Below are 220,553 nucleotides of genomic sequence, written 5' to 3' on the forward strand. Positions count from 1 at the left end.
AGGTGTACACCAACATACCAGTTTAAGGGCACAGGCTTTAAGAAGCAGCCTCCTCTACACTTGCAGAGAAAGGATTTGGTCTTCCATTCCTCCTGGGAATTCCACCCAGAAGCCAAGGTTCTAAATCAAGTAAGCTGGGGCTTCTAGTAATGAAGCAGAAGTTCCTTTGGATGGGCCTTGACTCATATAGTCTCTACCTGAGGCCAAAAAGGAAGCCAATGAAAGGTGAGCAGAATCAAGCAGCCAGAGACCAGAGCTACCAATCCCTGAGGACATCAGGAGGCTGGATTCTACTAGGTAAACCGGGCAAACTAGCACTACTCTTGGGATCAGGCAACCGAGCACATCTTCTCCTTGCCGTTGGCAGTAAGGTTAAGTGTTGGGTGATTCTGGTTGTTTGCAACCAAAGATTCCTTTTGGATATACAATTCAATTTATTACTTTTTGTTTGTTTATTTCTGTACTAGGGATAGAACTCAGGGCCTCCCACATACTAGGCAAGTGCTCTACCACTAGGTTACATTCCCAGCACTGTATTACAGTTTTAATAAGATGATGAAGATTAATACAGTACAGAGAATTGCATATAAATTCCTATCAAAACAGCTTGCAGGACAGGCATTCAACAAGATATTTAGGGCTGGGGATGTGGCTCAAGCGGTAGCGCGCTCGCCTGGTATGCGTGCGGCCCGGGTTCGATCCTCAGCACCACGTACAAACAAAGATGTTGTGTCCGCCGAAAAACTAAAAATAAATAAATAAATTCTCTCTCTCTCTCTCTCTCTCTCTCTCTCTCCCTCTCCTCTCTCTTTAAAAAAAAAAAAAAACACAAGATATTTAACCTCTGAGTCTGTATTTCTTCATCTGTACAATGGGTATAATAATACCTACTTCAAAAGATTCTTGTCAAGACTAAATCAGATAACTCAAGTAACAAATAATGCTCAGTGGGGGAATGGGGATATAACTCAGAGATAGACACTTTACTAGCATGTATAAGCCCCTGGGTTCAATAAATACTTCTTAATAAATATTTGTTTTAAAAATGAACTTTGACCCTTTACTTCATAACATTCATCAAAATGAACTCAAAATGGATCATAGGTCAAATGTAAAAGCTAAAAGTATAAAATGTGTGTGTGTGTGTGTGTGTGTATACATTTGTTTTTGTTTGCACTGGGGATTGAATCCCGGGGTGAACTATATCCCCAGTCCTTTTTATTTTGAAACAATGTCTTGCTAAATTGCCTCGGGCCTTGCTAAATTGCTGAGGCTGGCTTTGAACTTGCCATCCTCCTGCCTCAGCCTCTGGAGCTGCTGGGATTACAGGTATGCACCACTGCACCCGGCACAAACTCTGCTTTTTGGTACACTGTGCATTGCTGCTCACACTCAGAAGGAAGATCTCTCTTCCTAGGACCTGCACTCCCGCTGCCCCCCAAAGCTCCATCTCTCTGCCACTCTGCAGCATCCTCTCCCTCATGCAGCTTTCTTTAGAATCAAAATCAGATGCATGTGATTGATTGAGCCTGGACCACCTGCCTGTGCCCCAGCCAAATAGGAGTCTAGGTAGAGTGTGTCTTCTTACATGGGGAGACAGAGCTCATACTGCGGGATATTGTCTTGACATGAAATGGGTTTTCAAAAAATGCTGAGTGATCATAACCTACAAAAGGCATGGCACACACTTATAATCCCAGCTACTAGGGAGGCTGAAGCAGGAGGATTGCAAGTTTGAGGTCAGCGTGGGCAACTTAATGAGACCCTGCCCATAAATAAATAAATAAATAAACAAACCAATAAATAAGGCTCAGGTTATAGCTCAGTGGTAGAGCCACCCTCAGTTCAATCCTCAGTACCACACACACACACACACACACACACATACACACACACACACACAAATCCACTGTAAACCCCTTTTGGGAAGAGATGATTATTTATTGCCACTTGACAATGAAACTGATACTCAAAAAAAAGTCAAGCTACTATCCCTGGTAACCCAGCAGGCCCCTGCCCTAGGGTTTAGACAAAGTTTCCTGCCTGCATAACTAGAGCAGGAAGGTACAGGGACTGAGAAAGCACAGGCCCCACTCCACTGGTTCCTGTCACATGAAGATGTGCTTCTCCCTTTGACTCATTGCCTGTAACTTTCAGGAACAATCTAATTGTTGTTGCAAGTTTGAGGCTGGCGTTGAGGATCGAACCCAGTGCCTCGCACGTGCTAAGCGAGCACTCTACCACTGAGCTGCCCATAGCCCCCAAACAAACTGTTAATGAAATAATGATGGTGGTGAGATTGTTGGGTATATTTAAACACTGAACATTTGATGATATTAAGAAATTATTGGGGACTGGGGTTGTGGCTCAGTGATAGAGCACTTGCCTAGCGTATGTGAGGCACTGGGTTCGTTTCTCAGCACCACATATAAATAAATGAATAAAATAAAGGTCCATCAACATCTTAAAAAAATATTTTTTAAAACAGAAATTATTAGGCATGTATGAGGCCCTGAGTTAAGTCTCCAGCCACTACAAAAAAAATATTTTTTTAAGATATGATGATATTTATATCTTTATTCTTATAAAAAGAGTCCATCTGTTTTAGAGATGTTAAATATTTGCAGCTGAGATAATATTGTATCTAGGTTTTGTTTTAAAATAATTTGGGATAGGGGATAGGGTCGTAGCTCAGTGGTAGAGTATTTACCTAGCACCCTAGCACGTGTGAGGCACTGGGTTGAATTCTCAGCACCACATATAAAATAAATAAAATAAAGGTCCATTGACAAAAAAAAATTAAAAATAATAATAATTTTGGGTAGTGTAGGGAGAGGTGGGAATAGGGATGTAGCTCAATGGTAGAGCACTTGCCTAGCACGAGAAAGGCCCTGGGTTCAATTCCCAGTACCATTCCCTCAAAAAAAAGTGGGGAGAGAGAGGTGGGGGTTATAAAGAAAAGAATATTGATTGATTGCAAAGTCATATTCAAGCCCAGTGATGGGTACACGAGGGTTTTTTTTTTTTTTCTTTTCTTTTTACTTCTGTGTATGTTTGAGATTTTCCTTCTTTAAGTTACAAACAAGGGCTGGGGATGTGGCTCAAGCGGTAGTGCGCTCGCCTGGCATGCGTGTGGCCCTGGTTCGATCCTCAGCACCGCATACAAACAAAGATGTTGTGTTTGCCGAAAATTAAAAAATAAATACTGAAAAATTCTCTCTCTCTCTCTCTTAAAAAAAAAAGTTATAAACAAATAAGTAGTGAACATCCAGATGTAGAGAACAGCACAACTACTCAACCAGGTTGTACTCTCTCCTCACCCCCAACCTTAAGTGTCTCTGACTCTACCTAAAGAGTTAAATTAAATGGAAGAAGTAGCTGAGTGCGGTGGTGCATGTCTGTAACCCCAGCAGCTCAGGAGGCTGAGGCAGGAGGATCACAGGTTCAAAGCCAGCCTCAGCAACAGTGAGGTTCTAAGTAACTCAGTGAGACCCTGTCTCTAAATAAGATACAAAATAGGGCTGGGGATGTGGCTCAGTGGTCGAGTGCCCCTGAGTTCAATCCCCAGTACCAAAAAAAAAAAAAAAAGTGGAAGAAGTAATCCAGCATTCACCAAGTTTGCCCTAGAGGCCCCTTCCCCCTGGGAGGTCATGATGAGTACGTGTTTGTAGCAAGGCTGAGTTATTTTATGTGGTGAGATAGAGGCTGTTTCTGAAAGAGTATCAGTTGGATGCCCATGGGCCTTTGCTGCTGCTTGGCAACACATTCTTATCTTAGTGTGGATTCTCCCAGATCCAGGCCCTGAGACAAGATGGGCACAAGAGATTTATTTGGAAGGTGATCCCAGGAACATTTTATAGAGAAGTAGAAAACTTTCCCATCGGAGGGCAAAGAAATGGGGTAAATAACTAATTCCTGTCAGTCACCAAGTAACTGCTAGGGAGCAGAAAGACATTTCATAGAAGTCCAGTGGTGCGATTGGTTAGTGCACAATACTTATAAGAAGGATATATTCAAGCCAGGCGCAGTGGTTCACACCTATAATCCCAGTGGCTTGGGAGACTGAGGCAGGAGGATTGAGAGAGTTTAGTCAGGCTCAGTGAGACCCTATCTCTAAATAAAATACAAAAAAAAAAAAAAAAAAGGGCTTGGGATGTGGCTCAGTGGTCAAGTGCCCCTGGGTTTAATCCCCAGTGCCAAAAAAAAAAAAGATATGTTCAGCCACCATGCTGGCAGAGCCAATTTCAGCCAAAGAAAGCTCCTTCCAGAAATGCAGGGGGTGACACTGGGATTGTACTACCTTGGTAAGCTCAGAGGGCCTGTGGCATCTACTACAGTTCCTTCGGAAGAATTACTGTTCTTGTTTTGATCCTAGGATTATATCATCATACACATTTCCAAAGTAGAACTAAATAGGTAACCAGGTGCAGTTATGCATTTTTTTTTGCGGGGGGTGGGGGTGGGAGTGGGTGCTGGGGGTACTGGTGCATTGAATATTTATGAGGATTTGTCAAAGACAAAAGGTCATGGGCTTGTTCTTCATGTGCAGTGCCACTCATACTGTCCAGAGTCCTGGGCTGTGCTGGAGGATGCTACCCTTTGAGATGAATCCTGCTGAAGAACTGAAGTACAAATTATATCTCATTCAGAATCTCTAAGGCATTGGAATAAATGTTTTTGATTTTTCTTAAGTAGAGTGATAGCCTCTTAAGGGCAAGATTTATGAGTGTGTATAGGGTAGGAATTAGGTCCTGAATGTTCCAAGATTGCCTTTCACTGCCAACCTTTCCTCATTTACACACACCTGCTGAATGAATACAGGAAAAATATAAGAGCAAATGAATAAGCAAATGATTGTCTGCAGGAGTGAATTTGTAACACCGCCAGGAATATGACAGAGCCATCATATCTGAGCTTCATTTGATCTTCTTGAAGTAAACAATCTTAAGAAGAGAAGATCTGTTGTCCAGAAATGTCAAGTTCAACAGCCACCACTCTCAGGACTATGAAGGAATCAACCCTCATCATTATGTTTCCTGAGTATGAGAACATGTACACGCATGTGCATGGGGGGCCACAGTAAAAAAATGGCTGTGGGATTCCAGAGAAGAGTTGATTTTTGTATCCAGGTAGGGGTGATGTATTAGAAAAAGCTAATGTGTAAGTAATACTTGAGTTAGATCTTGAAGGACAAAGCAAGAAGGTAATTTTCTTTCTTTCTGACTATTGTGGATTCAACCCAAGGATGTTTTACCATTGAGCCACATCTCCAGTCCTTTTTATTTTTTTATTTATTTATCTTTTTTTTTTTTTTTTGGTTATTGGGGATTGAACTCAGGCATTGGACCACTGAGTCACATCCCCAGCCCTATTTTGTATTTGATTAAGAGACAGGGTCTCGGGCTGGGGATGTGGCTCAAGCAGTAGCGCGCTCGCCTGGCATGCGTGCATCCTGGGTTCGATCCTCAACACCACATACAAACAAAGATGTTGTGTCTGCCGAAAACTAAAAAATAAATATTAAAAAAAAAAAAGAGAGAGAGAGAGACAGGGTCTCGCTGAGTTGCTTAGCACCTCGCTGTAGCTGAGGCTGGCTTTGAACTCTTGATCCTCCTGCCTCAGCCTCCCAAGCCACTGAGATTACAGGCTCCTGCCACTGTGCTTGGTACTTTTGATTTTTTGAGACAGGGTCTTGCTAAATTGCTGAGGCTGGCTTTGAATTAGAGATCCTCCTGCCTCAGCCACCTGAGCTGTTAGGGTTAAGGGTGTGCTCCTGGCTCCCCATTTAATTTTCAAGGTCATCTGTGAGTGTACTCTTCTTTTATTTGATGAGTTGGGCAACAGGGAGGAGGGTGTCAACCTCCTCTGCCAGGAGGACAACAAAGCCTTAGTTATCATCATACCACCACTTGGTAGACTTCTGTGGTCTGTGCTGACCTGGAGTCTGTGGGCTGTTTTGCTCATGGCATGTCCATGGATCTGGTAGAGAGATGTCAAATGCCAATGCCCTGAGCCAGGGACCCTGGCAAGTTCCATTCCAGGAGGTGCTTTTCCTGCTGTATGATCACTATAGTCATCTTCTTGCCTTCCAAGGTTGGAATCCAAGCCCTTTATGAGTCACTGGCTTCAGTCATCTGCTCACAGAGGCTGTTTTTTTTTTTTGCGGAGAAGTTGTGTTTCTCTACCCATGTCATACCCGGAACTATTTCCAACAAGGCCACTCTGAAAAGTCACATCTGCCCTGGGGTTGGTTCTGATAATGAAAAAAAAAAAAAAAACACACACACACACACACACACACACAAAGGGATAGGATAGAGTAACTACCAAGCAATTTGTCAGAGGAAGTTTTGATCAAGAATTCATAGGCCAGGCCAGGTGTGGTGGCTTATGACTATTATTACCAGCAATTCAGGAAGTTGGAGCAGGAGAACTGGAAGTTCAAGGCCAGCCTGGGCAACTTAGTGAGATCCTATCTCAAAATAAAATGAACGGGGTTCATTGCCAGTACTGCCAAAATTAAAAAAAAAAAAAAACAACAACTGAATTCATATTGGAAGCCCACACAGTGGTATGTACCTGCAATCCCAGTCACTCAGGAGGCTGAGGCTGGAGAATCTCTTGAGCCCAGGAGTTCAGGACCAGCCTAAGTTTCCTTATATTCAGAGCAATGTAGCAAGGCACCATTTCTTTTCTTTTTATTTATTTATTATTATTATTATTTTTTAATATTTATTTTTTAGTTTTCAGCAGACACAACATCTTTGTTTGTATGTGGTGCTGAGGATCGAACCTGGGATGCACGCATGCCAGGCAAGCGCGCTACCGCTTGAGCCACATCCCCAGCCCTATTTCTTTTCAATTTTTTTTTCTTAGTTGTAGATGGACACAATATCTTTATTTATTTATTTTTAGGTGGTGCTGAGGATCCAGTGTCTTGCACGTGCCAGGCAAGCACTCTACCATTGATCCACAACCCCAGCCTAAGACTCCATTTCTTGAGAGAAAAAAGAAAAGAATTCAGCCTGTGTAGTGATGCATGCCTATAATCCCAGCATCTGGGGAGGCTGAGGTTGAAGAATCCCAAGTTCAAGGCCAACCTCAGCAACTTAGTGAGAGCCTAAGCAACTTAGTGAGACCCTTTCTCTAAATAAAGAAATTTAGAAAAGGAGCTGGGGATATGGTTCAGTGGCAAAGTGTCCCTAGGTTTAATCTCCTGTACAAATTAAAAATAAAAATAAAAATTCCTACAAGGGGTAGAATATTTTTCTCATTCATTTTTCAACCAGTATTTAAATAGTAAGAATGGAGGCATTCCAGGCCTTGGGGATACATGGTAAACAAAAAAGGTTTTTTTTCTGCACCCTTGGAATTTATATTCTTGTTTGTGGTTAACATCACAGAATGAACTTTAGCTACAAACAACAGTACTTCTTATGCATTAAAGTAGAAGAGCTATTTATTTATTTAATGTTTGCAGAGTTCAGATTGAACCCAGGGCCTTTGCATTTCAACAGTGAGGGAACCTAGATAGAGAGCATCATGTTAAGTGAAATAAGCAGGCACAACCACATGTCCTCATTCATATGTAGAAGCTCAAAACATTGATTCCATAGGAGTAGACTAGGTCACTAGAGGCTACATAGGGTGAGGTAAAGAGGGAATAGAGAGAGTCAAGGTAACAGGAACAAAACTACAACTAGATAGTGATGAACCTAGCCTACTTCCATGTTAAGATTGGGAGCCATGAAAAATTAACTTCTGTTTTACTATAAATTACTGCAATTTCTAAACTTGTTTGGAATTCCTTCCTATTCCTTGAACTCACCCATGCCTGGCTTTTCTTGACCAGATAACAACCCTCTCTAAAATCTTAGTGGTGCCTCATAAATTCTGGCTCCCCTAATCAGATAACAACCCTCTCTGAAAACTCAGCTGCACCTCATAAAGTCTGATGTTGGGATCTAAATTTATTCCATACCTTGAAATGTTAAGCCATGTAGATCATTAAACTACTATCTGCCTTGGTATTATGCTTGTCAAAATCCTGTTATCTGTAAGTTCTCAAGACACCCCCTTTGCAACTTTTTGTGCTATAAAACCTTGTTCCTGGAAAGCTGGGGTGCTGATCTCTAGCCAGGGTTGGGAGAGACAGCTGTTGATCAGCTCTTTTTTGGGCGGGGTACACAATACAAGCTTGCTTTAATTTGATTTAAAATTGGAGTCAGTGATCTTTTCTTTGTGTCAGGGTTCAATAATAAGAGGAATTAGTTGTAGTGTTCTATAGCATAGTAGGGTGACTATAGTCTACAACAACAGCAACAATTTTGGGGGGTTCTGAAATCAAACCCAGAGCCTTTGGTATTTTAAACATATGTTTTACCACTTAGCTACATCCCCAGACACACACTGTTTATTTATTTATTTTTGGTACCAGGAAATTGAACTCAAGGGCACTTGACCTCTGAGCTACATCCCCAGCCCTATTTTGTATTTTATTTAGAGACAGGCTCTCGCTGAGTTGCTTAGCGCCTCACCATTGCTGAGACTGGCTTTGAACTCTTGATCCTCCTGCTTCAGCCTCCTAAACTGCTGGGATTACAAGCGTGCACAACCACACCCAGCACAGTTTATTATGCATTTTAAAATAACTAGAAAAGAAAAACCCAATGTTTTCCAATACATGGAAATGCTAAATGATTGAGGCAATGGAATGTTGATTACCCTGATTTGATCTTTATACATTTGTATACATGTATTGCTTTATCATACTGTATCCCATAATATATACAGTGATGCATCAATTAAAAATTTTTTTTCTTGAGGTTTCCCATCAACCTGAAAGAACAGGGCCAATAAAACAGATTTTTTTTGACTTATAGCATAATTGTTTTTTTTTTTTTTTTTTAAATATTTATTTATTTATTTATTTATTTTAGTTTTTTTAGGCGGACACAACATCTTTGTTTGTATGTGGTGCTGAGGATCGAACCCGGGCCGCACGCATGCCAGGCGAGCGCGCTACCACTTGAGCCACATCCCCAGCCCCAGCATAATTGTTTTTTCAATAACAGAAAGTATCTGGTCCATCCCAACCATTCAGTTCTCCTGGCCAGTTGTCTTTCTTTCAAACCAGCCTTAAATCATTCCAACTGCCCATCTTCTCTGTATCTGCCTTTAAGCAAGTGAGCACAGCTGATGGGAAAAAACACCTCTGAGCAGATTGGTGCCATTCTAAATTTATTTCAACATGACCTAGGCTCTCAGGGGTGCCTGACGATCTTCTTGTTTCTCTAGTCAGTTCTCCATTTCTTTTAATTCTTTTTTTTTTTTTTTTTTTGAGAGAGAGAGAGAGAGATAATTTTAATATTTATTTTTAGTATTTGGCGGACACAACATCTTTGTTTGTATGTGGTGCTGAGGATCGAACCCGGGCCGCACGCATGCCAGACGAGCGCGCTACCGCTTGAGCCACATCCCCAGCCCTCCATTTCTTTTTCTTCTTCTTCTTTTTTTTTTTTGTGTGTGTGTGTGTGTTGGGGGTGGGTACTGAGGATTGATCCCAGGGTGCACTACCACTGAGCTACAAACCCAGCCATCTTTAATTTTATTATTTATTTATTTATTTTTGTGGTGCTGGGGATTGAACCCAGGCCTTGAGCATGTGAGGCAAGCACTCTACCAACTGAGCTATTTTGACACGGGATCTTACTAAGTTAAGGAGATTGGCCTTGAACCTGGATCCTCCTGCCTCTGAGAAACTCATGTGACTCCATTTTTGAAAATAAATAAATAACAGCAGCTTCTACCTCAAGGCCAGTCCTAAGGAAGGGGGCGTGACCCTTGTCCTTGGAAAAACCCACAGAGCACTCCTAGGCACATACCCACCCTGCTGAGTTGTTTGTAAATACCAGGAGAGATCCCCGATTCAGTTAGGCTAGGTGAGGACTCATAGCAATCCCCTAGTAACCACCAATCAGCATGAAACAGGGAAAATACCCGGGATGCCAGATGACCCCCCAGTAGTTTATGGTGTTTGATAACATGTTGGGAAACCATGTAGTTTAGCACATACACCCCTCGTGGCTTAAACCAATCAGTTCAAAGAAATCCCCCTCTTGTACTAACCAATCACCCCTACCCAACTTGTTCCCGCCAGTGAATGTGTTAATCAATGTTAAGAGTTGTTCTTGGACTTTCCCGCGGTATGGAATGATTTGCTGTGTGATGTTGTGATAGAGTATCCCCCCAAAATCTATAAAATCTCACTGGACAAAGGACCAGGACTCACTCCCTGGTCCACTCCCTGGTCTCACTGCATCAGAAACGGTTGTGAGTCCAGGCTCGAGCTTTCAATAAAGACTCTTGTGTGATTGCATCGGATTTGGCTCCTGGAAGTCTACTGGGGTCCCACGAATCTGGCATTACACCCCAGCCTCCCAAAACAACTGGGACTACAGGTGTGTATCACCATGCTTGGCAAATGGCTACTTCTTTTTTTTTTTTTTTTTATTAGAAGTTTATTAAAGGACAGCAGAAAAGACTTCTCCCGGAGGAAGAAGGGGACCCAAGAGGTGGAATCCGCTACTTCTTTTTTTAATCTTTTTTTTTTGGGGGGGGGAACCGAGGATTGAATTCAGGGGCACTCAACCACTGAACCACATCCCCAGCCCTTTTTTATATTTTATTTAGAGACAGGGTCTCACTGATTTGCCTAGCACTTCATTCTTTTTTTTTTTTTGTTCCTGTACATCTATTCATTCATTCTTTTTTTTTTTTTTTTTTTTTAATTTTTTATTGTTGGCTGTTCAAAACATTACATAGTTCTTGATATATCATATTTCACAATTTGATTCAAGTGGGTTATGAGCTCCCATTTTTACCCCATATACAGATTGCAGAATCACGTCAGTTACACATCCATTGATTTACATATTGCCATACTAGTGTCTGTTGTATTCTGCTGTCTTTCCTATCCTCTACTATCCCCCCTCCCCTCCCCTCCCCTCCCCTCCCCTCTTCTCTCTCTGCCCCCTTTACTGACATTCGTTTGTCCCCCTTGTATTATTTTTCCCCTTCCCCTCACTTCCTCTTGTATGTACTTTTGTATACCTCTGAGGGTCTCCTTCCATTTCCATGCATTTTCCCTTCTCTCTCCCTTTCCCTCCCACCTCTCATCCCTGTTTAATGTTAATCTTCTTCTCATGCTCTTCGACCCTACTCTGTTCTTAGCTACTCTCCTTATATCAAAGAAGACATTAGACATTTGTTTTTTAGGGATTGGCTAGCTTCACTTAGCATAATCTGCTCTAATGCCATCCATTTCCCTGTAAATTCTATGATTTTGTCATTTTTTAATGCAGAGTAATACTCCATTGTGTATAAATGCCACATTTTTTTTATCCATTCATCCATTGAAGGGCATCTAGGTTGGTTCCACAGTCTAGCTATTGTGAATTGTGCTGCTATGAACATCGATGTAGCAGTGTCCCTGTAGCATGCTCTTTTTAGGTCTTTAGGGAATAGACCGAGAAGGGGAATAGCTGGGTCAAATGGTGGCTCCATTCCCAGCTTTCCAAGAAATCTCCATACTGCTTTCCAAATTGGCTGCACCAATTTGCAGTCCCACCAGCAATGTACAAGTGTACCCTTTTCCCCACATCCTCGCCAGCACTTGTTGTTGTTTGACTTCATAATGGCTGCCAATCTAACTGGAGTGAGATGGTATCTTAGGGTGGTTTTGATTTGCATTTCTCTGACTGCTAGAGATGGTGAGCATTTTTTCATGTACTTGTTGATTGACTGTATGTCCTCCTCTGAGAAGTGTCTGTTCAGGTCCTTGGCCCATTTGTTGATTGGGTTGTTTGTTCTCTTATTGTCTAATTTTTTGAGCTCTTTGTATACTCTGGATATTAGGGCTCTATCTGAGGTGTGAGGAGTAAAGATTTGTTCCCAGGATGTAGGCTCTCTATTTACCTCTCTTATTGTATCTTTTGCTGAGAAAAAACTTTTTAGTTTGAGTAAGTCCCATTTGTTGATTCTAGTTATTAACTTTTGTGCTATGGGTGTCCTATTGAGGAATTTGGAGCCCGACCCCACCGACTGTAGATCGTAGCCAACTTTCTCTTCTATCTGACGGCGCGTCTCTGATTTGATATCAAGCTCCTTGATCCATTTTGAATTAACTTTTGTGCATGGCGAGAGAAAGGGATTCAGTTTCATTTTGTTGCATATGGATTTCCAGTTTTCCCAGCACCATTTGTTGAAGATGCTATCCTTCCTCCATTGCATGCTTTTAGACCCTTTATCAAATATAAGATAGTTGTAGTTTTGTGGATTGGTTTCTGTGTCCTCTATTCTGTACCACCTAGCACTTCATTCTTGCTGAGGCTGGTTTTGAACCTGGGATCCTCCTGTCTCAGTCTCCTGATCTGCTGATGAAACCAGAATTAGACAGGCAGTCAGCATAGATAGGTAAATCCAGTCAGATCAGATCGAGGAGGCCAATTTAGAGTGAGTCTGGGAAGTTGGAGACCCTCCCCAGAGGGATTGAAATGTTAATTCCTTCAGAGCCCTTCCTCCACCCTTATCAAGAACCTGCCATGGCTCCAACCTGTGGCTAAGGTAACCTCTCCCAGAAATTGCCCCACCCTACACGGAGCTCTAAAGTTGTTAATGTGTCCTGGACTGCTCCATCTTGCCTCTCCCCCTTCAGCCCACCTGTTTTCCACCTTTTGGCCATCCCACCCAGCATTCCTGGGCCTAGTCACCAGGAAGGAGAAAGATAAGGGGAAGAGAGCAGGAGAACAAAGGAAGTCTAGGATTTATAAAAAGAGCAGACACCTCGCTTCTGGGAATACCAGGATACCAGCTATGGCCCCCTTCTCCCTCCTGGGAAAAATCTATATTACCCATTTTAGAATAAACCCTGCTTTATAAGCTTGCCTCAAGTGCTTCTTGAATATTCAAACTTCTACATTTGAGGGAGCAGAACTCCTCACCAGTAATCGGTATCACAGGGATTACAGGTGTGGGCCACCACACCCGAGGCCCGCCCAGCTCAAGACTATTTCTTAAACTACTCTCCTGTCCCCTTTTCTCTATGTTCCATAAATGGCCTGTTCCCTATTTTACAGATCACAGAAGATAGAACTCTCCCAGCCTCCTGATCCCACACCTACCAATTCAGCTGCATCCACATTAGGTCCTTCCTCCTCTCCAGTTAAAGGGAAGTATTCCTCTTCCTGTGGGTGGGTGGTCTACTTCTCCACCTGTGCTCTTGCAACTTCCTCCTCTTCTTGCTTAATTTATTGTTCCCTTTTTTCCTAAATCTTCATCCTCTTTATTTTTTTTTTTCATGCTGGGGAATCAAATCCAGGGCACAGTAGGCAAGTGTCCTACACTGTCACCCTTTCTTTACCCATTGAGCTACCCCCAACTCTTTAATCTTCTTTTCATTGACTTCTTATCATCAGCATTCCAGCTCAGCCTCACCTCCCTCAAACCAAAACACAACCGCAAAAATGTCTCTTTTGGCCCAGTTTTCCAGCCACTACCTTGTATCTTTCAATTCCTTGATAGGCGAATTTCTTGAAATTCCCCTATGGTCAGTCACCCCACCCTCTAGTATGGTTTCTAACCCTATAACTCCATTCTTAGTGTACTTACAAAATCAACAACAACTTCCTGGTTGCTAAGATTGGCTAATACCTGTGACAGGTGAGGGGACCAGAACTCAGGAATGAGTAGCACCTGGGATAGGTAAAAACTTCCTGGATTCCTAGGATAGGTGAGAAGAGGGCACATTCTCAGGGAAATAGATCTTAACAGGTTCTGAGACTCAAATTCACTGTTCTGGCCACACTGTGCTTTGTGAGAACACAGGACATGAGAGAAGAGGCCTGGGTTTGACCTCTGAATTGATCACTTGTTGCCTTCTTGAGGACTTCCCTTCTTTGAGCATCAGGGTTATTCTGAGAAGCCCAGCAAGAAGTGACAATCAGTATGCTACTCCAGAGCCCACAGGTAGCTTGGAGTCCTAGCAAGTATTTTCTGTTTTTTTTTTTTTCTTTTTTTTTGGGGGGAGGGTACCAGGGATTGAACTCAGGGGCACTTGGCCACTGAGCCACATCCCCAGCCCTATTTTGTATTTGATTTAGAGACAGGGCCTCCCTGAGTTGCCTAGCACCTCGCCATTGCTGAGGGTGGCTTTGAACCCTTAGCTTCTCCTGTCTCAGCCTCCTGAACCACTAGGATTACAGGCATGTGACACCTTGCCTGGCTCATAATCTCATTTTTTTGATCTCTAGTTTTGCTTCTTTTTATCTTAATTTTATTTGTGCTTTCTGTTTTCTTGATAAAGTTTAACAGAAGTCTTTTTAATTTTATTAGATTTTTTTTAATATTTATTTTTTAGTTGAATACAATATCTTTATTTATTTATTTTTATGTGGTGCTGAGGATCGAACCCAGGGCCTCGCATGTGCTAGGTGAGTGCTCTACTGCTGAGACACAACCCCAGCCCCTTTTATTAGATTTTTTTTAAAACACCATGTTTTATCTTTGTTATTGTTCTTCACTGATTTCCCTGTTTGTTGTTTGTAGTCTGCTTTGTGCTTGTAGTCTTGTTTTTCTTGTTTCTTTGGGTATATTTATTATTTTTTTAAAATTTACCTTCTTACTCTAATTTGTTATACTTTATTATTTATTTAAAAGTTTTATTAAGATAAATTATATCCCATAAATTCACCCATGCAAAGCATACAGAAACCAGTGGTTTATAGGTATATATCATATATATATATATATATATATATATATATATATATATATATATATATATATATAATATGCATATTTATAGAGTTGTACAATTATCACAATTCATTTTAGAATATTTTCATCACCTCCAAAAAAAAAAAAAAAATCTGTGCTTGGGACTGGGATTGTGGCTCAGTGGTAGAGTGCTTGCCTAGCACGGGCAGGACCCGGGTTCAATCCTCAGCACCACATAAAAATAAAGGCATTGTGTTGTGCCTATCTACACTTAAAAAAATAAATATTAAAAAAAATCTGTGCTCATTTCATTTCTCATTCCCTTTCCTCCCTCCCCATCCCTAGGCAACATCTAATTGACTTCCTATAGATTTGACCATTCTGGGCATTTAATATAAATGGAAACATATAGTATGTGATTTTTTTCCCCCTGGGGACTAACCCAGGGCCTCATGCATTCTAAGCATAGTTCTGTGAAGGAGCTATACCATCAGCCCCAATATGTGGCCTTTTTTTTTTGTCTGACTTCCTTTACCCAAATAATGGTTTCAAAGTTCGTCCTTTTAAGGTTGAATAGTATTCCATTATATGGACATACCACTTATTTTTCTTTGTGTCTCTGTGTGTGTCGCTAGAGATGGAACCCAGGGCCTCACATGTGAGGCAACTCTCTACCACTGAGTTACATCCCCACTGGACATACCACTTCTTATCTATTCATCAGTTGATAGACATTTGGATTGTTCCTTTATTTATTTATTTATATTCAGGTTCATGTTTTTCTGTGAATGCATATTTTTAATTCTGTTGCATATATACCTATAAGTGGAATATCTGGGTCATATAGTAATTCTTTCTCACCCCTTTCCTCCCTATTACCAATGCTGGAGGTTGAACCCACTCCCACGGTAGGCAAGTGCTCTACCACTGAGCTCCACCCCCATCCCCTGTGTTAAAACTTTTTGAGGACCTTCCAGGGTGTTTTGCAAAGTGAATATACCATTTTACACTCTCACCAGCAATGTGTGAAGCTTCTCATTTACCTACTATTTGTTTGTTTTTTTGTGGTGCTGGGGATTGAACCCAGGGCCTTAGTGCATGCAAGGCAAGCACTCTACCAACTGAATTATATCCCCAGCCCATAATACTTGTTGTTATCTGTTGTTTTGATTCTATCCATCCTAGTAGGATGAAATGGTATTTCATTATGGTTTAGATTTGCATTTCCCTAATGGCTAATGATGATGAGCATCTTTTCATGTGCTTATTGGCCATTAGTGTATCTTCTTTGGAGAAGTGTTTTTTCAGATCTGTGCCCATTTTTAAAAATTGGGTTATTTGTATTATTATGATTTTTATCATCATCATCATTGTCATCATCATTACTGGGGATCAAACAGAGTTCCTCCTCCTGCTCCTTGGTACTGGGAATTGAACCAGGAGTACTATCACTGAGTCACATCAGTAGCTCTTTTTATTTTATTTTATTTTGAGGCAGTCTTGCTGAGTTGCTTAGGACCTCGCTAAATTGCTGAGGCTGGCTTTGGTTCCCCTGATTCAGCCTCCCAAGTTGCTGATATTATAGGCCTGCACCACTGTGCACATCTGAAGAGTCCTACCTCTGAGCTACATCCCCAGCCCTTTCACTTTGAGAAAGGGTTGAACTTGAGATATTCCTGCCTCAGCCTCTCAAGTAGTTGACATTATAGGTGTGAACCACTATACTTGGCATTTTAAAATTTGAGCATTGTTTATGTATTCTAGATACAATTTTTTTCTTTTTTTTAATATTTATTTTTTAGTTTTCAGTGGACACAACATCTTTGTTTGTATGTGGTGCTGAGGATTGAACCCGGGTTGCACGCATGCCAAGCTACCAGCCCTAATTTTTTTTTCTTTTGGTACTGGGGATTGAACTCAGGGGCACTTGACCACTGAGCCACATCTCCAGCCCTATTTTGTATCTTATTTAGAGACAGGGTCTCACTGAGTTGCTTAGTGCCTCATTTTTTTGCTGAGGCTGGCTTTGAACTCTTGATCCTCCTGCCTCACCCTCCTGAGCCACTGGGATTACAGGCATGCAACACCATGCCTGGCTAAGAATGTTTTGCTTTTTAATCTGGGCTTATTTTGTGGCTTCAAGAACACTTTGGCAAACTGTTCTCTGCCACCCTCAGCCAGGTACACAAACCCACATTTAATAAACATAGCTCTATACTAATCTTGAGAGATTGTTATTAATTTTATAAAACCAATTTGCTCATTCAAAAGATATCTGTTGAGTGCTTACCACGTAGCATCATTGTATTAAATGCTGAGAACAGAGAAGTGAAAAAGTCCTGCCATTGCAAGCTTATACACAATTGAAAAGCAAAAAAGAAATTGCAATACTGCATTATAATGCTAGGATAAGAAATATAATACATGCTGGAAATAGGAAGCGGGGGATAAGATTAATTTTGTGAATAGAAAAGGCATTCTGGGAGAAGTTGCTTCCTTCCAGGCTCTGAAAGATGAATTAGTAGGAATTTGCCACATATATCTAGCAGAAGACTATTTCAGGTCATTGGAACAGCAAATGGAAAGACTGACCTTTTCGGGGAAGGAAAAGATATGTAGCTTGTCAGAAACACAGAGTGTCAGGAAGAGCCATGGGATGGGAAAGTTGAGGCTGGGAGTTCTGCAACACTACCTGGTGACAGGCAATTGAACCACAATAGGGAGCTCAGACCTCATCCTAAAACAGGGGGAAGCCACTGAAGACTTTTTAGTAGTGGTGGGACAAAAGCAGATTTGTATTTTGAATGTTTTGCTCTGGCTGGAGAGGGTAGGGTCAAGATCTGTGGCCAGGAGATCCTTTAGGAGGTTGTGGCAGTGACTCAGGCTTTGATTAAGGAGTGTCCCTGAGAAAACTTCGGTCTTGGTGGTCCATTGGGTATAGGGGTGAGAGCAGGAACACTGACAGTGACCCTTATGTTTATGTTCCAATTGACTAGGTACGCTTGGTTACAGAGTGTGGTTCTGGGGAGAAGAAAGAGTATAGGTCAGGGCAGTTTGAGGTGTCCATGGGCTCCTCTTCACTTCCTGGCTTTACCTGAACCTGGTTCTTTTCTTAGGAGTCAGCTTCCTTGGCCCTCTCAAAGGAGGACTGACATTCCATGGATCTCAGGGCCTGCAGGCTTTGAATATTCACCTTGTTCCCAATTGCTGATTCTCCATCTTTTTTCCTTTAACTGGTAACTCTTTGGAGGTCAATGCCATACATCTGTACTACTTGTTTAGCCCCTTTATTGCTGTTATCTGCAAATATAGTAATCAATGAAGTTGACTTTTCTTCATCCTACTCCAGCCCTGTCCTTATAGGACTGTGTGGGTGACAATTCAGTATGCCTGCCTGACACCTGCTGGACTTCCTCTCCCATCCCACCAGTCAGCCTTTCTCACATCCCCAAGAGACAATCTATAACTATCTCACACTTGAATTCTCGGTTTCAGGTCAGCTTCCTGACAGCCATTTCCTGTCCATCTAGCTGACTTGTTTTAGTGTCCACATCACATAATTCTCTAACCTCATCAAGTCTCCATAATTTTTCTTTATCTACCAGATCTTTTCTGTTTTTGTTTTGTTGTCTCCCTAGCTTAGAGCAGTCCACTACTATAATCATTTGCTCATGGACTCTCAACAAACTTGTCTGTGTCTGTGTATTTTACTTGCCTAGCTAACCCTTAATCCTAAATGAACCAGACTGTCAGTCACCACTGCACCTGAGCAGCTGAACATGACTGAGAAACAAAAAGTACAACAACAAAAAAACCCAAAAAAGTCAACTGCATCTACTGTTTGCACTTTCAGTTCATGACTACAAACCTTAAATAAGTACTTCAACATTGAGATCTCTACTTCCTCACCTTACAATTGGCCTTTAGGCCACTTTGTTCTGCCACCAAGAAGCACTGATCTATCAAAATCCTATCAAGGCCAATGAAACTTCCCAGTTTCAAAACTCAGAACATACTTCTCAATTCTTGTTTTTCCCTATTTTTGCAACATGGGGCAGTTGACCCTTGCTCCTGGGAACATTTTCTATCTCAGTTTTTGTGAGATCACAAGCTGGGTTTTCTTCTCTTTTTCCATTTTTTTTTTCAGCCTCCAATGCTAGCTCCTTTAAATGGGTGCGTAGCCAGTCATAGTGGCACATGCCTGTAATTGGTAGTAATCAGTAATCAGCCTATAATCAGTGCCCTGAGTTTAATCTTCATTGCCAAAAACAACAACAACAACAACAACAAAAAAAAACGTTTAGGTGCTTCATTGCTGATTTAAAAAAAAAAAAAAAAATATATATATATGTAAGCACCCTATAACTGATTAAAAAAAAATATATATATATATATGTAAGCACCCTATAACTAAGCTACACTCTTGTCCCTTTCACAGCTCTTTTTTCATATATATATATGAATGGATCTCAGGGCCTGCAGGTTTCGAATATATATATAGTAGATGGACACAATATCTTTATTTTATTTATTTATTTTTATGTGGTGCTGGGGATGGAACCCAGCGCCTCACATGTGTGAGAGGAGTGCTCTGCTATTGAGCCACAACCCCAGCCCCACAGCTTTTTTTTTTTTTTTTTTATCTCATTACATATTCTTCCTAGGAAACCTGATGCTTACTTCTCCAAATTTATATCCAGAGCTATAGCTTCTTTCCTGCATTCAAGTCTGATGTATGTATATGCTAATTTGACATCTCTGCTTGGATAGTTAATAAACAGCTAAAAACCTAACTCCTTCAAAAATAGATCTCTTGGGCTGGGGATATAGCTCAGTTGGCAGAGTGCTTGCCTCACATGCACAAGGCCCTGGGTACAAACTCTGGCACCGAAAAAAAAAATTAGATTTCTTGATATTCTTCCTCCAAACAAACCCCAAACACTTTCTCCAATTTGAAATCAATTCAGTTATTCCAAGAATCATAAACCTTTCTTTCTTTTCCCCTTTATCCATATTCAATATGTTGGCAAATTGTTTTACTTCCAAAATTTAGCTCAAATTCATTAACATTTGTCACTGTCTCATCCTGATTCAGGCCATTACTAACTTTAGCCTCATCTTCTGCAATACCTTTCTGATTACCCTTCAGTAATGTCTTCTGTTTTTCACATACTCCAAAATGAGATTTAAAAAAATGTAAATCAGAGCTACACTCTATGGTGCACACTGTAATCCCAGCTATTTGGGAAGCTGAGGCAGGTGGTCTGGAAGTTTCAGGACAGCCTAGTTAGTTCAGCAGAACCTTATCTCAACATAAAATAAAAAGGGCTGGTGATATAGTTTAATGGTAGAGTGCTTGCCTAGCTGTGTCAAGGCTAAATAAATATATAATGAAGTAAGTCAGCTCACTCCCCTCCCAAGGCTTCCATTGTAGCCACACTAAATTCCAAACTCTTTGTTGTGATCCACAAGGCCCTTTTTGGGATGATCCACACACATATCTCTCTAATCTCTACTCAGAGCCCCTTGTTCATTAGGCTGCAGTGTAGCTGTCCCACTCTCTGGCCTCCCTTCTCTTCTTTGAGCTGAGCTCTTTGATATTGAGAGTCTTCATAGTGTTTGCTTCCTTTGCCTGAAAATGTTCTTCCCTAGAATCTTCAAATGAGACATCCTGTTTGTAATCTCAACCCAAATATAATGTTCTGGGAGATGCTTTCCCTGAAAATGTTATCTAGAAGAAACTTCTTTTTTCTCAGCTACTCACTCACCCTATTAATTCCAATCATATCACTTATTATAATCCAAAGCCTTATTTATTTACTTAGGAATTGGGATTTAAATTCAGGAGTGCTTTACCACTGAGCGACATCCTCAGTTGTTGTTGTTCTCCTTCTCTTCCTTCTTATTTGTACTGGGGATTAGACTGACCCAGGGTTGCTTAACCACTGAGCCACATCCCCAGCTCTTTTTTTATGTTGTTATTTTTTTGAGACAGTGTCTCACTAAGTCCTCAGGGCCTCACTAATTTGCTGAGGCTGGTCTTTTCTGAATTTTCAATCCTCCTGCCTCAGCCTCCTGAGTCTCTGGAATTACAGGTGTGAGCTACTATGCCTAGGATTTTATTATTATTATTTTAAATTTTGAGAGAGTTCTTGCTAAGTTGCAGAGGGTCTAAGTTGCTGAGGCTGGCCTTGAATTTATGATCCTCTTGCCTCAGTCTCTTGAGTCACTGCAGTTACTATGCCTGGATAAAGTGCTTTGTTTAAATTTTCATTTGCTTCTGTCTTCTGAGTGTCCTCTCACCCTGGGTATCAGTGTTATGAGGTTAAGGATCTGGTCTGTCTAGTTCACACTTGGACCTCAGATCCTAGAGTCACCTCTAACTCATAGTAGATGCTCAGTAAATGCTAATTAAAGGAAAGTTGAGAAAGTTGGATATGCAGTTCTGAACTTCTGTTGAAAAATCTGGGAAGGAGGTAAGGATTTGGGAATTATTATTCGTAGAACTGGGAATCTAACCCAGGGCTTCACACATGCTAGGCAACTCTGCTACTACATCCTCAACCCTAAGATTTGGGAATAATTAGACAAGTTTTTTTTTTTTTTTTTTTTTTGGTGTTTTTTGTTTTTGGTGGTGGTGGGGATTGAACCTGGGACCTTGCACATGCTAATTCAGTATTTTTTATAAGAAAAAAAACTGTTGGAATTAGCTTCTCCTGTTTACTTCACCTGGAGCTTACAGAAACCTATGCCTTTTGAGGGTAGGAACAGAGTTCTCTTCCCACACTGAGCTTCTTTGTGTCTTCTATAGTCCAAATACATAGATAGTAGAGGTTTAATAAACATTTGTTGAAGGAACATAGAAATTTAACTGTCACTACTGTTGGTTTTCTTCTGTTCCATTTCTTTGAGACTGTTTTCAAAAGGCACAACACTGCTAGAATGGGGAAGAGGACATAGGGCCGAGTAAGGTTTTTTCCTAAACCTTGGCTTTCACACCTTGATTTTACATAGTAGGTTCCTTTCTGGATGCCAGTTTGAATTACATGTCAGATTTTGCTAGTTTTAACTCACCCTACTCAATGGAACGTTATTATCGATTTATTTAATGGTTTTATACTATGAAATGCAGAACATTTTCCTTATTTCAAGAATCTTTTTGTGCAGTCTTCATGAAAAGTGAATTATCAGTATATATTCCCTGTTTTGATAGTTGCTTAAAATGGGGAACATCAGCATTAAGTTCGGCTTTCTAACAATGATTAATTCGCACACCATCTGTGTAGAGTTTGATTGCTGCTGGATACTCGCCAACAACTAGACAACTACTGCTTCTTTTGGCCTCTTTACTCCCAAACCACTTGCTTCAAACTAGAGGTGGCGTCCTGACCCTCCGCGACCTCTTTGTCATGGCGTCCGCGGGGCGTCTACTAGCTGAGGGTTTGGCTGCCAGCCGGGCGTGGACCTTCCCAAGATGGCGGCAGCCGGGGCAACAGCGCTCAGGGGGCGGAGCTCCACTGCCGGAGGCGGGGCAGGGAGCCAGAGGGTCGGGCTAGCGGGCGGGCAGCTTCTGAAGTAGGCAGGCCCAGCGCGCTTGCGCGGAGCGGCCCTGCGCGCAGTGAGGCAGTGGCGGGGGAAGGCACCGGTGGGGCCGACTGGCGGGTTGAAGGAGGGAAGCGGGCGAGCGAAGTCCCAGTGCGCGCCGCGGCGGCCCGGGTACCCTCCCCTTCCGGGCTTGAGGCGCTGTGAGAAGAGTCGAACCGAGTGGAACCGCACCGGCGAGGTGCCGCTCTCGCTGCCCGAGCCCGGCCTCCCTTGGCTTCCGCGATCCGGTCGCGGGGCCCGTGTTCCTCAGCACACCCAGCTCCAGCCGCCCCCAGAGCCTGTCCCTAACCCTTCGGAAGCCCCGGCGCCAGCCCGGGCCCTTGGCGGGGAGGATGACGGAGCTGCAGTCGGCGCTGCTACTGCGAAGACAGCTGGCAGGTGAGCAGGCGGGCGGCGGGGTGCCTGGCCGGGCCGCGATCGCGGACAGCGGTGCCCACTGCCTCCTCCCTCCTTTCGGCCGGCGGCCGGGCGGCGAGGGGTCCAGGCCTGCGAGGGCGGGGAGCACGGGCTCGGTCCCAGCCGGGCCCAGCACTTCTTGCCTGGCTTTCAGAGGGTTTTGGGGGCGGGGACGCGTCCCTGCCTTGGCCCTCGGACGGGGCCTGGCGCCCCGGGAGTGGGAGGGTGGTCGCCCCCTCCCCCACTGTTCGGTGGGGCGTTGCGGGGGAGGGGCTGTGGATCCCGGGCCTGACTGACCCTCTCTGAGGGGCGGGTCCCGGGGTTCAGGTGCGGCGGAGGCCGCCGGACCTTGGGGCAGCTGTAGCGTCTGGGCCCCGCGCGGCGGTGAGTCCTTGACGCTGGAGTCCAAGCGGTGCAGGGCAACTGGGGCCAGGAGTGGGCGATAGGAGCTGAATCCGGGCCGGATAGGGGAGACGCGCAAAACTTCTCCCCGGGCAGCGTCGGGTCCACGGAGTTACGGCCCACAACAAAAGCGGCGGCCGGGGCGGCCTGGGCGCTGGCGCGCGGTGTCCGGGAACCCGGCGGCTTGCGGGACGCCGCCTCGCCTGCCTCCGCCTGGCACCGGCTCCGGCTACGCCGCCCGGCTGGGGGAGGGTAAGAGCGGGCACTGGGGACAGCGGCTCGCTGGCCGGCTCGGGCTTTGTGCTCGCGGCGGCTCAGGCTCCCGCGCAGGCTCGCAGACCCCCGGGGCTGCGCTCGCAGTCTCCGATTAGGGGCGGCGGCCGGGTCATCCTGCCTGGAAGAGTGCGTCCCCCTCCCCCATTGTCCCGGCCTTCGGCCGTTTGCGGCTTCCAGGTTGACTTTTTAGGGGGTTGGCTCCTACTCTGCTAGGACTGTGTGAGCCGAGCATGCGCGCTGGAGGCCTACGTGTGCGGAGTGAAAGGGGGGTGGCGGGTTGGTGGCTTCACAATGCCGCCCCACGTGCTGCCAGATTTAAAGAGAGATGAACCAGCAGTTACCCCTGCTGTCCAACGCCCGGTAAATGTCAATCCGGGTTCAGGCGATCTTCCCCCTCATCCTGCAGCCAGACTCCCTTAACCCTGGATGTAGAAACTTAAGGCAGCAATGAAGAAATCTGTCTTTGAAATGGATTGTGAGTTTGAGGTGTTAGTTAAATCACCTTTGTGGCTTCTTAAGGAAAAAGTTGTCGGGGGCTGTTACAGATTGTATAATTAAGTTTATTATTAGACCATGAGCAAGCAGGTTTGGACTAGTATTAAAGTTCTAGATGGTCAGGGAGAGTGGCTTGAAGTGAGTGGAAAAGTTCTAATGATACCCACCAGGAATAGTGTGTTAGAAAAGCAGCAGCAGAAGTATAGCAACTTTATTGCACCTTGTATTTGCAAAGAGCCCTTTTTATGTCTTTTTTTTTTTTAAGAAAAGAATGAAGGTTTTCTTTTGTTTTCCTAAGAATTCTTTAATCAGGATAAGTTTTTTAAATATGGTGAACTACTGAATATAAATAAATACTAAATATTAAAGCAGTACTTCCCCCCCCCCCCCCATTGAACCCAGGAACTCTTTACCACTGAGCTACGATCCCAGACTTTTTTTTGAGCCCGAGGTGTGGTGGTTGGGAGGTCTCCTAAGTTGGGAGGATGGTCTTGAACTTGTAATCTCCTGCTTCAACTTCCTGAGTAAGCTCAACTCTTACATAATGGAAAAGATATACATTTTAAAAGGTGCAAAAGAAGTTTCGCAGTTACTAAGAAAGTAAAATATGACTAATAGCAGTGTTAGCAGTAGCAGTATGTCAGAACTTTGCTATTTGTGAACCAGTTGCAGATTTTAGTGAAAACTTGCTTTAGTTTTGCATTCTTTTTTTTAAAACAATATTTCAAATATTGATAAAACACTTCTCAAAGTGCTCTTTATGAATGGTTGATTTTCTGATAGGGCACACTAAAAAATACTTTAATGTAGAGGAAAGAATGATTTACTTTGTAATTTTTCAAGCCTCATTGTAAAGTTACGTAACTCCAATTAACTTTTCTTGCTTTCTTAATCAGAACTTTATATATATATATATATATATATATATATATATATATATTTTTTTTTTTTTTTTTTTTTTTTTTTTTTTTTTGTGGTGCTGGGTGTTGAACCCAGGGCCTTGTGCATGCATGGCAAAGCACTTTGCCAACTGAGCTGTATCCCCAGCCCTTAATATTTTCTTAAATTTTTGAAGGATGTTAATATATGGAACCAGAAGGTCAAAGCAGTGTAACTGGAATTAGAAACATCAAGTTTATTTTGAAAGACTTGATAACTATTTAAAATAAAGCCCTTGTTTTACTTTAGTAGCATGTAGACTGGAATATGTCTATTTGTATTTCTTCAAATATCACTTGAAAACAGGAAAGAATTAAAAAACTATAATCTCTTTTTTATTTTTATTTATTTTTTTTTTAAGAGAGAGAGAATTTTAATATTTATTTTTTAGTTTTCGGCAGACACAACATCTTTGTTTTGTATGTGGTGTTGAGGATCGAACCCGGGCCGCATGCATGACAGGCAAGCGCGCTACCGCTTGAGCCACATCCCCAGCCCCAAAAAACTATAATCTCTTGAAATCACTTATAGTGAACTTTTGAAAGGTTTGATGATAAGTGCTTTAAAAATCTTGAAGTGTATTTAATTAAGTGGAAAACATAAACCTGTAAGCCCTTCCAGAAGTAGAGTTTCAGAAACTTTCAACATGAGCGGTCAACAGTGACTTCTTTATTTTGCCTTTAGTCTGCCAGTGGTAAGGATTTTAATTCATTACCTGAGAGAAATTATCAGACGTGTTGTCATTGTAATGAAGATTTGGTTACTTTCAGAATCAAGCAAAATGGTTTACTTGGGTTTGCAGAGTTTTTTCAAGTTTAGTACCAATGATATTTTGGGCTGATTATTGTTGTGGGGGCCTACGCTGTGAATTATAGGTTGTTTAGCAGTGTTCCTGGTGTCTACCCACTAGATGCCAGTAGTATATTCCCAGTTGTGAAAACAGAAATGTCTCTATTGCCAAGTATCTCCTGGACAAAAATCATCCCATATTGAGAACCAGTGGGTTAAGGTATTATTTTAGTGAAGGCCATTATGGCAATTGTAAAGCAAGTAAGAAAACAGATTCATGAAATAAGATAGGTTGTATATTTCTTTGTGGTATTATTAGATTATGACTTACTCCTTTGCAAATTCAGTAATGGCAGTTCAACTTTTACAATGCAATAAGTTAAACACTAAGAAATTCCTCAGCACAGGAGCTCAATTTTAAAAAAGTACTTTTTAAAAATTAATTTATAAGCACTAGTTAAAATACAGAATTAAAAAATATATAGTCTTTTCTCCCCATGTTTTTTTTTTTTTTTCATGGAAGGTACCATCATTGACACTTGTGTGTCTCCCAGAGAGGTTCCTATATACATATATATGGACTAATGTTTACTGAGGACTGACATAAACCAAGTACTGAGTCCTTAACATGTATTATCTCATTTAATCCCCCCAAAAGGAAATAGAGGTTTAGAGAGGTTAAATAATTTGCCTAAGGTCACAGGTACTGTTAGTGGTGTTGCTAGAACAAAGACCTTATTTTAGAGACTGTTTTTAGAGTTGTTTTTTAATTGTGTATATTGCTTGTAAGGAAGTAATAACTGAGACAATCATGAAATAAGATTTTAAAAGGTTATTTGAAACTAATTTATCCAGTAACTAGGCAAATTGGTTTTCTCATCTTAATAAAATTTATTGTACAGAATAATACACATTAAATTCATGAGTGTTTTTGTGTTTGTGGTGTTTGGATTGGACCCAGGGCCTTGCACAAGCTAGACACGAATTCTGCTGAGGGTACACTCCTAGTCTGAGAGTTTTAAGGTAAAAGATATATATATTAGTCATTGTCAACTTAAAGTCAACATTCTGCAGAATCAAGGAAGATGCCTTTGAATTTGTGTCATAGACTGAAGGAAGGTAGCACCAAGCTTTTTTTGATGTTGACATTTAGTGGAGAAGAAATTTGGGGTTAGTTCAACTCATTTCCTACATTGACCATACTAAATTTTATTATGAAGAGCAGTTTTAAGAAATAAGAAGACCCTTTTTTAAGCTTTTTTTTTTTTTTTAAGATTTTCATTAGTTATGTTTTCGTAGGCATACATAGGCATTCCATATTTTCATAGACATTCTAGAACTAGAAAGAATTCCTTTATGCATTAACAGTAAAATAATTTGGCTTCTTTTACAGTAGAAATCTTGGTTGTACATTTGAAAGTAATCTGGAAAATTTCAAGATCTGCAGTTTCCTGGCCACCCATGTAAGCAGGTTGTGATGAAGTGTTTTTCAGACTTGGTATACAATAGAATTACTTGAGAAGTCTGTAAAAAATAGATTCCTGGCCTCATCTCCAAATATTATCACTATGTATGTCTTAATGGGGCCTTAGAATCCAGGTTTTTTCTCCACTTAGTACTGGGGATTGAATCAGGGTGCTTCATCACTAAACTGCATCCCCAGCCTTTTTTATTTTGAGACAGTGTTTAGTTTGTAGACATTTACCATAGTACTTGACTGGAATAAATTTTGGGGGTGGGGGTGGTACCGGGGATTGAACTACTGAGCCACAACCCCAGCCCTATTTTGTATTTTATTTAGAGACAGGGTTTTACTGAGTTCCTTAGCGCCTCATCATTCCTTAGGCTGGCTTTGAACTCTTGATCCTCCTGCCTTAGCCTCCTGAGCTACTGGTATTACAGATGTGTGCAACTGTACCCGGCTGGAATCCAGTTTTTAAAGTAGCACTTGGAGGTGAATGTTAAGCTGGTGGTCTGAGTCGCACTGTAAGGTACCCTGTTTTCTCCCTTGGAGGATCACCTACAAGGGACCCCAGTTTCAAGTTTTGTGTTATGTGGTTTCATCAGCAGCTCTGCAATTCATAGGCCATTCAAAGAATGGAGGGGTTAGAAAGATTTAATATTTCTTATTGGCCTTTCTAGACTATATAACAATAACAATCTTAGCTAAGCAGAATAGAGTAATTGATTATTACTCTATGAAGTAGAAGAATATTATGTGTGATAGGGTTATAATATTAAAAGTTGGCCTGGGGATATATATAGCTCAGTTGGTGGATTGCTTGCCTTGCATGCACAAGGCCCTGGGTTCAATCCCCAGCACAACCCGCCCCCCCCCAAAAAAAAAATTAAAAGAAGTTGATAATCCACATATTTAGAAATGGAAGGAATTCCTACAAGTAAATTTACATTGCATCAAATTACTAGTTACTTAACAGAAGTTGGTACTTTTTATATCCAGAAATCATTAACAGTAATACAGAAATAATGCAGATACTGCATATTGTACTGAATACAGTGTCACAGAAAAAGCATAAATCAAGCAAACATTTTCATTGGGAGTGGTATTGTATAGTTTACATTTCCTGAAGTTGAAGGAACATCAAGGAATTATTCAATTATTGTGTTGTTACAGAATCTAAAAAAGCCTTAACTTTTTAGTGAATATTTTTATTTGAATCCAGGGGTGTTTTGCCATCGAACTGCATTCCTAACCCTTTTTTATTTTTTGTCTTGGGACAGGATCCCACTAAGTTGCTGAGGGCCTCACTAAGATGCTGAGACTGGCCTCCAACGTGGTGACCCTCCTGTCTCAGCCACCCAAGTTGCTGGGATTATAGGTGTTTGTCACTGCACCTGGCAACTTTTTAGTGAATAAAAAAAAATTTCTTTAACATTAAGAAGTAAATGACTAAGTAAATAATTTGTCATTTAGTGAATAGCTTTGCTAATATAATGAAATTTAGTTTTTAATAATTGGTGGTTCGGAGCTGGGGTTATGGCAAGTGGTGCAGCACTTGCCTTGCATGTGTGAGGCACTGGGTTTGATTCTCAGCATCTCATATAATTAAATAAAAAATAAAGTCCATCAACAACTTAAAAAAAGAAAAAAATAATAATAATGTGGTGGTTTAATTTTCCCTAAATAAAATACTTCAAATGAAGCATACTTTTTATATTAATCTTTGTTTTGGACAACCACACTTTCTAAATCTAAAACACTGTTGAATATATATATTTATTTATTTTTTAAAATGTTGAATATATACATTTATTTATTTTAAATATCTTTTTTAGTTGTTGATAGACCTTTATTTTATTTATTTATATGTGGTGCTGAGAATCAAACCCAGTGCCTCACACATGCCAGGCAAGTGCACTATGGCTCAGCCCTAGCCCTAGCTCTGTTGAATTATTTAAATGTTGAACTGAACTCTACAATTTGTCAGTTTTTATCAGTGTATTAGTACACTCCTATGTTTACTATAAAGTGGTACCAAAGCATATAGTTTTATTGTACAGTTTAGTACAGATATTTTGTGATACTTCTACATACAAATGTGAAATTAAATGCCTTGTTTATTATTAGAGATGTCTAGTGTGGAAAGTCTGATAACCCAGCAATCATTCCTGTATTGTTGACTGTTGTTGCCTTTTTTTTGTGTGTGTGGTCCTAGTTGAACTCAGGGGTGTTCTACCATTGCTCTATACCCCAGCCCATTTTATTATTTATTTTAATTTATTTGGTACTGGGGATTGAACCCAGGAACACTCAACCACTGAGCCACATCCACAGCCCTGATTTGTATTTTATTTAGAGACAGGGTCTCACTGAGTTACTTAGCATCTAAGTAACTTAGCACCTCGTTTTTGCTGAGGCTGGCTTTGAACTCACGATCCTCCTGCTTCAGCCTCCTGAGCTACTGAGATTACAGGCATGTGCCACTGCGCCCAGCGTAATTTTTTATTTTGAGACAGTATCTGCCTAGGATGGCCTCAAACTTGGGATACTACTGCCTCCACCTCTTGAGTAGCTGGGATTACAAATGTGTACCACAACATCATTTTGACCCCGCCCCCCCTTTTTTTGAAGTATTGAGTATTGAACCCATCAGGCTGAGCAGACACTACCCCGAATCCTTTGACTTCCATTTTGCAGGTGAAGAGCCAACTGCACTTTCAAGATGAATTTCAATTCTTTGTATTATTTTGTTCTTAGTAAAACTGTGCTGTGGCAGGGAGGGTATGCCATCTTCTGGTAGGTAAACTCTTGTGGGTGAGTCCTTGTTTCAAACAAGTAAAATATCAAGTGCTCTTTTTATTTTAATGTAATCAGATCAATTTAGGATGAATATTTTGGCATTTCTAACTTATTATAATACTTCTGTTAGAATTTAGATTTTTGTTAGAATTTAGATATCAGAACTTCTAAGGGTTCTTCTGATATCATTTTTCATTGGTTTTTAGAAAATAACTTTTCAGAGAAAGTATGTGCTTTTGGAAGTAATCTTGACAAGGTAAACATAGTGTAGTCATATAAAAATTTAATTGCATTTCAGATATAGAAAACTACAAATGAGAAAGAGGAAACATTTTCAATTTTGTAATGAACATGAATTATTTGTATTAACACATAAATGACTGAATAAAGAATAAAATGAGGCTGGACATGGAAGAACTCTTCTGTAATCCTAGCAGCTCGGGAGGTTAAGCATCCCTTGGGGTTCAATCCCTGGTACAAAAAAAAGAGAAGAATAAAACAAGGCGGATTGTGGATTCATACCTTTAATCCCCGCTACTTAGAAGGCTGATGCAGAAGGATCACAAGTTTGAGGCCAGACTGGACAATTTAGCAGAACCCAGCCTCAAAATAAAAATATAAAAAGGGCTGGGGTGTGGCTCTGGGTAGAGGACTTGCCTAGTATGCGGGAGGCCCTAGGTTAAATCCTCAACACTGCCAGGAAAAACAAAAAAAGAATAAAATGCATTTTTAGAAAATAAAATATTTAATTGTTAAAATACAGCAATTTGAACTTTTCCCTGTTGTAGGTTAGACTCATTTGAACAAACCAGGAGTTTTTATAAGTGCTTGTTTCATTGATAGATTCTGGCCTTAAGAAAAACTTCTGGAAAAAAATTGTAATTTGCCGTTGTTGTAGAGATGTAGACCTTTCTTTATGAAGTTATGTCCTCTAAAATTTGTGAAAAGATAGTTTTTGTAATGGAATTTTTTTTTTTTTTTTTTTACATTTTATATCCATTTCTAAATCTTAGAAAAACTTAATACTGCTCTTTCTCTGCTTTTCTTACCTACCCTTCTATTGGTTAAAGATATGTTTCAAAGTGTGAGTGAAAAATAATTCATTTAAACTTTTACCTGGCAATTGTTTTTGCTTTACTCTTCTGTGGGATAGGGGAGGTGGGGTTACTGGGAAGTGAATCCATGGGCACTTTACCAAAGAGCCACACCTCATCCCTTTTTATTTTTGTTTTGAGATAGGGTCTCACTAAGGCAAGGGTCTCACTGGGGCTGGCCTGGAACTTCTGATTCTCCTGCCTCAGCTTTGGGAGTTGCTGGGATTAACAGGCATGTACCACTATGCCCTGCTTACTTTACTCTTATAAAGCAAGCTTGCTTTTAAATAACAATTTAAAAAGTTTAAACATTTTAAAAATGCCATTTATTTGAGGAGACACTGTTTTGATTTGCTTTTGAATGTGCATACACTTTAATTGCATTATCATTTTCTTTTTCTTATGTAAGACATACTTACCAGGGTTTCTATTTAAAGACAAAGCGTTCTCTAGGTGAAGAGTTTTTAGACATGACTGACTCTCAAAGTGTGATCCATAAAAGGAAATATTGATAAGCTGGACATTATCAAAATTAAAAACATTTATTCTGTGGAAGACCCTATAAAAGGATGAAAAGACAAGTTACAGGTTGGAAGAACATATCTGGCAAAGAGTTGTTTCTACAATACATAAAATCTCTGAACCCAACAATAAAAAAACCCCATCCATTTAGAAAATGGGCAAAAGACATGAACAGTCATTTTGCTGATGAGGACAACACAGATGGCAAATAAGCAAATGGAAAGATGTAACATCATTAGACATTAGGGAAATGCAAATTGAAACAATAAGATATTACAGCCTGGTGGTTCCTGCTGGCCTGAACCCCAAACTGCTCTGGAGGCTGTGGCAGGAGGATCTCAAGTTCAAAGCCAGCTTCAGCAACTTTATGTCAACTTCTGCTCTGTAGGTGGCAGACGCAGCAGCTAAGTGCTTGGGTTTTGAGTTTTTCTTGAGAGGCAGGTGGGTGTTTGGCAGGGGGTGCTCTATAGACCATCAGAAAAGGAGCCCCATCAAGCTGTTAAACCTCTGGATTTTTCAGAAAAGATTAAGATGACAATAAAAAGTTATGTGGTTATGGGTATTCTTCCTCCCTTACATACAGTTTCTTTTTAAAATTTTTTAAAAAAATTCTAATTAGTTGTATATGACAGCAGAATGCATTTCACACTTTCTTTATTGATAACTTCAGGGTTTTTCTTACCTAGTTTCCCTGTATAGGTGGAAGACTACTTTTGTTTTAAAAGTAGTCTTGTTAAAACTGATGGGAAGAGGAACTGGGGAAAGAGCTCAGTTGGTAGAGTGCTTGCCATGCATGCATAAGGCCATGGGTTCAATCCCCAGTCCCTCAAATACAGAAGAAACAACAATAAAAAAACTGATGGGAAGAGCCAGATGCAGTGGTGCACACCTGTAATCCCAGTGACTTGGGAGGCTGAGGCAGGAGGATCACGAGTTTGAGACCAGCCTCAGCAATTTATTGAGGCACTAAGCCATTTTTCTTTTTTCCCCTGTGGTTTAAAAGTGACATAAAATTTACCATCTCAGCCATTATGAATCGTGCAGGGTTTTCTTTTGTTTTGTTTTGCTACTGGGGATTGTATCTAACCACTGAGATACATCTCCAACCCTTTTTGTATTTTATTTTGAGACAGGGTCTCATAAATTGCTTTTAGGGCCTCCCTAAGTTGTAGAGGTTGGCTTTGAACTTGGGATCCTCCTGCCTCAGCCTCTCATCCACTGGGATTTACAGGTGTGCACCACTGTGCCTGGCTAATCAGGCAGTTTTATTTTAAGTCAATTCATTGGTGTGAAACTGACCTCCAGAATTTTTTCATTGTACAAATCTGAAGCTGTGCTCATTAAATCGCTCCTCCATTCCTCTCATTCTTTGTTTCTACTTTAGGTACCTTGTGTGGTAGAATCATGCAGTGTTTGTGACTGGCTCCTTTCACTTGGCATAATGTCCTCAGGGTTCATCCATGTTTTGTTTTGGGCTATGGGGATTGAACTCAGGGGCACTTGACCACTGAACCACATCCCTAGTCCTATTATTTGTATTTTATTTAGAGACAGGGTCTACACTGAGTTGTTGAGCGCCTTGCTTTTTGCTGAGGCTGGCTTTGAACTCGCCATCCTCCTGTCTCAGCCTCCCGAGCCACTGGGATTACAGGCAAATGCCCCCATGCTCTGTGGTTTCCTTTCTTTTTAAGATTGAATAATAATCTATTATGAGGGGTTGGGATTGTGGCTCAGTGGTAGAGCGCTTGCCTAGCACATGTAATGTCCTGGGTTCGATCTTCAGTACCATATTAAACAAACAAATAAACAAATAAATAGAACCTGAGTGAGGAATGTTTAAAAAATAATAATAATTTATTATGAGTATATGATATTTGGTTTATCCATTCACCTGTGATGGATATTTGGGTTGCTTCCACCTCTTGGCTCTTGTGAATGCTTCTATGAACATGTGTGTGCAAATATCTCTTGGAGACCCTGCTTTTGATTTCTTTGGGATATATGCCCAGAAGTGGGATTGCTGGATTATACAGTAGTTCTATTTTCATTTTAATAAATTTTAGAGCAGTTGTAGGTTCTTAGTAAAATTTATCGGGAGCTAGAAAGATTTCCCTTATACCTCCTGCCTCACACATACATAGCCTTCCCTGTTATCAACATGCTCCACTAGAATGTTGTATTTGTTACAATTAATTAACCTACTTTGGATAGTTCTATTTGTAATTTCTCCTTCCTTCCTTCCTTCCTTTCCTCTTTTTCTTTTTCTTTTTTTTTTTTTGTACTAGTGATTGAACCCAGAGGTGTTTTACCACTGAGCCACATTACCAGCCCTTTTATTTTGAGACAAGTCTCCCTAAGTTTCTTAGGGCCTTTGCTAAGTTGTTGAGGCTGACCTTGAACTTGGGATCCTCCTGCCTCAGCTTCCTAAGTTTCTGAGATTATAGGTGTGCACTGCCATTCCTGGCTTCCATTTAATTTTCTTTCTTTCTTTTTCTTTTCTTTTTCTCCCTCCCCCCTCTCCCCCCCCCCCACCTTTATGGGCCTGGCCTCACACATGCTAGTCGAGCACTCTACCACTGAGCCACATCCCAAGCCCCTATTTAATTTTCTGATGACTTTCCTTACTGTTTTTTATAAGAGGTGCACCAATTTACAAATCCTTTCAGCAATATACACGGAATGATAACAATTTCTCCACATCCTTGTTAATGCCTTTTACCTGTTTTTTGGTTACCTGTAACTGAAGCTTATCATTTTTTTTTTCAAATAGAGAACTCCTTTTTTAAACTTATTATTCATAGTTAAAAACAGCGGCATAATTGTCATTATTAACACTTTGAAGAAATAGGAAGTTGAAACAGAAATCTATAATTTGAGATAGAAAATTCACTTAATTTTATTGAGCCCTGAATGCAGCTGCATTGAGAAAGGCGGAATAAAAGGTTATCTTATCCCTTTCTTGAAGTGCTACATTTGGCAATACTATGTAAACAAAGTTATAATACAGTATTATAAATACAGATGAGTTTGCTGGGCACACGCATTTTCAGAAAATAGAAAGTAGCACTGGGAAGGAGGGATTAATTTTGAGAGAGGATGGGGAGATTAGGCAGGATTCTTAGGAAAAAGGCTACTTGGATAACAGCAGAATCAGTATTTAGGCTCTCTTAAGAGCATTAGGTTGGTTATATGCTTAAAATATCTTTGCATTTATCAGTATAGAGAAAAATGTAATTAAAATCATTTGGCATGATAAAACAAAGATAAAGTTGACAGATTAAAAGTAAATAGTGAGTGTTTCCTGCTCTGGGGATTGAACCCAGGAGCAGGAGCAGTCTACCACTGAGCCACATCCCCAGCCCTTTTATTTTTTGAGTGTCTATTTCTCATCATCTGTGCTTTAAGATTCTATAATTAAAGTATCAGTTTCAAGGCTGGTGTAGAGAAAAATGTTACTCTGGTCTTACTTAATAACTTTTACTATATATATATGCAGAGGATTATATTTCTCTCTCTCTCTCTTTGTATTTAGCAATGCATAGGGTGATTTATATTGTCCTCAATAGAGGTCTAGGACTTTAGGTTTGCTAACATTTTTCAAACTGCTGTGACCATTTAAGGTGTACTTGTTCCCCCAGGGAAAAACTATTTTCAATGACTTCTTTGGTTGTTTCTGCCTCTCTCCCTTAGGATCATGCCTTTGCTGCTGCTTTTGCCCTTAATTTTTGCCTGGTGGAAACAAACAGAACAGAACTGTTGTTACCCAGTTTGGTTTTATTTAACTCTTGCAGGGCAGCAGTGGTGCAGGGGAAGGGTTTTGTGCGGCTGCCCTCTTCAGCCTCTAAAACATATTACATAGCTGTTGGGGGAGCAACTGTGTGGTAGGCTCTGTTTTAGGGGATGCTGGAGATTAAACCTAGAGCCTAGTGCATTGTTGGATAAGTGCTCTACAACTGAGCTACATCCTCCAGCCTTGTTGTGGTGGTTGTTGTTTTTTTAAATTTTTAATTGTAAAGCAGTTTTAGAGTTACAGAAAAATTGTGAGGCTAGTACAGAGAGTTCCTATATACTCTACACCCATATTTTAAATTTGTGTGGTACAGTTATCACAATTACGAGCCAGGATTGATATATCATTACTAACTAAAACCATACTTTATTTGGATTTCCATATTTTTCACCTGGATGTCCTTTCTTATGTTGCAGGATGCCATGTTGCATTTGTCTGACATGCCTTCCTAGCCTCCCTTGGTCTGTGAGACTTTCTCAGAGTTTGTTTAATTTTTAGGTCTTACTTTGTAGAATTTCCCTTAAATTGATTTGTCTAATGTTTTCTGCATGATTAGACTGGTGTAATGGATTTTCAGGAAGAATACCATAGACATGAGGTGCTTTTCATCCTTTAACAGTGGTACATAGTATTCATTCCCATGACAGCACAGGGGTTTTAAATCTGGATCACTTGGTTTACAGTAGTGTTGATCAGGTTTCTCTACTGTAAGATTACTGTTTTTCCCTTTTCCTTTTCTTTTGTTACTGGAAATTTAACCCAGGAGCATTCTACCTCTTGAGGTACATCCCTACATCCTCAGCTTTTAAAGATTTTATTTTGGTCTGGGTGCTGTGGGGCACACCTGTAATCCTAGCAGACTAAGGAGGCTGAGGCAGGAGGATTGCAAGTTCAAGGCCAGCCTTAGCAATTTAGTGAGGCCCTAAGCAATTTAGTAAGATCCTGTTTCAAAATAAAAAATAAAGTACTGGGGGGATTAGTGGTAAAGTGCCCCTGGGTTCAATCCCCAGTACCAGAAAGAAAGAAAAGAAAAAGAGATTTTATTTTGAGGCAGGGACTTGATGAATTGCCCAGTTTGTCCTTGAACTTGCAGTCCTCCTGTCTCAGCCTCCAGAGTAGCTGGAATTATATCATGAACCACCTTGCCCTTGCCCCAGCACTTACCCTTTTCTTTATAAGCTATTAAGTCCAGCTCATGTGCATGTGGAAAGGACTAAGCTTTACCTCCTGAAGAAGGGAATATCTACTTATATTTGGAATTCTTCTATAAGGAAGGTTTATCTCTCCTGCCCCATTTGTTTGTTTTACTCATTTATGCATTGTGGACTTGTACATTTTATTTTGTTCTTTGGAGTAAAATCTATATTACTCAGACTTTCCCAGAGATTGATTTTCTTTCTTTCTTTTTTTAGTTGTAGTTGGACACAATACCTTTATTCCATTTGTTTATTTTTTATGTGGTGCTGAGGATCGAACCCAGGGCCCTGCACATGCTAGGCGAGCGTTCTACCACTGAGCCACAATCCCAGCTCCCTAGAGATTTCTTATAAGAATGGAGTTCCATGATTTATGTATTTAGTCTGGAGACTCTGGGAAGTTCTAGTCTGAATGCAGTCTCATGACAAAATTACCTCTTATTTGAGGGGGAGGGCAGTGTTTTCCATTACGGCCTTCAGCTGGTGGGGTAGATGAGTTCCAATGGCATTAAGAAGTATCATCTGTTTTACTCAGTCAGATTTGAATGTTAATCTCATCTAAAATACCTTTACAGAAACGGATAGAACAGCGTATGGCCAAATATGTAGGTACTGTTGTCTTGCCAAGTTGATTCAAAATTAATCATATAATCTTTATTTTTATTGAACCCAGGAGCACTCGGCCACTGAGCTACACATGTGCTCACTTCCTTATTTTCTGTAAGATATGGTGTACCTATCTTGTATTTTATATTTTTCCTATCTTAGCCCTAGAGTCAGCTACTTGCTTAAGGAGCCCTGGTTCCTTTAATCAAAGACTGGGATCTAGAAACCAAAATTTGGGCATTGGGAGTACTCATTTCTACTGGTGTATCACTGCTCTATAGGAGAAAAGTAGGTGGTTTGTATATTTAATATTACTCCACGTAGAACACACATCTATGTTTCTACCAGCCAACATATATTAAGTGAAACCTAAGTTCACAGTAAGTTATCTTGTTGAATAGAAAAAGTCCCAGAATGTTCTTTCTCCTTTTCTTTCTTATTGATAGTGGGGGGAAAACCCAGCTACCATCTCCTAGTCTATTTAAAAGCAGTTTTTTTTTTTTTTTTTTTTGTGGTGCTAGGGATTGAACCCAGGGCGGTGTGCATGCAGGGCGAGCATTCTACCAACTGAGCTATATATATGCCCAGTCCTTAAAAGCAGTTTTTGTCCTTGTTTTTTAACTTGTCCAAGTACTGCTTCCCCAAATCCCTTAGGTCAGCTTTTTTCCCCTTCCATCCCTTTCAGTGAGGTTATCATAATTTGTAATACCAATTTGAGCATCCCTCATAGACTGAAATGTCCTGAAATACTTTGGGTGTTGAATTTTTGGATTAGGGATGCTCAGCCAGCAAAATCTATGTAAATATTCTAAAATCAGAAAAACCCTGAAATCTGAAACATTTTTTCTGGTCCCAACCATTTCAGATCAGGAATAATCACCCAGACAGGTAAAGTCATTTGTTATAGTCTTCATTCCATGTGATTTATTTATTTAAGAAAAATTTTAAAATTTTTGTGGTACTAGGGGTTGAAGCCAGGGGCACTCTACCACTGAGGAATATCACCCAGGACTTTTTGTTTGTATGTGGTGCTGAGGATTGAACCTGGGCCGCACGCATGCCAGGCGAGCGTGCTACCACTTGAGCCACATCCCCAGCCCTATTTTTGTTTTTTAATATTGGGGATCGAACCCAGGGGCACTCGGCTACTGAGCCACATCCCTAGCCCTATTTTGTATTACGGAGTCTACATTGAGTTGCTTATTGCCTCACCGTTGCCTGAGGCAGACTTTGAACTAGTGATCCTCCAGTCTCAGCTGCCTGGATTACTGGTGTGTGTGTAGACATTTTAATTTTTATATTGAAATAGGGTCTCTCTAAGGTGCCCAGGCTGTACTGGAACTTGGATCCTTCTGCCTCATTCTCTTGAGTAGCTGGTATTACAGGCATGGACCACTGCACAAAACCATGTGGTTTATTTTATTTGTGTATTTATTTTTGGCTTGGGGACCCATGGACCACTGCACAATACTATGTGGTTCATTTTATTTATGAATTTATTTTTGGTTTTGGGACCCAGTGATACTTAATCACTGAGTCATTTTGAGAGGACTTGTATTCCTCCTGCTTCAGCTTCCTGCATCACTGGGATTATAGGCATGTGCTACTGTGCTTGTCCATGTGGTTTATTTTAAAAATGTGTTTTGCATATATCAAAATTCATTCATTAAGATGTACATTTTTGTGGGTTTCGGAAAGAACATAGAGTCCTTTCACCATCATTTCAGCAGTATGTAGAAAAGTACCCTAAAATTCTCTGTGGCTCCATTTTTGTCAACCATTCCCTGGCAACCATTGTTCTGTTTCCTTTTTTTTTTTTTTTTAATATGTGTTGTGGTGCTGGGGATCAAACCCTCACACATAGTAAGCAAGAGCTCTGTCATGTGAGTTTTAACTCTGTCCTCTTTCCCTATAGTTTTGCCCTTTACAGAATGTCCCATGTAGCTTTGGAGTCTGGCTACTTTGACCTAGCAAAAAGGATTTAAAATTCATCCCATGTTGCATGAATTGGTAGCCTATTGTTTATTGCTGAATAATATTCCATTGTGTACTTTCTATTGTTCACATTCCATTGTACCAATTTGTTTATCCATTTCCATGTTAAAGAACATCTTGTCTGTTTCCAGTTTATAGTGATTATGAATAAAGCTTCTGTGAACATTTCTATACAAATTTTTGGGTTAATCTGTTTTCAGTTCACTTGCGTAAATATCTGGGAGTATGAATGCTGATTATATGGAAAGTCTAAATTTATCTTGATAAGAAATCACTAAGCTGGGGCACCTAACCACTGAGCCACATCCCCAGCCCTTTTTTAAAAATTTTATTTAGAAACAGGGACTTGCTGAGTTGCTAAGGATGGCTTTGAACTCTAGATCAAGACTTCTGTCTCAGCCTCCCTAGCTGCTGGGATTACAGGCATGGTCCACTAAGCCCAGCTCACATAATATCATCTTAATGAATTGCTATTCATCTGGATTTTTTTTCCTTAAGACAGTGTAGGCATCTTTCTGTATTGGCACATAGGGCCTTATTTTCAAACACCTAGTATTATAATGTTATGAATTACAAGCTGTAATTCACTCTTTATGAAAGCAATTTTTAAAATTATAAAGGGACCGGGGTTGTGGCTCAGTGGTAATGCGCTTGCTTAGCATGCCGAGGCACTGGGTTCGATTCTCAGCACCACATACAAATAAATAAAAAATAAAGGTCCATCAACAACTAAAAAAAAAAAAAAAAAAAATCTTAAAAAAAATAAAATTATAAAAATAATATATGTTCATGGTAAAAAATAAAAAAATATATAAGCTATACCAAAGAAAATAAAATGAAAAATAAGTCCTCCCCTACCTGTCACATTCTCCATAATATAATTCATGCTTATGATCATTTTTTTTTTTTTTTTTTGGTGATGCTGGAGATTGAACCCAGGGCCTTGTGCATGTGAGGCAAGCACTCTACCAACTGAGCTATATCCCCAGCCCTATGATCATTCTTAATGTGAGAGTTTGACTTCTATGAAAGGTGAAGAATTTAATGATACTGCTTACTCTTAATTTTTGTTATATATTTATTGCTGTTCTAATGCTTGTCTTCATTAAGGTGAAGAAATTAACTCACTCTTACCCCCTTCTTCCTAATTTTGTTAATCATATTATTGTTATATTGCCAGTGTTAATAATGTTTATATCCTTTTATTATTTATTTATTTTTAAAAATTTTTTAGTTATACATGGATACAGTGTCTTTATTTTACTTTATGTGACAATGAGGATTGAACCCAGTGCCTCATGCATGCTAGGTGAGCGCTCTACCTCTGAGCCACAACCCCATCCCAATATATTCTCTTTTATAACTGAAATAGTTTTCTGTGTTTTGTCTCAAAAACAAAACAAAACAAAACACCACAGAAAACAGCATTTGTATGGTTGTGTTAATATGTTCATTATAATACCAAATAGTGATTTGGACCTAGAGGAGAAATTCTCATCATTGGAACTTAGTCTCTTGGGCAGTCTTTAAATATCAAAGTCTTACTTCCCTCTGTCTTCACTTAGTTTTTCTGGCTCATACTAAGCTACCATTTTTCTTTTATCTCATGTTGTCCTCTTTCTGATTTTTTTAGAAAGTGTGTATGCTTGATTATTAAAATTTTTTTTTAATATTTATTTTTTAGTTGTAGTTGGACATAATACCTTTTATTTTATTTATTTACTTTTATGTGGTGCTAAGGATTGAATCGAACCCAGGGCCTTGCACATGCTAGGCAAGCACTCTACCGCTAAGCCACAACTCCAGCCCCTTAAAAAAAAATTTTTTTGTTTGTATATGGACACAATACCTTTATTTTATTTACTTATTTTTATGTGGTGTTGAGGATCAAACCCAGTGCCTCACATGTGCTAGGCAAGTGCTCTAACACTGAGCCACAATCCCCGCCCCCTTGCCCCTTATTAATTTTGATTCCATGTGTATTGAAAAATGCTCTTGTGATTTCAAGTGGCATTACGGCATTTCTCCCCACATTTGATTACTAGGTTTTCTTTCTTCTTCTTCTTTTTTTTTTTTAAACAGAGAGAGAGAGAGAGAGAGAGAGAGAGAGAGAATGAATTCTTTAATATTCATTTTCTAGTTTTCGGCGGACACAACATCTTTGTTTTATGTGTGGTGCTGAGGATCGAACCCGGGCCGCAAGCATGCCAGGCGAGCGCGCTACCACTTGAGCCACATCCCCAGCCTGATTACTAGGTTTTCTGAGGATTGAATTCTGGGTTTAAAATCTTTTCCCCTGGGAACTTTGTCATTGTTCCCTTGTGAACCATATCCAGAATTCCTCCTAAGACAGTGAATGAAAAATGATCCAGATCAGTCTATTTTTGTTCCTGTGTAATTTTTTTTGAAGTTTCAAAGGATTTTCTGTGTACTTGGAGTTCTAAAATTTACCCTTATGTTTCAAGTATGATATTTTGTTTGCTCATCATTTAAAACTCTCAGTGGGCTCTTTGAATGGGCTTAGGTCTTTATCTGACTTAGAAAGGCCTTTCATTTATGTATGTGTGTATGTACATGTCTGATTTTGGGTAAGGGAGGGACTTTTCCTCCATAATCCCCTCCTTTGTCTCCTGTCAATCAGATGTTTGAGTTCTTTAATCCCTTTTTCTTGTCCTCTTTTATTCATAGTACACTTTTTCTGTCTTTTGTCTGTGTATTATAGAACCTTCTTCCACTTTGTTTCTCAGATTAGTAACTTGGTTCTTAGGTTCTGAGGCATGCCTGTTGTTTAAATTGCCCATTTAATTTTTCATTTTGGCAATCATTTCTCTTTCTGATTTCCAAGAACATATGCTCTTTTTTTTAAAATCTACTTTTAATTATTCTAATTTTTTATTATAGCTGTTTTATGTATGCATGCTCTTTCAAATCACAGCTTTATTGAGGTTTAATTTTTATACCATAGAATTCACTCATTTTAAATATATAGTTCAGTGTTTTTTTTTCTTAAACATTTATTTTTTAGGCGTAGATGGACACAACACAATGCCTTTATTTTTATGTGGTGCTGAGGCTCGAACCCGTGCTAGGCGAGCACTCTACCGCTGAGTCACAATCCCAGCCCTAGTTCAGTGTTTTAAAAGTATATTTATAGAGTTGTGCAGTCATTATCACAGCCTTACAACTTTCTTTTTAATTACCACCCCCCCACCGGAAATTTCTTGCACATTAGTATTCACCAGCTTTATTCCCAGACACAACTTATTAATCTACTGTCTGTCCCTTTTCTGGATATTTCATATAAATGTTCAGAATAAGATAATACAATATGTGTTCTTGGTATATTGCGTCTTTTACTTAGCTTAATGTTTTTAAGGATTAATCATATTGTTCCAACGTTATTTGTTGAAAACACTTTATTTTCCTGTTGAATTACTTTGGAACTTTTGTTGAAAACTTGCTCACCAACTTCTAGTATAGTCTTCTTTTGGGACTCTGATTATATTACATTAATCAATATATGTCTTCTCTTAGGCGAGTATCACAGTTTTTTGATTATTGATGCATAGCAGGTCTTGAAATTATATCCTCCAATTTCACACTTTTTATTTTTTGGTCTTTGAAAGTTTTTTGCAAGCCAGTTTGTCATTTTCTACAACAAAAAAAGCATGCTATGATTTCAAATGGAATTACAGTGACTATAAAGATTAATGTGAGGAAAATTGACTTCTTTTTGGTGTACTAGGCATTAAACCCAGGGTGCCTAATCAATTAGCCACATCCCAAGCCCTTTTTATTTTTTATTTTGAGACAGGGTCTCGCTAAGTTACCTAGTTTCGCCTCGACCTTGGCAGTCTTCCTGTGAGTCACCATGTCCGACATCTGAATAATATTGAGTCTCTCATTCCTTAAACAACCTTGTTTATACCATAGGGAATGAATAGCTGCTTCATTTATCTTCATTTATGTAAGTCTTTTTCCAGTAGTACTAGAGATTGAACCCAGGGGCTTGGCTTACATGTGCTAGGCAAATGCTCTACTGCTGAGTTATGTCCCCAATCATTTTTCAAATTTTATTTTGAGACAGGGTCTCAGTAAATTGCCCAGGCCGGCCTTGAACCTGAGATTCTTCTGTGTAGTTGGGATTATTGGCATGTGCCACCATACCTGGCTTTTCTTCTTTTCTTACATGTGAGAAGGCAAGTCTCAGAATGGAGGGTGTGGTATATCACTTCTTCAGTGAGTTTTGCCTCCTGGTATTCATGCCCTTGGGTAGTCCCCTCATAATAAATCAGTATGGGTCTGTGTAACCAGTAGGATGCAGCAGAATGCAGAGCTGGAAGGCTTTGTCATGAAAAGTGTTGCAGTTTTTGCCTTGGTCCCTATTTGATGCTCCCAGTGGAGGAAGCCAGCCACCATATTGTGGAGACTCTCAAGCTGTGGAGGAGGAGCCAGCAGCCCATGTGGAGAGGAGCCAGCAGCCAGCACCCATTTTCCAGCCATGTGAGTGAGCTACCTTCAAACTGGAGCCTCAGTCAGCCCTCAATGAAAGGATGAGAGATCTTGAGCCATAGCCACCTATCTAAGGCACTCCCAGATTTCTGACCCACACAAACTATAAGAGACAATGAATAACTCCTAGTGTTTAAATCTGCAAGTCAGAGCAGGTCCATGGTAAGGGTTATATAGCAACCAAAAGCCAACACTAAAGACTTGAGAGAGGAAAAATGAAGACATGGGCCACTGTACTAACCAATCCTGAAAGTGCTTACTTCTTCATTTCTGCCATTTATTTGTTTGTTTATTTATTTAGTGGTATTGGGGATTGAACCCAGGGCTTTACATGTGCTAGGCAAATGCTCTGCCATTGAGCTGTGTCCTTAGCCGTTTTTAAAATTTTATTTTGATACAGGGTCTTACTAAATTGTCCAGGCTGCTCTTGAATTTATGATCCTTCTTCTAAGTTGCTGGGATGACAGGAATGCATGCAACAGTGATTTCTTCTTGATATCATCTTTCTGAATCTGATGATTGCTGGGCTGTTTTTGAACTTTTAGTTCCAAGGTTGCTGATGGGTCAGTTCTATATTTTATACTGGAAATTCCTTCTTTAACTTTATCTAATATATTCTAATATTTTTGTAAGCATTCAATTCCTCATTAAATTCCTTTTTAAAAATAATTAATGTTTTTGGTACCAGGGATTGAACTCAGAGGCGCTTAACCACTGAGCCATATCCCCAGCCCTTTTTATATTTTATTTTGAGACTTATTTTTGGTCTTGCTAAGTTGCTTAGGGCTTTCCTGAGTTGCTGAGACTTGCCTTGAGCTCATGATCCTCCTGCCTCGGCCTCCTGAACTTCTGGGGTTGTAGGTGTGTGCCATCACATCCTGCTACTAAATTCCTTTTTTCTTTTTAAGTTATAGATGGACACAGTATCCTTATTTTGTCTATTTATTTTTATGTGGTGCTGAGGATCAAACCCAGTGCCCCACTTGTGTGAGGCAGGCGCTCTGCCACTGAGCCACAACTCCAGCCCTAAATTCCTTCTTAAAACATCTAAAGTACTTTAGTTTTCTGCCCTGATCCTTTCTGGTATACTTTCATTTACCATATGAATCATTCCAATGGGCCTTTGGAGACTATTTCTTTATGGGTTAAGTTATAAAGTAATAGAGTTTAAAAAAATGATTGTATTCTGGCCGTTTTTCTTGTTAGTGGTTCTTTCATGATCTCATACCATTTTTGAATGAGCTAGAAAAAAGCATATTCTCTGTAGGAGTGTGAAGACAATATTTATTATGGAGATAATATGGTTGGTTATATTATCTAAGTGGTTTAAATAGACAACAGTGGCCCTGCCATTTCATTATAAGTTTATTTTTTCAGTCCTGGATGTACATCTTTACAAGTAGTTTAATTTGGAAAGTAACATTGTCCAAAATGAGAAATTCTGTGAGTACTTTATTATTTTGAAATGAATGTTCTAGTTGAAATTTAGTTTGACCTGACTTCACAGTGTTCTAAATTCATTACTTTAGCCATACTATATGGGATAGAAATTTGCTGGTTGGTATATTGGAAATAGGATTCAAACTTTTTATTTTTTTTTTATTTTTTAGTTGTAGTTGGACACAATACCTTTATTTTGTTTATTTATTTTTATGTGGTGCTGAGGATCGAACCCATGGCCTCGCACCTGCTAGGCGAGCACTCTACTGCTGAGCCACAATCCCAGCCTCAGGATTCAAACTTTTTAAGGAGAATTTGCTCTTGATTGGAGTTACTCTCAATCATTAAATAAATCTTTAAATGCTTTCTTTAAAAAATTGAGTCTGGGAGACACTGGAGAAATTGCTTCTTTTAGGATGTGCTTTTGTTTAGTAGAGAAGACTCTCAAACTTATAATTGTCATAAAATTGGAGAACCATATAGCTGAAGGAGTTGGAAAACATCACTGTGATATTTAATCTGGGAACTAGTCAGGTATTTTAAAAAGTTAGGACAGTTGGGGGAACTTCAGATGCTTGGGAATAAATCACATTAGCATTTTAAAGTTAGTCATTTTTATAAAGAGAAAAAGTTTTTTTTTGTTTTGTTTTGTTACCAGGGATTGAACCCAGGGCGTTTAGACACTGAGCCAGATCCCCAGCCCTTCTTTTTATTTTTGAGACAGGGTCTCGCTAAGTTGCTGAGATTGGCTTTGAACTTGTGATCCTCCTGCCTCAGCTTCCTGAGCTGCTGGGATTACACATGTGCATCACTGTGCCTGGCAAGAGAAAAAGTTTGGTGTAGCAATTTTGAATGCTGTATAGACATATCAGTAGCAGATGTTAGAATTCTGTTAGTAATCCTAAAGTAAAACTAGTTCAAAGAGTAGAATATTAAATTATTCAACAGTTTGTATCCAAATCATGGCAAATATCACCTTCCATTTTATGATTTGGAATACAACCATGAGTTGTTTTCTTTTTCTTTTTTTTATTTATTTTTTTTTAAATTTTTTATTGTTGGTTGTTCAAAACATTACAAATTTCTTGACATATCATATTCTACACTTTGATTCAAGTGGGTTATGAACTCCCACCTTCACCCCATAAGAGTTGTTTTCTTAAATAAGGCTTGTTATGTTCTTCCTCTGCCTTCTCAAGTTGAGTTGCTGGAATCTAGTCTATTTTTACTTGTGGATCTACGTACTGAAGCCATCTCTGATTTCATGCTCTGGAGATCAGCAAGAGATCTTCTCTTGTAAGATGAGAATTGTGCAATAGGTGACTATTAGAAGAGTAAATAAGTTTTAGTAAGTTGGTAAACATTTGTTGAGTGAGATTTTTTTTTTTTTCAGTAAAAGCATATTGTACCAAATGTCTGGAACTATGATTGAAGAAACTTCAATAATAAATTCAATGGCTGACTGATCACCTGATAAGTAATTGCTAAACATTTTTTTTTTATAATGTTATTGGAGCTTTATTTGCTGTATGTTTTGTTTCAAAATTGTTTAGTTTTAAAATTCTTTTTGGGTTCATTTAAAGTAACATGGGAAATTTATAAGTTATTAGAAATAAATCAGGACTGTTGGATTTTAAAAAATGTCTTACAGGGCTGGGGATATGGCTCAAGCGGTAGCGCGCTCGCCTGGCATGCGTGCGACCCGGGTTTGATCCTCAGCACCACATTCAAAACAAAGATGTTGTGTCCGCCGATAACTAAAAAAAAAAATAAATATTAAAATTCTCTCTCTCTTAAATATATAAATAAATAAATAAGTAAACAAAAAAAAGGCATTCTGTCCGTCTACAACTATAAAAAATTAAAAAAAATGTCTTACAAAGTAAATTATATCATTTTTGTTGTACAATGGAAGTGGAACAATATTGCTTAAAATCCAAATTGAGCAACATTTAAACTTCTCAGGTCTTTGCAATCTGCCTCAGGCTTGGATTGGAAAGGTTATTTATTTGTTAGAAGATTACCTTTTGCTAAACATTGAAGAGGAGACCCAATGACACTTTTCCCTCCTCAAAAAAAGGGGTGGTGGTGGAAATAAACACTAAGTTGCTCATTAAGTGGCCAGAGCTTTCTTATATTTCTGACTGGCCATTTGGTGCGGTCATTCTACTTGTCCCCTCTGGGACTCTGGTTTAGAAAGTGACCATATCAGATTTGTTTGTAAACTGATTTAAAAATTTCTGATAATTATGTTTTCAAGTTGAAGTTTGATCTTATTTTTTGGTTACATAAATGCATATAATAAAGCAAAAATTGAGTTTCAGATTGTAGGAAGTGTAACTGAAGGTAGGAAAAATGCAGTTTGTTCTTTGAAATAGGTATACTCAAACTTTATTACTTTTATCTTAATTTTAAAAAAAGTTTTAGCATTTTTTCCTGTTTTGTCTGTGACTCCTACTCCCACTTTTTCCTTTGAATCCGTTTAAGTTTCTTAGATTGGGGTAGATAGCTATATGGAACATTACCTATTAGTTGGAGAGCCAGTTAGGTACTTTATATTGATTTTGGAGTAATGGGGAGGAGGGAGAAAACAAGGAAATTTCACAAGAATGGGAGATAGGGTATGATAATGTATTTGTTACTATTTCCTCTAAAAGAAACCAGGGATTCATGGAGAGATGACTGATTGTAGACCTGGGACTGGACGTATTCAGAACATTTTGTCATACCAGAAAGTAAGAAAGGGAGGACAGAGGCTTGAAAGGCTTCACCAGACTGATTGCTCACTGGACAAAGTGGGCAAATAAAAGGAGAAATATATGAGGATCAAAACACATCAACTACATAATGCTAAAACTAATAACAATAAACACCTTCCTGGTCATCTTTGGGAAATACTACAGAATCCAGTTAATTCTGAGAGCAAGGGGAAAAAATCAAACATTGATCTTGCAAAGCTGTCCTGGAAAACCAAATGCAGTAATCCTGTCCTTATCTGTGGCTTTGCTTTTTGCCATTTTGGTTACATGAAATCAACCTCAGCTTGAAGATAATAATGAAAAATTTTGAGAAATGAACTTCGTAAATTTTAGTTTGTGCACTGTTTTGAATAGTGTGATGAAATCTTGTTTATGTTCCATCCAGGACACGAATCATCCTGGCATATCCACACTGTAGCCTATAGTCACTAGTAGCTGTCCTGCATTGCCTATGTTCAAATAACTTTTATTTGACTTAATAGTGGCCCCAAAGCCATATATTAAGAGCAGTGATATTGGCAATACAGATATGTCAGAGAAGCTTCAAAGTACTCCCTTTAAACGAAAAGGTAAAAGTTCTTGATTTAAATAAGGAAAAAAATGTATGTTTTGAGATTGCTGAGGTTATGGTAATAACAAATTTATTTGTAACACTGTGAAGAAGGAAAAATAAATTCATGCTATTTTTGCCGTTGCATCTCACACTGCAAAAGTTATGGTTATAGTATGTGGTAAGTGCTTAGTTAAGATGGAAATGGCATGAAATTTTGAGGGGGAAAGACATGAATAAAAATCTCATTCTGACAGACAGTAATGAGTTCTGCCAGAAAGCATGAACCTATATACAATGATTTATTGTTTTAATCTCTTATTGTGCCTAATTTATAAATTAAATTTTATCATGCATGCACACACACACACACATACACATACACACAGTATATTTAGGGTTCTGTATACTATCTATAGTTTAAGGCACCACTAGGAGTGTTTTGGAACATATTCCTAAGGGAGGGCTACTTTGTACAAGATTTGAAGAATATGTTAAAAAACACTGTGGTGTAATATACAATCAATAAAATTTAGAAAGGAAGAAATTCTACAGGGCAAGTGTTTGGTATTTTTTTCAACAAATGACCAGAGGAATTGACTCCAGAGAGCTATAAATTAAAAAGCACCTCTGGGTGCGGTGGCGCATGCATGTAATTCTAGTGGCTCAGGAGGCGGAGGCAGGAGGATTTCAAGTTCAAAGCCAGCCTCAGCAATGAGAGGTGCCGAGCCACTCAGTGAGACCTTGTCTCTAAATAAAATACAAAAATAGGGCTGGGGATGTGGCTCAGTGGTCGAGTGCCCCTGAGTTCAATCCCCAGTTGCTACCCCCCACCCCACACAAATAAAAGACATTAACTAAAATACGATGTAGAAATCTTGTTTGGAATGATACTGATTCTAAACAATTAATTGTAAAATTAGTCTTTGGGAGATTTGAAAACTGGCTATCTGGTACTAACACATTATTGTTAATTTTTAAGGGTGTGATGATATTGTGTTTATGTTTTAGAACTTCTAAATATTAGAACTTACAGTAATATTTATAGATAAATTATAACATTTACTTAAAAATTTACTTGAGAGTCTGGATTGAGCCCTGGCATGGTGGTGCCTGTAATTGGGGCTTCTGTGGAGGCTGAGACAAGAGGATCACAAGTTTGAGGCTAGCCTGAGCAATTTAGGGAGACCCTAAGCAACTTAGCAAAACCCTTTCACAAAATAAAAAATATAAAGGGCTGGGGATATGGTTCAGTGGTTAAGTCCCCTGGGTTCAGTCCCTGGTACCAAAAAAAGGGAAAGGGCTGGCAATATATACAGCTCAGCTGTGGAACACTTGCCTAGTTAGTATATAGGAGACCCTGGGTTCAATCCCCAGTACAGGGGCAGGAAAAAATCTGGGTGGAAGGGATATGAACTTCTATTACCCAAAGTTCAAGAAAAAGCATGAATATTGTATCACATGTAGGTATGTTAGAGTTAAAAAGAAACTTTTGCTTTAATCTTAAAAAGGTTTAAAATATTTATATTGATTTATTTATGATCATCTATAGTTAGGGCTCCACCTGCACCCCAATATTGACCTATCTAATTTATTTATTTCTTAGTTGTCAGTGGGCCTTTATTTTATTTATTTGTATGTGGTGGTAAGAATTGAACCCAGTACTTCACACATGCTAGGCAAACACTGTACCACTGAGCCACAATCCCAACCCACTAAGACCCATTTCTTTGTTTTTGGTACTAGAGATTGAATCCAAGAGTGCTTAACACTGAGGTACATCCCAATGTGTTCATTTTCTTATTTTGAGATAGGGTCTTACTGAGTTGCTGAGGCTGGCTTGAACTTGTAATTTTCTTGTCTCAGCCTTCCAAGTCACTGAGACAGGTGTGCGCCACAAAGCCAGGAGACTCATTCCTTTTAATGATATTTGCACTGGTACTAAGGCAAGCTGTATTGAACTTTTTTCGTATTGTTGCTGAACCTGGGCTTCAGACTCTCAGGTCCAGACTCTCATGTTGTTTGATCATTGTTAATAGCTTTAATTACTCTTAATTGCATGTTTTTTTGTTGTATTATTTACTTATCATATTAACTTGCTTTACTGTTGAGGATTATATTGTCTCTGCCTTTAGTAAATGAAGGGATTTACTGTTGTTTTAGAAACTTGCTCAAGTACCAATAAATTTATTTTCATCAGTTTTTTTTCTTGCAGCTAATAGTCATTGCTGTTCTTCCTCCCATCCCCTCATAGAATATTCCTAGGGATTTAGTCTTCAGAGTTCATATCTGTTGCAACTGAACTGAAATTTACCAGTAATATATATGTCCCCTTAAAAAAAAGTTTAAAGAAAAATATAGTGAGCCAGGCACAGTGATGCACTCCTGTAATCCCAGAGGCTTGGGAAGCTGAGGCAGGAAGTTCAAAGCCAGCCTAAGCAAAAGGGAGGCATTAAGCAACTAAGTGAGACCCTGTCTCTAAATAAAATATAAATAGGGCTGGGGACGTGGCTCTGTGGTTGAGTGCCCCCAGTTCAGTCCCCGTCCCCCGCAAAAAGAAAAATGTAGTGAAATCTCCAGCCCTCATATAAAGGACAAGAAGGCTTGGATTTATGAAGTTTTATAGTTTTTAAGTCATGGAATCATGTAAAACTTAGAGTGGCACTTTCAGCTTAAAGTGCGGACATATAAAATTCAATCTTCAGATTCAGTTCAACATTTAACAAATATTTGACTGCCTATATTTATAAGTATAATAGAACTTGAAAGAATGGAACATAAAAAAATCTTGCTAGCATTAAGCATTTTGGTCTGGTAACACAGAAAATCAGATAATTAAGTTTAAGATGATTAAGATAATCAGACAATTAAGTAGTGTGTCAATGTATAAGTGCCCTGGAGAGGGAGGAAAAAGTGGCAAAAGGGAATGAAAAGATGTGGTGCATTGGTGTCTGTGAGAAGAACTTTCTAGACAGAGCCAGTAACAAACCACAGAAGCCCTGGGATGTGCAGAAGGTCTGGCACAGAAGGGATAGCAAGGAAGAGGGGAGAGGCAAGCAGTGTTTCTGGGCAGACTTTGGCTCTTACCCTGGGTGAGATAATCATCAGAGGTTTTTCAAACAGGAATAAAATGATCTAATGCACATTTAAACAGGCGGTGTCTTGGCTTCTATCCTGAGAATATAAACATCAGGGGGACAAGGGCAGATACAAAAAGACTGATTATGAGACTTGATCAGTAAGTCAGATGAAATATGGTATTGGTGCAGTGTGGTGGCAGTGGAGAGAAGTAGTTGAAGTTTGGATACATTTCTAAATAGAGTTGCCAGGTTTTGCTGCTGGACTGGAATTTTGGTTGGGGCTGGGAGGTTTGTGTAAGAAAATGTGTCAAGGATGACTCCAAGATTTTTACCTGAGCAAGTGAAAGGATGAAGTTGGCATTACTAAGATGGGAAAAACTGTAGGTCAAGGAGGAGAGATTACCAGGGGTTCAGTTTTGGGATATGCTTAGTTTGAATAGCCTATTAGACTTAAATAGAGAAATCAGATAGGCAGCTTATTATATTTGGTTTGGATTTCAGTGAAGAAACTTGGCTTAGAGATATAAACTGGGAAATTACTTAGCATATAGATTGTTTAAACCATGAAGTTAGATAGGATCAACAAGGGGATAAGTAGGCAAAGAAAAAGGGATAAAGGACTAAGTCTTGGGTACTAGCATTAAGAAGACAGGAATTACCAGAAACTAGTGAAGTGTAAGGGGATTAGTCAGTGAAATAAAAGGAAAACCAGAATGTGGTGCCCTGAGAGTCAAGGGAAGAAAGTTTCAAGGAGGGAGACAGATCCACTGAGTCACAAAAAGGTCAGGTGAAAGGAAGGATGAAGTGACCACTGGGGGAGAATGTGACTTTGAGGAAGGCAGTTTTGTGGAATGGTATGGGCCAAAAGCCAGATTGGTATGAGCCTGAGAGAACAGGAAGAGAGAAAGTGGAGATTAAGAATGAAGACAGCTCGTAAGTAGTGCCTTAAATGGAACAGGGAAATGGGACAACATGTGGATGGGGAGTGGATTTCAGTTTTGTTGTATTTTGTTAAAGGTTGGAGAATTGATAGGATGTTTGATGTTGATGAGATTGAATTTAGTAGAGGGAAGACATGATGACAAAGGAGGAGCGTTAAGAATTTTTGAAGCAGTGTCTTTGGGGAAAAAAAATGGGTTCCAATTACCACCCAGTTTGGGAGCCTTATCTAGAAGCATGAAAAATTCATCCAGAGTAAAAAGAGAGAAGGTAGTAATTACATGGGCAGAGATTCAGGAAGGAGAACAGATTTTTGTAAAATGTGGAAAGTTTAGTACTTAAAAAAGTTTAGTACTTACAGAGTTTTTGTGAGCATTAAATAAGTCAGCACTTGGGAAGGCATGATTACCAAACATAGTGCTTAGTGAGAATTGACTCCTTAGTACTCACTTAAAATCACTACAGTAACTCTTTGTAGAGGTAACTATGAAACATTTGGTGTATGAGATTGTGTAAGTTTATAACATTTGTAAAATTCAACATGATTCACATGACCAGTTTCCTTCAGTCACTTATATGAACAATACTCAGAAATACTGGCTTTTCATTCAAGTAAGATCAATCAGTTGGTAGTTTCTAGTTATGTCATCTTTTTCTTTGCAAAGATTCTGGCCACCACAGGTGCCAGTCACACAGAATATCAACTTTAAAGCACATTTCATAAAAACAAGTTTTATAGTTTTAATCAGAAACAAGGTAATTTTATGTGTTACAGTTTTGAATAGTTTGGTTTTGTTTACTATGTGTGTAAAAGTTGGTTTAGCAAAATTGTAACATTGTCTAATAGAAAATGAAATTCTGTGTATAAGTTGATTAGAAGTAGCAGAGAAATTATATATAATATATATACATACATACACACACACACACATAAGTTAGTAATTGCAGTTTTAAGACCAGATGTAAAGCAGGGGAAGATCATGTGGGACTAGTAGAGTTGGAACCAGAAGATACTTGGAAAGTCTGTTCAAACAATTACTGACTTTAAGTTATGTTCCTATTTTAAAATAAGATCCATGGGCTGGGGTTGTGGCTTAGTGGTAGATTGCTTGCCTGGCATTTGTGAATACAATAAAGGTATCGTGTCCAGCTATAACTAAATAAAAATAAAATAAGACCCAAAATGTGAAAATCCATAAGAACATCAGTATCAGTTTTGGGTGAGATAGGAAATGAAAAGGTGAAAATGGGGGATAGGAAGAAGTCTGATGAGAGAGCCCAGAGCATCATCAGAGAGATAGGGTTGATGGAGAATCATCAGATCTTGGTGATTCAGACTCCTGGGTGCTTACTGGGTTGTAGGGTAAAAGTAACAGGGGTGAAGGCAGATTTGTTAAGAAGATTTAGAATATAAAACCCTTCAAAAGACCTTTAGATGATCTGTGGGAAGTTGGACACTAAAGAGAGGAAGGTTAAAGAGAAATTGATTTAAATCAAAGGTTGGCAATTGAAAATAATTTAAATGTACTATGTTTGAAGTACCTTCATAATTCAACTAAATTTTTTCATGAAATTATACTTTCTGGTATTCCATGTTCAAAATTTGAAAAAAGAATATTCTAAAATATAAAATGAAACCTGTAGTCTAGAAAGACATATTAGAATAAGGGAAGTTGTATGCCATAAGAAAGATAAAAATATTATATATTCATAAGAGAAGGAGACTACCTTCAGAGGATATTTTAGATCATGGCATGCTTTATTAGGTAGTAAAGAGAAGTGTCTTTACATGGCATAAATAGTTCAGGTTAGCTGGGTGTGGTGGCACATGCCTGTAATCTGGAGGCTAAGAAAGGAGGATCATGAGTTCAAACTCAGTGAGACTCTGTCTCTAAAATACAAAATAGGGCTGGGGGTGTGGCTCAGTGGTTGAGTGTCCTTTTTTTTTTTTTTTAGAGAAAGAGAGAGAATTTTAATATTTATTTTTTTTAGTTTTCGGCGGACACAACATCTTTGTTTGTATGTGGTGCTGAGGATCGAACCCGGGCCGCACACATGCCAGGCGAGCGCGCTACCACTTGAGCCACATCCCCAGCCCAGAGTGTCCTTGAGTTTAATATCTTGTACAAAAAAAAAAAAATGTACATCCAATAAATGACATTCATTTCTTAATTAAGTACAAAAAAAAAAATCTCAAAGTACAGTTTGGCCCCCTTCATTCCCCTAGGGAGTTCTAAGTCTGTGGGTTAAGTGGGTGAGAAAGGGAAAAGGGTGGGAAGATGAAGCAGAAATAAGCTTTGGTGCAGTAATTAACCATATAAAGAAATTACTTTAAAAAATTATATAACTTGAGAATGGAACTTGAAAAGAATAGGAATGTAGAAATGAGGAAAAATGCTGTGAATAATATTGCTATGTTCTTAGTTTTTAATTAAATTATTAAAACATGCAATATGACATGCAAAATCAAATTTTCTTAAACTTTCTTAAATTTAAAATAATAAAATTTTCTGAAAAATAAAAAGCACAAAGACCCAGCAGTAAAATGAACAAGGGCATGGACAGTCTGTTTATGGAAAATTACATACACTTTTTTTTTTTGGGGGGGGGGGAGGGGGTGGTACCAGGGATTGGACTCAGGACTACTGAGTCACATCCCCAGCCCATTTTTGTATTTAACTTAGAGACAGGGTCTCACTGAGGTGCTTAGCACCTTGCTTGGAGTCTTGCTGTTGCTGAGGCTGGCTTTGAACTTGCAATCCTCCTGTCTCAGCCTCCCAAGCTGCTGGAATTACAGGCATGTGTCACGTGCCTGAATGGAAAATTACACATAATTTTAAACATTTTCAAGATGCTAGGCTTTACTCATAGACATGTTGTAATTGGAGCTACATAAAGATACATAAAGGACTGGGGTTATGGCTCAGTGGTAGAGCGCTTGCCTAGCACATGTGAGGGTTCAATCCTTAGCACCGGGTCAAAATACATAAATAAAGGTATTAAAAAAATCTTTAAAAAAGATATTTCTCCTAACAGGAGCCAGACCCTCTTATGGTGAATGAAGCTATCAGTTCTCAGGTCTTACTTGTATAGTTTCAGTCCCTTTCCCTTTATTCTCTCTTCTTAAATATGGACAATCAAGTTTTATCAGATGAGGAAAGGTAAACCTCTTTTTTCCTCATGAGAAATCACTAGAGAGAAAACAACCAGGAAGAAACATGACCCAAACAGGGAGAAGAGAACTTAAAAAAGAGAGACAGACAGATAAGGTAAATTAAGTTTGTAAACAGAAACAGGATTCTATAAAAAAGAAGGAAAGGAGTTGTTGAAAATAATTTGATTGAATAATAGGGGATCTATCAGAAGATAGAGCTAAAGAATTTTTTTCAGAAGGTCCAATAAATAGGAAACTTGAGGAGTGAATAGTTATACAATGTGTAAATATAGCTGATTAAATATTTACAAATAAATTAAAAGTGTGGTACATAAAATATTTTTTATGATCAAGCTTCACTCTTTCATTGAGAAATTAAATGGTAATTTTCTTAATTGCACCAGCATGTCTATAGTATAAATTCCTGAAGGGTACACCTCAGTCTCCCCTTCCCTTTGGGGGCTGAACCCTGCCCCCAATATGCTCACATATGCTAGGCAAGGACTCTTATCACTGAGCTATACCCAGTCCCTAAACATGGAATTTAAATAAATGAAAGGGTGAAAAGTAAGTCTTAATGGTGCCAAATTGTGCTGAACAAAAATTCGGTCAGTTAGTTTCATCTGTTGCTTGTTGGGTTATCTCTGCCACTTCTGACTAAAATTGATAAGCACTTTCCAATCTCATACATGATTTACTTGGAGTTTTAAAATAGGTTGAATGTTATTCATGTGTCTATTAGGCTTGTGTTTCCACTCCTTTGTGCAAATGTTGGGTTTAATCTTTCCCAATGATTTGTTAGTGCCCATTAGTTATGTAGGGATCAGTGCCCCTTCATGTGTGCAAGTATTTGTCCCTTAGTTTGCCTTTTGGGTTTTCCTTCCTACCTTTAAATCTTTCAGATGTTTAATTTATTTATTTATCCTCCCCCACTTCTTTCATCAAGGTGTGGCTTGTACAATTTGTATCTGATTTAAGACTCTTCCTAAACCAAGATTATAGAAATATTCTCATTTCATCCTCTAATATTTGTTTATTTTTATGGTTTTCTGCATTTAAAGTTTTCATCTGTTTGAACCCTCACCTCGGACCCCACCCCAGCCAGGTGGTGGGAATTGAACCCTGGGGCACTTTATCCTTGATACATTCCATTCCTTTCTATTTTTTTTTTTATTTTGAAACAGTCACACTGAGTTACCCAGGCTGGCCTTGTACTTGGGATCCTCCTGCCTCAACCTTTTCAGTAGCTGGGATTTAGGCCTACACCACCAAACCTGACTTATACTTTTTTTGTTGTAAGGATTTGGTAGAGATAGACTTCATTTCCAGTAATAGCTAACCAGTTTTCCTAAAATATCATTTTGACTAATGATTTCTTTTTCTTAATTTGAAGAAGAAATCAGATTCATTACATATTAAATTCCCTGTGATTTTGGTTTATTTCTGGAATCTATTTTGTTATTTAGATCTTCAGGTCCATATTATACTATGTTAGTTATTATAGTTGTAGAACTGTTTTTCATTTATATCATCTTGTTTTCAAAATTTATTTTTGTCAATTTTGGACAAATAGGTAAATAGCTGCCATTGTCCCTTTTCACTTGGAAGCTCAGTACCAATTTTGTTTGAAAAAAAATTTTTTAATGTCAAAATCTTTTCTTTTTTTTTTTTGAGAGAGAGAGGGAGGGAGAGAATATTTTTTAATATTTATTTTTCAGTTTTCGTTGGACACAACATCTTTATTTTTATGTGGTGCTGAAGATCGAACCCAGCGCCCCGCGCATGCCAGGTGAGCGCGTTACCGCTTGAGTCACATCCCCAGCCCTCAAAATCTTTTCTATTTGGAAGCTTTTAGGATTTGGAGTTCTGAAGTGCTTTTTTTTTTTTTTTTTTTTTGTGTGTGTGTGTGTGTGTGTGTGTGTGTGTGTGTGATGTCTACCCTTCTTATAAATAATATCCTTTTCTATTTTTTATGTTCTCTGTTTCTGGAAATTCTGGTAATGGGATGTTAAGACTTGTTATTATACATGTTGGAAGTTAAACTCCACAAAGAGGAGAGTAGTAGAAGGTAAGGTAGCTAAGGGACAAGCTGTATGGCATTGCCAGGTTCTGCAGGGCCTTACAGACCATTATAAGGATGTCATAACCGGTATCTTTTGTTTTGTCGTACGTGACTTTTAAAATTGTAGTATTTCTGTTTTTCACCTTATTAACTTTATGTATGTATGTATGTATGTATGTACGTACGTACGTACGTACTGGGGATTGAACTCAGGGGCACTCAACCACTGAGCCACATCCTCAGCCCTATTTTGTATCTTATTTAGAGATAGGGTCTCACTGACTTGTTTAGTGCCTCCATATTGCTGAGACTGGTTTTGAACTCGAAATCCTCCTGCCTCAGCCTTAGCTGCTGGGATTACAGGCGTGAGCTACTGTATCTGGCTTACTACATTTAATTTTAATTCTTGATCAGTTGAAAGTTTTAGGTTATGAAATGTCCTCCAAATAGAGATTTATTTGTGTACCAAATAAAGATTTTTATATAGGTTGGTTTAAAATTTTTTTTAAAATTGTAGATGGACACAATATCTTTATTTTTATTTATTTTTATGCGGTGCTGAGGATCGAACCCAGGGCCTCACACATGTGAGGCAAATACTTTACCACTGAGCTACAACCCCAGCCCTATAGGTGGTTTTTATAATTATTTATTTTTTAGACAATTATTGATTTTGATTTCCATCTTTGATAATTTAAAGAATGATTACAAAATCATCAAGTTTACCACATTAAGGGAAGTAGTATAATTGCTTCATCGTCAGATTGTGGTCAAGACTATTTTTCCTTTTTGAATTTTTGAGGTGTCCGTGGTCTGAATAGATAATCAATTTTTGTAACTCTTCCGTAGATTTGGTCTCTTCTCATCATATGTCCAGCTGTTTTATCATTTGGTTTATTTGATCTTTCAGGATTGAAATGGTGATTGTCGTCTTTTTAAAAATTTCTATCCAAAGGTTTTTCTTGTATCAAAAAGTTTTGGCCCCAACTACATATTATGAAGATTTTGATATACATAGGCTTATAAACATTGTATCTTTTATGATCTTGATCATTATAAAAAGTGACCTTCTTTATGCCTCCTTTATAAATGTTCTTTCATTTTGAATTCAGTGGATTTTAAAAAGGTGTTTATACTTGCCTGGTATACTTTTGTCTAACCTTTTACTTTTAACTTCTCAAAGTCTCTATTTTAGGTTTATCTCTTGTAGATCTCATGTAGTTGGATCAAGGTTAGTCTTTTGGACCCAATTTGAGATGCTACTAATCATTTACATTAATGTTGTATATTTGGTTTTATTTCTATTATATTAGTCTATTTTTGCTGTTGCTGTTACTTGTCTTTTTGCTTGATTTTCTTTTTCTTCTTTTATTTTATTTTATTTATTTATTTTTTTTTAAAGAGAGAGGAGAGGGAGAGAGAGAGAGAGAGAATTTATTTATTTATTTTTAGTTTTTCGGCGGACACAACATCTTTGTTTGTATGTGGTGCTGAGGATCGAACGCGGGCCGCACGCATGCCAGGCGAGCGCGCTACCACTTGAGCCACATCCCCAGCCCCATCTTTTTCTTCTTTTAAACTACATGGTTTGTTTTATTTTTTCTCTTATTTTGGAAGTTACGTACTGTGTTTCATTGTCTTTTTTTTTTTTTTTTTCCAATCTGCTTGCTGGATATGAGAATAGGCAATCCTGCTTGTTTTCAAGCTCTATATCAATTTCTATCCTTTCAATTTTTTTTTAAACCATACCTTTGTTTTGTTTATTTATTTTTATGTGGTACTGAGGATCGAATCCAGGGCCTTGCACATGTGAGGCGAGCACTCTACCGCTGAGCCACAAACCCAGCCTCATTATTCTTAAGGTATCATTGATTTGTTCTATGGTTAGTTATTTTGTATGCCACTAATACGGTTAAATGTCAAAGAAATTATAATACATCATCAGTTGTAATGTACATGCTGATTTCAGATATATTAAATTGTGAAAAAGTATGTTTTAGAACAGATGAAGAAATAAGGTAGTTTGTAATTCTGTGGTTATAAATCTATAGCTGTAATGTACTTAAATCTTATTATTATTCACAAAATAGATTTTTCAGAAGTGGTTGCATCTCTGTATTGTTACAAGTTCTTTGTTTGAAAATATCTGCCAGTGACTTTCAAAAGTGAAATGATGTTTTGGCTGGTTACAGAATTTTTGAGAAAGGTTTCCCTTAATACTCAGTAGACATTTTTCCTTGTCTTCTGGCATCTAGGATTATTCTAGTGAAGTCTGGGGCCAGCCTGACTGTTTTTTTCCCTTTGTAGGTGACCTACTTCTGCCTGGGTATTGGTAGAATTCTTTCTTTATCCTTGAAGTTCAGTAACTTCATCAGGATATATCTCGGTCTTGGTGTGATTCTCTATTACATTTTCCTGTTACATGGTAAGCCATTTAAACTGTGGACTCAGGGATACTTTCTTATATATATTTTAATATGCTTTTGTTTTTATTTTTCTTCAACAAAAATCAGTTTTATTATTGTTCATCTTCATTTCCTGTCTTCCATTTCATTTAAAAAAATGTTCCTTTGTTCTTTTCTATTGTGGTCTATATAATGCTCTCCATTATCTTTGATTTCATAAATTTGTTTTCATCAATATCAAGTCTCCTGCTTCCTGTATCTAATGTGGTTTTCATTTTGCTATGACTTCAGTACTTCATTCAGTTTTATTTATTTATGTCTGTGAGCTGCCCTTTCAACTTGTCTCATTTACTTCCCTCCTTTTAAAAAAGCCTTTTACTTCTTACAGTAGAAACAGGTAAAACCACATTGTTTTTGAGAAGATGGGTTAAAAACAGTTGCAAAGCAACTACTATCAATATTTATCTCCCAAAAACACAAAACAAGTGATTGGTAAATGGTTTTATCACATGCTATTAGCTGTTGTGTTTTATTAATGGTGTGAGATCTGGAAAAGCCTCTTTTTTTTTTTTTTTCAGGCTTTAAATGTACTTATTTTTGGACAGTTGGATAAACTTCTTTTGTACCTTTTGGAATCTGTTTTTGCCATATGCTTCTGTGTGTGGGAGAGTGTTCAATGACTTTTTCCCTGTTAATCATTGAAAATCTGCTGAGGCTATCTTTTATTCAGTAAGTTACAATGTGGAATAGAGAAAATTCCTGGAAACCATGAATCACAGATTCTTTGCCATCCATGTGTACCACAATGAAAAGATTTTCTTCATGAATTTATGCTGAATGCCGATGTTCTTTGTCTTATTCTGAAGAAATGAAGGTAATCAATGACCCATGATCTTCATTCAGGGTTGAAGGAAATAGTGAAAACTGTGACTGTAAGCAAGTTGTGATTATCGAGAGAGAGACTTTCACTGTGATCTATAAAAAAAAGCTGTAAAACTTCTGTACTTTAAAGTAGCTTACCTGTTTAGGGAACAGGTTCTCCCATGAATTTTTCTTTTCTTTTTTTAAATGATGGCTAGGATACAAGTATTCTTTATGTGAGCCATTATTAGTGTTAACAAGGTTATTTCAATAGTCTTGCTTATTCAGAATGTGCTTATTCCATATTGTGAACAGCTGGAATTTATAGTTCAGAGCTTATCCTCAAAAATTAAAGTTGTTATAAGTATTTCTTTGGGTTCTCAAACTGTTTTGCTTGATTGTCAATAATTTGGCTTCCTAAGGTGGTATGTATTTTCAACTAATCCATTAATTCAACTAATACTTACTATCAGACTACAATAAGTCATGGGATGACATCAGTAAACAAACAAAAATCTAGGCCCTTCCAGAGCTTGCATGTTCTAGTTAAAGTAGGGAAGTTAGACAAAATTAATAATACTATGTGGAAAGTAAAATGGAAAGGGAATAAAATAGGGAGCTTGTAAGGATTTGGGGGTTATAATTTATAATAGGGTGACATTTCAATGAGTAATTGCATTAGATGAGAGAGTGAATAAGCACCAAGGCCCTGAAGTGGGGACTTACTTGAATTTTGGAGGAAGGTGACGAGCCCTTAGCTTAAGCCCAGAATCAGAAAATTGGAGAGAGGTGCTGTTAACTTTGAAGAGCCTTGTGGGCCATCACAGAGAAGAAATACAACACATGATTGGAATTTACATTTTTTACAAGGTTACTTTCACTGCTAGGTTGAGAACAGACTCAATAAGATTTGACAAAGCACTTCAGTGTACACATTTAAATAAACGTCTATAACTGAAATGAAAGCTTTACCAACAATATCCTTATTTTTATTTTTCTCTTAGTAAAATGAAATGCTCGTTAAATCCCAGTAGATCTGTTTCATGACTGCACAACTTATAGTTGAAAAACACTGCCAAATGAGATATAGTCTCTCATTTAACATTAAGAGAACAAATTCTAGAGTTGTGCCTTTAATGGAAAACGAACAAAATGTAACCAAAGAATAAAAAATTAAAAATCAGTTTTCTGTGTATATCTAGCTTTAAAAAGTCAAATAATCAAATACCCATAAATCAAAAGGCCTAATAATAAAGAGCCCCATTCCCCAGAAGCAGCTGCTTTTAAAAAACCTTTTTGGTTCAGATCTCCTGGGGGCTTAACTCCATGCTTCTAAATAATATGCTGATAGTGTTTATTTTTTTGGTTTATCAACTTTAGACATTCTCTGTTGACTTCTTGCTATGACAGATGTTTTCAGTCCCACTTCTCACTACTGACCTTCCTCGTTCGACAGTCACTGACCTGGCGCCTCTCTGGGGTTCTACCCAGAAGATTAGCCTTCGCTGCAGTCCCTCTGTGAGTATTCTGCTCTTCTGCTCCCTCCACTCTGCTTATCAGTTCACATTCTTCCATCTGTCTCCATCTTTCAGAATCATGGGCAAATTAACTAGTATTTTTTTTAAAAGAATTTATAGTTAAAATTGTTTTAAATGTTTTTTAAAAATTTATTTACTTAGGTTTTTAATGGGAAGAAATGGTATACACATGAGCTTATATTAGCACTTTGAACTTGAAGACAAACTAGTAGTGTAGGCCAAAGCTCCCCCTCCTTTTGTTCTTTAAACTACCTACAGTATTTGTTTTTTCAGACTGAAATATATTTACACTATTTTATCTTTTTAAGAAATTGTAAAATTTTCGCATGTTATCAGATACTCTTTCCAAAAAAAAAATTTTTTTTTGTACTGGGAATTGAACTCAGGGGCACTCAACCACTATTTTGTATTTTATCAGAGACAGGGTCTCAGTGAGTTGCTTAGTGCTTGCTAAGTTGCTGAGGCTGGCTTTGAACTCTTTTGATTCTCTTGTCTCAGCCTCCTAAGCCTGCTGGGATTACAGGCGTGTGCCACCTGGCTCAAAGTAATTTAAAATAGATGTATAGCATTCTTATGTCAACTTTTACATTTTTAAAATTATAAATTACTTAAATAACTGCAGATTTTTCCTATGAAAAACAGTTTTGTGTAATAGTTGATTATTTCTCTCAGGATAAATTTTCAGTAGTGGTTATTGTTGAATCAAAGAAGATAAGCATTCTTTGAATTTCTTAATATTACTGATTGCTTTCTAGAAAAGACTTGCTAATTTGATGGAATCAACCGTCATTACAGTAAACTGCCACTTTGTACTATGTTCTTAGCATTATTGAGAACTTTAAAAAAAAGTATTTGATTCTGTTAGGTAAAAAGAAAATAAGAGCTGGATGTGGTGGTTCATGCCTGTTGTCCCAGCGACTTGGGATACTGAGGCATGAGGACTGCAAGTTCAAAGCCAGCCTCAGCAATTTAGCAGGGCCCTAAGCAACTTAGCAAGTCTCTGTCTCAAAAAATAAAAAAGGCTGGGGGATGTCGCTCAGTAGTTAAGTGCCCCTGGGTTCAACCCACAGTATCAGAAAATAAAGAAAAAGAAAGTTTTTAAAGAAAATTACCAAAAGATCTTTACCATTTTGAGTGTTTTAAGGGTTTGTAAGAGCATAATTTGCTTTTTCTTTTTCTCCTTCATCACCTTCTCCTTTTTTGATGGTACCTAGGTATCCAAAGAAGGGACTTGTGCATGCTAGGCAGATACCCTACAACTTAGCTAAATTCCTAGTTCTTGCCTTTTCGTTTTTTTGGAGGGAGATGGGTTTGGACCCTTGACATTATGCTCATGCATGCTAGGCAAGCACTCTGCCACTGAACTGCTTTCTTATTATTGTTTTATTTTGAGATAGGATCTAGATAAATTGAGGAGGCTGGCTTCAGACTTGTGATCCTCTTGTCTCAGTTTCCCAAGTAGTCAGAATTACAGGCGTGTACCATTAGGCTCCAGCTGACTTTCAGTTTTTTTTTTTTTTTTGTGTGTGTGTGTGTGTTACTGGGGATTGAAATCAGGGCACTTAACCACTGAGCTACACCCCAGCCCTTTTTTGTATTTTATTTAGAGACAGGGTCTAGCTGAGTTGCTGAGGCTGGCTTTGAATTCTCTATCGTCCTGCCTTAGCCTCTGGAGCTGTTGGGATCATAGGCATGTGCCACCATGCCTTTTTTCATTTTTTAAGTCTGTTTTTACATGTGGAACTTTTATTTTTTAAATCATCTAATCAATTTGGCTTTCCAGCATTTTATTTTCTTTTTTCTCTCTCCTTTCTTTCCTTTTTCTTCCCTCCTTCCTCCCTCCCTAGGGATTTAACCAAGGGGGCACTTTACCACTGAGTTATAGCCTCAGCCCCATTTTTATTTTTTATTTTGTGTCAGGGTCTCCTTAAATTTCTTTCACTATTCTTTTGCATTTCTCCTTGTTTACTGGGGTGACAGCTTTGGCCACCCTGCTACCTCCTGTGTTTTCTGTAGATGACTTAGAAAGATGGTTCTCATTCCTAAAATTAGATAACACAGTGAATATTTTAAAGATAGCTTTGAATTTGAAGGTGTAGGGGTTATGGAAAAGTTTGTTTGAGAAAGTTGACGGCATCTGCTTTAGAAATTGGCCTTTGGCTTGTTTAGAAAATCCATTATGCCCAGCAGCTCCAGAGGCTTAGGCCTGAGGATCCCAAGTTAAAGACCAGCCTCAGCAACCTGAAGAGACCCTGACTCAAAATAAAAGAGTTAAGGATGTGGCTCAGTGGCAAAGCACACTTGGGTTCAATCCCTGTACTAAAAGACAAAAAGAAAGAAAATCCAAATGATAATTATGATAAATGATAATTTAGATTTTGGATTATTGCAGCCTCTATATGACCAGTCACTTGCCTTATACCATAGAAGGTGCTAAATTATTAGATACCTCAATGAAAGTATTTTATAATGAGTAAAAACGTTGTAGAGATGAGATATAACTCATTGCTTTGGGTAACCTGACCAAACTAGTCTTTCCACTGAAAGGGGTTGAGACTTAAGTTTTCCCCTGATGAGTCGGGAGGAATTTCTCACCTTTGGCATAATCCCATTAGAAACTTCTACTGGTTATAGTTAAGGAGGGGGAGATTAATTTACTTAATGACTAAGGAAACTTTAGTAACATTTAGATTATTTATAAGTAGCAACATATTTAAATGCTTTTTAAAAAAAACCCACACCTTAAAAAAACAAAATGCCTAAATGGCAATATACTAGGCAACATAGTGAAAAAAGTTACACTGGAAAGAAAGAAATTGATTACTCAGATGATTCAATTATTTGAAAAGATCCTTATTTTCAGTGGTCTTTAAAATCCTTAACTGTAAAAATGTTTTGAATATGTAATGTATTATAAAGGTTTTGAATTTTAGAAATAATATCTTTTCCTGAGAGGTTACTTAATGGTAGAAAGAGAATAATCTTACTCTGATTTTACCGGATAGAGTTACTTTTGGTTTTGGTGCGTTTTAGTCCCTTTTAAAATAGTGCATTTTAAAAAAAGTAATATGTATGTTACGCTGCTTGTTTATATAAACATTTCTCATGGTTTTGATGCAGTGTTGTCTTCATTGTCATTTGTAATGCAGCACAAGAAAGAGTCTATCAAAGTGGCAGTCACATTGGTTTCTCATTTAGATTTTTAAAACAAGTTGGCATACTCCTGTAATCCTAGTGATTCTGGAGGCTGACACCAGAGGATCTCAAGTTCAAAACTAGCCTCAGCAATTTAGGAATGCCCTAAGCAATTTAGTGAGACCCTGTCTCAAAATAAAAAGATGTGAGGATGTAGTTCACTGGTAAAGTGCCCCTGGGTTCAGTCCCTCGTAAACCACGCCCCCACCAAAAAAAAAAAAAAAGGTTGAATAAGTCTATAAGCTGTTTCAGGGTTATCTCATGAGTTCTTGGTACCTCACAAATAAATTGTTCTGTATCAGAAGCCAAAGCTTTGATATAGCAGAATGAATAAGGAAGTCAAGAAGCAAGCATGATAGCATCCTATTATCTTATTTCAGCACCTTCACTCTCACAGTCAGGGTGCAGGGCAGAGAATCCATCCCAGAATCTTAGACATTACTGTATCTTTGTTAGTGAAAATACTGTTAATTCATTTGACATTTATTATGTCCACTAAACCACTCAACTCAGGGGAGAGATTTTAGTGTACATAAAGTACTAAAAGTGCTTTTGCAGAAAACTAGCATTCTGGAAAACAAAATAATTGTAAAGGTACATTTGCTTAAAAAGTTGATTTGATCTGGGCATGGTGGTGCACACCTGTAATCCTAGTCACTCAGGAGTCTAAAATAGGAAGATCGCAAGTTTGAGGCCAGCCTCAGCAGTGTAGTGAGACTTTGTCTCAAAATAAAAATTAAAAATGGCTGGGGATGTTGCTCAGTGGTAGTACCCTGGGTTAATCCCTTGTACCACCACCAAAAGAATAAAAAATAAAAAACAAATAAAATAATTTTTTTTTTTTTTAGCTTGGTTTGTTTGGTTCACTTCTTCCCTCCCCCTCCCGGTGTCCCTGCCTCCCTCTCTTCCATTCATCCATAAAACAAGTTTGGTTAATTGTTTTATGCTGGTTCTTGTTCTGGTTCTCAGTGGGGAGAACCAGACTGACCATCATTATTCTAGTCCAGGCTTTGAGTTACCACTTTGTGAAATGATGGCTTGCAACTTTGGTGGAATTTCATATCATTTCCTAAACTAAGAATTTTGTTTTTATGATCCATTTGGAGTTACTTTGTGTGTGTAACATGGGGATTGACAGTGTTAGTGTACTAACACTGTACACAGACAAAAATGGGCCTTTCATCTAGGGAGAAGCTCCACAGAAAGCAAAGGAGAAAGGGTTCCTACAGAAGAAAGAGAAGGGCTTTCTAGGTCATACTAAGGCAAGGAGGGCAAATGTCTCATTGTGTATGTGTGTTTTTGGCTGGTATGCTTGCTGAATACAGTATTGAGAAATTTTATGATTTGTAGTAATGGTGTCATCTTTGGGTGTGGGCCACATCAAAAAGCTTAAGGGTAGGATCAGCTGTTCAAGGGGATAGAAAGACACTTGGTTTCCATCTAGTGTGCTCCACATTTGTCTAATTTACATGTTGTATTCATTCTTTTTGGTTGTAGTAAGATACAATGAAATACATATAACATAAAATTTACTATTTTAAATGTATGGTTCAGTGGCATTAAGTTCATCCACATTTTTGTACAGCTGTCCCACTATTTTTCCAGAACTTTTTCATGATCCTCATGAAACTCTGTACCCATAAAATAATAACTCTCCATCTTCCTCTATCCTCAGTCCCTGGCAACCCCCATTCTATTTCCTATTTTATGAATTTGATTACTGTTGGGTACTTTGTGTAAGTAGAAACATATAATATTTGTCTTTTTGTGTCTTTCTGTTACCTAACTTCATCCATGTTGTAGAATGTATCATATTTCATCCCTTTTAAAATCTGGAATAATATTCCATTGTATGTATATATTATATTTAGTTTATCCATTCATTTGTTAATGGTGCTTGTGTTGTTTCTACATTTTGGCTGCTGTTACTAATGTTGTTGTGAACATAGTTGTACAAATATCTGTTTGAGCCCCTGCTTTTAATTATTTTGGATATATAACCTGATTGGAATTGCACGATCATATGGTAGGTAATTAATTCTGTGTTTAATTTTTTTGAGGATATACTGTACCGCCTTCCACAATTGCTGCAGCATTTTATATTCCCATCATTAGTATATAAGGCTTTCAGTTTCTCTACATTTCGTCAATGCTTGTTAACTTCTGTGTGTGTATGTTTAATAATAATCATCTTAATGGGTGTGAAATGATATCTTATTATGGTTTTGATTTGCCTTTCCCTGATGAGTCTTTTCCTTTTTCTTTTTTGATGCTAGTGATTAAACCTAGGAGCATTCTGCTTCTGAGCTAAGAAATGGGGAAATGTATACAAAAAGAGATAAGATGAAAAGGGTGTTATATTTTGAAGGCAGCTCATAGAGGACTTTGAATACTGTATTAATTACCGAAACTATGTCTAGTAAAGGTTATTCTAGTGGCCATTTGTAGGATGGATTGTTAGGGAAGACACTTGGAGAACAGGCATCAATAGGTGTGGATATAGGGTATAAGGAAGAGATCAGTAGGTGGTGATTGCCAGATTCAAGGTTGGGTGACTGAAGGGAAATAATTGAAAAAGTGAAATTGAGGGGCTGGAGTTGTGGCTCAGTGGCAGAGCACTTGCCTAGCATGCATGAGGCACTGAGTTCGATCCCCAGCACCACATGAAAATAAACAAATAAAATAAAGGTACTGTGTCTATCTTACAACTAAAAATAAAAAAATAAACTCTTAAAAAAAAGAGTGAAATTGAATAACAGGTTTAAGGGGGAGGATGATTTAGGTTGAGTTTCTGGTAAGACAATCACTACTGGGAAATGATTTTTAGGGCTTTTGAAAGATAAAATTGGAAGTTATCCTATATAGAAGGTAAAATTTTTGAAGTCTTTGAGTGTAAGTGCCTGGAGGAAGATTGTTGAACAAATAGAAGACAAGGAAAATGAACCTTTAAACACTGAAAAGATGTGTTCAGGGAGGAAGGAGAAAACCAGGAGTGAAAGATGAGAGTCTCCAAAGCTTAAGTAAGGAAGGAATGAAGGGATTCATAAGCCCAGAATGTTTTCAGGGTGTCAGTAATTCAGAGGAGAGGATAAGGATTGAAGTGTAATTAAGATTTTGGAAGTGTATGCAACCCGAGATATGAAAAATTGTGTTCTATATGTGTAATATGAATTATAATGCATTCTGCTGTCATATAACACATTAGAATAAAAAAAATTTGGAGAAGGGTCTGTCTGAGGAATTTGACAGAGAATCTAAAAGGCTTTTAAAAATTATGATAAAATTACATAATTTTATGATAAATTTACATAATTATGAGTACTTTGTAAGTGTGCAGTTCAGTGGCACATTAAACATCACATTGTACAACTATCATCATTAGAAAGATTTTTGGATAGAGGGTATGCTTTGATAAAAGTGTTGCTTAAATTTTTTTTTGTTTGGTGAGTTGTTGAGCTGTTGTTTTTCCCATCTTATTCTGAAAGTGGTTTATGGTAGTTTATTAGGAATTCTTGGAATATGTCAATATCCCTATGTGCTCCCACTTTAAAGATTTTGTAAACTACTATCATGCACCCATGTCATTATCTTTTCCCTTACCCCGTGTACACTTTTTTATTAGGAAGTCATCACCAGTTAATATGTATTTGTGTATCTTCTTTTTTTTTTAATATTTTAATATTTATTTTTTAGTTTTCGGAGGACACAACATCTTTGTTTGTATGTGGTGCTGAGGATTGAACCCGGGCCGCACGCATGCCAGGCGAGCGCGCTACCGCTTGAGCCACATCCCCAGCCCCTGTGTATCTTCTTTATTGCTGTATTCCCAAACCTGACACATACTATCAATAAATAATTTTTGAATAAGTAAATTCAAACAAATTGACAGCAATTAGAAATGAGAACAAAAGGCAAAAAAAAAAAATGAGTAGAGTCAAAGTATTTGTTAGGATTATAAAAAAAAAAATACATGCCAAGTAATTCTGTGGACCTATTGCTGGTGTAAATAGGCTCTTCTAAGCTTTCTCACAGCCAGACTGCAGAGGCAGATTTAATCGATTACACAATTCATGGTGAGGATAAGATACAAAAAAAAAAAAAAAAAAAACCTACATTCTCTGAAAAAGCCTAAATATTACTAAAAGCCTAAATATTACTAAAATAGAAATAATTCTATTTCTCCTGAATGCCCTCCCTCACAATATCCTCAAAAAGCATCCTTAGAGTAAACGCAGAAGACCACCTTTAATATGAGTAGAAGACAGTGGGAATAGTTTTATTTTAAGGTAAAACCTATAGCAATGTTTTGAAAGGAAGGGAAGGATGTCGGGCAGGTGACAAGATGGATATTTACACTGAATGGACAGATAAAAGGAATGGTTGAGGACTGGGGTTGTGGCTCAGTGGTAGAACGCTTGACTAGCATGTGGGTTCGATTCTCAGTACCACATAAATAAATAAATGTCCATTGACACCTAAAAAAATATTAAAAAGGAATGGTTGATGATGACTAACCTTGAACCTGGATGATTGGTTCAGGAAAGGGGAGCCTTGGTAAGGGAAGGAATGTGTGGGTTGAATATAATAAACTCAGTGCCCCTTTTGGCATGGAATAGCCTTTTCTTTTCTTTTTGTAGTGGGAACGAGAACAAGGTCTTTGAATTCTAGGCAAGTCTCTACCACTGAGCTGTATCCCCAGCCCTGAAATAACTTTATTTTCTGATTGTAAAAATATGTCAGGCTTTTTTTTTTTTTTTTGGTGGTGCTGGGGATTGAACCCCAGGGCCTTGTGCATACAAGGCAAGCACTCTACCAACTGAGCTATAACCTCAGCCCTAGGACAGGCTTTTAAAAAAACACATCTAGGCTGGTGTGTGGTGGTGCACTGTAATCCCAGTGGCTTGAGAGGCTGAGGCAGGAGGATCACTAGTTCAAAGACAGCCTCATCAATGGCAAGGAGCTAAGCAACTCAGTGAGACCTTGTCTCTAAATATAAAAGTAGGGCTGGGGATGTGGCTCAGTGGTTGAGTGCCCCTGAGTTCAATCCCTGGCACCCCCTCCCCCAAAAATCTATGTAACAATTTACCAAGCATTTCTCCCACTATTAAAAAAAATTAAACGAGTTATTTAATTATTTAACATTATTAAACTTACCAGTGAGCACATTTTCTGTTTTTTGGTACCAGGGATTGAACCCAAGGGTACTTAACCACCAAGCCATATCCCTAGCCGTACCCACTCCCTTTTAAAAGTATTTTTATTAGTTGTTCATGAACTTTTTAAAAATTTTAATTTGTTTGTATGTGGTGCTGAGAATCGAACCCAGTGCCTCACACATGCTAGGCAAGCGCTCTACTGCTGAGCCACAATCCCAGCCCTCCCCAGCCCTTTTTAATATTTTATAAGAGACAGGATCTTCTCAAATTGTTGAGGCTGGCTTTGTACTTGTGATCCTCCTGCCTCAGCCTCCCAAGTCACTGGGATTACAGGTGTGTGCCACCACGCCCATCAGTGGGATCTATTAATACTGTATGATCAGATAGGAATTATATTTGCATTCTGTACTGTAATGGATATGTGCTTTAATGTAAAACAATAGAACAATATTTAAAAGACACATAGCAGATGCAAACAATATCAACAAATAAAATAATGAATTGTAGATTTACCTAAGTCACTGTGGCTGTGAAGTAAATGAGAATTATTTGATGGAATGAAGTGGTTCAGCCTGTATCAATTCAGTTTGTCCTATTGGATAATCATTTTCTTAAGGTTCCAGAAAGGGATTGTTATGAGCAACCTTACAGAGCAACAGAATTAAAAACCTACAGCTCCTCAGAATTCCTTTTATTGTATTTACCCCCCATTTTGGGGTTGGGTTGGGGTGGGGTGTGAGTAGTAGGGATTGAATACAGAGGCACTTAATCCCTGAGCCACATCCCCAGCCCTTTTTATTTTTTATTTTGAGATAGGATTTCACTAAGTTGCTTAGGGCCTCTAAGTTGGGGAGGCTTTCCTTGAATTTAGTATCCTTCTGTCAGCCTCCTAATCTGCTGGAATTATAGGCCTGTGCCACTGCATCTGGCTGTTGTATTCCCATACAACCCACGATAACATGAGTTGTGCTTACCTTGAATTTTTGAATTTTGTCTTCCTTTGCATGTCATGATGGCCTTAGTTGCAACAAATTATTTTGTAAGCTTGATCTAAAGCTTCTCTTAATAATTTGGCACTAAGTATTTGTGATTCCTTTCTTCTTCCTCCCACTAAAAAATTATCTTCAAATTGAACAAGATTCTTGGTATGAAGTTCTTTATTATGTGATGGGCTTTTCAGTCTTTTCACTGTTTACTCAATACAGAGTCCTTAGTAACATCCAAGATTTTCTCCCATTATCAATTTCTTCAAAATTTTCAAAGTCAGCAACAAATTGAGAAACCAAATTTTTAGGCAGTTCCTTCATTTTTTTCGTTTGGATGAAATCAAGTTTCATTTTAGTATTATAGCACTTATAATGCCTGTCTTCTTCAGATCCTGCATCAGAAATTGTATCAATAATAAATAGTAAATATTTTAAGGTTGTGACATAGGTTGCAACATACTTTGCAATACTACTGTATTTATCAGGAAACAAAAAAGACTATAAATTCAGTAGTACCAAAAGGTTGTTCCAAGACATTTTTCTTATCAAAATGAGCCTTGTTTGCTTTCTTTGTATATTCTTTGGATGCTAACTTAGCTCCTAAAAATGAAAAACCTTGCTAGGTGCAGTGGCCTGTAATCCAAGAGCTCAGGAGGCTGAGGATCTCGAGTTCAGAGCCAGCTTCAGCAACTTAGGGAGGCTAAGGAACTCGGTGAGACCATGTCTCTAAATGAAATACAAAAAGGACTGGGGATGTGGCCAGTGGTTAAGCACCCCTGGGTTCAATCCCTGGTACCAAAAAGACAAAAAACCTTCTTGTTTGTACCCAGACAGTTCTGTTTGAGTCTCATATCAGTGCATTCTTCAACACTTAGTCTTAAGTATTGTGGTATGGTGGGGTTTATACCCAGTACACCAAGAAAGGCTTTTAGTTAATCTCCTGTAGTTAAAAGCAGCGATAGCCTGATATTCTGTCTTAATGATGGCTTATCCTTAAGATGGTGTTCCTTAAAGGAAAAAGAAATCCATTCTTGTTGAAATTATAAATTTGCTTTCCAATATTTCCATCTTTACTAATATAGTTTTCTGTGGTTCACTGGGAAAATTTGTTGCAGCCTTGAAATCAACAGACAATGTATTTCCAGTGATATTTAATTTAAGCATTCTTGCAGTTACAAACCTCTCAATTCTGAGTTTGCTTTGTAACTCAGTGTTTCCACTTAATTCTCTTCTTCCATTTCCACCTTCATCACAAAGAAGATACCGATTGCTATACTCACAGTGCTAGTGGCATCCATGCTGATTGTTGGACAAAGAGGTTATCCATAGTTTTCAGAAAAACACCATGCTCAAGTTGTCATGATCTTGGTTTTTATTTCTCTTGCATAGGAATGAACAATCTTAGGTGTGGTCAAGGGGGATTTTCTCATAGTCAAGCTTTGGTATTCTAGTTGCCTTATCTTATTTATGTATGTATGTATGTATGTATGTATGTATGTATGTATCAGGGATTGAACTCAGGGGCACTTGACCACTGAGCCACATCCCCAGCCCTATTTTTGTGTTTTTTTGAGAGACAGGGTCTTACTGAGTTGCTAGAGCCTCACTTTTGCTGAGGCTGGCTTTGAACTCAACATTCTCCTGTCTCAGCCTCTCAAACCACTGGGATTACAGGTGTGCACTACCACGCCCGGCTAGGTTTCCTTATCTTGATAAATTTTATTGCTTCCAACTTTTTTCTTTGTATTTCCTTTTCAGGTGTCTTATTAGGTTCACCTGTGTTTTCACAGGACAATCATTTTCTCTGAAGCCATTGTGGAAAAGATGATCACTATAATGTATAACATGCCTTTCAGGAAAGGTTATATTGCACACACATTATTTCTGATCATGTACCAAGTCTCTTTTTGCTAATGTGATTTTAAGGAGAAAAAAGAAACACATGCAAATAAATAATGGTTTGAATTAGAGAACGGTAATATTAATGTCAATTTCAGGGGAGGATTTGACAGTCATACCTGTTCTTCCCCTCTGGAAGAAATCTTGGATTATGACTGGCATGGCCTGCTTTAGGTTCTTTTCTCTCCTAAGTCTAGAGATGGATTGGGCCTACTCAGAGGAAGTAGTAGATGAATGAGGAATTGACACTGTTCCGAAGCATGCATTTTGTGAGGTAGAAAGTCTTACGTTTACTTTATGCATTGACTGTTTTTGTATTTTCTTTAAGTAAATCCACTTGAACTAAAAATAGATTAACTCAGTCATGTTAGAAGTACTTGTTTCCTATATTTTTTTTGGTACCAAGGATTGACCCTAGGGGTACTTAACCCCTGAGCTACTTTCACAGCCTTTATATATATATATATATATTTTTTTCTATCTTTGTTTTTTTTTTTTTTTTAATTGTTTTAGGTGGACACAATATTTTTATGTGGTGCTAAGGATCAAACCCAGTGCCTCACGCATGCCAGGCGAGTGTGCTACCACTTGAGCCACATCCCCAACCTTTTATATTTTATTTAGAGACAGGGTCTTCCCGAGTTGCTAAGTGCCTGCCTAATATGCTGTGGCTGGGTTTGAACTCTCAATCTCCTACCTCATGCTCCCGAGTTTCTGGTATCACAGGTGTGTACGACTATGTCCAAGGAAACTGTCATTCTGATATATATGAGTTTTGAGTTTGCATGTCATGCTTAGCCAGCCTTGACAATTTAATGAGTCCTATCAAAATAAAAAAGACTGGTGATGTAGCTCAGTGGTAACATGCCCCTGGGTTCAATCCCTAGTATTGTAATCAATAAACAAACCTAGAAGTAACCCCCCCCCCCCCACACACACACATACAAGCTATCACAGATGCTAGGCAGGTGCTCTACCACTGAGCCTTTCTTTTCCCAAGCCCCACCACAAGTAATTTTGATGTATGATATAATTTAGATTTTGAGTTTTCTTCCCTCTCCCCAAATGGTAAATTCTGAAAATTCCCAAAGAGCATACTTCTGCCCAGCATATTAGATTATCATCTGCTTTTTTTTGGTACTTACCTATTTTGTTTTAATTATTCAGTTGTAAAAGTTGTAAAGCTTTCTATTTCCTTTTGAATCTGTTACATTCCTGATGTCAAAGGAGGGTAGAAATGCTCTGGATGAAACCTGGTATACATACCAATATCCTGAGTAAAATTTTAGCAAGTTGAAACCAGAAGAAAGTAAATGAACAATGGGATTCTGTTTGGGAATGCTAAGGAAATTATAACTAGCTGTAGTAATACAACTTATGTATTAAACAAACAGCTCCTTGGTTGTGGATCAGTAAGAAATATATATCATTTTTAAGAATTTGGATTCCCTCTGGACAATAAAAATAGTACAAAACAAACAAAAACCTAACTTAGAACCTATGGAAAGACTGAAACTGTTTTAATAAGATAAATAATAGTCATTGGAACCCAACAGTAATTCATGTGGATAAATAATTTTTAAATTTATATTTATTGTATAAGTTTACATATGGTTGGTAAGCAAGTTAGAGATATTCCTTTTAAAAGTCAGATATAATAAAAGGATTTGTATCACCACTGCTGTTTATATGTTTTGGGTAGCATTCTAGGTGTTTCAGGGAAACGAGACAAAAACAAGACGCTGGGCGCCATGGGACATGCCTGTGATCCCAGTGGCTTGGGAGGCGGAGGCAGGAGGATCACGAGTTCAAAGCCAGCCTCAGCAATTTGGTGAGACCCTGTCTCAAAATAAAAAAATAGACAGGGCTGGGAATGTGGTTCAGTGGTTAAGTACCCCTGGATTCAATACCTGCTAACCCCCACCCCCCAAAAAAGAAAAGCCACACAACCTATTTTTATTTTATAAATATTTTTAAAAAGACTCATCACCAGTAAATTCTTCTTTTTTTCTATTTACCTACTAATAAGCTTTCTTATCCACCAAATAGTATTATAGAAAATTTGGAGAAATTTAGGGAGGTTACTTTAAAAAAAAAATCTTTATTTTTATTTATCTATTTTTTTAATGTGGTGCTGAGGATTGAATCTAGGTCCTCACGCATGTGAAGCAAGTGCTCTACCACTGAGCCACAACCCCAGCCCTAGGGAGGTTATTTTTAAAAGAATATTTATTTATTGTGCTGTGGATCCTAGTGAAGCCCTCTGTCACTGAGCTATACCCCAACCTGGGAGTTTTAATAGTTTTGTTTGGTATCCTTTCTAGGTGCTCTATATTCAGTTTAGATATTTATGTATAACAAATGAAAAAAATAGGACTAGCAATTTGGGTTATTTTAGTTTTTTGATAGATTTTAAGATAATTTCTGTACTTTATAAAGAAATGTTATTATTGGTAAACAGGTCGGGTCTGAAAGTAAGCCAAAATTCACTGCTGTAATGCAGACATGCAGTGAATTTAGTTAGATGACCTGTCTAAGATTTAGCAAAGGCTAATGCCGTAGCACAACTGGTTAATCATATTTGGGATAGGTGGAAAGGAGCTACATTTAGATCTTTATGTTTAAATAAATTATAAAAGGATTTTGTATTTATTGAATGTTTACCGTGTGTCAGGTACTGGGTGAGCACTGTCTCTATGAATGTGTTCCTCAGACAGACCTTAGTAGGTAGGCCTGGCTCTGGCCAAACAACTAGCCAGTCATTGAATTAAAAGAGGAGATCACTACAAGAATGCATTCAAGAATATTTTAGTCTGGAGTTGAGGGAGGAGTGGGGCTTTTTTATCTAAGCATAACAACCTGAAATGCCATGAAGATAGGCTTTTTAAAAAAAATTAAATGGCTTGAACTTTGTTTAACAAAAATTGAGAAGTATAAAAGATAAAACAAGTCAGGGATGTTTTAAAGCAGAAATGGCACTGTATAAATACTCAAAATGCTTGAAGCTCATTCAAGAAGAAAAAACTTATCAATGTAAAAATGGGCAAAAATATAAATAAATTAAAAAAGTAAAGTGCATGAAAGGAATATAAATTGGCAATGGGAAAAGAGCATTGATAAGGCTGTAGGGAAGGTAGGTATCTACATTGTTTCTGGGAATATAAATTAAACTTTTAGTGAGTTGATAGGTGTGTTCTTTTGACTCAATTCAATTTATAAGAGTTTATATGCTAGGTATATTTGAACAGATGTTCAAGGAATAGAGACATTCTATGGAAATATTACTTATAGTTGAAAAAAAGGTCAAATGTTCAAACCACCATGAGTGGCCATAAGATATAAAATAGCATGAGTCCATTTAAAAAATATGATATGGTAGTATAACCATAGAAGACATAGCAAATTGTTAGTAGTGGCTATCTTGGAGGGCAATAAAATTGTGTTAACTCCTTACATTTTTGTTTTCATATGTTATTTTAGGATAAATAGTTTTTTATATAATTAAATAATCAAACAGGAAGCTGAAAAATATCCTACCACATAGTAATAAATAACTATCACCTACATTTGGGGCCAACATCTTTGCAGGTATCTTTTTAATGCATATGTATTTGCAGGTAAAAACATGAGGTTATGGGCTGGGGCTGGGGCTCAGTGGTAGAGCACTTGCCTAGCATGCGAGAGGCACTGGGTTCATCCTCAGCACCACATAAAAATAAATAAAATAAAGCATTCTATCCATCTACTATTACTACTACTACTACTACTAATAATAATAATAATGAAAAAGAAAGAAAAAAAAAAACAAAAAACGGGGGCTAAGATCAAGTGTAGAAATGTGGGATTATAATATGCATGCCATTTAAAATGTTAAAAATTAATTTGGTTGCATTGAACTAAAAAAACTAAGGCAATATAAAAAAATTGAACTTTAGATAGACATTTACCTTCTTGTGATTATTCCTTACAAGAATCCTAAACACCACCTGCCTATAATCCCAGTGATTTGGGAGGCTGAGACAGGAGGATCACAAGTTTGAGGCCAGCTAGAACTTCAGAATTAAAAACAACAACAACAACAATGACAAACAAATAAAACCTGGGGAGGGGGTGCTGCTGAGGATGCAGCTTTGTGGTAGAGCACCTCTGAATTTAATCCCCAGTACTGGGGGAAAAGTTAAGAGGGAAAAAAAATGTAAAATACAAAACCTTTAAATAGTTTTGAGACTATATGGATAAAATGCACTGATACATTGAGGTCTATGATGAGGGAATAAATATATACAGTTTTGTCTTTAGGGTTTCCTGTTGTAGGTTTTGTTTTAAAAAGACATTATATTCCTGTATTGTTTTTAAATGTAAGCATATATTTATTTTACTTTGTGTGTTTGTCATATTGTGGGTTGAACCTAGTGCCTCAGGCATACTAGGCAGGTGCTCTACCACTGAGCTACATTCCCCTGCCCATGTTTCTGTAATTCCATTGAAATCATTTTTTTTTGAAGTTTTCATGGAGATACACACACACACACACACACACACACACAATATTAGGTGATTGAAGTGAATTGACATGGAGATTCAAGAACTTCATTATTATGCTAGGAGAATTTTGAATGTGAATTTTTTCATGCAATTGTGTATAAGAAGGGATGGTAAGAGGTATAAATTTCACTTGGAGATTGCTGAAATCATGGAGTAGGTATATAGAGTAACTTACCTAGTTTTTTTTAATATTAATTTTTTCGTTGGACACGATATCTTTATTTTAATGTGGTGCTGAGGATCGAACCCAGGGCCTTGCACATACAGGTGAGTGCCCCACCGCTGAGCCACAACCCCAGCCCCAGCTTTCCTAGTTTTATCGCACACAAGAGTTGCTAAGGAGATACGAGCCTTTTGAAAAATTTATAATTAGGAACATTAGTTTAATTTGAGCAATATTTTAGAAAATATGGATGAAGTAGAGTGATCAACAGTTCTTGCCCCCATTCCCCCACCCTGAGGCTGGTCATATCCCTGCATCCTTGGCTGAGAATCCCTGGGTGATATGGTTGAGAGAGGAAAGTTGAGAACTGCTGTTAAACAGCATTGGAGGGGAAACTGGCTAGAGACCAGCTAGGATGTAAACTTAAAAATATGACTCTGAAGGATCCGAAGGGAATTGAACTAAAGCTTAGCAAAAAAGAAAATTTTGACTGTAAACCAAGTTTATGGGAGGGCAGAAGTGGTACCAGGTGTGGAAAAACACCAGAATCCTGTTCCAGCCTCCCTTCCTTGTTGTTTCCTTTTGCTTATTTCCCATTTTGGCTTCATTTTCTCAAATCACCTTTCTCTCCCTGAGATTTCAGCTGTGGCTCATGGAAGTTCCCAGGCTTTAATAGTACTGTTCCCCAAGGGCAGTACTCTCCTTCTTTAATTCCAGTTTGGAAAGTCCTCTAGAAGAACTCATTCCCTCATTGCTATGGTTCAGAGATGTGGGGGCCTTGTAGCAATTCCCACTAGAAACAAAGTAGTTGGAGTTAATGTTTGAAGGTGGGTAGTATTATTCAAAGAGGTATACTAAGCCATGAGCTTGTTCTCATTGGTACTGGGATTTAATTCAGGGGCACTCCACCACTGAGCCACATTCCCTAGCCCTATTTTCTATTTTATTAGAGACAGGGTCTCACTGAGTTGCTGAGGGCCTCGATAAACAACTGAGGCTAGTTTTGAACTCATGATTCTCCTACCTCAGCCTTCCAAGCCTCTGGGATTCTGCGCCTGGCTTACTGAGTAGTTTTAAAAGCAGAAAATGGACAACTAACATTCAGTATACCCTAAGATGGCCCTATTTTGCACATACAGTATTCCATCTGTTTTGCAACTTTGCTATGGGTGAGGAAAAATGAGGCTTAAAAAAAGAAAAAGAAAAAGAAAGAACTTGTTTAAATTGACGAGGCTAGTGGGAAAATTGGAATTCAAACCCAGGTTCGTCTGACATAATACCATGTGTGGTGCCTCGTATCTTGGTCCACATTTTCTATTGTGAAGTGAAATTCAGACGTCCCCAAACATTTAATCTGTTTATTTTTATAAAATAGGTGGGATCAAGGTTGATGTTTATATAAAACTATAGAATACACTGTTAGATTATAATTTCTTTTGTTTGTTTTTTCCTGGTGCTGGGGATTGAACCCAGAGCCTTGTGCATGTAAAGCAAGTACTATACCAACTGAGTTTTATCCCCAGTTCATAGGTTATAATTTCTGCCCTGAGGAATTCCTGCTGCAGCAGATGTTGGCAGCGATGTGTTAATTATGCTACTGTATATAAGCACAAATAGTAATGCACTTAGGACTTAATATTAATGAACCCTTAATATATATGTATATCTATATTTTAATTGTTTTAGATGTCAGTGGACCTTTTTTTTTTTTTTTTAAAGAGAGAGTGAGAGAGAGAGATAATTTTTAATATTTATTTATTTTTAGTTATCGGCAGACATAACATCTTTGTTTGTATGTGGTGCTGAGGATCGAACCCGGGCCGCACGCATGCCAGGCGAGTGCGCTACCACTTGAGCCACATCCCCAGCCCCTAGATGTCAGTGGACCTTTATTTTATTTATTTTCATTTATTTATATGCAGTGCTGAGAATCGAATCCAGTGCCTCACACATGCTAGACAAGTACTTTACATACAACTGAGCCACAACCCCAGCCCATAACCCTTAATATTAAGGTGTTTGAGGTAATACATTGAAGGAAGATATAAGCAGGGTGAAATATGGCAGGTAGCGGAATGTCTAAGTGTTATTCTAGGAATGTGATTCTGCATTTTGCTTAGCAAATCCTTTTGAAAGCATATTGACAAAAATCTTTACAAGATAAAGATCTCTGATCTGTATTATTTGTTTTTGAAATGCAGTAAAAGAAATTCATGTGGGTTGAAAGTGTTTTTGATTAGGAAATTAGCTAACCCTAGCCCATCACTTGGTGTAGAGAAATAAAAATTCTAATTTATGTAGACTTTTAAAATTGACTAGAAATCTGTAAAGATTAGATTGATGGACTTTTGGGGCGGGGGAGGAGGAGGGGGAGGGGTTGTGGTGGGGTGGAGTGTTGGTGCTGGGGATCGAACCCTGGGCCTTGTGCATGTAAGGCAAGCACAGTACCAACTGAGCTATTTCCCCAGCCCCAGATTGATGAATCTTAAAACCTGTATTGGAAATAACCTTTATAATTGTTTGCTGACACATTACTTTTTTCCAATATTGGAGGAAGTTTTCTCAGTTAATTTTGGTGACTAGGTATGTGGCAGTTTTTGTAGTTTAAGGTTATATGGCAGTTTATTCCTGTGCCAACAAGGTCAAGAGTATTTTGACAAACCATCTCAATATGTAGAAGTAATTAGGTGGTGTTGAATAAAAAAGGTTCTGCCTTCTCAAAAGTTGATAGAGAATGCAGGAGTCCTTGGGTTCTATTTCAAGCACTGAAATGAAAAATAAAAGAGAAGCTACTATAAAGTCAGGCACTCTACAGAAATGGACTTGCAGCCAGCTGTGTGGTACATAAATAAACTTGATGGGAACACATTCCCCTGAGCAGTATACCACAACTACACAGACACAAAGGGAAATCAGAGCTAAGCTAAAATCTCAGTTTGTAGTTGGCTTTGTAGTAGTTAGACTTAATGAGTGCTTGGTGTTGGCAGAGTAATTTATTTCAGTTAGTGAAATACAGTATAAAGTGGCATAGTTGGGTCTTTATGTGTTATTCTGAGACCTCGTTTTCCTGAAGCTCCAGGAAATTTCGACATTATTATTATTATTATTATTTAAATTTTTTAAATTGTCAATGGACTTTAGTTTGTTTATTTATATGCAGTGCTGAGAATTGAACCCAGTGTCTCACTCATGCTAGGCAAGCACTCTACCACCGAGCCACGATCCCAGCCCTTGACATAATTATTGATACAATACTTAAACAATATTGTATACTATATTAAGGTATGAAAAAAAATCTTAAATGTGTCACAATTCTGAAGTAGACGGATTGATATAATGAGCCTTCATGTACTTACTTAGCCTCAACAGGTATTAGTTGCCATCAGTCTTGTTTCATGTATCTCTGCCTCTCTCGCTAATGATTGTAAAACATATCCCAAGCATGTTCATAAATATTTCTCAAGAACTTGGAGGAAAAAAAAACAATACAATATTGTATGTTTTGAAAAATAAGTATGTTTTTCATACTTCAAGTTAACCATAATTTCTTAATATTATTGTACAGTCTTCATTTATGTCATGTAAGTTACATTTTAAAAAATATATGGGCTGGACACGTTGGCCCATGCATGTAATCCCAGCAGCTCAGGAGGCTGAGACAGGAGGATCACTAGTTCAAAGCCAGCCTCAGCAACCCAGAGGTGCTAAGCAACTCAGCAAGACCCTGTCTCTAAATAAAATACAAAATAGGGCTGTGAATGTGGCTCAGTGATTGAGGGCCCTGAGTTCAATCCCTGATTACCCACCACCTCCAATTGGACTTAGCCCCCCCCCACCAGCAGTATATTTGCTAAAGATTCCTTGTCCTTTAGAATTTCCCATAGGTTAGAGTTTGCTAAATGTGTTCCAAGGATATCCTTTAACTGTTTATGTGTTTTTTTTTCTTTTTTGTAAATTGGCAGTTTTATCTACGTTGCTTAAACAAGTTTAGGTTTATGAGGTGGAATTATTTCCTAAGTGATGACTTGTTGGTTTTTTGAGAGACCCCCCTACCCTGTCTTTTTAAAATGTCTAGATTGAAGTGACAAAATGGCAATGTATCATTGGTTTTCATTTTTTAACTGGAGTATTTCTAATAGAGAGAAACCTTATTTAATGAAATAATAGTTATTAGGCAATATAATTTATATAGAAAAGAAATACTAAATCTTGGTTCTTTTGCTTCCTTTTTATTGCTTTTCAAAATAATAAAATGATTAGATTGGGGATGTAGTTTAGTGGTATAAGAGTATTTGCCTAGTATGTGAGAGGCCTTGGGTTTGGTCCTCAAGAATGCCAGACAAACACAACAAATGAACAAAAAGAAAACAAAACAACAAAATAGCTTACTGGAATAATGTAATGGTGATAAGTTAGTTTTTTGTTTTTTGATAGCACAGGTATGAACACCTGGATTTAAACATTTATGTTTCAGTTCTTTGTGATTATTAAGTTGATTGATATTCAAATTGTCATATTTGACCAGTGGGAGCCTTTGAAGAGGCTTGAAGTTTAGCTCCTGAGTCCTTTTAACAAAATCATATATTATTATTTAATAGCTTACCTTTTGTCAGGTGTGTATGAGATGAGCCTGACATATTTCTTACCCTAGACTTGGAATCAGTCACTTCTCTAAAGAGCTTATGTCCCTGTTAGTAGTAAATTCATATTTGGAGACCATCTTCTGAGTAGTAGGGATACTCAGTAGTAGGCAAGCCATTTTTCTAAACCTTTTCAAGAGCAGAAATAAAATTTTAAAGCTATGGTATGAATTCATATTGGTTCTTAAAATTCAGATGTAGTATTGTAGGATTTCACTTTTCATAACCCCCTCCCATTCTTTTTTTCTTTATTAGAAAAAGGTAAAAGAAGGTTTATTGCTTTGCTAGCAAAGGAAAAACATGGGGACTCCTGTCCCAAAGGCTGCATTTCTCTTTTTAGTCTTATTCTGGATAATGACTGTATTTTAGCAATTGTTCTTATGCATTATTTCCTATTACATACACTTATTCAGATATTCCCTCTCAAGGACATTTATTTGTCCTTAGTTTTCTCTTTACTCATGGGTTGTAAAACAGTCTGACCAACAGTGATTTCCAGATTCATAGCATGCACATATAGCTTCCATTTAACAATCATGTGACATACTAGGATTTACTGAGTTTCAAAAATTGTAGTATAACACATAGAAAACTACATAAATATCTTGTATAGCATGTCGTTACCAGCACCCCAGAATTCTACTCACATTTCCTGCCAGATACTATTCTTATTTCTTCCAAAACAGAAAAAAGAACTATGTCCTAGTTTCTAATACTAGTGATTAGTTTTGCCTCCTTTAGAACTTTATTTTTATTTTTTTAATACTTATTTTTAGTTGTAGTTGGACACAATACCTTTGTTTTTTATTTATTTTTATGTGGTGCTGAGGATCGAACTCTGGGCCTCACACGTGCTAGCTAAGTGCTCTGCCACTGAGCCACAACCCCAGCCCCTCCTTTGGAACTTAAAAAAAAAAAAAAAATTCTTGACTGTGGAAAATGAGATCTTTCAGGCCCTTTGCAACTCTCTCTCTCTCTCTCTTTTTTAAATATTTATTTTTTAGTTGTAGTTGGACACAGTATCTTTGTTTTTTAATGTGGTCCTGAGGATGGAACCAAGGGCCTCAAATGTGCTAGGCGAGTGCTCTACCACTGAGCCACAACCCCAGTCCCCTTTCCAACTCTTAATTGTGTCTCCACAATTTGTATTAGGCATGTTAGACATTTATCTGTTTTGTTGCATATATTCTCTAGTACAGTCATTTGTATTTAGACTTTCTTGCTGTACTGCACTTGCATCCTTGACTTTCTTTTTGCTGAATCCAGTAGACTGGATTTAGACCTCTTGTTCCTTTTCTCATTGTTGGCTATTGTGCCTTGCCATTCATCTTCTTTAGCTTCTTTGATACAAATTCTTTGGTTTCTTACTTCTCTTTTTATCTTCAGAATATGGTGTTTTCTAGAGGTCATTCCATTCTATCCTTCCTGGGGTAATGTCATCATTAATCTAATGATTTAAGTTATCAGAATATTTTGATAACACATTTCTTTCCCTTCCTCTCTTCTTCCCTCCAAACATTAATTTTGTTTTTTTTAGTAGTATTGGGGTTTGAACCCAGGGCCTCCTGAATGCCAGGCAAGGGCTCTACTCTTAAACTACATCCCCAAGCTCCACATTTCTTTTTAAAAGCAGTGTATTTATGTTCCTTAAGTATTTAAAACTAGACCCATCATCCGTTCTTCCCCTTACCCCTCAAACTAGTACCTCCTCCTGTATTTCTCATTTTAGTAAATCTCTGTGTCATTTTAAGAGTGAGGTGAAACTGACATACATTTAACTGTTCAAGCACATCACTCAGTGGTGTTGAGTGTAACCACTAGCACCTTTTCATCAACCCATAAGCCACTCCTACAAGCTCAATAAGTAACTCTCTCTCTCTCTCTCCATTTCTCCCACTTCCTATCCATTGGTAACCTCTATTCTGCTCTTTGTGTCTTTTGAATTTGCCTGTCCTGGATTTATTATATAAAAGAGGTCATATAATATGTGACTTTATGTAACTGGTTTCTTTCCCTTAGTCTGATTTTTTTTTTTTTTTTTTTTTTTGCGGTGCTGAGGATTAAACCCAGGATCTTCTATAGGGTAGCAGTCACTTTGCCTTAGTTTACATCCACAGCTGTAGCCTGAGGTTTTTTTTCCCCTCTTCACTCCCACGGTTTGAACCCAGGTCTCTGTCACTGAACTACCCCACTCCAAGCCCTCTGTATTTTATTTAGTGTGGGATAGGTCTCACTAAATTGCCTAGGCTGGCTCAAACTTGTGATTCTCCTGTCTCAGACTCCTGGTTAGCTGGGATTACAGGCGTGGCACTTTGGTTTAGCCTCATGTTTTTAAGGTTCATCTAAATCGTACCATGTGTTAGTACTGCATTTCTTTTTTTTTTTTTTTAATTGTTTAGTTGTAGTTGGACACAATACCTTTATTTTATTTATTTTTATATGGTGCTGAGGATTGAACCCAGGGCCTTGCATGTGCTAGATGAACGCTTTACCACTGAGCCACAACCCCAGCCCCAGGACTGTATTTCTTTTTATGGCTGAATAATATCCCATTATATGTTTATTCCACAATTTGTCTATTCATTCATTGAAGAAGCTATTTGAGTTGTTTCTTCTGCCTTCGGGCTATAGTGAATAATGCTGCTATAAACATGTATGTATAACTTTCTATGAGGACAGATGCTTTCATTTCCCTTGGGAATATACCTAAGAGTGGAATTGCTGGGTAATAATAGCAACTCTATGTTTAACTTTTTGAGAGCTTGTATGTCTGTTTTTGGTTTGTATGGGGGTACCAGGGATTGAACTCAGGGGTGCTCAACTTCCAATTTACATCCCAGCCCTATTTTGTATTTTATTTAGAGACAGTGTCTCATTGAGTTCTTATTGCCTCACTGAGGCTGAGGCTTGCTTTGAACTACGATCCTCCTGTCTCAGCCTCCTAAGCCGCTGGGATTACAGGTGTATGCCACCACGCCTGGTACTATTGGTGCTTTTATTATCACGCCTCACCTTATGGAGCAGAGGGGATCATGGAGAAGAAAACTCAATGTGAAATCTAAACAACTGGGTTCAGATCCTGTCTTTGCCAATCACTTCATCATTCCATGCCCATTACCTGAGAAGAAAATTGAGTACACCTCTGTTCTCCCTTCCACAGGGTTTGTGAAGAGACTGTGTTTCCACACTATGTCCCTATGCACCTTGAACCCCAAAGAGCCCAGCCAGAGGGAAGACCCCAGTGAGCAAACCAGGGCTCCTCAGCCTCCTGTGCTGCTGGGATTACAGGCATGCACCACCACACCTGCAATTGTATGTCATTTTGACATTTAACACTTTATCCCCCACATCACCAAGTTTGGTTAATTAATCTTATTTTCTAAATATTCCTGTTTTCATTCATTTTTTTTCTCCTGCCCTATACTTAAGATACACTTTCCATTATTAATGTTAATAGCTACCTTTTAATTTTCTTAGCCTTCCTCATGATGCTATTTCTGTAATTTCTACACACACAAGATTGGTTTTTGATATGTAAATCTCATGAGGTCACCCCATTGTTGAGAAAAACAAAACAGTGGAGTGGGGGGCATATTTGAAGTGTGGTCATGAATGCAGTCTTAGTGCCAAGGAGGCTGAGACAGGAGACTCACTTGAGCCCAGGAGAGTTCAAGACTATAATCAGGCCAACATAGTGAGACCCCCTGTCTCTTAAACAAATGAACAAAACCACCCCCACCCCCAAAATAAAGGCGGGGGAGGAGAATAGGAGGAATGGAAAAAAGACAAAATAACTTCACTACCCTCTGGATAAAGTCCACATTTACATATCCTTGAGAGCCCTTTGCTATCCAGTTCCTGCCATTCTGTCTAGTTCCATTTGTGTGCCCTACTTCAGTAGTAGATTCAGCTCCATATTTCAAATTTTGCATATGCTTCTCTACCTATACCTTGCACCCAATCCTTTGTCTCATTTTTCTTTTGAGAAGCTTTTTGTGACTCTCAGTGATTATGTTATATGCCTTTCTTTGTTGGACTGCCCCCTATTTCTGTACTACTGTTAGAGCATTTATGACATATTGCCATTGTCTGTTTACTTCTCTGGGAATCAGAAGCTAATAATAGTCTAGTGCCAGGTGATAAAGTATAATGAATAGGAATTTAGCAAAATGTTAAAAGATTATTTGTGAGTTATTTAGGAAAGGCCTTCTTGAACTAGACATTGAAGGAATCATTCATGAAGATATGATAATGGCCCACCACTATAGGTGCATTTAAACCTGTTAAATAATTTGTCATGGAACCAGGCCTAGGAGGATCCATGTTGGGGGCAAAAGCCATGATAAAAGTGAGATGTTGGAACATTTTTGAGCCTTACTTCACCACTTAATTGAAATGTGCAGTGGACACAATCATGCCTGTAGACATCATGTCATGAGTTTCAAAAATTAGGGTGTATTGACAAAAGTAATATAAACAATGATATGCTTTATGGAAAGTGTAAGGACATTTTCAAGGGTAATTTTGACCTCATGTGTTAATTTCAGAGCTTGCTACCTACCTACTTTTATAAAACTTCACTGGACTTCTGTTGGAAACTGCAGCAAACTAGGTGATTTCTGGATAAGTTATAAAATCATGATTGGAGAAGAAGATCTGAGTAATACAGTTGTCCCTCAGTATCTATGGAGGATTGATTCCAGGACATCATTCCCTCAGATACCAAAATCTAAATATTCAAATCCCTTGTGTAAAATAGCATACCATTTGCCGATAACCTCACATGTACTACTTTTAAACATCTCTAGATTACTTATAAGACCTAATATGATATAAATGCTATGTAAATTGTTGTTGTACTATATTGTTTAGGGAATAATAACAAGAAAAAAGTTTATGCTCAGCACAGATGCGATTCTTTTGTGGGGATCCAACCCAGGGTCTGATGCATAGGAGGCAAATGCTCTACCACCCAGAAATGTTCCCAATACCATTCCCCGTCCTTTAAAAATTTGTTTCAAATCTGTGGTTGGTTGAATCTGTGGATATGGAGCCTGCAAATATAGAGGGCTGATTATATAATAATGTTTGTCTGGAAAGTGGTTAGAAATGAGAGAACTCATGTAGAAAGTGACTGCCCATATTACATTTGTCTGAGCATTTCACTGTATCCTTCAGTCGACAGTAAAAAATGGGACTTTCTTTTCTTTTCTCCTATGTCTGCAATATAGTTGGCACTCAGTAAAGATATGCTTGCATAAACAGCCACAAATCCTATCTTAATGTCTTTGCATTTTCTGTATCTTTTAATAAAAACTTAGAATATCTATTTAAAAGTAAAAATGCATTTCTTGTAGTTTTAGCTGTTTATAAAAGTCCACTTTGCCTACCAGGCAAAAATAATAGACTTATAAAATTTTGAGAAAAGAAGCTCTTCATGTTTATATATAAACTTTTACTTTTTACTCTCTCCATGTTTCATTGACCTCTTGGGTGTTAAGTCCTAGTTGTTGAAATAACACTATCCCTGAATCCTCAAAGAATTAATACCTCCTTCTCAGTTACCAGCACACTTTGTTCAGTCTTTTATAGCACTGTGGATTGTGTTACACTTGCTTCCATGATTAGATGGAATGTCTTGAGGATGATGGCAGGTGTTACACGAGAATCACACTCTTACTTAGATTTCCAGCAAGTCCTTTCTGAACTACTTTCCTTGTCCTCAATTCCCCCCCCCCTTTTTTTTTTTGCAGAAAAAAACAGTTCATAGTGTTGTTTGTAATTGACATATACGTTTACTATCATGATTGGGCGATGACTTCAATAGTGTATACAAACATCAATACTTAACCAAATTTGGTATGTGTGCAGTTCACAAAATGTCATTTATACCTCATTAAAGCTTTTAAGAAGGATGCTGATTGTGACTTGTCCACTCTCAGTAGGTCACTATATTATTAAGCCCTGTGTCTCCTAAAATTGTTTTAGACTGTGTATCCCTTCCTGCTAAGGTTTTCTCTTGGCCTGTGTTCCCCTACCCCTTGAATTCCTTGTCTCTTTTCTTGTCCCCCACCCTTATCATTCTTTCTTTGTGCCAGGGTACTCTCCTTATAAGAGTAAAAACTTCACCATGCCACATCCATTCTGATAGACAATAGCTGTTATTCTGAAGCTATTCCTGTGTGCTAGAAGCTGTGGCTAGCAGAGCATTCAGCACACACAAGCAGGAAAGATGGAGCCTCTGCTCTCTTGGTGCTAGTTATGGTGGGCCACTTGGGAGATCACCACTTAAGAGATGTGTGTCCCTAGACTACAGGGGACATGTCAAATAGATATACACATATTAATAGAAATAAGAGTTGGTTAAACTCTGAAAATTCCAATGAAAAAAGTATTATTTGGTACTCTGTCAATGTTTCTGAAAATGTGCCCTAAAGACCTCAGCATCAGAATTACCATTTCTGATTTAATGGCTAGTTCTCTCTGAGCTGAAAATGGGTCTGGACATCTTCTTTGTACCAGTCTCTTTTAAAGACCGCTATAGGAATACCTAGAATGGTAAGAGTTTGGCTGGACAGAAGTAAGAAGGGGAGAAGTAAGAAGGCAATAGAAGTTGATCTGATGAATAGTTGCTATTATCTTGTAGTATGGAAATGGAACATTTGTTTGTCAGGTACCATTTTGCCTGGCGAGGTGTATCCATTTGAGGGTTTAGAACTTAAGGCATGCATTCTCAAGTCCTACAGTTTATAAATTGGATGAAAATTATGTGCTTGAAAGTTTTGATCAAAATTTTCTTTTTCCACAGAACTCAACAAAAATCCAGTGGAAGGCTTTTCAGCAGGTTTAATAGATGACAATGATCTCTATCGATGGGAAGTCCTTATTATTGGTCCTCCAGACACACTTTAGTAAGTATAATGGAACTGACATTTTCAAAATTGTTCTTTTAATTAAATGAAATTAAAAGTTATTTTAGCAGGCCAAAGTGAAATTGCTTTTTAGGGAGCAGGTTTGTACTGAATTTGATTACGTCTCAGGTTTTTGTGTTCTTTTTTTTTTTTTTTTTTAAATAAAGGATAAAGGTCTACTTATTTGTTTATATTTGGGTTTTGTGTTCTTTTTGAAACTCCAAGGTCTACGACCTTTGCTCATAAAAATAGATAATACTTTCAGAAATTCAGATACTCTTGATACCTGGAACAAATAAATTACAAAATAGCTATCTTACTGTGAGGTTATACAAAAAAGTATTTTTCTTTTTCATCATTAGGAGAGAATTTTATTTTAAAAGTGTCATCTGAAACTGCAAGGATGTCCGTTAAACATCACAATTAAACGTGCCAAAGGAGAAGCCATGTTGTCAAAATGCCCACTTAACCCACCCAAACATCTCAAACCCACCCTTTGCTGACCTTCTATAACCCCATTTTTTAAAGTTTTTTTTTCTTTTTTTTAAACAAGAAAAAGTAGACAGATACATGTTGGTAAATGCTAACTGTCCATATTCACATAGAGACACAGTGTAATCTCTGAGCCCAATATACAGAGAAAGGAGGAAAAAAGCTAGAATTCTATGCACTACTACACAGGGGCCTAGCCTAGCACCCTCCAACTTCCAGCAGAGTGATGGGAGCAGAAGGTTTTTCTTTTTTCCCACAGAGCACGGTGGTGTTGATTCCATACAGTTTTTTTGTTTTTTGTTTTGAGACAGGAAGGGATAAAAATGAATTTAGAACAGAAGGGTGTAGAGATTCTTTTCCCATTGTACTCTGCTCAAGGTATTTCCCCCCAAAATAAGTTGAGAAGCATGGTTTAAGAAAAGAGACCTCAAGAACAGGGCGACTGAGCACAAGGGGGTGGGGGGGAGAAAAAAGTATTTTTTAAAAAATATTAATTCTTAAGTTTTAGGTAGACACAATATCTTTATTTTACATTTATGTGGTACTGAGGATTGAACCCAGTGCCTCACACATGCTAGGTGAGCACTCTACCACTGAGCCACAACTCCAGCCCCATACAAAAAAGTTTTTTTACTTAACATCTTAGAAATTGAGAGGTTTAATTTTAAAAGGACCAGGAAGGAAGAAAATTTTCTATTAAAACATGTCTTCTTCTTCCTTTTCTTGTACTTATTGCGCCTTGATCCCAAAATGGAAAATAATAATTTTAATAAACATGAGTTCAAAGCCAGCCTCAGCAAAAAGCGAGGTGTTAAGGAACTCAGTGAGACCCTGTCTCTAAATAAAATACAAAATAGGGTTGGGGATGTGGCTCAGTGGTCAAGTGCCCCTGAGTTCAATCCCTGGTACCAAAAAAGAAGAAGCTCCAAGGTCTCATCATTCTTAACACTATAATATCAAGTCATAGGATTATATTTTTGTGAAAAAATTTCGTATATTGTGAACATATCAGCATCTTATGAAGGCTGGAGTAAACTTTCAAGATCATTTATATTCTAGTGATTCTCTAATTGGGTCCCCCAGAATACTAATTATAGAAAAGGTTTTCTGACCCTGAAGTGAAATAATGTCCATTTTTCTCTTGTTTATAAAAGTTATTATTAGGGTATAAAAATATTAACTGATTGCCAGTTGTTGAGCCATTGATTTAAAAAGGTAGATAGTGGAATATAGTGCTATCAAGGAATAATAGAAAAAAAGAATTTCTCATGTATTTCATGTAATACCTTTCTACTACAGTCTTATATTCTGCTCTGGGTATTTGTAGACTAACTTTACTAGCATTTTTTTATTCTATAAGACATCATTACTTCTTGATGTTGGTGACTTATACTTTCATGTTTTTTATAGAAGTTGAGGTATTGGGTGGAAAAATCAGATGATTTTCCTCAAATCATACAGCTGAGTTACAGGGACAGCTCTAGATCTGAATTTTGAGGACCACACTTTCTCACTCAACTTTGGTCCTCAATGGTACTAAGTAAGCAAGGATTTGGACTCATTGAATCTTTTTTTTTTTTGGGGGGGGGGGTGGTCAAATCATCATTTTTAGGTTTTCTTTTTTTAAAAAAAAATATATACATAATGTATATATGTATTAATTGTAGATAAACACAGTACTTTTATATGTATTAGTTGTAGATAAACACAATACTTTTATTTTTATTTATTTTCTTTTATGTGGTGCTGGGGATAGAACCCAGGGCCTCATACATGCTAGGCAAGCGCTCTGCCACTGAGCTACAACTCCAGCCCCATTTTTAGGTTTTCTAAGATGGTAGCCCCCCACTCTTCCCTAACAGCTTGTAGGAAAGAATTTTCAGAGCTACTTCTATAGCAGAGCTGACTGAGACACAACAGAATTGAATGTTCATCTTTTCTATAATCTGAAAAAAAACAATTTGTTTTGTTATAACTGTTGCCGATCAGAATTTTTGCTGATATATTTCCTTGTGATATATTCTACATTCAGATAACTGAATGTGGCCAATCCACAGCATTGGAGTTTTGGGGTAGGAAAAAGTAGCCATTAAAAACCATCTTACAGGTATTGTCTCTAAATCTTGTAATTTGAGAGCAGATTCACTCTCTCTCTCTCTCTCTCTTAATTTTTTAGTTATAGGTGGGCACAATATCTTTATTATTTTTATGTGGTGCTGAGGATCGAACCCAGTGCCTTGCGTATGCTAGGCGAGTGTTCTACCACTGAGCCACAACCACAGCCCTGAGAGCAGATTCTTTTTTTTTTTTTAAGAGAGAGAGAGAGAGAGAATTTTAATATTTATTTTTTAGTTTTTTCGGCAGACACAACATCTTTGTTTGTATGTGGTGCTGAGGATCAAACCTGGGCTGCACGCATGCCAGGCGAGCGCGCTACCGCTTGAGCCACATCCCCAGCCCAAGAGAGCAGATTCTTAACAAATTCTGTGCACAAAACCATGTCTGTGAATTCAAGTACTTTCTGCTGTTTTTTTTTTTTCCTTTAGGGAAGACATAGCAACATTATAGTGATGGTACAAGATACCATCACTATAATGGTATCTTGTACCAACATAGTGATGGTACAAGATACCTTATAGTAGGTACAAGATAATGAGAGAAATTCTCTTAAACTGATATCTGTATAGAGTACTGGGTAGGAATCCTGGCTCAAGCCTTAACTCCATGAGCTCATTGCATTTATTTTTCATACACATGCGCGCATGCACACATGTGCATCATGAACTTATTGCACATATTATTAGGTGGTCCATATATGCATTGTATACCTCCAGCTTAATCTAAGAGAACAACTTTCTAATAAGCATTCTACTTAATAGGCCATTCACTAATAAAACCCATTTCTAGCCTTCACCGAACATTTATTAAAGTATTGGCTGTTGATTTGAGTTTTGAATGGCAGAAGCATTTGTGGTAGCTCCACTGGAGTGTGTACTTAATAATGAGACACTGGTGGCTTCTTATAATCACACATTGTTTTTATGAGAGTCTTAGTCCTTTGTTCGGGGAAGAGAGAAATTGGCTTAGTTCCATTGAAAGGCCGTAGGAAAGTAGCCACGAAGATACAAGGAAAATGAGGAGAAGAAATAGGCATTTTAAAATTCTATCAAGAATTTAGTACTTCATAGAGTCCTTAAAAAGTGTTCACTGAACTGTAAGGAAGTTAAGTGTTGTTCTTACTGTTGTTTCAGTAGGGGTTAGAGGGGTTGAAAATAAGTTAGCTTAGGCTTAGGTGTTATCCAAACCTAAATGATTAGCTCGCCATTTAACAATTAGATTATAGAAAATAAAAAACTATACCAAAATTTTTATAAAAGCTGGTGTGAAATTTTGTGATGGCATTATTAGCCTTCATTTAGTAGCTAGAGGGCAACCCACATTCTTTACAGTCCATGTAATCGGCTAGCACATCAAGTGTTACTTTGAGGCTGGTAGTTAACATGAACATGAATGTGGTCATTATACTCATCTTCAGGTTATATTTCATTAAATTTTTATTATTGAATCTTTCTAGCACTGTTAAGAATGCATTTCTTCTTTTTCTCCACCTTTCCCTCCTTTTGTTCTTTTTTTTTTTTTGTCATTCAGGGATTGAACCTAGGGCCCTGTCCATGCAAGCACTTTATCACTAAGCTATATCCCCCCATCCAAGAATAGATTTTTGAGCTTTCTGTGAAGTATACATTCTGGAAATGGTGTGGGATACCTCCTATTTTCTGACTAATTATCAAGTAGTATGAATAGCCACTTCTATCCACAGAAATAAAATTTTCAGATAGAAGTGGCAGTGGTTTTTACAGAAAAAAGAGACCCAGATATCACTAAAAGAAAAAAGACAGATGCAAATATCCTAAATAATTATAAATTTGTTGTAAATAATGAATACCCTCTTTTATATTTAACTCTTTTTTTCTTTCATCACCATTGGTCGGTCTATTTAAGGAGTATGTTTTTTTTTTTTTTTTTTAATTTCTTACCATGGCCATGGTATAAAAAATTTTGTTGGAGTCTTTAAGATTATATGTGTTTTATAATTTTCCCCAACCTTGGTTGAATATAGAAAACATGTAGTTAATGATAGAGGCCTTATTAAAACTTTTTTATAATTGCGAAATTCTGTTATATTTACAAAATTCTTTTACAGTCTTATTAGAGACTTGAAGGCAGAAATCATATATTCTATAATCAAATTCTGTAGGGAATGAATCTAGTGTCTGCATCGCTTAGAAACTGAGTGATCAATGGCAATGTCATGTCATTTATCATGTGCTTTGAACATGATAATATGGGCTTAAGAATATGGGCTTTGGAGACTGCCTTGGTATAACTCCCTTACTCTATCATTTTTATTGGTTGTGTTAGTTTGCATAATTATATAAACTTGACCTTACCTGGTATCTTCATGTCTAGATTAAAAAACATAAATTGAAAAAAAATGCTTAGAATGCGTTACATTGCATTATAATAGAAGCAGGGGGAGAAGAAGCAGTCAAATATCAGAATAGTGGAGAAATTGTGGAATGTGTCAGGTAAAATGAATGAACAAAAGGCAGATACTAATAGAGACATAGATTGAAAGAACAATATTGAGCAAAATTTCAGAAGGCAGCATACAGCATATTATTAAAAAATAAGTATGATATAACGATACAGTATAATTCTTGTAGGGTTTTTATAATTTAATACAGTAACAGTAAGGAAAAACCTCCGGGCAAAACTTGGCCTATGTTTAACTTGGCCTATGTTTCTCAAACTTTTTAAAAACTGTGGAACAGTTGGTTGCGTACCTCTTTTTGACCCATACTAGTAATTATGTTATTAGAATCTGTGATGGAAAAAGTCTTTAATTATGTAACAGAAGTAAAGATATTTTGAATTCATTGATACTTTATTTTTGGTATGAGGGATTAAACCCAGGGACACTTAACCACTGAACCATATCCCTTGGCATCCCCACCCCGCCCTTTAAATTTTTTTTTCTTTTTTATTAGGGACAGGGACTCCCTGAATTGCTCAGGGCCTCGCTAAGTTGCTGAGGCTGGGTTTGAACTCAGGATCCTCCTGCTCCAGCCACCTGAGTCGCTGGGATTACAGGCATGTGCCACCTTGTGTGGTTATTGATACTTTTAATAACTTTTAATTTTATTTACCACAGTTGTATCTTTGAGGGCTTGAAAAAATGAATATATTGATGTTTAGTCTGTAATTTCCCTGTGGGTTTAGGATTCCTCTCTGCTCACTTGACTATTAAGTAGAAGTTTGTACCCAGAAATTGGGTACTACCAAGCAAGGCAATGAATGAATGAAGGTAGAATTTCCCCAGATAAAATAGAAGGTGATGGGTCCACAGAGAGAAGAAAAATTATGAGAACTAGCATAGTTGTTTCTCAGTGTTTTAGAAGAAGGGAAAATTATGTGGTTTAAATCTTTAGGGCAGTCTTACTAAGTAAATTTCATTGACATTTTAAAGTTTGAAAATAATTTATAATTTAGAGGCATTAAGGCAATGTTTTTGTTTGTTGTTGTTTTGTTTTGTTTGGGGTATTACTGAGGATTGAACCTAGGGGCACTCCACCACTGAGATAAACCCCAGCCCTGTTCATTTTTTTGAGATAGTGTCTTTAAGGCCTTGAATTTGGAATCCTCATGCTGGGTTTGGGCCACCATGCCTAGCCTGAGGCAGTTTTTCATAATGAGGATTCCATTAGGCCATTATGGAGCCTTTTGATGGCATCTAATCAATCAAAATTAAAGTGATCTGGGAAAACCAACTTAATATTTCTCAAGGAATATCAGAATATCCTCACTAGTAAAATGAAGTGCATGGGTGTGTGTGTGTGTGTGTGTGTGTGTGTCTGTATTTGTGGCTTTTCAACCTTGTTTTTTAAACCATGATCAGACAATATTTTGTATCATGATCCAGTGATATATGTTTATATAGATTTTATAAAAATACATGTTTTCTGTTCTATTTCTGTTAACAAAAGAACTTGATAAGTGACTCACTGAATTGCTTTTGCAGCCTATTTGGAAGACTAGTCCATGTAATTAATATGTCCTAAGACCAGTTTGGCACTTATTAATGCAGGTTGGGGTAGCTGAGATAGTACTTCTCTTTCGTCAATGTAATGTACATTCCACAGCAGCTGTTTCAGACTCTGTTCCCCTCAAGGCTTCATGTTTTTTTCCTTTCAGGTGATAACCTGGTAAATTATCCAAGAGTAAGGCCCTAGGCAGGCATAGAATTTGTCATTCTTTTGATACTTTTAATTTTGTTTACCACGGTTGTATCTTTGTTTGAAAAAAAAATGAGTATATTGATGTTTCGTCTATAATTATCCTTTTTACTCCTGGATATCTGTTCTGTATTCAATCTGTTTTTCTTCCTGTGGGAAAGGAAAAGATGTTCTTTCTTTTTCATGGTTAGGCACTCTACTACCTTTGTTTCCTTTTTACTTATAGCTAATTTCTCATTGTTCTTTTTCTAATATCTCTAGCCAACACATTCATATCTTCTTGCAAACAAATTAGTCTTCCCCCTTTGAAAGTACTTTGTTTGTACTTTTTCTTCATCTTCTTTCTTAAATTTCTTGTACAATTTGTCCCATTCATCATGCTTTGTACTATACCATCCCATTCTTTCCTTAATGCTTTGTGATCTTTTCTGTTGCTTTTATCAAAATTGATTTTCAAGGTCACTGAATTATATATATTTTTGAATCAAGTTGCCTTTCCTAAGTATTCACAAGTATATATATAAATTTGGGGTGGTGCTGGGGATGGAATCCAGGGCCTTGTGCATGCAAGGCAAACACTCTACCACTGAGCTATATCCTCAGCCCACACAAGTATTTGATAATAGTGATCTACTTATCTTTTTAGAACTTAGTTCCATTGCAGTGATGCACCCCTGTAAGGGCAGCCAAAGCAACTTAGCCAGACCCCGTCTCAAAATTGAAAATAAAAAGGGTTGGGGATGTAGCTTTGTGGGTTCATGCTGGGTACCACAAACAAAAAACTTAATCTGAACCTGCATCTTGCTTTCTTGAACAGAAAAGTTAATACTTGCGTGTACTTTAAAATTGAAGCTATATTGAAATGTGTATATCAGAAAGTAAAATGATCCCGTATCATACTCTCTCTAGAGTTAACCATTATAATGTATTGATGATATACTCCCAGACATATTTCTATTTGTGTACAAATGTGTCCACATTTTTGTTTAAAAAACAAATAGGCTTATTCTATAAATATTTGCTTTTTAAAATAGTACTTATTACTGGTATTCTTTTTTTTGCTAGATATTTTGTTTCTAATTCTAGAATGGTAAGCTTCACAATGATTGCTAATGCTTTGTTCTTTTTAAAAAAATTATTTAGAACAATGCTTAGCATAACTAGATAATGAATTTTATCTAGTTTAAATATATAATGTATATTTGTTCATGAATCAAAACTATTTTATGATCTAAGAATTCCATTTCTCATTGATCTGAAATAATCACGACTCTGCTCTAATGGAGTGTACACACTGAATAATAAGAGAATCAGATATGCGAACTGCTATTGCAGTAAATTAAAAGAAGTCAGTGTGATAGAGGGGACCTAGTGACTAGATTGGGAAAATCTTTTGTCTAGGTAACAGTTAAAGCTGAGTGAATGATGATCAGAAGAAAAATGAAAAGGGTATTTCAAGCAGAGGAAATATCTAGCATCTGGGTTCCAAGGAAGGAATTTGGTCATTTTTGCCCTTTAAGGCCGACTTGATCTTTTGGGTTTTAATTGGTATTATATACATCATTTTATTGTTTTATTGACATTTCTTCAAAAATGATTCCCAGTTAAATGGCATTGATTTATAACTGGGCTGTCCAGTATGGTAGCCAATAGCCACTTGTGGCTAGTGACTCTATATTGAACAAACAGAGGTATAGAACATCTTTAATTTTGCAGAAAGTTCTTTTCATGAGCACGGTTCTGGAAAGTCAGTAGACTACAAATTCCTTCAGAGACTGTATTCTGTTCACTGCTGTACTCCCAATATTCGACACATAACACATTGGTTCCCAGACAAGGAACAACAAATGCATATAAGCTTTGAGATGACAAGGAACTTGTGTGTTTGAGGAACTGAAAGAAGACTGGCTAGAACAGAAAAAAGAGCAATAGTTTGAGATCAATGTAGATAAATTGGCAACTCGAGCCCTATAAACAGTGTTAAACTTTCTGAATTTTGTTATAAGTGCATTGGGAAATGATGGAAAGATCATAGCATAGCTACTGATGATCTGATCTGGATGCCTCTTTTACCAAACCATTTCTTTTTCCTTTTACTAGCTCTCTTGAGAGTTTAATATAAAGTTATAGGTATGATAGTTACCTCAAACACCCAGTTTAATAAACTATCTGTAGGGAATCCAAATTATTCACTATGTTTACTTTTGAACCCTTGAATTATTCACTATGTTTACTTTTAGTGCCTACACTCTTATTTTATATTTGTTTTAATGATTGTATACTTATAAGCAGGAACTTATAGGCAAGAACTTGTTTTTGTTTTTTTTCCAGTGAAGGTGGTGTTTTTAAGGCTCATCTCACTTTCCCAAAAGATTATCCCCTCCGGCCTCCTAAAATGAAATTCATTACAGAAATCTGGCACCCAAATGGTAAGTTTATCTGGTTTTGTTTTTACTTGAAATATAAAGATTTCAAGGTCAGTAACAGAGATGATAGTTCTTGGTGAAATTGCTTTGGAATTTACTTTTTAAGTTCATTGTGTTCATTGTGCACATGGCCTTGTAGTAGCTTTTTTAAGATAGAAGAACTAATAGATCACATGGAAAATATTATTTTTTATTTATTTACTTAGATTTCTCCTCTTTTTGAGACTCAGTGTTCCAAATTACAGGCAGTTTCTGAATAGTATTAATTACAAAGAGCATAGAAATCATGAAACATAGGTTTCTAGTATATATTTCGTTAACTCAGTTTTAGAACATGGGCTACTCATAACTTTTATCTATGTTCTTAGCTGTTACAAAGGACTTTCCCACCTGCCACATAGGTGATTCATAGACAAGGGAAATACATAGCTTTGAAAGCATTCAATACTGCCGTGCATGGAGTGATGACATTGACCTGTTTAATCCAAAGATTGGCTGCCCTGTAAAATCTATGTTGTGGCCAAAGGTTAGGCCAGATAAGCTTCTTTTATATACACAGGCTCCCTGAATTTTTGGCTTTGGTTTGTGTGATAGAGCTTGCAAGGGTTTCTTTTCTGTTTTTTTACTAGTTTTCTTTTTAGACTATTATACTAATTTGTGTTCTGCATCTTATTCTGAAGACTCTGTTGGTTGCAAGGAATAGAAATACATACATTAAATTAAGCAAGAGTCAGTGAGAGGAATGATGGAATGAATGAACAGATTAAATAAGGATTTATCCTAAGCAAATGGGGTATCAAGGCTTTAAAAAATATACATATATATACACACATACACACACATATATATATGTATGATGAGAGACTGGAACAGTCAAAAAGAAAACTGGAACTACTACATTTCATTATATTATTAAGACAGCAGGGTCATAAAAGTAGTATCTTGGGGCTAAGGGTATAGCTCAGTTGGTAGAGTGCTTGTCTTGCAAGTACAAGGCCCTGGGTTCAATCCCCAGCACCAAAAAAATAGAAGAAGAAGATAAAAGTAATATCTCTAGTTAATAATGACAGAAGGCATTAATGATAGTCCTGCCTGATTCCTGGATACTTGATTTGGTGATGTACTTCGTGACATTTCTTTGATCTTTTTCTGGACTTTGGGCAGTGCAATTTCTTCTGCTTTCACTTGGATTACTTGATATATGTAATAGGCATTCTTCTTGGGCTTGCTTTGAAAGAAGGTCCAACAAAGTTTCTCAATTTTATTTCACTACAAATTAGCTGTGTGACTCTAGGCAAAGCCTCTATGAATCTTACTTTCTCTGCAAAAATTAAATAAGTGCATATATGTAAGCAAAATAATGAAACTTCCTTCCTGTCAGGAGGGAGGATAGCATCACAAGTTTGGGAGGAAAATTGATGTTTTGTTTTTTTTTTTTTAATTTTTAAAGGAGACTTTTCATTTTGTAGAGACAGGCTTTAGAGAAGGAAATAATCAAAATTTTATTGGAGAAAGGATAATTAGTGAAGAAAGGATACCTGAGGAAGTGATGGGGTAGGGATGGCAGCTACAGAAAGAATTAGCTATAGGACGGAGTGAAAAGTCATTCTGAAATGGAAAAGAGAAATACTGGGGCAAGCAAGATAGTTAAAGAATGTGAGTATCTGGAAAGCACTGGGAGTACAGCGATGTTTTCTCGGCTATACTTCCCATAAGATGTCGTGCTCTCTGCGGAAGAGGAGCGCATTAAGCAGAATGGTGAAGCTGTGAGGTGATAGTGATATAGGTATCCATTTTTTTCTGGAAGCTGAAAAGGAGGGAGTTAAGGATTCTAGATATGTTCTTGAATGGAATTTTGAATGTTGAATATGCCTGACTTGAACATTATTCTGCAGGCTGTAGAGTTTCATTAAATTGATGAGTTTAAAGTTGTTCCATGGGTTCATCATGATTATATTTTCCTTCCAGAAAGCTTAGACTAGTAGAAGATTGGAAAAAGAAGCCAGACAGACATATCAGTATCAGAGTAAGAAACAGTAAAAGCTTGAACCAAGAATAGTATCAAAAAGGATGATTTAGTTCTTTTCACTTGTTGATTACCAGATATGAGTGGAAATAAAGATATAAGAATTTAGGATTGACTAGCCATTTCAGAAAGTAATGAGATAACCATTTTTGCCCATAAGGATGGCTGTAGTAAAAATAGTAATAACACGTATTAATAATGAAGCAGAGAAATTATAACTCATATAATACTGAGAAGAATGTAAAGTGGTACAGATGTTTGGAAAATAGTTAGCAGATCCTTAGAAGGTTAAGCATAGTTATCATTATGATCTAGCAATTCTATTCTACTCCTAGGTAGATAGCTAAGAAAATTAAAAACATATGCCTCCCAAATCTCATAAGAGTGTTCTTAGCAAAATTTATTAACCCCAAAGTAGAAACAACCCAAATGCCTGTCAATTGATGAATGGAAAAATAAAATGTGGCATTATATCTGTGTAATAGATTATCACTTGTCAAATAAAAAAGAAATAAAGTACTAATACAAATGACAACATGGATAAACCTTGTAAACATGATGTTAAATGAACAAAGCCAGTTTTTAAAAATAACACAGTGATTCCATTTATATGTAATAATTGGAATCTGTAGGGCCAAAATAGATCAGTAGTTGCCTAGAGCTGGAGGGGTGTTTGGGTGGAAATAAGGAGTTATTACCAGTTGGGTATGGGATGTCTTTTGGGATGATGAAAATATTCTAAAATTGATCCTGGTGGTGGTTGTACAATTGTAAATACAGTAGGTAGAAACCATTATATTGTATGTTTGGAACAGGTGAATTGTATGGTATGTGAATTATATCTCAGTAAAGGTATTACAAAATTATTATAGGGTAAATAATACTTTTGAGTGGCTTAGATGCATTCAATTTTGTCCCCCTCCCCCTTGAGATACACTGATATGTTCAGATAGATAATTAGATAAAACTCGGGTTCAATAGTGAATCTAGGGCCTTAGAAGTTATTGCCTCAGGATGACAGATAACAGTATGATCTACTGAATGAATTAATTTACCCAGAGAAACAGTTATTAAATGTTAGAGATTAGGATAACGTCAAAAGTCAGGTTAAAGAAGGGGAAAACTAGGGCTGGTTGTGGTGGCACATGCCTGTAAACCCAGTGGCTCAGGAGGCTCAGGTAGGAGGATCATGAGTTCAAAGCCAGCCTAGCCAATTTAGCAAGGCCCAAACCTTGTCTCTAAATAAAAAATATTAAAAGGGGCTGGCAATGTGGCTCAGTGCTAAAGCCCCTCTGGGTTCAGTCTCAGGTACCAAAAAAAAGGGTGGGGGGAGGAAAGGAGAAGCTGAGAGAAAGTGGAGTTGAAGAATCAAGAGGAAGGAATTGACATGGAAGCCAAGGGAGGAAAATATATCCAGGAAGATGCTGTCAAGTAGCATTTGTGTTGGGCCAGAAGGGTTGACTTAGATTGAAGTTCTTATATGTTATCCAGACCATTTTTTTGAAAATAACGTTAGTATCCCGATAGGCAGCAGAAGCCAGTTTTCATAAGGTATAAGTAGTGAGTAAGTGGAGAAGATGAGGGCAAGCCAGTTTTTTAAATTTTGTGTGTTTTGGTTCTTTTTAATTCATTCTGATATAATTACATGAACATGGAATATATCTTATTCTAGTTAGGATTTCATTCTTATGGATGTACATGATGGTGGGATATTCACTGTGTTGTTTTCACATGTACATGGGAAAATTACGTCAGATTCATTTCAGTGTCAGTTTTTCGTAGTTTTGGATCCGTATTCTCAAGAAAAAGGATATATAACTAGAATGCATTGTTCAGAGATTTTAGTTTTACACTGGAAGAGAAGTGTTTTTCAATTATTGATGAAAGACTAATGGCTAGCTATTTATGGAGAAACAATTTTAATTTTCAAAACCAAATAGCAAAGTGAATTGAAGATAAATGGAATAAAAAGTCACAAGTGATTTTGTTTTTTAAAGTTATGATTTATTGTACTGGTGATTGAACCTAGGGGCACTCTATTACTGAGCCATTCCCTAGCACTTTTTATTTTTTGAGGCAGAGTTTCACTAAATTGCCAAGGCTGACCTCAAATTTGTTGGGATTACAGGAGTGCGCCACTGTGCCCAGTCATTATCATCTATTTGGTATATGTTGGGAACAAGAACTCTCTAGCTTCAAAAATAAACATTGAAAATACTGAGAGAGACAGGGAGAGAAAGACTAAAAGGAAATGATAGTTCCCTGAATATAGAATTCTTCACTGAATCTTCTATCAGAAATGAAGAATAGCACTAAAGTACATTAAAAATTATACACGGGAGTTGGGCATGGTGATACATGCTATAATTCCAGGTCATTGGGAAGGTAAGGTAGGAGGATTGCAAGTTTGAGGCCAGCCTGGGTAATTTTAGTGAAACCCTGTCTCACAATAAAAATAAAAAATTTTCAAAAATGGATGTAGCTCAATGGTAGAGTAGAGTGCTTCCCTCTAGCAGGTACAAGGCCCTGGGTTCAACCCCTAGTACCAGGGGAAAGGACACAAATTATTTAGGGGTAAATTGGGAAGCATTTTGTAAAGGTAAATCTAAACACTTAACCACATAACTGGCTAAAGGATAAGAACAGACATTTTTCAAAATGTCTGTTTATGTGGAAAGTTGTCATGGAAAAAAAATTTGGAAAAGCTAATTATTTATTAGATGTTATGAAATTTCAATAAAACTGTTAATCCTGAGTGAGGAGGCAGTGATAATGGTCACTTCATATTGCTTATGGCTGCATAAAATATATAATCTTTTAAAAATATAATTCAACCTAAAAGTTTTCTTATTCTTACTTATACTGTTTAAAATGACATGACACCTTCAAATGTGAAGAATGTGGAAAAGATTTTACTCAAAGGCCACACTTTACTGAACAGTAGAAGATTCATACTAGAGAGAAGCCCTACAAATGTTAACATTGTGCCAGAGACTTTAAAAATGGTTCAACCCTTATTGCACACTACAGGAATCATAGAAGAGAGAAATTATACAAAGACCCAATGCGACAGTGTCTCTAAAGTTGTTCATTCCTTACTCAGCACTGGAGAATTTGTAATGTGGAAGGATAATATGAGTGAAAAACTATTGTAGACCTTTTAGCAATTTCTCAAACATTGCTTATCACTGAAGAATTCATAATGCATAGATACTCTAAACAATGTAAATACTGTGACCAAGTCTTTACTCAAATTTCAAACTGTCTTCAACTTTTGAAACCTGATATCTATAGGAAATGTAGAAAGACATTAGATATAAGGCAAATAGATAACAGCAAAAACACTTTGAAATATTTAAAAATATAGCAAAGTCCTTATCTGTACCTCATATCTTGATATGAAAAGGAAACAAGGAATTGCCTTTTGCTTAAAATTTATATTAAACACCCTTAGATGATGTAGTAGAAATAAAGAAATTCTCACAAATAATCATAGAATGGCATAGAAAACTTGTTTGTTTCTTTCTTTTTTTTTAAAGAGAGAGAGAGAGAGAGAGAATTTTTAATATTTATTTTTCAGTTTTCGGCAGACACAACATCTTTTGTTTTGTATGTGGTGCTGAGGATCAAACCTGGGCCGCACGCATGCCAGACGAATGCGCTACCACTTGAGCCACATCCCCAGCCCCAGAAAACTTGTTTCAAAAGATTACTCAATATCCTCACTTCAGAAAACTGGAGAAAACAATTTTTTTTTTTTTTATTTAAAAGAGAGAGAGGGAGGAAGGGAAGGGAAGGGAAGGGAAGAGGAGAGAAAGAGAATTTAATATTTATTTTTTAGTTTTCGGCGGACACAACATCTTTGTTTTGTATGTGGTGCTGAGGATCGAACCCGGGCCGCATGCATGCCAGGCCAGCGCGCTACCACTTGAGCCACATCCCCAGCCCCTGGAGAAAACAATTCTAACCGAGATCTTTTTATCAGAAGAAGAGTTGTTCCTGAGAGTTGTTTATCTATGTTTTTGAGACTTTACAGTAGATTTTGAAATACTTTATTCAGATTATGTAGGAATTTGTTTACTAAATAAATGTAAAATGACACAAGTAAGTAAAATGTTTAAAAGATCCTAGTGGGCCTGGTGCCGAATACCTTTAATCCTAGTGACTCAGGAGGCTGGGGCAGGAGGATCATAAGGTCAAGGCCAGCCTCAGCAACTTAGAAAAGCCCTAAGTAACTCAGTGTGACTCTGTCTCAAAATAAAAAATTTATAAAACGGGGTAGGGGTAGGGATATAGCTCCGTGGTAGAAACACCCCTGCGTTCAATCCCTGGTGCCAAAAAATAAATAAAAATTTTAAAATCCTAAAAAATAATACTTCATAAAATCTTAGTGCTGAACTTTGTAAGTGTTTTTGTTGTTATTTTTGCTTCTTGATCTACTTATTCCTTTAGTTAATAGAGTCCATTAGCAGGTGGGGGTAGGTTGGGAAGGGACTCTTAATTATAGAAAAACTTATATGAAACATTGAAGACTAAGGCTGTACCCCATGTCAGGTGTGGTGTGGTCCTGGCACATAGTAGGCATTCAAAAAGTATTAATAGAGCAATAATATTGATTTGTATGTATACATACTTTGATTCTGGTCCTTAGAGTTTTCATTGCCCATGCTGGTGTTCTGAGAGGAAATTCTGAGTTAGAATTTTAACTGTTCACAATTTATTAGGTTCTATAAAGAAGCAGCTAGGAACCAGGTGCAGTGGCGCACACCTGTAATCCCAGTGAGTGGCTCAGGAGGCTGAGACAGGAGGATTGAGAGTTCAAAGCCAGCCTCAGCAATAGCAAGGCACTAAGCAACTCAGTGAGACCCTGTCTCTAAATAAAATAGAAATAGGGCTGGGGATGTGGCTAGATGCCCCTGAATTCAATCTCTAGTAAGCCCCCAGCCCCTAACCCCCTGCCCCCAAAAGGAAGAAGTTAGGAGTGAAATGTATAAAAATATGGTACTCGCTATTTATAGAATTTGGAAATTTGGTTAATTTACAGCAATAAATTTTAATTAAACATCTTTTTCTAAAATTTACCCCTTAAAGTATGCTTTTTATCCCTCTCACCCCTTTTTTAAGAGAAAATTTTACCATTAAAGATTACTTTGGCCAATAGATAGGTAATACGTTTGTGTTGTGTAAATGGATTTGTGGATTAATGCTTCCAACTTTTTTTTGTTAATTAATATTTTATTTTTCTCTGAACCATTTGAAAGTAAGATATAGTTATCTCAATACATGTCCCCTAGAAATGTTCTCTTATTCTTACTCATTATTACTTGTGGTTTGAATTTTTAAATGATTTTTAGAAAAGAAATCTCATGAATATCATGATATTGACAGATTTTCATGGGTTATATGTTCCTTTTTGTGCATTTGAACATAACTTTGCTTTTACATGATTTTGAAAGTACATCACTATATTAGTTCCATTTTCTTCGAAAAAAATTCTAAATCTTTGACTATCACCAATTTAAATCAGTAAGTTAGTGGGAAGACTAGAAAATCATTCCATAGAAACAGTTTCCCATGTTTTAGATCATATGCTTTCTACAAATGAGGAACAGATTTAGTAGTTGCAATCTACTCGTTTACATTGTATTAAGTATATTTCAATGCTAAACACCATCTATATGCTGTTTATCTTAAAAACTTTACACAAATGAAAAAGATAGCTTACACTATGAGTTTGTTGGATACTATGTGTTTGGTAAAATCTACAGCTTTCTTAAAAAGTTAGCAGATTCCATTTTGGAAATTTTCTGTGTAGTGGTAATGTTTTATACAGGTGTTATTGTAGATCAGGATCATATTTGTAATAGATACTTTATGTCATACCAAATTGGTAATATATTAAACAAAGTTTTATTCTCTAATTTCGCAGTTGATAAAAATGGTGATGTTTGCATTTCTATTCTTCATGAGCCTGGGGAGGATAAATATGGTTATGAAAAGCCAGAGGAACGCTGGCTTCCTATCCACACTGTGGAAACCATCATGATTAGTGTCATTTCTATGCTGGCAGACCCTAATGGAGATTCACCTGCTAATGTCGATGCTGCGGTAAGGTGTTCACATCCTTCTGTCCTCCCTCTTCCATCTTTCCCACCCGCCTCTTTTGGGACAGAACCTAGGGTGCTAGGCAAGATTTCTACTACTGAACTGTACCTTCAACCTGTCACTCTTTCTTTCCTCCTTTTCTTTTCTTTCGGTGTAGATGGACACAACACAATGCCTTTATTTTTATGTGGTGCTGAGAATCGAGTCTGGGTCCCACCCGTGCTAGGTGAGCGCTCTACTGCTGAGCCACAATCTCAGTCCATCACTATTTCTTTTAAGAAGACTCAACTTGTTATGTGTAATATGTCCTTTTAAAATATATCTACATCAGGAAATAGCAATTTTGAACTAAATAACATATGTATTACCTCATACCATTTTTTGGTGATGCGAACACTTAAAATATCCTGCCTTTAGCAGTTTTTAAGATTATTAACTTTAGTCACGCGATAAAATAGATTTTTAAACTTATTCTTTATCATTGTGGCTAAAATGATAAAAAGATGTAATTTGTGATATTAAAAATTGCACGGGCTATGGATATAGCTTATTTGTTAGTGTTTGCCTTGCTGTTCAAGGCCTTGGATTCCATCCCCAGCACCACACAAAAAAGAAACTGGATACTAAGTGGAATAGGCATATTAAGAGCAGAGACTCAGTGCTGGGGGTGTGGCTTAGTGGTAGAGAGCTTGCCTAGCATGTGTGAGGCACTGGGTTCTATTCTCAGCACCACATATAAGTAAATAAAATAAAGGTCCATTGACAACTTAAAAAAATTTAAGCGTGGGAATGTGTGGATTAAAAATGTAGTTTTTAAAATGTAATCAAAGTTATCAGTTTCAGATAATCTGTTATAAAATTCTTAGCTTTGTGGTAACTACAAAGCAAAATCCTATAGTAGACAAAAACAAGGAATCAAAGCATACCAATAGAGAAAACCACTTAATCACAAAGAAGATGGCAAGAGAAAGAAAGGATCACAAAACAACCAGAGAACAGTGAACAAAATGGCAACAATAGATCCATATTTACAGTTAGGGTTAGGATTAGAGAGCTCTCTTCTGGATTCCTGTATCCAAATTAGATTGATTCTCTCACCCTCTCATGCTGGCTGCCTCTATTAGATTTTTCCTTTGCAGCTCTTCTGGATCAGATCTTCTGTTTCCTGGATCACATTTTTCTTTTCCTTTTTCCTATGGACTTCATCCTAACATTTTAGATATGTGGGAATTAAATCTAGAGCCCTTTCATGATTCAAGGTGCTTTATCCTTCCCTAAAGTTTGATTGATACTTTGTTTTTAGAGTTCTAGGAAGAAAATACAAAATTTAGACAGAATTAATTTTTTAGTTTTTATTATTGCTGACGGGAAAGTTGATTATAGGCTGATTCTCCATTGTTAGATGTCAACCACCCCCATTTCCTTTTAGGTTCTTTATTCTTGGGTCTTCTGAAATTTCGTACAATTGTATAAACTCTTTAATCTTTCACCTCTGAAGTCGGTATATACCTTTTGAAATTAAAGACATGTTTTGGAAAAATGTGTAATTGTTTTGAGACTTTATCCAATTTTAATATTCTTTCCTTTTTTTGAACTTGTTTTAATTTATACCCATATTGATCCTCTAGCATTATCTTTTATCTAAATAATGCCCTTTTTTGTTTTGGAGGTGGGTGCTGGGGATTGAACCCAGGGGCACAGTGTATTTGCTTATTGGTGTGTCTTGCTTTGAGGGGAAACCCCCCCTCCCCCCTTTTTTCTTTTTAAAATATCTTCCTTTGTAAAGGCAAGGAATGATGATTTCCATAGTCTTTGCTGTTCCTAAATTGATGATATGCAAAGAAAAAGAAGCAGGCTGAGCATTTTTGAGCACATTTCTGTTACTTTTATGCTAAATGAAATCACCTCTTATCTCATTGGAACTGTGTTGGTGGTCTTATGTGTTCATGATTGATAAGTTATCTGTTTACCCCTACTTTCTACCTACTAGTACTCACTATCATTTCAGTGTAATGCATCTCACCTATCTACTTTAAAGATACAAGATAGTTTTATGTTGACTTTGTTTTCTGGTTATTTTCAAGTAAGGAAAGTTAGTAATCCTTCGCATAGCTTGAATGTCTTTTTTTGTAAATTGTAGCTTTCTTTTTAGTGTAACATAAAACCATAGCTATTATTTTTTGTGGTCTTTTCTTTTTTAAAAGAGAAATTTTCTTGTAAGGGTAATTAGCAGAAAATGTTTCTATTTGTATATTCCAACAAAGTACCTTACAAAAATACTTTTTGACTGTTTTCTGCCTTTTAAACTTTTTTAAAGTATTCAAACTACCAAAAGATTATATTCAAAGTTAAAATGATTATTTGAGATTACAAGGAAAAGTTTACATAAAATCATTTGATGTTACTTTTGTACCTACAGAAAGAATGGAGGGAAGACAGAAACGGAGAATTTAAAAGGAAAGTTGCACGCTGTGTAAGAAAAAGCCAAGAGACTGCTTTTGAGTGACATTTATTCAGCAGCTAGTAATTTCACTTATTTCAGGGTGAGTTCATTTAAAAAATTATACTACTGTCTTTTGGAAAATGCTATGTCAGTTTTTAAAAATCATATGATTTAGATATTTGAATTGTTCGTTCTCATTGGTTTTATTATTTTTAATAGTATTATCCAGAAATGCTTAAGGCTATAATTTAATCTGTTTGTTTTTTCCCTTTAGCTGATTTTACGTAGATATTTTGTTTTAAAATAGTTGTATGATAGTCTTTTTCTTTTCATTCATGGTAAAATTTCTAATTTTTTTTTTTTTTGTACTGGGGATTGAACCCAGGGATGCTTTATCACTGAGTACCACCCCAGACCTTTTTGTTTTTTCCTTTTTAGCAACAGGGTCTTGTTGAATTGTTGAGGGGTTCACTGATTGCTGAGGCTGGCCTCCAACTTGTGATCCTACTACCTGAGCCTCCTATGAATAGCTAGAAAGAATGCGGCTACTACTCCCAGCTTCATTGGTTTTTTATGGGTGTTACACCCTCTTAAGAACAAAACAACCCTCAGGGCTTGTTCTTCTCACCCATATATGTTTTCCATTTATTTAAGAGCTTGATGACAACAAGGAAGTGGAATAAATTAGATAATATTGAAGCTTAAGCTTATTCATATTTATTTTTTAGTTGTAGTTGGACACAATACCTTTCTTTCTTTCTTTCTTTTTCTTCCTTTTCCTTATTTCTTTTTTTTTTATTTTTTATTTTTTTTTTTAAAGATACAGAGAGGGAGGGAGGGAGGGAGGGAGAGAGGGAGGGAGAGAGAGAGAGAGAGAGAGAGAGAGAGAGAGAGAGAATTTTTAATATTTATTTTTTAGTTTTCGGTGGACACAACATCTTTGTTTGTATGTGGTGCTGAGGATCGAACCCGGGTCTCACGCATGCCAGGCAAGCGTGCTACCGCTTGAGCCACATCCCCAGCCCTATTTCTTTATTTATATGTGGTGCTGAGGATTGAACCCAGGGCCTCACACACACGGTGAGCCACAACCCCAGCCCCTTATTAATGTTTTTACTTGTGAAATGGTACTTTATAGATTATGGAAATGACCAAGGCTTTTTTTTTTGATACCTGGGATTAAACCCAGGGGTGCTTAATCACTGAGCCACATTCCTAGCGCGCCCCCCACCCCCCTTTTTTTTTTTGTGACAGGGTCTCATTAAGTCTCTGAGCCTGGCTTTGAACTTGGATCCTTTTGCTTCAGCCTCCTAAGCTATTGGGATTATAGGCTTGTGCCACTGCCCTCTGTTGACTTAAGAATTTTATTGTATTTATCTTGATAGCATTTTAAAAATTAATTAATAATACTAATGAAGTTGCACAAGCAAATTGGGTAAGGAGTTATATATTGCTTCCTTCAAAGTTGAACCATAGAAGACTTAAAAATAATAATAAAAAAAAAGTTGGGGCTGAGGTTGTGGCTTAGCAGTAGAGTGCTTGCCTAGCACGTGCAAGGCCCTGGGTTGATCCTCAGCACCACATAAAAATAAAAATAAAGGTATATGCCCCCCCCTCAAAAAGAAAGTATAAGCCATATGCCTCAGTGCATAAAACAGGTTAATCAGGAAATAGTATAAGACCTTATAGTAACATAGTAAGGAAGCAATAATTGGAAATCTTGACTTAATAGGTCATCACTGTCGACACAATGATAAGAAAGCACACTTCTTCTTAAAAGTTGCAGTTACTTCATAAATATTCACCGGCACTAAGCAACTCTCTTCCCAGGGCCTTGCACTATTGCACAAGGGTATGGGAGCAGCAGTTCTTGGTAGAACAATCTTGAATTAAATTAACACATTAATTTTACTGAAGATATTTGAGAACCAAAACCTTCTCTTCTCAAGCACTGCAGACTACCTTTCGGCCCTTTATTTTATTTATTTATTTTTTAACACACAAGAGTTTATTTGTCAGAGCTGACAAATAAAGGCTGTCTCTCCATAGATGGAGAGGGGCCTCAGTTCTTTAAGAACTTGGTGTTACTTCTCTCGTATGATGTGATGTAACTGGGAAAGAAAAGCCCCAGTAATCATCTAACCTAATCACTAGTTTTGTTTGAGCCAAGGTGTGAGATCATTTGAAAACTGGATTAAACATTTCATACCAAAATCCATGACTTAATAATGTCTAAAATTCAATATGTTATTTTTTTAGGTAGATGGTAGAAGAAAAGTTTGAAAAACAACAGTGATTTGAAGAAGCACATAAAATGTATGAAGTCTGCAGTAGTATTTACCTTAAGGGAGGAAGAGAGGAAACATGAAACAAAGGGGACTTTACCCTTTTATTTTTTCCCCTTTATTTTTATTTTATATATGTTATTTTTTTGTGGTGCTAGGGATTGAACCCAGGAACTTACACATGTCAAGCTCCCTCCTCCTCTTCTTTTTACTTATTTATTTAGGTCTCAGGGCCATGGTACCACTGAGCTATACCTCCAAAATAAAAATAATTTTTATTTTGAGACACACTTTTGCTAGGTTGCCCAGGTTGGCTTTGAGCTTGCTATATCCTCTTGCTTCATCTTCCCAGGTTGCTGGAATTACAGATGTGTGCTACTGAGCTAACTCTCTTTATTCTTGACTATCAGTCCTCCGGTGTCATGTTAATGTTTGGCTCTTCTCATCTCTTCACAGAAAACTAAACTCCTAAAGACACTAAGTACTGGTTTTTTTTTGGTTACATCTGACGGTTTAATTAAGTTTTGATTCTGTAACATTTTGCACTACAGATATTCCCTCCTAGAAACATCTCTTATCCACCGGTGAATATCAAGGTTCTATCTTAGTTCCTTCTAAATCTGATTGCTACCTTTATCTGATTTTTAATCTGATTTGCCTGCCTCTTTGTTGCCCTCCTCTTCTGCTTCTCACTCTGTGTCCCTAGTTGCAGGGACAAAGTAAGCAAACTATCTCTTTCCCACCTAAGCCTCCCAATTCTACTCCCAGAAGTAACCACTAATAATAGTTGAATCTTTCAGTAATTTAATTCTCCTTGGACACACATAAATACTTTGTACATGTGTATGTATATTGTCAATATACCATATATTCTATGCTTTTTTATTTATTGTTGTCTTTTAAGGTTTTGCAAGCTCAATAATATGCATATGCTTCTTTGCTGATGGTTGCATAGTATTAAAAAGTAAGGTTTATATCTTGAAAGAGAAGATTTATATCTTTTTTTAATATATATATTTTTAGTTGTATATGGGCACAATATCTTTATGTGGTGCTGAGGATCAAACCTAGGGCCTCACACATGCTAGGTGAGCGTTCTACCACTGAGCCACAACCCTAACCCAAGATTTTTATCTTTTTTTTAAAAATGTATTTTTAGTTGTTGATGGACCTTTATTTTATTAATTTATTTACATTTACATGTGGTGCTGAGAATCAAACCCAGTGCCTCACACACATGAGGCAAGCAAGCACTCAATCACTGAGTCACAACCCCAACCCAAGATATTTATATCTTAAAATGAGAGATAACATGAACAGGCAATTATGAATGAGTTCATTTCAATTTTTGTTAATTTGTGTTTGTTAATCACCTACTGTTTGCAAAGGCACTGTTCTCTTGGGGGAGCAGAAGATGTAGAATACTATAGACACATTTCCTGGCTGAAAAAAGAGATATTTGTTTAGCCAGATAGACCAGGAATTATAAAACAAACAAGGCCGGGTGTGGTGGCACACACCTGTAATCCCAGCAGCTTGGGAGACTGAGGCAGGAGGATTGTGAGTTCAATGCCAGCCTTAGCAATGGCAAGGTACTAAGCAACTCAGTGAGACCCTGTCTCTAATAAAATACAAAATAGGGCTGGGGATGTGGCTCAGTGGTCAAGTGCCCCTGAGTTCAATACCCACCCTGAGTTTAAACGAACAAACAAAAGTAAAATTAAATCACATTAAGACCTAGAGTAGAATTGTAGAGTGTTGCTTTGAGAAGTTCACACATGACTGACTATTGGATAGTTAGAAGTAGGGCTGCTAGTGACATTGGAAGTTTCCTGAATAGAAATAAAGTTCCATTTGGTGTTGAACTTTATTTCTATTGTATTATATCCAAGGACAACATTTTGAACAATATCCATTTTTAGGGGACAAGAAGAAGAGACAGAGACAGAAACATGTAGATTGGCTTGGTCACAAGACCTCAGGCTGGAAGCAGTTGTGTGTGGTCACCAATGTCATGTTGGAAAATAATTCAGTTTTGGGGAAAGACAGTGGAAAGTAGTACAAGATGGATTGGAACTTTTGGGAGCACTTATGTGAAGTGTAGCAGGGCAGACTTCCTTGATGGTAACCATTTTCTTCATGGATTGTTTTCACTTGAGTGATTATTGGAACACTTCCTCCAAGTGAGAAATTACTTTTATTATTGTCTTTAATATCAACAAGAGAGTAGGGAGGCTCAGAAGAGGCTGGCAAATTTTGAGGCTGACCTCAGCAACTTAATGAGATCCTGTGTCAAAGTAAAATAGGGCTGGAAATGTAGCTCAGTGGTAGAGCCACTTTTGGACTCAAATCACTAGTACCACAAAAATAAAACGAAACATGAGAAAAAGCTGGGTTGCCTGATTTTAGGTGTTTAGTGATTTTCAATGGTTTGTCCTCTTTGAGGTATTTTCATTTAAAACCTCACTTAAAAGTAGTTTTTAAATGATTCTCTTGTGGCCCTGAAATTTTTCATTGTTTATATCTGGGGGGAGTGATTACCAAATATACAAATGTACAAACTCCATACCCAGTTCTCTTATCAGCTTTGGGAGATTTATTGGCGAGGGATTAATTTGGGCATCATATAGAAAAAACACTATAGTAACATTACCTAAAAATTATAATTCCTATTTCATAGAATTGCCTTTTGAGTTTCATTCAATATATGCTTTTGTATTGTCTAATAAATGATATGTGTATGTATGTGTGCAGATGTTAAAAATCAATTCTAGTCAGAGTAATAAATATATTCATATTTGTGCATTTTCATGCTGGGATGTGGGTCATTTACGTTTATTGGTACAACCGTTTTGTAAAGAAATACAGCCATAGCTCCACCTTTTCGGATCTATCTTAGAGATGTTCTCTATATTATGGAAAACAGGCATATGCTGGGCCACAGATTGCCTCACAGCTTCCTTCCTTCCCCCAAAAGAGCTTTTAGTATGGTTGGCTTTGGGTGATTTTAAGAAATTTACTTGGGGCTTTAGAGGACACATTATGGAACATACATGGTGTGAGTTAAATTTTGCCATTGCTCTTAAGGCTTCTCTGTCAAGAGTTTAAAATTATATCACTTGAATTCCCAGGAATTTTCTGTTTGAATTTGCCCCAAATTGTACTTTGCAGCAGATGGAGGTTTCTAAGAACAGCTGTTCTCTTCCCTTCAATCTCTGACCCCACCTTTATATTCAGAAACACCTAAATATAATAAAGGGTCAGAAAGGTCCGGTTATTAAGTGTCCCTTTTAAAACTCAAATCCAGTTTTTTCCTAACTTTTTTTTTTTTGGAATAGGAAACTATCATTTATTAGCTGTGTGACCTTGCCTTACTTTTCTCTGTAAAGTGGAGGGAACTTCTTTATGTAATGATTGTGACCATTACCTGAGATGAGTTTTTAAAGCACTTATCACACTGTTTGGCACATTTTAAACACTTGATAAGGTAGAAGTATTTTTTTTATTTAGATGAGTTCTTGACCTCAAATCTAATTTAGGTCATGAGACCAGCAGTTACAAAACAATTAGAACTATTATTGGGATGGAGGGGTTTGTTGGTGGCTCCATAAAGAAATAGGTTTGAACTGATCCTAAAGAATTAACTTTAGCAAGTTGAGAAGTATGGCAGTATTGTTTCTCTGTACATCCTCAAGTATTTCTAAATTTCCAAATTACTTGACACTTAACTAATCCTTCTTGTGATTCTAGATAGAATTTGAAAGACTTGGAATATGGAAAGACTAAATTATTCCTGTCCCATGTGACAGCCACTAGCCACATGTGTCTGTTGAACACTAGAAATATGCCCATGTATAGTATGGTAGAAGAATTGAATCTTAAATTTTACTTAATATTAATTTAAATTCAAAATTAAATAGTTACATGGATAGTGGATACTGTAATGGATAATCACAACAGTGAGGGCTGTGGCTGTGGCTGTGGCTCAGCGATAGAGCACTCATCTCACATGTTTGGGGTCCTGGGTTCCATCCTCAGCACCACATAAATAAAGTAAAGGTATTGTGCCCACCTACAACTGAAAAAATATTTTTTAAAAAATCACAACAGTGAGCTTAAAATAAGAGTTTGTTGCCAAGGAAAAGAATAAAAATTTCTAGTCAGTTAATAATTTGGTAATTTATAAAATCATTATATAATGCTGTTTGTTTTCTTTTTAGGTCTTCAATTGAGAAACATGGCACTGTTTTTCCTGCACTCTACCCACCTATATTGCTGGACTTCTGTTGTAACAAGTTGGCAAAACACTGGCTGGAACTGGGCTGCAATAAAACATGCCAGTTATCAATGCTGACAAGAGCCTAACAAGTGCCAACTTACAGATGATCACGCATTTTGAATTCTAATGAACTGTTTTAACCTTCAGGAAGAATTGTAAAGACGTGTACATAGCACAACATGATCCGGATAATATATATACTGTTCATGTACATCCACAAATACACCTTGTACCAAATAATGCTTTCTTGTAGTAGAATAAGAATCGTGTAAATTCTAAAAAGATTTTAGCAGGTTTTCTTTCCCTATTCATTGTTTCTTATCAGTTTAAAAAGACTCCTTAAAGCATGTCAGATGAAAAGCAATTAGGATTAAAAGTTTCCATTTAATTTCCTTTAAACCATTGAGGCTTCATTAAACCCTTGTCACTTACTAAACTTTTGTATCTTCTTTGTTTTGACAGTCCCCTTTGCTTTTATCTCTTCTATCTGCCAGAAAGTTCTCAGATGATTTAGTTCAAATACTGAAATACTTAATAAGCAATTACTTGATTTTTAATGATGACTTCAGAGGAGTGGTCATCACTAGGTGCTTTGTCTTTTTGTATTCTAGTTGCACCCATCTCTTGGATTGGATGTAGCAATAACATTTTCTGGCTGTTGAGAGCTCTTGAACCTAGACATTATCCCAAGAACTTAAAAAAAAAAAGTTGGTTCTAAATTCAACTTACTGAAATTTACCCCAAATAATACAAAATTCTGATTTGGTTTTATTTTTGCCCTTCAGTTGACTTAATGTTAAGTTTGGATAAATAAAGCATGCACAACTACAAGCTTTTTACTTCTTGGTTTGCTATTAAGAATGCTATTTGCCCTTATATCCTCCTTAATCCTTCATATTTCTTTGTCTCTATTCTTCAATACTAGAGATTTTTCTCACCTATTGTACAAAGAAATTATGATGTATATTTTCATGTAATTTGATTTTGGAATTCTGTCACCTTATGTAGTGAGTTCTTCCAAAATATAATTTTTTTCCAATAATTGTCAAGTTGTTGGCTTTTATTGTATTGAATGAAGGTTATAATACTGAATGCCAGAGAAGTGCAGTTTAGAAAAATCTCAGGTTGATTCCTTATGCAAACAAACTTAATACTTGAAAATCACATGGCCATGGCAGTGTAAGTATTGGGTTTTATCTGGATTCTTATGTGAGTCTAAAAGTATTTCAGAGGTAAATGCTTTGCTATTTGACATAAAGATTCTGTCACTTATGTATGACACTTGGATTTGATTATGAGCATAAGTATATTTCATATCATAAAATTTTCTAAACTTTAGCAATTGGTGAAATGAGCATGTGCACTGTTAGACAGTCCTAGGCTTCTCTCTATTTATTGTGAGGTTGAGAGTGAGAAGCAATCTTTGGCATATAAGGGATAGAACTTGAGACAGTACCAGATCGGGTATGGCGTATGACTGCAAGAATCAGTGAAAATTGGTGCATCCCTCCTCTGTGGGGTTTGGAGAAATGCTTTGGCAGAAGAGAGAAAGGAATCCTGTCAGTAATGTAGACCTCTACCAGTTTGTCAGATTTTTTTTTTAAAGCAGAGGTAAAGTGGTTACAGATGTAGTCCCAGTGAAGAGTGATTTTTATAAATCCCAGTCTGTTCTTCATTCAAGTATTGTAGAAACCCTTAAATATTATTAAAAACCCTTACATGTTCAGTGACTATAAAAATTGATTTGATGCATTGGAGCCCAATTTTCTTCAAGAACTTAATGACTTTTGTCTTTCCCAGACAGAGACTTTGTAAAAATTGTTGCCCCAAAGTGCTAGCTAGACTGCACTCCTACTAGGGACTTTGAATGCAATCTCCTTCACTCTTAAGTCAGAAATCGTCCACATAGTGGTTGCTTGTGGAGTTGGAATTTTGCTCTTATTGCTATAATTCCACTAGCAATCTGTTGAGTTAAAACCTGGGATTTGACTGCTCAATAAGTAGCAAATGACCTAGTAACTCAGGGACAACTGTTTCTGAACAAAACTTTAAGTGCCACTTTAATGCAGTTATGTTGGTATGACTGGGTGGTTTTTTAGGGCTGGACGTAGGGGAATAGGAGAGGCAGGAGCGAGTGCCTCTCTTCCTCATACTCGTTCCAACTATGTCCCCTCACCATACTACAAACTGAAACACAGGCCTTGATAGATGGAGGATTCCTTTTCCTCTGTCAGAGATGTCATCTGTGCCTTTCCCAGTGTTCATCTGACCGTGAATTTAAATGCCTCTACGTTTGATATCTAAATCACTCAGGTGACACTGAACTAGGTGGCTTTTGTCCCACCAGTGCCTCATCATTAGTGTGAGGTGATTCTTCTCTGCTTTAGGAAAAGGACCCCCCCTCAACCCCCAACTTTGTGCCAACCATTAATATCTGCATAGTCCTTTGGGTGTAGAACTGTTGGCTCTTACTAAATTTATTCCAAGTTTTTTGAGAAACTTGTAGATTTTAGCCTGTGTTCATAACAGAAAGGATGATCTCAGTGGCTTTCTGGACTCTGAGTTTAAAATCCATATGCGGTTGATTTTCTTGTCATTGTAAGGTAAATATATTTGTGAGGTCATTCCACTGGTTCTGTGATCACTTGGATGACATAGTATCTTTAATGGCCTTCATTCCCAGTTGTGAAATTTTATTTTATATGCTCGCTCACCCTTTACAAATCTGCCCACCTCGGGTTGTGATGCCTGTGTATCTTTGCCCGTCTGGTCTCTAGTTGGTGGAATTACCTTTTTTGTACTGCCGCTTCTCAGCATCTTTGAAATTTGACATAATATTGCTTCATTCCAGTTTTTTTTTTTTTTTTTTTTTTTAGTTCTGTAATTTGTTGATTGTATTTAACTATGTGAGTTCTGTTGTGATGTTTACTGTATTGTAAAGCACCTCAATCATGTGATGGGTGCTCTATAAATCAATAAATGATGACTTAGAGGCTGTATCATGAGCTATTTTGGTTTTAGGATGCAGGTCTCAAAAAGCAAGTTGTGGAATTCTTTCTGCATAAACAGCACATGATACCAAAGGGTGCACAGGGGAAACTTGATGAAGAATACACAGCCAAGCACCATTTTTCATCAGAGTTTCAGTGCATAGTAATTTGGATACTTAAAGTGAGAACATTATTGGGAATGTTGTCTTTGGCCTAAATTAGTTCCACCTTAAAGATAACTCAAACGATGAGGAACCCAGACTCAAATGTTAACTGGAAGAGAACACAGGCATCATTTTCAATCACTACCTTCCCTCAGCTAAGCAGATGGGGAAACTGGAAACTACCCAGAGTCATTTAGTAAGTTAGTGGCAAAAGAAGCAAAACTGAGTACTTTAAAATAGTATCTAGCTTTTTGTCCTGAGTCCTTTCACAGTGTTAGGTGTTGATAACTGACGTGCCAACCATTAATATCTGCATAGTCCTTTGGGTGTAGAACCTTTGGGTGTGTGTTGTGGGTCTTTATATAAATTGCTAATGGCTATTAAGGCCTTTGTACAAACTTAGAAAAGAACATGGATCCAGCTCTTTTAGAGCTGAATTAGAAACAAGAAGAAAACCCTCCCTGAGAATAGCTTGGGTGAGACTGGGGCTCATTTCCATAGTTTAATTTCCCTGATAGGCCCTTCCACAGTAGTTTTATTCCAAATATACTTATCAGGGAATAAGTATATTTTATTCCAAATATACTTATCAGATGATGTCCCTGAATGTTCAATACCAATTTTATACATAGGCATCTTCTTGAAGTATATAGCATCAAAACATTTGCATGCTGTTCCCAATGCAAGCAGACAGGTTGTTGATACTGCATATTGTGTACAAGGCACTAGGCTTCCAGGAAGCACCATTTGATTTTCTCCCTCCCCCTCATAAAGATATGGCAGTAACCAACCCTACCAAATTTTAAACTTCTCCTTTTCTGGAGGCCTGCAAACTTCAACAGGATTTAGTTTGCAGAGCAAATCATTTCCTGGCTATGGTATTTCTGGTGTGTGCAGTCTGGCTGCCAAGGTAGGATTGTGTGTTTTGACTTGTTGAGTTGGCACTCTACCCTGAGCTTCAGTTAAATGATTATAGAATTTTGGATCCTGTTCACATAGGTGAAATAAACTATACAAAAGGCAACCAGATATATTGAAGACGTAAGAGCTGCACAAAAGTTTCTAGGCAAGAAATTTGGTCTCCCCCACCATCCTTAGCAGTAACCATTAGAGAGAAATGTAGGGCTAGAGGTGGAGCTAGCTCAGTGGTAGAGTCCTTGACTAGCACATATGAGTCCCTGGATTCAATTCCCACTGCCACCACCAACAACAAAAAATAAAGAGTAATAGTATTTGAATGTTCACAATGACAAAATTTATTCTGGATAAGAGCGGTAGAAATTAAGCTTCTATGAGGCTCTACTTTGTGGCAGGCTTGTGCTATGTGTGCCTCATAAAGGACCTAGTCAAAGTCTTAAAAGGATCCTCCAAAGTAATAGTTTCCCATGAGGAAAGAGGTTCAGATTAATTTGCCAATATTGTAGAGCAAATAAGTTAGATAGCAGGGATTCAGTTCCATGACATTCTTTATATACTGGGTGCTGTTAATTCTCATTTACAGGTGAGAAAACTAGAGCTTAAGAACACTGACTTCTGGGGCTGGAGGTTGTGGCTCAGTGGTAGAGCACTTGCCTAGTACACGTGAAGCACTGGGTTCCAGAACTCAGCACCACAGAAAATATAAATAAAGTTATGTCCATCTACAAAAACAACAAAACATTGACTTCTAAGGTCACACAGAGTATGTGTATTGAGGCTGGTACTTGGACCTAGTTCATTGGACATGGATCTAGAGATTTCCTCCTCTTCCCCTTCTGCCATGTCACACTGCCTCCCCTATGTTCCTTGCCTAAGACAAACCCACACAAAGTTCCTTTTAATCTGATAGCAAAACTTGAACTGGGTCTAAAATAATAAACCGTGTTCCAATGCGCAGATTTTTCAAAATTTTTTCAGAATTTTTCTATATTTCAGCTTTTATTTATTATTGTAGCTTAGGGCTACCCAAGTTGGGTGTTTGTAGTTCACCAAGTACTATAATACTTTATTAAATTCTCTAGCTCAAATAGGTTTACACTAAGCCATTTTTAAAAAATATTTTTAACTGTACACGGACACAGTGCCTTTATTTTTATGTGGTGCTGAGGATTGAACCCAGTGCCTCACATGTGCTAGGTAAGTGCTCTGCCATTGAGTCACAACCTTCTCCGATAGAGGGCTCCTTGAAGGTAGTTTGTGATGAAGAGGTAGTAAAATCCCTGGATTGCTTGCTTAAATGCCCCTAATGAGTTATAGTTTGGTTTTAGGTATCTAGTCCAGGAACACTCTGAAAGGATACATTGTTTTTTGTTCTACATGTGTGCTGTGTTAAGGGAAAGAAGTCCTGGTTTTCACCAAATTATCAAAGGGGGGATCATGACTCTGCAAATCATTAAGAACCTTGAGTTCTAGTCCAATATCCTCATGAAACTGATGGGGAATCTGAGATGCAGCATAAAGTTTGCAGGGACTTACCTGTCATCAACACAGCAAGTGAATTGCAAAGCCAAACTTGAACTTAGTTTTCCTGACTCCCAGTGTAGCTCTGAGTGATTAACACCTCAACAAACATTTGAGCATCTGCTATGTATTGGACCCTAAGCTGGTACCAGTGAGGTACCAGCTAAGATAAGTCTTATGATACAACACTCCCCAACAACACGTCATTTTTTTTTTTTAATGTTATCCTGAAATATTTTAGGATCCTCAGTTCAGATGAGGGTGCTTCTAGCCACAGGAGGCTGGCTTGCCTGGTTAACCCTGAAATCCCCCAAAGCTCATCATTTGGTACACCTATTAACCAATCTCAACAGAAATCTTTGGGCTATCAGATCTCCATTAAGTCTGGCAAGGTATTCCCCTGACTACCTTGTCTAAGTGCTGCTCCTGCCCAGGCTTTCTTAGTTTCCTGCCACAATTGGAACATGAATTTGTTTTGTTTATTTTTATGTGGTGCTGAGGATCAAACCCAGGCCTCACACATGCGAGGCAAGTGCTCTACCACTGAGCCACAACCCCAGCCCTTAGAACATTAATTTTTAAGCATTCAATTCCCCTTTCCCTTGCATACTCCATGTGTCTATCAGTCAGAATCCACTCCTCTTCCTCAAAATTTCAACCCTTGACCCTATGTTTCCATGACCTTTCTCTACTCCATTTCACTTCCTACTAAATCTTTAACCTTGGCAGCACCTAAAACTTGCCCAATTTTGAATCCTTTCTCTGGTTCTGACAGCCTCATCCTGTTCCCCTGTCTTTCAACATCTCCTATTCAGCTGTCCTCCAAGGCTACTACTACCCCTACATAATTCTTCATTGAGTTAAAAACAATTTTTTTTTCAATGTTGGAGAATCAAACCCAGGGCTTTATGCAAGCTAAGCAAACACACCCAAGTTGACAAAAATTTTTGAAGGGTCTTATGTGCTCTCCATGGCCTTGCACTGTTTTTTTTTTTTTTTAAGTTTCCTAGTGCTATTCAACTGATGAACTACTTTGCCACTTTGATCATGGGGCTCTAACAACTTTTTTTTTTTTTCCAGTTATTGGACTTAAATTATAGAGTCCTGCAGTTTCCATATCCCATCTATCAGCCCCTAGCCAGTCTACATGCCATATTTGATGACCTGGGCTGTAGTCTCATAGGACTCTCTATTTATTTATTCTTAAAAATTTTTATTAGTTTTTGATGGACTTTTATTTATTTGCTTATATGTAGTGCTGAGAATTAAACCAAGTGCTTCACACATGCTAGGCAAGCGCTCTACCACTGAGCCACAACCCCTGCCCCTCAATTTATTTTTTGAAATAAAATCCCAAACCCTGGCAAATATTATCATTTGAATTCTTTGCTTCTCCGCCAGAATCCCAGCAGCTTGGGAAGCAGAGGCAGGAGGATCTCGAGTTCAAAGCCAGCCTCAGCAATTTAGTGAGGTGCTAAGCAACTCAGTAAGAGCCAGTCTCTAATAATAAATACAAAATAGGGTTCTGGCTCAGCGGTAGAGCGCTCTCCTAGTACGCGCGAGCCCCTGGGTTTGATCCTCAGCACCCCATAAAAAATAAATAAAGATATTGTGTCCAACTACAACTAAAAAATAAATATTAAAAAAATACAAAATAGGGCTAGGGATGTGGTTCAGTGATCGAGTGCCCCTGAGTTCAACCCCTGGTACCCTCCCCTCCCCCAAATATGAATTCTTTGCTTCCGCAGCCAGGTAGCTGAGTTCAAGAAAATAGTGACCCATCTACACATACATGAGCTTGAACCTGGCCTTCCAATGTCTCAGCGTCCTCTTCCAAATTTTCTTCACTCTTCTCAGGTCTCCATGACTAAAAACTTCAGGCATGAAACTGATGTCCTCAAATAATTTTCTTGAAATCTCTTCCCCCTACACATCTATCTGCTTGCATCTTCCCCCTTAAAGCATGTTGTTTCCTAATGTCTTAGTAGAATAATAGGCGACCTACTTTCCGCTAGTTTAAATTTAATCCCTTCTCCTGGAGTTCTGTATCTAATGCTGAGCATCCCACCCACCATGGGACCCTAGAACCGTCATTATATTAAATTCCCTCTTAAGCTCTTCCTCCCAGTCTTTCACGTGCCTACGTAAAGACCAACAAAGTCCCTTTCACAATCCCTTTCCCCAACCTCTCACAGCAAGCATCTCCAGCGAGTGTCCTGTTAAGGGCGTGGAATACGACAGAGCCCAGACAGCGCCTGGTAAGCCCCTAGCTTCGAAAGCATCCAGTGAAGAGATAAGGGTCTCCCGCGGTGCTCAGCTGACTACCCGCTCTACTTCTCACTCACGCCTCTTTCCTACCCCCAACTCCTCCCTTTGCCGCGCCCCCGCCAGTTCTCGCGAGACTTCTTGCCTCCGATCCTCACGCACTTCTCGCGAGACTGCAGGCAGGGCCGGGCCCGACATGGCGGAAGGTAGGGGTTTTGTGGAGCCTCACGGGAAGGCGCGGAACTGGTGGGACGCTGCTCGCCGGGCGGGACAGCCCTGGGAGGGGATGGCGGGGCGGGATCCGTGGGGCACCGCGGTCTTGCGAGCCTTCCTTCCAGCCTCCCCTGGGCTTCTCTGGCCGGGGTCCTGAGCACTGTTCCTATGGCAACGCCCCTCCCGCCGTCTGACCCTGCGGGACCGTGGCGGGCTGCAAAGCCAGGTTGGGATGACGGGTGTGGGGACTGAGGGCAGCCGCCGGGATCCCGAAGGCCCGTAGGGGAGGCTTCTTGCATTGCTTGCGGTGTCGGTACGGCGGGGGAAGTGACCCTTTGCTCAGGAAATCGAAACTGCTGTCCTGGCACGTCTTGCATCCGGAAGGGTTGCATCCCTCTCCTGCGCAAGGGCTTGGAACTCTTCTTGTGATGAGGAGTGGGCGGGGAGGGGCAGTCAGGGCTGCAACTGGCCCACGCTCCAAAAGGGCGCGCCCTGTCGCTCTGGGCTTGGAAGCACGCGCGGCGTGTGGTCCGGTTTAGATTCTTTTCCCGGGCTTACAGATGGGGACACAGGGACGGGGTTTGCTTGGTAAGGGAATTGACCAAGGTCACAGTGCTCCAAGAAGTGTGCTAAAGCCAGACCTGGACTCCTTTGCTTTCAGTCCAGTTCCTCTTTTCTTGCTCTCTGTTTATGACATTGCAGGTAAAGGCAGTCTCTCAGATTCTGCCTCCCTAATGTAGATCTTTCATTGTTGAAGTCTTATTGTGCGGGTTGGGGGAGGGAGGGCCTAGTGATGGGGATTTACCTGCCAGGGGCTATACAGCTACACGGTTGGATCTGGCCCATGTGCTTTTCCTATCTAGCCATTATTGGAGAAAAAGTCTCCTTTTTTGACTTAACATTTATTGTATGACTGCCAGTGTGCTGGGTCAAGACCTGCCCTGTTGATTTTGAGCTAAGCTTTAAATGAACCCATCATTTCTTGGATCTTAGATTTGGGGTAGCACATGACAATTTGTGGGTTTTTCTTATTTGGATTAGATTTAAGAGTAACCTTATGAGGGAAGCTGATAAGTGTATTTTTGGCTCTTCATGGATAAAGGAATTGAGGCCAAAGTTAAGGAGGTAGCTGGGCCTGGGCCCAGTTTTTTTTAACATTTTTTAGGTGGACATAATATCTTTATTTTAATTTAATTTAATTTTATGTGGTGCTGAGGATCGAACCCAGTGCCTCACACATGCTAGCCGAGTGCTGTACCTCTGAGCCACCACCCCAGCCCAGGACCCAGTTTTTTTTTTTTTTTTAAATTTTTTATTGTTGGTTGTTCAAAACATTACATAGTTCTTGATATATCATATTTCACACTTTGATTCAAGTGGGTTATGAACTCCCATTTTTACCCCATATACAGATTGCAGAATCACATCAGTTACACATCAGGACCCAGTTTTTATCTTTGATTTTGCTATCACATTAGACCCTCTGGAGGGGAAACTTCAGGTGAATACAGTCTGAAAGCAGAGGGACAGAAGGAAAACCAAGGCATTTCGTGAAGCTAGGTTTTGAGAAATTCATAGAATGTTGTTTTACCCGAGGCAGACAGCAAAGTGGAACTTGTTGCTGGGAGTAGTGAAGTGGGATACTAAAGTCAGTATGGCAGGGCTGGGGATGTGGCTCAAGCGGTAGCGTGCAGTCCAGGTTCGATCCTCAGCACCACATACAAACAGGGATGTTGTGTCCGCCGAAAACTTAAAAAAAAAAAATTAAAGAAGTCACCTCTGCCTCGTGACAGTTCCGGATGTCACACATAGACCCCTTGTGAACTTCTGGATGGCAGGAACTAGGTCATTTAAAAAATAAAATAAAATAAATAAATAAAGTCGGTATGGCATTATGTGAGGTTTAGTTTAGTGCTTTTATAGTAGGAAGGGCAGTTAACTGTTTTGGGAATACTTTTTTTTGGAGGGGGTTCCAGAGATTGAACTCAGGGGCACTGGACCACTGAGCCATATTCCCAGCCCTGTTTTGTATTTTATTTAGAGACAGGTTTCACTGAGTTGCTTGGTACCTCCCGATTGTTGAGGCTGGCTTTGGACTTGAGATCCTCCTGCCTCAGCCTCCCACACTGCTGGAGGCTGCGCCCTGCTTGTTTTGGGAATTCTTTGATAAGGAAAAATTGAGGAAGGCATTCTGAGCCAGTCAGCTCATTAATTGAAGGTGCTTGCTATGCAAAGAGGCAAGATTAGTTAGGAAATGTATGTAGGGTGTTGCTTATTTAACTTGCTGTTCTTATATGTGCCCAGCATGCCTTTATTTCTGTTTTGTCCTTGCAATCTCTTTGGCCTGGGACATTCTTCCTTTATTTCTTCACATAGCTGACTGTTGGGTGCAGAGCAGGCTGAACTGTGTTGTCTGCAGGGCAGGCTGAACAGATGTTGGCTGCAAGATAGCCCACACACTCAAACCCCCCTCTATCTGGTCCTTTATCACCTGTTTGCCTCAAGTCTGAACATTCAACCCTGCTTAAGACTGAACACTTAACCCCCCCTTGGGCCAACAAGGCAGCTTGCAGACCCAGAGGCCCCATTAGATTTGGGCTATAAAAACTCCCTCCTGCCAGGCCCCCCTCTCTCTTGCTCTTTCTCTCTTGCTCTTTCTCTCTTGCTCTCTCTCTCTCTTGCTCTTTATCTTTCTTACGCGCGCTCTCTGTCTGTCTCTTGCTCTTGCTCTCTCCCTGTTCATCTCTTCTCTTTTCTCTCTCTCTCTTTCCTTCTTTCCTTTCTCTTTGTTGCACTGCTGCAATAAAGATCTTTTGGTTGATCCGAGTGTTGTGGTCACTTTCCTTTCACTGACCAACTTTTATTCAGTCAGGTATCTGTTTAGTTGTCATCTCATTAGAGAGCTGCCCTCACTGGAATATAAACCCTATCAGGGCAGAAACTTGTACTGTTTCCTGCTCTATTTTCCAATGTAGAAGCATACCTGTAGTTGAAAACATGTATGATTTTTTTTTTTTTTTTGAGCATCATTTACTGATTATCAAGAGAGTTGCCTGGGAATTGGGGTTGTAGCTCAGTGGTTTAGCGTGTGCTTTGCATGTGCTTGGTTCGATCCCTCCGGGCTGTAAAAAGAAAAGACTAGAAATGAATGTTGCCTGAGTATATCCTTGATCTTTTTATCAAGTAAGCTGATTGGCTTAATTTTTATTGTGCTCTGAAAAACTTCAGTCTTCTAGGAGTTTTGAAACCTAGTTTTCATCCAGCCCATTTTAGTCTTAGCAATCATAGTGTTGTGCTTAAGGGTTCCGACTCTACTTGGATGTAGGTTTGAATCTTAGATGATCTTAGCTGTGGTGATAGGCAAGCCAATTAATTGTTCTCAGTCTCAGTTTTCTTGACTTGAGGATAATCATAGGTAGCTGTGAGGATCAAAGGAAATAGTGCATGATATAAAGAACACTTTTGGCACAGTGCCTTATGTTTGACCCTGGCATGCGTCTTTCTCTTAGTCTCCTCTTAAATGCTGTCTGCTTCTCTGCCTCAGTAAAATAAAAATGAAAATTGGAGGAAAGAAAAAGTGCTAATTGAAAAAAAAATTTATTAAATAGTAAGTTGATCCTGGACTTTTATTAATGGAATTTGATGGCAGTTCAAGTTCAAGGATGAAGGCATTCCTTATTCTGGGCATTAACTGGCTAGTATGGTAGCCATTAGCTATGTTGTTATAGTTTGGATCTAAAAATGTCTCCAAAAGAGCTCATGTGTTAGGTAATGTAACAGTGTTCAGAGGTGAAATGATTGGATAATGTGAACTGTAACTTCATCAGTGGATTAATCCATTTGATGGATTAATAATTCAAATGGACTACTGGGTAGAAACTGTAGGCAGATGAGGTGTGGCTGGAAGAAGCAGGTCACTGGAGGCATGGCTTAGACTATATCTGTTCCTGGTCTGTTCCTCCCTCCTACTTTCTTTATCTCACTCTCTTTCTGTTTCTTCTCCTCTCCTATCCTTCCTGGTTGTTATGAACTGAGCAACTTTCTTCTTCCAGAACCCTTCCTCCATAATGTTCTACCTCACCTCAGGGCCTAGAGCAATGAAGTTGGCCAGCCAGGGACTGAAACTTCTGAAACTGAGCCCAAGATAAACTTTTCCTTCTCTAAGTTGTTCTTGTCCCATGTTTTTGTCACAGCGATGAAAAGCTGACTACCCCACACACACACACACACACACACACACACATCCTGAATTTAAAATTAAACATTTAGTTCCTAGTTGTACTAGTTTCCTTTCAAGTGTTCAACAGCCATGTGGGTAGTGACTTCCTAACTGGACAGTGCAGGTTAGTAGAAACTTGCATCATTATACAGAGTGCTGTTAGCACTGTTCCAGAAAACCATTCATCAATATGGGCTGGTAAAAATGGAGAGAGAAGAAACTTTGCTCTATTTGCATTTTTTGAAATTTATATATTCATTTATGTTTTCACTCATTCAACAAATATCCCAGGCCATTGATAATTACATATAGTCTACAGACCTCTCAAGAACTGTTTCTTTTATACCATTCCCTTCTTTTCTCCACCTTTCCATTCTTTCACTTCTGTTACAAGCTATGGCTGTTAGCTTTCTCCTTGGGAATATTTTCATAAAGAAACAAAGTTTATGTGTTTACTGCAGTGACTGTGGATGTGTCAGAATAGAGCTACTGAATCATGCTGAGATATGCAGAGTAGTCTGTAGGTAATTTGAGACATTATCATTGTTTACATGCATAAAATGAGAATTGCTGTGCCCTGACTCTCCTGTTGAATCTGAGTAGACCACAGAACCTACTGTGGTATTCGTTGAACTCTACCTAGTAAGGTGCTGTAGGGAGGAGAATGAGATAAGCATGCAGTGAGGTGGAGAAGGCTGCAATACAGTAGTTAAAAAAGAATAACCCGACCTAAAGTGTACCTAAAGGGAACTCCAAAATCTAGGTTTTTTTTGTTTTTGTTTTTGTTTTTTTAATGTATGAGAAACTGTATTGTAAGGTGAAAAATGCCCAGAAGTTACTTTGAAAACTCAGAATAGGAAGTGACTTAAAGTGTATTTTGGTTGGTCTGTGTTTCAGGAGATAGTATTTAATCTGGACTTTGAAAAATAGTCCTTTTAGAGGGGTTGGGGCTATAGCTTAATGATGAAATACTTACCTAATATGTCAAGGACCTGAGTTCAATCCCCAGTACTGATTTAAAAAAAAGAAAAGAAAAGGAACAATAGTTCTCTTTTGACATGGAAACTTGAGAGTGGCTAAGGGTCAATACTCAGTGGGAGCAGCAGTGGAATATGAGGTTAGAAAACTATATTAAGGGCCAGACTATGATGGGCCTAGGTTGAATATTTGGGTTTTAATCTGTGGGTCAGAGGGTGATGCTACTGGTAGATATCAGCCAATGTAGTGACAACTAGAATTTTCTGAGGCATGTTTAAATGGCTGCAAAATGTAGGATGTGTTAGGTAACGTAACAGTGTTACATTATAGGATGGTTTGGTAGGAAGGGAAGCTTGAGAGGCAACTATAGCAATTGATGATGAATCATTTGGTAAGAGGCATTGGGGTTGGTAAAAACTGATAAGAGAAAGAGACTATAGGAGACATAAAAGGACTTTTTGAAACGAAGGACATTTGAAACCTGCTTGAATGTTGGCAGGAAAGAGTTTTTAAAGATGTCTTAAGGGTTCAAGGTCTGGATGGCTCAGATAATGGTAGGACTGGTAATAGGAAGAGGAAGAACAGATTTGAGAACAAATATTATTATTATTATTATTATAGTTGGACACAATTACAATAATATATATATATATATTTATTTATTTATTTTTATGCAGTGCTGAGGATTGGACCCAGTGCCTCGCATATGCTAGGTGGGTGCTCTACTGTAGAGCCACAACCCCAGCCCAGAGAACAAATATCTTTACCTCATTTTTACACACAATTCTGGACCAATATACCTGTAGGAGGTGATGTCTAGTAGGTGATTGGAAGTATTTCCAGGCTAACATGAATTTAAGGTGGGAATGAGCTAATTAGATCATATGCATTGAGCATCTCTTGTGAAACTAGACTTATCAGTGTTGTTCAGTGTGAAGTTTTGAAAGGTGTATAAGTCATGGTACTAACTTTAACATAAAGGCAGACAAGACAGTTGAATTACATTCAGGAAAAATGTATTTTGTTCTTCATGCAATCTACTATGTTTGGGATGACAAAATGACCAAGTAGCAGTCTTGACTTCAATGGAAATTCCAGAACAGAAGGGAAGGAAAAATTTCTCAAATAAGTATGCATATTGTGCTTTGTAGTTACTGAGTTTTTTCTCTGTTGATGATTATTGGTACTCCCATCAGCCAGGCTCTTAAGCCAATAACCTGGAAGTCATCCCTGACTTTTCCCACCTCTGCAGTCATGGCCAAATCTTGTGATTTCTGTACAGCTCTCACATTTGTTCTTTCATCTTCACTGTTATTCCATTAATTCAGACAAGTGGTTCTTAGCCTGGAAAACCTTGCACATTAGAATCACCTAGGGAGTTTTGAAAAACCCAGATTTATGCATCTCTCAGTTTCAGAGAAGATCAACATATTCCACAAAGCATTTTTTTTCAAACTGAATCAATATTGAATAAAAATATGGTTTTACTGAATTAGTTTTTAAAAAATAAGTATGACAGTTCATATAGTGCCATCTTTCCTCCTAAGGAATCCTCAGTAGTAACTTTTGTCTGTGACTAGAATAAAAAATTTTTAAAAAATATTTATTTTTTTAGTTGTAGTTGGACACAGTGCCTTTTATTTGTTTGTTTGTTTGTTTATTTATTTATTTTTTATGTGGTGCTGAGGATTGAACCCAAGGCCTCGCACATGCTAGATGAGCGCTCTACCGCTGAGCTACAATCCCAGCCTTGGAATAAAAAATTTTAAAAGCAAACTTTGATTAAACAATAGGTTTTGGACTTTGTCAAAGCATCCACATTAATGACAATTATAATTGCTAGATTTTTTTAAAGGGTAGAATACCAAAATATGAATTCTCTATTAGTGCTATCCCATCTTTTTTTTTTTTTTTTAAACTGAATAATTAACCTTGGGGTGCTTTATCATTGAACTACATCCCCAGCCCTATTTTGAAGAAAAAAAAATTTTTTTTAGTTGTAGTTGGACACAATACCTTTGTTTTTATTTATTTTTATATGGTGCTGAGGATTGAACCCAGGGCCTCATATGTGCTAGGTGAGCGCTCAACCCCTGAGCCACAACCCCAGAGCCCCCCTCCCCCAGCCCTAATTTTTATTTACTTGTTTTGAGTCAGGATCTCAGTAAGTTCCCCAGGCTGGCCTTGAACTCACCATCCTCCTGCTTCAGTCTCTCCTTCTGGGATTATAGGCATGTGCCATCAAGCCCAGCAGCACCAGCATACTTTTAATTCTGTTTGAACGTTGTTTTTTTTTTTTTAAATGAAGGGAGGATTTAGAGTGACTGGAGTACTATGACCCTTCCTATCCCTTGCACTGTCTTCTAGATGATATTACTATCTTCTTTACTTTCTTCTTCCCTCCTCTTTTCAAGTTTACATTTCAAGTTTACATTCTTAGTAAATATATCATTTGTTTTCTTAGTCTCTATTGAGCAGATTTTCTATATTTATCAATCCTGATTAATGACTATTCAGTTATTACATTGAAAGAAAAAATTCCATCTGCACCCTCACAGGTTTAGAAAAGTAGTAGTGGTAGCAATTCACTAGTAAGGCGCTTTTCTATTCTGATGTAGACAAGAAAGATAATATGTTCTGGGAAGGCGATATTTTAATGAAATACCATATATGGAAGATCCTAATGTATTTCTGAAAAAAATTATTCTTATAATTCTCAAAATGGAATTTTAACATCGTCTTTACAGTAATTCCTCTTTTATCTAATTGATATAATTAACCAAAATGGGAATAAAGTAATTCATCATTACATAATTATGCAAAAAACAAACAAACAAACAAACAAAAATCCCTCTCTAAATCACTGCTAAAATTGTGGCTAGAATATAGGTGTGTAGAGAAAGGAAATGTTAGGGTTTTGTTTTAATCTAAAAAGACTTTTAGCTGGGCTTAGTGGCATGTGCCTGTAGTCCCATCTACTCCGGAGCCTGACACAGTAAAATTGATTGTGCCCTTGGGTTCAGGACCAGTCTGGACAATATAGTGAGGCCCTGTGTGAGTAAGCTAGGGTAGTTACTTGTATTCCTACAAAGGGCTGTCACTTTAAAATATTTTCTATTCTACAAATTTTTAAGGATAGTTATATTAGTTTCCTATGGTTGCTATAACACATTTCTACAAACTGGTAGCTTAAAACCGTAGAAATGTATTATGTCCCTGATTCTGGAGGACAGAAATCAGTATTATCAGTCCAAAATCAAGGTGTCACTAGGACCATATTTCTTCTGGAGACCAAGAAACAATGTGTTTCTTGATTCCTCCGGCTTCTGGTAGCTGCTGGCAGTCCTTGGTTTGTGCAACTCCAGTCTTCAAGGCCTCTCTTCAAATCTTTTTGTATGTCTTCACGTGACTTTCTCCTTTTATGTGTCAAATCTCCCTCTGCATGTCTTTGTAGGGATACAAGTAATTGCATTTAGAGCCTACTCAGATAATCCAGGATAATCTCCTATTTCAAGATTATTTTTTCTTGTGATTGTGGTGCTTGTGATTGAATCCCAGGCCTGGTGTATGCCAAGCATGTGCTCTACCACTGAACTGCATCCTCCGGCAGCTCCACCAAACAATATAAGATAATACAGGTTCCAGAAATTATGATGTATATCTCTGATCAGATGGAATATTTTTTAATTTACCACAATGGGCAGTGTCATATAATTTTACCTATTAAGTTAAAAGATTTCTAAAATGCTGTGTTCAGTTTCTGAGTGCTTGAGGACCGTGCCTCAAAGTTCATGGTACTGCTAATAAGATGAATAATACTGGTTCTGTGCTTTTAACTTCAGGAAACTTACTTTTGTGGGCAGTGGAGAACATCTTAAGTTGTTTGGTTGAGCTGTGTTTTAGGAAGATTAATGATGACATGTGGAATAAAAGAGCAAAAGGATGAGATTGGTGACTGCCTACAAGTGTGTGAATGATACTAAGGCCTCAAGGAATGTTGGCGTTCAGATCAGCAAGTCAGAAAAATGTCAACATCCATCCCAGAGGAAGGAGTTTATTTGGTGAAATTCATCAGTTTTAACTGTTGGATGACAAATTTTTATAGTCATGTAATGGCTACGATGATAGAAGATTTCTATCACCCTAAAAAATTTCCTTGAATTAATTTGTAGTCAGTCCCATTATCTGAGCTGGCAACCACTTATCTGCTTTCTGTCCATATAGTTTGTCTGTTCTTCAATTTCAAATGGAATCATATTGTATGTTGTCTGTATCTGGTTCCTTTCACTATATTGCTTTTGATACACGTTTTTATGTATCATTAGTTTTGTCAAATAGTATTCTGTTATATGGATATAACACTGGTTTGTATCTGTTCACCATCAGGACATTTGGGTTATCTTCCATTGTGTTTTGTTTTGGTTGGGGGTGTTGTTACCCGGGATTGAACTCAGGGGCACTCAACCACTGAGCAACATCCCCAGCCCTATTTTGTATTTTATTTAGAGACAGGGTCTCAATGAGTTGCTTAGTGTCTCACCATTGCTGAGGCTGTCTTTGAACTTCCAATCCTCCTGTCTGAGCCTCCTGAGCTGCCGGGGTTAAAGTCATGCTCCACCATACCTCACTGGAAATCCAATTGTTGCAGTCTAATTTTCTTTTCTTCATTGAAGTAGCATGGCTCTGATACCAAGTTGTTACGTATGTGGAACTCTGTTTTTTTATTCTGTTCTATTGCATTTCTCTGAAATCAATCTTGATAGCAATGATGTTGTCCTAATTACTGTAGCTTTATAAAAAATGAGTCATGTAAGTGCTTTTTTTCCTTTTTTTAAAAACTTGTTTTGGTTACTCTAGGTACTTTGCATTTTTTTTGAACATTTAATTTTTAGTTTTAGATGGACACAATATCTTTATTTTATTTTAATGTGGTGCTGAGGATCGAACCCAGGGCTTAATACACGCTAGGCGAGCACTCCACCACTGAGCCACAACCCCAGCCCCACTTTACATTTTTATATAAACTTTAGAATCTTTTCTACAAAAACTGCTGGAATTTTTATTGGGATGCTATTGAATCTTATCAATTTTGGAAGAATGTCTTAACAATATTGAGCCTTCCAATCCAAAAGCATTGTATATTTCTCCACTTATTTAGGTTATCTGTAGTTTCTCAGCAGTGTCATGTTGTTTTTACTGTGCATGTATTGCATATTTCTTGTTAAATATATTCCTAAGTATTTTATACATTTGCTATGCTACTAGGAATGAATCACATTTTGTCCAAAAGCATTGTATATTTCTCCACTTATTTAGGTTATCTGTAGTTTCTCAGCAGTGTCATGTTGTTTTTACTGTGCATGTATTGCATATTTCTTGTTAAATATATTCCTAAGTATTTTATACATTTGCTATGCTACTAGGAATGAATCACATTTTGTACATAATAACACAGAGCTTTCAAGTCTGGATAACAAATGAAATGGAAGGAGGAAAACGAGATTGATTTGAGGAAGACGTTAAGGTTGGTTTTGGACTTGTTGAATTTGTTTTTTCAATGAGTCATCCTTATATTAGGAACTGTTGAAGGGGAGGGAGATTTTTGTAAAATTTACATAGTACCAACAGTAGAAAGTATGGGTGTGAATGAGACATTATTTAAGGAAGAAAATTTAGAAAGTAAGTTCTAGGTCTGAACCTTGAAGGATTGTGTTCTTTTATTTTTATTGATTGATTGTATTCTGAGAACTGAACCAGGGCCTGGTGCATGCTGGACAAGTATTCTACCACTGAGCTATATACCCAGATTTTTTAAAAATTTTCAATTTTGACATTCCTCCTACCTCAGCCTCCCAAATAGCTGGGATTACAGATATGTGCTACCCTACCCAGCAGGATTTGTGTCCTATTAGAAAGTAGGTATTCACGGTAGGAGACAAAGGATCTCTAAGAAAGGTAGATCTCTAAGAAAAGTACAGAGGTAGGAAGCCAAAACAAAGAGTTTCAAGAAGGATAAGCTAATTGAGAACTGGACTGTAGAAAGTTTGAGAAACTTGGAGAATAAATTGGAAAAGGCAGTTGAATGGGCAGTTTTATCATTGTGATTAAGGCAAATAGAGTAGTATGGATAGAAGCCAAATTTCAGATTAGGGAGGCTAGGAAATAGTGACTCAAGAGAACTCTCTTGAGAAATTGGTGGAGAAGAAGAAGATACAGTCTTTTGAAGAAATAGACTAGGCAGTTTGCAGTGTAACATTGTGGAAGAGAAGTTTGTCCAGGTTGGAAAATCATGAGCCTGCATAGAATGGCACGTAAGTGACCCTGGAGAGGAGCACACCTTGAAGGTGCAAGGGATGTTCTAGTGGCTTGGGGACTGGTAAGAGGAAGTGGAACAATGTAGGATGCTAGGCGTTTGCTTCCCTTTTGTTTGGTCTATCATTTTGATACATTAATTCTTTAAAAATCACCTAGGATAGAGGTTGGTAAACCATGGCCTCTCAGCCAGATTTGAACTGGGACTTGTTAACTTATTTTTTTTGTAGTCTCAAGCCAAGAATGAATGAATGAATGAATGAATGAATGAATAAATATATACATACATATATAAAATATATATAACATTGCATCTTATAATGTCATAATTATATATTTTTATAACATATACATACTAAGTATTATATATTTAAACCGTATTTTAAGTGGTTGAAGAAAAATATGTGAAAATAACACAATTTAATTTTTAGTGTCTATAAATAAGGTTTTTAGAGAACACAGTCACATATTCATTTGTGATTTTGTGTTACAACAGCAGAGTTGAGTAGTGCCATTGAGACTGTACACATAGAGCATCAAATATTTACTGTCCAGCCCTTTACAGAAAAGTTTGGCAGCTCCTAACTTAAAAAGAATATTATAGCTGGATGCAATGGCTCATACCTGTGGTCCCAGCAGCTCGGGAGGCTGAGGCAGGAGGATCATAAGTTCAAAGCCAGCCTTAGCAAAAGCAAGGCACTAAGCAACTCAGACCCTGTCTCTAAATAAAATATAAAATAGAGCTGGGAATATGGCTTAGTGGATGAATGCCCCAGAGTTCAGTTCCCAGTACTAAAAAAATGAATATTATAATATTATTGTTGCTCCATTTCCTAACTGTCCCATGTAACTTCCCAAGACATGATTAACTTTTGTTTTCAGTAGACATTGGGTTCTGTTGTAGCCCAATTCTATTCATAGTGAATGCACACTTTTTTGTCTTAAGCATCTTTGATTATATCAAGACTCATAAAGTATCAGAAAGGATGCTTATTAAAATTCCTGGCCCCAGTCTGCACTGGAAAGAACAAATGGGTATTTTGGTGAAAGAAACATGATAAAATTTTAAAGGAAGTTGCTTCAGTGATAGCCTGTAGCTCTTCTGGTGAAATTGTAGGCTTTATCTATTATTTAAGTTTGTAGGCTTATTTTTCAAAAGGAAAGTTGGAAGGAAGAAGAAACCCCAGGTGAAAATTAGCTATGTAGTAGTAGCAGTGACAAACCTTACTAAACCAGATATTGTACTAAGTGATCTCTCTCTCTTTTTTTTTTTTTTTTTTTTGAGACTGAGTATTGCTGTGTTGACCAGGCTGGTTTCAAACTCTTGGGCTCAAATGATCCTCCTGCCTCACCTCTTGAGTAGCTGGGATTACTGATGTGCTGCTGTGTCCAGCTGGGTTGGGGTTCTTAAGGATCAAAATGCTCAATTTGCTTAGAATATAGTGTGATTAAATCAAGCTTAGATGGTTCAGTTTGCTTTGTGGAAGAAAAATTTTGTATTCACAGGTACAAGTTACCTGAAAAAACTTGGAAACTACCAGGGGTACCTGTAATTTCAGGAAGTAGAGGAAGAAGGATCACAAGTTCCAGATCAGGCTGAGTAGCTTAGCAAGACCCCGTCTCAAAATAAAAAAGGATGGGGATATAGTGATAAAATGCCACTGAGTTTAGTTTCCAGTACCCCCCACCCCCTATATTCTCTCTCTCTCTCTCTCTCTCACACATACAAAACAAAACAAAAAACCAAACAAACAACAACAAAAAAAAAACCCACCCCAAAATGAAAAAACAACAACTTAGAAGCCTTCTCTTTGAAGGTGGGATGTAATTCTTCAACACCTAGGTTGAACTAGCCAGATGAAATATGCAATGGTCTTTCTCTTTCTTTTCTTTTCCCTTTCTTTCTTTTTTTTTTTTTTTTTAATTTTTTATTAGTTGCTCGAGACAATACAATGATCTTGACATATCATACATTTGATTCAATGTGGTATGAATTCTCAGTTTTCCACGTGTATTTTCTTTTTTTTTTTTTTTTTTGGTACTGGGGTGTGAATCCAGGGGCACTCAACCACTGAGCCACATCCCCAGCCCTATTTTGTATTTTATTTGCAGACCAGGTCTCACTGAGTTACTTAGCACCTCATTCTTGCTGAGGCTGGCTTTGAACTCAAAATTCTCCTGCCTCAGTCTCCAAAGGTGCTGGGTGCTGCAGTCTGGCTGGGCACAATTCAGGAGCCACTTGTCAAAAGAAACAAACTTTATTTTTAGAACACACACACCACACCACACAGCTCCTCAGGAAAAACCCTCAGAGCCCAACTGCCACCACCGGCTTCCCACAAGCCTCTCCACCTCCCCCACTCCTCCTGCTCTTGAGGGCGATTGGCTGGGTCGCATGGGTGGAGCCAAAAAAGTCCCCCAATGAGCAGCTCTGTGGTCTGAAAGGGCGGGAAAACAGCCCAATGAGCATCACCGCAGAGGAGCCAATCAGTTGGCAGCTAGAAGTTTGCTGGGGCCGCTGTGAGCCAATCATCAGCTGGCAGCTGGAAGTTTGCTGGGGCCCCTTTGGCTGTGGCTCTCAACAGCTGGGATTACAGGCATGCCCCACTGCATGAGGCTGGTCCTCCTTTTTAGTTGACTTTTGTGAGGCCTGTGAGTGGCGGTAGTGAGTTCTTGGAAGACTAGGATGTGCTTGGATTTACTCTTGTTGCTATTGTTACTATTATTATTATTTTGGGTACTAGGAATTGAACCCAGGGTACTTTATCACTGAGTGACATCCCCAGCCCTTTTTATTTTTTATTTTGAGACAGGGTCTTGTTAAGTTACTTGCACTTGCAAGTCTCCTGCCTCAGCTTCCCAAGTCCCTGGAATTATAGGCCTGCACCACAATGTCTGGCCAGTGCTTATAATTATTTGTATTTCTCGGAAAGAATGTATAGCGTTTATGTATTAATGTCTGCTTGACAAAACATGTTGTTGACTCATGTTAGTTTACAAGGAGGATCTGACCCAGAAAGTAAAAAACTTAAGTATTGTTCTTACATTTTGTGGGCCCACTATGTTACAAACCCTTATGAGCTTTTAAAAAATCTTTTGAAGAAAAACTCTTGGTTGTTTTCTTTGCATTAGCTTAAGCCAGATGGGTCTTTTCACACTGTAATTGTAACCCTTGTCAGAAAGCTTTTAAATTTTACTGAATTGGCTTAATTGCCCATCTTCACTATTACCCTGTAACTTGGTAAAAACAGATGCTGAGGTGGTTGTTTTTACCTTGACAGTGGTACTTCATAGGTGCTTCATTTTTGATGTATGACTAGATTATATACCTGTCTTCTTCTAATTCTTCTTCTTTTTTTTTTTTTTAAGACAGGGAGAGAGAGAGAGAATTTTAATATTTATTTTTTTTTAGTTTTTGGCGGACACAACATCTTTCTTTGTATGTGGTGCTGAGGATTGAACCCGGGCCTCATGCATGCCTGGTGAGCGCGCTACCGCTTGAGCCACATCCCCAGCCCTGTACCTGTCTTCTTAAGAATTAAAACTCTGGACAAATCAATGAATGAAAAGAAAAAAAAATAAATAAAAAACGAAACAACAAACAAAATGTTAGTTGGGATTCTGTCTAAATGGTGATATTCCCAGGACAGTCTGTGTGTGACTTGACAAAAAGTAAATTTTGCCTTCTCTTTCTACCTACCCCTCAGTCTTGCTCACTCATTCACTCTTTTTGCTTGTTTCTTCCTTATTTACCTCTAAGTGATAATGCTTATATTGCTATTTCTAGATTGATCAACTATATAGATGTTATACTTTTTGTTATGGTTGTCTGGGAGTTGCCTCTTAGAGGGTTTGTTTGTTTGTTTGTTTTGGCAGTACTGGAGATTGAATCCTGGGGTGCTCTACCATTAACATCCCCCAGCCCATTTTATTTTTAAATTTGAGAAAGAGTTTCACTAAGTTGTTGAGGTCGAACTTGATCTTGTGATCCTCCTTCCTCAACTTCCCCAGTCACCACTCCTGGCTTGAGAAGATTTTTTAAAGAGCAGCCTGACTTGTACCTCTTTCAAGTGGATAAAGGTGATGATTTTTAAAGCATGTTGGGCTTTACACCTTTTGGTTCTGTAATTGCCAATTCAGACTTCCTATGAGGTGATGCAGTTATTTAAAGTAGCTCATTCATTATTTAGTAGTTCTTTTCATTTGTTTTTACTTTTGTTCATGACTTCATATTTCATATTAATGTCTTATTAATTTTCTTTTTTAAGTTTTTGTAGATGGATACAATGTCTTTATTTATTTACCTTTATGTGGTGCTGAGGATTGAACCCCAGGCCTCATATGTGCTAGGCAAGCACTCTACCACTGAGCTACAACCCCACCCCCCCCACCCCTGCCCCGTAATTTTTTATGGCTTTAATTGGTCAATCTTTTTTCTTGTTGTTGTTCTAATTAGTTATACATGACAGTAGAATGCATTTTGACACATCATATGTAATGGAGTAATTGGTCAATCTTAGTTCTTTGAATCTCATTGTACTTTTCATGACTCAAATAAAAAGAAAAAAGTAAACTAATAGTTTACAATTTTGAATACATGTGCCAATCACAGTAGTCTTCATTTAGTTCTGATAACAACATTGAGATGTAGATTTTCCTTTTTTTTTTTTTAGAGGGAGAGAGAGAGAGAATTTTAATATTTATTTTTTAGTTTTCAGCAGCCACAACATCATTGTTTGTATGTGGTGCTGAGGATCGAACCCGGGCCGCACGCATGCCAGGCGAGCGCGCTACTGCTTGAGCCACATCCCCAGCCCAGATTTTCCTCTTGTAAAATAAAATGAAGCTCAGGGAAATGAACCATTGGGCTTATAGCTAGTTATTGAAGGATTTAGATCCTCATTACTTTGACTCTAGAACCATGTGTAGATGTATATCAGTGTTTGGTTTTAACTTTGTAATTGAAAAAAAAAAGTACAGAAAAGCACAAATTCTAAATGTACAGAGAGGTCAGCAAATTGTCAAAGTGAAATATGTACATACCACTAAGTAAAAATTTAAAAATATATTGACAGTACCCTAGAGGGCACTCTTCGGTACCCAGTTACCACATTTCTGCCGTTCCTCCACACATACTGTTTTCATGACTTCTGACAACCATAGATTCACTTCACTACAAGTGATTCTGCCAGAAGTTTTTGAAAGGAAATTTGTTCCTTTTTTGTTTTTTGATGTTAAGAATCTAACCCAAGGCCTTGTGCATGCTAGACAAGTACTCCCACTGAGCTATATCCCAAACTCCTTGGAAGAAATTTGTCAGTTTTAATTGTATGCCCTTCTACATATCCTATTACGACACTTAGAAATCCATTGTCATTTTATTTGTTTGTTTATTTGTTGGTACTAGGGATTGAACTCAGGGGCACTTGATCACTGAGCTACATCCCCAGCCCTATTTTGTATTTTATTTAGAGACAGGTCTCACTGAGTTGCTTAGTGCCTCTCTAAATTACAGAGGCTGGCTTTGAACTCATGATGCTCCTGCCTCGGCTTCCCGAGCTGCTGGGTTTACAGGCATGTGCCACCATGCCTGGTCTCCATTTCTTTCTCTCCAGATAAATTTACTGTCACGTAAATTTACTGCTCTGCTCATGTTTCCCGTTCAAGGTGAACAGTTGCAGTTTCTTGGTCCTTTAGTCTAAGTCACTGTGAACTCTGGAAAAACCAAAGACCTGTGTAAATTTGTCACACTAGATTAAAAGCTCAGAGCTGAGTCTATCCAAGAGGTTTGGTGTAACTGCATATGCAACTTGCTGAGATTTGAAAAATACAGTAGTATTGAAATAGAGTTTTGAGATGAAACGGATTCACAGCTTTCGCTGGCAGGTGGAGTCTGCACAAGCTGCAAGCCTCTGCAGCTGAGAAATATTGCAGGTCTTAATGACAGACAGGCCATGCATGCCCTTTAATGTTGCAGCAAACCCCAGCAGCTCACCTTTAATTTCTTCTTTCTGGGTTTTTGTTTCGTGAATTTGAAGATCGAACTCCACAGACAGATGAGTGAGTGTAAGAGTAGGATTTACCAAAGAATAGAAACAGGAATTGAACTCCTGCAGTGCAAGAGGGGTCCCAATACCAGGTTTTTGCCATCTGCTTGTGCTACTCTAGGGATTTATATAGCACTTGATTCATTGCTAGTGGTCCAAATTTATGCTAATTAGGGTTTGGAATTGTACTAATACTATTGGTCAATTTTTTAGTCCCAACTTTCATTCACATCTGTTCTACTTCTATTTTTTCATCAGGAAGTGGGAGGTTGACCATTGATTGCACATGCTTAGTGGGGTGTCTGGAGCTGTTTGTAGCTCTGCCTGTGGTGCACTTCTGAGCAGGCACCCAGACTCTGCAGGATGGCTGCCTTGGAGTGACAGGGTCAGCTTTCTCTAGCTCACCTCAAGGCTGGCCTACTGTGCCTCAGGGCTGCCACTCTATTGCTACATCACTTCTTGGCAGGGACCAGTAGGCCAGCTGTGGGGTTTGGCAGCTAGGGAGGCATGTCAGTGTCATTTTAAATACTACTACTTTCCTTTAGCCAAAGTTTTTTTTTTTTTTTTCCAGTGCCGGGGTTTGAAGCCAGGGCTTCATGCATGCCAGGCAACACTGAGCCAGCATCGCCTTTAGCCAGCATTTTTCAAGCAGTGTTTTGTTTGCTTGTTCTCATGGTGCTGGGAATTGAACCTAGGGCCTCATGCTTGCTAGGCAAGGATTCTACCATTTTGCTACATCCCCAGTCCAAAGCAATGTTTATTTTAAATATTAGTAGACCAGTTGTGGTGCACACTTGTAATCCCTGCTGTGTAGTTCAAGGTTAGCTTCAGCAACTTTGAGACCCTGTTTATAAATGAATCCTAAAAAGGGGCTGGAGGTAGTTCAATGGTAGTGTTCCCCTGAGTTCAACCTCCAGGTGTTCTTTTTTTCCCCCCTTAAGTAGGCCAAATATTTTGAAAAAAGTTTGTTATAGGAAATTTCTGTTTATAAGTAATTCATTAGCACATTGATCAGTTTAGTAGCTAAAAGCAGAATTCCAAGGATATTGTTTTATACCTGAGACTTAGCATCCAATTTTTGATGTCATTGTTGTTACCAGGAAATTAACCACTGAGCCACATCTCCAGCCCTTTTTACTTTTTGAGACAGGATCTCACTAAGTTCTTAGGGTCTGCCTAAATTGCTGAGGCTGGCTTTGAATTTATAATCCTCTTGCCTCAGCCTCTAGAGAGCTGCTGGGATTGCAAGTGTGTGCCACTGCACCTGGCTTGACATCCAGGTTTTTTTTGTTTTTGTTTTTGTTTTTTAACTCCAGGCATTTATTTAATGTAGATCACTTAAAAAAAATTCCTATTACATGTATGAAGAAGATACTTTATTGTATTTAAATAAATTTCTCTTGAAAGGCTTTTTCTAATTAGGAAAGTAGGATGTATTTGTTATAGAACACTTGAAATATACAGAAAATGTAAAGAATAAAAATCCCTCCTCCTCAGAAGACCTACTGATATTTTGTGGTATCTGTCTTTTAACTCTTCATAAGTGAGTATTTATATAAAACTGGAATTATAATTTTACAGGCTGCTTTTTAATTTTTAAAATTTTACTATTATTATTTGAACATCTAAATTTGATATTACATACGTCTTTGAAAATGGTAAATGGTTGCAGAATAACTGTAAGCTCATCTGCCACTTTTGATTTGACCATTTGTCGGTGTGTCTGTATGCTACAGGGGAGTGAATCCAGGGCCTTGTGCATGCTAGTATAGAGCTCTGCCACTGAGCTACTTCTCCATCGCTTTTTGTATTTTGAGACAGGTCTCACTGAATTGCCCAAGCTGGCCTTGAACTTGTGATCCCTCTGTCTCAGCCTCCCAAATAGCTGGGATTATAGGCATGTAGCACCAGCTTTCTGTAGGTTTTGAGCCATTTTTTTCTTGTTTTCACATTTATAAAGAATCAGCTATTGAGTGGCAGGTGGGAGAGGGTTGATTTTTTTTTTTTAATATAGTCTTTTTTTTTATTAGTTGTTCAAAACATTACAAAGCTCTTGACATATTATATTTCATACATTTGATTCAAGCAGATTATGAACTCCCATTTTTACCCCATATACATATTGCAGATTCACATCGGTTACGCATCCACTTTTGAGAGGGTTGATGTTGATGAAAGGAAAAGAATTCTCTTTTCATGGATTTTATTTGTTCAATTTAATTAATTAGATACTTAGTGAGCACTTGTGTGTTAGGCTCTGTGTTAGATTCTGAGACTCAGAGTGAATCCTTTCACCTTGAAGGAGGTCTGATAATGATAACTGAGAACCTGAATTAAAGTCATAGTAGAAATGGAAATACAGAAGACAGGAAGGATTCTCTGTGATGTGTAGGTAGGAAAGTCAGTAGTTTTTTGCTGAGCGAGTGTTGGATGTGACTGAGTAGGAGACATCTAAGTCTATTCCCACATAACATTTTGGGTAACAAGGATGGACATTAGTGTAATTTATTAGTATGGGGCCACGGAGAGAAGTACAAATTTGCTTCAAGTTTTGTTTTGAGCAAAACAAATTAGAGGTGTCTGTGGAGCACTAGAATGTTGGACATTTAGATAGATGAATCAGAGAAGAGCGATTTGAACTAGAGAGATGGATCTCTGGATTACTGGTACCTAAATTGTGGTATAAGCATAGACTAGAGATCTTGTTGAACTTCCCTTGCGGGAGAATGTATATTTGAGAAGAGGTCTAAGGAGTGTCCATATAGTCATGTGTGGGGGTTATAAGGACATATTTGAAAGAGAGAACCAGAATTGGAGAAAGGATGGCATTGTATTTACTGAAATAAGAAGAAAAGAGGTATCCACAACAGTGTCATCTGCTATGTCATAGAGGTTTAAGAGGAGAACCACTGGCAAGAGTGTATTGGATTTGTCAAGGTCCTTGGTGAAAGGAGTTTCAAGGTAGGTGGAGACAGAATGAGGGAATGGCAGGTGAATTACTAGTAAGGTAACTAGTGTGGTAGCTAGAGATGGAAGGGTGGAGGTTGTTCAGATGTGGTATGAAAGAAGGGTTTTGCTTTAATAAGGATTTGAACCCATTGATGATGAGAAGCACCCATTGATGGAAAGATCAAAGTTGCTGGATGATGAAGTTGATGATAAGCAAAGATCCTGAGGACAAAGAGAAAGGAATGGGATTTAGAGCTTAGATGGGGGCGGTGCTTTTGCGGAAGAAACTTGGGATAGATGGGAGTATTTGCTAAAATGGTGGGTGTTATTGGCAGTAACTCTTGTGTTTTTCAGGACATTGGCTGAGAAGGAGGCAGATTGGATGGGGGAAGGGCATGAGGGCAGTGTCAAGATTTGAAATAACTGTGGTGGGGGAACCAAGGCCAAGAGGATGATTGTAAAATCATTGTGGTTTCATAATTAGGGGTCTTGATTTGTAGAGGTACCAGTTTGCACAGTTTCCCAATCCTGTGCCCTACCAAAAGTCCAAAGCCACTTAAAACAGGAGGAAATTTCATACTTCCCTAGAGGACCCTTCCCTGACCTCCTAAATTAAATGTCTTTCTAGTCTCTCATCACTGTTTTTGCTTTCTGGCAATCTAAGTCAGAATATAGTTTCATCTTTTATTGTCTTAGTTGTTATAAATGAAAATAACAATAATTTGAGTTATATGTATTTCCCCTAGTAATAAAATTTCAGATAGATCTGATTTTGCTTACTATTGCAGAGTGTCAGGCACCCAGTAGCCACAGGGTAAGTTTTCACTGAATTTTATTGATCAGATACAGTGGTTTTTAACCTTTTTATCTGTCACAACACAACTCTGCAATATGAACATATTTGAACCGTTATGGACCGCCTCAGTCCTCACCTGAAGAAGGATGGTGTCAAGGTAGTGCAGGGTGGCGGTTGCTAGAATCGCAGCTCTTAGAATACAAATGCCTGTGCTCATTCATCAGCCCTGTTTCTCAGAAGACTTCTGACCTTGGGCAAATTCATAATTTCCCTGTACCCCCGTGTTCTTTTCAGTGAAGTGTTACTGGTGATAGTGCCTACATCATAAGGTTGTCATGAAGATTATATGAGAAAATTCTTGTAAAGCTTATTTCAAACCACTAATAGTAAAAGTTACTACTATTAGTGGTTTGAAAAAAATCTCCTAGGTGATTTTGATAGCCCTTTTTTCTTGAGGTGCCTGACTTTACGATAAGGAATTTGCAGGGCAGAGCCTGCAAATTTGTATATGTATGATGATCTTCTTGGCCCAGTGACCAGCATCTGGAAATAAGACCATTCCTGATCCTGTAGGACTATAATCAAGTAATAGAATTGTCATGTAACTCATCATTTTTTTCACTTCCCATCTGTGGGATGAAGGCATAGTGAATGCTATCTGCTTTATGCCTGCACTAGTAAACTTGCTTCTTTGTTTCCCTTTCAGAGGAGGTGTCCAAGTTGGAGAAGCACTTGATGCTTCTCCGGCAAGAGTATGTCAAGCTGCAGAAGAAATTGGCAGAGACAGAGAAGAGATGCACTCTTTTGGCTGCACAAGCAAACAAGGAAAACAGCAGTGAGTCCTTCATCAGCCGGTTGCTGACGATAGTGGCGGACCTGTATGAGCAAGAGCAGTACAGGTGAGGTCTTGTACACAGAAGTGAGCCCTCTTGCTTTTCTCCTGGGCCACATCACAACATACTGCAACTGTTTATTTTCTTGCCAAATTTATTTCTCTCTAATCAGAATTATTAGCAAGCCTTTATTCCCTAGCATTTAAGTTCCTTGAAGCAAAGTTTTTTACTCTCTTTTTTATTGCTTCTGTCTAGCACAAAGTGGGGAATCATGGTGATAGCTTTGCTAATTTGAACAGAAATTAGCTTACATGTCTGGGAATCCGAAGGGGAGAGGTTCCTTTCTCTTCAGATGGTGAAAGTCATCCTAGATCTAAGCCATCCTAGGTCTAGTGGGCAATATAGCTTGGCTGTTGAATTGTGGTGCCATATAGCCTGTGTTCGAAACTCAGCTGGTGCTGGGCATGGTGTCACACACCTGTAATCCCAGCTACTCAGGAGGTTGAGGCAGGAGGACTGCCAGTTTTAGGCCAGCCTTGGCCAGTTAGTGAGACCCTATGTCAAAAAAAGAAGATGATGAATCAGAAGAATCCCAACTGGCCGTTTACTAGCTGTGTGATTTCAAGCCATATCACATCTCAAGTTCCTAATCTGTAAGATGGATTTACTACTTACCTAAAGGTCATTGTGAGGCTTTACTTAATAAATACATGTTAAGTACTTAGGGTAGTGCATGGCATATTGTAAGTGCCTAATTGTCAGCTGTTGTTATTAAATGAATTTTGAAGTAGATGTTAAAGAATGGATGGAATTCAGTATGTAAAGACATTGATACTATAAGTAAGGGCAGTGACTAAGAAAAGGCTCACAGAAACAGAGAGTTTAGAGGACAGTTTAGGGTATGTACTAACCTACAAGGAGAGCAGTAGGAGAGGTGAAAAAGGTAGGATGGATGCTCAGGTGAGGAGTGTGGACATGATCCTTCAGGAAGTACAGTAGAGTGTTTTTGAGTTTGAAGGTTTTCATAATGCAAGTGGTATTTAGGAAGATGAACCTGCTCAGGTCATATAAGTGAAACTAGAGAAAAGAGCAGGGAGAGCACTTGTGATGTCGCATGTGGTACAAATCAGAAATAATGGAGGACTAAATTGGGATGGTGGATATGGAAAAAAAAGGTGTGAGTGTGCATAGAAGAAAGGATATTGCTCTAAGGGACATAGATGATTGGACTAGGTAAGAATTGGTGATATTTCCAAATAAATTATAATACCTAAAGTAGATCAAAATCTTGAACTACTATTTACCATCTTAATCATTTCCAAAAGGAAGAAAACTCTAATACCTTTCCTCCCCTCCAAAAAGATTAGGTATTTATTCTGAGTAAAGGAAAGTTACACAAATTGAATACATGTGTAGCTTCTTGTCAAATATAGTTCATTGTCTTTCCTCCTGCTGTTTTCTATAGACAAATGAAAACTGTTTCCTGCTGGCCCAAGGGAGTCCAACATAAGTCTGTTACTGACATGTCTCTCCCATGCTTAAAGTCTTTTCTCCGTTGGCTCCCATCATTTATCTTCTCAATTACATGTCATTTGACTATATTCATTATGTTGTAGTCTTTCTAGGAGATAATGGGAATGAGAATGGGCAGATTCCACTCTGGTCACTTTTTACTTGCTCAGTTATAGTATGGTTTTATAATGCCAGTGTGTCTCCCTTCAGCTTTTAAAACCTGCCTTTTCCCTAAAGAAGGTTGAATACTTATCTTATTATCTACTATTATCTATAATTGTTTTGATTTTTTTTTTTTGTGGTGCTGGGAATTGAACCTAGGGCTCTGTGCATTCAAGGCAAGCACTCTATCATCTGAGCTATATCCCAGCCCTATTATCTATAATTGAGTAAGAGGAGGGGAATGGAACCTTCATAAAGGACTGAGCCCTTGAGATGGGGATAACTAAAATTGAGAAATCAATTTTTAAAGCAAGTATCTTCTTGCCAAGATAGTAAAAAACTACCTTTGTCTCATAACCTGCATTTTGTTGAAGAACTATTATTTTTATGTGCATTTTGATAACTGTGGTAACTGATATACAGTTTGAAATTTTTTATGTTGAGAAATGTGGAAGAAACGGGTACATATCTTTTATTTTAGGTCAAGAGAAGGCTTTTGTCCCCATAAAGTAGTTAAAAATGATGGTTTTATATATTTTTTATTGGATTCAATATTTTACCAACCAAGTTTGTGGTTTTTCTCATTGAAATGTTTGAGAAACTCTAGCAAGAAACTTTATTTATATATGCTCTCCAGTGATAGCATCCTAGTTTTCATATTTTAAAGAAAATCCTCTTTTTAAATTTACTTTTCTGCAGTGTTGGGGATCAAACCCAGGGTCTTTCACATGCTAGACAGGTCCTGTGCCGCTGAGCTATACCCCCGGTTCTGATTTGTGTGTTTGAAAATTATTAATAAAATCCTTATCTTTATTTCCCTTTGGTATGTCAGACTATAAAAGATAGAAAAAAATTGACCTGATATTTATGAATAGTGTTATAGAAATATTTAGTTTTAGAATATTTTTGAGGCTTTTGGACTTATAGTTGAAACAGTACAGACAATGAAAATCCATTTAAGTTTTTAGAATCTATTTCCTTTTTTTAAAAATTTTTTTTTGATATTTTATTTTTTAGTTGTAGTTGGACACAATACCTTTATTTTGTTTATTTATTTTTATGTGCTGCTGAGGATCAAACTCAGGGCCTTGCATGTGCTAGGCAAGCATTCTACTTCTGAGCCACAACCCCAGCCCAGAATTGAATTCCTTTTTATTGTACTGGGGATTGACCTCAAAGGCACCTATATTCCTAAACCTTTTTTTACTTTTATTTTGAGACTGGGTCTCATTAAGTTGCTTAGGGTGGCCTTAAACTCATGATCCTCCTGTCTCAGCCTTCTAAGTTCACTGACTGGGATTACAGGCACATGCCACCATGTGTTTTCTAAATAGTTTGTATTTTCATTCAGTTCTTAAAACTACCATTGTATGTAATTTGAGGCGGTTTTATGTTGTTTTAAATAGAATATTAGTTCTATTTCTTCTTTATTGATGAATACATTGTTTTTACTATAACAACTTACAATAATAAATATTCTTAATCTTGTGGTCTAATGAGTTACAGCTTGGTCTTTTAATAGAACTACAACTATCAATGCTCTTATGTAATTATAAAGCTTGTTCTAGACACTATTTTGTGGGGCATAATTTATCAAGTGTTAACATGGAACCAATATTTGAGCTGGGTGAAATGGTGCATATCCATAACCCCAGCTACTCAGGAGGCAGAGTCAGGAAAATTTCATATTTGGGGCCAGCCTGTGGGATTTGGCAAGACCCTGCTTCAGGCTGGGGTTGTAGCTCAGTGGTAGAGAATTTGCCTTAGTATGTGCGAGGCACTGGATTCGATCCTCAGCACCACATAAAAGTAAATAAATAAAATAAAGGTATTGTGTCCATCTACAACTAAAAAAAAAAAAAAGGACCCTGTCTCAAAATATATATTTTTTTCCTTTTTAAAAAGGAGGGCTGGGCATGTAGCTCAGTGGTAGAGTGCTTGCCTAGCATGCATGAAGCCCTGGGTTCAATTCCTAGTACCATGAAAAATAAAAAAGAAGAAACAACAATATTCTGTTAGTCTCCTTTTATGTGGATGAGTTAATTCATGTAATAGCTTCTTTTCTTTTATTCCCCCCATGTAATAGTTTTTGTCTATTTAATTTCTAAAGATATAAATAATTTTAATAAATAATTTTAAAGGGTAATAAGAAAATAAAAAGGAATATATAAATACAAGCAGAGGATGATAATAATGAATGACTGTATTGCTGCCAATATGGCACATGCTTATGTCAGCCCAGTGGGTCATCATTGTTACTTGCCCAGGTGCATTTCTACCTTAGCATTGACATTTCAGAGGTAGGTGTAAATACCTATTTGGGAAGCTCTTTTCACATTTGGTATGTTATAAATATGGAAAAATTAAAAAAAAATAAAAGATTTCTTCTCCTCTTAAATGCTCATTAATAAATGCTCTGAATGTTTCTGCTGGGAACAGGTATTGATTTCCATATTCTTGACTGATTTGTCAAAGCTAATTTGTTCATAGTTTTTCTGTTTAACCTTGCTTGAGCATTAATATAGAGCATAGCAGCACCATAGTTTCAGAGCTGTCATCACAGGGTTTAAGCTTTCTATCTTTCTCTCCTAATGGTTTATCTTAATCTATTCTGAAAAAAAAAAAATCTATTTTATATATTAATTTAATCATCCTGCTTAACTTATAGGAGTTATATTTAAAAGCACTGCATACCATGTGAATTAAAGTCAACAGTTAGAAAACATTTCTAGCAACATATTATAAACATGATCCATTAGAATTCAGAGCTAGTGTATAGAAATAATTTTGTTGTGATTTTTTTCTTTTGCAGATGCATGTTGATCAGTCAATACCCAAGTATTTATTAGTTTTGAATTCTAGTTATATCTAATTATGATGATATTTTTCTTTTTATATCTGTGAATTTTTTTACCAGTGATCTGAAAATAAAGGTTGGAGGCAGGCACATCAGTGCTCATAAGTTTGTCCTGGCAGCCCGTAGTGACAGCTGGAGTCTGGCCAACTTGTCTTCCACTGAGGAACTGGACCTGTCAGGTGAGCCTCTGACCCATCAGGGACACAAAATTGATAGTACAAGAACTCCTGGTAGAAAGTTATGTGTGTCATCTTGAAATATTTGTGGTTTAGTGAAAGTAAAGTATTTTTCTATTCAATTGATGGAGACCAAGAACTACTTAAATATTTGGTGAATCTCCTTAGCTTGTCATTTGTGGATTCTTGTGTTTAATTCCTAATAAAAATTAAAAAAAATTTTTTTTTTAGAAGCTGTTTGACCTTTATTTTATTCATTTATTTATTTGTGGTGCTGAGAATCAAACCCAGTGCCTCACATATGCTAGGCTCTCCCACTAAGCCACAACTGCAGCCCCCTTTAATAAAAATCTTAAATATTTGAGTATCTAAAATGTTATTAGGATTCATAAAATAGGAATAGCTTTTCAGAAACTCATTTTATATAGTGATAATGACATAAACATAGAAGTATGTGCAGAAAAAACAATTCTGCCTGTATTGTAAGGAGAAAGTCCTTCAGGGTTGGTTAAAATTTTGTAGCTTGCAGAATACTTTTTCTCTTCTGAAAATATTTAACTCTGAGTAACAGTTACTATAAAGAATAACAGTATTTTTTTCTTTAAAATCAAAGGATATCATTACCATTTAGAATTTTTTTTTGGGGGGGGGCACTGGTGATTGAACCAAGGGGCACTTGACCACTAAGCCACATGCCTAGCCCTTTTTTATTTTTAACTTTGAGATAGGGTCTCACTGTGTTGCTTAGTGCCTAGATTTTGCTGAGGCTGGCTTTGAACTTACAGTCCTCCTGCCTCAGCCTCCCAAACTCCTGGGTTTACAGGTGTGCCCCACCGCATTCAGCTAGCCTTTAGAATTATAACACCTTTGGGCCAGGTGTAGTGGTACATGCCTATAATTCCAGTGATTCAAAAGGCTGAGACAGAAGGATCAAAGATTCGAGATCAGCCTCATTACCTTAAGGAGGCCCTAAGCAATTTAGTGAGATCCTATCTCAAAAGAAAAAAAATTTTGAACAAAGACTGGGAACTTAGCTCAATGGTTGAGTGCCCCTGGGTTCAAGTCCCAGTCACCCCCGCTCAAAAAAAAAAAAAAAAAAAAAGATTAGGTTTGGGTAACTATGTGAGGTGTTAGATAGGTTAATTTATTTCAGTATAGTAATCAGTTCATACATAATGTTATACACTTTAAGTACTATTTTAAAAGAATAGTAATGGATACATTGGGCTATTTTATTCTGCTATTAATAATATGAGAATTATAATATGAGAAGAATATCCAGGCATTAAGTCCAAAAGTTAGGACACATTGGGTTGGGGGTGTAGTGTGGTGATAGAATGCTTGCTTATCATGCACGGCATATATAAATAAATATATAATCAACTAACCAAGGACATATTTGTGGAAGTGATAAGTTGTGTGACAATGCTACTGATTTATGTCTTTATTTAGAAAGTTTGCCGATTTATAAGGTTCTATTTCCATGTACCAGGATGATTATAATATTTTCCCTGCCATATGGAGCTCATTCTCTGTTGGGAACAACAGGCAATTAACATTTTAGGCCAGAATTATAAATAGAGTAATACAATTGCTAAACTATGTGGTACTAAAGAGGCTAAATTGAGCTGATAAAGAAAGTATCAGGAGCAGACTGCTGTGACCCCAGCCCACCCACCGGGCGAAAGGAACAGCAGTGGATGGCTTCGACCCTGGCTGGCCCTCCATTCTGTAGGAGCAGAGTGACCCTTGAATCCACACTGCTAGAGAGGAAGATATGTGGACAATATGAAGAAACGGGAGGAAAATGACCCAAACAAACCAAGCTGATCCAATAATAGACTGGATTCCATTGACAGCACAGTAGGTGAAATGTCAGGGAAGTAGTTCAGAATGTAATGATCTGAGAAGCAAAGAATGAATTAAGAGAGCAAATACAGGCAACAGTTGACAGTTCCAACAAAAAGATAAGAGAGGAAATACAGGTAGCAAAAGATTACTTCAAGAAAGAGAGAGAAAACTCGTGGAAAAAAAAAATCCTTGAAATAAAGGAAACAATAAACTAAATAAAAATTCAATAGAAAGCATCAACAACAGACTAGATCCCTTGGAAGACAGAACCTAAGGCAATGAGGACAAAATATATTATCTTGAAAATAAAGTTGACCACACAGTGAAGATGGTGAGAAACCATGAACAGAACCTTGAAGAATTATGGGACAACATTAAAAGACCAAATCTAAGAATTATCGGCATAGAGGAAGGCACAGAGATACAAACCAAAGGAAAGCACAATCTCTTCAATGAAATAATATCAGGACATTTCCGAAACATGAAGAATGAATTGGAAAATCAAATACAAGAGGCTTACAGGCTTACAAATGTACAAAATTATAACAGATCTACACCAAGGTATATTATAGTGAAAATGCCTAGCACAGAATAAGGATAGAATTTTAAAAGTTGCAAGAGAAAAGTTTCAGATTACATATAGGGGGAAACCAGACCATCAGAGCTAGGAGATCCTGGAACAACATATACCAAGCTCTGAAACAAAATGTATGCCAACCAAGAATCTTATATCCAGCAAAATTAAGCTTCAGATTTGTTGACCAAATAAAAACCTTCCATGATAAGCAAAAATTAAAAGAATTTTACAGCAAGAAAGCCTGCACTACAGAATATTCTCTGCAAAATATTCCATAAGGAGGAAAAAAAAAAAAAAAAACCATGAAAATCAGCAAAGGGAGGAACTACACTAAAGGAAAATTCAAAGGAGAAACCAAGTCAAGTTAAAAACCAAAAATAAACCAAAATGACTGGCAATATGAACCATGTCTCAATAATAACCCTGAATGTTAATGGCTTAAACTCATCAATTAAAAGACGTAGAGTGGCAGATAGGATCAAAAAAAAAAAAAGATCCAACAATATTCTGCCTTTAAGAGACTCATCTTATAGGAAAAGACATCCACAGACTGAAGTAATCGATAATAGTTTAATTCATGAATTTTCAATTAGGGCAGGGTTCAATGTGAATGATTTGTCTCCATCCCAAGAGGATGAGCGATGGAGAATCTACTTTCAAAATGACACTCATTTTGCTACATATGGATTTCCAGTGGGACTACAAATTGGTGCAACCACTTTGGAAAGCAGTATGAAGATTCCTCAGAAAACCGGGAGTAGAAACACCATTTGACCCAGCTATCCCACTCCTCAGTATATACCCAGAGGACTTAAAACCAGCATACTATAGTGACAGCCATACCAATGTTTATAGCAGCTGAATTCACAATAGCTAAACTGTGGAACCAACCTAGATACCCATCAATAGATGAATGCATAAAGAAACCGTGGTATATATACATAATGGAGTATTACTCAGCATTAAAAGAGAGTGAAATTATGGCAGTTACAGGTAAATGCATAGGGTTGGAGAATATTATGCTAAGCGAAGTAAGTGAATCCCCAAAAAACTAAAGGCCAAATATTTTCTCTGATTAGTGGATGCTGATCTATGATGGGGGGCAGAGCATGGGAGGAATTGAGGTACTTTGGATTGGGTAAAGGGGAGGGTGGGGAGGAGTTATGAGGGTAGGAAGGATGGTGGAATGAGATGGACATCATTATCCTAGGTAATGTATGATTGCACAAATGGTGTCTGTCTACATCGTGTACAACCAGGGAATTGAAATGTTGCGCTGCATTCGTGTACGATAAATTAAAATACATTCTGCTGCCATGTACAACTAAGTAGAACAAATAAAAATAATAATAATTAAAAATTAAAAACGAAGGTATCAGAAGTGGTTAACACCTGGGCAGTGTTGTAAAGGGTAAGTAGGTATTTATCTCATGGATTTAGGGGAACTGATATTTCATGCTTCTTTACTGTGAATTAACTCTGAATCTTTGTGATAATTTCTTGGGTTTACCTTGAGGTCCAGTTGTAAGCACACAAAAGACACAAATATGCATACAGGTGTGCACATGCGAACATGGCTTGGGAAACAGTCCCTACTGGAAGGGCACCAGTCCATGTGAGTGTAATCCCAGAATATAGTTTTTTTAAAGTGTACTCTTTTTTAGCCTCGTACCTCTGACTTCATATAGAACTGATTATAAATAACTTTTTTTTTTTTTTTTTTAATACCACAGATTGAACTCAGGGCACTTAACCACTAAGCCACTTTTTAATATTATAAAGCCCCCAGCCCTTTTTTATATTTTATTTAGAGGCAGGGTCTTGTCACGCTGCTTAGGGCCTCACTAAGTTGCTAAGCCTGGCTTTGAACTTGTGATTGTCTTTCCTTATCCTCCTGAACTGCTGGGATTACAGGCATGTGCCACTGTGCCTGCCATGAGTAAGTTTTAAAATCCATTAGATCATGGGGTATTCTTTGTATAATATATGATAGGTTCTTTTTTTTTTTTTTTTGGTAGTTGGGATGGAACCCAGGGATGCACTATCACTGAGTTATATCCCCACTCATTTTTATTTTTTATTGAAATAGGGTTTTGTTATGTTGCTAGGCTGATTTCAAATTTGTGATCCTCCTGCCTCAGGCATCTGAATTGCTAGGATTACAGGTGTGTGCCATGCACCTGTCTTATGATAGGGTCTTGAGTATTTGAACACAGTTTACAAAGTCTATAAGAGAGAAAAATATATGGAAAATAATGATCCTAATTGTTTTGAGGATCAAGAAATTGGTGCTCTTCTACATTGCCAGTGACATTATAAATCTATTGAACAGTTTTAGAAAGTAATTGGGCAGCAGAACTATGAAATATTCTTACTTTTTAATTTTAACCTCATCTGACTTCTATGATACTGTCATAGGTAATTCAGATAGCTTAGATGTTAATCTTAATTCTATTTGTGGTTGTGAAATATTGACTGCAACTAAAATTAATAAGTGGAAAAACAAAATGACTCTTCTGGAACAAATATAATTACATAAGAACACAGAAAATTGCATTAAGGTATAAAAAGCCTTACTTAAACATTGGATTTAAAATTTTATTTATGCTGAATTTTTTATTTTTAAATTGTGCTACTTGGGATTGAACCTACAGATGCTTTTTCACTGGGCTACATCTTTACCCCTTTTTATATATTTTGAGACAAGGTCTCACCAAGTTGCTGTGACTGTCCTGGAACTTGGAATCCTCTTTCCTCAGCCTTTGGAGTCACTGGGATGATAGACCTACACAACTATGACTAGCTGTATTGAACTTTTTTAGTGCTTAACATTTAAAATTACCTTTAACTCAGTGTTTTCTGGTCACAAGGTTTCTTCACAGTGAATCAGGTTTTCTAGAGTGTAGGAAAGGAGAATGTTAATACCATTAAATGTTCTTGGAGGACTGGGGATGTAGCTTAGTTGTAGAGTACTTGCCTAGCATGTTCAAAGCCCTGGGTTCTATCCCCAGCACTACAAAAACCAAACCAAAAACGAAAAGTCCCTCCTCCTGTTGTAAATAATAAACATGTATTGATCCTGTTATCAGGTTTGCTTTCAGGAGTGATCTACTTCAAAACCAATGAATGGGTTTTAGGCAACTACAATGATAACTAATAGAATCTATAGCATCTTTACTTTCTTTATAAAATTTATCTTTCAAGTGTGTCATGGGGGATGGTTCTGTTTGTTTTTCCCAGCAATCCTTCTGGGGATATGTATGAATGCTTAAATCTTGGGTTGCAGCAACTAAAACTGCTTGGAAGCCTGTGTTATATGATACCTAAAAGCACCAACATGGCATTGCTGCCCGACATTTTGAAGGAGATTGAAAACAGGCTCATGTAAACAAGTATATAAATAGCATAAAAGCTATATTTTAAGTTGAGCTTTTCCACACTAACAGACTTGATAAAATCATTTTATGGATTTATTAGTGTTCAGCCTCTTTGAAATTACTCCAATATAACAAAAGTTGAGTGGCATGTTTTTTTTCAAAGTGCTAGCAATACAACAGTGAATAAAATTAAATTCTTACTTGTTTGAGGCTTATATTCTTAGAAAAATGAATTTCTTAAGCTTAATATTTTTTAAAAAAATATTTTTAGTTGTAGATGGACATAATGCCTTTATTTTGTTTATTTAGGTTTATGTGGGATTAGGGATTGAACTCAGGGCTTCACACATGCCTGGCAAGTGCTCTACCACTGAACTACAACCCCAGTCCCCTCAGCATTTTTCTTTTGAAGTTTTTGTCTTATTGAGATTTCTTGAAAGGGGGAAAAAAATCTTCAAAATCAATTTTAATTCTTTTTCTTTTTTTTTTTTTTTTTTTACCAGTACTAGGGATTGAACCCACAGGTGCTGTACCACTAAGCTATATCCCCAGCCCTTTTTAATTTTTTAAAATTTATTTGAGACAGGTTTTTATTAATTCTGTTAATGATTATTATAAGAATTTTAGTACAGCTAGGTGTATTAAAATTACATACTGTAATCCTAGCAGCTTGGGAAACTGAGTGAGATAAGAGGATCACAAGTTGGAAGCCAAACTTGGCAACTTAGCGAGACCCTGTCTTGAAACAAAAATAAAAAGGACTGGAATGGGAATGTGGCTTTCAGTTGGGATGGGGATGTAGCTCTGTGTGAGTCCCCTAGGTTTAATCCCTAGTACCACAGGGAGGAAAAAAAAAAAAAAAAGAATTGGTAAAACACAACAGATATCATATACTAAGTTTTTTTTTTTTTTTTTTTTTTGTACCAGGACACTCAACCACTGAGCCACATCCCCAGCTCTGTTTGTATTTTATTTAGAGACAGGGTCTCACTGATTTGCTTAGTGCCTCGCCATTGCCAGGGTGGGCTTTGAATTTGTGATCCTCTTGCCTCAGCCTCTGGAGCTGCTGGGATTTCAGGCGGGAGCCACCATGCCTGGCCCATGTATTGATTCTTGATTTTACTTCTTGCTCTTTAGTAGTCTTGTTCAAGAAGTCAGGTCCTAAGCTGACATGATGAAGATTTGACCTACTTTTTCTTCTGTTAGATGCAGGGTTTCTATTCTAGTCTTTGATCCAATTTGAGTTGACTTTTGTGCAGGGTGAGAGGAGAGGTTTAATTTCATTGTGCTACATTTGGATTTCCAGTTTTCCCAGCACCATTTATTGAATAGGCTATCTTTTTTTTCCAGTTTATGTTTTAAATTTGCTTTTTATCAAGTGTCAATATATAAGTTTGTGAGGTGATAGATGTTAATTAGCTTGCTTTAACCATTTTGCAAAGCATACATATATACACACATATATACATACATATCTATATGTACACACACATCATATTAGGTCTGGGGATGTAACTCAGTGGTAAAGTGCATGATCGACTAGGATGCCTGAGGCTCTGGATTGGGACCTCAGTATTGGAAAAACAAAACAAAACAAAAAAATCATGTTGTATACTATAAATATATGTAGTTTTATTTGTCAACTATAGCTTAATAAAAATAAAAAATTATATATTTAAAATATATATATATAAATTTATAAAGATACTGTTCCTGGAGCAAGGATATGCTTTTAGACCAAGAGAATATGACAAATCTTGATGCCCAGAGGAGAGTACTATATTTATGTTTTTCTGAGTTAAAGCAGTTTGCTTCAGGCACAATGATTATTTATAGTCCCCTCCAGCATTTTATCACTAGCAGCTAACATGAGAGGTTCCAGTGCATTAGAATGGCTGTTTTGAAGCTAGGGTTTCTTGCATGCTTTCTCAAGCAAAGATCTTATGATTCCTGGCATAAGAACTTAGGGTATGAGTTGTTCAGCTCTCCTGGAATGTGTTCTGGGTCCTGTCAAGCCTTTCTAAAGAATAGAAAGCATCTTTCTTTCCTCTTTTTCATTCTGGTTAGCAGAGCTATTCACTGAAACACTATCTCAGGAGGTTGCATTATACATGGAATGAGTTTAGGTTCCCAAACTCTGTTCTGAGGCACCCCAAGGTACTGCAGCAAACTCAGGAGGATTTGTGTGCTATTTCAACTTTTCAAGAGATACAGCAATACTTGACATCTGTTGAATATTATGTGACTACTAGCTCAAGAATTTCAGTTTCAGCATTAAATTTTGCTGCTGCTATGTTCCTTTTGATGACATCTATGAAAGTTTTAAAATATGCTTATATGCCTAGCGTGGTGATGCATTCCTGTTCCCAGTGACTTGGGAGGCTGAGGCAAGTTTGAGGCCAGCCTCAGCAATTTAGAGAGGCCCTAAGCAATCTGTTGAGACCCTATCTCAAAGTAAAAAAAAAAAAAAAAAAAAAACTGGGTGTGTAGCTCAGTGGTGAAGTGCCCCTGGCTATTGAAGGCCCTGATAATAAATAAATAATATGCTCACAAATTCTTTGATAGTCCTCCCTTCAAAAGTAGATTCTAATGCCCCTCTTAAAGATAGGCTGACCCACTTCTCATGAATAGAATGTGATAAAAGTGAGAACATGTTACCTCAGAGATAGGTTTGGAAACAGCATTGTGGCTTTCTCCTCGCTCTTTCCTTTGGATTGTTCTCTTTAAGGGAAGTTAGCTCTCACATCATGTGGACACTCAAACAGCCTATGGCCTCCTGCCAACAACTCAGTCCCAGCCTAGGGATTCATTCTCTCAGAGCTCAAAAAAATTTATTTGTTCTCATATCCCTTTACTCAATCCTAAATGTTGATTTCATGTTTTTCTCTCCAGTCTTTGATTTTTCTAAATTTGTCTGTGTTGGTTTATTCAAATTTGGTTTGGACTTCTTAATTGTTCTTTTTGATTTATGTTTAGCCAATTCAATAATTTCTTTTTACCTATATTAAATATTTCTCTGGAATTCTTTCAACTTTTATTTTTCTTTTTAAATCATGTAACTAATTTATCTTTTCCTCTTTTCTTCTTTGGTACTGAGGTTTGAACCCAGTGGGTGCTCTATCACTGAATATCCCCAGTCCTTTATATTTTTTATTTTGAGACAGGGTTTCACTAAGTTGCTGACCCTGGCCTCGAACTTGGAATACTCCTGCTTCAGCCTCCTGAGTCATTGGTATTACAGGCATGCATCATTGCACCAGGCTTATCTCATATTCTAAAAAGTTTAGGATACTTTTTCATTGTGTGAATCTGATTGCACCTCAAATATTTTATTTATTTATTTATTTTTAATTTATTTTTTAGTTGTAGTTGGACACAATACCTTTATTTTATTTATTTATTTTTATGTGGTGCTGAGGATCGAACCCAGGGCCTCGCACATACTAGGCAAGTGCTCTATCACTGAGCCACAACCCCAGCCCCACCTCAAATTTATTTTAATAGGTACTCTTGCCCTTATGATTAATTTTCTATATAGTTGTTATAATAGTAGTGAAATTATAAATAGCATTTACTAAGTAGTGGCTGAGAGCTTTACATTTATTGACTGATTTATCTTTAAAACAACACTCAAAGATAGTATTGTTCTTTATTTCCATTTTAAATAAGAGACTGTGAAGCATAGCAGTATTAACTAGCTAGCCAGGGGTCATTCACCTAGTAAATATAGAACTGGCATTTGAACTCAGGCAGTTGTAGAATCTACATCATTAACTTTTGGTTCCTTTTTATTTCACCTTTTAAGATACAATGGAAGTCCAATAAACTGCCCAAATTAAAATGTATAGTTTGATTTGTTTGGGCTTATGGATATATCTGTGAAACTATCATCACAATTAAGATAAACATTTTTCTGGGAAGGGTGGCACTCTCCTGTAATCCCAGCTACTGAGGAGGCTGAGGCAGAAGTATTTTAAGTTTGAAGCCAGCCTGGGTAATTTAACAAGACCCTCAGCAACTTAACAAGATGCTGTCTCAAAATAAAAAGGACTAGGGTAAAGTGCCCCTGGGTTCAATCCCCTGTACCAAAATAATAAGTAAATAAGGTTTGGAATGTAGTTTAGTGTACTTGCCTAGAACAATCCCCATTACTGCAAAATAATAAACAAACAAACATTTCCTTCTCTCCAAAAAAATTTTTTGTGTCTCTTTGTAATCTCTCTTTTTCCATTTTCATCCCCATGTAACCACTGATCTGCTTTCAGTTGTTATAGATGTTTGCATTTTATGGACTCATATAAATGGAAGCATAAAGCATATGGTCATTTCTATGTGACTTCTTAGGTGCCATTTGTAGCCTCCCCCCCCACACACACACTTTATGGTTTTGTTTGTTTTAAGACAGTGTTAAATTGCTTAGGGTCTTGCTAAATTGGTGAGGATGGCCTTGAATTTGAGATCCTCCTCAGCCTCTCCTAGCTGGGATTATAGGCATGGGCCCACGCCTGGCTTCCTTCTTAGTTTCTTAAAGTGGAACCTTATATAACTTATTCTAGATCTTCTGATATAAGCATTCAAAGCTCTTAAGTCCCTATAAACATTTTTGTAGGTGAATCCTATGAATTTATCATTTAGTTCAGGTTCTTTTCTTTTTCTTTTTGGTACCAGGGGTTGAACTCGGGGGCATTCAACCACTGAGCCACATTCCAAGCCTTATTTTGTATTTTATTTTGAGGGAGGGTTTCACGGAGTTGCTTAGCACCTCACCATTGCTGAGGCCGGCTTTGAATCAGAGATCCTCCTGTCTCAGCCTCCCATGCTGCTAGGATTACAGCCGTGTGCCACTGTGCCTGGTTCACATTATTTTCTAATTTTGCTTGTGATTTCTTCTTTGGCGCATGAACTGTTTAGAAGCATGTTGCTTATTTTCCTTATATCTGAGTTATTTCTAGATAATTAATTCTTACTAATTTCTAATTTGATTCTATTACAGAAATAAAATACACTTTATATGATTTTGACACCTTAAAATTTGTTGGGAACTTGTTTTATGGCTCAGCCTATGATCTGTCTTGATGAATCTGCTGTAAGCACTTGAAAAGAGAATGTATTCTGCAGTGGTTGGATGTAGTATGCTATAAAAAATGTCAGTTACATCAAGTTGGCTGATTGTTCAGTATTTTTGTGAATTTCTTTTTTGCCTAATTCTATCAATTCCTTAAAGGTTCTCATAACATCTGTTGTACTTTAGGAATAGACGTTTTGTGTGTGTGTGTGTGTGTGTGTGTTGAATCTCTAGATTCAGACAGAATGATCTGTGTGATCATCTATGGGTAGCTATGTAGATATCCTTTCATATGTTTTCACATGTTGTTGCTGGGGATTGAATTCCTATGTTTCACACATGGTAGGTAAGCACTGTGCCACTGAGGTACACCCCCAGCCCTTTTCTAAAAAAAATTTTATAATGAGATAGGATCTTGCCCAGTTGCTCAGAGTAGCCTTGAACTTATGATCCTCCTGCTCAGCCTTCCAAGTAGCTGGGATCACAGGAGTGTACCACCACACCTGGCTTAGGTTCATTAATAATAGTTAATGTGTTTTGTTTTGTTGTTGTTGTTTTAACTAATTAAGGCTACTGTTTCATTTTTTTGTTTAAACTGTTCATCCCCTCTTTTTTCTCCTGTGTTCTGTTCATGCCTTCTTTTGGGTAATTTAAATAGTATTATATTTTAATTTATTTACTTTTTTTTTTCTTTGGTACTGGGGATTGAACCCAAGGACCTATACACGCCCTTGAGATACACTCCAACCGGTGTATCTGGAGTATTTAAAAAAATTATCTTGGGATATAGCTCAAGCTCAGTTGGTAGAGTGCTTGCCTCGCATGCACAAGGCCCTAAGTTCAATCCCTAGCACCACAAATAAATAAATAATTTAAAAATTTTTAATTTTTTGAGGAACTGCCATATTGTTTTCCGTAGTGACTGGACTATTTTACATCCCTACCAGTAGTACCCAGGGTTCTAATTTCTCCATATCCTTATCAATGCTTGCTACTTTTTGTGTTTTTGATAATGGCCATCCTAATGGGTATGAGATGATTAAGATTTCTTATTTATGGTTACTTTTCATCTATTTGAATATGATATGTCTGAATATTATTTTCTTTCTGGAGTTCACTGATCTTGATTCTATTGTTATAGTTTTCACTAAATTAGGAAAGTTCTTGACTATCATTTTTTCAAATATTCTTTTCTCTAATCTTTGTCTCTCCTTCTGAGACTGTAATTACACATATACTAAACCTTTTGTCTCACAGGTCTCCTTAATTTTTTTTTCTCATCAGATTGGTTAATTCTGTTAATCTGCAAATTAATTGACTTTTTCTGTTGTCATTTTCATTCTTCTTTTGAGCTTATTGGGTGAATTTTTATTAAAAATATTGTATTTTTCAGTTCTATAAGTTGTGCTTGTTCTTTTTTTTTAATCATCTCTTTGCTGAAAAATGCCTATCCTTTCATTTTAACTTTGCTTTTCTTCAACTCTTGAAGCATAGTTATATTTGGGTGCTCTTAAGTCTGAGATAAATTCAACAACTGAGTCATTTCAGGTCTGGCATCTGTTGATTTGGCTTTCTCCCTCCCTTGGACACTATTGAGCTATATCCCTAGTCCTTTTAATTTATTTAGTTTTTTATTTTGCCATAGGGTCTGGCTAAATTGCCCAGTCTGACCTTGAACTTGCCATCTCCTGCCTCAGCCTCTGAGTCCTTGGTTTTATAGGTGTGAACCACTGTGCCCAGCTTTGTTGATTGTATTTAATGTAAGAAATGGACACATTTTCCTGGTTATTCCTATGTCATAATTTTGGATTTTATCTTATCTTGGATCTCATGATATGTTCTGTTATGCTTTGTGGACTCTGGGTCCTGTATAAACTTCTGAAAAATGTTGAATCTCTAGATTCAGACAGAAAGAGCTGTGTGATCATCTATGGGTAGCTATATAGATATCTTTTTTTTTTTTCTTTCTTTCTTTTTTTTTTAATGCTAGGAATGTATCCAGGGATTCTTTACCATTGAGCTGCGTCCCCAACCCTTTTTATTTTGACACAGTCTTACTAAGTTGCTTAGAGCCTTGCTAAACTGCTGAGGCTAACCTCAAACTTGTGATCCTCCCTTGCCTCTGCGTCCTGAATAGTTGGGATTACAGGCACACACCACCAAGCCCAGCTTCCTTTAATTTTTAAAGCCAGATGGGATTGGATTGTTCATGCATGAGTAGCTCAGAGATGAGCCCCAAACCAGTGCAAGTTCATACACAAAATTAGAAGATCTCCTTTCCTGGCTATCTTTACTTTGGAATTTTCCTTGTTATTTAGTTTTGAGGGGCTCCTTTTCCTGGGCTCAGTTGGCCAGAAAGACCGTTTTTTATTGGCATTTTAGCCATTCCTATGGTAACTGTGGTAGTTCTGCTCCTTTACTGGAGTCCATCTTCAGGGCAGAGCCAAAAGAGTAAAAAAAGAATTGGGAAACTCATCCAGTGTGGTTGCTCTTAAATTTTGCTTTTCTTCATAATTACCTTGCTTTTCTTTACTTTTCCAAATCCTCGGGTACTTATTTTTCTGTAGTTTTTAGCCATAATCAGTTATAATGGGATAGGTTGTTACCCTATCATAACAGAACTGAAATTCTTGTCCTTGTTAGTATTTCTTTTTGACCTTGGGATTATTTACAAGTATGATTTAGTGTTTAATTTTATTCCAAGAGGTTATATATAAGGGTATATCTTTCATTGGACCAAAATGTGTTTATTGATTAAAGGTACAGTCTGCCAAGAATTTTTAATTTTATTAATCAAAAATTTTTATGTAGAGAAGGAAAATAGTTAGAAACTCAGAATTTAATTAAACTGGAGGTTTAAAAAAAAAAAAGAATAGGGGACTGGGGTTGTGGCTCAGCGGTAGAGCGCTCGCCTTGCACCCAACGAGGCCCTGGGTTCGATCCTTAGCACCACATAAAAATAAATAAGTGAAATAAAGGTATTGTGTCCAACTATTAAAAAAAAAAGAATAAACCAAATTCATTTGAAGAAGATTCAAAACATGTTTCTCAGCTTTTGATGGATTAGAGGACTTAAAAAACAGAATTAATTAATTCAGGACTCTATATTTAATGGCTAATTGCATACCGATAAGCTTATTCCCTTCATTTTAAAATGTCTTATAAAATATTCATGTAAAATCAAATTCAAAACAAAAACAAAACCTTTGGCCTCATAGAAAATCTCAAGTTCTCCAAAGTATGTCTACATCATTCTGGACTACAGTGAAACAGAAGTTTGGCTGTTACTTTTCTTCTTTCAAGTCACAGAATTTTCAGGTTTGTGTGCTGGGGTCTATTGAGGGAGTGATTGCCTCTAGCAGTAGATATTCCATGCATGGCATGGTGGCAAACTAGTTTCTCTTAAGTCTGATGTCTTTAAAGAGAACTCCTAGTCTACCTGGGAGGCTGAGGCAGGAGGATTGCAAGTTCAAGGCCAGCCTGGGCAAGATCCTATCTCAAAATAAACAAAAGGGGCTGGAGGTGTAGTTCAGTGGTAGAGTGACCCTGGGTTTGGTTCCCCAGTACAAAAAGGAAAAAAGAAGAAGAGAACTCCTGGTATATAGTGTCATCTAACTTTTATGGCTATTTCCTAAACTAGCTGTTCCTGTAAGTAGGCTGGAAACCGATAGACTGTTCAGTTTGCCTAAAAGAGTACAGTTGGAAGTACACACCCGCCTTGTGGCCCATCTTTATACTATTGGCTGCTTAGCATGAATCTCAGAATGAATTTATTCTCCATATATTTTGGAGATTAAAGGAAGAGACCAAAATGAGAAAGCTTAGAAATAACTTGAACCTCATTTTGCTTGAAATATTAAAGCATCCCAGGAAATTGCTGTTTAAGGTGGTTTAAAAAAGATATTTTTAATTATTATTTAAGTTTGGTTTGTCGTACAAATAAATCTTACTGGTTTTGGCAATTAAAATAAATCAACCAAATTTTCATACAATTAAAGAGAGATTACTACAAGAAAGATGTTGGGGGGAAGTTCTGCCACCCGACCAGCGTGAGCTTCATAAAAGAAGGTTTGATGCATAAGAAATTGCTAGTGAGTTTTAATTAAAGAGACAGACTCTCGTTTACCTTTAAACCCCAGCTCCTAGAAGGCTTCTCCTAGCACCCGCCTCCAGCCACCTAATGCGGTGGCGAGGTTTACAGAAGAGGCGAGAGAGAGGGAGAGAGAGAGAGAGAGAGAGAGAGAGAGAGAGAGGAGGGAGAGGGAGAGGGAGGGAGAGAGAGAGAGAGAGAGAGAGAGGAGAGGGAGGGAGGGAGCGAGGGAGCGAGCGAGAGAGAGCGAGAGTGAGCCAGGGAGTGAGCTTTTATTGGGGAACAAAAAATTCAAGGGAAAATCTCATCCAGTGAAGGTTAAGGGGGGCAGCATCCCAAGGTCAGGGCCAGCGATTGGGTCTTCAGGTCAGTGGCCAGGCACTCCTCTGCACGGACAAGCCCTCGTATCTGGGACAGAGTTGTGGGATGGCTTTAACACCGCTGTGTCCAAGCGCCTCTCACCCAGCCAGGGAGGTAACTCAAATCACGTTTGAGGATGGCCTCCCACAGGCAGTGGTAGTGATAATTCTGTTATCAGATAAGAATAAGCTGTCTTTCCAAAATAAGGCTATATGAGAGGAATAGTTTGTGTTTTCACATTTGGAGCAACTCTGGACAGTTGCATGATCCACCTTTTTTTTTCCTTTTTTATTAAGATGATATAAATATTAAATCTAGTTTACAGTGTGGTGGTGTACAACTGTAATTCTAGCTTGTCAGGAGACTGAGGCAGGAGGATTATAAATTCAAGGCCTGCCTGAGCAAGTTAACAAGACCCTGTCTCAACATAAAATAAAAGGAGTGGAGATGTAGTGCAAGGCCCTGGGTTCAATCCCCAGCACCACAAAAAAAAAAAAAATCACAAAGAAATCTCTAAAGCTTAGTTGAAGTACCTGTTCTTAAGTAAATTTTTAAAATGAATCTAACTTTCTGTTTAATTTTAAAATGTTTCCCCTTCAAACATTTTAAAAATGCTGTTACTATATTACCAAAGAAGAGAAAAAAGAATCAAACTTTAACATAATGACTGGTATTTCACTTTTTCTCCCCACTATTCATTTTTTTTTTTTTCTTGTAATGCCTGATCATTTCAGGTGATGGTAAATTTTACCTGATTCACATAAATCAGAGGTCTTCAATTTCCATTCGACATTACTCTCTTTAGATCTTTCCTCACCACTATATGTAATCAGAGCTAATGAACTATTGCCTAATTATTAATAAAATGTTATTGGCTCTTATTATACTTCTTATAAATAATTAAGAGTTTTTCTTTCTTTAGTTTTTTTTTTCCTCCCCTTCAGTACTGGGGATTGAACCCAGGGCCTTGAGCATGTTAGGCTGTACCACTGAGTTATACCCGCAACCCTTTTTTTTTTTCTACGTTTGAGACAGGGTCTTGTCAAACTGCTCAAGCTGGGCTCTACTTGCAGTCCTTCTGTTGAAATTTCCAAGGAACTGGGATGACAGAGGTGCTCTATTTTACTGGCACATTTGTTAAACTTTCGTGAAGGTCAGGATAACATAGAGGACTTAGTCACAAATGCTTGTCCCATCTTCAGATTTTGAGGTCTGGTGTAGGCCTGAGATTTGGACTTTATAACAAGTTCCTCCTCTATGATGCTGATTCTGGCAGCCCAGGACTACACTTTGAGAACCACTGATAAAGACCATGATTTCAAATGGTCCTTTTTTTTTTTTTTTTTTTTCCCTTGGTACTAGGGATTGAACTCAGGGGTGCTAAGTCAAATCTCTAGCCCTTTTAAATTTTAAATTTTTATTTTGAGACAAGGTCTTACTAAGTTGCTTAGGGCCTAAGTTGCTGAACTTTCAATCCTCCTGCCTCATCCTTAAGAGTCGATGGGATTACAGGTGTACTATAGCACACCCAGCTTCAAGTGGTCCTTTAAACATCATTCTCATCATTAGACTTATTTTGACTAATCAAAAGTTGCTTTTAGTTGAAATAATAGTTTAGATATTTTATGCCACAATTTGTCTCAAGCAGTTCTTCCAAATTGGTGTATAGTTTTTATTTTAACTTTAAAAAAATTTTACAAGTAATGTTCAAGAGTAAAGATAAAATTAGTTATTAATTATGCCTGGATTAATATTTTAATATGTATTCTTCTATCTTTTTTTTTAGTTGTCAGTGACATTGATTTATTGATATGTGGTGTTGAGAATAGAATCAAACCCAGTGCCTCACACATGCTAGGCAAGTGCTCTGCCACTGAGCCACAACCCCAGCCCATATCCTTCTATCTTTAGATAGACAAAACTGCATGTGTATATAGTATGTGTAGTTATATAACACATAAACACATGGGTACATATATATATGAACCATGAATACGTGCAACAAAAATGAAATATTGTTTTATAATATATTTTAGCCTATTTTACCTGCTAAAGTAAATAACTTTTCATATTGTAGATATAGATTTTTAATTGCTGCAGATTTTTTCCACTGCATATATTTTATTCTTTATTTAATCAGTTCTCTCTTGTTGTACTTTTAAGATTTTTGTTCCAGTTTTTTTGTAATTAAAAGCAACACCATGCTGAGTTTCTTAGTATTATATTTTGCCATATTTGCCCAGTTGTGTTATTAGGATAATAATGTGTGTATAATTGCTGTGGGAAAGTTTGTTTATTTCTTAAATCTGCTGGTCTTGAGAAAAGATACTTTAAATTTGCATGTGGTTATTTATAATGTTTATTAGGAATTTTTGTTTATCTTTCTGATTACCTGTTGATATCCATTTTTCATTTTTTCATTGAGTGCCTGTCTTTCCATTTTTATTTGTAAAATCATTTTATTAGAATGGTAACTTTTGCCTTATGTTTCAGATATTGTCCCTAGGTGATTTGATCTGTTATTTTTGTGGTTTCATTTACCTAATCATAATCCTATGTAAAACTTTCATTTTCCTGGAGTCGGATGTTGCCCAGACTGCTTTGTTGCCATTTATTTATTTATTTTTTGGGGGGAGTGGGTACCAGGGATTGAACTCAGGGACACTGGACTACTAAGCTGCATCCCCAACTCTATTTTGTATTTCATTTAGAGACAGGCTCTCACGGAGTTGGTTAGCGCTTCACCATTACTGAGGCTGGCTTTGAAATTGTGATCCTCCTGTCTCAGCCTCCCAAGCCTCTGGGATTACAGTGTGCACCACCATGCCTCGTGCTTTGTTGCCATTTTTAATGACTCAGTATTGCTTTGAGTTGGGTGTCCCATAATTTTTTTTTTTAAATATTAAATTAAAGGTGTTCCTCAAGAAGGCCTAAGTGTGTCATTCAGTGCTTTTTCAGTTTTTCTACTTTCTTTCTTTAACCAGATGCTAATCCTGAGGTGACAATGACAATGCTTCGCTGGATCTACACAGATGAGCTGGAGTTCAGAGAGGATGATGTGTTCCTGACTGAATTGATGAAACTAGCAAATCGGTTTCAGCTACAGCTCCTTAGGGAGAGGCAAGTCACAGCAGATATATTCAAGCACCTCAGATGGTGATGACTGAGCTTTAATTATTCCAAGCTCTGGGAAAACAGCTTCTCCTGCTAATGTAAATAACTTTTGCAAGGTGTTCTTTTAATGGTGTTGGTGGGGAGAGAATCTGGTATCTCCCTTGTTTTGTATTATTTTGCAAGCTTACTTTTTGCCAAAACTTTTAGGTATTCTTTTTTTTTTCTGTGGTCTGTTAGCTGAGATTACATAATTATGTAAACAGATACTTTGAGTATGAAATATTATTGTACAGTATTCAAATTCTCAACTTTCCATCCCATTCTATTTTCTTTGACATTTTATTCTACCTTCTGATACATCTAGTGAGATGAATATACTTTTACTTGACCATATACTTTTTACTTTTGGAAGCATACCAATGCCTAAATTAATACAAAAGAGTGTGGTTCAGTAAGTTTTATAGCCAGTGTTTCTAAATTTAAGTTATTTGCCTTTTAGGTCCCAAGGAGATAGCAGGCTATATTCTTATATCTTATCTCTTGCTCTCCCAAGTTGGCATTTTTAGAACAACAAAAAATAAATGCTCCCTAAATGATGTCAGGAGAATGCCCTTGAGCATCAGTTGGAGATGTGGCCCTTGCAATATCTTTTTATATGGAATATGTTTTTATAACACTCAGTGATCTTTTATATTCTCTTGGGTACATGAAGAAATGGCTTTTCTCCTGGGTGGTGATGGACTGGGTTCAGCCATCAAGAGATGCTCCACCTGTTGCTGTGTTGCTCTCACATAAGAGAACCAAGAGAGACTTTGCTGCTTAGAGCTGCTTGCTCTGTTTTCACTATGGAGCTGATGTTCCCCCTGGGATTGCCCCCCTATGCTTCTTGCAAATCAGTAAACAGCTTACTTCTAACTCTTCTGATTGATATTGGCTTGAATGTATTTTAATATCTGAATCCAATAAAACAACAACAAAAACAGGTCCAAGATCAATAGGATTAGGTTATAAGCAAAGTAGTATTGGCTTAATAGCAAAGCTAATTTTATTGTTAAAGCCTTGCAATTAACTTTTGTTTGTTTTTGAACCATCTGAGAGTAAAGTGAGACTTATTTTAATTAGATTGAGTGTGATTTATATTATTATTATTTTTTCGGATTTCCTGAGCTTTCTCTCATTGACCATGTCAGACTTGCTTACAAATTAAATTGCTTTAATAAAAATGCCCTTGGGGTGGTTTAGAGAATTGTAAACTGTGTAATAGATTCTTTAATTAAAATGTTTGTTGTTTATTGACTGATTAGGTTTCATAACTAGCAACATTACCAGATGCTCAGATTTGTAATGTTGGATGTGGGTATTAAATTGTTCTGTCATGGCTTTCTTTAAGAGCTGGGATGGAAGAGATCAGGAGTGGATTCATGTATTGGCTCTTTAAAGGGTCACAGAGTGCCCACTACTGTCAGCGGGAGAAATAACACGTTTGAGATAAGTAAGTGAAAGGGTTCAGACAAATGTGTGCAGTTCAATATGAAGCAGGTGTTGCTCATTTGTAATGTAGGGATCTTGGTGGTTTTACAATACTATCATCAATTTGATGAAAAATAATTTTTTTTTAATTAGCAAGAAAATGCTTTTATTAAAAATAAGAATGTGTATGAAAAAAGTTAATAGTACAGTTTTTCTTCACGTAAAAGCACACTACATGTTCAGTGTATGGTATTTGGAAAATACAGACTCATACAAAGAAAAAACAGTCCTCTCTATTTCCAACACTGTTCACCTTTTGTTGTTTTACTTTCAACAGTTCTTTTGTTTCTCACATACATACAAGACTGATTTAAAAAAAGACATGAGTTTGTGTGGTGCTTGATTTGTACTTTAAAAACTAGGTTGATTGTTTTTATGTATCTATATGATTTTTGTTTATAAAATTGAAAGCATTTTTCCTTCAGAAGAAAGCCTATGCTGCTACTTTTAAAAGAGAAGAGAGATAAAGTGAGGTCACATGTTCTTTGGTTGTGTAAATAATGTCAGTTAACTATTTATAGGCTACCCCAATGACAAATAGCATTCTGGGGATCCTAGAATTAGTAAAAATGAGGAATCTGCCTGTTTTAATAAAAGTCTTGTCTTCATGAAACATGTTTGAGTCCTGTCATTTGACAGTAAAAAGGAAGAAAATGGAATTTTCAGATTGTCTGCATTTGTACAAATGCTTTGTAAAGTGTTCTGCGGGTGTGAATCTTAACCTCCCTGAGATTATTCTGTGGTAGGCTTCCTGGTGTTAGGATGGCAATCTCCTGAACATCTGTCATTGTAAAAGTAGAAAAAGTTTTCATCTGTCTGTAAAGGGAAATTTTCTGCTTGAATGCCTTGATTTTATAGCTGAGGTCAGAATGACTTTGCTGTGGTATGGTATTAGTTTGGGGAAGCCAGTGGTACAAAAATTGAGATTTAGAAATATGATGCTATTGAATGGAACAGTACCATATGGAATTCTTACTATCATAGTAACCTTTTTAGATAGTGATTTGAATTGGATTTAAAACAAAACAAAAAAACACCTTGGGAGAGGTGCTTATTTACACCAGGTCAATAATGTTAGTTGAAGATAGCACTGAAGCCTAGGTCTTAGTTTGTAAAGTAGGTGCCTGCATATATAGCTAGATGCAGAAATGATTCTAAGACTATATTGTTGCTCTGGACCTAAGGTTTTATTAGAGAGGTGTGAAAGTTGGTTCTTCATTCTTCCCAGGTTCTTCTCACAACCTTTTTCCTTTCTTTTCCCCATCTCTATTCCCATGGTCACATGGGGTTTTTTTGTTTTTTAATTTTAAGGCACAGTCTCACTAAGTCTCAGGCTGCCCTTGAACTTGTGATTCTCTTCCCTCAGCCTACTGAGTAGCTGGGATTATAGGTGTGAGCCATTGCCCCCAGCTTCTTTCTCTACTTCTGTAATCTAAAGCTCACCTATTGAGATTGTAAATTATCTGTTAGCCAGTTATTTATAGTATGAGTATACCTGCTGTGCACCTCAAACTGTACTGAGTAGATCTAGTATTCTTTCATCTTGAAAAACATAAGATTCCGCAAACCTCTGAAGTAGAATATCATCCTTATTTTACAGAGAAGTAAACAAGAACTCAAGTAATTTGGCCCTAAAATTCAGAGAATCTTGCTAAGCCTGGAGGCAGCTACTTAGGAAGCTGAGATAGGAGGACTGCAAGTTTGAGGCCAGCCTGGGCTACTTAGCGAGTTCCTGTCTCAAAAAATAAGAGGGCTGGGAATGTAGTTCAGTGGTAGAGTACCCCTGGGTTTAATCCCCAGTATAAGGGAAATTTTTTTTTTTCCCCAGTGGCTCTCAACCCAGCTCTTTTTTTCCTTATAGTTCATTTTGCTCTCTCCACTACATTCGGCTTTTCTGATGAGAAAAGAGTTTAGGTGGAGGATATGGGCTAGGAGAAGCAGTGGTGTAATTTCAGGGAATACTCCTGCCACTGTACTATACAAGCCTCTGAGTTAGCTCTTGGAGGTAAATCTGATTTGTAGGGTGATGTGTAGACAAGGGAGATGAAGGACCATGCCATGACTTCTTTTCCTCATAGGCCTAGTTCTTAGGGAGACTTGCTCAGGAATTATGGGTAGAGGTAACCCTGGACTTTCCAGTACCATGCCTTCTAGGTTAGGATGTGCTCCATCAGAGGCTTGTTTTCCTCTATATAGCTCTCTCTCTTTCCCGATGAAGTTGATGTTCTCTTATTAGTGATTCCAAAGGTGTCTTGTTACCTGGTTTTATGGGGGACATCCTTTGTGGCCTCTTTTTCTCAACCCTGGTGTTCTACGGCCTGACTCTTTAATTGTATCTATATATTATAGATATTTTGGGAGGGCTTTTAAAATGTAGTTTTATTGAGTTATTATTCATATATCATACAGATTCATCTTTTGGGAGGTCTTTTAAGGAGACTTTATTTTATTGAGGCATAGAGCATCATTTGAAATAATTTTTAAGTCATAATGTCCACATAATGGAGCTTTGATGTTTGGAACTACAGATGTGTCTCATATTATTGTGTCTGATTTTAAAATTATCTGTGTATCTGACCAGCGAGTTTTATGTGATTACTTTTAAGGCATTTCAGGTATTTTTGCTCATTAACAAGTTTATATGCAGTTTATTTTGATTCTGACCAGAACTGAGCAAAATAATATTGTAATGAAATTCTAGTACTTTGGAAATATGGGAGCCTGTCTATAATTTATTTATAATTACATTAAATTTTTTTTTTTTTTTTTTTTTTGGTGACGCTAGGGATTGAACCCAGGACCTTGTGCATGCAAGGGAAGCACTCTACCAACAGAGCTATATCCTCAGCCTACATTGTTTAACTTTGTACATTAGTGGTGTTACATATAGCCAACCAGTACACAGATTATTGCTTTGATTTGTTCATTTGTGACTGTATTTTTCCTGTTAACACTGTTCATCATTAATGTTCTCTTATAGATGTGAAAAGGGTGTTATGTCCCTGGTGAATGTTAGGAACTGTATTCGCTTCTATCAGACTGCAGAGGAACTGAATGCCAGCACACTGATGAACTACTGTGCAGAGATTATTGCCAGTCATTGGGTGAGTGAGAGATTGAGAGGTATGGACAGTGCGTTCCCACTGCCAGTCAGAATACCCAGGCAAGGAACCCGATTCTGAGAACAGTTGCCTCTGTGGCACCTAGTTTTCTCGTATTACAATATTGAAGGATAAGTAGTTGGATTTGATGATTTTGTGAGACTCTTTTCAGTTTTGAAAGTCTGATAGTTCTGTGATTTCAGACTAGAAGGTAGCTCAAGTTCAGAAACAGACTTGGAAAGTTCACTTGCCTTTGCCCTTATTCTGTGGAAGCAGTGACCAAACTGCAGGAGCAGAATGCCACTGTGGGACCAGCAGGCCCCAAGTTCCACTCCGCAGCACCATTTCAGAGTGTTCCCTTGCTTTCTCCATCAGATGGAGACATTATTAAATGTATTTTAATTTTTCGTTCTTTATTGTTGCATTGTAATTATACATAATAGGAGTCATTTTTACATGCCTTTGTTGTCATTTTGCATTTTTAAAATGCCAGGGCTATGTTTTGTAAACTAGTTTCTATTCATTGCTTGGTATGCAACAACATGTTGGGAAAAGTCTTAATACTTCAGAAAAGGTGTCTAAAAAAACTGTCTTTTAAGAGGGGGCTGGGGATATAGCTTAGTTGGTAGAGTGCTTGCCTCGAAGGCAATAGTGGAGGCAAGCCACGACTCAATGGGTGAACTGTTTGTGAAAGTTCTGATTGATTCTGTAATTGCCATCTTTGTAGGCTTAGTGAGGTGGGAACTATTCTCATTGGGAGGGCTTCTGCTTGCCTTGGTTCTTGGGGGATATCAACTGTGTGTGTGTGTGTGTGTGTAAATAAATAAATTGTAAGCATGTACTTTTTTATTTTTTGTGGTGCTGGGGATTGAACCCAGGCCTTGTGCATGTGAGTCAAGTGCTCTACTAACTATGAGCTATATCCCCAGCCCCTGGCTTATGCTTTACCACCCTTTTTTTTGAGGGGGAGGTAAAGATTTATTGGAAACATGGGAGTAGCTTGTAAAGTACAAGTAAAAACTGAACAAATTAAGCCTTTGTAAGGATAGGATACAGAAAAATTTGAGAGATCTAGGTCTATTCAGGGTTCTGCTAATGGAATGAATGAGGTCCAACCATTTCCCCATATTACATCACTTTATATGCTTTACCATCTTGAGAGATAGTAGTACTGTGGTAAAGAGTACAGGTGTGAGAAGTGGGCCTATTGATTCCAGATACTGGCTTATTAGTCATTTACTCCCAGTCTAATTGTGCACAAGTTATTTCGCTTCTTTTGTATTACTGGGGATTATACCCAGGGGTGCTTTACCTCTGAGCTACACCTCCAACCTTATTTATTTTTTGAGACAATGTTTTGCTAAGTTATCTAGGCTGGCTTCCAACTTGCGATCCTCCTGCCTTAGCCTCAAAAGTTGCTGGGACTATTGGTGTGTGCCACTATGCCTGGCATTATTCAGCCTCTTTATGCTTTACTTTTTTTCATCTGTAAAATGCAAATGACAATAGTACTATCTCATGGGGTTTTGTGAGAATTGAATTAGTTGGGACATGTTAAGCTCTAAAATAGGGCCTGACACACAGACTAAGTGACAGTTGTCATTACTGTTAACTCTTTGTTTTGCTATTCATTGTGTTTTTAATCCCTAGGATGACTTACGAAAGGAGGACTTTAGCAGTATGGGTGCTCAGTTGTTATACAAAATGATCAAATCCAAGACAGAGTACCCATTACACAAAGCTATCAAAGTGGAGAGAGAAGATGTGGTCTTCCTTTATCTGATTGAAATGGATTCACAGGTACTATATCTGCTTTGCCATTTTTTCCTCTTTTCTAAAGCTGTAATGCTCTTGTTTTTCCCTACCGTACTGCTCACTTCCTTCCGGGCCAGCACCACACAATATTTAATACACATTTAATATACATATACATATTAATAGCTTGTTCAAGGAAATTTATTTTTTGTTTTCTTTTTTTTAATATTTATTTTTTAGCTGAACATAATATCTTTATTTATTTTTATGTGGTGCTGAGGATCGAACCCAGGGCTTCACACATGCTAGGCGAGTGTTCCATCACTGAGCCACAACCCCAGCCCTGTTTTTTTTTTTTTTGTTTGTTTGTTTGTTTGTTTTCTATCATGCTTAGTATTTCAGTCTCAGTCTCCTGAGTAGTTCCAAAGCCACTTTCATATTTTTAGGTAGTTGTTGTAACCATATCTAACTTTCAGGTACTGAAATCTGTTTTTTTTTTCCCCTACTATAACAAATTATCACAAACCTAATATATTAAAACAATGCAAATTTATGATCTTACAATTTTAGAGATGGAAAATCCATTACAGGCATCACCAGACCAAAATCAAGGTATTGGCAGGCTATGTTTCTGTACAGGACTATAGGGGAGAATGCATTTTCTGCTTGTTTGTATTAATGGCAAGATTCTGCTTCTTGTGGTTATAGAACCAAGATCGCCACTTTCATTCTTTCTTTTTTCTTTTTCTTCTTCTTTGTGTTTGTTGTTGTTGATGAAGCTTTATTTTAGTTATATGTGCTGAGAATCCAACCCAGTGCCTCATACATGCTCGGCAAGTGTTCTTACCACTAAGCCATAACCCCAACACCCCCCCCCCCCCCCCCCCCCGCAATAACCACACATACTTTCTTGTTGGCTGTTAGCTGTTGGCTATTCCCAGAGAAGGGTGGTACCACATTCCTTAATTTGTGGCTCCCGTCTCCATCTTTTAAGCCAGCAGTGGCAGATCATGTCCTTCTAATGTTGCATTTCTCTGACCAACTCCTCTGCTTCCCTCTTTTACTTTTAAGAACTCATGTGATTAGAAAGATTGGGCCTTCCTGGATAGCCCAGGATACTCTCCTCATCACAAGGCCTTTAAACTTAATCACATTTGCAGAGGGCTTTTTGCCATGTAAGGTGTATGTTCACAGAGTTCTGGGATTAGACATAGAAATCTTTGGGGAGCTGTTATTCTGCCTACCACTGCCTGCCACGCTACCTTAATAAAAATCAGTGGCTTTTGACAGATGGGAATGAAACATTTTATCTTGGGTGTTCAGTGTGTGAAGAAACATTAAACTGCTGGGAAGAATTAAGCCATAGCCTTTCATGAAAATGATAGCTCTTTTCTGTGAAGTTCTCTGAACTCTGCCATTGGCACTTGTGCCCTAATGAACTGTCTGCTTTTCTGCCATGGTCCTTAATTGTCCTCGGTACTGTTTATGTCTGTTCTGTAATCTTTTTAGTTCTCTGCTCTCTGTAAGCATGTGCCTTGAGGAGGCCTGGTAGATGTTTATGAATGAATTGAATTTGGAAGTAAGCCGTATCATAGCACCAAAATTTGACATTGGTCTAAGAGATGATATTTAGGGATCTAGGTGGGAGAAGTTAAAATATATTAAATTATACCATCTGAGTGCTGATTTACAAGCTTTTCTGTGCAGCTCCCTGGGAAGCTGAATGAAGTGGATCATAATGGAGATCTTGCATTAGATCTAGCCCTTTCACGACGACTAGAGAGTATTGCTACCACGCTGGTTAGTCATAAAGCTGATGTGGACATGGTAGACAAGAATGGCTGGAGCTTGTTACATAAAGGAATCCAAAGAGGTAAGGTGAAATCTATTTGATATTTTTCTTTGCAGGCAGTTTTCTTTTTATTCATATGGTTTTTGAAGACTCCCTGACTCAGTTCCAAAAATTCCCAAGGCATCTTGAGTCTGTATTTGCAGGCTACAAGACTTAGAATTTGATTTGAGTAAAAGGAGGGATTGAAGAACTGTTACCCAGGCCTTGTTAGTTTGGCTGTTCATAGGACTGACAGGGCCTGAGGGAGGAGGTTAGAAAGGTGGCTTTTGAGAAGTACCTTTTACTTGTAAGCAGTTGATACATTTACTTGTTCAACATTATCACATTCTCCAGAAATTATGATAGAAAGTCTTTACTTTTGTATCCTAGCATGAACATAAGAAAAATACCAAAACCAGGAAAACTTAAAAACTTTTTTTTTCTTTTTGTACTGGGGATTGAACTCTGGGGCACTCAACCACTGAGCCACATCCCCAGCCCTATTTTGTATTTTATTTAGAGACAGGGTCTCACTGTTCAGTGGCTTGCCATTGCTGAAGCTGGCTTTGAACTCATGATCCTCCTGTCTCAGCCTCCGGAGCCTAAAAACTTATTTTGGGGAATCAGTGTTTTATCTTTCACAGACTTTCACATAGCAAAATGATTAAGATTTGTTTTGTTCTAGCAATGTTATTTTGAGTATATTATCAGTAGTGAGATAATGGGGAAATGGTAGGATTACAATCAGAACTTTTTTTTTTTAATATTTATTTTTTAGTTATAGGTGGATGCAATATCTTTATTTTATTTTTATGTGGTGGTGAGGATCGTACTAGGTGAGCGCTCTACCTCTGAGCCCCAGCCCACAATCAGAACATTTTAATCTTATTTTTTCCCCTAGTACTGGTTATCAAAGCCAGGGCCTCTTGCTTGCTTGGCAAGTGCTCCACCACTGCCCCTGTCCTGAATTAACTTTTTTTTGGTACTGGGGATTGAACCCAGAGATGCTTAACACTGAACACTTCTCTAGCCCTTTTTTGTATTTTTTTAGAGACAGGGTCTCACTAAGTTAATTAGGGCCTTGCTAAGTTGCTGAAGCTGGCCTCAAACTTGTGATCCTCCTACCTTAGGCTCCTGAATTAACTTTTTAAGTGGGAAAATTGGACTTATTTTTTTTAACATATCCTTATTAATTAATTAAAATGTTCCAAGTGGATGCTGCCCAACTTTACTTGGCTGTGGTCATTTTTGACAGAGAATCTATGGAGAGATGAAAGCTTTTTAAAATGTCAAAAGCCACCGGTACTGTAGTGCATGCTTGTAATCCCCAGTGACTCAGGAGGCTGAGGTGGGAGGATTGAAAGTTTGAGGTAGCCTCAGCAATTTAGCAAGGCCCCAAGCAACTCATCAGGACCCTCTCTCAAAATAAAGAATAAAAAGGGTTGGGATGTGGTTCAGTGGTTAAGCACCCCTGGGTTCAATCCTCCATACCAAAAAAAAAAAAAAAAAGTCAGAAGCTTTAATTTTGTAGAGTGATAGTTGGCTTGACAGAAGAACTTTGCTGTGGCTACTTTTTTGTTGTTTCCCTATGGACAGCAAAGACAGGATATACTGATTTCACCACAGTGTGTGTTTTGTGTGTTGCTGTGGATTTAACCCATAAACCTTGTGCATGCTGGGCAAGTGCTCTACTTCTGAGCTACATCCTAGCCCTTTTTTATTTTTATTTTGAGACAGGGCCTTATTAAGTTTCCTAGGCTGGCCTCAAACTTGTGATTGTCCTGCCTCAGCCTCCTGAGTCACTGGGATTACAGGCGTGTGCCACTGTGCTTGGCTTCACCACATCTTACTCATGTGCATTTTAGCTTTCTCTTCATGCGTTATGAAAATATTGTCCCTGCTGTGTTTTTGTCATGTTGCTCCTTGTTGGTGGAATATATGGTGCTTTGTGAGCAAAGGTTTTAAAATAAATATCCTCCTAAGCCATGTATTAGAGTGTTGAGCTTGTTGGCTGGTAGAGAGGGAAATTTTGCTATTTATTGGGTAGGGAAATCCTTAGAGTGAGTCAGTTTTAAAAGCAGATGCATTTTCCCTAAGCATCACTGTGCACTATGCAGAGCTGTTGGGTGCTTGGTTCTGGGTATGTGTTGAGTGGAAAAAGTTTTCACCACATAGGGAATTGCTCTTTCCCATACTGTTTAGTATGTGAGATGTTTATTTTGGAAACAAATATACTTGTTGCTTTAAAAAAAAAATCTGAAAATTATATTCCTTTCCTCTCAAGGAGTTTAATCATATGTTTGATGAAAAAACATCTATGAGTTATTCAATATTTTGGTGATTGCTTAGTTACATGAACTGCCAAGAATTGTTTTTAGATGTTTGATGCTTGTTTTCAGATGATTTAATCTTCCATTCTGAATTTATGAATTGTCTGCAAATTTGTGGATATAATAAACTAGATCGTTGTTTTCAAGTGTGGCATGGTGTGGTGGGCAGACTACTGTCTTTGGACCTTGGATGTACCAGGGTTTGAATTCTCTCACCTGTTTATGCTGTGGACAGACATTTGACCATACTGAGTTTTCTTTTCCTCATTTGCAAATTGGAAATCATTTCTGCTTTATTGTGTTGTTGGGAACATGAGAGACAGTGTTAAGTAGTGCACTTAGCACAGTGACTACTACTTGACTGGTAGGATCAACATGGTGGCTTTTACATTTGCCATAACCAGATTCAATTTCTGTAGGAATTTTTTTTACTTGACCTTGATATCAGTCTTTTGACCTGCCTAAATGATTAAATTGAGTAATAGACTTAAGTTAGCTGTTAAACCTTCTTTAAATTTATTATAAGAGGAACAAAGGGTGGTCTTTAATATGTGACATCTAAGTCTAGTTCTGGACACATGTTATAATCTATAAACAAAATAGTGATCATCCTACTAACTAGGTGTACTAGTCTGTTAGAAGAATGCAATAGGCAGGCAATGTCTTCAGGTGAGTTCACAGGAGGCACATGTATGACCCCTGGTAGCCATCTCCTTTGATTAGCCTGATCTAGGCAAGGAGATGAATCGTTGCTTTCATTAAAAAAATCTCGTTCCTCTTCTACTTTTTAAACTGCAATAGCCAATATCAATCAATGGATTTCTTAAATAGGGATCCAGTTATTTGTAGTAAATTTGAAAACAGTGGCACTAACTGGGACAGTATGAAATATGGTTTTATTAATTGAATAATAAAAGTTACTGGATGTTTCCTGAACAATTGTATATGGATTGTTAAAAACTTAACTTTTTTGTTAGGAATTTTTTTTTTTTTGGCGGGGGGGTGGTGGTTACTAGGAACTCAGGGGCACTCGACCATTGAGCCACAGCCCCAGTCCTATTTTGTATTTTATTTTGAGACAGGGTCTCACTGAGTTGCTTAGCGCCTCTCTGTTGCTAAGGCTGGATTTGAACTCGTGATCCTCCTGCCACAGCCTTCCAGGCCACTGGCATTATAGGTGTGTGCCACCATGCCTGTTCCAGGGTCTGTGTTTTATAAATCAATAGTGGATATGAAAACACATGAAGTAGGTATCTCCTTTCCTTTTAGGAGCTAATTGGTGCCACCTGGAGGGCACTGAGAGAAATAGTTGCTCCCACCTAACTAGGAGGAATGCCTAAAAACACTTGCTCCTAGGTTTTCTGTTCATTAATTCTTTGTTATTCTTGCCTTATTTTCTTAAGAAACAAATTTGACATATAGCCAATATTTTTTTTGTCTTTAAATTATAAAAGGAATTAAATCCAAGGAAGATTGAACTTTAATCTTAAAATATAATTATATGATCTTTGTCATCCTCCAAGTGAACTTGACAAGTATACTTTACCTGGTTTTTTAACAACTAATTTTAATATTTAATTGCCACTTGTCAAATTGCTTAGTTGTGAATTCAGACATGTATTTGTGTAACCTATCTAGAGTCATCTTTCCTTTATTGGTATCTGACAAAAGTATTTTCACAGTTGTATTCTTTTTGGGGTGTGGGTACTAGGGATTGAACCCAGTAGTGCTTTACCACAGAGTCACATCATTCACCCTTTTTAATTTTAAGACAGAGTCTCACTAAGTTGACTAGAGTCTTGCTAAGTTGCTAAGGGCTGAGGCTGGCCTCAAACTTGCAGTCCTTTTGCCCCAGCCTCCCAAGCCACTTGATTACAAGTATACATTATTGTACCTGGCCACAATTGTATACTTTTAATATCTTTAGATAAATTTAATTCTTGGCCTCTTGTCAATATATTAAGGTAAGTTTTTTTCCCCTCCATACAAAAGTGTTAAGGCAAAGGAAAGAATTTTCATTTATACAACCAGTTAATTTACCATGTGAAAGTTTTATAAATAATAATTTATGCAGATTCTCTGTTCAAATATTCAGTAGTAAACTTCTTGGTAAGACTGTTTTGTTTGCATGAAATGAGAACTAAAAGAAAAGACTTCTTTAAAAATTTTTTTTTAAACTTCTTTTTTTAGTTGTTGATAGATCTTCATTTTATTTATTTATATATGGTGCTGAGAATTGAACCCAGTGCCTCACACATGCCTGGCAAGTGCACTACTGCTGAACCACAGCCCCAGCCCCAAGAAAAAACTTTTTATAGTAATAAATCAGACATGTGCAAGTACAGCAGATTGGAGCTGAGTACTACTTAGGTTTAGATTGTGGTCAGTCAACAAAGTAGAGAGAGAGAAATTGTGCTGGGGAGGAATCTCAGAAGCCCTTTTTGAGAAATGACCAGAAGAAGCCTTTGAAAATTAGAAGCTTGGTTTTCTTAGATAATGAAGGGGATATTATGGTGAGGAGGCAGGACAGATGATCACAAGTAATAAAAAATTGGACCGAGAGGCCTATTGAATTAAGGTATATAACTCCATAGTCTTGATGATGAGTTTCCACTTAGAGGTATCTCAAGAGATTTCTTCAGACTTACCTACTTGTCCTTCTTTTTTGTCTGCAGTTATAGATTGCTGCCTTTTGAGGAAACATTGACCAGAATAGCTCACCCTGAATGTTGATATATGTTACTTTGTCTAATCTTATTTCTTTTCAAGGAGATCTCTTTGCTTCTACTTTCCTTATTAAGAATGGGGCCCTTGTTAATGCTGCTACATTGGGTGCCCAAGAGACACCATTACACCTTGTGGCATTGTACAGTTCAAAGAAACATTCAACAGATGTGATGTCTGAGATGGCACAGATTGCAGAGGCCCTCCTACAGGCTGGTGCCAATCCCAACATGCAGGATAGCAAGGGCAGGTAAGTTGGAAACTGAGAGATGATAACCTTAGCACAAATCCAAGAAGGGTATTTTATGGTTCTCCATAATTGGCAAACATAGTATTTGGCATTATTGAATATGATGTTTATTGAAATCATAAATGTTTATTTGTTCTGCAAATGAATGTCATGACTAAGACCAGAGAGAGGCATTTGTGGAAAACATTTCCATCCTGATTAACAGAAGTCTTTGAATTTCTCAGCAATTTTTGTCATCTTCATGATAGAAGGAACTAGACTGGTTATCTAGTCACCTCTTCCAAGGGGAGCTTCTTTAGCATTTCTTGGAGTTGCTTGGATAGTTGGAAGAAGAAGAGCACACTAATTCAAGGCAATCTTTTATTTCTGTGAGGTCTAATTGTTAGCAAGTCCCTATTTTAAACCCAATTCTGCCTTATAAAGAGACAACTCTTTATCTGCACAGCTTGCTGTCTTCTGCTGCAGCATAGCCCTTCATGTATTTGCCAGTACTTGTGTTCCCTTTGGCTTTTACTAGGACTTAGTGAAGGATTCCTTGTGGTTCAGAATCTCAGAAAGGGCCGCTTTGGGGACAGCAGTGTGGGAGGCTCTAAAGGTCGATAATAAAGCCACCTACATCACAAGCTACAGGTGGGACCTACCTGTCATCATAGCAGCTCAGTATTTTATTTTTATTTTTTACCTTTGAAAACCCTCAGAAGAAATAAGAAAAGATTTCAGTGAAGTGTCATTGTCAAAATAGGAAAATGGATTAGGATAGGTGAAGTACTTTAAAGTATAATAGATCTCAATGAAATCTTAATATCATATGATAATTATCTTATTCCCTCCCAAAATTGCATCCTTTATGCCCCCTGTAGATTTTTTCCCCCATCTAACTGCAGTGAACTTTGGTAATCTTTCCATCTCCAGGTAGATGCCAGTGTTGGGTGCCCTTTCTGCAGTGGCAATCTCCTTTAGGTCACTTCACTGCTAAATAAAAGCACTGAGGAGGGATCAGATGCCACTTTAATCAGTTTTTTTGGGAGGATGGGGGGATACTGGAAATGGAACTCAGGGGCACTCAACCACTGAGCCACATCCCCAGCCCTATTTTGTATTTTATTTAGAGACAGGATCTCACAACTGAGTTGCTTAACACCTTGCTTTTGCTGAGGCTGGCTTTGAACTCGAGATCCTCCTACCTTAGCCTCCCGAGCTGCTGGGATTACAGGCATGTGCCACCATGCCTGGCTTTAAGCAGTTTTTTTATTTTTTTTTCTCAATATTTTTTAGTTGTAGGTGGACACAATACCTTTATTTATTTATCTTTATGAGGATTGAACCCAGTACCTCACCTGTGCTAGGCGAGTGTTCTACCACTGAGCCCCAGCCCCAGCCCCTTCCTTAATCAGTTCTCATCTGTTACTACTCCGGTGTTTAACAGAAGATTATGGAGAAGGAAGAAAAGTTTTTTCTCCCCCCAGAATAAGTAAGGGAAAATAAGCAGACTTATGATAGAAATTGCTGAAGTAGTCAGTATTAAATTAGAGAATATTTGATATCTTTTTCTTTAATTGCTTTTGTCATTTTCTGGTCACTAAATAAATGATAACATAAAAAAGTTCACTTTCATATTTTGATTATTGGTCATGATTTTGGAAAACTGTTGCAGAAACATAGAATTTCTTGTGAATGATTATTCTGCCTAGGAGTCTAGTCACTTATGCTGTGAGTAGTCCTGAATTAGGACTGTCTTAAATTGACCTCTTTTTATCCTACAGGACTCCTTTACACCTGTCCATCACCGCCAGGAATGAATATGTGTTCAATCAGCTGCTGCAGTGTAAACAGTACGTAGGGCGACATGGAGAAATGAAAAAGCAGTTGTGAGGGTGGGATTGTGAGTGAAAAATTCTTTTAAAATGTCTTTTAGTGTTAAGATTTTTTTTTTTTTTTTTTTTTTTTTAAACTGGGGATTGAACTCAACCACTGAGCAACATCCCAATCCCTTTTTCATTTTTTATTTTGAGACAGGGTCTTACTAAGTTACTTAGGGTCTTGCTAAGTTACTGAGGTTAGTCTCGAATTTGTAATCCTCCTGCCTCAGCCTCCTGAGCCACTGGGATTTACAGGCATGCACCATTACACCCAGCAGTATTATAAATCTTAATAAGTAAAAGAAAAATAAAATTTTATTATTCAAAAAGTATACAAAGACTAATAAGACTGTTGGCAGTACAGAGTGTCTGAAGATTATACTTATATTTCTTCACATTACTTTCTTATTTCAGGTTAGATTTAGAGCTAAAAGACCATGAAGGCAGCACAGCTTTGTGGCTGGCAGTACAGTACATCACTGTATCTTCGGATGCATCTGTAAACCCCTTTGAAGACCTCCCTGTGGTAAATGGGACTTCATTTGATGAAAACAGCTTTGCAGCCAGACTCATTCAGCGTGGCAGCAACACTGATGCACCTGATACCATGACAGGTACAGAATAGTAGATCCCTGAAAGTTGATGCTGAAGTTAGGGGCTCTGTGGAATATCTTATAATTGTTTTTAACAAAATGGCCTACTATTAGGAAAATTATTTTATACTTAATTTTAAATAAAAGTGCAGGTTGTAATTTTTTTTCTTATACTTCAGTTTAGACAAACATCAAATTAAATCTTTCAAACTGAAATACTTTGTTTATTATTTCTGGAACTGGGATTGAACCCAGGGTTGTTCTACCACTGAATTTATACCCCCACCCTTTTTAAATTGTATTTTGAGGCAAGGTCTAGGTTGCCCAGGATGGCATTGAACTTGTGATCCTCCTGCCTTCGCCTCCTGAGTAGGTAGGATTACTGACGTGCAGCACTGTATGCAGCAAAAGTGGCTGGTTCCTTATATTTGCATATATATTCAATCTTTTGAGATGTTGTTTTGATTAAAGTATATGAAGATAATACATCTTTCACACAGATATGTAGTGAAGGGATTTGTATTTTAAATATCCATGAAATTCAGTATTTTGTTATGTTGAAATCCATGTCTCATTTGTCTTCTGAATGCATCTTTTTCATTGGGAAAAATTGGTTCACTGAGTTATGCAGATCTTCAAAATGTTCATACATTTCAGAATTATGTTTAATCTGTATCACCAATTATCTTATCAGAGAAGTCTTAGTATTGAGACAGTATTAAATTTAGGATTGCCAAGAAAAGTTTTCACAGATTTTTAGTTTTATCATTGGGTACTAATATTGTCGATGGTTTTTCTTTTTTTTGTCTGTTCTTTGTCAGTTGTTCAATTTCAAGAAAATGTCTACCAGATACTCATATTTGAATAACAGTAGTGTATTAATCAGTCTTTCTTTTGGGTGAAAATACTGTTGCATGAGAAAAGCCAGTAGTTCAGCCCATAAGTTAGTGCCATAAATGCTTTTCCTCCAGACAACATTATACTTTGATATGTAGCAAAAGTATCTTTATGTGTACTTTTTATTTTGTCAATATAGAAGTTTTGAGACATATTCAGTTGAAATTTCAAAAATTTAATAATTTATATTGATGTAAAAGGATCATCCTGAGTGAAACTGGCTCTTTTTTAAAATCTACTAATACACTTTGATGCTACTGTGTTGATTTTTGCTAAAGCTCTCCAATTTGACTCACTATTGCTCTCATAATATCTGTGCAAATGCCAATAGTGAAGAAAAAGTAAGTAGGGGTATTATAGTTTTGACCTAGTGGTTCCTCTGAAGACTCTCAGGAACCCCAGAATCCATAAGCCATACTCAGAGAACCAGAGTTTGAATTTTTACATTTCCTTGATCTGGCTAAATAAAACAGGGATATTTTAAGGGGAAGAATTCCATATATTTCATGTTGAATACTAGCAGTGTAGAAGGTACAGGTAGTTGCCACTAAAAAAGAGAATTGACTTCTACCTGAAAAAAAAAAAAAGATGAATGTTAAATAGCCCTTTATTAAAAAAAATTAGTACTTAAAGATCAGAAGCTGGAGGTATAGCTCAGGTAGATTAGAAAACATGTTTAGCATGCATGAGGCCCTGGGTTCATTCCCCTGAACGAAAATAAATAAGTAAAGGTCAAATGAAATCACTATTCTAGGTGACATAAAAACTAAAGCAGTAGTTCTATAGGACAAGGACTTCAGGAAAAACTATATTTTAGATTGATAACTTCTGGAAATTTAGAGCTTTAATCTAAAAAGATGCATTGGTTATTGGCCATAATTTTACTGCTTTTCAATTTAATCACATTGTGTCATAGTACGGCATGTAAGAGATTGGTTCTTTGGTAAAAAAAAAAAAACAACTTTGTACTGGAGGTTGAACCCAGGAGTATTCTCTGCCACTGAGCTACATCCCCAGCCCTCTTTATTACAGTTTGAGACAAGATCTCACTAAGTTCCCCAGGCTGACCTTGTGATCTTTCTGCCTTAGCCTCCTAAATAGCTGAAATTACAAGCATTTGCTATCATGTCCAGCTGTTTTTAAGACTGCCTCCGCCCCCAACCGATGTTTAAGATTCTTTTAGAACAAGTTTTTATAAGAGTTTGACATATTTGAAAATAATGTATACTTTTAAAATTGTAGGATGCAGGATTTTCTGTGTGAGTCACAGCAAAGTTGTTCATTATTCTATTGAAATCTTACACATACTTATTAACTTTAGGACTGCTTGGTCTATCGGTTTTATTGCTTTCTTTTCTTTTCTCTTTTTCTTTTGTGGCTCTGGGCATTTAACCCAGCTCTGCCACTGAGCTACACCCCAGCCCCTGATCTGTCACTTACTGAGAGGTATATTATGGGTTTTTTTTGCTAGTTCTGTCAGTTTTACATTGTATATTTTGGGTTTTAGTTGTTAAATACATAAAAGCTCAAGATTATGATCTTTCCTATTGATTTGTTCCATTTTTTATTTTACATGGAATAACCTTAGTCCATTGGTTTTCAATAGTACAGTAATATTTAGTAGTCACAAGTTATCTTTGTTCTAACTGTAAGACTTGGGTAGATAGGAATGACTGCAAATGTAAAAATGTGAATCTTCATTTAAGAGTCTAGATTAAGATGATTATCAACTAGAGGTGGAATCACTTTCTCTTAAGGGAAAAGGAAAACTGCTTTGTCTCATTTTTTAACCTTATTTTTAGTCCTGGTTAATTTTGGGGGAGGGTTTCTAATAGCATAGTTATAGAATGGGAGATTTTATATTCATTTTTAGGAACAGATTTTAAAAGAGTAAAAACACTATTCTGGGTCTAAAATCATTTTGAGGATTTTTTTTTTTTTTTATCTCTCATTAAGATTTTACTTGGAAAAGGGTGGAAATGCTAATTAAATTATTTCTAAGTCAAGAATAGGCATAGCTAAGGCCCTGGGAATAAGACTGAAGTGTTTAAGGGGCATTTTCTAGCAGAACTTCAGTATGCATTGTTTTTGAAATAGTCATCTAGTCCAGTGCTTTTTACCAGGGACAGTTCCACCCTCTCACCACCTTGCTCCAGGATATTGGGCAATATCTAGACACAATTTTGGTTGACACATGAAATTCAGGGGTCCTACCTTACATCTCTAATGCGTAGAAGCTAATGATACAGGTACACTTTGTATTACATGCAGGGAAGGCTCTAGAACAAAGAATTATCCTATCCAAAACGTTAGTAGCACCACTGTTGAAAAACCTTGCTAATCCAACCCCGTTGAGGAGACATAACTTAGTTCTGGTCCTAAGCAGTGGCTAGTGGGAAACCCGGGAAGAACAGATGTTCCAGCCCAAGGTCTTCCCCGTGTTTGTGTCCCCATAAAGATAATGCATATAAGGACTTAAATGATACCTAGTATATAGTGTAGACTGGTCAGTAGTATGATAATGGTAGAGAAAGCAGGGTGTTATGCAATGTGGAATTTGACCTCATTTCTGTGCAAATAGAAGAATGAATATACCCATTTTCTTCTAGGAAATTGTTTACTGCAGCGGGCAGCTGGAGCAGGAAATGAGGCAGCAGCACTTTTCCTGGCAACCAATGGTGCCCATGTCAACCACAAAAACAAGTGGGTAAGTGTGACAAGGGTGGGAAAATGGTTTTGGTCTGTGAAAGAAACAATAATGATAAATGTGTAGGAAAAATGAAACAAGATTCTTTATGCCCATTGTAGTGGCGCACACCTGTAATCCCAGTGGCTGGAGGGGTGCTGAGACAGGAGGATCTCACGTTCAAAGCCAGCCTCTGCAACAGTGAGGCACTAAGCAACTCAGTGAGACCCTGTTTCTAAATAAAAAAATACAACTAGGGCTAGGATGTGGTTCAGTAGTTGGAGTGTTGCTACATTTAATCCTCAGTACCAAAAAAAAAAAAAAAAAGTATTATTCAATTTTTGTGAAAATTATATATGCAGATTGTTAAAAAAGATAAAACAGATTATTTTATGTATTCTTAAATATTGGCTGTTTGGTTCATTCAGCAACCATTTAAGTATTTATTGTGTGTATCAGGCCCCGAATTAGATACTGTGGACTTTATTTTCTAATAGAAAGTAGCAACATGCACACACAAACCTACTGTAATAGGATCTTGATTCTTTGTAACACTTTGCATTTGCCGGGGTTCTTCTATGTGGTTGTTGATTTAGTCCCAAGCTAATAAGGTAGACTGTATAGTAATTCCCCTTATAAGTGGAAAATTCCAGAAGTAAACAATTCATAAGTTTTAAATTGTGCACCATTCTGAATAGCATAATGAAATCTTGGCACTGTCTTACTCCATCATGCCCAGAATGTGAATCATCTGTTTACCCAGTATATCCATTCTGTATATGCTACTGATCCATTAGTCACTTAGTAGCTGTGTAAGTTATATCAGCTGTCATAGTATCATAGTGCTTGTGTTCTAACAGCCCTTAATGTATATGTTCAAGTAACGTAGTGGGGTGTCACAATGCCTAAATCATTTATCTTACTGCATCTCATTACATAGGCATTATATCATCTATATTATCACAAAAAAGATGATAAAGAACAAAAGATATTTTGAGAAAGACCACATTTGCATAACTATATAATATATTGTTATAATGTCTTATTTTATTATTAGTTACTATTTCCTTTTGTGCCTAATTTTTAAGTTAAACTTTATCCTAAATACATATGTATAAGAAAAAACATAGTATATGTAAGGTTTGTTACTATTTGTGGTTTTAAGCATCTTCTGAGAGTAGTTATAAAACATATCCCCTATGGACAAGGGTGGCTACTAAACAGAGTTGTGGTTAAAAGTGTGACTTTTGGGGTTGAACATTACTAAGTTTATCAGCTTTTCCATTTCTTAGTCTTAAGCAAGTTACTTAAACATTCTGAGCTTCAGTTTCCTAATTTATAAAATGGAATTAATCCTGATGTGGGGATGATAAAAATAAATGATATAGCATATATTACATAATATCTGGAATGTTCAATCCTAAGTGATAGTTGTTTTACTTTATTATTTTCAGACTGAGAGGGATGTGCTTACCTTTGACATCTACTTTGTAAGAGTTTTCAGGTTATTACCCCTTTAAATTCTTAAAAATGTACCTAGAAGCAGCATGTATTATTAGGATTGCAGAAACATTTTTCATATCTATACATCCCTTAATTCATGGTGAAGGACCTTGAGGTTTTGAGGGGTTAAGTGACTCATAAATATTGGAGCCAGTATTAAGACCCAGATACTAAGAAATATAGTCATCCTCTTTTGACAGTATTGGACAAAGCAGTAAGTGATAAAGCATGGTATCCAAGACATTCCAAAGTATCTTGGGAGCACAGGGGCAAGGGCAGTGTTGTCCTTTCCTCCATTAAATCTCAACTGTTTACACACATGGCCTACACTTCAATTGAAATCATTGAATGTACTTATACTCACTGGAAGCTGGTTTCTTTTGTTTTTCCAGTGCTAGGGATCAAACCCATGGCACTGTACCTGCTAGACAAGTATTCTACCCCTGAGCTCTGTCCTCTATTTTTGAGGTCTGCCTCTCATTTCTCTTACCCTTTCAGAAACTTTGCTTCTACCATTGTATGGCTCTGTCTGTAATTGGCTGTCTCTCTTCTATTATTAATTTTTCTCACTGTTCATTCTGATAGTAGAGAGATATGCTGTATCTTCTAAATTTAAAAAAATCCTCCCAGGAGACCACATTGTCTATCAGCTCTTGATCTCCTTCATAGCAAAACTAGGTGAAACCTAAAATGTTCAGATATAGGGGAGACCTGATGTGAAAGTAAGAGAGAGTCACAATAGAGAAAGCCCTGGCGTGCTGATTTAAAAGCATTTGGGCTTTATGTAGAGGAGATCCCAAAGGGGTTTTGGGCAGGAGAACAATATGATCATTTTAGAGTTGAGAGAGCTGCCTGGGATGGCTACCATGGTGAGTGTGCCATTGATTCCAGGCCTGAGACAGGTAGGAATTATCTACAATGACTTGTCCTGACCCCTCTTATTGGGTTTAGATCCAAAGTGATAAGTTTCAGAGGAATTGCAGAATTATAGTCACCAGACCATGCCTTCTTACGGCTCCCAGAAGCAAGGATGAGAGAGGTATTAAAACTGTCTTGGGGGCTCTGGTTGTAGCTCAGTAGTGGAGCTCTTGCCTCGCAAGTGTGAGGCACTGGGTTCGATCCTTAGCACCATATAAAAATAAAAGAAATAAAGGTATTGTGTTCACCTACAACTAAAAATAATTTTTAAAAATTGTCTTGGTATACCCTTGAAAAGAAAGAGGGTGCTGGTTAGGAGGAGGGACTGGCATGGAGGGAGTACATTCTACTGCAGTTGTTGAATTCTTTCTAAGCATTTAGTCAGGGATAGCTAGTGGGCAGTGGGAAAACTGGATGTAAAAACAAGGCTGGAGACCTGGGTTTGTAGATACTGGTAGAAGCCTTGGGAGTAGGAAAGCACACCTGGTAAGAATATTTAGGAAGAACGGCTGGACAGGAGGTAGTCTAAGGAGGAGGATAGACCTGGTGGCTCTCAGCACAATTGTAGTGAAGTTTTGTAGTGTGGGAGGTGCATGTGGGTCAAGGAGTGAGAGTGCTTAATTTTCCTTATCTTCCACAGATAAAGTAGTGGTCTGACAGATAAAGTCTTAAGCTGGAAAGTCAAGAGGTAGCAATAACAAAACATTAGTTAGAAACATGGAGATTATAAATGCCCAAATGAAAGAGTTAAAAGTGGTTTCCTCTGGGAAAGGAGAATTTTGAGAGAAAAAGGGAATAGGATCTTACTATTTTTCACAAAATGTCTCTTTCCATGATGATAACTGTGATAAGAGCAAGGTACAGAGCAATATATTCGTTTTATTTCTGTTAGTTTGGGTTCAAAAAACTCTACTAAGTATATGCCTATATACACACACACAAACATATACACACACACTTATCTACATTTGCCCATTTTTCCTTATGAATATTCTGCCACTGGAGAGAAATGTGAAACTAGTAATAATAGTTCCATTAGAAGATACTTGGGTGTTGGGTACTGGTGTGAGAAGAGACATCTTTTTACTGTGTTAAAAAATGGATGAAGAAGGTCTTGATCAGAGTTCAGGTGGTATTGATACAAACAGGTTAAAGAAGCAGGGTGTAATGGGGAGTTAAAGACAGTGATGTCAAACTGTTAATACAGCTAATGAGACTCTTCTGTTTTCTACAGTGTTTATTTTGGTGACACTTGGTGATAGTTTGCTAATGTAGTTTTATAGCAAGCATATATTATTTTTATGCTTAAAACATCATTATAGAAATAGAGTGAAAGATGGTTAAGGAGGTGAAGATGGTAATAGGAGATGAAGAAGATTGGAAGCCAGGGTATTTGGAAGATGATTGGGAAGATATAGGGGAAAGGGAATCAAAGTCACAGAAGTCGCAACAGGAGGGGTGGGAGGGAAACGGAAAGGGCAGGGGATTAGCAGGAGCGGTGGAATGTGATGGATATCATTATCCAAAGTACATGTATGAAGACTCGAATTGGGTGTCAACATACTTTATATATAAACAGATATGAAAAATTGTGGTGTATATGTGTAATAAGAATTGTAATGCAAAAAAAAGTACACGTATAAAGGCATGAATTGGCGTGAACATACTCTATTTACAAAGATATGAAAAATTGTACTCTATATGTGTAATAAGAACTGTAATGCATTCCGCTGTCAGGTATCTAAAAAAAAATAAAAGCAATTAAAAAAAAAGTAGCGACAGGATAAGCCAGTGGCAGACTGGGCATGAGCCAACTCACATCTGGTGACCATATGAACCAAGGATTGTGGCTGGCATTGAGGACTAGAGTTTCAGCACTTATTCTATCTTTATCCCTTTGTGAATAGAACCCCTAGCCAGCAGGTACTCAGATTTGGGCCATTTGTTTGTGTTCAGGGAGAAACCCCATTGCACACAGCTTGCCGGCACGGCCTGGCCAACCTCACAGCAGAGCTCCTGCAGCAAGGTGCCAACCCAAACCTGCAGACAGAGGAGGCTCTGCCTTTGCCAAAGGAGGTCACATCCCTAACCAGCTCCATGGACAATGTGTATCTGCAGACGCCGCTTCACATGGCAATTGCTTATAATCACCCAGATGTGGTATCTGTCATCCTGGAGCAGAAAGGTAAGTAGGAGGGAATTCTGCCCATCAGTTTGACCTAGCAGACAGCAGTTTGGAGTAGTTAATTTACAGAGTTGATGTTTGCTCTTTTGGTGATTTTTTTTATAGCCAGTTTCTTACTAGAAACATCCTTTCAGGTTAGACTACATCAGTTTATAGTCTGTCTCTTGACTATCCTCTTTCCCTATGTATATATTCAGGATGTTCACCTGGCAGGTTAAGATGTCAGAACAGGTGACTCTGCTCTCCCTTGTTCTGGGGTGGTTTTCTAAGCCATTTTAGTGTAAGCCAAGCAAAGCTTTGCTTTGGCATGAACACTGTCTTTGAGAATTCTGTTGTGGTTTCCTGTGAGTTAGTCAACACTCTGTGTCTCTGAGCCTCCCTGGAGGTGACCCATGAGAGAGGAACCAGAAAAAGGGACCAAGGAAGCCCCTTGCAGGAGACTTGCTTCCTCAAAAAGTCCTCGGTTTTTCTCTTTCCTGTCTTGAAGTTTGTTTTACTCTTGCCTAGTTCTTCAAAAGTCCAGCACTTTTTAGCATTGTGCTTCTGAAAGGAAGCAAGATCTTAGGTAGAATGTTCTTTTTTCTTGATCTTTTGAAGGAGTTGAAAGATTGTAGGAATTAAATATGAGGAAAACATTGTCAAGACATTGTTTCAACCCTCTTTCTAGTAATCATGTAATTGATGTGTGTCTCTATAGTGGAGTCAGTTTTCAAAAGAGTTAGTGTTTCAATATTTTTTAAAAATTCATTTCCCTTGTAAACTTTGATCCAAAATATAAGATTTTAGTCTTCCACTCCCCACAAGAGAATAGCAGTGATCATATTATAGCCAGCTAGTCAGTTTGAAACTGAACTTTTATTCTTTTGAATGATTTAAATGTGATCCATGGGATAGTGAAATCAAGTGTGCTTTTCCTTTTCAAATAATTTAGCCAATGCTCTTCATGCCACCAACAACTTGCAAATTATTCCGGACTTCAGCCTCAAGGATTCCCGGGACCAGACTGTGCTGGGCCTGGCATTGTGGACTGGTAAGGTGGTTCTAGAGAGTATTGATGTCTAAAGACATACGTCAGAAGAGTAGGTGGGTGAATGGGGTGAGGAGGAGTGAAGCTAATCATTTGGTGGTAAAGTAACCTCTGTTTGGGTTAAGCTTATGATGTCCAGTGGGAAACTAATGACTTTGAAAAGTTGAGAGGGAATGTTTATTGTAGTAAGATGAGGAAGTGGGAAAAGCTCAACATGAGTTAATCAGGATTTGTTTGTTTCCCAGGCATGCATACCATTGCAGCCCAGCTGCTGGGCTCCGGGGCTTCCATCAATGACACCATGTCAGATGGGCAAACCTTGTTGCACATGGCCATACAGCGGCAGGATAGCAAGAGTGCACTCTTTCTCCTGGAGCATCAGGCAGATATAAATGTCAGGTGGGACTCTCTGCTGTAATACTGAGGTCATATTTAACTGAGATGGTGCAAATATGCCTTGGTTGTACAAAATATTCTTATTACTTATTAAAGGAAGGGAAACAGCAGTTCTAAAAAAGTACAAATGTAAGGTTATAAACTGAATATAATTTACTGATACAAGTGGAACTGAACTTTGATCTTTTTTTGTTTCTTTTAATATTTATTTTTTAGTTGTAGTTGGATATAATATCTTTAATTAATTAAAGATAGTAATTAAATTAAATTTATTTATTTTTATGTGGTGCTGAGGATCAAACCCAGGGCCTTGCCTGTGCTATGTGAGTGCTCTACTGCCGAGCCACAACCCCAGCCCGCTGAACTTTGATCTTGTTGGAACCTCAGGACCAGTGCACAATATTGTACAACTATCATTATAAAGAACAATCTGAAAATTGTTTTGTTTTGTTTTGTACCGAGGATTAAACCCAGGGTCGCTTAACAATTGAGCCACATCCCTATCCCTTTTTATTTTTTATTTTGAGACAGGGTCTCACTGGTTGCTTAGAGCTTTTGCTCAGTTGCTGAGGCTGACTTTGAACTTGCTATACTCCTACTTCAGCCTCCTGAGTCACTGCAATTACAGGTGTGTACCACCACACCTGGCTCAAAATCAGTTCTTAGAATTTCAGTTATGAAGAATGTCCCAACAAATAAACTACAAACAAGGCTTAAGAGAGAAAAACACAGACTTAAATTTTTAGTGTGATTGCTTTTTTCAGAGGAATTTATCTTTATCCCCAATATCAAGTGACTCTGAATGACTGAGAGTGGTTTCTGGTTTTTCATTTTGTTTTTGGTATCCGGGATTGAACCCAGGGGTGCTTAACTATTGAGCCACATCCCCAGTCGTTTTTTTATATTTTATCTAGAGACAAGGTCTCGCTAAATTATTGAGGCTATCTTTGAACTTGTGATCCTCCTGCCTCAGCCTCCCCAGCTGGTGTGTGCTACAGGGTCTCGTGCAAAGAAATTGGTGGTTGGAGTGGCATTTGTTTTATTGGCATTTTAGTAAGATGCTGTTAGACTGGGATTGTAACTTAGTGGTAGAGCATTTGCCTAACATGTATGAGACCCTGGGTTTGATTCCTAAGCACCACCACCAAAAAATAAAAGTAGTGGCTTACCTCTGTGATCCCAGTACCTCAGGAGGCTGAGGCAGGAGGATCTCAAGTTCAAGACCAACCTCAACAAACTTTGTGAAACCCTGTCTCAAAATAAAGAAAAAACAAACAAAAACAAATTAAAACACAAAAAAGAAAGTGCTAGAGATGTAGCTCAATGGTAAAGCACCACTGAATCAATCCCTAGTACCAAAAAAAAAAAAAAAAGTTGGTCAGTTATTATCAGGGTGTAATAGGGTGACACTTTCTAAATGTGTCTCTCTCTCCGTGTGTGTGTGTGTGTGTGTGTGTGTGTGTGTGCGCGCTAAAAAGCAATCAGAATAGATACTACTGAGAGGTTTAATTTCTCTGAGAAAATTCTAATGACCGTGAATGAAGTATGTTTAAGGGATGTAGTGAAGTCTGGACTCTGGAGTGCCCAGGAGGGCACTCTTTTTCTTTTGACTCTAGCTACAAATATTAGTTTTGGTTTTGGTGTGCATGTTCCAGCAGGACTCAGGATGGGGAGACAGCCCTTCAGCTGGCCATCAGAAATCAGCTTCCACTCGTAGTTGATGCCATATGCACCCGAGGAGCTGACATGTCCGTTTCAGACGAGAAAGGGAACCCCCCACTGTGGCTTGCGTTGGCAAATAATTTGGAAGACATTGCATCCACTCTGGTGAGACAAGCACAACATTAGTTTTGGCTTACAGATGGGTCTATTGTGTCAGGAATGGATTTGGTGCCTATATAGTGATCACAGGAGCAAGAGATCTGCCAAGTACTAGCAGATTAAGGACGAGGACAAGCAATTGAAAGTCACATGAAAGAAATTTTCAGCATGGTCTTGGCCAACAGTTTTGTTTGTAAGCTGACTTTACTAAGAAAACCACTCAGAAGCAAAAAATTGTAGGGATTTCTTCAGTGTCTTCTATGGTATCAATTTGGTATGGACTCCCCTCACTAAATTTTCAAATCTCAGGTTTGTCTTCCTATTTACAAGACCAGCCCCCAAAGTGTAGGTAAACCTTGTCATTTCTCCTTAGTTCTCTGAAGGGCCTGCAGTGTGACATGAAGGCATTTTGCACTTAGGATATATACCTATTATTATTGTGATTACCTGTTAATTACAGGTATACTATATGTGTTGCTGGGGGCTTTTGAGTACCTGTGTGAGCAGGTACCTGTGTTTTCTCTACCTTCTACCACACAGCTCTAGAGGCACTAATTAAACATGTTTATATTTCCCAGACCACAGAGCAGATTTTAACCAGTGTTTGTAAAACTAATGATTAATACAGACTAAAGTAATTATCACTTAATTATCAACCACATCTTACCTGGAAAATGGATCTAATGCTGTACATATAGCTCAGGTTTGACAATACATTTTTTACTTTTGCTTGATGATATTTATAAGAAATCTCATATTTTTCTGCAGGTCAGACATGGTTGTGATGCCACATGCTGGGGTCCAGGACCTAGCGGTTGCCTCCAAACACTTCTGCACAGAGCTATTGATGAAAACAATGAGTCCACTGCCTGCTTTCTTATTCGCAGGTCTGTGGTGCCCAAGTATCTCTTGAATCTTTTTATCTGGCTTCTTGCAAACTGCCTCTTATGTTAATCTACCTCCAGTCTCGACTAATTTATAGTTAAGACTTGACTTTCATAGTTCAGACTGTCAGAGAGTCAGCCAACTCTAGTCAACCAAGGGTTGGGCTCACTTGAGGAGAGGGGGCCCACATGCCAGGATTTAAAACTCTAAAAGCTGAGGCAGCATATGTTTTGAGAGTTGCATATCTCTTGGGGAACTTATAATGATTCTAATGCCCATGTTGCCTCAAGACCCATTGCAAAAGAATCTGTGGCAGTTGCATCCACACCCTAATGTTTGAGGCCAGGAACAGGATAGCAGACTGGCAGTAGCAGCTTTTTGGTAGATTGGGTGAGGCTTTCCATTCATCAACATGCCTGTAGATGAGGTGGAAGCCTTTTGTTTCCCCCTTTCTTTCAGTGGCTGTGATGTGAATAGTCCCAGACAGCCAGGTGCTAATGGAGAAGGAGAGGAAGAAGCCAGGGATGGGCAGACTCCCTTGCATTTGGCAGCTTCCTGGGGACTGGAAGAGACTGTGCAGTGTCTTCTGGAATTTGGTGCCAATGTAAATGCACAGGTAGGTATTTCTCCTTTCCAGGGAAATAGAGATAACTGCACAGTTAGGGAAATTGCATCTTATGGGATGGGAAAGGCCCTTGCAGGTTGCCTGTAAGAGGTCTTTACTGTACCACGAAGAAGGATTTAGTATTGTTACCAGCATCCTAGGCCAGAGCCTGACTTTAGTGGTCCCAGCAGACCAGGTCCAGTCACTTGCCGAAAACATCCAGTAGAAAAGGAAATGGTGAAAAGCAGGGGAAAAAAATTAATCAGAGCTGGGCGTGGTGACGCAATACTGTAATCCAAGTGGCTCAGGAAGCAGAGTCAGGAGGATTGTGAGTTCAAAGCTAGCCTCAGCAGTTTAGAGAGGCACTAAGCAACTCAGTGAGACCCTGCCTCTAATAAAATACAAAATAGGGCTGGGGATGTGGCTCAGTGGTTGAGTGCCCCTGAGTTCAATCCTTAGTATCCTTCTCCCCAAAATTTAAATCAGTATAACCATATTGGGAAGGCTTAAGTGAGCTCCAGCATATGAGCCCCCTTTTTTCCCTAATATTTTAACTATCTATCTATCTATCTATTTATTTTCAGCCCTGTTTTCAGTTTGGATTTTGGTTTTTGAATATATATTTTTTAGTTGTAGATAGACATAGTGCATCTATTTTATTTATTTTTATGTGGTGTAGAGGATCAAACCAGTGCCTCACACATAGTAGGCCAGCATTCTACCACTGAGCCACAATCCCAGCCCCTGTTTTTCAGGTTGTTGATAGAAGCTTTAGGGTTAATAGAGGAAGGGTTTGGGCAGGGTGTGAAAGGTATGCATAATTAAGCAGTCTTGGTCCACTGTGGTCTGACTGATCATTCTTTCAGTTCTGGTTCTGTGAAATGGATGGAGAAGTCTTTTTCGCTTGGGGTGCTTCATAGAGACCTGTGATCTGGAAGCAGGCAATTCAGTTCCCATGGAGTGATTTGCTCCTGCTGTTTCTGGAAGGTGCAGGACATGGACTAAAGATTTCTAGGTGCCATTCCAGAACTGAAAACTGGTTGCCACAATCTTGCCTCAATCTTGAAGAGGTACGAGATAGGTTAAGTAAATTTAGAGCAAATAAGCTTTGTATTACTAGCTTTTAGTTGAACACTCTTTAAATGCTTAACATTTGTACACGAAGAGATGAGCATTGTGACAAAGTTTAATATAGGAGACAGATACAAAATGAAAGCACAGGGGCTGGGGTTGTGGCTCAGTGCTAGAGTGCTTTCCTAGAATGTATGAAACACTGGGTTTGATTCTCAGCACTGCATCTAAGTAAATTAATAAAATAAAGGTTCATCAATAACTAAAAATATATATATATGTATACATATATATATATATACACATATAAATAAATAGATAAATAATGGCTCATATATATATATGAAGCACCACAAGCGAAAAAGACTTCCCCATCCATTTCACAGCACCAGAACTGAGAGAATGATCAGTCAGACCACAGTGGACCAAGACTGCATAATTATATATTTTATATATATAAAATCAAAGCACAGATGCCAAACTTTATCTTGCTTTTATTTAGCCATTGAGCATCTGCAGGCCTAAGTAATGAGTCGCTTCTTTTAGTAGAAGCAGGCTTTCTATGTCCCTGTTTAGTATGACAGATGACTTTCTCTGATTCATACAGCCAGTCTAGTAATTATAATGATTCCAGGTTAAGGCTTTTCTTCTCTGTGCCTTTGTCCTTATTACAGCATGAGAAAAGTTTTGTTTTTTTTTCCTCCATTGTTCCACGACTCCTACTTCCCATTAGTTACAGATTTCCACAGAGAGCTGAGTATTGTGTTTAGTATAATGTTCCTTGATGCACTTCAGTATTCTGGCCTACGAAAGTTTATATCTGATACCCCATAGCCAGATAAGGAATATTAGTATATCTTGGAGGTGAGAATGAATGCAAATCTTGTAAAACAAATGTTTGTGCTAGGCCCACTATTGCCACTGGATGCATGGTGTAGCAGGAAGTGGCAATTAGTCATTCCTTTGTTTGGCAAGCTGGGTGTGGTGGTGCATGCCTGTAATCCTAGTGATTTGGGAATCCTAGGAAGATCACAAGTCAACAACTTAGCGAGGCCCTAAGCAACTGAGGGACACCCTGTCTCAAAAAATAAAAAGGGCTGGAGATATGGCTCAATGGTAAAGCATCCCTGTGTTCAATCCTCAGTGCAAAAAAATAGTTGATTGCAAACACAGGATGGTAGTGTTTATTCTTATAACTGAAATTCTATCTAAAAATTATCTCCCTTCATATTTTTCCTTTTATCTTTCAACTGGACATTGCAATCTGTGCTTTGTTCTCATAGGATGCAGAAGGCAGAACACCTGTCCATGTGGCCATCAGCAACCAACACAGTGTCATCATTCAGTTGTTGATTTCTCACCCTGATATCCACTTGAATGTACGAGACAGGCAAGGGCTGACCCCATTTGCCTGTGCCATGACTTACAAGAACAACAAGGCAGCTGAGGCCATTCTAAAACGAGAGTCTGGAGCTGCTGAGCAGGTGAGTGACTGACACCCCCATTTTTACCAGCAGAACCTCTTACATGAAGACAAAACAAATGTCACCTACTAAACAGAGCTCTTCTATATAAAGTCATTTGTTTTGGAATTATCCTCCACTTTCTGAAAACTTGACCATTCAGATGTCCTGTGAGTGCCAGCTGAAAAGTGATATGACCATTCTGCTCTGTATGTTAGCCACATGATGATGTACTCTTAGGTGGAAGTGGGAGCTTGCTGGGTCTAGTGATAGGAATTCTGTGGTGTGTACAATCGATTTCATTCTCTGCTTTGGCTGGTGTGTTAACTGCTTTAATGATGAATGTTTTAGAAGGACTTTTGTATTCCTTGCACAGGATCTGTGCTAATCTCTGTATTGCTCCAATTTTAGTATATATGCTGCTGAAGCAAGCACTAAAAAAATGATTTAAATTGAATTTGAGGAGCTTGTATTTTGATGTTGAACAAATTTCTAAGTGTTTTAGAAGAGTTAAATTGTTACTCAGCATAGCTGGCCCAGTTGTCCTTGTCTTTGTGGCTCTTTATCAGCTGCTAAATCTGGATGGTGACTTGTTGACCTACAAAGAGTGGGTGGAAAATGACAGTAAACATGGATCTGAGGCGGGAGCTTGAATGGGTTTGTCAGTCAGTCCCTCTGATACCCTACTCTCCAGCCAGCTTGGAGAATACTGCCAGGATTTACAAATAGCCATTTATGAAGGTGAAATGGAGATGTGGAACCTGAATGAAATTCAGTCCTAGTGTGGTGAAGATTGTTGCTTGGTATTTCAGGCTTCTGTACATCACCTTTCTTCAGCATTTTCGTAAGTGAGACTGCATTGCTAGGTGTTAACCTCACACTCACTCAGATAGTGTAAAATGTTCATGAGCGGAGAAAGTTGTCTCACATTTCCTCTCCATCTACTATGGAACTAGTACTGTTTGTCCAAGTCCTTTGCAGATATGTTGCTTGTTACATCAGCACGTGCTGTGGACATTTGTGTGTGAGGTAATTATGTGTGGAGCATGTGGTATCTCTCTCACTTCCACCTGAGCACTCATACTAATGACAGTTCCTGTAACTGCAGTGTATGGTATGGTTTGATTTGAGTGAGGTGTCTGCTTTACATTAGTGGGTCAAAGTCCATGACATTATATTGGCTTCCTCTGTCATTGTGTTTCACCTATAGAAACTTGCTCCAAATTTCCAAACCCTGTGTTTGACTCTGTAGGGGTCAAGCTGGGACTGGGGATGTGGCTCAGTAGTGGCATGCATGAGGCCCTGGGTTCAATCTGTAGCACCACACACACACTCTCACATATACAAAATCAAGGGTCAAGCTGGCATTCTAGCTGTGGTGTTAGGACACTGGGTGCTTGATTTAGCCAAAGCGAAAAGATTCCCAGAATTGGTCTCTACCTTTGTCTCAATCTGAGCACCCCAATATTTTGGTAACTTCCTTTCTCTTTCCTTCAGTTTGTCTCTTTCTTAGCTTCCAATGCCTAGTTCCTGCTGCAGGAGGATGCCGGAACAGCTTGGATCAATGCAGTGGCTTCCTTCCCCTGACCACTTGAATGTGACCATGCACATGTGGTTATGTGCACAGATGCATAAAGTGGGTCTGTTGTGGGGTGTAGGGCTGGAGGTGGCATTTAGTGTTGGTTTTTTGGGAGGGAACATCTGAAGGACTACATCATGACGCTCCAGTTATTAGCACAGCTTGCAGAAGCTCAGGAGGCACTCTTAAAAGGGAGTCTACTAATATTTTGGTTCCTACTTATTGCCTTAGGTGGATAACAAGGGCCGGAATTTTCTTCACGTGGCAGTTCAGAACTCTGATATTGAAAGTGTCCTGTTCTTGATCAGTGTCCAGGCTAATGTGAATTCCAGAGTTCAGGATGCTTCCAAGTTGACTCCTTTGCATCTTGCTGTCCAAGCAGGCTCAGAGATTATTGTTCGCAATTTGGTAAGTGACACAGAAATACTGTTGCATGTTTCCACTCCCCTGGGTTTCTTCAGTTGTCATCCTGACCTCACACCCCTACACCCCATCCTCTAGGCACCTTCTTTAAAAGCTCTCTTAACTCAAACACGTTTCAAGTTGTAACGATTTTCTAAAAAGTGTTTTTCAAAAACAAAAACACCCCAGATGGAACATGAGTGAGGCCTTGAGGGCCAGTAGGATTTGGATAGCTGAGGCAGGGTGGGAGAAGAAAGGGAGTGGAGGTCATTTAAGTGCCATCTCTTTTAATTTTCAAAACTACAGAGGGGTATAGGAAATTTTTTTATGTTTTATGAAGGAGAAAATTTAGGTTCAGAAAACCCCTCCAAGGCCATCAGCTAGTTGTGTAGCTGGGAATTGGTTATTCCTGTTTGACCTAAAAGTCTGCAACATGATGCCTGGCATGGGAACAGTCTGAGCAAAGATGTGGAAACTGGAAAGTACATGTGGTGCTTTTTTTTTTTTTGGTTTTGTTTGTTTGGTACTGAGGATTAGACCCAGGGTTATTTAAACACAGAGCTATATTCCTAGCCCTTTTTATTTTTTATTTTGAAATAAAAATTTGAAATTTTATTCGAAATAAAAAGGGCCTAATGCAGTTGCTTAGGGCCTTACCAAGTTGCTGAGTCTGGCTTTGAACTTGTGATCCTCGTGCCTCAGCCTCCTGAGCTGCTGGGATTACAGACATGTGCCACCGTGCCCAGTTACATTTTATATAGGAAAGCTGGGTTGAAATTTGAGTAGAGAGTTGAAAGAAATTTGAAGTGGCAAGAAGAGACCAGATTGTGGAGCATCAATTACAAACCAAGACCTTTATTTGCAAGCAATGAAGAAACCACACTAAATGTTGGAGCTGAAAGAATGTTCCCAAGCCGAGATAGAGCTTCATGTCACTTGGCCTGGTCTTCAAGAGGTAGTTGTCCCTGATGCCTCCCATCAGCCACAGGTGTACACTGCAGAACTGGCCACAAGAACACTTGGCCAGCCTTTGGTGCTATGGTGTTTTGTTTTTGAAAAGCACTTTTTAGAAAAGCTTTATAACTTGATATGTATTTGAGTTGAGAGAGCTTTTAGAGAAGGTGCCAAGTGGGTACGGTGTACGGGTGTGGGGCGAGATGACCCGTGAAGAGACCCAGGGGAGGCAGTGGTGGCAAGCTGTAGACTAGAGAGGTGGAGGATGTAGGGCTGATGGTGAAAGGCACAGACTGCATGCAGGGATAGCAGCCAAGAGATGGAGTGGCGAATTAGCCTTGTGTTCACCAGTCTGTCTCACATCTCAGAGCCTAGGGAACACTGAGGTCCTCCACCAAGGTCATGTTCGTGTCTTACTACAGCTTGACCTCACACATGACACAGGTACCTAGTAATAGCTGACCTTCCAAACAGTGTCCCTGTGGTGCTTCCTCTGTGAATTGGTGCAGCAAAATGTTTGAACCTGTTCACATTGAAAGCACACTGTGTCCATCCCTTTCTCTCCTTAACCAACCTTGGGATTGGCTGTGATCCCTAGCCATAGCACTAGTGACTATGGATATCCCTCTAGGTATGTCCTACCTGGAGGGTCCCATATCCACTCATGATTGGTCCTGTCTATGATGAATTTGATTGGGTCCCAAGAGTTCTGAGGAGGCTAGGACTTAAGTCCAGATGAAAAACAAGAGCAGCTCATCAGTGTCTGTATTCTCCCAGAGGCATATGCTTGTACTCACAGATAGAGGAACCTGGGGGAAGGGTAGCAGACCCCAGAAAAGGCAAATTGGGCTGTAACTACAAACTGCTGAGTATTTTCTGTTAATAGCAACTGCCTTTGAAGCTTTGTCGGAAAGTGGATGATGATGAATGAATTTCAAATACTAAATGAACAGGCAAGATATTATTTCTGCCTTTGATCCTATAATTTGTACTCTTTTTAAAAATAGTATGAAAATGGTACATGTTCATTGTGGAATATAATGTTATGAAACCTATCTCCCTTTCACTCCCAGCTTTCCCCAGAGTTTGTTATATAGTCATTTGCAGCTGAACAACAGGGTTATGTTCTGAGAATTCTTTCTGTCTGTAGGTGTTTTTGTCATTGTACCAGCTTCATGGAGTGTGCTTACAGCTGGGTATGGTGGCATATGCCTCTGATCCTTGTGACTTGGCAGCTGTGGCAGGAGGATTACAAGTTTGAGGCCGGCCTGGTCAAGTTAATGAGTTCCTGTCTCAAAATAAAAAATAAAAAGGATTGAGGAGATAGCTCAGTGGTTGAGCACTCCTGGGTTCAATCCCCAGTACCAAAAAAAAGGAAATTTTAAAAAGAGTATACTTACACAAAGATGGCTGCAATGTCACTAAGCAATAGACTCTTAGCATCTTCATGTATGTGTTCCATTATTGAACAAAGTGTCATTTCAGCACATGGCTATGCTATTGAATATGTTCAAATTATGTCTTTATCTGTACACATGTGCATGCATGTGTGTATACATATCTGTCTCCAAATGAAGCCAAGCTATCTTCTAACTTGCCTTAAAAACAAAGAAACACAAAACCCACTTTTATTTAATTACTTTGCATTAGTTTAAATCCTTGAAGGGTACAGCAACACAAATTCTGTGCCTGGTATCCTTAGCTGGAAGATTGCTTTGGGATTTGGCACAAACTGTGCAAGTTACCTTTCTCCAGATTGCATTGGTTTCATTCAGTCTGCTATTAGGAGTCACTGTGTATTTCATTGCTTTTTGTTTTTTCTCCACATTTTTTTATTGGTGCATTATAGTTGTACATAATGGTATTCATTACTTTTTATACATAAGTGTGACTCTTGACCAGAGAGTAGAATTTAGTTTTATCCCAAATATAAACACCTTAATTTTAAGAAGAACAGGAAGCTACTTTTGGTTCCAGAGACTCCACATCTGCCAACAACAACAACAACAAAAAAGCCTTGCACCACAACTTCCAAATGTACTTGCTTTTAGGAGTCCTATTCCCAGCAGGCCTCCACAGTCTCCAAGATGGTAGAAAGAGGTGCCTTTTTAATTTTTAACTTAATTGTGGTTGGTATCTTTCTGTGTTAATTTATATATATTTATCATCATAATGGCCACCTTACTTTATTGTTTGCATATTCAAATTTTTATAACCAGTCCCTTTTTGCTGTCAGCTTTTACTATTGTAAGCAGTGGACAACTTTATATAGTAGCATAAATATCACTTCAGTCCTGTATAGTTTTTATATACCAGAATCCTAGAATTAGAACTCCTCTGCCCCAGGGAGTAGCTGTTGAACATTTTGGTAGCTAATTGCTCATTTGCTCTGGGTACAGGTTTTGCCAGGTTTCCTCACCAGGACTATGTCTGAGGCCCATGTGCACCCAGCTTTGCCAACAGGGTGGACCATCAGTCTCAGTGGATATCAGAAGAGAGACAAGCTTGGCCCCATAAATGGGACCTTGATTGTGATAGACAGACAAGCTATTCTAGTAATCAACTTCAATAGCTTCTTGCAGGAGCCAAGGTGAATGAATTAACCAAGCATCGCCAAACTGCCCTCCATCTTGCTGCCCAGCAGGACCTGCCTACCATCTGCTCAGTTCTCCTAGAGAATGGAGTAGACTTTGCTGCTGTGGATGAGAATGGAAATAATGGTAATTCTTAGTCATTACTTTATGTACAGTTCTTTGTGCCTTGAGCAATCCCTGTTTTCTGGGAGTAGAGTTATGCTGCACCCTTGGAGCTACTCTTCCCCTCAGGGAGGTTGGCTTGCATAGGTACAGAGTTGTGATGGGAAATGCTGTGGGCAGGGCATGCATCCTGCCACTGATGAGGGCTTGGACAGCCTCCCAGTCTGATTGGTAACCCTGGAAGCCTAAAGTGACTTCTGAAACTGAAGTCTCACCTTTGAGACTTCTGAAATCTCAAAGATCTGAGATTGCATTTATGACTCATTATTGTAGGTGGCAAAAGAAAGGAAAAGAAGGCTTTGTACATGGGGCCGGTCGCTATTCTGGCTGAGTCTCATTTAGACGGGGTTTTTGAGGGTGGGGAGAAACTGAGACTTTTCTGCATGTGCTCTGGGCTTGCACAGTAAGAGCATTTACTCCCCAGCTCTTCATCTTGCTGTCATGCATGGTCGACTCAACAACATCCGGGTTCTCCTGACAGAGTGCACAGTGGATGCTGAAGCCTTTAATCTGAGGTGAGTGTGTCTGAGAGACCTGGGCTCCACGTCACCTGGCCTGTTTCTCAGAGCTAGTCATCACTAGTGCCACCCCTTATCCTTGATGCACACTGCAGAACTGGCCACTGAGGCACTTGATTAGCTTTTGGTTCCATGGTATTTTTGTTTTTGTAAAAAAAATATCTTTTAGAAAAACTTTTTTGACCTGTAAACGTCCCTTAGATTTATCTAGCATAACAGAGCTCAGGAAATTCCTTATCTTTTGTTGTGTGATGCCCATGGCAGATAACATCTAACTTTTTTTCCAACTTGTTTTATTAGAGGCCAGTCACCACTGCATATTTTGGGACAGTATGGCAAAGAGAATGCAGCAGCCATCTTTGATCTGTTCTTAGAGTGCATGCCTGAGTATCCTCTAGATAAACCAGATGCAGAAGGAAACACAGGTATGTAATAAAGTGTGTGAATGATCTGTCTCATTTGTGCACCTTGCCTCCAGGACAAACAAGAGCGCAGGCTCATAAGGGCATTCAGCTCAGTGCATTTCATTTAGACACTCTTAAAATTGTGAAAGATCCCTTTCGTGGAATTTGGAGTATCTGACATCTGAAGTGCATCTACTGCTTTAGAGCCATACCCATGTTGAAACAGGCCTGCCCATCTGTTTTTATTGACCTTGTCTACTTTTTATACAGTTAACCAGGCCCTTTCCCAAGTAGTCACCATGTTCATTTATTTAGCTTTCATGAGGAACTTTTGCATATGGTTTCATTGAACACTCACAACAACCAACCCATGAGTTAAGCAGTTCACATAGTTGTGTCCCCATTTTTCAGATAAGGAAACAAGACTCAAAAAGATAGGCTGAAGAGCAGTCTCTTTCCCCTAGTGGGTGCTTCTCTAAACACCTTGTTGCTGCTGCATTCACATTCATTCACATTCACCCCCACCTTAACTCCAGACAGAGCCTCCATGGCCTTTGACAGAAACGCAGTCACCACTGGGTACTTAGCAGAGAATAAAATATTGTATCACCTGTATTTCAGCTTTGGAAGGAGTTCTTACTGGCCTTAATACATGAATATGTGTTTTGAGCTGCCAGTGATAGGTCTGAACTTCAGAGGATTCAGCTGCTGGGAGTGAGCTGCTAGACTCAGCATATGCTCAGGGAGCATCACTGCCCAGGAGCAGGTCCACAGGCAGAAGGGAGGGAGGGGCTTCCAATTTACAGGTTTCACATGACTGACTGAGTAAATTTTCTAACCTCTCTGTGTTGATAATGGGAACAATAACTTTCCTCTTACTGCATCATTTTGAGAGTTAAGAATATAACTAAAGTATCTGGTAAAGCTAAGCAAAGTGAGCTATGGTTAGCTGAGATTGTTCTTAGAGAAGGCCAGTAGGATGGCTAGACCAGAATCTGAGTTTCATATTCCCTCTGGGCCCATACTTTCTTACAGGAGATAATCCATTCAGTGGAACATGTTTTTCTGAAACATATTCCCTACACTGATTTATTTTTTTTGCCAACATGTGTATATAAGTCATAGGTCTTCAGATTTTATTACATTTTATGAAAGCAATGCTACATGCCAGAGGAAGGAAGCTGAGACAACAATATGTTTTTCCTTTAGTGTTGGATCCTTACCTCAATTTTCTCATAGCCAAAGTTCTGTGTGTGTGACTCCAGAACCATAGCTATTCTTGAATCCCTTGACTTGTGGCTGGATCCTTTATTGGGAGGATCTTGTGGCTGCAGATCCCCCATGGAAGTCTCACTAGCACCTCAGATCCCTGTGTATCTTTGAGGACTTTCCTAACCAATGTTCTACCCTCAGCTATCCTCCACGCACCCTTTGGCAGTCCCTGGTTGGGGCCAGATGGGACGTAGCCTTACCTGTGGTTTTATTTTTCAGTGCTGCTCTTAGCATACATGAAAGGGAATGCCAACTTGTGCCGTGCCATCGTCCGATCTGGGGCTCGTCTTGGGGTGAATAATAACCAAGGTGTGAATATTTTCAACTACCAGGTTGCAACCAAGCAACTTCTGTTTAGACTATTAGGTGAGTACCTCCTTTGTGCTCTTCTAGTGCAAACACAGTTCAGTGTTGATTTTCTAGATGTATTGGTGATCCTTAAATCTCATAACGTCCTACTATAAGAACTGTTCATACCATTTCCATATACCATATAGGGGTGTTTCTGTGAATGGGTAAAGGACCTTTGAATAATGTTGGAGAAAGTCATTGTTAGCAGTCTCTTTTCAGAGTGATTTGCAGTTTCCAGTTTCCCTGAACCTTCCAGAAATCCATAAGCACTAGGCAGGTCACCTAACATACCTGCTGGCTGCTTGTCTACACACCTGTCTTCCTTTAGCTCAGTCAGTCTCTATAGCCTTAAAATGGCTTTGCTTCATTCCTCACTGACTCTTCCTTCTCCAGTTCCTTTTGTGGAGAGGAGTGCTTCATCTTAATTTCTTACTTGAGTGTTTTTACTCCTTCTTGTTGAGGTGGTAGTAAGAATCAGAATGCTTTCAGTGTGTGTTTTGTCATTATTGGCAGTGGAGACCCCAGGAGGAGAAACATGCTCGGAAATCCTTATAGCTATGTCATCTTCATGAGGGCGATTGGCACCAGCACAAAGTTGGTTGTGCAGAATCATTATTCAAGCATGGCATTTCAGTAGCCAGGATGAATGGATAAAGAACATGTGGATATATACAGTGGAATTCTCTTCAGCCATAAATAAGAATGAAATCTTGTTATGTGCAGCAACATGGATTAACTCTGAGGACATTATATTAAGTGAAAGAAGCCAGGCACAGAAAGATACCAAATGTTCGCACTCATGTGTGAAAGCTAAAGAAGTTGATTTAAAGCTAGGTGCTATGGCACGTGCCTGTAATCACAGTGACCTGGGAGGTGGAGGCAGGAGGAATACAAGTTTGAGGCCAGCCTCAGGAATTCAGTGAGGCCCTGAACTACTTAGTGAGACCCTGACTAAAATTGAAAAGGGCTGGAACCAGGTGTAGCAACGCATACCTGTAATCCCAGCAGCTCAGGAGACTGAGGCAGGAGGATCATGAGTTCAAAGCCTGCTTCAGCAACTTATCGAGGCCCTAAGCAACTCAGCGAGACTGTCTCTAAATAACATACAAAAATGGGCTGGGGATCTGGCTCAGTGGTTAAGAGCCCCTGGGTTCACCCCAGTACAAAAAAGGTGGGGGGCTGGGGATGTAGCTTAGTGGTTGAGGGCCCCTAGGTTCAATCCCCAGTACAAAAAATAAAAAATGTCGATTTCATGGAAGTAGAGAGAAGAAGAGTGGTCACTTGATGCTACGAAGGGAACAGCAATTGAAGAACTGGGGGGAGAGGGGTGAATAAAGAATACCAAAATACAGCTAGAAAGGAATAAGTTCTAGTGTTCTACAGCATAGTGGGGTGCTTAGACTATGACCATTGGTTATATATTTTATAAATAACTAGAAAAAAGAAATTCAAAGGTTCTTAAAACAAAGAAATGATAAATGTTCCAGTAGAGGGAAATGCTAATTACCCTGATTTAATTATTGCACAGTATATATGTATTGAATTATCACATTGTAATCCATAAATATGTATAGTTATTATGTGTCAATTATAGTGTTTGTGATACCTAGTCTGCTTTAGTTTTCCAGGTGCCAGGCACTATGTTGGCCTTTTGAGAGCTTGGAGCAGACGGCCATTGTGGTGCTTGTACTAGAAAGTGCTCAGTTAGAAGGTGACTGGCCTGTGTACTGCTCCCTCCCCTGAGCTTAGCTTCTCTCTACAGAGTGGTCAGCACAATACTTGGCGTGCAGTTAGAGCTCAGTACATAAATACTGTAATGGGTTATCTCCACTGCTAACTCTCAGCTTGGAATGTGAAACTGGGCTTATCTGCTCTAGTTCTTTCTTTAGGTCTCTTCTGTGCTGGTGGCCCCACCACACTCTGTCACTCCATCCACAAACTTGGGAATCCTCCCTGCCTCCCTCATATCCTGCACTCCTTTCAGGCCCCAAATCACAGATTCTGTCCCCTCAGTTTCTTTTGTCTTGGTCCTCTCTGCTGTGTTCCCTTGATCACCCCTCTACCCCCAACCTCTCCATCTGTGTGGTCTCTGCTTTCCCTCCCGTACCTTATACTCCAGCTGCCCTGACTTATGTGTATCTCTGCCCAGGTGCTGCTGTTTCCCCTCCTTGAACAGTGCTACCTCCTCCCCTGGACTGATGAGGCCTCATAATCCATAGTCTTCTCTGTGAGCTTTTCCTCGCCATGTTAGAATACATCATTCCTTTCCTTCTCCTCTCCCATCATGCTGCAGTTCTATTTACTGGTTTGTTTCCCTGCCCCCTCCACCCTGTGTCCTGCCTAGCACAGTCACCGTCTTGCAGGAATTAGTCTTTTGTGTGTATTACAGACATGCTCTCCAAGGAACCTCCATGGTGTGATGGCTCCAACTGCTACGAGTGCACTGCCAAGTTTGGAGTCACAACGCGCAAGCATCACTGGTAAGTCCTCTGTCACCTGCCTTTTTTATGATAAGCTATGAACTCTCCAGGATCTTATCCTCTCCTGGGCAAAACTTGACCAAATGGAATGATGAAATGGCAGGACCAAACAGGGTCCTTCAGAGATGTAGGCAAGGCAGGGAGCAGTCCAACTGGTGTCTTTCCTGATGGCTGCTACAGCACAAAGCTCTCATATAGTCTGCCAGGCCTGTCATTTGCCCTGGGCTTGTAGCAGAGCTGAGTTATTGCCCTCACAATGTGCCTGAGTGCTGGCTGCTGTACTGAGAGGACTAAGGAGCTGTCCCTATTAAAGTGAGCCATTTTGTTTGCTGAACTGCTCATTATCTTTAAATGAAGCCTTCTGTATTGCTTGAGCTTAATTATTGTCTAGAATTTTGTTTTTATGGACTAAAACTTATGCATGAATTGGAGTAACTTGGCTGGTAATTGGCAGAATTGGCCACAGAGCCTTGTCTGTTCCTGTGCCCAGCAGTCTCTTTGTGAGGATCCCTCTCATACTTCCTTTCTTTGCTTCCACAGTCGGCATTGTGGACGTCTGCTTTGCCATAAATGTTCTACCAAGGAAATTCCTATTATAAAGTTTGATCTGAACAAGCCTGTGCGAGTCTGCAACATTTGCTTTGATGTACTGACACTGGGTGGAGTCTCTTAGCTCCTAGGACGCCCAGGCCACATCCCCATCACCTCCCCAGCAGCTGCTCTGCTCACCAGCCTGCCCCACCGGACCCCCACCTAGAGCAGGAGCTGGCAGTCGTCTTCCTGCGGCAATACTGGAACAATTAAGGACCGTGATCCCGTTTCGAATAATTCTGTATGATTGTCAGTATGTTAGACTGTGATTGAGTTCACTAGATGTCTCACTAATCAGACCAGGCCATTTAGCCTAAGTGGTAAACATGATAGGAATTAGACCCCATTCTGCTAGCAACATTCAAGGACACTTTGAGAACATTTTCCCTCCAGTAGTTTAGTGTCCATCTCAGAGCATTCCTAAGTCTTCCTGCCTGGGCTGGCTTACGAGGCAGAGCCTAACAGAGTGGGAAGCTGGCTGTATCATGAGAGCTGGCTTCACTCTAGGTTAAGTGGCTCTGGACTTTTCTGCAGTGTTTTCATAAAGTTAATAGGATCCTCTTACCCTGAAGTCTTTTCTTTTTTTAAGCTAAGCTGTATTTTTAGCAAGCTGCCCCTTTTAAAAAGGTGAAATCTTTCTAAACAGGGTTCAAAGATGAGAGCTGAAAAATCGTGGCCTTAACAACTGAAAGCTTTACTAGTGTTCATGCTGCCCAGGTGTCAGGAGTACAGTGTGGCGGCTTGACACCTCCTAGCAGCTGTCTCATCCTCTCGTCTTGCTGCGTCCTGTCTGTGGAGTTCTTAGTCACTCTGCCACTAAGTGAGTGGTGGAGGAAATGCACTTTTATTGTGCCGCACTTTTTATATAGCTGCATCATTGGTGATTCCTATTTAAAAATCCATAATCAAAAATAAACTCACACATTCTCCTCACAGCAGTGATTCTAATGTTCAGCTGTGGCTAGACCTCAGCCCACCCTAATCTTAGAGGAAACTCCTGCTGAGTGTCTCTTAGAGCAAGAGATTCATATAGGCCAAGTGCCCAGAGGGGGGGATCAACTAGACTGCAGCTCTAAGGCCTTCTCCAGCCTCAGGCTGGCAGATCCCATCTCCTTGACATGAATGCTTCTTGCTGAAACCTTTCCTGGTTATGCTGTTAATGCTGTTGATCCCAGTTCTGTGTAGCTTGCCTGCCCCAAAAGCCAATAGCTGAAGGCCCTGGCCAAGTGTGTGCAAACCATTTTGGAAGGCTCTGACTTGATTGCTGATTGAGGCCTCCAGAACTCATTTGGGCCTTAGTTGCTGCTAGTACGTACATCTATTGACTCTGAGGTGTTAAACTCCTTTTCTTTTGAAGGTTTGGCCAGTTTTTAAAAAATGCACATTGAAAAAGAAACTTTTACCACTGCTTTTTAATAATATTCAATTCTGAGATGAACAATATGTGCTATATAGTTATATTCAGAGATTAACAATCTCAAAAATACTGATTTTTTTTCAGACACTTAATAACCACTACATTTTTTTTTTTGCATTAATGAAGTATGGATATATGTGTAAAAGGGACTGAGTATTATTTTGCAACATCCCTGTTTTGTTTGTTTCTCCTTTGGATAGTGGTATGTCCTCTATGTTGCTGTAGATTTAAACATTCTATTGCCTAAATATGTGTGTAAAATGCGCTGATAAACCAGAGTGCTACTTTTAAAAAATATTTCTGTGATTTATAAGATATATATGCTTTTTATGTTAATATGAGCTTGTGCACAATGTTTAAAAAAATGAGAAAAATTTCCCTTCACCCAGTCTGTGATATATTTCATACAGAATTTTTATAAAATATTTGACCAAGTTTTGGTAAATGACCATGTTTAAGCATGTGGTCAGTTTCCATTTTCTGTTGCCTAAAAAGGCCCACAAGAACATAGGGCTTCATTAGGTAGCTTGACATTTAGAAAGCAAAATAATTATGATTTAGATATGAATTGAGGTGGTCGGTACATACATACTTGTTCTTTTAATGTTCACAGTGGAAAGGAAAGGACAGGAATTCAATCAGGGATTGTTCTGCCCTTGCCCTCCCATGCCAGTTTCAATAACAGTGTCGCCTATACTTGCACTTAAAATCTTAAGATCATGTTTAAAATGTGTTGATTCAAGCTTTTATTCAGAGTCCAGGGACAGCAATGATACTGACCAACCGTGGATGCAGGGGAACATTTTTTGAGTTCTGCACTGGTGCATTCATGTAGTGATAGAATAGGCCTCTTTCCCAAGTCTTAGGAAATCTCCCTAAATCTAACACACTGCTTGCTGCTCACTGGGCTGCACTCAGCAGGCTCCTTGAAGGGTATCTGCCCTGTGGGACCCCAACATACACTGCCCTGGCCAGGACCAGACACACTCTGTGTCCCTGTTATGCTCTTCATGCTGTCAAGACTTGACTACAAAACTGCCTAGCTGTTCTTGTTAAATTTTAATTAGTAGCTTGAGTACTAGTAGCAAAATTTAATTTTATTCATTTGGAAAGTTGCCAATTGTGAATGAATAGATCAGGAAGAATAAACTTTGCTGAAATATAATTTGCTGCATCATTCAACATTGTTAATGCCAAATTAGCTCTGTAACTATCTCTTGATCGTTGCCAGACTTAAGACAGAGGTACAAACCATGTGATATGTATAAATTGAATGGCTTAAACTAATTTGCCGTGATCCTCTAACACAAAAATGTCCCACAAACTTAAGTGCCTACACTTAGGACTCTAGTTTCAGTTATCTTTCCAGTGGTGTCTCACTGAATGATGTATTAGAACACGTGTTCCATTTGCAGTTTTGTGCCTGTACACTGTCAACACCAATTACCAATTTAGTTGAAGCTGGATTAGATTGCTCAATTCACCTGCCACATTCTCTCCAAGGAGTGGGGTCCACATGACCTTCAGTCCTCTACCTCAGAGCCTTCAGTCATTTCTGACCACCCTGATCAGCTTCGCCCTCTATACCCGAATGGGCCCCTGTGTGGAGCTCAGTGTGCATGTGGTCTATTCTTCCCTATTCACGTCTCATGTATTGTAATAAACTGTTCCTATGTTAATCTTGTCCACAGGCATGGAGGGGAGGGAAGGCTTGGGAACAGGAAGATCACTGAGCTCCACTAGGTTTCATTCATCCGGAGAAAAAGAACACTTCTGAATTATGTAATGCTTAGACCTGAGGCAAAGCAAACATCCAGGTGACAGTGGCATGCACAATTAAATGTACACTTCCATCATAGAAACACTCGCTTCCTTCACAAAAGCTCCAGAATAACCATGTGAAGCACCAGAGCTTCCCCTCCCAGCTGGAGAGAGGAGCCAGCAGAGAGAAAATGGTTACCCAGGCACTGAAAGCCACACTCACACCCTGTGGCAGTGATTTAGTGAAGAGCTGAGTGTCTGACCAGATATAAACAAAACCCTTAAATCCCCAAAAGTTGTAGATGCCTTAAACATTTTCTTTGGAAGATCATCATCTGTACAGTTTCTCTTTTGTGTGGCGTAAATAATATATTAATCTGTTACAACTGACAACATTGGTTCTCTGTAACAGGAGTCTTGAGACTGCTTGACCTAATGACTTGCCTTTTTGGTAGATGTGTGGAGTTGGCTGTTCCATGACAACCCTGTGGTACCAAGGGCAAGGGCAGTAGCTGGGCAGAAACTGCAGGTACACATTTGGGTTGATCACCTTGGCTTCCACATCATTTGAGGTGGTGCTCAGTGTGGGATAATGGCATCATATAGGACCATGGCGCTTATGGGCTTTTTTTTTTTTTTTTTGAGTCTGTGTAATGGAATGTATTTTTCAAATACTGATATTTGGATTTTCTGTAACAATTCCTTATAATAAAATGAGGTAAAATTGTGCATTTCAAGTGGAAACTTTAATAAGACATTTGTAGTTACTTCTAATGCAGAAGTACCAATAAGCATTAAAAACAAACAAAAACCTCTTGACATGTGAATAAATTTCTTTTAACAGCTATCCTCTAGGAACATTTGAATTCCAACATTTTTCCAGAAACATACTGGTGATAACAAGTCAGAAAGTAGCTATTTCAGGGAAAGCAAGCAACTGCCTGAACTTCTGTGCTCTGGGTCCAGACTTTTCAGTGCATGGCAATGGGTGTGGTTGAAGTTGCATAATCCCAGTTCCTGATCCCATGGAAATTCCTCAAAGGATCCTGAAAATAACCCCTCTGGTTCCATTATTTAGGAGCAACTCAAGGAGATCCATTCAAGGTTTGAAGGGATGTCTGGCACCACCGGCTTCAGAGCAAACTATAGAAGGCTTAGGGGCTTACAAATTAAGATTTAGTGATTCATAAAACCCCTGTACAAATCTAGTAGCTCACCTGGCCCTCAAAACACTTTATTGCACTAACATTGTATTCCCTTTCTTTACCTTTCATTTTGCTTAACCCCCAGTTCCAACCAGTTTTGATACACCTTATTCTCCAATGTATTCTCTTATGGTTAATAGGCACTATTAAGAACTTCCACTTAATCCCAAGTAATAATTTTTTTTTGTGCCAGGAATTGAACCCAGGAGTGCTTAACCACTGAGCTACATCCCCAGCCCTTTTTGTTTTTTGAGACAGGGTCTTGCAAGTTGCTTATGACTGCTAAGTTGCTGAGGCTGGCTTTGAACTTGCAATCCTCCTGCCTCAGCCTCTTGAGCTGCTGACATTACAGGTATGTGCCACCATGCCCAAGAATCCCAAGTAATTCTAGTAGCTGTCCTTGAAGATAATCACCCTGTCACTGATGTGTAGCATAATTAGCAGCCTGGTGGATGTTGACTTTCATGTTTTTGCCCAACCAGGAAAGAGCACTGGGCTTTACTTCTGCTTTGTCATTGATTCGCTGATAGTATTGGGCAAGCTGCATAATTTCTGTGCCTAAGTTTCCCTGTCTATATAATTGAGGTGACCAGAGTCTTTCCTAGCTCACAAGTCTGCCCGGAGGAAAATGATCAGTAGTCATTAATATGTCCTTCCTTTCTTCCAAGCGCACAGGTTCTCGTGTTCTCACCCTAGGGCCTCTGGAGGAGGTTGATGGCTGCAATCTCTCTCTGCTGCCCACTTGACCAAATCTGGGGCCTCTAGCAGAACAGCACAGTCTCAAGGGAGAGGGGTCCAGCTCAGGGTTGCCCTCAGAGGGACACAGCCCCAACCTTTCTGTGGGATTGAGGTTTTAGTTACCAGCTTTTCCTAGAGCAAAGCAAGAGATGAGATGGGGGTTTTGACAGGCTTCATTATACAGTGACTGAGATGTCACTAAAAAACCCAGACTTAGGGCTGGCGTTGTGTTCAATGGTAGCTTGCTTGCCTTGCATGCGTGGGGCACTGGGTTTGATCCTCAGCACCATATAAATAAATAAATAAATAATAAAAGTATTGTTGTGTCCATCTACAACTAAAAAAAAAATTTTTTTTAAATCCAGACTCCTCTTAGTTTTGTGTTCATAGCAAACTGAATTCTCAGAATTGAAAGGCAGGTGATGAGATTACCTTCAACATGTTGGCCAGCAGTTGCCCAGCCTTTTTCTTTTGACACTGTTCACTGGTGTGGGGGAAAAAAAAAAGCTCAGTTCTGTCAACTTGATGGCTACTTTAATCATTGATAACAGCTATATAATGTCTGTTTGTGGTAGGAAGCAGGTATGGTAGCTAAGGAAATTATACCTCTAGTAAAAGATGGAGAGAACTTTATCCCTCTTTTCTGGGCCATAAAATGGAAACCTCTCAAGGCTGACATGGAGATTAAATGAGAACAAAGCTCCTTGCACAGGGCACAGCCTGGCACAGTTGCCCGATACATTTTCTTCTACTTCCCTCAAATCTAACTGAGTGCTCAGCCTAAGCTGGACTTTCTGTGGCTTCCATCAGGAAGGGACTGCCCTTCTCTGCAGTTTTGCCCAGGGTTACCTTTACTGGAAAGAGAAGAGGCATTTCTCCATTAATCACCAGCTTATGACAGAGCCCTTCGAATCATGAATTATTTGCTCTAACATGAGGGAAGTTCTTTACCACTAAGTAAGTGGTTGGCAGCAAAGGAGAAATGAGCTCTCATTGAACAAGGAACTGAGCAGGTGCCCAAGGCTGGCCAATTTGTCCTGGAACGTGGGTTCAGAAGTTTTGCTTCAGTCAGAGACCAGGCACCTTCTAGACTCTGCCAAAGTCCACTAAAGACACCTGTTTTGCTCCTTTTGCAGTTTGTTTTGAAGGGTCTACACATCTCTGGGCTTGTCCCTCACACTATCCCTGCACTCCTGCCCAAGAATGGCCTCTGGCTCCTCCACCATACAGTAAGTCCCAGAGGCTAGGATCTTCACTTTCCCCTATCCTCACGCAATTCAATGCCTCTCCCTTAGTAAGATTTTTTTTTTCTTTTTTCTTCTGGTGCAAGGCACACTCAACCATTGAGCCACACCCCTAGCCCTATTTTGTAATTTATTTAATGAGATGGGGTCTCACTGAGGTGCTGAGGCTGGCTTGAGAAATCCCTGCCTCAGCCTCCAGGCCACTGGGATTACAGGGCCTGCACCACATCACCCAGCTTTCGTAAGAACTTAGTAAGGTCTTAATGGTACTTGCTGAATGACCAAAGGAGTGATTAGTTTCCAGTTAACCTGGAATTGAAGGAGCCTCAGGCACTGACCTCAGAGCTGTGGGAAACTCAGAACAAGGTCCTAATTTCAGCTCTCCTGCTTTCTGCTTCTGCCCCAGGGAGAGCAGACATGCAAAAAAGTGGCGGAATGGAAATAGCACTGAATCAGGAGTCAAAAACCAAATTCCAGGCTCAGCTGCATTGCTCTGGCATCTTAAGTTTTAGGGGGCCTTAGTTGCTTCATTGCCAAAATAGATCTAACCCTGTGCCCTTGCCACATGTTGAGGACTGTGAATATGTGTGTACAAAGCTGAAGAACCTGCGCTTCTGTCCTCAAAGAGTGTGACCCACTGAAAAGAGGCTGATAGGAAATGCATGGCTAAAGCACACTGATATATTCTTATGGGAGTGAACAGAGTGCTATGGGAACTTAGGGCAAATGCATTTAAATCCAGCCTCTGGGCCAGTGGTTAATGAAGGCATCCTAGAGAGGCTGGATTTTGAAGAAAAAAGCAGAGAAGATATTGTTCTAGGCAGAGGAAACCACATGTGTGAAGGCATTGTAGGCATAATACTTTGAGAGGAAGGCTGGAGAGCAGATGTACATGGGAGGATACAGGAGATACAGGGACTAGAAGGAGATAAGCCACCTTTGCAGGTTCTGGAGATCTGGCACTTAGTCCTCATAGATGTAGTCCTCTACATCTATGGGGTATGGTGAGCCCTGTCATCGCAAGGAAAGATGACTTGCAGCAGTGTGGAGGAAGGAGTGTGGACTCCTGCAGTAGTTCCAGAATAGTTCAGGAATAGATACAGGAATGGCAAGAGAACTGAGGAAGTAGGACTTGCAGGATTTGGAGAGTGGTGGGAAGGAGGGAGGAAGGAGCTATGACCAATTGCCAGGACTTTTTCTTGGGGTCAGGTGGAGATGGAGGTGCAGCTCTCCTAGAGAACAAGGGCTGTGGGTGGAATGATGAAAACAGTATCAAAAACGGGGAAGACTGGAAAGCTGCTCATTCTGGAGGTACAGCCTGGCAGTAAAAGTGGCTGCTGAAACAGGAGGGAGGAGAGCCAGTAGAAAGAGGTTCATGGAGGAGGCCAGGTGTTCAAGGAGACTGAGAAGGAAGAGTCAGAGGGAGAAAAGGAAACCAGGATAAAGCTAAAAGGGTTCCATGGAGGACCTTATGGTCAACAGGGTCAAGAGCTCAAGGTAGATAAGAATTGACTGTGACTATGGTGTTTACCAGTACAGAATTGATCTTGCTACTGAGTAGAGAAGGCAGGTGACTGCTACATAGCAAATGAGGGTTGAAAAACAAATATCCTGAGTATAAGCTATTCTTTCAAAATGCTTGGCTGTAAGAGGAAGTAGGTTTGATAATTACCCACTACCATGGGGTTGAGGGACAGTGTTTTATTTGTGATGTCATAGAAGTGACCTCTTTAATGCATACTCAAAGGGAAGGGCAAGAGACAGGAAGAGGTACAGGTCTAGGTGGGGTAGGCCTGGGGTGGGGATGGAGAGAGAGCC

General features: G+C 38.2%; 2 protein-coding genes and 1 non-coding gene across 7 annotated transcripts; 2 read left to right on the plus strand and 1 right to left on the minus strand.

The window, feature by feature from the left end:
- The first annotated feature begins 22,364 nt into the window (after nucleotides 1-22,364).
- Nucleotides 22,365-117,330, plus strand: Ube2g1 (ubiquitin conjugating enzyme E2 G1). Of its 3 annotated transcripts, XM_071603978.1 has the most exons (7): nucleotides 60,674-60,916; nucleotides 62,284-62,421; nucleotides 89,834-89,936; nucleotides 99,061-99,153; nucleotides 107,106-107,284; nucleotides 109,701-109,824; nucleotides 116,230-117,330. In XM_071603978.1, the coding sequence occupies exons 3-6, from the start codon at nucleotides 89,879-89,881 to the stop codon at nucleotides 109,785-109,787; spliced, it is 417 nt and encodes a 138-aa protein (XP_071460079.1). In that variant the 5' UTR covers nucleotides 60,674-60,916; nucleotides 62,284-62,421; nucleotides 89,834-89,878; the 3' UTR covers nucleotides 109,788-109,824; nucleotides 116,230-117,330. The 3 variants fall into 3 exon arrangements, with proteins under 3 accessions (XP_027778444.1, XP_071460080.1, XP_071460079.1); XM_027922643.2 differs by lacking the exons at nucleotides 60,674-60,916; nucleotides 62,284-62,421 and adding an exon at nucleotides 22,365-22,758 and having other exon boundaries at nucleotides 99,056-99,153; XM_071603979.1 differs by lacking the exons at nucleotides 60,674-60,916; nucleotides 62,284-62,421 and adding an exon at nucleotides 46,487-46,570.
- Nucleotides 117,331-124,334: 7,004 nt separating this feature from the next.
- Ankfy1 (ankyrin repeat and FYVE domain containing 1) lies at nucleotides 124,335-216,367 on the plus strand. Of its 3 annotated transcripts, none has more exons than XM_027922615.2 (25): nucleotides 124,335-124,352; nucleotides 146,367-146,559; nucleotides 151,085-151,203; nucleotides 169,505-169,640; nucleotides 174,145-174,268; nucleotides 175,916-176,065; nucleotides 177,728-177,893; nucleotides 182,951-183,155; nucleotides 184,919-184,987; nucleotides 185,429-185,628; nucleotides 189,114-189,211; nucleotides 193,568-193,796; nucleotides 194,728-194,826; nucleotides 195,069-195,222; nucleotides 196,875-197,046; nucleotides 197,809-197,927; nucleotides 198,385-198,541; nucleotides 200,884-201,084; nucleotides 202,874-203,050; nucleotides 206,571-206,718; nucleotides 207,179-207,269; nucleotides 207,573-207,697; nucleotides 209,168-209,314; nucleotides 211,689-211,779; nucleotides 212,320-216,367. In XM_027922615.2, exons 1-25 carry the CDS (start codon nucleotides 124,343-124,345, stop codon nucleotides 212,450-212,452), a joined length of 3,513 nt encoding a protein of 1,170 aa, XP_027778416.1. In that variant the 5' UTR covers nucleotides 124,335-124,342; the 3' UTR covers nucleotides 212,453-216,367. The 3 variants fall into 3 exon arrangements, with proteins under 3 accessions (XP_027778416.1, XP_027778417.1, XP_071459412.1); XM_027922616.2 differs by having other exon boundaries at nucleotides 196,878-197,046; XM_071603311.1 differs by lacking the exons at nucleotides 124,335-124,352; nucleotides 146,367-146,559; nucleotides 151,085-151,203; nucleotides 169,505-169,640 and adding an exon at nucleotides 169,651-169,732.
- On the minus strand, nucleotides 201,395-201,498 carry LOC114081097 (U6 spliceosomal RNA). The gene has a single exon (XR_003580719.1). It is a non-coding gene; the product is annotated as a U6 spliceosomal RNA (small nuclear RNA).
- Nucleotides 216,368-220,553: the final 4,186 nt, after the last annotated feature.

This window comes from Marmota flaviventris, chromosome 17 (genome assembly GCF_047511675.1).
Source record: "Marmota flaviventris isolate mMarFla1 chromosome 17, mMarFla1.hap1, whole genome shotgun sequence".
In the NCBI taxonomy this organism is placed as follows: Eukaryota; Metazoa; Chordata; class Mammalia; order Rodentia; family Sciuridae; genus Marmota; species Marmota flaviventris.

Bases quoted from the DNA above. Each gene is read 5' to 3' on its own strand.
- Ube2g1 (XM_027922643.2), top strand. From the start codon at position 22,713: ATGACGGAGCTGCAGTCGGCGCTGCTACTGCGAAGACAGCTGGCAG. The intron at 89,937-99,055 runs GTAAGTATAATG...TTTTTTTTCCAG, and splicing joins GGTCCTCCAGACACACTTTA to TGAAGGTGGTGTTTTTAAGG. The intron at 107,285-109,700 runs GTAAGGTGTTCA...TTGTACCTACAG, and splicing joins CTGCTAATGTCGATGCTGCG to AAAGAATGGAGGGAAGACAG.
- Ankfy1 (XM_027922615.2), top strand. The intron at 197,928-198,384 runs GTCTGTGGTGCC...CCTTTCTTTCAG, and splicing joins GCCTGCTTTCTTATTCGCAG to TGGCTGTGATGTGAATAGTC. The intron at 203,051-206,570 runs GTAAGTGACACA...CAACTTCAATAG, and splicing joins AGATTATTGTTCGCAATTTG to CTTCTTGCAGGAGCCAAGGT.